The sequence below is a fragment of the Apus apus genome, chromosome Z (genome assembly GCF_020740795.1).
Source record: "Apus apus isolate bApuApu2 chromosome Z, bApuApu2.pri.cur, whole genome shotgun sequence".
Lineage (NCBI taxonomy): Eukaryota > Metazoa > Chordata > Aves > Apodiformes > Apodidae > Apus > Apus apus.
Genome location: NC_067312.1, coordinates 8844993 through 9093148, shown reverse-complemented (window position 1 = coordinate 9093148; position 248156 = coordinate 8844993). Strand labels below are relative to the sequence as shown.

At 40.2% G+C, this 248156-nt stretch overlaps 4 protein-coding genes across 12 annotated transcripts; 3 read left to right on the top strand and 1 right to left on the bottom strand.

Moving 5' to 3' along the window:
* The first annotated feature begins 11567 nt into the window (after window positions 1-11567).
* Window positions 11568-17719, top strand: LOC127395945 (phospholipase A2 inhibitor gamma subunit B-like). Its single transcript, XM_051643446.1, has 5 exons — window positions 11568-11675; window positions 12877-12993; window positions 13737-13886; window positions 14438-14578; window positions 17341-17719. The coding sequence occupies exons 1-5, from the start codon at window positions 11627-11629 to the stop codon at window positions 17559-17561; spliced, it is 678 nt and encodes a 225-aa protein (XP_051499406.1). The 5' UTR covers window positions 11568-11626; the 3' UTR covers window positions 17562-17719.
* Window positions 17720-31129: 13410 nt separating this feature from the next.
* Window positions 31130-55218, top strand: LOC127395652 (aquaporin-7-like). 5 transcript variants are annotated; one of them, XM_051642879.1, is made up of 8 exons: window positions 31130-31368; window positions 32539-32649; window positions 41366-41480; window positions 44571-44697; window positions 46068-46205; window positions 47359-47477; window positions 48805-49022; window positions 49880-50762. In XM_051642879.1, the coding sequence occupies exons 3-8, from the start codon at window positions 41391-41393 to the stop codon at window positions 50037-50039; spliced, it is 852 nt and encodes a 283-aa protein (XP_051498839.1). In that variant the 5' UTR covers window positions 31130-31368; window positions 32539-32649; window positions 41366-41390; the 3' UTR covers window positions 50040-50762. The 5 variants fall into 5 exon arrangements, with proteins under 5 accessions (XP_051498839.1, XP_051498838.1, XP_051498837.1 ...); XM_051642878.1 differs by having other exon boundaries at window positions 32386-32649; XM_051642877.1 differs by having other exon boundaries at window positions 32386-32649; window positions 41354-41480.
* On the bottom strand, window positions 51721-72458 carry TPGS2 (tubulin polyglutamylase complex subunit 2). Of its 5 annotated transcripts, XM_051642882.1 has the most exons (7): window positions 72276-72458; window positions 68468-68547; window positions 60802-60889; window positions 59065-59196; window positions 56815-56928; window positions 55216-55376; window positions 51721-53067 (listed from the first exon to the last, which is right to left on the bottom strand). In XM_051642882.1, exons 1-7 carry the CDS (start codon window positions 72346-72348, stop codon window positions 52840-52842), a joined length of 876 nt encoding a protein of 291 aa, XP_051498842.1. In that variant the 5' UTR covers window positions 72349-72458; the 3' UTR covers window positions 51721-52839. The 5 variants fall into 5 exon arrangements, with proteins under 5 accessions (XP_051498842.1, XP_051498844.1, XP_051498847.1 ...); XM_051642884.1 differs by lacking the exon at window positions 56815-56928; XM_051642887.1 differs by lacking the exons at window positions 55216-55376; window positions 56815-56928 and having other exon boundaries at window positions 52978-53067.
* Window positions 72459-72706: 248 nt separating this feature from the next.
* KIAA1328 (KIAA1328 ortholog) lies at window positions 72707-246435 on the top strand. The gene is made up of 11 exons (XM_051643195.1): window positions 72707-72758; window positions 76450-76485; window positions 78119-78258; window positions 82223-82317; window positions 90770-90885; window positions 141265-141392; window positions 187336-188024; window positions 190825-190920; window positions 209075-209259; window positions 216139-216247; window positions 242968-246435. The coding sequence occupies exons 1-11, from the start codon at window positions 72707-72709 to the stop codon at window positions 243164-243166; spliced, it is 1845 nt and encodes a 614-aa protein (XP_051499155.1). The 3' UTR covers window positions 243167-246435.
* The last annotated feature ends 1721 nt before the right edge of the window (window positions 246436-248156 follow it).

Genomic DNA, 248156 nt, shown 5'->3' with positions numbered 1-248156 from the left:
GGGAGGGGGAGTGTGGGGCAGGGGAGTTACAGTGGTGGGACAGGACCTCTTGAAATGACAGGGGTGGCCCAATGGTGGTGCAATGTATCTCTGAAATGAGGAGAGACATGTGCTTTTAGGCTGTGGAAAATATAGGGCTTTTCCAGCAGGCTGCTCTTGGCAAAGTGTGCTTTTGAGAACTGTAAATTGCCAGAGAGCACATATGACTTGTGCATGTCTTCCTTCTAGTGACATCAATGAAACAGCCATTTCTTTGGGGGCCAAAGTTGTTTTGCATCAGAAGTCACTGGCCTATTGCCCAGGATTACTGTGTGTTAATCCTGGCTTCTGTTTGATGGAGTTTTTCTTCATCGTCCCTCACAGAAACCTGTTCCTCTGTTTGCAGTCTGTAAGAGGAAGAAGCAGTTTTCTTTGGCTGTTACACTTTGGGTCCATAGTGGGGAGCAAAAGGTGAAATAGGAGCCTTTTCCTTCTTGGTGCAAATGTCAGCCCAGCAAGCACAGCTGAGGAGGGGGTTCTGTGTTATACACACATTGGGTTATCGGTGACAAGCTTAAGTATCGTGTTCTTAGCTCTGAATGTATAGAAAGCCAAACCCTACACAGTCTGGGGCAGAGGAAGGTCAAGAAAACTGAAATCACCAGTTCATTCCTGGAATGGGGATGTCGTAAGAGTCCTGTGACATATCTAAGTATTTCCAAGTATTTTCCAGGCTGAGGGACGTCAGCCTGGCCCCATGTGATGAAGAATTAACTTCTTAGATCCCCTTGCAGAAGAGCCTCTGAGTTGTTCTGTCCGTGATGGAGGTGGGCCTACATTCCAAATGATGAAACCTAGGACCCTGCAAGAGGACTCAGCAAAAAAGTCAGGGACTGCAAGAATGATGGAGATGGGGGTTGTGTTTCCGTAACCCTCACTACCAGGTCTGTATGCTGCTTGGTCGTGTCCCAGCACAAATCTGAACCAAAACAGGTTTGAGTCCTAAGTAAATTTAAATCCAATCAGCCAGGATGCACAACACAGACTTTAGGCAGCAGGTATGTTTTATGCATGCCTGACCCAGCACACACACTATGCCAAAGACAGAGTTAGTGTGTGGTTCACTGCCAATATCAGCCAAGCCAGGTGTGGGCTGCCATCACCTTGTCCTCTCTGTCCTGGCCAGCTTGGCCACATGGCCTGACCTCGTCCCTCTGTTCATTGCTAGATGAGTGTTCCTCCTTCAACTATCTTGGCAGGGAGCACAAGATCACTGGCAGAGGCACAAGGGAGAAGAAAGAGGAGGAAGGAGAAGGACACACGAAACAGACAACATCAGGCAAGGAAATTGTTTACTTGGCTTGGGTGCCATAGCATGATTCTGTACAGGCTTTGAGTCAGATGACATCTGATTTGAGCTAGAGACAGTGTACTACACACTGTACTGGGTCTGATCCAGGACAGAGCTTGCCAGATCAGAGGCAAGCTGTGGAATATATTTCTGCCATCAGTGTCAACTTATGCTGTGCCAGAGCTTTACTTCATGTAGCTACAGCTTCTTTTATTCTGCTACTAAGAGCTCCTTCAAACCCTTGGATGCAAATGGAGAGGATACTGGCTTTCTGCTTACCCAGCTCCATCCTCAAGAACAACAGAACTTTGACAGGCTGGTATGGAAGGAAATACCTGTTCCTTGGCAAAGACAGTAGGCATGTCAAAACCTGTATTTCCACAGCTATCTTCCACCTGATTCATAAACAGCAGGTCTTGATGGGTGCAAACTCATGTGAAATACAAAAGTTGTTCCCTTAGCAAGAGGTGATATCACATGAGCTGTGTTTAGGTTGGAGTAGCTGAAGCAGCTCTAGAGTGATGCCAGGTGTCTTGGCTCAGCAGTGCATTGCTTTCAGAGCAGGAGAGACTTCTTGCTGTCTCTAATCCTGCCACTTGGGGCTGTCACTGCAATGGGATTGTCCTGGAGACTGAGTGATAGAAGCACAGGCAGCAGGTGCTTTGCAGGATCACTTCTGACAGGGCTCTTATGCTGTCTGTGAGACCATGAGCAAGTGACTTAGCTCTCTGTTCAGGTGTCTTCACTAAAGTGTTTAGGACCCAACGTTGTCTCTTTTTATGCATGCATACCATGTTGGCATAACTGGATCTTGTTGCAGTTTTATTTCCCTAGGGATTGTATATGGCAAAGCACTACTAGAGCATCTTTTGAATCCATGGGTTTAATAACAGTGGATCACCTGATGTGAGGAACATTGTAGGGCCTGCAGGGATAGTGCAATCCACAGGCTCCTCAGCTGGGATTCAGCTCGCAAGCTAAGACTCATCAACCATTTAGACGCCATTTGAAGTGCCCTGCAGTGTCTGAAAAATCCTCATGTCACTGTCAAACTTGACACAGGAATTACAGCAAATCTGTAACAGCAGCTTAGCTTAGCACCTTGAAGGGAGCACATGGCAGATCTGAGCCCTGTCTCAACCACTCTGTTCAGGTTCCCATGCCACCCCTGTCATTGTGCTGCTCCACAACTGAACATTTCTCCTCAACTGCAGCCACAAAAACTGATAGGTAAGTCCAGACCCCATTGCTGGGGTGGACAGAATCTGTGCTTCATCTATTTCGCCATTCAGTCCTGGGATGTCTGACAGGAAGAACGTGTCAGTCTTCCTCAAAGTCCCAGCTTCACCTTCACTTTCATCTTTATTTGCATCCTCTTTTGCCTCCACACACGGAGCTGCATGTGTGAATTTTTCACCACTGATGCCAAATCCTTTCCTAACAATGCAACCTTATTCAGACTGCTCCTTCAAAGTGCATATGTGTCTGAAATTAACAGATCACATAGTGGTGGTGCTTCACGCCAGCATTTTCTGAGCTTTTTACCCGCTCTATTTAACTGAACTCCCATGTCTGAGTGAGGCAGGCAAGTGGGAATGAGAGAAGCAGCAATTCTCAGTATCCAGTCTAATCAAAGACAATTCCTGAAAAGCTGCTCCTTGGCCTGATGGCCTGAGCTGTCACCCACAACACAAGCTCTGCTACTGAATCTGCAGTGCTGGGCCAGTCAGTGATCTATCTTTGGTTTGCACTGATCCCATGCCTGATCTGCCTGGCAAGAGGGTCATGATTATAATTTCTAATACTCTGCCCCTGATGACAGCTCCCAAAGTACTGTCATCCCATGAGGCAGTGTGTGACTGCACTGTTGAAGCTCATGTTTTCCTCCAGTGAACATTCTCTTTTGCAAGAGAAATGGGAAAATACACCAATCCCCTTTGCCCAGCACATAATTGTCCACATCCCCAGGATGGAGACAGAAGCTGAACCCACTTCATTATATTTTTCCTCTTCTGCCTTTACACACTTTTTGGTTTTGGTTACATGTCACTAGGAAACAGACCTGGATAGGCTCTACCTTTCCACCAAGGTCACTTTGGGGGGCTTCTCCAGGAGCTACAGAAATCCTGATATATCCTGGTTTTTAGAGCACTTGCTCAGAGCTCCCTACTGTTTGCTGCAGAGTGGCAGCATGAGTTGTCATGGGTACCGGTTAGAAGTCCCAGGGGAGGAACGTGTTTTCCATCCTTGAAGAATTGTGGAGCTAGTGTAAGCTGCAGGGGCATCAGTTAGGACTGCAGGGAAATAATTGTTTTGGACACTGTTTCAAGAGATAATTGTTTTACTTCTCAATTGGTCAAAACTTAAAAATGGAGAAAGTGTTAAAACACTCCTTTGAAGTGAAACTGAATCTCTAGGTCCACAACACATTGTTTTGTATGTTCATCAGTTTGGTCAATTAAGTGAAAGACTAGAAAGAGCCGTCTTTCTACTAGTTGCATTTTTGGCTTGCTCTCATTCAGGCAAAGCCTAGGAGACACTGGATATTTGTGCATTGTGAGCAGGTCTTCCTTGGCATAGTGACTTTGAGAAGGTCCTGTCATGGAGAGGAGGAATATTTCTCCTCTAGTCTCACCGAAGTTCTTCCTGGCAGTATGTCTCTTCTTGTAGCTTCCAAATCTGCCCTAGGGCCTTTCCCAGCAGGAACCACCAGCATGCCACAGCTTTTGTTTTGTGTCACCCACCCTCACACTAAGGTTTTCCATGTATGCAGCAAATGTAATTTTTGTTTTCCTCAAACTGATATATAGATATTTTGAAGTCCTCATTAAGACAATGCAGATAACTGGATCCCAGTCATATTCCTCAATCTTTCACTCTATGTCCATGAAAAGGTTCAAATATAAAGATGGCAAAAACTTTACTGAAAAAGTTAAGTTAGGGAGGACTTTTTGCTCTGATGTGGAACTGTGCTAGTCTCTTAATAACCTTATAATTCCTACTTTACATATCTGCCTTTCTTCTTTCACATTTGTTTTTATTTTCATTCTGTACCTACCTAATTATAATCTACATACATTTCATATCACTAGCACTGGAATTTCCCATGTCTTATCTATACGGCATTATTTTTTATTTACTCATTATACTTCATGATTAAGTTGTTAAGTAAAATCCTTTTAATCTATTTCCATAAAACCTAATGTCTCTGGGGCAGGTTCATTAAAACCTTGTGGTTTCCCAGCCATTTATATCACCCCTATCAGGTATATTTATAATATCCCAGGTTTGAAGATGTGTGGCAGATAGATTAAAGACTGTATTTGGGGCATTTTTTTTTGCATCTATGACACATATATTAAGAAAATTTTCAATGGGACTTATTATTGTTATAAAACTTTATTTTCATATAAAGAGTTTGCAAAGGATCCCAAGATGTCTTGTAGCCTTAGTCGCCTGAGTTCCTGAAACCAGTGACTTTTGGTTGGTCTAGCAGATTGAGGGACTATCTGTGAAAATGAATTGATTATCATACATTTTACTGCTAGGATGATTTTTACGCCAACAACCAGGGTGCTTCTAAGGGAGTGAGAAACCCCCATTCATGTCCTCTCAGACTGAGTAGGGAGGAGCATGGCACCCATGGAACACTTTGATTGTCCCTTGCAAGGTTGCTTATGTTTTTCTTCTCATCTCCCCTACCTGGTTCTTTCCTATCTGCCTAGATGAAGACAAGCAATGTCAAACTCATTTATCTGGTTGCACACACAGCTCTGGACACTGGCCACCAGCAGCTCCCACTGGTTTCTGACCCCCAATGGTTGGTGTAACCACGTGGGAGGCTGCTGTAAGCATCTCCATGGGTGTTCCAAGGCAGACCCCTTGCTCTGGATCCTGGTGGTCAGCACTGCACTCACACACCCAATCTGAGGGGTGGTCCTTGCAGGACCTGAGTTGACATTTCCACATAGTGCTGTGACCTGAGCTGAACCAACTTGTGCTGAGCTGTCACAGGTGTCTTTGCACTGAGTGCTGTGGAGGTTTGCTTGGATCTCTCCCCTTAGCACCCACAGTTTGCTGTTTCTGGGTATTTATCTGATGTTTGCTGTAGTATTTAAACATCCTACAGTATTACAATATGTCAAATGGTTGTTTTGCCTGGGAGATCACCCTGCCTTGGGTGATGGATGTATTTCCTCATGAATGTGCAACAATAGCTTTTGGTTTCTGAAAGTGACTTTTGACTAGAAAATCTGCCCAGATCAACACAGGATTTGAGCAAATGTGCTTTTCTTTGTGCTCTGTGACAAAACCATCTGGGAACACCTTTATTTAATGATGTTTATCAAACAATTAATAATGCTGGATTGGAAAATTATGGAAGAGACAAACATAATTTGGAAAGCAGGGAGCATGTCTCTTGGTGCTGCAGGGCATGGCTTTCTGCTCTCGTCCTTATGCAATGTGTCATGCTTCACAGTAAGTGACTGGAAACAGGAGGCAGAAGCTGGCACAGAAACTGTACAACTCACCTGGCATCATTAGAAATGATGTGTGCTTCACATACAGGAAAAATACTGCAACAGAAAAGAATGGCATCAATGGAGTGAGGTCACACATTACAGAGATGGGGTGCCAAAAAAGGTAATGAGAGTTCAGTCAGTTCCAGATCACTTTGGTTGAAAAAACAGGTGGTAAATGAGGCTGTCTGGATTGTCAGACTTCAAAGACCTCTGGTATAGACAGAACCACTGCATCTGTGCATTGTTTCAAATAAATACCTGTATGCAAATACTTCCCACCCTGGGGGGTATTTCTTGTCTTGCCTTTTGCCTCGAGCCTATTGGTAACACATTTATTTTTCATTTTTATGATTTGGCTGCATCTGCCCAATTCCGGCAAAGGTCTTACTCAGCCATGACAACTACTTTTCATGATAAAATCTTGTTTCCTGCTGGTGGTACTTGATTAATAATTGACTGGATGGGAAGAGAGGGTGGGAAAGCAATAAAGTAATATTTTTAAGAATAAATGCAATCAAGGGCAAAAATTAATCTCTTTACCTATTACACATCTCCTGTTTTGAAGTATCTTACAATCTGTTTCAAAGAAGCTTCCCATTCCAGAGATGCCCAGAAGGGATGAGTGGATAGCCAGAGGGAGGCAGTGGGTGAGTAAAGGACTGAATGAATCTTTGTCCTCCAAAATTCCCCAGATCACCCTAGGTCCTGCAGTCCATGGATGCCTCATATCTCCAGGTTGCCTTTGGCTGGCTCTTTTTCCCCCCAAAAAAATAATTATTTCAAAGGATGTTTGGGAATTCCCATTATTTTCATTGCTTCCTTCACAAATGCCACTGTGATGCAAAAGGCAGCCTTGTGCTTCCCAGGCCTTTTCCACTAACCCCAACCCTCAGGTGTATGGAAGGGGAAGCTCTTTTTATAGAAAACAGCAAATATGGAAGCTATTTAGAAGAGACAGAGACTTTCAGGTATGTTATATTGAGTTGCCAAAGACTTGGGGTCAGGCCATTTTTCAAGGGTCAAGCGCAGTTACTCGAGTGCCCGCTTCCCTGAAACACTCAATTTCTCATCCATTTCAAGGTTCCTAACTACTGCCGTTAATAATAAGTAAAATGTGTGGATATTAATATAGTATTAAAAGACTTACCCTCGTCTCAGACATTTATTGTCTCCTGGCAGCAATGCAGGGCAGCATTAGCTTTATTTTAACAGACCAGTTAGAACTGGTCAATTGATGTGCCTCAGCATCCAGACTGAAAACTCTCTTAGCAAACAAACTCTACTGCTGGCAAATATTAGCTAAGTTGCATGCTGGAGCAAGTCTCTGAAGGGGAGGTTGAAATATGAATGTCTAATAAAGACTGTGAATATCTAATTGGGACTTACTATTTACTTCATCCACTAGTGGACTAGGTAGTTGCTGTTGTCTTGATTGCTTGAAGATGATATTGTTCATTGTTTGTGCCAGAACAGAAAGCACACTAATGTGCATTCAAATCTATCTTCATTCCAGGATGCCTGAAAAGCAGATGGATTCCCTGGCATTAATTTCATTTGAAAAAGTAACTACTAGCCAGACTACCAAAAAAATCATTAGCATTAATGCCATCATTGCCACAAATGGTGTACAATCAAAGGTAAACTGAAATGTCCTTTGCACCCCTTTAAATGTCTTGATCTCTTGAAAAATGAAGTTTCATGATTTGTTAATATTCAGTAATTTGATTTACTTTCACTACAGTGTTGTTGCACATGTGCTGTCAATAACATGCTCATTTTTAGAAAAAAAAAACCCCAACCCAACAAACCCAACACTTTAGCCACAAAATATAACATTTAAACAGCAGTTTTATTGTATTCATATTATTTCCAGCTTTCAGCTTCTCTTCCCTGGTTCCCATATCCTTTTGGGCAGGAGCTCTCCCCTTAAGGGACTGATCTGCCTGGAAGCTTACCCCTTAAGTGCAGGTCCAGCGTTGGCTGGGGACAGGAGGGAGCCCATGGCTGAGAATGGAAGCAAGGATAAGACTCAATGCAGGAACTGGTGGTGGCACAACTCCTGACTGAAGCACTCCAATCAAATCAGCAATAGGTGGGGAGAGACAATAAATCACCTCCCCTCTGGCCTGGGATTGGGTGGTAAAGCAGCGGTGGGAACACACCTGAAGAGAGGGAGCCTTGTGGGCTGTTGGGAAGATCCTAATCAGCAGTGGCAATAAGATTTATACTGACCTCACCTGGGTGGTTTATTTATTTGTGCAATCACTATTGAAACAAATGACTGTTATGGTTTGAAAGGGCTCAGGTTTATTTTATGCTGCCAATATGAGGACCTAAAGAGAGGGTCTTTAGAACTCTGAGGGATCTGGGGCTGAGGGTACAAAACAGAGAGAGTATTGCCTCCCATTTCCTGCCGTACCCTATGAGGTAGCAGGAGGAGCAGGTCCCCTCTCCTTCCTGCTCTTCTTCCTTGCTGCTGTTGTGCTTGGACGTCGTGGAGAGACACTCCTGCTTTGTCTTCAGCTCACCATGTGCTCTGCAGGATCTGAATCCATCAGGTGCTGGGAAGAGCTGTGAAACCCCTCTCATGTGTCTGTGTTGCAGCAAGGGACCCTGTGACAATTACATATGCCATCACTGAGATCTGGTCTTGTATATATATGTAGATACTTGTTCATTTTTCTAGTTTTAACGTCTAACATTTAAGTCTCTCTTCAGGTTTCTATCTGGTTCTTTTTTCTGTCTGCTAATACAGAAAGTGCTTTGCTGGCTTTCCAGCTGCTGAGCTGGGAGCCTTTGTCATGGTGCTGCCATCCCTTTGAGTCACAGTAACAGCGAGGGATGAGGGCTGGCAGCAGCAGTGTGCTTGTCCTGTCCCAGGGCTCTGTCAGCTTTGTCCTTGCCCTGGGTACATGCTGTCCTCTGAATCACTCTCAAGTGATTCATCACAGAAACAGGATGTTCACTGCAGCCCCAGCTGTTCTCATCATTGGAGGGTTTATGCTTAGCTCTGGTCTCACTTCTTTCATAAAGCCATCATTGCCACTCTCCCTTCAGCATCTCCTTCCATTTCAACCACAGTTGTATAAAGTTTTTCCCCAGTGTCTCATACAGAAGCTGTGCTCTCTCAGCTCTTTCTCTAGCTTCCTTTCTTGGTCACACCTTTGCAATTTTTTATTTTTGCCAGAGCTTTCTGACCTGGGTTTTTCAGCTGCAATGTAAACCTCATTCATTAGCTTTATGCTCTGGTGACATATGTTTATATTTGGGCTCTTAGAACAAGAGGAAAAGGCCTCAAGTTGTGCCAGGGGAGGTTTTTGCTTGGATATTAGGAAAAAATTATTCACTGAAAGGGCTGTCAGGCACTGGAAAAGGCTGCCCAGGGAAGTGGTGGAGTCACCATGCCTGGAGGGGTTTAAGAGATGTGTAGTTGTGGTGCTTAGGGACATAGTTTAGTGCTGGACTTGGCAGTGCTGGATTTATGGTTCAGCTTTATGATCCTAAGGTTCTTTTCCAACCTAAACAATTCTGTGAAGCCCACCAGCATTTTCTGCCACAAACTTGTATGACAAATTCACATTTGATTTTTGTCCATTCTCTAGCCTAAGTGGCCATCTTTCTTCTGCTGAACATCTTTCTTTTAAAAATATCCCCTTCTTCTCACCTTCCTGCTAGAGCTGTTTTCAGGTTTGGATTTCTAAATTTTCTCACTTCACAAATTTGTCTCATCTCCCCAACCTCTGCCTCTCTTCCCCGTAGTCTGACTATTGTGTTATCATACTCCTCTGCTTATGGAAACACAGACGTGCTACAGAGGACAGGTGCTTCATGCACACGAGGAAATTAAAGTATAGGAGCCAATTTAGAAGGGATCTACAGAGTGAGCATCTAATCCATCTCTCAGCCCTGGAGCAGAATCCTATCAAGATAAATAATTCCCTAATAAATATTTGTCTATCCTGTTTTTCCAAGCCACCCAGGATGGAGGATCCACGCCTTCCTAGGCAATCAACTTCAATATTATCACTGTTAGAAAATTCCTCCAGTGCCTAATGTAAGCCTCTTGTTACAGTTTTTCCTATCCAGCCCTTGTTTTTGCAGATATATGTGATATGACTGGGTGTCCCCATAGCACTTCTATTGTTTCCAGAGTCTTTCGTAAGTCTTATTTTCCAGGTCTCTTATTGCTTCAGATAGTGGCTCCTCCTTGCTGTGCTTGGTTTCATCTCCAAACTGCACATGAAAAGGCTACAGCTTCACACCCTCCCTCCACAAGAGGAGGGAAACAGGCAAGTTCAGTGTAATTCAGTGGGGCTAGTGCAGTCACGTGACTCAGGGAAAATCCCCCAGGCACTTCAATAATCATCTTAAATGAAAGGACATTAAATCAAAATAACTAGAGACAGCCACATCCACGCATCTCCCAGTCTGTATCTGCAGACCTGCACGCAGTTCAATGGCAGGATCACCCTGATCTGAGTACCCCAGATTGCCAGGGGACAGGCTTTTATTCATTCTGAAGTTTAAGACCAATGAGGAATGAATCTGAGTCCTGGACTGGCTGAACACTTCATTATGATGTATCTGCTGTGACATGAGACAATTTCTGAGCTGGAAAAGAAAATCAAGGTGATGATACTATACTCCTTTGTCTTCTTGTGATACCAGCTGTGTGATTGCACTGATTTCCATTCTCATAATGCTGTGGGGTTAGTTAAGAAGAGGTGCCACTGGGCTACTCAGTGTATTTGGAGAAGTCACAAGAGAACTTTTTCTCTGAAGAGCTTAGTTCCATGTGGAAAAAGCAGACAGTAAGGCAGGAAAGAGAAACAGAAAATCAAAGCAAAAGAGTGAAACATCAGCAAGATCTGTGATTTTTCTCTGTGGATTTGCAGGAAGTCTTTGGCAGAGCCAGGGACTGTGGCTTGCCATTAGCTCAGCACGGGATCTCAGGGCATGGAAAACCTACTCTAACATTACCTAAGTTGTGACCAGGCTGCCTCATAGCCACATCGATGCTTTCTCCTTGCTGGCTCATTTGATTTAAAGAGGCATAGTAGAAGGTTTTCTTAACAACTTCCAAATGTTTTCTATCAAAACCCTCACTCTGGAGGACCCGCTTTGCAGCTCTGACATATTCAACCCCAGGAATCCTTCGACTGAGCCTGCTCCAAGCTGTGCATTGGCATTCATTTTGCAAACAGAAGCTGCAGGCCAGATTGGAGAGGAAGCTCACTGCTTGGTCACTGTCTACTTTGCTGCTGTACTTGGGACATGAGAGCTCCTGGGTCTCTGATGGGAAGTAAGATGGGAAACCAGCCAGCAAAAACTCAGCCACGAGGAAAATTCCTGGCTGGCCCTTGCTACACTTTGCTTCTTTGGGCATAGTGGTGAGAGCACAACAGGGCTGTTCAAATGGTTCCTTCTCTGTCATTTGTATGTATGGCAGAGGCTGAATTTTGTTCAAATAAAGTCTGCACTGGGGACATACCATACAGACCCTAGGCAAGCCAATCTTTCCCCACAGACTGCATACTCTAGAGGGAGAAAGGTAAATAGCATTACTTTTTTGGAGGAAAAGGCAGAACTTGTGCTTCAAATGAAAAATAAACAGTAGTGCTAATGCTCTGCAGTTTCTGTATTATTCAGAGCACTTCCCCAAATGCTGTGTCTCCAAAAAGCCCTCTTTCCCCCTTGCTTTATAAAGCCCTTGTGATGCACTGTGCTGTGTTCAGCAAGACTTGGTAACTGGCTGTGTTTACATTCCAGCAGCATGAAAGTGTCCCTTGGCCTTGGCTTCTTCCTGGCTTTCCTGGATCCAGGTGAATTTTTGGCGGGGACCTGTGGGGCTGGGAGACATGGAAGTGGTCTGGAAATGGGGGCTCTGGGCATGGGTCTGTTCCTGCTGTAGGAAGCCCCTCATATGTGGGGACTGGCACTGCAGAGGGGTGACTGGTCTCAGGGGATCTTCGGTGCTAGGAGCCAGTGTGCAGGTGAAGGTGTAGGCACTGACAATGTGATCCAGCTCTCTAAGCTACTGTAGTGGTCACTGGTCATCTGTTTGGAGCAGGCACAGGAGTGATTCAGGTTACTCTGAAGCAGACAGACCTTTGGTTGGCTGAATTGATCTCTGGCCACCATTTACTGCAAATATAAGGGCTCATTTATTTTGCTCATGTGCAGTGTTGTATGACATTTTAGGCACTTTGTTATCTCAGCTGTCCTTTGACTCTGCTCCAGAAGAGCACTGGTGTCTTGAAGGTCTTGTGTCATACCTGCCACCCATGTAGGTGTTGCAGCCACTTTAAGCTGCCTTAGATGAAACCTGAGGTTAGGGAATCAACATGTGCCCTGGACCTCTTAATCTACCTGCTAGACCCTTGGATCCAGGTGAGTGTGTCAGGGAAGACATATCATTTGTCCTCTCTAAGTAAAAACCTTATTTCTTTCTAAGTGTTTCTTGCTGACTACTTGATACTCTGTTCTGCTTAAGTTATTCCCACAGGCACTTGGTAAAGTGGTTTCCTCTAATGCCTACAAAGAGATAAGCCATTCCCCAGTTTGCACATAGCACAGTCAACACCTGCTGGCAGCCCCCTTGATCCCCAGAGGTTTGGGTGCCCTGCTTGCTGCAAGGAAAGAGGTTTTGGGTCCTGGGAATCCAGGGACACCTTGAATGCCTGCCAGGACAGAGGGGTTTATGGGGTTACATTCAGTAGCATCCTCAGGGAAAACAAACAAATATAATTGTATAGAAGACAACAGAAGCTGGCTGGGTATTGGTGGTTACAATGTAAAATGATGTCCCAAAACGGCTTCCCCACTTGCCCAAATTGTAGTTCGTACTAGGATAAATAATAATAGAAATACTAAAAAACAACCCACAAATTGAGAAATGAAAGAGGAAAAATGGGGGAAGCAGAATCTGAAAAGTGCTGATTAAGTGCTGAAGTGGAACATTGGTGAAAGGGGAAGTGAGATCCCTCATGACTGCTACACAGGAATGCATCCTTCTTTCCCCAGGTACCTCCCTTCAGTGTGAAGTTTGTCATAACATAGGAAAAAGCTGCTCTGGCCCCATGAAAACCTGTAGCGGTGGTGAGGATACCTGCGGCATCATTGTACACGAGGTCTTGATGGGTAGGTGAGACATCCACTGTGGCTGTGTTCCAGGGGGCTGGGGGATGCATATCTTTGCCTACCTCTGTCACAGGCCTTATGGAGGGTCCTTGGATGAGCTGTCCATTTTCCTTTTCAGTGACAGAGCTCCCAGAGATCAGGATGGTCTGGGATGGGACAAGCTCTCTGTTCCTGTATCTTGAGCAGCTGTTTCTTACTCGCAGGGCTTAGTTCTGAATTGTGGAGGGGACGACCTAGGCAGCATACTGATAGGAGATGCTGGCTTATAATTCTGTTAAAGTAGGTAGTTGGGTTGAGAACCTGGACTGTGGTTCACGGGAAGGACCAGGCTTGCCTGTGTCAGGATGCTTGTGGCTGTAATGGGCTGTGTGCTCTGCAGACTACATGAGGAAGGGTGGGCTGTGGGTCAGAGGCACTTGGGTCACCCCATAGGCTCTGTGGCTGGGCACCTCTGCCTAAGGTGGACATTGGCAAAAAGGCCAGCTGCCTGTGAGGGGTTTGCTTTCCTCCTGTCTTTAAGCACAATGTGAAGAAGGAAGAATTCCTCTCTAGTGTCTCAGATGTGATGACACCCTTGCTTCTCTGAGGGAATCACCAGGATCACTGGTGCAGCTTTTGGTGTGGCTTCACTGTCCTGAAGCCCCAGGACAGCTGTTTAGTGGTTGCTGCCATAGGAGGTAATGGGAGGGGAAGGGAGTTACCTTGTGGTTAACCACTTGCTGTTGCCTTCCACTTCATTACAGGGGGGATAACAGTCCCTTCATCCATCAAGTCCTGCGTGCCATCAAGTGTTTGTCAGCTGGGCCCTATCACCGTGAACTATGGGAAGGTAAAAGAAAGGAGCCACATGGCTTGCTGCACTGGCGACGACTGTAGAACGATCTCTGTCTCATGTAAGCTCCCCTTTTTAAGCCCTATCCCCTCTTTGTCTGCCTGACCTGAGGTGAGGCTTTCCAGGCCTAGCTGTCACCTGGCTTAGCTGCACATCAAGTACTGTGTTCAATTCTGGGCTCCTCACTACAGGAAAGACATTGAGTTGCTGGGGAGAGTTCAGAGAAGAGCAACCAAGCTGGTGAAGGTGTTGGAGAACAGGTCCTGTGAGGAGAGGCTGAGGGAACTGGGATTGTTTAGTTTGGAGAAAAGGATGCTGAAGGGACACGTAATAGCTCTCTACAACTACCTGAAAGGAGGTTGTAGAGAGGTGGTTGTTCGCCTCTTCACTCAAGTAAATAACAGTAAGACTAGAGGAAATGGTCTGAAGTTGCACCAGAAGAGGTTTAGACTAAATATTAGGAAGAATTCTTTTACTAAAAGAGTGGTCTTGCTTTCTGGAAGGGGTGGGTGTTGGCAGTTGGACTACATGATCCTGGAAGTCTTTTCCAGAGGTAACAATTCTGTGATTCTCCTTCCCTGACTAAAGTCGATTATGGCCCATCTCTTTCAGTGCCTCCAGAGGACAACAAACCTAATGGATACCAGTGTCCTGCCTGCTACAGTATGGACTCCTTCCAGTGTGGTAAAGAAGTCGTAAACTGCACTGGCTCTGAAACCAAGTGCCTTGACCTTGCCGGCTTTATGAATTCTAGTAACTACCTTTTATTTGGGGGTTTCTCTTATCTTTTTTGTTAAATTGGGGAAACCAGTGTAAGAGAAAGCATCACAGAGAAATAAAAATGGGCAGAAGTGTGAAAGTAAAAGAGAGGAAGAGACACAAAACTGAAAGAGAATATGAACCCCCTCCCTGGGAGTGTTTAAGGCCAGGTTGGATGAGAGTTTGTGCAGCCTGTCTAGTGTGAGGTGTCCCTGCTTGTAGCAGGAAGATTAGAACCTGATGATCTTTAAGGTCCCTTTGAACCTTAACCATTCTGTGATTCTGTGATTCTATGAATTAAGCCAATAAGAGGGCAGGAGTGTTTCCCCCCACCCTCCTTCCCCATAGTTAGCTGTTTTGATTCCTCCTAGCATCATATATCCAAGGTCAAGAGCAGAACTGGAATCCTGAAGCAGTCCTGAAGGATGTAGTAGATCTGCCCAAGAACTAAACCTGCTTGCTTTAGGTAGGAGGCATGAAGATAAATCTGAATATAATCCAATTGCCTACTTAACAGAGACTCAGGTGCAACTTTTACAGAGCCATTGGCTATTTCATGAGGTGTCACTGGCCAGTGGAGACCAGTGGTGCCTTTGCTCCTAGGAAGTTAGGGACCTGTCAGTCCCCATGAAAGCTGCAGCTGAACTGTTGGAGTACCCAAAGATCTTCCCTGTGAGGGAGCTCCACCCTTTGAATAACTGGGGTCACCAACAGCATGTAACGTAGTCCTTCAGAGATGTTTTTCCCACCTCAGTAGCTGTAATTCGAGGTGAGTAGGCAGTAAGCTCCCTGGTCACTCTGCTTTCCTCCCCTCCTGCAGCTTTCATGGCAGTCCCACCCATATTCCAGAGGGCAGGAAAAATAAAGGAAAAATTCAGGACAACAGAGCCTGCTGTAGAAGCAGGTGGAAAAAAAACCGAAACTTGTGTATGGCTATGGAAGAAGTTGATAATATTGCCAGGTGATGATATGATTGCCTGAAGGTCTTTGCTACACACTTTATAGATGTATAGTTCAAACCTTGAGTTAAAGGGTGTTTCTCAGAGACAACATGAAAGAAAAAAAGCAATTTTTAGTCTCAGCTGTGGAAATAGAGTGGTGCAATTAATTCAATGTACCAATGAAATAAAAAATGATCCTAATTTGTCTTCACCTGAGTCACTGTTTGACTCAGGTCTGACAACAATGCTCTCGATCCCCACCCCCTCTCCCACCCAGGTAGGGAAGAAGAGAGAGAAAAAGAGAGAGACTTGGCTGGATTGAAAACTAAACTACACAGCTTCAATTAAACACTAATGAATGATATAAGAGAATATATATACAATTATATAGAGATATGTTCAGATATGGGCAAAAGCCTCTCACCTCCCCCCACCCCCAGCAACTCCCACAGCATCTCCTGAGCTGGAACAGTCCTGAGAAATCCCAGAGCTGCTGCTGGAGAAAGCGGAGAGTGATGAGGGTCAGGAGAGCTCGAGCATAAGGGTCGACGGTGCTGGACAGACGGAGTCCTCTCTGGACGCCAGCCATGGATGGAAGAGAAAGGAAGAAAAAGAAGGAAGGAAGTTGTCTTCTGTGATCTCTGATCTTCCTCTGAGCTTACATAGATATATGGAACGGAATATCTCTGGCCAGTTTTGCTGTCTGTCTAACTCAGCCTCCTATGGGGGGTCATAGATTTCCCTGTCGTATCTGAGCCGGCAGAGTGAAGGTGCGACCTTGAAGACCCAGCAGTTAGAGAAACATTCCTCTCTTATCAGCTTTAGTAAGAACAGAGTGTTGCTAGTTAAAATAAAGGTCACTGAAGGAAAAAAAAATCAGCAAAAGGAAAATTGGCTTAATCCTGGCTCAAACCAGGACAACCTGATTGATTTGCCATTGTAAATAGAGGAGACCTGTGTGATGTGATGAGCTGTGCAGAGGAAGCAGCAGTGTAGGGGAACAAAAGAAGGTGAGGAACTAATGAAGTGCCCTTTTATGTTATTTGTATTTGAGATAAAAATGTCCAGCAGAATATTCCAGACCTCCCTAGCCTGTGCAGCAGAGAAAAATTAGCAGAGAGAGACAAAGGAAAAAACTGGAGCAAGAATATCTGAATGGGTGGTTAGGCATCCAGCAGCTTCTCAGGTCTCTTTCTCAGATAGGTGCTCCAGTGTTGGCAACTGAAGAATTGAGGTTCCAGGCTCTCCCCAGTGGCCATGAGAGCACGGTTTCTCTGCTTTTTTGGCTAAATCCTGTAAGGCCTTAGAGAATGGACTTATGTGAATAAATTTATCAGCCTGTAATGTCTTTGAGACTTATCACACCCATGTTGATTTGGCTGAGAGAGAGTCATCCAGTGCAAATGTCATGAGAGTCAGAGAGAGGAGGAGACTGAACTCATGGCATTCTGTCACATAGCCTTGGTTTCTTCAGGAAGCTGGGTGAGATTTCAACACGAGGATCTTTACACGAGAGAAAGAAAATTATTTTAAAAGGTTTTCAATTTAAAATGTTCACATTTAAAACAAACAAACAAACAAACATTTTTCTTCAGCAGAAAGAAGGACAAACTCTAAACCAAGGTGACCTTGCTACCTGTGCAAATTTTTTCAGGAGATGGGAACAGATAGGAATGGGTTGGTGGGCTTGGAGCTGGCTGGACATAACCAACAGGCAGTTAGTAGGGTGGAAAGGGAAACATTATTGTCTGGGGAGGGAACTGCTACGGTCTCTGATTCTGCTGAAGCATGGCATTTACTACTTTTCCTTTGTAGGTGGAGTGTCTCTGAAAACCGCCATGAAGGGCTGCACCACTGTGTCTGAATGCAGTATTGTAGGAGATGGAAAAAGCAATCTGGGGATGATGGACATGAAGTTAAAGCGGTTCCAATGCACACCAGCTTCTTTGCTTAGAGTGAGTTCTGGCTTTAGCCCTCCAGATGCCTTCTTATTCCCTGTCTTGTCAGGATTCATCTTGGAGAAGGTACTTTTCTGACTCTCTCTAATACTGGCTTAAGCAAAACCCATGACAAAATGCAACAGATATTTGCACCAAATCCTGTTTGTTGTGGTTCTCCTGTTTTGTTTTGTTTTGTTTTCAGATTAGCTCTTCTTTTTTGTGATTTCAAAGAATAAAGACAGTACTTACATTTCTTTTGTTTCCTCATCAATTTAATCTGATTTAAAGCTTCATATGTTGAATTGCAGTTGCTTTTGTGTTACATTCTCTGAACGTTTTTTTCCACACTGGGACCAGTGGAGACTTGTACAAGCTGCCCATACACTGCATAAGTGACAGAAACTCTCAAGATAGCCTTAGAGTCTACATCCACCATTTCAGGATAAGTTATCAGTTTCAAAGCCACTTTTCTAGGCTCTGAAAAGGACTAGAGGTGAGATCTTGAGAGGTTCACTCCATTTGGAGAGGTGATTGGCCCCTTTTTCCTTTGTATCCTATTTGTCCATGGTAGGAGGACCTCCCTCAGCTCAGAGGGCTGCTTGTGGGCGTGGGGCAGCCCTGAAATAGTCTCCATTTCAGAGAAGAGTCAGTGACCATTTGCTACAAGCCAACTACTCTGGGCAAGAACTTTTGTCCTTGTGGTTATTCTTGCCTTACCAGACACCCTGCCATTCTGTCTGAAGTTTTGTGATAATCTGCAAAAAAAATGCTTAGCTTAGGAAGTTTTGATTTCATAACCATGCGGTTTTCTGTGGTGACAGACTTATGGGAGACCAACTAATGGAAAGCTGTAGCCCACCTTCTGCTGGTCAAACTGCACCCATAGCTTACATGCTCTTCCCTTTTCTGCAGTCATCACCACCCTGGCTGTTCTGCTCCAGCTTTGCCTGCTATAATGGGACTCCTCAGGTTGGTCTGTCACAAAAGCACTGAAGAAAACCAACACATTAGGCAGCATCATTGCACTTGGGAGGTCGTATGGACTGTGGACAAAGGGATAAAGCAACAGGAGCTCTGGGAGATGCTGGGGTGTAGAATGTAGGAGGGGTGTTAGCAAACTTCTACATTTCATTAATCATTTGTTCCCAGAGGAGTGGCCCTTTTTTGGAGCAGGCTACAGGACTGTTGAGCAAAGGGTATTGTTCTGTCTATCCTTAATAGCCCTGGCTCACAGGGCAAATGTGCAGTGTTTTGATGTGGAGTTACAGTGATCGAGCACTGCAATTTGATCTCCTAGTTCAATGCTGTGGCAGAAAGCACTACGGAAAGCCTTGGCTGTGGAAATGACTATGCCTACATGTGTATACATGAATATATATGTGATCAGTTTTTAACTTGCAACATGGGGACTGAATGTTCTTTGTAATTTCTGTCTCCTCCAGACTTTCCCTTCTTCCCAAACAGGCTGAAACTTCTTTCTTCCTAATATTTCCATCAAATTATTTGGGAGAGATTTTCACAAAATCTATTATAATAATGGGGTGGGGGCCTGAGAGTGAAAATTAATTTTTGAGGTGGGGAGTGAACTGCTAATACAGAATTAATGCAGGGAAAAGAGTCTAGTTAGGATTAGTTAAAGATTAATTATTTGCCAAAGCTGTGCAATTACAGTGTGGATGTTACAGGGGGAATACAGCTCCTGCTTCACAGTGTAACAATAGACTGATACTGCAGCGACCCACTCATTCAGCATTTTTCCAGATCTGATAAAACCCTGGAATTAAAACAATTCTCTATCTATGCAAGTACATTATCCCTGATCACATTTCCTGTACATTCATGCAGAACATTACATGTGGCACCCTCATGGCAGATCTTGATCTGCTTCGATGGCTCAATCCTTCACTTTCTGTTTGTTCCACTTTGACCTGTGATGTTATCAGGATGGAAAAGCTAAACTGGTGTGTTCAGCCTTGTCAAGACATGGGTGACACAAATCCAGAGAGCCATGGTGCTGGGGTGATGCTTAGGGGAGGACAAGGAAGAGGAAAGCAGGCTGTAAAGTTTGTGGCAAGGTTTTGTGGTGTGGAGGGAAAGAAGCAGCAGCTCAATTTTGACCTCTAACTTAACGTGGCAAAAAATCCTGTTGCAGTCTGTGGCTGTATAAATAGGGGAGTGACAGGAGGAAACAACCCTGCATCTTTATGATGACACTCTAGTGCTTGGTCCTGCTCCAGCACCAGCATTTTTGAAGACCGTTAAAAATGGAAGGTGTGAAATAAAATGCCTTATAGTTAAACTCTTCAGGAGCATAAACCTGTTATCTTACTGGAAAGAAGATGGAGATGTGACTTGTTTACAGGCTATAAACACACTGGTATGGAAACTGTAAGATGGTAAAGGGTTCTTCTAAATGTAAGAGTGCAGCAGAAACCTAACAAACCCAAAGGAGGAAAAGTCACAACATCACTGTGCATAGACTATAGTCATTAGAGCAAAAAGGTCATCAGCTCTTGCTGTCTGCAAAGCCACTATGATGGCCTTTTAGAAATGGATGTTTTAGTTGCAGAAAGGTTACAGGCAGTTCAGAAAGAGCTAGTAGAAAAGTGGTAGATTGGGGTATGAAAAAAGGTGGTGAGATGGGCCCTTCTGATCTCCAATATGGCTCCTGGGGAGGGATATGATGCTCGAGTGTGTTCATATAAAAGTAACACAAAAGATGGAAAATAGCATGTTGGCACCAATTTACAAAACTATATCAAGCAATAGGATGTCAGCATCTTGAGCAAGGAGTGATGAATGAACAACACTTGCCTCTAAATATCTGCAGGGTGTGAGCACCAGAGGAGGGGGCATCTCCAACAATTCCCTGTAAAATAGCCATCTTGGTGAACAGGGGAAGCCCACAGGGTTTAACTGAGGATATGCAGCAGGAAGCAGCCCTGAGCTTGTTGGCATGTTGGGGAGGGGTAAGGACAGATGTGGCCAAAACCCACCACAGTAAATGGAATTACTTCTGCTGAGTTTAATGGGCTTTGAACCAGACCTTTGACACCAAACTCGGTTGTTTCCATCTGCAGTTTCTCCTTGTAATGTATACAAACCCTCTCCCACACAGACGCACACATGCAGACATGTAAATACCTGATCCTCCCTTAGATCTGGCAGACACTTCAGCTACCAGGCATATGAGATACAGACACAGCCCTGGATGCTGCCTCTTTATCTGCAAAACTGACCATGTCAACAATAGCTTTGATCTCCCCCTTTGTGTAGCAATGAGGACCCAGACCATTGTCTCCTCCCCCCAGACAGTGGAAAATCTCCTGACATTCCCTCTCTCAACTCTGAAGTTTCAGTTCTTTCCCTGAATGGTGAGGCATCCAGAAAGCCTGATGGCAGCCAGAAAACCTGCCAGTGATCTGAGATAGGGAGATAGATGTGCAGGAATTAAGACCAACAGCCTGGTGATTTTGCTGGGTGAGGGAAGGTGAGGATTTGAACTGTTATTTGGTGGCCATAGCCCTGAGCTGTGGCTGTTCTGGGGAGGAGCAGGGCAGGAGAAGCTGGGGAGAATGGGCTGTGTGTCTCTGTGCAGCCACATGTCATGCCAGGCAGTTAGATACTAAAAACCCTTGACTCCTTCCCAGAATGGTTTCCTTCCACTTTCTGGAAGAATTCCTGCTCCAGCAGTTTCATGTCAGGAGCTCAGGACACTGGGACACGGTTTATCTAGCCATAGCATGACCTGAGGTTGTATTTGCAAAGGAATGTGAAGCTGTTGCTCAGTTTCTTTTGGTGACCAGGGCCTTTATAAGGAAGTTTGTCCAGCACTCAGCAACCTGGCCCAGCAGGTCCAGTAGGTATCTTGAGGATTACAATTCTTCAAAGGCAAAAAGAAGACAAACAGCCAGTGAACAAGCAATTGTCCTTGCAAACGTGAAGAACATGCGTCCAGCTGCACACCAGAGACAAAAAAAATATTCCTGCCTCTCTCAGGAAAAGCTTGTCCAGAGATCTGTCAGACAGGGAAACCAGAGCTCTCAGGGGACCAAGTGGGCTCTTAGATGAGGCCACACTGCACCCCCAGTGATGTGGCAATCTCTCAGATCCTTGTGGAGATCAGTTCCCTGTCCCAGTGCACACTGAGCTCCTCCTCAGTAAGGGGATTTCCATTTCTCTCAGCCATGTTCTTTCCTACTACATCCCTAATGGATTCCTATTACTATCTGCAGGCTATCCTGTGCTAAATGAGTGTTCAGACTCCACAACAGTGCTATTCTCCAGTGTCTTTAAGCCTAATTTTCCAGGGAATCAATTTTTTACATTTACTTTCCCCCTTTGTTTCCTCTTCTCCTACTATGCCCCCAGAAAACTTTCAAACCTGTAGTATGATTTCTGCCTTCTTTGTCATCTGGTAAAAGACCTCAAAGATTTGAACTTGCCTGCAGTTTTGTGAAAATCAGCAGCTGGACAGAGCAGCTGGACAGAGCAGAAAGATCCAAGTTACTGCTTCTTTCTGCTCCCTATCCCCCAACCAAAGGCAGGTTTCAGCACATTGTACAGTATATACCCAGCCATGCTGCTGCCAGTTGTCCAGGAGTACTTACACCTGGCTAAAGAAGCCGTGCAGGCACAGCAACAAGCCAGTGAGCCACAGAACAGGACCCAGACATCCAGCCAAACTAGCTGCAGATTCAAAGGAGCTGGGAGTATCATGGAGGAGGAGATTGGAGGGCAAATTGTAGGAAAGCATACTATTTTAATGCCATTGGTCACAGAACAACTGATTTCTAATAGTGTCTTTTCCCCACAAGGCCATGAAGAGTTTCATTTTCTTCTCCATTACCAGTCATGATTCCCATGTCTTTAGCTGTTCCATTAGCTCTGGATTCTTGGATACTGGGTTCAGTGCATGCAGCATGGTGCCAAAAGTGGTCATAGACCACAGGGGAAAACCATAAAAGTGGAGAAGCTGCTGCTTGGCGGGACCTATACTGAATTTATGGTAGGAGTGGAGGCAGGGGAGGAAGCTGGCTGCCACAGAGGTGCTGTAAATGTCCCTTCAACTACTGTAGCTAATTCCCTACCTCTCTTTGCTGCTGCCCCAGCTCCCAATCAAATAACTGCTTATCCACATACACTGCAAACTGGGGGATGGGCAGAAAACCAGAGGTTTAGCAAGAGGGGAGTGGACACATTTCAAAAGGCTAACTTTGTGACCCTTCTTGGCATCGGATGCTGAGCTACTTTGAGTGTATGACTGCTTCTTTTATGCCCAAATGGCAGTTGACTAGTTTGAGAAATCTGCTCTAGCTCTGATTACTGAGCAGCTGAGAAATTATTTTCCTTTATCTGCTTCATTTGGGTCTACCAAAAAATTTGCTGCACACCCTTGGAAGATCCCACTTATTTCCTCTTGAGGGCATGGTACAGTGTGTCAGCAGAAGGCATGCAGTTTTATTTATTCCCTGTGAATAAATGCAGGGGAGTCATGGGCAGAACATAAAGGTAAGAGGACAATACTAGGAGTTGAACTAGGAGTTTGAAGATAATACCAAGTTGGGTGGAAATATTGGTCTGTCTGAAGGTGGGAAGGCTCTGCAGGGGAACCTGGACAGGCTGGATCAATGGGCCAAGGCCAACTGTATGAGGTTCAACAAGGCCAAGTGCCGGGTCCTGCACTGGGGTCACAACCACCCCAGGCAGCACTACAGGCTTGGGGAAGAGTGGCTGGAAAGCTGCCCAGAGGAAAAGGACCTGGGGGTGCTGGTGAACAGTGGCTGAACATGAGCCAGCATGTGCCCAGATGGCCAAAAAGGCCAGCAGCATCCTGGTTTGTGTCAGGAATAGTGTGACCAGCAGGATCAGGGCAGGGATTGTCCCCCTGTGCTCAGCACTGGTGAGGCTGCACCTTGAATCCTGTGCTCAGTTTTGGGCCCCTCACTATAAGAAGGACATTGAGGGGCTGGAATGAGTCCAGAGAAGGGCGATGAAGCTGGTAAAGGGTCTGGGAAACAAACCTTATGAGAAGCATCTGAGGGAACTGGGGTTGTTTAGCCAGGAGAAAAGGAGGCTGAAAGGAGACCTCATTGCTTTGTACAACTCCCTGAAAGGAGGCTGTAGCCAGATGGGAGCTGGTCTCTTCTCCCAAGTAATATGCAACAGGACAAGAGGAAATGGCCTCAATTTGCATCAGGGAAGGTTTAGATTGGAAATTAGGATAAATTTTTTCATCTAAAGGGTTATTAAACACTGGAACAGGCTGCCTAGGGAGGCGGTTGAATCACCGTCGCTGGGGGTGTTTAAAAGCCATGTAGATGTGGTACTCAATAACTTGGTTTAAGCACTGGGCTTGATAGAGTTAGGTTAAGGAGCTGGGAGCTGGTGATATATTTGTTGAAAGTGATGCCTCGAGAAGGCCCAGGAGGAGCATCATGAATAGCTGCAGCTCCTCAGCTCTTACTACTTAGGCTATTGACTGAAATTTTGGTTCCTGATGTAAAAAAGTGTCTGGAGGCTGGTGGCTGTTGTGAGGATAATGTACTACGCATTCTCCAACAGGTAAACTGGGCAGGACAAATCTTGAAAGGAAGGGTCTGTGAAAGGTTCACTCATGTCTTTGAAGTGACTGGCTGGAGAGGCTTTCCCATCTCTGCTGCTGTCTAGCAATGAGTCTTTGGTTTATGACTTCTAATGCATTTTTATGGGCAAAGATGAAGACAGATCCAAAAGCCTAATTAAAATCTTAACCTGATCAAGACATAATAATGTTATTATTAGTCCAGTTGCAATAATACGCATAAACCATATTAATACAGAAAAAACTGCTAATAATACTTCTCTTAAAACTGTTATAAAATATAACTTATTAATAACTAATCCTCTTCTCCTATGCGATCCCTATCTTCTGATGTCCCTCTGAGTCTTGTGGTTGGTGGCATTGGCCTTCTCAAGCAGAGAGGTGATGGTCTCTCTCCGTGAGTCATCAGTGTCCTGAGTTGTTCACCAGGAGAGGCACAATGTTCGTGGTGAAGGTTCTTTCCTTCTTAGGCCTGGGGTCTGTTTGAGCCTATTTTAATATTTTTTCTCAACACACTCTTTTCTTCTTGGTAGTTTCCAAGTAAAGTTTGAAAGCTGCATGACAGCTTCCCCCAGACTCAACATAAAGGGTTACTTCTTGTCATGTGGCTGCTACCTGTGTTTGTCATTTTACAATATGGTATCACGGAGATAAAGCTTGAACAGGTTATACAGAAGTTACTTGACCAGCTAACACCAGCTTAGGTCAATATAAGCCTGGAGACATTCCGAGATGCCAAAGCCTGTTTTTTTCACTAAGAATTTCAAAAATTGTATTTACTGGACAACATCAGTACTTGGCAGATACAGACCTTCAAATATTGTTGTGTCCTGTGGCTGCAAAAGGAGGTCCCCAAGTACAATAAGCAGCCGTGTGTAGGGAACCACAGGACCCTGTTTGGTGAATTCATGGAATCCATGTTCATAAATGGTCACATTAGTGTTGCTCGTTCTCACCCATCCCTACAGTGTAATGGAGTCTTCAATAGCGTCACTCATGACTTGCACACTGTTGTTAATTTTCTCAGGTGAGATTTGCTCAGGTCTCACTACTACAGGGTTGTACTGTTTTTGTTTTGTTTTGTTTTGTTTTTGTACCAGGGTACAGGGAGCTTTTGTGTATTCCTGCTTCTCTTAAATTTTTTTCCCATCATGTTTAGTCTGTTGAGGTTGTACTTTCTTTAGGACAAAGACTATATTATTTTCTCTTTTCTTTCTTCTTTCTGTGACATACATTTGCAACTTTACCTTCAACTTTTAGTCTCAGAGATGTCTGGAGAGAATCAAAGCAGATGATATTTCTGCAGTTTGTGTTTGGTTTTTTTTTGTAGTGAGAAATGATGACGAGCTTCCCCTTGGGAATGATGAGCAGAGACTCAGAGATCTTTTCAATCCCAGAAAGAGTTTTTCCTTCTCCATTAACAAGAAAAAATATGCAAGATGCAAATACTTATATATAAACATATATTTATATATAAATATATAAATAAATTAGTAAATACATAAATACTTTATACCCATTCCCTGTGCTTGTCTACAATGCTAGTCCCACTGCAACTGGTGGTTCAGATTAGAGATGCTGAGGGTGTTTCAGTGGGTCAGATTGCACTTGCTTTCCCCAGGATTCCAGCCGTTCTGTTTCAAGGGCAGGAAAAGGATGTCAGTCTCACACGGGGGTGGTTTCCCGAAGGCGGGAGTGCTGTTGCCACCTTTTGGAGCTGGAAATAAGGGACGACCCCAGCATGGGAGGCATTGCCATGGTGCACTGGAAGAGGCCAGCATGTGGGGGAAGCACGGGATGATCACCTCTTTGTTTTGGCTCATGGCTTTCCCCTGATAAGCTGTGTTGTGGTGATGGATCAAGATCCAAAACAGGTTTGACTTACTTGGCCTCACCCAGACCCACAACCAGCACAGGATCCACACCAAAATTTGGTTTTCAAAGGCTATTTTTTCAAGTAATGTTTTAAAGGATGAATGTGATGTGTCTCTCTCCAGTTTCCAGGAGCAGCTGTACAGCACTGCAATGAATGTCACCTTCCTGAAGTTTTACTGCCTCTAAAATGCCATTAAATGCCTCACTGCTGTATGCATTACTGTAAATGCTGTGATAAATGGAGGGTTGGAAACCAGGTTGTTTTAAAGTTGCACAAAGATCTGAACTGCTCTCTGTGTAACTAACTTCATTACTTCTCATCCTCTCCTTTGCTATCTCAGTTCTTAAGTGGAGCTTATCAGTGTAAGATCTGTGTGCTATCTAGGAATGCATTAAGCAACGTTACACGTTTAATTCTCATCCTGCTCATGGTGGGGGGGGAATATGTGTAATTACATTGCCTTATTTGAAATCTTCACTGCACCATATCAGTCTTTCCCTTGGGTTTTCACAGAAATGAACATGCAGATACACAGGTAGAGCGCTCCTGTTAAGCCCATACACCAGAATGTAGAGAGGTTTATGGTGGCTTTTAGCTCTGGGGAAATTTTGATCCACAGTGTGTGTGGGGCCCCCAAAAGAGTCTTCCTCCTATACAGAAGGACAGAGTTCATTACTGCTCAAAAGAGCCAGAGGAGAGGCACTGTCAGGGGCAGCCTTGATCCTGTAGCCACAGACGTTTTTAGGCAGTTTGGGCTCCTGCTGCCAAGATCTTTAGAAACAGGGAGTGAAGCTGATTTGCTGCTCTCTGGGAATGTGGTAACCACTGATGCTGTTGCTTGTAGCAGCTCAGGATTCAGAGGGAGCCTACCATGGTCAAGCTTGTCCATGCCCATCTAAACATTGAGTTATTTTGGGAGTAACACCTCAGAGTGGGGAGAGGAAGACTCCTTCCCTTCCTAGCATATTACTTGATCCAAATAGGAGCAGCAGCAAATGTTAGTGGTAGTTTCCAAACTAGGAAGAGCAAAAGTCAGATTTGGAGGCAGTAGGCTCAGACTTGGCCAGGAGTGTAGGTGACCTTCTCGCTGCTCAAACTATTATTTGATTCTCTCGTCTGTTCAGAAACAGGAGGTTATGGTTCATTGCAAAATTTAGGAGTTGGTGATAGAGTCTGACAACACCAGGACTGACAAAACCAGCAATCCTGAAGATAGCTCAGGGGTGCACGGGAGCATGTCCAGTATGCAAGTGGAAGGCTCCAGAATTATCTGCTCTCGGGGTCGTCAGGGAGCAATGTCTGACAGACCCAGGCCAAATTCAGAACCTGAAGTCCAAACTTCTCTCCAATATCCTCTGTACTGTAGGTCTCTCCTTGGCCATCCAGAGGAGGCTGCTGATCTTTCTTGTTCAGGTCACCACCATCTGTGAAGGTCATGGAACTGTCCATGAGAATTCTAGTCCACCCTCTAATCAACTATTTCATACCATCCCAACCAGATTAATCTCATGAACTTGGAAATATGTAATGATACACAGGAATGGCCTGTAAACATGCATAGCTGTGATACTCATTTGGGGTAATAGATGGTGAATAGGGAGCAGAGGATCTGATTTCTACTGGGACTGAAGTTGGGCAACATGGGGTCTGGCTCAGTGCATGGGTCATGTCTATATGGCACTCAACTGGGCTGGACAGATAGAGAAGGTCCTGGTGCCTCTGAGTCTTTGAGTGCTCCAAGGGTTAAAGCACAGGGACTTGGCGGCAAGGTGGAGAGCTCTGCAGGACCCCATCATGGTTTGATTTCCTGGGCAATCTGACGTGGCATATTGGGTCTCTCTGTCTTCCCTAATCATAAACAGAAACTAGTGTGCAAACACAAAGCAGGGTGAGCGGCACCGCTCCCCAGCTGTTCAAGGCTTGGAGCTGGAAACGGACACAGCATGCTTGGATCCACAAGTGCCCAAAGCTAATTTGAGCTGGGCTGTGTGAGAGCTGAGCTGGCACTTGACTGGAGCCTGGAGACCACATGGTGAGCATCACCTTATGGGATCATGCAGCAGCACTTCAAAGGGACAAAGCATGCCAGTAAGGTGAGTGAGATACATGGGGGTCTTCCTCCAGCACCCAAAGCAGCAGCAGCAAAACATGTTTCCCCAGGTGTACTGTGGCTCTTCTAGTGTGCTGACAAACAGAACTCACATGGCTTTGGCTTGCCCATTTGCAAGAGCTGCAAAAATCTTCCTGGCTACAATTCATATTGGCACAAACTGTCATTACAGCAGTACCCCTAGGGTCTGCCTGGCTGTGCCAGGCATAGACAAATGTATTAGGAAAGTCAGTCCTTGTTCCGGAGAGCTTGTTACAACCAAGTTGAAAGTGATGATATGGGAGATAGAAGGCAGAGCCTCTGTCCAAATATGGAGTCTTCATCAACTGCTTTTACAGCAGTAGGGAGAACAAAAGATGTATTTATTTTTCAGGCAGGTAGAAGTATCTCAGTCATAGAGATACTAGAGACACGTAGAGTGCTTCTTCACTGCACTGTGTTTGTGTGTGTAAATACCTTCTACTTTGTGTATTTATGTATTTGTGTATTTGTGACTCAAACACAAAATGCACAGGAAATCTGTACAAACAACACCAGAGCACTTTCCAGTTAAACTTGTCTCCATGTCTTCTAGTGCTAGCAGACTGGTTCTGCCATGCAAACAGTGAGGAAGTCTTTGTAGCTGGCTTGTGCATGTGAAATCTTGTCCCTATCTTTGCCTCTGGATGTGGTCTGCTTTCCCAGTCAGTGTCAGATGCACATGATGCAGGTCCTGGGTGGAGAGGCTGCCATGACACAAGTCTAACAAGGTGTGATCTGACCTAATTAACAGTAAGGCATGGATGGCCACGGTGACTGAGTGTGTGGCTGAGTCCCCATGGCACAAGGTCCCCTACAACCTCCTCCTGGAGCAGCTGACTTGTTACGGCCTTGACAAGTGTTCTGTGCTATGGGTGGGGAACTGGCAGACAGATCACACCCAGAGGGTGACAATAAATGTTTTCTCCTCAAACTGGCAACTGGTCACAAGTAGAGCCCCCCAGGGATCGATATTGGGCCCAATGCTGTTCAACATCTTCAGAAGTGACCTGGATGTTGGGATCAAGAGCACCCCGGTGAAATTTGCTGACAGCACCAGGAAGAGTGTAGAGGTTGACACTCCAGAGGTGAGACCCGCCCTCCAGGATGACCTAGACAGGCTGGAGAAGTGGACTAGCAGGAACCTTATGAAATTCAATGGGGAGAAGTGTAAGGTCTTGCACCTGGGAACACATAACCCAGGAGTGCAGTTCATAATGGGATCCACCTGGCTGGAGAGCCGCCCTGTGGAAAGGGACCTGGGAGTCTTGGTGGACAACAGGCTTAACATGAGTGAACAGTGTCCTGCAGGGTCAAAGAAAGCCAGCAGGATGCTGGGCTGCATCAACAAGAGCATTATCATCAGAGATCAAGAAATCAGCTCTTCTTGGCACTTGTCAGACAACACCTGGAGTATTGGTCCCTGCTCTACAAAAAGGATGCAACAGGCTGGAGAAGATCCACAGGAAGGCCACAAGGATGATCAGAGGACTGGAGAATCTGCCGTATGAGGAAAGACTGAGAAAACTGGGTTTGTTCAGCCTTGAGAAAAGAAGGCTCTGGAGAGACCTCATTACCATGTTCCAGTACTTAAAGAAAGGCTACCAAGAAGATGGAGACTCCCTATTTACAAGGAGTCACATGAGAAAGACTAGGGGTCATGGGCACAAGTGAGTGTGAAGGCACAGTAATGCTGAACTATTCTCTCTGGACTCATTAAGGGGGTCTTGGAGCCAGTAGCTTGGCTGGGATCTGGCGTTCCCTGCTTCATTGGCCAGAAGACCCTGTGTGCTGATGGAGGAGTGCGTTTCCAGGTTTGTGAGACATTCCTGCAGGCAGTTTTGGAGAGCAGACCTGCCCTGCTGCCTCTCCCAGAGTGGGATGTGGGTGTGGGAAGGACTGTCTGTGTTTAACACCTGTGGGAGGGTGAGCTCTGTCCTGGGACCCCCAGTACAAGCTGTAATGGTGAAAACAGCAGCTCTGGGCTCTGAGGGGCAACACAAGAGGCATTATCTGGACTGTGCTGCCTGAAGTGCAACAGTGGTGGCAGAGTCAGACAGCACCTCTCCTTCTTGATCCTTTCTACCCACCCCTTGTGAGACCCAAAGCAGAAGCAGACTGGCATGAGTTACAGCTCCCACCACAGAGCAGAGGGTCCAGGAGCCACCATGTGTAGCCCTGTGCTTCTGTCTCCCACAGTGCTGCGGCACTCACAGTCCTGAAGTGCGTCTGGGCACAGGGGCCTCCTGCTTCCCAGCCTGCACTCAGATGGTATCCCCTATGGCTCCCCTCTTTTTGTCGCAGACAGAATTTTTTTTATTATTTTTTTATTTTTTTTTATCGCCACTGCCAGTTTGGGGTGGTTGAAATAGGAGCTGAACCAAACGCTGCCTTGCTGTGAAGGTCTTTGCCTGGTCCAGTCTGGGCAGAGCTCAGAGCAGGGACCCATCCTGCAGCAGAGAGGCAGCCAAGACCAATGTACTGAGCTGTTGCACATGCAATGGATGGTACCAATGCTCTGGAATCTCTGCAGTCTGGCTGTCAGCTTCTAACTGAGAGTGAAGGCACCATCTCTGATTTACAAGACCTCTGTCCCCCAGGACCTGTTGCTGGCAGCAGGACTGCAGTCTTGATCTACAGATCTCCAACTTTTAAATTGTAAATGCTGGTGAGCGGAGGTACTGTGTTTCAGTTCCTGGAGGAACAGGGCATATATAAACATGCTGGATTGGTCACATTTTTTGCCCCTCCTTGGGGCTGGCAGGCTGGTTGGAGAGCAGCTGTAGAAGGAATATGCAAAATATTTTTCAAAGGACCTGGCCTTAATTAGCTCTCCAAGGATGATCTGAAAAAGGTGTTTAATTAAAGTGCATTTTATTAAAGGGGAGGAGGGTGTGAGTAGGGATTAGAGTGGAACAGATAACTTAAATGCAAGAAGTGGCCCATGCCACATTTTAGTCAATCATTTATGGAAAGCATGTACTGATACTGTATGAACACCAGAGAGGGACTACAGCGGCCAATTTTGTGGCATTTTCTGTACACAGTCATTCACTGATGATCCAGTGACTGATTCATATGGCATTTTTCCAGATCTGATAATATCCTGGACTCAAACAACTCTCCTATCTATGCACATTATTTTTTTTTCTTCTGAAACATATTTCACGCACCTTTGTGCATAACATAACATTGCTGCATGTGTAACTGCCGATTCTAGATCTCTATCCGCTTTTTCTATCCTTTGCTTCTGTTTGCCTTGGCTTATGATCCTATCAGGTGCTGAAAACTAAGCAGGACTGATCCAGCAGGACAGGTCAGTGCTTGAAGGGGAAACCTCTGATTAAAGCTGAGTGCTACAGCAAGTGGTGACAGCATCTGGGGAAAGATTTGCTCCTTTCAGACAGGCAGCTGGTGGGGTGGGACATTGGGCATAGGAGCAGCATCTTTTTGTGGTCACCCAAATCAATCACCAGATGGCAATGTAGGACTCTTCTACGGGATTTACAGTTTTCTTCCAGGTTGTGGGTTGTCAGCAGGAGGGAGAAATTCATGGGCATCGCGTCTGCTTTCACCAAAGGCTTTATCTTAATTCCAAGAAACAGATGGGTATTGAGTTAGGTGATACAGACATGTAGAGAATACTGACTTTTTCTTCAGGTTACAGAGAACTCAAAGGTGATTATGATTTATTGACCTCAGTCTCTCTGTGTTGATTGATCTTCCAATCCTGTTAGCAAGTGTGAATCAACAAACGAAAATTATGAACATGGTTTTTCCTCAGTGCTGACAACCTAGAACTAAACATGTTTTTGTCATTGCTGGCTCATATCTTGCTCTGTGCTGTTGCTGATCAGGGCAGGGTGTCTTGCATCAGGCCATTGCCTATAGGTACAAGGCATCTATGGTGCCTTATTTTGGCAGTGCTTCCAGACAAGTCAGAGTCCAAAAAACATGGGGTAATTGTGCAACAAAAATAAAAACTAACCCAGCTTATCCAAAGCTCTTGAGTAAACATATGCTTTGAGAGCTCAGCTGCAGTCCAAGAAGACTGTTGTGAAGCTAGACATCTCTCTTCCCCCATACCTCTTTATGGCCACATATCACAAATATGTTGTATCCCACAAAGCTGTTGGTTGTAAGATTTCCCCTTTGCTTCTTCCTACGTAGCTGCTGGTGTGGGCTTAAAAGAGGTCTTGTAAGTTCAAATGATTTTGTTCACATCCTAAATTTCCAGGCAGCACCAGCATAAGGGAATGGGAGGTTGGGTGGGACATGGCAAACTGGCACTTGCAAGGGAGTGAGACCCTGCTCCTAAACTCCTTTTCCCCAGACCACAGCTCCCACATGGACCAGGGACCAGCCTGACCAGGAGGAAGGAAGATGCAGGCCCACACTGTGGGCACAGGGGAGGGAGCCTGGTGGGGTCCTGCAATGCCCCCATGGCTCTGGCACTGCTTTTTCTCCCCCCTGCCCCTGCTGACAGTGTTGTGAGACCACAGCGTGGCGGTGCTGCATCCGAAGCTGCCGTCTCATGGAGCTGTGCAGAAGGGAGATCACAGGAGGGTGAATGGTGCCTGCACGGGGGAGGAGACAGGTAAGCAATTAGCAGTCTCTCTGCTCTGTTAGCTTGCTTTCTTCTGTGAAGCACTGTACAAACAGCAGAGGCAATAAAATATGAGATGAACAACACAAAGTCAGTTATTTACTGCCCTAAAGCAGGGCACAATTGTTCCCCATGAACAGTTTTCAAGTGCCTTTTGCTTCTAGTCTGCTTTCGAATGATGCATACGATGTGGCTTCCATTAGCTCCTGGGGGAGGAGAAAGGAGTCTCTACCACAGTGCAATAAAGCCTCTTCTAAAGCTTTTATTGTATCTAAAATGTGGTTGAGTTCCTGCACAGCTGTATGCATTACAGTAAGAGCCCTGGTAAGCTGAGGGAGCTGTTCTGCTGGCTTGACCCTTTGTGTGTGTGAAGGTTGCTTCTACTTGCCCTTCTGACCACTGGGCTCACCAGTGAAGAGGTGGGAGCTGAGACATGTATGTCCTTGGCTGTCCTGAAAATGGGAGAGGTCACCGTCTGCATTGTACAGAGGAGGAGAGAGCAATGAGAAGGCAGATTACTTGGGATGACTTGGGAGCTGATGGCACTTCCAGCACTAAGCTGGAACAGGTTTTTAGCTAAGATCACAGAACACGCTGTGAGCAGCTGAAAATGTCTTCTGTGTCTACCCCAATCTGCTTCTGAGCGAGGTGTTATGGACACTCCCTGGAGATGAGGAATGGAGCAGGGAGGAGGAGTGAATGCTCAGGACTCTCAGTGTTGAGTAGTAGAGCCTGGAATGTATTTCAGCTGTTCTCACATCATCCCAGGACAAGTAAACAGTGCAACAACATGCTAGTAAAGGCTGCTAGTCTTCTGTTATTCTGTGATTGAAGTGGTGGACATCCTGTTCCACTGGACACCACAGTCAGAAAGGCAGTGGTCACTGGTATGAGCTGAGCCCATGGAGGAAATCCTAGGTGTGGTGGGTGAAGAGTGTGTGACCAGAAAAATACATTCCCCCAAAATTTTTCTATTATTATTCCATTATTCTATTGCAGCATTATTCTTAACAATTATTCTATTGCAGCAATTCACAGCTTATGGACCACTTGTGATAGAGAGGTGTCCATGTTTGATAGCCATTGGTGGATTTTTACCTTAATTAATTTATATAACTCTCTTTAAATCCCTATTTAACACCTGTGTCAAGGACTCGCAGAGATGCAGTACATACTTCAGTGCATGATCAGCAGTTTGAGCTCATTGTGGGGTCTAGCAGTCAAAACCACGTGAGTGAAGCGACCAGCTTCCCACTAGACTCTGTGAGTTGGACTGGCTGCTCCAGTAGGTGAGACCTCCTCTCAGGCACTTGCTGTGCTTAATGCTGTGTTTTGACACATGCATGAACACTTCAAGTGCAAAAATAGGAATCTGTAGCTTCACAGACCTGTTGTGATTTGTATTTATGTTGCTCCTGTGGCAGGGCCTGGAGGCTATGTTATGATCAGAGGCCCATCATGCCAGGTCCTGAGCAAATACACCCTGAGGTGGTCAGCTCTAGATAGTTCATGTCAGCAACGAGGGACATCCTCATGAGACTATAAATTGATATTTTGGCCCCAAGGAGGTTCCTATGAAGTCAGCACTGAGAATGGTATGCAAAAGTTACTTCTTCACTAGGAAATTGCTGATATGGATGTGTGTGCTTGTGTGTTTACGTAAAAACGAACATAGAGACAATAGAGACCAGGACAATATTTAGTATTTGCTATGTGTTAGGAACACCTGTATTGCCAGTAAGGGTTAATATGTGCTTAGAGAAACATACTGCATGTCAGTGCTCTGCTTAATATGCACCAATTTTTGAAGCTGTCACTTCTGCCATGTAGGACTTGTGCTTTTATCAAGGGGAAGTCATGTTTGACCAACCTTATTGCCTTCTATGAGGAAGTAACTAGGTGGATAGATTATAGTAGAGCAGTAGATGTGATTTATTTTTATTTCATTAAAGCATTTGACACTGTCTCCCACAGCAACCTCATAGATAAGCTAAGGAAGTGTGATCTTGATGGTCAGGTAGTGAGATGGATCATGAACTGGTTGAAAGGAAGAAGTCAGAGAGTTGTGGTCAATGGGACAAAATCTAGTTGGAGGTCTGTGACTAGTGGAGTCCCTCAGGGGTTGGTTCTGGGACTGGTACTGTTCAGTACTTTCATTAATGACCTTGATGAGGGAACAGAGTGTGCCCTCAGCAAGTTGCTGATGACACTAAACTGGGAGGAGTGGCTGACACACCAGAAGGCTGTGCTGCCATTCAGCAAGACCTGGACAGGCTGGAGAGTTGGGTGGGGAGAAACTTGATGAAATTCAACAAGGGCAAGTGTAGAGTCTTGCATGTGGGGAAGAACAACCCCATGTACCAGTACAGGTTTGGGGCTGACCAGCTGGAGAGCAGTGTAGGAGAAAGGGACCTGGGGATCCTGCTGGACAGGAGGATGACCATGAGCCAGCAATGTGCCCTTATAGCCAAGAAGGCCAACGGCATCCTGGGGTGTATCAGAAAGGGTGTAGTTAGTAGGTCAAGGGAGGTTCTTCTCCCCCTCTATTCTGCCTTTGTGAGGGCACATCTGCAATATTGTGTCTAGTTTTGGGCTCCCCAGTTCAAGAAGAACAGGGAACTGCTTGAAAGAGTCCAGCGCAGAGCCACAAAGATGATTAAGGGAGTGGAACATCTCCCTTATGAGGAAAGGCTGAGGGAGCTGGGTCTCTTTAGCTTGGAGAAGAGGAGACTGAGGGGTGACCTCATCAACGTTTACCAATATGTTAAGGGTGAGTGTCAGGAGGACAGAGCCAGGCTTTTTTCAGTGGTGTCCAGTGACAGGACAAGGGGCAGTGGTTGCAAACTGGAGCATAGGAGGTTCCATGTAAATACCAGAAAAAACTTCTTTCCTGTGAGAGTGACAGAGCACTGGGACAGGCTGCCCAGAGGTTGTGGAGTCTTCTTTGCTGGAGACATTCAAAACCCACCTTGACTTGTTCCTGTGTGACGTGCTCTAGGTGATCCTGCTCTGGCAGGGGGGTTGGACTGGATGATCTTCCAACCCCTTCCAACCCCTAACATTCTATGATTCTATGATTCTGTGATTCTGAGATTCTCTGCTAGGAAACTGAATTAGGCAAGAAAACCTGACTCTTGTTGAGGTTACAACAACAGATGGAATTTCAGCTTCTATGGGTTACTCTAGGTCAGTGGCTTTCAGAGTCACAGTATCACAGAAGGTGGGAATTGGAAGAGACCTCTGGAAATCATCTAGTCTAATCCCTCTGCTAGAGCAGGATCTCCTAGAGCTGATCACAGGAACAGGTGGGTTTTGAATGTCTGCAGTGATGGAGACTCAACAACCTCCCTGGGTAGCTTGTTCCAGTGCTCTGTTAACCTCAGAATAAAGACATATTTTCTTATATTTAGGTTAAGCTTCCTGTGTACCAGTTTGTGATCATTTCCCTTTTCCTCGAAAGAACAGACAGGATGGGAATGACTGGAAAGCCATCCAAATCAACGTCACCTGGCCTCTTTCCTGTCTCCTGAAACAGCACAAGACACTGAGGGGCTGGCAGAGGCATGAAGGTGATGGGGTCTGGCTGATGTTGGAGTAAACCTCCACCCCCATTGAAAAAGCCTGCAGGGCTCCTTGGGGCCCCAGGAGAGGCTGGGTAGCATTTTAGGGGATTTGCCTGTGTCTGCAAGGAATGTATGGCATCTCCTCCCCACCAACAGCGGGAGCTTATCAGGGGTTTCCTTCAGATGCCTTCACGTGCGCACGGACAGCAGCCCTCTGGGCTGGGGTGCCTTGGCTCTGAGAAAGCCAGCCCAGCCACCTGCATCCTGGCCTTTACTTCCCCTTTTGAGGGAGCAAGTGCAAATCCCACATGGCAGACATTGCTCACTGCCAACATGAGTCATGCCAACCATTGGATGGTCTTTGAACTCCCTGTGGCAGGTGTGAAGGTGTGATACAGGAGAACATGGTCCTGTGGCTGACAGCTGGTGTTTGGGTAGTTCACTGATTGTACATATGGACATTGATTAGTTGGTTCCTCACTCCACAAAGTGTCTGTATCACAGCTAGGAGTGAAGATGGTTTGTCTATGGCTTTAGCATCATCTCTTGAAGTATTTACAGGTGTAGCTTATGTGTGTGGCATGTAGTATGGATACGGCCCACCCTTAAATGTTTGGTGACTGTGAGGGAGGACAGTGTTGACTATGGGCTTAGTCTTGCTCCAGCAGCACAGAGGGAACAGGCATGGACGTATTCCTGTCATCAGTCTCTGCTCTTGTTTTGCTCTTTGAGACTGTTAATGTGTCTGGAGGAGGAATGAGGTAGAGAAGACAGCACAAAATGAAGTATAAGAGGTTTTGTCAGTGGCACCATTTGAGAGAGTGAACTCATTGCATCCTGAGGGGGTGACATGGTCGCACTGCGCTGTCTCTGGGATACAGTCAGAGGCAGCGAAACATCCAGGTCAACGTGCTGGCTCCACCAGGCCCTGCAACTTCAGGCCACCCAGTGCCCACACAGTGTCTCCCCCTCAGCCTGCAGCTTTTCCCCTATAATCTCTCCATTCAGACTGCACGTGTTCATACTCCTCCAGGAGAACGTCTGGCTCCTCTTATCTCCAGGGTGATGATGTCCTGTGAGCCCTGTGTTTTCCCCAGCTTTCTCCATATCTGTGGATTGAAAGCAGACCCAAGCAGGAGGCTAAAAGCTTGGTGGGAATGTTTGCACCAGCAGAGCCCTGTGCTCTCTGTTTGGGTCGGAGGGAGCCCTCGGGGCAGGCAGGGGGATGCTCCCACACATGGAGGTATGGCGGGTCCCAGGGCCTGAGCAGGTCAGGAGAAGAAGTTACTCATGGGTTGGGCACGGGGTGGGGAATGGGGGAGCAGCAGATGAGGAGCTAGCAGGACTTTGGGGGAAATCCCATAGGTACCCCAAGTCTCTTGTGAGACCTGAGGCGCTCCTGTGCCTCTGTTTCTCTCTGTTAAGTGCCCTTTATGGAGGAGACTGTCCAGGGCTTTGCTGAGAGGGAAGCTAGTGGGGTGCCTCAAAAAACACGACCCTTTTCTGCATATAAAAAAGACCCAATTAGTCTGGAAAGCCAGACGAAGAGCAGGAGGACAAGGTGGCCCGGGGTGGAGCAACCCAGGTGCTCTCTGCTCTATTGCCTAACAATGGGGCCAGCACTGCGCTAGGGAACCCCTGCTCTCAGCCCTGCTCTGCCCCCAGCAACCAGCAAGACGCACGTAGTTCTTCTGCCAACACCTCTGCCTCTAGATCTGCTCTAGCTGAGTTAGCTTTAGCAGTCTTGGGCAGGGGACACCATGTTCTCAGACAACGAAGACAAAAGCTCTGAACACGGACAGGATACCACTGGTGTGCCACAACAGCCCTCCAGCTCTTACTTGTGCCCAGAATGGTAAAAGCTGGCCTGGTTTTATTGGAAAGGAGCATGCATGGGTGATGTGCCTTTGACCAGTTTCAGGGCAAGAGGCAATGGTGTGCAGGGTGAGACAGAAGGCTGTGAAGGATGGTGTCCCAGCAATGGGGGGTTGGGTAGCAGTATGGAGAGCAAAGCTGTCTGCTGAGAGACAGATATCTGGGGTGTCTGCAACTCATGCAGTGCCTGAATGGGGGAGAGGAGGAGATAGGTGTGAGACCATAGGGTGTGGGTGCTCTAAATATGTTAAGTGTGGTCTTTCCTGGACATCTAAGGCCATGCCAGTGGAGTACTGGTCTCTCTGACGTGGTCTTGCTTCCTAAGAAGACCTGGAGATGTCTCAGTGTGTGCATTTGGCCTGATGTATTTGGCAAGCTGTCCACGGTGAGGAGCTCCTCTGCTGTGCTGTTTGCTCATGCTCCTCTCGCTCTTTGGGGAGAAGTTAATGCTTCACCAGCAGGGCTGAAGCTAATGGAGTGGTGACGTTCCAGCTGTTGATTAGTACAATTAAGAGATAAATGAGCTTCTGAGTGCAGAGGAAGCACATTCACTGTCAAAGAGTGTCAGAGAAGTTATTCCTTGCAGAAGCATAGCTGCCCTGGAGTGGTCATCCTTCCCAGGGCTGCTCTAGCAGGAGTCTGGGGCTGGGGGAGGGGGCTGTTCACCCAGCTCTTCAGTACTGTAGGTATCAACACTGGCACTATTAGCCTAGCCTTGGTTGTGCCGGGATTTTCTTCCACAAACTGAGGCTTTTATTACTAGTGTTGAAAGCACACCTGTCTTAGGGAAGAAAATGGGTTTGGTTCCACAGGTGTTTGCTTAATGTGTGATGAAAAACACAGCAAAATCATCATAGGGTCAATGTTGAGTGAAGTTTCAACATGTAAGTCAAGCTAATTGTCAGGAGGCAGTGCAGAGCCAAGTGAAAGTAACTAATGCTCTTCTAACAAACCTTACAGAAAAAGTTTATGGGATAGCATCTGTAAGAAATTAGTTAACTCATGACTGTGATGAGGTGATGCTGGCACATGAACAAATGGCTTTGAGAGTTTGGCTGGAAATTAGAATAAAGTCTCTAATCTCCAGAGCAGTAAGTTCTGGTAATAGGCTTCCAGCAGAAGCAACCAGGACAAAAAAACCACTTACCCCTAAAATGGAGATTGGCCTGGTCATGAAAGGGATGTGGTGTGGCTGCTTATGCTAGTAGGGGACACTGTTTAGTGACCCCAGAGATCCTTGAGAGCCCTGTAGTTGAGTGAAACCTTGCAAGTACAAACAGATCGCGCTGGGCAACTGGCAGCTTTTTGGGCTCCAGGCCTTATTATTAGCTCCAGTTAATTAGAAAGTGGCGTGTGACAGGTGCAGGCTCACACATTTTGGTTTTATGTGCTGCCAGAGCAGAGGTCCTCTGCCCTATAGGACTCATAGAAATGTGATTTCTATGCAGGTACACTCAATGAACATGTATATCTTTCTTGGATGTATAAAAATGTCCAGAGGAACCCTGAAACTAAGGGGTTCCCACGTTTTCAGTAGCCAACAGAGGAACTCATCTGAACAACTTTAAGGGAGAAATTAATGTTTCAGTGCCATCTTGTGGAATTACTTGCTTAAAAGGAACAAGCAGCAGCAAGAGGCACGTCTGGTGATCCATGAAGCCATCCTAGAAGCTTGCTGAAGTTCTAGGGAATTTGATGGTAATATTTGGGATTATGCTGCAAATATTAGCATCAAACCAAAGATTTCTATTGTGAACTGGGATTGCCTTTTTCCCTGGGGAGATTGCAAGTTCATGAGAGCGTGGTGCTCTCAAAAAATACCTGTCCCTTTTTCAGTCAAAATTAGAATATGGAGATGCCTATGGCTAATACTGGAATGCAAGAGACAAAGCCTTTTAGAGAAACAGCAGTTTTCCTGTTTGCTCACATGGAAGGAATCCACTTAAAAGGCTCCCTGAGAACTAGGAGTGAAAACTGAAGTTGTAGGTGCAGTTGTGAGGGACTCATTCACACCTTGTCCATCTGAGAAAGGCTGTGAGATCTCCAGCACATGCTGATGAGTGGACCTCAGCCTTACATGTCAGCTGGAAATTACCACGTGCAGAAGAAACTCTTGTCACCACCTTGCCCTGGTGCTCCAGCGCCCATTTTTGTGTGCTCCACCAACAAACATTTGAATGGCAGAGACTGAAGTGACCTGGAAAAAATCGTCAGCCACTTTTTCTGTGCCACAGCATGGCTTACAGCCTCCTAGGACAAAAAACCTTCCCACCCAGAAATATTCTGTAGGAACAGCCTTGCAAGCAATGCAATTATTTGTCAGGATGGTCCTTATATCAGAGACAGACTAGCAATTTACTGCATAATTAGTCAGGCATTCACTGAGGTCAATAGCTAATCTGTCTCTGGGGGAGGGCTTACTTCAGTCTATAAAACCCTTCCGTGGGATATAGAGTCTTGGCAATGGTCCACAGTGGAGTTGTAAGAACACATGGTGAGCAGGGAGATAAGCAGAGGTAATCAGGAGATGGAGGAGGAATCATGACAGTGAGGGCTCTGCTCTGGCAGATAGATGAGATTGAAGGTCACTGGGGACCATTGCCAAGACTGGCCTCTCCCTGCCCCCTATGAGAGACAGACCAGGTTGCTGGTGGGGAAGGTCTCCACCAGTGTGATGGGAGCTGTGGACACAGGTGTATTTAGCTAGAGCAAATGCTCCACTTGAAGCAACCCTCATGGCACTGTGCTCTTCCCAGCTGCAGGCAGGGGTGCACACTAGTTCCAGGCAGAGCACCACTGCAGGCTGGGCATCCAATTCGTCCTGCACAGTACACAGAAATTATTGAAATCCCACCTGTTAAAAAAAAAAAAAAAAAGCAAAAAAAAAGCACCAGACAATTAGCCAGCAGGGCACAATGCAGGGCACAGACAAAGCTCTTGTTCAGTGCCCATGAAAAAGGTTAGGAGGACGACAGAGGCTGTAGGAGCATACCAAAGCTATTTAGAGCTTCGCTACTCTGGAGACAGGCTGCTCCTGGGCATAGGATTTGCTATGCCCCAGCTGCAGAAATGTTGCATCTTGACCATATAGTTTCAAAAGCATAAGATGTGTGTGTGGGAAGACTTTGAAGCTGGCTGCTACTTTATTGGCTTGCTCATCTTTAACCAAAGGGATGAAGGTATCTGGGGGTGGAGGGAGGGAGCCAAGTATCAAAGGGTAACTGTGCTCAGTGCAATGAAGTGTGGTGTCACAACAGACACTCCTGCAGCTACAGGCCGGAGCCAGAGAGCAGTATGCTGGAGAAGGTTCAGAAGTCACTCACGATTCGTAACACCACCATCAGGGAGCTGCTGGCAGAAGCTCTTGGGATGTTCATCCTCATGGTAAGGAGGAGATGGGCCCAGGTGTGAGTGTCTGTGCATGTGCATGTGTGTGCAGGCTGAGTGAGAGGTATTTGTAGCAGCATTTTGTAAGGTCAGTAGCTTCCTACCACATCCTCAGGGTTGCTCAGCAGCTGGTTGCTACTACTCACCCCTCTGCTCTGGTGGGACAGCAGCTTCCCAGTAGGTAGACCATCTGTCAAACTTCTGGAGGAAAAAAGCAACGTGGAGGGTGAGAGGTGAACACTGGGTCAGGGCGAAGCAGGTGGGGATGAGCAGCTGTTTCTCTTCTAGGAGAAAAACAAAGAAGAGTCTGGGAACTAAAGAGCAGTGTCTGGTCAAAGTAATGCTTGTGCCAAAGCCCCTGAGAGATCCCATGCAGTGAATTGAGGCTTTTCTTCCTCCTGTGCCAGAGGTGATGCTGTGGATGGGGGATCCTGCACAGGTTTGGGGAGCAGACCCTGACTCCTCTACCACTAACAGCCTCTGTGAAATGTGAACATCATTGATCTTGCTCTTGGGGTTGTCAGGGTAATGAGAGCCTGTGAAACTCTCCAGAGTCACAACCTACCATTAGGAAATACGATTACTGGGTGCAAAGCATGCCAGGATTTTGCTTTTGGTTTCCCTATGCTGACAAATGAATAGTGCTTATCCAATAATACAGAATCTCCCCCCTCACATGAGGGTATTTTTTTTTCATGCAGAAAAAGTGTTTCTGAGTTCTCAGGCTGCTTTGGAGGTATTTGGGGAGAAGGTGAGGAAGGCTTCACAGTCAGAATTAATCCCTTGGTGGAGGTGAGGTGCCCACCAGGACCAGAGCCTTTGTATGTTGGACCAGCACAGCAAAATGAGATCCTTCCTCTGAAAAGGTCCATAAAGTGTCTGTGCCAGCTTCATACAACTTGGACTTAGCTTGCAGTCCCTCTGGGCTGAGAGAAATACTTTGGACTGGACAGAGGCTGGCATGGAAAGGCTGGGGATAATCCAGACAATTAATACTTGGAGATTTGCAGAGGAACTAAGAGTGGTGTAAGCGTGGGCATCTTTTGATACAAATATCTGTACAGATAAAGGTGCTTATTTTCAAGGGCACCAACTGTATGTGCAAACTATGCTTGCTTTTTTGTCACATGCTATTGCATATCCAGCTCTTTGAAGTTCACCCCTTACTACATGGGTAGTTCTGCACACATTGGATTTCAGAGTATAGCCATCTGTGACTGCTCAGCTGAAGCTGAGCAAATTCTTTGCCTTTTCCATTTCCTTTGTGTTTTGGTGGTAGAAGTTTTCAGGTGATAAGGTTCTGGGGTGTCCTGCCAGGGCTGTCTCTGGGAAGCAGCATGAGAGGAAGACTTCTCTCTGCATCTGGTAGTTCAAGGCAGATTTTGGGGCCTGCAGCTCACATTGGCTCTTCCTTCACTTATCCCTGTGAGAGAACAGAGTAGTAGGAGGGACACGGCACAGGACTCTCATCAAGGATTGGCCACAAAGAGCACCCAGCATCTGAAAGTAGCATCCAATATCCAACTATTTAGCTGAAGGCATCTCTGGGATGCCTGGATGGCTGTTGTTTGGATGATAGCACTCAGCCAGGGCTCCAGCCAGGACAGGCAATGTTCATAAAAAAGGGATCTAGGAAGGGGGATTAAACAGGACAAGGAGCAAGCAGGTAGCAGAAAACAAAAAAAAGAATGCTGTTTTTGGGGCTGTGTTTGGAAGTGTACTGAAAAACAGTTTCTCTATTCTGTCCTGTGTTTTTCTAAGGATAGTGCTGTTCACCTGCCACAGACATGTCTCCTCCATGTCTCCTGCTCTGCACCCCTCTCTCTGCACCTGCATGCTCTCCTACAAAACCTGTGCTTTATGCTTTTGGCTTCTCTTGAATGTGGCTTTGCAAAAGCTCAGAGATGAGCAGGCGAAGTTTTTATAACGGCATTGCAGATGCTAAGGGACATCCCAGACACTGCTTTTGGGGGCTTTTGTGGAGGCAGACTGAGATAAGAAGTCGCACCCTGCAGGCTGTAGCTCCGTGCAGAGCACAGACTGGGTCTGTGTATACGAGAGAGATAAGAACAGTGTCTCTGAGTAACTGGATTTTGGTGATGTCTGAATGGGAAGAGGGAGTGCAGATGCATGACACAAAATGTGGATCCAGGTAGAGCAGCCAGTAAAGATCTGAGTCAAAACAGGCCAGGCCAGAGCAGAAGTTTAGATGCTGGAGAATATACTGAATTTTTTGTCTTGGGGGGATATGTCACCCTGGATAAACATCAGTGCAGGGCAAGGAAGAGGATACAGTCTCTGAAGCTTAAGTGGTTTGAGAGGCAGAGACCTCAAAGAAGCTTTCTTCTTCTCCAGATTTCAGTGTAAGAGTTGTGCAAAGGAGTGGCTTCTTCACCCTCTGACCACACTAAAAAAGTGAAATAGAATTTATTTTCAGGCCAGAGTAATTTCTTGAATATGTTTTTTTCCTGCTTGAAATTGTTTATTTTTCTTTTTACTTCTTTTTCCCTGGCTCTCCTTTAGTCAGTAAAACTTTGGCTGTTTTCAGACTGAAAGTATATGTGTTGAAAGGATAAGTCAAACCAGAATTTCCTTCCTTGTTGTTACCAAAGTTACCAAAATTAGAGTGGAGTTTGGCAAATAGCTATGTGCTACCCAAACTACATTTTTGGTCAATATTGCACAGCAGGAAAACAAAAGCAACAAGAATTTGCCCATCCTCCTTCCATCCAGGTTGGGTACTGCCTCTGGATGTTCTGTGGTGGTGGTCCCTAGGATCATGTCCCTGGCTTCAGGCAGATGTCCTTACCATGGCTGTGTGAGTGATCCCCCATGAGCCCTGGACCTTGGTGCAGATGTCTGGGGTTTGTCTCCCTACACCCAAACAATGATTAAATTGCTTGGTTAGGTGTGATGGGCACCATTGAAGAATAATCCAGTTGTCCGTTGTCCAGTTATCATTTCATCTCCTGACTGTGAGAGACTTAGAGAAATCCCATCTTTGTGAACTAATTAATGTTGCAAGGGAGCTCAGTCCACCACAGTAATAACACTATGTTTAACATTCTTTCTTTTTCCATATACTAGGTCTTTGGCTTGTCTTCTGTGGCACAAGTGGTATTAGGAAGAGGAAAAGCTGGGGAACACATGAGCATCTGTTTCGGATTTGGCATTGGTGTTACCTTGGGCATCCATGCAGCTGGAGGAATCTCTGGTGAGTGGGACACTTGAGCATAGGACATCTCTATGCCCCATAGAGGCCATGTGGGTCAGAGGCAGCACAAGTGGGCTGTGGAGAGGCAAGGGTGGAATGGCAAGGCAGGGCAGTGCCCTCACCAGAAAAAAATGCAGCCCTAGGCTCCTCCAGCAAGAAGAGCAGGGGAGGTCTGGTGACCGTAACCAGGGTCACCCTCGTAACCCAGTGACCACAGCCACGTCTGCAGGCAGAAGGCTGGTCTGAATTCAAGCCAAGGAGTTGCGATGGCAGAGCAAGGCATACCTACAGTATGCTGACCCCAAATGCATGTCCTGAGCTGAGACAGGGGTAAGAGGAAAAGGGGGAGTCAGCCATTCCCTCCTGTTGTGGTTAGCAAAGCCAGGTTTCAGTGTTGCTCCTGCTACGTGCTTGTGATATGTGATCATGACCCAAGGAGACAAGGAGTTCTAAAAACATGTTGCCAGCCTGACACATGGGGAAGTAAATAATTTATTGCAAAGGAGAGCTTACTGCTGATGTTGCAACAAAGAATGGTATGCAAATTTCTCCTTATCATCCACACCCATGTGCACATGCCCCACATGAACTCGGGACGTGGTGTTGTGGGTTCACGGGTGGTATTTCTCACATGACAGGTCATTACCTTTACCTTGTGCAAGTTTTGCATTCATTAGCACTGAGAGAAGAGATTAAGGGCTCTAGCGTGCAGAAAATGAAAGTGTTTCCTTGCTCTTGAACTGTTGGAGCAGAAAGATGTCCAAGGTTGGGGCTGACTTGGAAAGGATTTTTTTCTCCACACAAGAGGTCAGCTCTTGGTCTCCCTATCCTTTTAGAGCTGACGAAGACATTCTGGAGAAAGTGGGATGAAGAAAGTATGTCCTTGCAGTCCCACATAACATTTGAGATGGGGCTAATCTTCTGATAGCTGTGATGTGGGAGGAAGAGTCTCAGGTCAGCCAGCAACAGGCTGGCTCTGGGGCCAGTTTAAGGGCTTCCTGGCATTGTGATTTGGCCTAATTTGTGTCACAAGATGCTTCTTGTGATCTCTGAAATGGCTGGTCATGCCTGCAAAGGATCAGAGAATCAAAGAAATAGGGGTCTGCCTCCATTTCAGTTGTGGCTGTGGGACTGTAACAGGCGGTACATGCACATTCCCTTCAGTCTGTCCTGTACTTTGATGACATATGTCTCTGTTCTTAATCATTTAGCTTCCCAAGGAAAATGGGTCAGTTCTGAGTATGTACAGGAGGGCGACCCTGCCCTGGGACAGCTTTGGTGTCCTGGAGCAAGATCTGGCAGGTTACTGTGGGGTGTGGGGCACGCTCCAAAACAACATGAGTCAAGACTACAATCTTTTGATTTTGCAGGAGCTCATCTGAATGGTGCCATCACCTTCACACACTGCATTTTAGGAAACCTGCCCTGGAGAAAGTTCCCTGCTTATCTGGCTGGCCAGTTCCTGGGCTCCTTCACGGCAGCAGCTGCTGTCTTTGCTCTCTATTACGGTATGGGTGTGTCTTTATCTCAGGGGTTGCAGTGGGCACTACTTCAGTCTTAACTCACAGTTCATTGCCTGGAGATGATAAGGCTCTAGGGATGCCTTACTGTGGCCCTTCAATACTTCAAGGGGACCTATAAGAAAGTTGGGGACAGACTTTTTAATAGGGCCTGTTGCAATAGAACATGGGGTAATGGTTTTAAACTAAAATGAGGTAGATTCAGACTAGATATAAGGAAGGAATTTTTTATTATGAGGGTGGTGAAACACTGGAACAGTGTTTCCCAGAGTGCTGGTAGAAGTCCCATCCCTGGAAACATTTGAGGTCAGGTTGGATAGGGCTCTGAGCAACCTCATCTCATTGAAGATGGTCCTGCTCATTGGTGGGGTTTGGATTAGATAACTTTTAAGGGTCCCCCCAGCCCAAACCATTCTACAGTTTGTCAGAAATATTTCCTTTTACAGTACCCAGCATGATGTGGGTATGAGGAGGGTGGGCTCCTGGCCTGTGGGACAGACCTTCATAATTCAAATCCACCACAGGCCCCAGGTATTTCTGGGAAGGATGTGCAGAATCCTGGAGAATAGAATGCACATCCTGGATGTGAAGTGTTCCTGGAGAAGACAGCTCCTTTTGCTTAGGGTATTTCCACTGCCAAACCCTGTCCTCAACTCAAGGCCAGCAGCTGCATTTTGTCAGCGTTTTGTTTCCAGGCTCTGCGAGAGCTTGAGTTATATGGACTACCATGTATTAGGTAAATCTGGAGTGCCCAGGGACTGTGCTGGTCTGTGGAAACAGGACAGCAGTGATCTGTGGTTTAGAATTTTGGGCAAAGGACACACCATTTATTGCCTCCAGTATGACTCAGTCTCCAAGAGGCAGAGGGATGGAGGCCTTCAGCACATCCAGAGCGTCCAGTGTACCCCAGGATCCTAGAGCAGGGCCAGGGAGCTAGTAGTGTAAGGGAGCAATTGCAGGCCAAAGAATTTGGGTGACAGACACTGATGAGATCATGCCCTGCAAGGGGTGTGTCACCTACATCATATATCACATTGCCTTTCTTCCCCATGGTTTCTGTGCTGGCTGCAATAGCTCAACTTTGGTAGGTGCCACGTAGGATGAACTCTGTACTAATTCCCGTATTTCCCATTTCTCCTAGATGCTCTGCATGATTACAGCAATGGGAATTTTACAGTGACAGGACCAAATGCCACGGCATCTATCTTCTCCACTTACCCTGCTCCACATGTGTCCCTTCTGGGGAGCATCTTCACAGAGGTCAGTGGAGATTGCTGTGGTGTTCTAGAAGGTGGTTGGTAGTGGGTGCTATTGCAGGTCTGCTACAGGGGACCCACATTGCTATGTCCAAGGATCCCACCGCCCTGGCAGATGCCTGTATCCAAGGCACATGCCTGGATCCAAGGCACCTTGGTGGCTGAGTAAGCCCAAAAGCTTATGCCTGCAGGCTGCTCTGCAGCTTGGTCTGAATGCCCAGCAAACATCTTCTCTGCACTAAGCCCAAGCAAAGGGAAGTGAGAAGCTGAGCTATATCAGGAACTAGCTACCTCCTTTGGGTTCTGGGCAGTTCCCTGAACTGTTCTTCAACTTTTTGAAACCTACACCCTCTCCAGGCAGCTCTGCTGGCTGCCCCTCAGTGGCACAGAGGGCCCAGAACTGTCTTCACTTGAACACAGCCTGTCTGGATTGAACCTGTGGGGTTTGAACAGTCCACTATAGACTGTGTACAGTTGATTCCTGGCATTCAACACAATGTCCAGATGCTCAGAAATTGGAAGGGGATGTCTCAGCACTGGGACACTAGAGAGGGAATATTCACTTACAATTCAGATCTGAGAAGCCTATGAGGTGATATACTATTGCCTGGGCATGATGAGGGGGACAGTGAGAGCTGGAAAGCTTATGGATGGGGACCTAATCACTCAGCCTGCTGTGGAGTTTGCAGAACCCTTGCTGCACAAGAAAACAAATTACAGAGACAGTGTGTTTGCAAGTGTTGCAGAGTTTCTGCTTTTGCTGGCATCTCTGCACACAGCCCAAGGCTCTCTGGCTGTATTTTCTGAAGCAGAAAGAGACAGGAGTCATCACCTCTATTCAAATTACAGTTCCTGACATCCTGGGCACTGTAGATCTACAAATGTCAGCTACGTACTGTCACAGAAAGGAGGTTCAGTTTCCCAGATGAGAATGTGGCATCTGCTTCTAATCCTGAAATGGCTGATTTAACAGGCTATATAAAATATTACTCCCACCAGGGAGGATCAGATTTCTCTCACTAGTGGTTTGTTATGGTTCTCCCTTTGTTAGATGAAATGGACTCAATATAACCACAGTGCTGAGAATTTTTTTATCAGTTCTAGAGCATTTCTGGTGATGAGATGGAAAAGTTTTTTCTAGGAAATGAGTCAAGACTTTTCTTCAGTCAACTTGTGAGGAAGAAATAACATTGAGGTTCTTCTTAAATTAGTCAGACCATGAACCCCACCTGCTCATCCATCCTGGAAAAGTCTCTTCCTCTCTACTAAGCAGGATCCTTCTGCCTTCCCTGTTCTCTCTTCTGACCTGTTTCCCTTCCCTGCTCCTGCAGTTTCTGGCGACTGCGATGCTGCTCCTGGGCATTCTGGTCATCCATGACGAGAAAAACAACGCAGCCCTTAAAGGCACACAGGCCCTGCTCACGGGTATACTGGTCCTGGGCATTGGCCTGGGGATGGGGATGAACACAGGCTATGCCTTAAACCCCTCTCGGGACCTGCCCCCCAGGATCTTCACAGCACTTGCTGGCTGGGGAATAGAAGTCTTCACGTGAGTGACCAGTTTTGCTTTTACACAGCTCAGCTTGCAAGGAGTAGATAAGCCCAAGATAAAATGGTCATGAAGCCTTTTTCGTTGGACCAAGTGATGGTATCGCTACAGAATATTTTCCATTCTCAAGGATCAAGGGTTGTGCATAGAGGAGCTCTGCTTATTATGTACACAAAATTTGGGGTACTCTTATTCTCCAGCATGGGATTCATCATGGGATTCATCTTGACATTCAGATACCTCAATTTGGGCACCAAACTGGCTACCTGTTAGCTGGAGGTCCAACTGATTATTGCAGTAACTGGAGAGCCAGAGTGTGATTCAGCCCATCTGAAAGTAGGTATTTACAGCTGGATTGCTGAATAGCTGAATTTAGATGTCTGAATCTGGAGATAAAATCTGTTGTTTTGCCCTACCTAGTAAGATGCTGCCATGGCTTTTACCTCGGTGAAGTCAGTAGCAGTCTCCTAACCTGGATGCTAATTTTCATTAAATTTCCAGAAAATATTTTGAGAGCTTGGTAAAGGAGATGCATATGTTACTGGAAATATGAAGAAAAAGGGTGTGTGGGTGTGTGTGTCTGTCTGGCAGTCACACACATCAGGATCACATGGGTTGTTTCTGTAGGAGAACAAGAAACCTGCAGACAATGTGAAGCCACTTTCTCAGCCCTATGGAGAAAATGAGAATTTGTTTAAGCCAGTTGTAGACCCCAGTGTGTGAAGTTGGTCTAGATGCCTCAGCTCACACAGCTCTCTCCTGCCCCAGTCGAATCAGGTCACCACACCCTGTGCCATGCAGTAGCTGGGCAATTGTTTGTCTGGCTCACCAGCTGCATTTTCTGTGTTTAATTTTAGGGCTGGAAATCATTGGTGGTGGGTCCCACTCGCAGCTCCAACACTGGGAAGTCTTGCTGGTGTTTTAGTTTACAAACTCTTAATCGATTTTCACAACCAAGCTCCGCTGGAAAGTGAGAAGGAAAAAGGACAGCTAGAGGTGGAGACCTCTAAGCTGTGATGGCCACACGCTCTGAGGAAAGAGCTTGTCAAAAAAGCCTACATGGACATATGGACTGACAGCCAAACGGTAACCAAATGGATAATGGGATGTGCAACAGTGCTGCAAGTGGATAAAAGAAGCACTAGTATTCAATAAACCTATTCTGCTTAACCAGACAAACTGGGTCTCTGAGAGACTTGGCAGACTTGGGTAGGGCTAGACCTGTGACCTGAGGAAATTATTCAATCTCTCTGTGTAAAAAAAAACAAACACCACAAAATAATAATCACATTCTGGAGAAAAACAAAGCAAAGCTGCAAGACACCCGATACCTGCGTGTTCACAGAAATTAAAATACAGGATCCAATAGTAGCAGAAACGACTTAGGAAATTTTGATTGGGAATATTCTTTGGCAAGAGGAGATGCTACACTAATGGATCAGAAGCCTAGGCTTGCTTCCGTTTGCTAACCTGCCACCCTAACAAACACCTAATTTGGCAGAGCACAAAGAAGAAAAGAGCAAGGACAATGTGAAACAGAAACCTGAACCTGTTTTGGGGTTGGCTTTTTTGTTTGTTTGTTTTTCATACTTTTTTTGTGCATGTGTGTGACTGTGTGTGTATGCTTTTTGATCTGAATGCAGATCCACTCTGAATGCACAGGGAATATGGGAGGGACTGCTGTGCTCCTGGAGGAATTCTGCAACCTTCATCTGAATAAGGATGTGGGCCTGTACCAGTCTTACAAGTTTGAGGTGTCATCAGACTATAGCAGTATCAGAAACTACCTGTTCCTGGGGGAGTGACAACAGTCTCAACTTTTCTAGAAAATTTTTATGCAAGTATGGTGTGTATGTCAAGCATGTAACTGCAGTCCCAGGGTTTGGTGCCAAGAACACTCAACATGGGAATATCTGAAGTTAGGAAGTGACAGAACATTAGTACTGTACAGAACTCCTGAAAATGCCATTCCCTGGCTTTAATGATCATTCACATCTCACTATTTAAAGGATTACTAATGTATTACTGTGGCATGGGATGGTAAATACTGACATCTCTGCTTCCTCATTAGAGCTGACCTTAGATTAGAGCAGCTACAGCTGATCTTCACCACGCACAAGACACACATCAGCTTAAGAAGGCTGAAGAGCATTAGAGGATTTTCTCTTGTTTGGGGGTGGCAGAGGGTGGCTGCCAGGCAATGCTGCAACGACCCCTGTGGGTGGGCCATGGGCAGTGCTGGAAGCCAGCACAGCACACCAGAGCTGGGGGCTGGTGGCTGCAGGGATTTTGAATGGTGAGTGCAGGACAGAACTGGAATAGCTGTCGCAAAGCTGAGCCTTTTGGTCTATGGGAACTAAACTGGGAACTTTGCAGTAGCTCAAGATAGGATTAAGTAAGACATTGTCACCCATCCTTTCTCAGTGAGAGATTGTCGACTGCATTAAAATAGCCCCCAAAATCCAGCCTGCACCCTGCTCTTACCAGATGTCCTTGTGTATGCACTCCCAATGGCATCTTCAAATACCCAATCACTCTGGAGAAAAAGACTTAAATCTTTATTAAAATACTACTATGCACTTATAGGGTGGCTTTGTCTTTCTGAAGGCCATATAAATACTTGTGAAACCCTCACAATGTCCCTGTGAGGTAGGTTTGTCTTATGTAATTATGTGACTGCTTCATAAATAAAAGATGATGCAGTTTAAATAATCAATGTTTATTTGAAGATGGTGACTTTGATGTCCCTGCTTAGGCACAAATGTGTTAGTTGCTACCATGTGTTTCCAGCACATCTAATGTGCTAAGACAGAATGGCATAGAAAAGTAATGGAAAAAATCAGATGTAACTGAAAACCAGCAGTGAATGGGTTAAAGTGCAGTTCTAACCTGAAAACTTACAGTATAGAAAACAGCATCAGGAGCTTCTAAGGCTGTAGGATCTCAGTTGCCCCTGGTCAGACCCTGCCCAATTGAAAAGTGAGGAACGCTGTTTGAATGGTCAACTTTGCAAATTACTGTGTGACAAACCAAGGGGTGCTCTTAGCTTACAGGAAACTTAACACCACTTGACCCACCCTGGCTCAGCAGTTCCCACAAGAAGAGAAAGCAGACGTAATAAGAGATCTTGCACTTTCTGGCAAACTTCAGGCATATTGGGAAGGACATCACACGGATGTCACTATTCAAAAAGATATGGCACAAAGGCCAAAAATCCATTTCGGCTGCAGAGCAAGCAGGCAGGCCAATGCAGAGACATAGAAGCTCCAGGTCCCTTTCTACCATGAATCTCACAGCAGAAGTAGGAAGGAGCACAGGAAAGTGCAGAGTTTGATTCTGTTTGAAGCAGAAGACACTTCTTTGTTTAGTGGGTTCCAGCCTGCTCCCAAAGCATGCAAGGTCAGGACAGGTTTATTTCAAAGGAGACGGCAGAAATATCTTAATACGCTGTATTTCAGTTTGGGTCTATTAAAGTAACAGGGACTTACATTTGCTTTCATTTCACTGCTGTAGCTGCACAGGAACAAAAGCTTCCTTACAGAGCAGCGACGTCAAGGGCTTCTTCATGCCCTCTGAGAAGTACATGCTGCAAGTAGCAGAAGGGAGTAAAATCAACATCCCAAGTTTTTTTATCTCAGAGTCTCCAGGAATGACATCCCTCCCATGTCAAAGCACACTGTGGCTGTATTTCATGCAAATGCTGCAACGTGTTTTCCATGGGCAACTCTATTCATGCACAAGGAACTTGGTCTGATCTGCTGCATCAGAGGACATCAAAGCTTATTGAAAATGCTGTCCAGGGTCAGATCTGGGGGTCTCACTTCCTTGAAGAATTCCCAGCTAGTGTGGATGTCTTAGAGGAAGTCATGCTTGTGTGACTCTTTTGGGAGCCTGCTGGCTGGGAGGGTGGTTTCTTTTTCATCACTGGAGTTTTGTTCTTGCTTTTAAATACCTTATTGGGGTCGAGCTTGTTCACAAAGGTATCAGCTTCTTCAGAGAGGAGAGCTGTGTTGATGGTTATGGGTTTATACATGTTAAACCATTGCTGAAAGGCAGAATGGTGGGGAAAAAAAAAAAGGTTAAAATCAAACTGCAATTAGATATTTCCACCTTGTTCACTCTCATCCCTGAGACCTGATTTTAATCATATACCATTTAGCAGTTTGCACTTTACAGGACTGCACAGAGTGCCTTGTGATAAGGTTACACAGGGCACAGCTATAGCTGCAGCCCTGAAACTGCCCCACATTCCAAGCAGGGAAGAGGAAAACCAGACACAAGCCTACATTACCTTTCTGGCAGTGTAACTCCTATTAGGAGCAACTCCTGATTAAAACCACAGGAGGAAAAGCAAAGGGAGTGGACATCTGCATTTATTCGGATTCAGAGAAGACGAAACAATTAAAAAACCTTGGAGTTTAAAACTGCTTAAAAATACGAAGAAAACTAGTTGAACTTCTAAAAATGTTGTCTCTCTCCACCTCTTCACACATACAACAGTTTTTAATTCTTTACACAAAGGATTTGTGTTTGTTTCATTTGGGCCTGATTTTACATCTAGAAGCGACCACAACAATTTTCTTTTTTGGTTTCCAGATGCCACCACAATGCTATGCTCTGTAGTTCTCATCTCTTCGTGTTTTGCCTGTTTTCCACTGATGAAATCAGGGAATAAACTGTAGGGGTTATGGTGTTACAACCCCTACTGAAACCACCAGCAAAGTTTTGAACAAGATAAACAAAAGATCAGTACCAAAATGTAGATGAATGAATCTATTAATGTACTGCTTAACAGAAAACAGCTTCAATAAACAGCTTCAAAAATTATAATGGCTAAAATACTATGAGGATTTTAACTAACAGAAGCTGCAAATGATTAAGGAATACATGAATTATTTCACTAAGGTTTGTGAATGTACTGAACATACTATAATATTCTAGCAGGAAAGTTACAGAAAGGCAGAGCACAGGCATACATTAGAGTACCATCTACACAGCCTTGAATGATAAAGTAAAGCACAGTGTAACAGGGAAGACACAAGAAATACAAAGAACCAAATTCTACAGGCATTGGTAGATGGGAAATAGGCAGTGATTTTATTAAGTAGTTCTGATGTATGCCCAGGGCTGAGGCAAACCAAGCAGTGTTGTGCTGGTAGGAGAGCTGTTATGTCTTGGTGAAGTGAAGACTCTCCCTGAGACCTGCCAGACCTTGCCAATATGCACAGACATTGAAAGGCTTATGTGCTGTGTTTGATGGTACTGTCAGATTCATTCCCCAATGTCTTACCAGGTGTAAGCATGGTTAGGGCTGAAGGCTCAGTCAAGCACTTAGAAATGGCAGAAGCCTCTAACAGCAGGGTTCTCACAGAACAGTAGTAGTAATAATAATAATAATAATAATAATAATAATAATAATAATAATAATAATAATAATAATAATAATAATAATAATAATAATAATGTGCTGACTGGTCACGAGGTGGTACTAGAAGCTCTCCTATAACTACTTCTAAGACTGTGGCATGGAAAATGCCAAATGTCCCTCTTTGGACAGAAATTTTATCAAGGTATCCCCTCATGACTGAGGACATTGCAAGGGAATTAATATTCTTGGCAAGGCTCAAGCTCACAGTCTTCCACTGGACTTCTGTCTAACGCGTACCTGGACTTTCCTCTTCATCCAGAGAGCACTAGCCTTTTGTTTGGGTCTATGCCTAGAAAACTTATCTGGACAAATCTTACCTAGCTGTGGGGATGCTTAGCTTTATATCTACTCACTTGCCAGCAGTCATGGAAGTGGAGTTTTGCTTCAGAGTCAAGCAAGCAGTGAAATAACTGAGGTTCCACCACTTGCTATCAGAGGTCAAAGGTAAAGCTCAACTCAGGTGAGAACAGCAGGGTTAAGACAAAGTTAGTGAATTCACCAATACAAATTAATGACTGTTATGCTATGGCAAAAGATTTACAGCCCCTTCCATTTCTCACTAGGCCCACCTGAACCTACAGGCTGCTTGTCAAAAGGTGAGAAGATGTTTTTCCAGACTATACTTATGCAAAAGGAGATGTCACTGCTTACTGCAGTGGAGTTGGACTAGACAGCCTCTCCAATCCAAACTATTCTATAATTCATCCAATCCCAACTACTCTATGACTCCATGAAGATACTACAAGATGGATCCTGCTGTCCTACCTTGGCCTGGGGGCTGACCCCATAGCTGGTGAAGGCGTACTGCCACTGTGGGAGACCCAGGTGGGTAATGAGCAGGCGGTAGTACGCTGTGAAGGTTTTGGTGAGGAAATGCCAATATAGAGCTCTGTCCAGGAACCATATCTCTGTGTCTGTGGAGACAACTGGAGCAAAACAAACATAAATTACACTATCGCACTGCAGTGATAAGATCAGCCCCTGGCTATGGTCCGGTGGGAGACACAACACACTTATCAGAAAAGGCTGTAGCTTCTAAAACACAGTGCCCCTGATTAACATAGATGATTATCCAGATGCAATGTGGTTTAATGGTTAGAGTATGGGACTTGAAAGGGACTTGGTTCTGCTCCAAGCCTTATAAGAATACTCATGCAATAGTAATTATATGCATTTCCTCACTGTAAAACAGATGCAGTGCTATTCCTTCCCAGCCTTGGACTGATGCACTACATAAACATGCTTGGACATCAACGATTTTGAGTTTAAGTTCAGAGTACAACTATGGTAAACATTTATCTGCCCCACAAAGTAAAAAACAACTAACTTAATCATCAGTCATCTGGATTACTGAATAGAGTGCAGAGTCTGGAAGTCATGGGAGTGTGTGCTGCCAATAAAAACACATTTTGCAAAATCTTTCCACAGTGATCAAATATTTATCTGGTGGCAACATCCTTTGAAGCATAAAAAGAAGTGGATTTACTTGGGAAAGTGAGTTGCTGAACATTTTTAATTAAACACATCGCCCCCTGTGTTGACATCTGTAACAACGATCCCTCCCCTGAAATCACTAACACTGGGGAGGCAAGAGGACAAGTAAGAAGTTTCTGCCTTGGGAGCTGTAGTCACATTCAATGAAAAAGACACAAGGTAACAACCAAAGAGTTTTCTTAAGAACAGGTATGTATCACAGTTGCACACCCTCATGCAGTGAACATAGATGCATACACATATGTGTAGTGTTCTGTGCACTGTGTCAGATGACATGTACTTGACAAGTGACTTGGGTGTTTCACTAATTCCTGACTGATAACAGTTTTCTGCGTAATTGTCAGAATAAACACCTCACCTCACATCTTTCAGTCTCCTGTTTAACTCTTCCTGCCAAATTTTGACCTAGTTAGCATCTGGAGGCTCTGCATCCATGCATGAGGTGCAAGAACCAGTCTAAGGCTGTCTCAGTCATTTAAGGACCTTTTTTATCATCTACCCTTTGCACTAATAAGAGTTGCAGAATTATTCCAAGACAAAAAAATAACCAGAGATATGTTATTGGATGAGTTCTAGCTCTCTGTATTATTTCAACATGATTGTCTGTACATCAAATGTGAATGCTTTCCTGTTTCTATGAATGTAGAACTCATGTTATAACTCAGACTCCAACATTTAAAGGAGGAAAAAACCGTTAGCTCGAGTTTGGTCTCTGTAGGGTTTAACCCCTGACTTCAGTGAAGACAGGTCATCCTAGTAAATGTTCCTCTACAAATTGCAAAGAAGATCAGAAATGTAAGATGTTTCTACACATGTGGTCTCTAGATGCAATCCACAATAAATGGTTAACTTTGCTCTTTTCTGTCCTACCTGGTTTAGCGTGCTTGTAAACCAGACAAACTTTTCCATTCCCATTGCATGGGTCTAATTCAAATATAAGACTACGAGAATCAAAGTGTGGTTTCTCTGGTTTGTCTCCATTACCTGAAAGCAGAAAAAAATCTTTGTGAAACATGTTTGGAAAACTGACCGTGACTCAGCTGCAAAGCAGCAATCTACTTGATATTAATAAATTGGCTGAGGAAGAACTAAAACACTATTATACTTACACTTCTTCAAAAGGATTAAGTTCCATGTGTTAAAACAAAACAAAAAAAAACCCATGAGAAAAATTTTAATCTCTGGTAAGAAAACAAACCTCAGAGTCAAAATCAGATAGCTGAATAAAACACATAAAGCTGCCCTCTAGTCCTTCCCTGGCATAAAGCAAGATCCGCTTTAGAGATGTCACTCCTGAGAGTTGTTAGTCTGATTTTTCTTAAAGCTCTCCAGTGTTGGAGATGCCACAATCTCCAGGCAGTCAAGCCAAATCCATCGTTAGCACTTAGAAGTTTTCCTCACGTGGATCCTTGCAGCAGCTGAAGCCCATTACTTCTGTTATAGATGGTTCTGTTCATGTGGACCTGTTGGAGTATGTCCAGAGGAGGGAAAGGAAAATGATCAGAGGGCTGGAGAACCTCTCTTATGAGGACAGGCTGAGGGAGCTGGGGCTGTTCAGGCTGAAGAGAAGACTCTGGGAGGACCTCATAGTGACCTTCCAATACCTGAACGGGGCCACTAAGATGGCTGGGGAAGACCTGTTCACTAGAGCATGTAATGATAGGATAAGGGGTAAAGGTTTCAAGCTAGAAAAGGGTAGATTTAGGCTGGACGTTAGGAAAAGGTGGGTGAGGGTGCTGGATCACTAGAAGAGGTTGCCCAGAGAGGCGGTGGAGGCCCCATCCCTGGAGACATTCAAGTTCAGGCTTGACGGGGCTCTGAGGAATCTGGTCTAGTTGGAAATGTTCCTTCTTATTGAAGGGGGGTTGGATTAGATGATGTCTACAGGTCCCTTCCAACCCAAGATATTCTATGACTCTATGATTCTATCCGCTGTCCCTTTTTTGGCCTACTTTCTTTTTTTCCAAGGAGGACAGAAAGAACAGTTTATACCTTTTCTCTTTGACAGAAAACTTTTATTGAAGTGGAGATATATCTATTTCTTCATACATTCCAGTGTGACATCAGTGTCCTCTACAGCCACATGATCTGGCTCATATTCAACTTGTAACCCCCAACCACCACAGAGCATGTCTACAGAACCATTTTGGGATCATGTAACCGCAAGTTCTTGCAGAATATTATTTTGACATCTAAAGCTGCTAGAGAAGAAGAGGGACTTAAAAGCTGTACTTTTCAGAAGAATTTTCCATGAAAGAGAGGATAAGAACACTTGCGGCGATGTAAGTTCTGCTCAGTCTACCTTGTAAGTGCATCAGTGGAGGTTTCAGTGGCTAAATAGAAGCAGAATTTGGCCCATTTCATTACAGTGGCTAGAAGATCAGGACTGCAGCCAAGTTGCAATGTGCAAAAAGAAACTTTCAGTCACATTTAGAAGCTGCAAGACCCATAGAGATTCAGAGATAAGACTGAAATCAAATAGCAATTTCTTATGGAGTCAGCATGATACCTGGCTCTGTTTTATATTTGTAATTCTTTCAGACTTGTTAAGACTGTAAAAGCTCTGAGAAAAGGAGTGGTCTTTTTTCCTTCCTTTTCTCTCCAAACTTCAGGATGCCCAGCATTTTTAGGCAGTTCAGAACACACATTTTCCACTGACACTTAGCACTTGCATGTATTTACTAGTTACTTTTCCAGTTCCAAAGAGCACCCCAGCTGTCTTTTCACTACCAAGATAAGACCTGTTACCTTTTATTCAAGCAATACCATAAGCAAAAAAAGACTTTAGAAGCTGAATCACTGGAGTAAGGCTAAGTTAAAAATTTAAATAGGAAAAAGGCAGAACAGGAGGGCTACCAGGCTGTTAAAAGAGGATGCAAATAATACTAGTTACTGGCAGCACTGGTAGTCCCCATGAGATCCACAGCATACAGATCTACCTGTCAAAGCTGTAGGGGACTAACAAGACACATAGTAGATCCAGCCCAGGAGACAAAGAAAACCCCACCTACTTGAAATGACCCTTACTGGTGCTATATCCATGTGCCACATCCTAACATTACCCTAACAGAGAAAAAGACATGAAAGAGCACATTTTCTAGCCCATTAACAGGACCTTACCTTCCTCATCTGTGTCATCTTCCAGGTCAGCAAGAGTTGGTGCATTAGGCAGAGTGTACATGGAGGAGCCCCCCAGCCGACACAGCTTTGAGATACTATTGATCACCATAGAGCCCAGGGGCATTGGGGTATCTGTAATATAACTTATCATTAATCACATCCTGTGTCAGAAAAACATGAAAGGTATCTCTTTTCTTCCATATATCAACTCAACCTCTTGTAAAAAACTGAGAGGGAGAAGAGGTGGGAATACCCAGCAGGCATGGACACTTACTCAAGTCAGGCTTCACAGGAGCAAAAATTAAGTTTTTTCAAACACAGAATCACGCTTACAGGGTATGTGGCACCATGTCAAGAGTTGTGCAGGTACAAGAACTGTGCCGCTAACTAAGCCTGTGCTGCAGCTGTTCGCCCAGTCCTGTGGAACTGGCTATTAAAACTCCTGGCTAGCTACAGCTACCTCCTCAAAACTCTTTTCCCTGCTGCTGTCCTTCCTACCAGAAACCACTTCTGCCTCATGTATCTGCTCAGGATGCATCCTCTTGCTTCAACTCCAACACAGGATTTGATCAGTGTGTCAATATGTGGGTGTTCCTGAATGAATGCTCGAGGACTTGTCTCTGCTTCTGAAGACTAGTACTGTTACCAGACACCAAGACAACAAGCACCCTGTTCAGCCTTGTGTCAGTAAAAAGGACTTCAGAAGGTATTACTGGATACTTGCTCAAACAAGACAGTTATGTGAGCTGCCTTGGTCTCTGTGCACTTGCGTGGCCTGAAAATCACAACACACTAAACCCCACTTGAAACACAACAGGACTCAGTGCAGGTGTTATGGTGGTGATACCAATTGTCATGGAAATGAAATTCCACTTCCTAGGGAAAACCTGGTATTTGACACCCATGCCCAGAAGCAAGCATTGACAACAGCCCAATCTGACAACCTGACATGAAGGCAAGACCTAGGATAACAGCTGCAGGGCTCCAGTGCAGAGTGAATGAATGCCTGATTCTTGCCAAGCAAGGTGGGACAACAAAGCTCAGTCGTGTTCTGACTTCCACCAATGACTCCAGAATTAAGTCCAGGGAGTTGAGCTGGTAGAAAGCCGAATCAGGCTCTGGCATGTGCTTATACTTTTTAATGAGAAAGAAGCATTATCAGAGAGACAGTGACCCTTCCTACCGCTTTATGATAGGATAATGTGTTAGAACTGCTTCTCTCTCCATGAACTACAGAGGGAGTCAAGGTACAAGATTTTAACTATATACCAGGCCTGAGTGTCAACAGATGGCCAGTGTATTTCAGAATAGTTTTTATGTCATGAAGGCTTGTTTGTTTTCTAGCCAGCGTTCAGTGTACACATCTCTGCCGTGGAAGTCCAGCACATGCAAGCAATATACTTTGCCCTGTTGCACCAGGAAGGTACCTCTCTTGTGCACTCATATTTTTCCTCACTAGGATGTCTCTAAAATAATTTATGAACTCATACAGAACTGCACTCATTTATTCAGAGGACAGTTTTCTCTAGTCACAAATCAAGCTGTCTAGCAGAAACACAGCACCTCATTTTTTTCCAGTTAAGGAATAGTGCTAATTTTTCATTGAAAATTTGTGCTTTTTCTCAGTCTAATGTAGGATGCTGACAGGTATGCAGTGACTATGCAGGAAATAAGTCTGAAATTAAAGAGATTCTGCAAAGGAAAAGGGTATTGGTGGAGAGGAACACATGGACTCACCATCAGTCTTCACACTCCAGGTCATCTGAAAACCATCGGTCATCAGATAGAAGTTCTTTAAATCCTCTGGCAATGTGCAGGAGTTTTTCTGCAAATCATATGACACACAAGTGTTATGAGGGAATGCAGAATATGTCTTAATTTCAAGGAGCAACTGAATATTGGTACATAAATATTTGCCAACAGATGTTTTGCTGAACTCTAAGATGACTCAAACTAGCCTATGAGAACAGGCTGAGAGAGCTGGGGTTGTTCAGCCTGGAGAAGAGAATGCTCCAGGGGGACCTCATAGTGGCCTTGCAGTATCTGAAGGGGTTACAGAAAAGCTGGGGAGGGACTTTTACAAGAGTTTGTAGTACAAGGACAAGAGGTAATGGATCAAAACTGGAAGAGGAGAGATTTAGATTAGACATTAGGAGGAAATTCTTTAGTGTTCAAGTGGTGAGACACTGGAACAAGTGGCTCAGGGAAGTTGTGGAAGCCCCATACCTGGAAGTGTTCAAGGCCAGGTTGGATGGGGCTTTGAGCAACAAGATCTAGTGGGAGGTGTCCCTACCCATGGAGATGAGTTGTAACTAGATGGTTCCTTCCAACTCAAACTATGCTATGATGCTATGATGAAATGTCTCTTCCTAAAACCATGAGAGAAAACTACTTATTTCTTGTGGTCTATGCTACTGTATTAACAAAGATGACTTGGGAAAATGTCACAATGAGCAGCCAGTTATGACAGGATTCTTCCCCAACTGAGATGATCCTGTGAACTAACAGCCACTCTAAGATCACATATATAAGAACAATCAGATTTTTTATTTATACAGCTTTCAAGAGCAGAGGTTTGCTTTGAGTGAAATCAAACTAAACCTACCTGTTCCACTAAAGCTTGTATAATATTAGCACAAGGACTCTCTTCTTCTGAGGCATTTCAGTTCCAAGTAGGTGAGACAAACATAGACTCAGCAGCTGCACATAATCAAGCAGGTTTGACTTTTCACTTAACAAACAGCATGTGTGCAAATACTTAGTCAGTCTTACCAACCAGCTGGTATGGCTTCAACCCACCAAACTTCAGTGCTTGTCTGGGGTTTCTAAGCCTGACTCCTTCTGAGCCAACAGTGAAAGAAGCACCTCCAGTGAGCTGACGAAAGTGCTTCAAAGGACCAGGACCCATCTCCTATATCTATTTTGATTGTGGAATGAGCCTTTCTTAATTTCAGCTAAGCAACAAATATGAGCAAGGAAGGATAAAGGCTTAATCCTCACAATATCCGGAAGCCTAGAGAGCTACAGGCAATTGCAGGCAGTGGTCCTGGTGACTGGACTGGCTGTAGACTAGTGACCCTCTGTACCTGATGACGTGTTAAGAACACAAAATGAAGCAGTACAGAAGCCTGTCAGTTTTAAGAAGACAAGTAATAAGCATGACTAAAGGAGTTATCTGTTGTTTTGTCTGTAATAGTTTTAGAGAAAAAAAGATAAAGCATTGTCAAACTCAAGACTCCAAATGAATCAGACACAAAAACTTAGGACAGTCTTTGATGACACAGGCTCTACAGTCTCCATGTTTACTTGTCCAAGGACCGCACCACCCTCCTTCTGAAAAATTTTTCTTAATTGTAGTTGGAGCCTTCAAGGTGCAGCTTGTAATCATTCTCCCTTTTAAGTCCCATGTGTTGTAAAATCTGCTCAGGAAAAAAAGAGAAAGAAGCCCCTTGAGGGTCAGGATTTGTCATTGGACCAGAAGGATATACAACTTATTTAAAATCTCTTTGATCTGAGACCTGTTCACAATCACAGGAATCTGGGAGCTACATTTTATGGGGAAAATGGACAAATAATGTGAGATTTACAACATAGAGTGTCTGATAATTCAAGTACTTCTGTGACAGGATATTCCTTGCCTTTCCTAGAAAAGGCATAGTTCCTTCACTCAGCCAGTTTTAAAGACATGATACTGAACACTGATGGCTCTTTGTGCAGTGAGTCTGACAGTTAATGCAAGAACAGACAGAATTACAAACTTTAAGAACATTTATAGGCCAGTAGGGCTGTCCTTCATACAGGCTTACCATGCCACAGATCAAGATGTGACTCAGATAGGTATTCCTAGCCTGGCCTCAGAGACCTCGGTGGGCTCAGAAGCAGTTACAGAATTGCTTCAGAGAAACGAGTCAGTTGTTAATAGCTTTCCAATATTGTGCCTCTGTTGGGACTACTTCTGTACAGTTACTAGAACATTCAAAGTCTCATAAAAAGAAGGGAAGAATATTCTGGTAACATGTAGCTAAGCAAAAGAAACATGCTCTTAAAGTTCATTTACTCTGCTTTACTTGGGGCATGAATTTGTAACATCTCTGGAGATGCCCATCAGGTTTTTGTCCATATCTGCAACTTGTGCATATCCAGTAATCTACTCTGATGTTGCCTTAATGCATCTATCCAGCAGGAGCTACCTGCCAGCTGTGCATCCAGCTGCACTGCTGGCCTCTAGTCATCAGTGTCTAGCACAAGCAAGGGAAGGCATTGACCTCTTCTTGTCCACATTCCCTTCCTCCCCTAGGACCAGAGTAGCCCTTCTGCCTGTTAAAGCCTTGTTCATAGTAACTTTCTGGGAGCTGTTAAGAGTCTCTGTCCCCAAACTGTGGTGCGTATGCTGTGCGGGACCCTCTAACCCACCTACACTCTCAACTTCTGCCTAATAACTTACTTTCTAAGCATATCAATTTATGGTGACAGACTGCTATCGACAAGTCCCAGATATTAATAGTTTTGCAGATTGCAAGAGGGCAGGTCACTTCACTTGTCCCGCCAGCAGCCCGGTCACTAGCACAGTGCTCTCCTAACCGAGGTAGTGAAAAACTTCAGAGGCAACAGGTATTAAAGCAGAGAATGTGATACAACAGAAATTTTGTTTTGAGAATAATTTATTGTCCCTTGATAAGAGTCTGCTGATGGCTGAGGTCCTGGTGGTAAGTTTCAGGAGATACTAAACCACAAGGACATATCTAAAGTTCTTCAAATGCCTTTAACAAACACACCTTCCTCTATGGGTTCTTCTCAGCCCTAAACATTTATAATTTCATGCTATGCTTTCACCACTTCCAATTTCCAACTGTAGCTGTAAGCACAGTGACTAGGGTTAAAACTATTAAGCAAGAAAACATGACCTGCTACAAAGCCTCAGAACAGTACAAATGTTTACACAGAACTTTCAGTCCATTTCAAATAGCTCCATTTTAACTAACATATGCCAGCAGTAAAAATACATATGCAAACAGCAGTCTGGACTTCAGTGGGTGTTCTCCTTTAAGGAAAAGAAACAGATCCATTGGGATGACAAAATCTAACATTTTAAAACTTCCACCATAGTATCCAGTTAAATACCACTACAAATCAGACACAGCCAAATTTAGTAAACATAGCTCATTAAGACAAGGAAAAGAAAAAAAAAAAAAATCACATCTGGCCTTCTGCTCTGAATCCTCCTCTCTGGATGGGAAGATTGACATGTGCCTGTTTCTCCAAGTGGCTGCCCTCCCCACTTTACTTTAGGATTCTCCTAAGAATGTCACAGAATCATAGAATCATTAGGGTTGGAAAGGACCTTAAAGATCATCAAGTTCCAACCCCCCTGCCATGAGCAGGGAACTCTACCACTATATCAGGTTGCACAAAACCTCATCCAACCTGGCCTTAAAAACCTCCAGGGATAGGACATCAACAACCTCCCTGGGCAACCCATTCCAGTTCCTCACCTCACCTTCACTTCCTAAGAGTGAAGAATTTCTTCCTAATATCTAACATAAATCTCCCCTCTCAGTTTAAAACCATTACCCCTTGTCCTATCACTATCTTCTCTAATGAAAAGCCCCTCCCCAGCTTTCCTGTAGGCCCTTTCAAGTACTGGAAGGTGCTATAAGGTCTCCCCAGAGCCTTCTCTTCTCTATGCTGAACAGCCCCAACTCTCTCAGCCTATATTCATAGCAGAGGTGCTCCAGGCCTTTGATCATCTTGGTTGTCCTTCTCTGGACCCTCTCCAACAGGTCTATATCTTTCCTGTGCTGAGGGCACCAGAACTGCACACAGCACTGCAGGTGGGGTCTCACCAGAGCAGAGTAGAGGGGCAGAATCACCTCCCTGTCCCCACTTCCCCTAATGCAGCCCAGGATGCAGTTGCTCTCTGGGCTCCAGCACACACTGGCGGCTCATGTTGAGCTTCTCATCAACTACCACCTCCAAGTCCTTCTCCTCAGGACTGCTCTCCAGCCATTCTTCCCCCAGCCTGTATTTGTGCCTGGGGTTGCACCGACCCAGGTGCAGGACCTTGCACTTGGCCTTATTGAACTTCATGAGGTTGGCACTGGCCCACCTCTCCAGCCTGTCAAGGTCCCTCTGGATGGCATCTCTTCCCTCTTGGGTGTCAACCACACCACACAGATTTGTATCATCAGCAAATTTGCTGAGGACACACTCAATCTCACTGTCCATGTCTCCAACAAAGATGTTAAACAGCACTGGTCTCAATACTGACCCCTGAGGGACACCACTCATCACCTGCCTCCATTTGGACATTGAGCCATTGACCACAACTCTCTGGGTGCAGCCATCCAGCCAATTCCTGATCCACCGAGTGGTTCATCTGTCCCTTTGTATGACTTTCCAAATCATGGTGCAAAAATGCATGAGTGGAAAATGCTGTACAAGGGCAGATCTGAAGTTTACAATAAAAGATCTCTATATAAAAAGCTTCACTACTACTCATCTCTCCCATCTGATGGGAAGGATTTATTGATCTGTCATGTGACCTTGTGCCATCAAGAAGGTGGTCTTCTGATAGCAGTCAGAGAAACAAGTCACTACTACATATTAAAAATGGCTTCTCAAGCTCTGTAGTCCTCCTGCTCAATGGGTAGTTTCTCCGATTGTGATCTCCAGCCTCTTAAAATGCAATATTCCTAATAACATGCCAGAAATGGCTTAACCACAGCTCTGGCAAGCAGCTGTTTTCCCTCTAGTCATCTGATTACACTCATCCGCTCACAAAACAAAATAGCCCAAGTGCCCAGTATGGTATGTGAGGTCTATTTCTTTTTTTTTTTTTTTGTCCATAATATCCCCAGTCTCCCAAGAAAGCACAGTCCATTGAGGATAAAGAAGATTACTAGAACCACGGCAGTTTTGCTGTCGAGACCTAATAAATGCTGGATGCAGAGTTAAAACATGGACATACAGCAAATCACTTAAAGCACTGTTGAAACAATGACTCCCAAGCAAATATCCTGAAGAAGCAGACAGCAATCAAACATATCACTCTAGAGAAACTTCTCTGAAGAACTACATGAGTTTTATCCAGGTTCTGGGGAAAGATGGAAGAGATTTATCTAACTTCTTAGTGCTTCCAAGCAGCAGACCACATCAGCAGCCACCCTTCTCTCTCCCTTATGTCATGCAGTTTCATGACTCATCTGCCATAGCTGCCAGGGAATGCAGAAGGCTTTAATGTATGTAACATGCTGAGACATTCTTGTTGCACCTTTTATAAATCTTACCTGGGGGCACTCCATCACAACAGAAGTACCTTTTATTTGCAAAACTGGGGCTGGAAAATTTGCTTCAAGGAAAAAAAAAAGGCAAAAAAAAAAAAATTAAGAATAGAGCTTTTATTTGTCTCAATGAAAAGGAGGGTTTATTTGGGGGAAAACCAGTGAAATTTTGGGAATAGCTTGATCGTTTTTCCCTAAATCACAATAAAAGCCCTGAAAATACTTTCTCAACCAAAGATGTAGAGGGGTGTTAAAAATGTGACAAGACCTCGTTAAAATCCCAACTCTGGAGAAATTATTACGCGTGTAAGTGTTGCCACCTAGTGGCTAAGAAAAAAAAAATAATCTGTTGCCACCTAGTGGATAAGAAAAAAAAATAATCTGTGAATAAAAGTGAACACTGGGTACATAAACAGCTGCAGTCAAACGCAAGCAGCATGAGCTTGAGGAAAAGTGGGGCACAAGTTCGTCCTGGAAGGGCCTCTTGAGGTGCTGAGTGCATTGCACTCAATAACCACTGCAGGGCACGCTGCAATTGCATGGACTAGGTATCAGTGTTGGTGTTAAGATATCAGACTTCATCCTAGTAGCTCAATAAAAAAGGGAGAAAAAAAAAAGACATCTTTTAATTGGAAAAGGTGGATTTCAGGTTTTGTCAATGCAACTGGAAAGAAATTGACTGTGAAATCCTTCACCATTAGTTGTCCAGCTTAACAGCATCTACTTAATTTTTACCATTTACTTCCACAGTTAACTTAGTCCAGCAGTATGGTGGGGGTAGCTGAAGGTTTTGACATCTTTTGAGCAAAGTGCTTTGGTTTACAGTGTTTCAAAGTTTCGGTTTACAAGAATAGTTCAGATTTGAAACAAACAAAATTTAGCTCAGAGGAGTAGCTGCTCCCAAAGCTGAGCTGGCTCACAGTCAGGGTGCCTCAAACTTTCCAGCACTGTTAATCTGACACCTGAACAGCAGCTACAGGAAATAAGGAATCAGTCCACACAAACTTGAAAAACCGGACACTTCTGCCTGACCATGGTTGCTGGCTACAGTACAGGTTTCAGTAAATAACACAGGTTTACATCAGATACATTCTGACCTGGATTTACAACTTTGTGATAAATACCACTAATTGGGATAGGGCGTTACCAAAACCAGTACAAGACTTCTCCTACATGACTACTGTTTATGAAAAATTGTAAAAGGCAAGATGACATACAAGGGAAAGTTATTTTATGTAGTGGTAACAAGAGCAGTCTCTGGGAATGTGTGCATTAGGGCAAGGCTAGGGTTGGAGGAGGAGGATGATTTGCTCAACACCACCCACTGCTGTGCCTCTTTCCAAAGGCCCGTGAGCTTCCACTGATCCTTCCCTACATATGAGCAACAACTAGAGAGCAGTTATTCCCATGGTCATGGGATTTTTAAACACGCATATGCAAAATGGGGACCAAAAATGGCATCTCTGCCCACTAGTCACACAGCAGTATTCAGGAGTCCTCCAGTCATGCAGTCTGATGCAGTGAGGTCAGCTAATGAGGAGTCGAGGTAGCACATGTCCTTTGTAGTCTTCTAGAACAGGCAATGGGACAAGCCTTGGCCAAGAGATTTGTTCTGTTAGCCAAGGAGGGGCTGTGAGAAATGGAATTGAATAGCTAAGACTGAAAAGAGAAATGGAGAACTGGAACAAACTGGCTGGGTCAGTGGTATTTTCCAGTTTGAGGCCTTTACCTTTAATGACCATTAATAATAAAAAAGTTAATTTTTTTTCAAAGGAAGTTGGAAAATGGTTTCAGACATGAGTCAGAACAATGTTTGATCTCCACTGAGTCAGTGCTGTTGCTGCCTACTACAGTTATGTTATTTCTTCTTAGAGTTATCATTCTGAATATACACACACTGATCAAGTTTCTCTAACAGATCGGGTACATGTGATAGTTTGAAACACAGAGTAATATCTGATTAAAAATATATATTATAAATATCTTTAGTCTCCATGGTGTATCAAAACTGGTAACAGTCTGTCTCACAAACAAACCCAAGGCAGCCATTGCTTTCGACATTCTCCATGGGCTGCTGCACATTCAGATTGACCTCACCGTAGTATTGTAAAGAAAATACTCACTTGCTCCCATGACATGATTGCATGGCGTTCAGCCGGCTCCTTTTCCACAAATGTCACCTCAGCAACTCCTGGAGAAGTCTCTAAAAGGAAAAGAGGAGCATGTTTGCAGCTGGCATGGGTGACAGCAAGAACTGTGAGCCAGACAATTTTGCAGGTTAACCTGTCTGACAGCTAGGAAAAAGACATTAATGACTACAAACATTGTGCTGGTGATTTTTTATGTGTAACTGTACCCTGCATGTCTTGGCATGAGGCTGTGTAGTGCTGCACATCATGCCATCCTTTGATGGGTTTTATAGATATACATACACACACATTTTGTAGTCAAGGTGTGATGTCTTTCAGAAGATTCATGGAAAAATCAACCATGGGTTCTTGGGCAAACTTCAAAAAAGAGACTAACCTTTCTTTGTAGGCTTGCCCTGTAGATTCAGTTGGGTAGGATATTCTCAGTTGAGACAAGATGTAGTGCAGTGTTGCTGTACATTGCTAATAACTGTAATCGACAAAGATGGGCACACTTCAGCACTGGATTCAGTGGGTGTGAACCAATGCAGAATCTGATCCTGCTAAAAGGACCTGCATGAGCAAACTCTGAAATCCCAGCTGGACACGTGCAAATTGGTATGAGCATTCAGCTCAGAATTTATAAAAATCTTCTGAGTATTTTATGGGAAAGAATGATATATAAGTGCAAGGTGCTAATGTACATGGTGCAATCCCTGCAGGTGTGTGACAGCAGAACAGTCTCCCTTGCACTTAATATTTTATAATTTTTTTACTTGACCTACAGCCAACTGAAATAGTTCCCACTTGCTTTATACACTTTGGGTCAGGTCCAGAAAGACGACTAACTTTTTGTTGTGGGAACTGCAAGCCCAGGACACAGGGCTGTGGAGTAGAAGTGACCACTATGCAGGGCTTTCAAGACTGGCTCTGCTGTGAAAGTATTGGCTCCCAAAGCAGTAATAGCTTTCTGGTAAAACATACATAGTGCACTAGACAGGAAAGGCAGGCACCAGAGAGCTTTGGTTTGTTTTTTATCTCCATCACTGGGCTTTTACTTCCAGCAATGGCATTGCTTGTGTCTGCTCTGCCTGTAGGAGAACAATACTCAGTTTCAGGAAGTCTAAACTTCACTTTAATTGGAAGTATTGATTATTACACTGTCAGATAATTTGAAAGAGCAAACAGAGCATCAGAAAACCTAACTCCAAGTTAGAGACAGAAACAAGAAAGAAAAAATAAATTATAGCAGGTGACTTAGGTAATCTTTCTGGCCAATGTGGGGCCCCAACATACAGAAAACTGAAGTTTTGCCAAGTTTCACTTCAAATAGGTGGATGCAAGGTGGAGCAATCTGTCTCTTGGTCAAGTACAAGCCATCCATATGTATTCTGCTTCTAAAGAAGCATGTGGAATCACTCATCTAACTGGTCTTTTCCATCAAGGCTATGCAAGCGTTATGACAAGTTAAGAGAGTATAATAACAAAGTAACTGTTATTTTTGTGATCAAAGAAAACAGTAGGGATGTTTAATTCATCATGAACAATGGCTCAGCTGGGATGAAGAAAGATTAAATAGTGTATCAGTCAAAAGAATGTCTAGGATCGAAAGAGCTGCAGCTTCTGAAGAGGTCTGAAACAAATATAAGATCAAAAGAAAGATAAATTCTGTCTTAAAAGTCTGAATGTTGTGTTATGCTGTGGGTAAACTGAAGACCACATTTAACAGATGTGCTTAGATATGGACTGACAGTCCTTATGGTACTGCCAATACTACATGTAACTCTCATCATCTTTTAAAAATGTCTGAATAGTTATGTTCTTATCTAATAAAGACTGTAAATAGTGAAGTATGGCCCTCCTCTGGGCAGTCTGGAACAGCCAATCCCTCCCATTCAGATTCAGTTGTGAGCAACCAACCTTCCTGCAATTTTCTATTAGTCATAGAACTTCAGCAAAATTGTCCCCCCTCAACCTCAAATACAGAATTTGCTTAAAGGAGGGTTTTTGAAATGGTGCAATGAACATTTCTTCATAAAGGTATTGGAAAACTGGGCCTCAAGCTCCCATTCAATGTAGGTGCAAAATTTTCTTGTTTAAAAGGAGTATGTTGAGGTTAATTTCTATCTCCTGAAAAAAGTTTTCACAGACTCAACAGAGTTAAAAGCCTATTGCTGCTTTCATTTTATGTCAGGCAAAAAAGTATCCACTGGCTTCACGAGACTTCTGAAAAGAAGATTTAAAATAAGATAGTTTCAAGTGCTGCAAATGACTGAGGCATCTTTCTGAATGAGATACCCTTTGTTATGTGAAAGAAACAATCACTGAAAAATGTCACACCAACTGGAGTGTTGTACAATGCAAGTCCTCCCAGACACAGACAGAAAAATAATAGAAAAACAACAAAAAACCCCTAAACACAAACCACAAAATGCATTTCAGGTGAAAGGGATGCCACAGGACTTTCAGGGCCAAACCTGCACTGCTGTGCATTGCTAGTGTAAATAACACACCTACCCAAAGCAGTTTATATGGCAACATTACTTGTGGACACAGTTAACACCATGCAGATCTCACACTGAGCCTGAGTGGTGAAGATGTGGGCAAGGCTAGTGTTTTTTTTTTCCAAAAAGCTACTTCAAAGCAGCATTTTCCATGACAGTTCATCATCAGTAGTTTCACCTTATTAATGCTCTCAAGGATGATGTTATCATGACCTCACAGCTGGAAAACAAGTAAAACAAACCCCAAGAAGTCCAGTCATAAGTTAGCAAGCAAATGGTGGACGGAGACTGAGGAGGAAATCCTGTCCTCACTGAAGCCCACAGCAAGAACTTCGCCCTGATCTTTCCATCTTGCCTGTCTGAGCAGCTACCTAAAAACATGTGCAATTTGCAATACACTTATGTTACCAGATGAAACTCACTGTCCTGAAATACAGCAACTGGGTGAGCTAGTTACAGTGGTCACTTTTGGCTTTAAAAGTCATAGGAAGAAGTTTTGGAACAGCAATTTGTAATGTTTTCTATGCAGGGTTTTGCACAAATATATTGCTTTCCAGACATACAAATATGACAGTCTGTGCCCCAAGCTGCTGACAGATGAAAGGTCTGATGCTAAAATCCTCTACACATGCAAATACTTTAATAAATTCTTGTGATTCCACTGCTATGAATGAAGTTTTGTCAGAGAAGCCTTACTTTTAGAAGTTGAATGCCATGCACTCCTGCTGAACTTCAAAGGGAACTGCAGGGATGCAAGAAAGCTCAAGATCTGAGCAAAAGACAGAGATGGCAAGCAGGGCTTGTGGAAAAAGTCCCAGTGCAGGGGAATAACTTGCAGGGTAACTATGGGGAGCTGATTCTGAGCAGATTCCCTGATGAGTCTTCAGCCAGTGCACCACATCACGCTGAACATCGGGCAGCATTTATTTATTTATTTATTTATTTATTTTTAAAACTGTGGGGCCCTCCTAAGTGGAGAGACTCAGTATTTCTGCTGCCGACTCAAGAGGCCAGGAAGAGGGCTGGCTTTTCGGGCGTGTGCCGCAGAAAGAGAGGCAGAAAGAGGCAGAGCCGTGCCAGGCCGGGTCCCGCCGCCGCTGCGGGCACCGCGGGGCAGGGGCCGGGGCCTGGCAGGGCAGGGCAGGGCAGGGCAGGGCAGCCCCGGGGCAGCCGCCCTGAGGGCGGAGGGAAGCTCCCCTTCCCGCCCCGAGTGGTTTCCATGACAACCGAGGGACCACTCCGCCCCGGTGCCTGCGGCCTACTCCAGGCCGAAGGGGCTCTCCCGCAGCGCCACTCACCCAGTATCCGTGTGACCCCCAGCGTCAGCTTGTCCAAGTAGGGCTTGATGCTGGCGGAGGGCTTCTCCTCCATCCTCTCCAGGCCCCTGCCCGGCTTCCCTCGCCGCCCACAGCCCGGCACGCAAGCGAGACCGCTGGGCGAGCGCGCTTGTATACGGAAAGGAGAGAGAACCACCCGTTTTGTCCTTCCTCCCACCCCGTAGCCGAGGCCGCGCCGCGAGGCGCCCTGGGAGCAGTAGTTCCGGAGGCGGATGCCTCGCTCAGCCTATGGCGGGCGGGCGCGGCTGGGAGCGGCCTTTCACGGGGAGGACTACAACTCCCAGCGTGCCCCTCTCCCGCGGCCGCGGGGTGGAGGGGCGGCGGGCGCCAATGGGCGAGCAGCGGCGTGGGGGGGGGGCGGGGGGCAGGCGGGGAGTGGCGGTTGTTTCAAGATGGCGGGGGTGGCGGCCGGGCCGGGCGGCGCTGTTTACTGGAGCCGGGACAGTATCCTTCCGCGGGGCGGGGGCAGCCCGGGGGGGTGCGCCGAGCAATTCCTGCCTTCCTGCCCCGGGGGGCTGCGCCGTGTCCGTGCCCGGGCCCGGGGGGAGCTGGGTGGCCGGCCGGCCCGTCGGCGGCGGGGGTCGAGGGGCGGTGTGGAGGGGGAGCGGGGCTTGAGGGGGCTGGCGAGGAGGGCTGTGAGCTGCGGGGAGGCTGAGGCGGGAGCTCGGCCCGTCAGGCCCATCTGCGCTGGGGCTTTGATGTAGAGGAGGCTGTGGGGCGGGTGGGGTGAGGTGGGGAAGTCCGGGCTGGGTGTGGGGGGAGTGGAGAGGGGCGTGGGATTTAAAACCAAAGGTGGGCTGCAAGAGGAGGGAGGGTCTGGTCTCTGCCTTCCGTGTGGCTTGGCAGAGCTCTAGGGGAGGTAAATAAGTTGGAGATGGGGGAACTGGGTTCAGCGGGTGGAAACCTGCAAAGGAATCACAGAGAGAAACTGAGGCTAGCGGTTCAGGCGGCAGGAAAACGAAAATGTTTCTTGTGACCGGTGTCTAAGCTTGACTGTGTAGCACAGGGTGAGCCTGTAGGGGTCTGGAGGGCTCTGTCTGCAAGGCACAAGTGGGGGGCTGTGGTGGCTTTGTCCATAGAAGACATGCAAGCTCCAGCTGCTGTGGGAGACTACGTGGGGCAGGACGTGTGGAGTAAAGTGGTGGTTGTGGTGTTGAGGATTCAGCTGGTGAAACCTGGTGAGAGAGATGTGCTTACATGGTTTAGAGAGCCTTGGCATTGATACTTGGGCTCATATGGCTAAGTTAGAGGCTCATCTGCTTGAAGACATTAGAGTGAAAGTGGCAGTCTGACCTGGTGGAAGTGTAGAAGCTGACCATTTAGCTATAGGTATGAGGGACTTGAGGCATCGCTGCCGCTCACACTGAGAACGGGATTTCAGCATGAGCTACAAGTGATAGAAAATAAGAGTATGTGTGTGTGCTCTTGTATTTGTGTTTGATTGCACACCCTCTCCAACACAATGCGTAAATGAAATGGGCTAACAATCCAATGGACTGTCTTGGGGTCACACTTATGATTTCCCATTTGTGTAAAAAAAAATAAAATAAAAATATAAAAAAATCACCTGCAGCTTTTTCTCTGATACGATATGAACATTGTTACTCATGTGTCAGGTTTGTTGCCACTCTGTCTCTGCTCTCTTTCTCTGTGGAAGTGTTAATGCAGTTACAATGAGAGTGTATTTTTATCAATTAGTTACTGAGTTGACAGGTTGTTTCCCATGACTAAATATGGGCCCTTAAGTCCAGCAGTGGCCTCGTGCATTGTAATATTCCAAGGAATGAGGTCTTCCTGGCAACTGTTTCCATTTTGCATGTTTGTGTGAGTAGGTGGTGTGGCCTCTGATCTTGGAAAAGTTTAAATATCCTGACATGTATGTGGCACAAGTAACAGGGGATGCTATTAAAAAATGGGGGGCTGGGACTGGGAAATTTGGGAGATTTGGTAATGATGCTTTAATGGCTTTGGAAAACTGAAGTTCCCTCTATAATTGCTGAATGGATATAAGGCAGCAAGGCAGATGCAGTGTTGCTTGCCATAAATGAGCCATGTAACATCATGAGATGATCAGTTTCTCTAGTGCCTTTGTCCTTGAATGTTAGCTGTGCTGATACAAGGTTTATAAAGTGGAGTTTATTATTGGGAATCTTGATAGGCATGTGGCAGTGGATTAATGTAAAATGGTTGATGCCGTTACTGTCCTCAGTCTTTCACTCTCAGACAGGGACATTGGACCTGTTTATGAATCAACTCCTGAGTCAATGCAATTTTCAGTCCATCCAGTTAAGATTACTTGATCTGACTGTGGTTTGTTCTAATACACCAGCCTGCAAACCTTTGTGGGAAAGAAGTCCTGGTAGCTGTGGAGACTAACAGCAACAGCTCTGACTAATTCCTTCACCCTGCTACTAAGTATCTGTCCACGACAGTTCCAATACTGGAGGCAAACTTCAAAAGGCAAATGTTGTTTGGGAAAATCAGTTTTATTTCCTACAGCCATGTACTGACACACAGATTAACCATATGCCAGTTGAGAAAGCCACTGCTTGTGCTGAAGGTTGTTGTTTCTGGTAGCAGTGTGAGTTGAAGATGCACCCCTCAGTACCCTGCAGATTGCTGCTGCAGTTGTGGTGACACAGCTGTGATCCAGACTTGGACTTTCGATGTACCTCAGTGCTTTTTGGAAAGAGGGGGCAGAGTGCTTTGTTTCCAGAATTTATTCAGCTTCCTCACCTGGCTCCTGGTGAGAACAAAAGTGCTTTCTGCCTTGGTAGAGAGAGATGGCTTTGACAAAAGTGCTGCATGAACTTATTCTCAAACTGCTGTGTGACTTAGAAGTTATTGTTTGCAAGTGATAAAGTGGATCAAGAAGATCACAAGTGAGCCCGTGATCAAGCCTTGCCGGTGTGCAAAATACCAGTTGTGTGATGGATAGTGGGTATTGATTGAATTTGATGTTGCTGTCCACAGGGGAAAGCCTCTAGGCTACTGCTCATTTTCTCTGCTGTGTGCTAATTTATTAAGTTTTTGAGATATTACTGTTTAAAACAAAGTTTTAGTTAAGGCAAAAGTTTGTATAATTTTACTGAAATATTTTCACAATTTGAATTTATTGTATGAAGACATTATATGCAAAATCTTAAATGCATTTAATTGCAGAAATTAGGTAATTTAGTTAATTGGCTGACCTTAGAAGGCTGAGAAAGAAAGGGATATAAACCAAAGACAGCAGAGCAGAATTTTGTGTCCTGTGCTTTTGTTTTTCATTTCAGTATAGCATTAGTTACTTATGGGGAAACTTTTATGTTCAGTTAAATGAAACTGTCACTTTAAGAAAGAGACTTTAGTTTACACCCTTCCCTGAATTGCATTGAGTCCTATTTTTAGTGACTTCTAGGAGGAAGAATTCAAGTTCAGTGAGTGTTAACATAGCACAAATAATATGATGCCCAGACCTTTGCAATTTGTGTTTTCTGCTGTCAAGTAATTTAATAGTTAAAGCCCTGGGTTATTTAAAAATTCTTTAAATAGGTTGGTTTTGGTTTTTTTTTTTTTTTTTTTTGAAACTACTTCAGAACAACTCTTGATATTAAGGAAAATCAGACTTTCATCTGTTACTCATCATGTGATGATCAGATGAGAATGACCAACTTCCTTTGAAACATTTTGCATTTATCCTCATTTATGTTTCTTACGATATGTTGTACAAAACATATTTCATTGCAGTGTGAGTATACACTGCTTTGCAATTTGACTTCCCTACATACCAAGAGGTTCCTTATATAATGACAACCTGCTCTTATTTAAATACATATATTTACTTAATTATCTTAGTAATTGCTCTTCCAACTGGGGCTGTTCCCTGGGATCTTTTGTGAAGGTGACCTCCAAGATAAATTTTACAGGCTGAAAGTTAGTGCACAGTGAAGGAGTAATGCTTTCTGTTATAGCAATCTGTACATTGTTCTTTCTAGTCAAGTTTTTCTTGCATTTGGTGCTCCCAAAGTGTAGCCAGTTTGTTTACTTATCAACAGTCTTTTAAATTTAAGAACCAAAATACTTCTTTGTATAGTTCGGTTTAAGGGACGAAGCTTGTCCTCTTTTTGTTTATTACCCTTAACAAAACATAAAGTTTCTGATGAAGAGCAGCCAATGGTGTCTGTCTCAGGTATGACCTTGAAATAGCTGTAAACAAAGGTATTTCCTGTGAATGCTAAACTTTGCATTGTCTTTTCAGGTACATGGTTTGTGTACTTCAGTGTGTAATGTATGGAGTAATCAAAAGATGCTATAAGATGTACAGAATTAGAGCAGAGGATTTATGCTCTGCTGCGTAGAGATTGTATGGTGTAAGATGAGCAATTCCAGGGGAGTTGTTCCTTTTGCAGGTACAGCATAGTTTTATCCAAGTTATAAAGTAAGCTGAATTTTAAATGTGGTTTCCGAACAATGTTGGAACAGTAGAGATGTTCAGGTATCTTTTTAAATTTTGAAGAGAAAAATTAAAATGATTCGTTGTGTAAAGAAAAAAAAAATTTTTTTAATTAGTTCTCCTGACCTTGATTTACTGAGTACATGCTTGTGTGGTCCCTGGGAAAAAGATGAGTGTTCTTAGTCCCTCATTAGGATTTCCTAATTGTTTTCAAACACAGCTTTTTCAGTGACACCAGGTCCTGAAAACATACCTGGAGATGATTAATTCTAGCAAAATTGTGTAGATGATTAGATTATGTCCAGCAGTTATAAATTTTGAGGTAATGCTGTTCTCTAGGTTTGGAGTAGCCTGGTTACCCTTCAGTAGTGGCCAAACAGCTCTATTGAAAAACCTCTGCATGGGGATGTTGCATCATTTTACTCTGTGCCCTGGAAAGAAAGCAGTGATCCTAAATGATGGAAATGGATTTACTCTGGGAAATATGCTTCCACTGCCACGGAAGAGAATTTCAGAAATGTTTTCCCTTATGTACAAGCATGGAGATATTAAAGCTTATAATTTAGTTCTTTCACATGAATTGCTGTCACTCTTCTGAAACTAATTACCCAAATACATGTATTTAGCTGCTAGTATAAAATAAATATTTTTAGTTTGAAACTTTTTTGCACTTCTAAACAGTCAAAACTCAAACCTTTAGGTAGCACCCAGAACCTATTGTCTTTCATCTGGCCTGGGAAGTTTTAGTGTCAGAGTTGGCACTTCATGATTAAGGAAGCACCAGGATTTTCAGTGCTTTAATGTTATTACCACTGGTAGGGGTGAACTAATTCTAGTGATGGCAGGAAGCTTTTTACTGGTGATCTGCAGAGCGTGCACTGCAGTGTTAACCTTACTCATATGCCTGGTCCTGAAGGAAACAGCTGGAGCAGTCAGTACCTTGGTTGTGTAACAAAGAAGTTGCATTTTATCATATGAGTGGTACTTTTAACAACATCACTGCTGCATGGTTCCTCATTGTCTTTGACTGTCAAGGAAGCTCAATTTTGTGCCTTTGCATCTTACACACAGGTTTTTGCATTAAGCCTCAGTCACAAGACAACATCTGCGTTTTAGCATTTACTTTGATATTTATTTGGCTGCATGCATGTGGCTGCCGTGCAGCTCTTTCTCTGCTGATATGTTCATCTTAATACATTTTTTTATGGATTGAGAGGCTGGAGGAACTGCAAACATATACCTGAAATGATAATTCTTTTCAAAAAGAGCTCCTAAGGCAAGAATGCACTCATGGAAATCTGGTAGGAGGCGAGGGAAGGGTCCCTTCTGACTTCATAATCTGTGTGTTCTCCTTGTCTTTCATCTACAGGAGTGTCTACAAAAGGAAATTTAAGAACAAGATACTTGCCAAAATATCAAAAAAGTGAAACTGAGCTAAAAGTGCCTGTATCTGCTTCTTCTGTTTCCATGGATTCTGTTAGACGGACAGGAGATCTGGCAGAGCAGCAGGTCAGTAAAGTAAATTTTTTCTTGCTCTTAAGAGTGCACATAGTAAAAAAAAGTCAGTCTTTAGATTGAAAATAATTTTAGAGTACTATTATTTTTTGCAATCTCCTTTACACTTAATTGGTGGCTTGCTGGGAAAAGTTACTTTTTTGTTGAGGTCACTTGTACACCTGAAGAGAGCAAAGGCTGAATGTGCTGATTTAATAAGTGGTATGTAACTGGGGCTATGTAGAACAGTTTATATGTATGTCTATGTGTCTATGTCTACTGACAGAGCGTAGCTTTGAGCAGCACTGAATCTATATTCTACCACCCAAACATGCAAATTGTGCTTCAGTATTCACTTTTCATTGCTCTAGTTATATAACTTAGAAACAAAACTTTACAAATTCTTTTTAGAGACCTTTTTGCTGTGGATGTTCATGTTATTAGGGTAAAATCACTTTCTGTTTTTGGTAGTAAAAATTAAAAATGTGTCGGAGTATTAGAAGTAGCTCTGTCAGTTGATGTTATCTTTGTCTCTTCTTTGAATTGTCCGGTTCACACCTGTGACAATAGGTCTTGCTTTTCCTATAGTTGGTTGCATTAGAAGTTTCAAAGCAGTGGGGTTTCCTTTGGAAGTTTATTCTGTATTCTGATAGGTATTGTTGGTATTCAGAAATCTGCTGAGATGCCATTTTTGTAACACGATTTGTATAGTACAGTGACTATATAAGTCTGTTAAGTACAGTGACTATATAAGTACTGTTAAGTCTCTTTCCTAGTAGTCATCTTGAGCAAGTCTGTAAATTACCACTGTCTGGTATCCTTCCACTTACAGGCAGGATCTAAAACTTTCAACTGCTTCTGTATGATCTTGTTCTTCTGTGTCTTCCATGTGCTGAGTAAATGATGTGTACCTGACACATACATTGAGAATTCTGATGTGTAGAGAGATCACTCAATTCTAATTGCTTTGCCAGTGTCATTGCCCTTCAAATCCTTCAGCATGACACCGTAATAATGAATATTCATTTTTAGGGCCCCTCCTGGGCTGGTCCCTTTCCTTTTGCTTATCTCTGTACTTGCTTTTAAGAAGCTGGTATGTACCTCTGCTTTCCAATTGATGCTTTTAAGTGAAATGCAGAGGAATTTCACAAATAGACCTCCTCATGCAGAATCTTTATGTAGAAGCATCTCTTAAGTATCTACAATTCCACTGCCTTACTGATGCCTTCATATGTCACATTAACATCTGTTTTGTTACATTGTGTGTTGTTTGCATTGCTCATTGTTTAGAGAATTTTTAATCCTTTTTCCCTGTGAGAGCTGCTGGGATAGAAATGTTCTTTGGTTTTTTGGTTTAATGTCCAGTATACAGAACCTTTAAGATTCAAATGTGCTTTTATAATATTGACAATAAAACGTGTTCAAAGCTTTTTCTCTTTTCTGTCTTCCCTAACCTCTGTTTTTCTCTCACCTTGCTAAATCCTCACAGACATTTTGTATTGCAGCTTTGAAGATGAGCTCAGATTACTTGAAACTAATAGAACAAATATATGTTCTTGTTAGGGAATGTTTCACAAAGTTTTTTTGTGAGGAATTTACATCACCAACACAGCTTATTTTCTTCAAGATATTGTGTGAGTATCTAGAGAGAGCTGATCACTTTAACATACTTAACACCGTTGATTTGGTAGGTAGGTTGTTATTATGATTTACCAGAGTCCTCTTTTGAAGAGAACAGATTCAGTTCAAGATTCAGTAAGAATTTTGGCAGAACTGATTTTGCCTTTTCTGCATTCAGTTAGACTTGAGCACCACCAAATAAGATGAGAATTTTGGAGAAGACTTCAAACAGGTCTTGTTAGTGCTGAAGCTTTTCTGGTACTTTAAATAAATCAGTGGTTTACTATACTGGTCTGGACTGGAATTTCCCATCTTCCTACTTCCTGTTTAACAGAAATTGTTTGCTTCTCTCATGCAGATTGTCATATTCCAGATTACATCTTGGTTTATAAACAAAGGTGTAGTTTTTAAAGTGAGAGAATCTTCAATTTAAGTTATACATTTCATCAAGAAGGTACTGAGTTATGAAACTGTTCTACCCTGAGCTGGGTAGACCGGACAGAAATCTGGAAAAAGGAGACAATCCAGGCTCGATCTCTGTTTTATTTATCATCTTGTTTTGGTGATGGAGCTTTCCTGTGTGTAATTCTGCAGCTTCGTTTTGACGTGTGTTCTTGTACAGGCCTACCTTTGAGAATTTTTTGTGAGCTGTATATCTGTACTTGTGGGTGATACAAATAAGCACAAATTAACTTCTCAGATTTTCCTCTTCATCCCACCAATGTTTTTGTGACACCATGTGCATAGGTTTGGGTAGTAGCTTGAGGTACCTTCTGTTAAAATCTTCTCCATTAATATGATCTGCCTCTTTTTTTGAGTGAAAAATGTCCTGTAGCATTTTCTTAAAGAAGTTCTATCATCTGGCTTCTAAAAAAATAATTTCTGGATGTTAATTGCATGGGAAATGGAAATCCTACAACTGTATGTGTAGTTGAAGTTAAATTAAGTTAAAGACATTCTCTCTTAATTTGTATGACTGTAAATAGTGTATGTTTGAGAAATCACATGTCCCCTTGAAAACCCCTGAAGTCTGATTTGGTTTGTGAAGCACTCTACCCCCCTCCCCCCTCACTTCCAACCTCTCCCCTTCCAAGGAAAATACATTGAAGTTAAAATGAGAGTGTCCTGAAGGGCAAGGTGGGTATAACATCAGTCTGTATAAAATCATTACCTTTTTCAAAGCTACATTGTCCTTTACTTGTTTCAAACCACTGTTTAAGAAGCAATTAGCTAAGAATAGAAGGGGACATTCCTCTTGGAGATGTGTCGATCAGTTGCCAAGTCCAGTGTTTGCTTTGAATATGCAGGGGCTGTCCTGTGCTGTATTGCCTTAACTTGTCCACTCTGCAAGGCATCGGTAGCATTCTTGTATCCTATGTTGAAGTTTGTAATATTTGTAGGTTTGTAGAAGACTAAACTCTTAAAGTTTATATATTTCCACTTAATCTCACTCACTTCAAAGTCTCGGACAGAATAGTATAGCTCTAATTGATGCTTTCATCTTGTGATTCTTATTTTGTGCTTATCACTAGCACTGGTGAACTGAGTCACTGATTCTAGAAGTTTTTGATAAATAAAAACAGTTTGGAACTTAGAACTGTATGCTGCTTGGACACGCTCAAAACAGGTAATGGCACTAACGTTCATAATGGAAGGTACTGTTGCAAACACGAACGGCAATATGCCCTCTGGTGGACAGTGAAAAGAAGTGCTTCAGTTCTCAGTGCGGTGGAGCAATGTATAGAAAGAACTGAAATACAGGAATATGTTAAAGGTTAGTTTTGAGAAGGAGTATTAAGTACGAAGGTAGGAAATAAGTGATTAAAACCAAACGATAGTGACATGTGGAAAGGGTATGTACTTTTCTGTGCCTTAAAAAAAAAATCCTTTGAGGTAAGACTTACAATCTACTAATAATACATTGTATACTTTTTTGCCGCTTTGTATGCTTTGGTCATAAATGCTAAGGCAGAATTTTTTTTTTAACTCTTTATTCTAAAATCCTAATCTGATAAAGTTTGAACATGGATTTGGATTTTGCTGCGCTATATTTCCAAGTCATGAGAACCTTCTGTCCTTTATTTACTATGAATCAATGAATACTGTATGTCTTAAAACCTTATCCAGTTTAAGCTTACAGCTTGCATGTGAATTGCAAGTCTCTTAAAATAATTCTCCATAATTTGGTAATTTGTTTCACTGAGTTGTACTTACGTTTTGAAAAATATATATTATGTTTCTGGTTGGAATTTGTCAACTTTCAACTTCTAATTATTAGCTCTTGAAATGCTTTTATACCTTATAAAATACTTTTTCTCCCATAAAGAGTACTTTCTAAAATGTTGCTTTAAATTTCCAGGTCCCTAGTGAGGGAGGAATGAAGACTGCTTCTTTAAAGGATTTGTGTCCTGAGGACAAGAGACGCATTGCAAACTTAATTAAAGAACTTGCCAGGTAAGAATAAGCATCACCTGAAAATGCATTGTTTAAGTAGTTATTCCTCTAATTAACATCAAGCAATGCAGTACTGCATTATGGCACGGACTGTTTGCATAATGTAATTTTTCTTGCAGGAAGAGGTATGAACAATGAAGCAGGCTGATCAATTTTTCCTTGCTTCCTGGGCCCAAAATCTCCTAAACCTATTGAAACCAAGAGCCAAAGTTACGTGACCTGCAGCAGTTCGTTGGTATAAATGTAGTCACAGGGTTTGTTTGCTACTTGTATCATGTTGTCTTTTGGAAATTGCAAACTTTGTTGATATGAAACCTTGTAGTCTTTATTTGTCAAAGGTAAGCTTTTATATGGAATGTTACCTTAAAGTTGGGATCTTGTGGTTGAAACATGTTAATCAGTACTCCCTCCTGTTTGGACAGGCAGAGCAATGAGGATCCATTGTAATTTTAATTTATCTACCCAAACTTTCTTTTGGTTTGATGAATTTATTCAAGTTCTTCCTATTCTTTGAAAGGAGAAACAGAAATAGTGCAAGTTTCTCAGCTTTAGCAAAAGGTGTTTTCTAAGTTTCATTCCAGTGTTCGTTGCTTTCACAAAGGTAAATTACGTGAAAAGTAGGTTGAATTTGAGTGAGGAGATTTTTCTCCTCCATTGTATCCCTAAAGCTTAAGAATCTCTGGAAATCTGCTTCTTACATAGTGGCTGTAAGTTTGAGGAGCAGAACATGGGACTCCAGCAGGGCTTTGCACAGCATCAGAGCGGACAGTGTATGAGATGATCTCACATCCTTTGGGCTAACATCAGTGTCTGTACTAAGAATTTGTAAAGGAAAAGTTTTTCTAGAACAAAATGCAAGTTCTCAGGTGTTAATGAAATGTTTTTTGCCATAGACTTTATATGTCTGTGCAATAATTGGCAAGCATTACTGTCCTTTTTCTTTCTGAACAGAGAAATTGTTACTTGCTCAAGGTCATGCAGTAAGTCTCTGGTGCAGCTAGGAATATTTTGTCTTTGATTATCCTCATCCAGTGAACCATTTTGTGTGCTAATAATTTCTACCAATATAGGATTTCTTGCTATACAGTATTTCAGTAATTTCTGAAGTTCTTCATGCTTGCAACTCTATTTTATCCTACCTTGTATTAGAGAATGTCTAGTTAAGGCTGTCATAAAGAGTAGATTTCTGGGAAGCCTGGTTACAAATTGTCAGATGTTGAAGCTATTCGGACACTGTTGCCACTGTTGATATATAGAGGTATATTCTAATATTAAAAAAAGCCTTTTATTACATTGTTCCTCATAATACACTGCTCCCTAGTGAATAGCAGTACACTAACTCATTTGAGCATGGGATTCTTCTTAAATCTCAGATGCTGTGATTTTTCCCTGAGGACAGTTTGATATTTCTGCCTGACATTTCTTTGAAGAAAAATAGAAGGTGCAGCAACATTAATTTTGAAAAGTAAAATTAGTGGAACACTATTATTTTATACTTAGTTCTCTTTTATTTTTAAACCTAATCATATTTTTATTGGATGTAATTAAAAGACCTTTGCAGAGTAATAGGGAAGCTGAACTTTAATTCCGCTCACCTCGTCACTTTTTAAAACCTTCCATAATTTTCATCCCTAGTTTTGCAATAATGGCAGATTTTTACATGCAGTAGAACATTCCTTGATATTTCAGAGAAGAAAAGAATCAGCAGAATGCCAAAAGTTTTCCAAGACAACTGTCCTGCAGTAGATCATTGAAATAATAAAGACTGCACTTGACCAGAGCTATACTTCAGCATTCTTTATTTTGCTGCTATTTATATATGAAACTGATGTTAGTTGGGACTAATTCTTGCATGCTTATTGCAGGATGGTGGACAGAATTAGATTGGTCAATAACTGTCTGCATCAAGGCAATTGTAAAGTGGTAAAATTCTGTCTGTGTGGAAACCAGTAGCAAAATATGATGAACTCCCGGTGCTTGAATTTCAACCAAGTCTTGCTTGAGCAGTGTAGGATTTTGATCTTTCCCCTGACTTTGTCACTGCTGAAGGAGAGCTAATGTACTTTTCTTTCTCTTCCTATTTTTTCTTCTCTTCCTCCAGTTCCTGTTCCCAATGCACTTTTGAACATTGGGAAGGTGTGTGCCTCTGCATTAGCTAATGTGCTGCAGTGAGACACTTTGTCTTAGTATGAGTAAATTCTAACTCTGGCTGTATTATTATCCTTTCCTTTGTCAAAAATCAGTTACATGGCTGTAATACTCTGCTGCTGGGGATTCCAGTGGCTGACATCACATTATCTGTTAGGGGCTTGATGAAATTGAATTTTGAGACAGGGTTGAAAGGAAGTACTCAGCTGTATCCTTTCTAATCCTCCTTTCTAGGCTAAATAATCTTAGTTTTTGCTCAGTGTTGCTACCTGTAAATCTAACCATTACTTTGCCTTAATTTGAACATATCCAGTCTATCTTCCCTTTTAAGGTGAAAAGAGAGAGGCACACTGAATCCAAATTTTAAATGACTTGAGTGTTGTAAATTTGAATTTTTTAATTGTGTCAACAGATTCTTTTAAAATAGTTTTTTTAGGGCAAGTTCTGAGTAGAATGAGTCCTACACACAAATGCCGAAGTGCTTTGAGTAAATGAGAAATTCTCAAATGTGATCAAGCCATTATTTTCAAAAGTAACCAGCGTGGTACCTTTGTGTTTCCAGCAAGATGCTGCTGGTGTGGTGGTGAAAGTGGCACAGGAATAGCAAATTTTAGCTCTTCCTACCACTGGAGCCCTTTTATGAGGCAAAAAAAGACTTCCGCTGAGCTTTCATTACTGCAAGCTGCTCCTGAGGCGGTCATCAGCTGATGTAATGAAGTGAGCAGTGACATGGTGAAGACACTGAAGGATTCTTACCCTCATACTCTGCACCAATGTCAGGGCACATTAGTGTCTTCCAAGAGGGAGGAGTGCAAGGTCTGGGATCCAGCCTGTTGACTGTTGAGCCTTAGGGACTTGCTGGACACCATACTGAGAATGGTTGCAAACTAGTCCGTACTAAATATTTTAATCGACAGAATGGGGAGGATCATAACTTCCTTTGCGGACACACTGAGTGTGTGCGTGCTTGCAGGCGTTCACCTTGCTCCTCACTGCTATATAGCTGTAGTACTGTGACCTTTTGGCTCCTACTGTGATATAGAAGTCATAAATACTTCTTCCTAGCCTACACAGCTCACGTACGCCTGCTCAGCTTACATATCCAATTTGCTTTTGAATGAACAGAAACATTTACTAAGTGACTAGAATGGTTCATGGAAGTTTAATTTTTGTTTTTACTGGTGACAATTGGTATCTAACTCTTTGTATTCTTTCTTTCTTCAGATAAGATTAACATGGAGAAAGCTGGCTCCCTGTTGCCTTTGCAAACAAATCTTTGAAAGCAATTTAGGCAGAAAGGTATCATAGTACCCTTACTCACCCAAGGGAGGGGCTGACTGCCCTTTTCAAATGAGATACAAGATGGTTTTTGCCATCAGATTAGTCTTCCTGGCAAAGCCCACTGTCATGGCCTTGTACCCAGCAGCTAATAAAACAGCCTTCAGACAGCCCTTTTTTTCCTTATTGCAAAAATGCTTTCTCCTTCCCAAGACCTCAGATTCCTAAACCCTTTATAGGGTGCTGGCAGTGTGGGATGCTAGTCTTTTGTGCTGGCATTGCTTTATGTGGATGTTTTATCCTCATATGAAGATGAAATTGACCAACTAAAATTGAAATTTGCCAACAAAAGGTGAAAATAGGAATCAGAAGGTTAATTTGGTTACAGAACTGGAAACCATGACAAAGGAGGACTGTAAAACTATTGTAGCGTATATCTGCTGTTTAAGTGTTTTTCTTACAGCTCTTAGGATCTTTGAAGGACAACTTCCCTGTTGGAAGCCCCTATTACAAATCTGTAGTGTTTGGCCTCTTGTGTTGCCTTCTCTCCCGGGTTGTTTAACCTACCTCGTATTTAACCAGATTGTTACCTAGCTTTAACTTCAATGTCAAGATCTTTTCTTTTTTGTGCATGCTACTTCAGGGGCAGTGTTGTGCTGCAGTTCTCTTAATTGGTCAGGCAGTGAGACTGCAAATGAGATATCCCTAAGCTTTTCAGAGAATTAGTTCTTGTTGATAGTTAAAGCGTGCCTAGGATTATTGTATCACGAATCACACTTACCTTTTGTGCTTAAAAAGTCATTTGCAGCTATAAATTCGTGCTGTGAGAACTAGTTTATATTATTTTGCAAGTGGCATATCATAAAATGTATCCATTGTGAGGCAATTTCAATTAAATTTTGGGATTGGTGTGGTTTTTTTTTTTGTTATGGGTTTTTTTTAATTTCTACAAACTACCCATGGTACTTGAGTAAAAAGTATGAGATTTGTGAACAGTGTCCTTAGACAAAAAACTGCCATTCTCTCTTCCTGCACTGCTGGTATTAAAGACACTTTGTTCTTCTGTTCTGCCAGAGGCATTTTATGATCAACTCTGACATGAAGACTTCTTGTTTCATGTTTTTGGATCACATCTTTCACTTGGAACACCCGATTTCATTCCATGATTTTTGTGTGCTGGGCTCTGCATGATGCTTTTTTCTTGGTCTTTGCTCCATTTTTCCTCCCCCTGTTGTCTTGCCTGTTCTAGAACCCATTCTTGTGGTTTTTGAGAACGGTCACAAAAATATTTTCATCTTTGCTAGCTAGTTGGAAGACTAGTGTCAGGTGAGTGTTCCCTAAAAAATTAATTCTCCCAACAAATAAAGGACTGATCAGTGAAGTTTCCAGTGTCTGTGTTTCTGCATTTTGTTTGTCTTCTGTCTTAACTAGCTCAACTAGAGTTTTTAATGCATTCAGATTTCTCTTGGCCAAAGCTCTTTTTTTTCCTAACATTTTTAAGAAATAGAAAACACTATTTTAAATTGCTTTTTCAGCTCTTCTCTGTGTCCACCCCCTTCCCCCCAACTTGGTAAAGATTTTTTTAGTCCCTTCAGTCAGGAAGAGTTATTTTGAGTTTTGTCCCTAGTGTAGTGTTGATGTATTATCATGGCATTTTCTTGTGCATGCCAGTTTTTCATTGGACAAAAAAAAGTTGATGTGTTGTGTGCTTCAAAAATTCCACCTGAAGAGTATCAGTCCTGCTTACTCAGTGCAATGAGTCAGTGTCATCAGCAAACTTGTTGATCAATTTCTTCTTCAGATCAAACAGTCAGAACTACTAGTATCAGCAGTGGACTTGGGAGAAGCTTCATAATAATTGGAAATGATGATTTAGGAATTAATTTGAACCCTAAGGTTGATGTCCTAGAAGGTTTTTTTGTCAATATATCTGCATTATTAATTTTTATTTTCCTACAGAGGCTCCTGTAAAATAAAAATTAAAACCTTTATTTAAGAGCATCTAGTATTACATAAGCTTTGAAGTGTTGAGTTTAAAACACATTTTGAGCAAAGAAGGTCCTTTGACACGAGATAGGTGAATGTAAATTGCATCCAAGAAAATGTTGCAGACACTGAGCAGCAGGAATAGTTTACTGATTTGTCACTTTCACTCTTAGCTGTCAGTTCTCTTTTTGTTCCTGAAAAGAGCAGTAACAGAAATGGACACTACCATGTTGCCCAATGGAGCAGTTGTGCCCTTTGTAGTTGCTGTGCCTTCCTTCTTTCACTGCTCTTTTCTGACCATGAGAGGGTGAAAAGTGGATGAAAATCCTTTTCAGGAGCATTATGAGCCTTGTAATATTTCTGTTTAGCATTAGTGAAGTTCTTCCTAGTTCTGCTAAAAATCATCTGTTCTTTGCTGCCAGAAGACAAGGAAATAAGTATATAAAAAATCTCACTGAGCTATAAATAGGAAGTGACATAAATCCAGCACAATCTGATGACGTTCTTGTATTCCTTTTCTCTAACTTGCTTTTGCCACCTCCTGTGAGTAACTGTATTCAGTGTCTCTCCTGCCCTTTATGGGCTGTCTCCTGCTTCCTGATACATAAACACATACTGCCACATTGCTTTTAAGATCACTTTCTATTCTCTGTCATTTACTGCATAAGATATGTGGCACAGTAAACTTATCTGCCTCTGAGTATGACAGCTTGCTGTGATCTGTGTTAAATACAAACACAACACGTGAATGTGATGCAGTATGATCCAAGCAGCAAATCACAGAATCTAGAGATGGGTAAAATTTGCCAGGTTTAGTCTAATTTCTCCAGTGCTCTGTCCTTGCTTACCTTATTTCCTTGTATCATTGTTTGATTTTAGTATTTTTGGATGCCAGCATAGCTCATTGTTTTAGTTGTCTCTAACCTTTTTCTAATGCAGCATCAATCCTGCTGGTTGTAACCGAGCTTCATGCCTTATATAGTACCCTGGAGATAATACTTGTCCTATTTCCCTTCTCATCTTACAGTTTTTCCCTATTCTTCTTTCCTTCCTGTCTTTCATCTACACAGACGTTGCTGTCTTCATTGATTTTTTCTAATTGATGGTTTTTACTCCCTGTTCTCTACTTTCTTTTTTTTATTTTATTATTTTTTTATTAACTCTTAAGAAGCTTAAAGCATTCTTGCATCTTCCACTGGTTCTGTGAAGGAAGGCTGTATATGGATTATGTGAAGGAAGGCTATATATGCTGCAGTCACTTACCTGATTGCTCTAAATTCAGAGAAAATGAACTGATTGTTGTTAGATGCAACAGTATGGGTCTGCAGCCTGTGGCATTTGGACTGCACTGGAAAGCAAGGATGTATAGCAGATAATTTACAGGAGTTTGTTGCCTTCTTACTAAGGAGAGCAGAAGTGGGTGGATCCAGAGTTAATACAGCTGGGTGCCTTTTCACTGTTTATTTCCTGATGTATGTGTATCTCTTGACAGCCTTGAGTGGAGGGAAAGAGGCCTAGGAATAAGTTGATGGATGCTGCTGGCAACAGGATTGTAACTGAGCCATGGGCATGTGAATAGTGGAATGCTTTTGTGCTAAATTCATGTCTTTTTTTGGTGTAATTTAGAAACCTTCCAATTTATAATTTGTTGGATGCTTTCAAACCAATCTAACTTACAGAATATAATGACATGCTATATGTTATTTTTCTCCCTCCAGGTTTGTATAGAAAAGGTGGGAGTGTCAGTGTTAACTTATTCCAGCTTCACGCAGTCTTCAAGAACTGTTGTGGGAAGGGCTGTGGGTTGCTCTTAAAGTTGTGGAATACTGCCTTTCTAGAGTTTACACCAGTGGGGCTACCCAGTTTTAGTGTTTATCTTTTCCAGTGGAACATCAAAACAAACCTGTGCTCTCTTAAGGGAAATGTCCTGATGTCAAATGGATGGCTTAGTCCCTGAATGGAGTTAAGAATGTCAGTGAGTCTGATGGGATGAGTGGAAGGCTTAGTCCAATGCCTATATGGTTTTTCAATATATTTTTCCCCCCTTTCCTCTTCCTATAGGAGTGTTCCACTTAGAGGAAGTTAAAACTGAAGTTTTGTGACAGTTTTACTGCTTTGGTCTCCTGTCATCTGTGTTGTGGCAGCTGTTTCATCATCATAAAAGCCTGAACTTTAAGAGCCTTCAGCAACAGAAATTGCCTAAGTGCAGAGCAATAATATTTATTAGTCTAAGCTCATTACTTAATATTTTTGTAGAGCTATTATAGAACCATAATTTCTAAGGTTTTTAGCATAGTTACAGGATCATCTGTGCATTATGGTCTTCTTGCCTACGTGATACCAGAATAAACGTTTTTACAGCTTGCTCTTGAGGTGCAGAATAAATGATCATTGTAAGCCTTTCTCACATTGCCATCTTTTAATCTTGATCCAATTATTTACACTGAGCAGCAAGATACAGGGTGCCATGGCCCAGACAGAAAGGAGAATTTACTACTATGGCTTGATATTTTAAAATCCCGAGATGAGGACAAATTGTTTTGTTTAGAGAAAACTAAGAAGAAAAATGATTCCTTTCCTGGACTTGTATTTGACCAGTAAATGTGAAAGAAGGATTAGTTCATAGATTAAGAGAAAGAGAAGTTTTTCAATTTCCTTCCTGTCTCAGCAGCTAAGCGCTCCTATTTGAGTTGTCTGTCTACATGCCCTAGGCTTGTAAGGATCCCAGTGTGTCTTCATTATGGCTGCAGGGAATCAGACTGCACAAATCTAATTGTGGGTTCAGGTCCTTACTTTGTTGTTCATTGCTACCCATAAATGTGCATAGACTCTAGTGTGACTAGTGTGTTTTAAAAATAAATACATGTATTGGATAAAGTCATATGCATCTTCCAGTGCAATATAATAAAATAAATGTTATGAGGAACTAACCTGTTTAAGGGTGTAGAGGGTCATATCCATTTACCTGGAAAGCGGAGGAGCTGGAATTCGGGCACTGTCATTATGGGCATATATTTTATTTCTCTCAAATTCTTTTCAGGGTAAGTGAAGAAAAGGAGGTGACAGAAGAACGGCTGAAAGCTGAACAGGAGTCATTTGAGAAGAAGATCAGACAGCTAGAGGAACAGAATGAACTTATCATCAAGGAAAGGGAAGATATCCTTTAAAAATATGTGCAGGGTCTTTCTGTCTGAAATGAAAAGTGAACTACAGAGAAATAATTGTTCTAATTTATGGCAGAGAATGAATCTGCATGTGCTGCCATTCAAAAGCAATCAGAGAGATGACTTGTCAGCATGTGACGCTGGTTCATTTGAGCTTAAAACTGCCATCCAGCTGTTCCTATGATGTTGTTTTGCTATAAAACAGATTTTTGTCAACTAAAAATGACAATAAGAAATTTATACATTAAAATATGGTTATAGATATACTTTTTTTTTTAAACTTAATCCTGTTTGGTTGTTGTAATTGAGGTCTAAAACTTGCATGGTGTTCCAGTGCTCTCCATGTCCAGGTAAAGACAACCTACCCTGAAGGCATTTAACCTATATGTATGTACTAGAAGGTTTATCCAGTTCAGACTTTTTTGGTGTAGCTTTTGTTTGTTGCTTTTCAAATAATGTTAGCCTCTTTTTTTTTTTTTTTTTTTTTTTCCAGGCTGTGACTTCCATTTCATTTTTGTTAAACTGCATATGCTTAGTCCTAATCAATGTTGCAGGATTTACAATTTTCCTTCAGTGTGATGTGATAGACCTGTATGAAATTACCTTGTTCATTTCTCTTCCAAACCTTTGATATTGGTGCTTTCTTGTTTAATTCTTCAGAAGGCTGATGGTTGACTACAGTGGAGACAGTGGTGCAACCACAGCAAAAACATGTGATTCATCAGGACCTATATTTCAAGTAGGGAGAATACTAAGGCTATTTTTAAAAGTGTTGTTGAAACCTAGTGCACAATACTGTTGTCAGTCCTGAGTCATTCCTTGTTCAAGTAAATGAAGTTAGTGACAAGAGTTATGGAGAAGGTCTACTTAAGATGTCTGGGGGCCTGGAGAACCTATTTTCTGAGAAGAAACAGAAGTGTGTTTGAATGCTTATGAATAGTGACTGGCCATATAAAAGTAGGTCGAGATGCTGGTAAAGTGAATAGGGGGAGAGACAATGTTGAGACAAAAAGGGTCTATTCAAGCTTTAGGCCACTGTTGGGAAAGAAATAAAGGGATAAATAGTCAACAAACTTAAACATGAAGATAGCGGAGGGTTCTTGAAAATCTGAGCAATCATATTTCTCAGTTTAGCACTGGAAGCCTCAACATGAAGAAAACCTTTTTTGATGAGGGAGCTTGGTTGGCTTGTGAAAAGAATTCAGTGGTACATGTCTGTCAGCTGGGGATTGCCCTTGATGACCCAGAAGATCTCTTGTGGCACAATGGCACCTAGAGTGATAGGAAAGAATTTAGTCTGTACTAAATAATATACACATCAACAAGCTTAGCCAAGCATGGAGCAGTTCCTGGAAAACATTAAATCTGATGTATTTAAGAGCCATTACATGTGACTACAGCTCTTACATTAATTTCACAAAAGTCAGTATTTTGTTGTATATTATGTCTGGTGTATTCAGTCAGCTCATGAATGTGCTTGGGATATAAGTTCCTGATTAATACTTTTTAACTTATGCACATAAAGCTTTCACTAATTCACCAGATGTTTTTATTTGGCTACTAAGAGGTAGGCATGCTTTTTTGTTTGTGGTCATTTTTGGTTTTCTGTAGTTTTTTTCCCTTTACTATAAATAGATTGTGCAAGCACGAATACTTTTTCAGAAGTCTGGCAGACATGATAGAAGGTTAATGCATGAAATTTTACACTTCATAAAACTCTTAAAAGCTAGAAATATAAAACAAGGTTATAATTTAAAACAATACAATTTTAACTACTGCAATACTTGCCTATCATACACAAATAATTCCAGATCCCCAGTATACCTCTGATCAGATAATCTTTTAACTTAAAGCTTATTGCAGAGACAGGAAATGGTAGAAATCACTTGCCGAAGTTGAATACAAATTCTGGCTATTTTCAAATACAGGAACTAGAAGTTCTTCAAGTTCTTTTGAAATGTACAGAGTACACTTACAAATAAGATATCAGAGATATAATACTATAAGAAAAAAACCTTCAAGTCTGGTAAAATCAATTTTACTTACCCTGGAAGTTTTGTTTTTTTTTCCCTCTTCCAAAGCTGATTTATTCTCTATAAAATTACTTTATCTAGCACACTATTTAAAATTACCCTACAACAATAGGTACTTCTGATCTAACTGCAACTATCCAATGAAGTGTAATTTCAGCTTGGTAAAGGTCTAATTTGAATAGCATGAAGAGTGTGGGGTTTTTTCAGCAATGTGTTCTATTTTTTTTTTCTTATTAAGACTCTTGCAGTAAAGATATACTTTGTGCGCTCTAAATCTCTACATTACAGGCAGGTTTTCCTCATTTTGTTGTATCTTTCCATTTTCTTATTTACTTTGACAAACTATGTGGATCTCTCCATTTGTATTAATTGCTGATGAGCTATGAAAAAAGCCCTGGGGAATGGGGATGTACGTGCTATGCAGTGATCTCACTGCAAAACTTTGGGTAACTTACCAGCATTGAAGAACATTTGTCTGAAGCCTAAGCTTACATTGCTTTGCAATTGGTCAGTGCTGTCTGGGCAGAGAACAGCAAGTAAATTTCCATGCAAATTTAAAGGTAAATTGCTTCCTTTAATTGTACTTGAAACTTTGAAATTTGAGTAATTCTTCCGAGGGCATGCAGTTAATGGAGGACAACCCTGATGAGCACGTTGTGAATCATAAATAGGCCAGCCTGTTGTCAGGGCTGCCAAAAACTTATTAGCACAGAATTAAGGAAAATTAGGGATTTCAGGTAGTTGTCTTTTCCCCAAAGCAGTATTGTTAGACTTACCATGTTAACTTAAAAATTGGTCAAAAGTAGATATTTGGCTAGTATTTCACAGGACGTTTCTGCTGGAAACTGACTTCTTTCATAATAAACTTGATCTCAAGTGTTTCAACTAGTTTAAAAAGTAAAAGAGGATCTAATCTTTGCTTTTAAAAACTCTTGTAGCCTGTTTTCTAAAACAGTTCCAGTGCTGCTGTTCTTTGGAGATGTGATGCTTAGTGTTTAGTGGCGTAAGGTACCTATGCTGTGCTGACATCTTTTGCTTTTCATAATAAAATCTGCCCAAATGGATCAAACTGGAAAATCAGTTAACAGGTGCTCCTATTCTTTTGATAACTTCCACAATGAAAGCATTTTACAGCTATGAGGATAAGAAAGTGGTGGGAAGAGATTATCATCTCTTCATCATCTCATCATCAAAGGGAAGATTAAGCAGGTGGTAGAATGGAAGACTTAATTGGAGGCCGTACTGGGGAAATGGGAACTAGAACCTGGCTGGGAGGAAAGACTTGGAAAAGAAGGCTGGGCTGTGCACGGCTGATGTGAAGAAGTAAAGCCTGTGACTGATGAGTTCTAAAGCTTTTGGGACAAGCAGTCATGGCTAGGGATGACCCAGGATGGAGGCAGGTGGCCTAGAATCAGTCAGATGATTGAGAAACAGCTGATGAAAGCAGGGATGTGTTTGTTCAGTGTATTCTGCCCTCCAAACTTTGCAGCAGAGTTTAGACTAAGCTCATGTGAGAAGGCTCTCCATGTCTAACCTACCTCCCTGTCTTTCTCAACATCTGCTCTTAGTATTTGTCTTCTGTTTGCTTCTGTATTCCCAGATTGTGATGGATACATACCGGGTGACTAAACTGCTCTTCTTGCAGAAATCTGAATTTTGGCATGGGCTTTGGAGTGTCTGATTTGCAACTTCAGTGTTTTACTTTTTTGTTGTTTTGTTTGCATTTTCAGAGTTAAGGATCAGCACACACCACATTGTGCTCTAAGGCTACTTGCACTGCCCCTTCCTCTTCTACTAGGAGCTGTTACGAGACCAGCTTCTGGGTTTCCTTTTTTTTCCTGGCATATTTTTGAGCACATATTATTAATTTAGGTCCCAAATACAATTTCATTTAAGAAACAGGAAAATATCTTCTGTAAGGTGCTCCAGTACTGTTGTGATAGATGTCTTAGAAAAAAAACATGATGATAATGAGATTATTAAGAAAAAAATATTACTGTTATTTCAAAGCCCAAAGAAATTATGTTATGGTCTTTAGTTTTTCTTGTTATAACCACTAAGGGTTTTTTTCATCTAAATTTGATTGTGTTGCATGAATTAATAAGCAAAAACAGCCTGAACCTTTCTGTGAAGATTTATTAATTGAGGGAGAGGAAGCTTCTTAAAAAAAAAAATTGCTTATTGAATTCTAAGATGTGCAGAATTTACAGTTTTGGATACAAAGAACAGGGAGGTAAAGGGAAGAAGAGATTCTTTTTATTACAGACTTTTATTTTTTCTTTTTGTAAGGTTAAACTCTTCAGCCCTACAAAACTGCTATTTTGGTTTATATTTAGAATGTACCTGGAGTACTTAAGCTTTTGTTGGACTTATATTCTGACTCAATATGATCTGTTGATTTGAAGACTTCGTCAAGTTCATACAATACATTTTATTTGGTTTACTTACTTAGTCTTAAAAATGATCACAGAATCTGTTTACATATGTCCTTAATATTGTAATGTAGGACTACTAAATTAGTTGATTTTGCATGCAGTTAACATGAATATTAATTTAACTAAAACAGCTCATTTGCTAATATTGTTAGTGAGACGTAGAATATTAATTTCCTAGAAGAATAATGGGCTTCTTGTAAGCATTATCTAGAGACTTTAATAAAACACTTTGTGTTATTAAAGTTATTTTATTACTTAGTTCATTACATTACTCTTGTGTATACTCATAAATTAGTGCTAGTTAAATATTTTCTCCTCTTTGTAACTTTCTGTATTAATGTAGTATTAGCATGATTTTTTTAGAAAAAAAATAGTTGCTGACATGCTTAATGTCAAAGAACAAAACATTAGAAAATCAGGTATCAGAGTACAGCATTTACTTATTTATTCTGTCATTTCTCTAATGTTGTATTTGATTTTCTGAAAATGGGGAAAGAAATACACACTTTGGCTAAGCTTGACTGTGATTTCTGCTTTTGTTATGGTTACTGTAGTACAGTTCCTGATAGTATGGTTTCTGACAAGTTATGAACTGAGAGAATGAAGTGACCATTTATTTTTTTTCCTTTTTTATTTCTCAACGTGGCTGCCTCAGCTTATTATTTTAAGTTTTTCCCTCCCTATTTTTCATGTGTGAATGCATATGATATATATCTTCTTGTGCATCGTAATGTCTAAAGGCATGTAAGGAGAACAAAAAATTAGTATTTTGTTCCTTTCTTGCATTTTATATAACTGCTTCGCTCTTTCAAGGTGCTTCCCTTACTGTCATTATAGGTCTCTTACTAGTTAATGTTTCTAAGCAACAATTATGGTCTGTTGAATAAAAGCTGAACTTATTAAAAAGTCTCTGAATATTTATATGCTATTCTGTAATGGCAGGATTGGCTAAATAATGTATGCATTTAAGAACTTCTTAAATGTAGAAAAAATAGTCAAAGACTATTGGGTAAATAAGATATTTTGAATTTTTCATGAACTTTTAAATAAAAACAAGGTGGTGCCTGTCGTAATGTTGAGTGTTCAAATGGATCAATGACTGGAGATTAATTTAAAGCTCTGCTTTCTATGTTTAAACCTAGCTAGGCCCTTAGAGCATAAGCTAGCCACATTGTCCATGTTATGAAATTATCCAAAATCAATAGGCAGCATCTTAAGAGTTGAACATCAGCCTCTGTAGAATGTGAGCTAGTAGGCTTTTTGCCCTAAAACTTCATGCCCTGTGGTGCAGGATTGTCTGTGAGATGACAGGCTGCCCAGAGGGGTTGCAGAGTCTCCTTCACTGGAAACATTCAAACCTGCCTGGACGTGTTCCTGTTTACCTTGCTCTAGGGGATCCTGATCTGGCAAGGGGTTTGGGCTGCATGATCTTTTGAGGTCCCTGTGTGATTCTGTGAGATGGTACTGTCAATACAGAAGTATAGCTGTGGTCTAAGAGAAGCAGAGTTTCTTGGTATTTTTTACTGTAATGGGTGGAATGATGGTGTTCTATATGTGGCTGACTGAAGAGATGACTTTCCCACTAGGCATCCCTGGCATAGAATTTTGGAGGCCCATTGAGGTGAGTGTTGAGGACTAGTAGCATTCTTGCATCCCTTCTGATTCATGGCATTTTATACTGTGGTGGTTTCTTCCTGCTACTGGAGACCTACTCCTTCTGAGCTGCAGTCTTAGTGGCTAAAAAGTAAGAGTTCTGCTCTGCCAGGTTGTTGATAGCCACTGGGATGCCATGCTTCACAGAACCCTGTCCTCTAGCTCTAAAGGATGAGTGGTATCTTAAGCACAGACATGATATTATCTGTACCACCTCTCCGGTGTGGATCTCAGAACTGGATATGATGAGCCACCCCTGTCTGAACTTAACGGGAGAGACCTGTCATTAGAAATGCATCTTCAGCCATGGCAATCTTGTATATCAACAGCAGTCACCCTAAGGAAAAAAACCTGAAGTGGGTTAGGTAAAAGGTATTTCTCTGTAGAATCCAGGCTGGTCAGAAAGGCTGTGTCTCAGGTGAAAGGCATATCTTTTTTTCAGGTGCTTTAACTGACCAGGCTACTTGCCTGACCCTTGCTTTTGTGGCTATTGCTGAGATATTTGGCATGAGAGTTTTCAAAGGGATTTTTTTTTTTTTTTAAGTTAAATTTGCCTTTATGACATTTGGCTCATTTGGAAACAAAGACTGAGATCTCTTAAAAGGAAGCACAAATGGGAAAATGAGATCATTAATTGTTGAAGCTGGTACTGTAACAAATTGACTAAAAATGTGGATTCAGAGAAATTGATGTACTTTATCCTTCCAAACTAAATGAATTCTCCATCTGCTTCAGCTTCTCAACTATAATGAGGGCGTTGGGCTGACTCTGGTATTGGTTTCTCTGTCTTCCTGAACTATTTTTGAAAGTTTAAACATTTCTTGCATGATTAAATACACTTTCAATAAATCAATCTCATAATAATTGTTGTTCAGGAGAGTTCATTATTCAGTTTAGTCTTTTAAATTACTCTTCTTCTTTAAAGGATTCTTCTGACGTAATGGCTTCTGCTAAATCCATTTGCCATGCTCTGGCTTGTAATTACTTTAGATTTGAAGAATAAAATGAATGGCTTTATTATTAATCAGTAGCAAATTTGTCTTACTGTTTTCAACCTTAGAGTGGCCTTCGCTCATGAGGTAGTTTTAATGGTCTAGATAGCAAAACACTTCATACCTCTCTTTCAACAAAGATTTAGTGAAAGCAATCAGATAGTTTTGGTTTTTTTTTCTTCCACCGCTCCCATCAGACATTTGTCACAGTGACTGCGGGTTTGCTGTTGTATGCTGTCAACTGCTGGCCCTCTGCAAGGCTAATTTTGCTACCTGCTTTTAGATTGTAAATTTTTCAGGCTGGAGTAGCTTTTATTTTTGCCTTATGCTGAAGACAGTACATAGCATTAATCTAACACTGGCTATTATAGTGGATGTTGGCCTAAATGGACTTTGTCACTGTTCATGCATGATTAAAACTTAAACCATCTCTTTTCTCTTTTCTCCTTTCCATTTTTAAGGGTTTTTTTTATTTCTTATTCATGGTGCTTTTGTAGTCAGATGAGAGGCAAGTTGGTGTGTGACTTTCAGTAGCAGAATGCCGTCTTGGACTGAAGTTTACAGCAGCTGAGACTAGTCAGATAACTGTCCTATGTGAATCTTCTCCATTTGACATCAGTTCTTTGTCTGTAGTCTCTTGTAAGGTTGTTTGAACCCATCCTTAATTTACACTGACAGTCAATGCAAACTGATATAAAAGCATTTTCAGCCTTGCTAAAGTTCTTGAGAACTAGTGGATGTTACATTAATGTCTCATTTCCAGAGACGGCTTAGAAAGTGGAAGTGAATTAGTTGTAGAGTTATAGACATTAAATAAATCTCAGCTTTTAATTTCTGTAGGGTTTCATTGCTATAACAGCGTTGTGTTGGATTTTTTTCTCTTTCCGTTGTGATGTTTAACCAGGGCTAACAATTTTTGAAGTAATGCTGAGGAATTGGAGAAGACATCCAAAAAGGAAAGAATGGTGTCCTTAAAGTCTTAATTCCATGGCTCTCTGGGAGGTTGTTAAAAGTGTGAGTGTAAAACTGGATGGAATTTATCCCTATACAAGAACTTAATAGAATACTTCCATCTGTACCTTTGATCCTTAATTCTGTTTGCATTACACCTCCTTTCTCTAGTTTCAGGAATTGTAGTTTTTCGTTTCACATCTACATTTTTCAGATCACATATTAATGTCTATATATGTTTGTTTAAATGCATTTTTAGTTGTGGAAATGGCAGTTTTTTACTGATGGCAGTATGGTCACTTGCACTGAGTGTATGTCAAGAGTTTTACATAAAGGTTTACTTCTTGGGACAAAAAACACCACAGGGTTATAACACAGGGAGTACAGTTGTAGTAATAAAGATTATGTTGCTGATAAGTTCCCCTCAAGGCCCCATGATGGTAATACCCCTATATTTTGTCTTTAAAGAAAACTGCTGAGAGGCAATAATTTTTTTTGTATGTGTCCCATTTTCATTAATGCATGGTAATTGATGGAGTTGCAGTGACTTGTAACAGTAATGAGTTCTAAACATAAGAATGCACTCCTTTCTAATAAGTGAGCACTGCTGGGGTTTAAAAGCGTACTAAATCAGTTGCTTTAGTATGAATTTATTAGTTTTTTTCAGCATTAGCTTTAATAGTAGTTATTTACATAAGCGTACATCCCATTAACCGCCATCAGGGCTGGAAAACATGCTGAACTGTTCATATTTTCATATAATTATTGAACATAATGGTTTCATTTGCATTTCTAAACAGTGATGTTTCTGTCAGGCTTGGAAATAGTGTCTTTACGCAGTCCCTATTTCACATCCACTTATTTGACATCGTTAAATTTTATGCTAATGTGCTTCCCTAGAATATCATCAGTAGGACAGATGCTTGTGCTTTAATATACAAATCAGAGATGTGTTGCCTTCCCCCCTCCCCTGAACTGCAAAAGAAATAAAAAAGCATATCTGCACTTTTTAGATATAGTTTGTTTCATTGTAAAGAATCTGTAAGAAATTAAACTTAGCTTTCACCCCTACTAGTCACTTCCAAATGTTGTAACAGATAGTTTTTTTATGAAGGGTGGGAGACTATTCTTCTTATGAGAGAGGAAGTGTCTTCTAAAATTCGAAGTAATGATGTGTTAAAATGAAGATTGTAACCTTGAGATTGCCTCACGTGTAAGGCATGGATCCCTGTGTAGCAGATGTCTATCTAGGCAGTGGTCTGTGGCCTGACTTTCCTGGCAGCAGACTGTCACCGTAGAGAAGGTTGAGGAAGGGAGAAATTTCAGCTGCTAGACTCAATGTTTGTGAGCAGAAGTGCATTTGGAATTGTGCACTGTCAGGTTATTAGTTTTCCATTTAAAGTAGATTTTTTTTAGTTTTGTTATTCTACAGGCAGTCAGAGGTCTATGAGTCCTTACTAATTAAGTGGGGATGATGATTGTTGTATGATCAGTGTTGCTTTGGTTCTTTAGATGCATGTAAGAGCTTTGATACTTGTACTGAAATGAACAGTGGAAACAGTGTCAAAAACCTGAGACAGTGCCAGAAATTGCAGTTCTGAATGTCGATATGATGGAATAAAGACAAATAAATACAATGAGCATGACCACCAAACCCACACTGCTTTTCTTTCACTTAAAAATTAAATCAATATGTTGCATCTTGTATTCTATGAACTTTATCTTAGGATGACTTCCTTACAGTTGTAAGGGGAGTGCCAGAGGTAGAGCAGATGAGTGCAACCTGCAGTATATAGTTGTGGTCACAGGAAAAAGTAAATAGCAAGATGTATGTTGTGTTGTTTGTAAGCCAGACATGACCCATGTGTATAAGCATGGCAACCCAGTGAAGCTCTAGTCAGTTCTAAGCTTTTACTGTCTTACGGTATGTGGCATTGGGTAACTCTACTGTCTTACCTCCTACTTACCTATTTAAAATTTGGGGTATTGCTTGCTGGCCTTTATGTCATGTGAAAGGTTAACTGGGCACATTGCTTATCTGTGGCATTTCACAGACACTCTCAGTCTTAAGCAATAAAACCAATGTGTACCTCTGAAAATCTTAAATAAAACAAACATTTTAGAGTCACAGACTGAGAATGTTTTACAAAGATTTGTTATTTCCATTGTGTTTTATACATAAAAATAAATGTTTAAAAAAGGCTCTCTTCTTGGGCATGTTGTTGAAAAAGATTGGAAGGAGACAGCCAAATGGAAAAGGATACTTGGACTGAAATAAAAAGGCATATGCATAAAGGGCTATGTGAGCAAAATGGTCATATATTCTGATGGGTTCTGGGCTTATGGTATCTTTAATTATAGATGATTTAACAATTTGCTAGTTGCTTTGCAGACAAGTAGAGACAAAAATCGCTGCTGGGAAATGCTTGCAGTCTAAGGCCTCATTCTGTTGGTGTGTGTATAGCTTTAAGTCATGGGTAGTAGCAATATTAAAACAACAACAAGAAATTTACTTGAGAGAATTGAGAAATTTACAGAGAGAACTGCTGGCTTTTTGAAGTATTTCTATTACACTTTGAGGTTGCAATAGTGCATGCAACAAGTTCATAGGAAACAATTTGGAGGAAGGTGCTTTTTGGTAGACTTTTTATTCAGGATTAAAACAGGGTGCACCAAAGTGGGGTAGCAGTTGGTGAGATGTGCTAATTTCATCTGTGAAGTACTAGACAATTTGAAGAGAGCACCTCTGGCGTGCAAGGGCAGTCTGTTGTACTGCACATACTCTGAGATAAACTCCTGTCAGCTTCTCATTTCAATCTTGAAAAGAACGCTTTAGGTAGTTGGCAAATATCCTTATTTCAATATGTGGCCATAAAAAGGTAAGGTATAATGATTTTTAACTTCAGAAGATTAACATTTTATCTTTAAATAAAACATGATACTGAATTAAAAGTAAAAGAACGGAAATATTCAAACTGTAACTCTTTGGTGTCAGATTATGCATTAAGTGTGACATCTTAAGTACTGAAGTGATTGAAAAATATTTCAGCCAAAGGATGTATAGCCCAACTACTGAGAATTAAATGGAATAAAACAATTGAGTCTAAACTTGCTCAAACCCTTCTGGATGAACCAGGAAATGAAGAAGTAGTATTGTTTACAGCGAATGTATCTTGCTTGGTGCCAGTGCAGATGCAGCCTGGGAGTAGTTGGCATGCTGTGACGGCATCCTAAACTGTAATTCTAAGCATGCCAAAAGATGATTTTGTTTAAATTTAATTGCCAGGCCAAGACTATTGCTTCTGCATTAATCTAACTCCAGCAAAGTTCAGATATGATAGATTTAGCAATATGTCTTTTCTTTCAGCAGTTTGCAATCAGCCAGGCTTCTTCTTATCCCTGTACAGTTTCATTTCTGGCACATGTTTTGATAAATGAAATCACATACTTAACATCTGAACTACTTAGCATTACTGTTTGGAAATCTGAAAATACCATTGTGAAGGTTTGTCATTTGACTGGTGCATGTAAATCGTTGTTAGTAAAAATGAATTTTTTCCCCACTTAGTAGTTTTGTAAACTCAGCTTGGAATTTGACAGTAAAGTGGCACCTTGCTGTCTTCAGAAGTCCTGTAAATGCAGTTTTTTTTAGTGCAGTTTGGGCATCTACTAATCCTTTTGTAGATACTGTTTTCAGCTGATTTGTGCATATTAAGCTATGACACCTTGAAATTGTTAATGAAGCATCCTCAGGAGTGGAGTAGAGCTTATGTTCCAAAATGCAAAAATAAAATAAGTGGTAAAGAAAATATGCAGTGGTCACAATAATTGGCAGGACTAATATTGTTACATGCAGGGACCAGAATACTGAAATAAGGGGATATTGCTTTCATGTAGTTTCTTCAGAGAGAAGAACTCCTGTAATTATATAAAAATGTGAACAAAGAACTCAACAGCCTTCATAGCATGTGAACTCTTCCAGTTACACTGCTCAGATGATTGTGTGGTTTTCTTCATATTTCATTATCTTCAGGGAGAATTTTTTGGTTGATATAAATATTGTTATCCACATTGATGAAAGATCCTTAGATGCTTTTACAGATGATACTCATCAGCTCTTAACAGTGCAGAACAAGACTCAAGTCAGCACAACTCTTAAAGTCCAACTGTCACTTCAGGTAACTGGACAAGTTCTGTGAGACCTTACTGCTGTATTTCAATGCTAATAGCCATATTTAACATTCCAATGCTCTTTGCTTTAACCTGCCAATAAATCTGCTAAATAAATTTGCCCTGTGATTAGAGGGAAATTAAAAATCAGAAATACATTTCTAATTATCTGCAGAGAGAAGTTATAGTATGTTATATATAAAATAGTTATATATATTTTATAGTAACATAAACTTACCTTCAGGACAGAATTTGATTGTAGACAGGATTGCGTGGTGTTATCACTGATAGTGTGAGTCTAGATTTGGTTACCCTGAAAAGCCTCTTGTTTTCCCCAGAAAGCTATCTTGGTACACTGCTTTAGGTACATCTGCTGTGGTGTCTAGGGATCTCTGCACAATCTGTGAAACCTAGTTGATTTTAATGAACTGTTTATATTGAACTTGTCTCATGTTGGCAAGATTCATGTTGTATATTACACTTTTCTTTGTGGAAACAGCCGTAGAACAGTCCAAATAATTTAACAACAATATAACTGCATTGTTCTGACCAAACAGTGGATGCATCAGAGAGTCTTCTGGCTAATCTGCAGGGAACAAATGACCATAAGGAACCTTCTCTCTCTCTTGATCAATCCTCATAACGCATTTCTATTCATATAACTGTAAATATCTGCCTTGGTTCATTTGTTTCTTCTCTCCACTGTTTCAGTTTTTGAAGGGTCTGTGTTCTGAAAGATCCTCTGATGTTTTTTCAAAACCTTTTAATTTCCAAGATAGTCACAGTCACAGCTAGCTTAAACATGCTTGTTCTTCTGCCATCATTTTGCTTAAATAGATCTTTCTTCTATATAATGTTTTACAGGGAAGGGATTAGAAATTACCTGTCTCAAAGGGAGAAGAGAGGATGAAAGGAGAGAAGTTTCTCTTTCACTTGGATGCATGAATGATGCTTGACATCTGGATTATCTAGATATCTTGGTGAAATTACACAAAGTTAGAAGAATGGTATGATTGAAAGGTCAGGGAGCTTAGCAAAGTCAGAATAACAATGTGTACTAATGGGGATTTGTTTGTTTTTCTTGCATGTGAAAGTTTTCTCAATAAAGCTCACCTTTGCAAAGCTACTTAGTGGAACTTGTGGTTAGTGTCATGGAAAGTCCTCAGAGGTCAAACTTAAACGCATGTATTTACTACTATTAAAGGTTCATGCTTTTAAGTAACTGAGAATACTCAGCTGACAAATTATGGTGTGACTTTAAGTGAGGTTTTTTTTTACCGTGGTGAAGGTATCTTGTCAATTCTTCTTGTTGGGAATCCTGTTCAGTCTTGGTTTATTATCATGCAGGGAGGATGTGTGATGTCGCTGCAGGTGTTCCTTGGTAGTTGTTCAAGGACATCAAGCTGTGGTGAATGGTTTAAATTTGGAGAGAAAATGCGTCATGTAGCTGGATCTGCATTAGCTCTGTAGCTTCTGGTGTCTTGGATCTGTTAATGCTACATCAAAGTCAAGATTTACTCTCAGCATAATGATTTTTGTTTTTAAATACCAATAATAAAGTAGTCAGAAGTTTGAGATCTTGATCTGCAACAGATTTATATTTAATGTAATGTATCTAGCAAGTCACATACTTGTTTTTCACATTGTGTTTTCTTCACTGTGCATGAAGAAATGTGGCAGAAACCATTCTGAAAAATTATTAATTTTAATACATTTAAATTGATAAATGCTGCCCTTTGGTGTTTAGCTTGGCTTACTCTGTCTACATCTATCCCTCTGGGGGGTGTTTTGCAGCCCTTTTCCATTGACACATCTGTTTATCTTTGTAGTAGCTTAGAATCCCTTTTAGCATCTGTTTCATAAAGTCCTGCAATTTGTATCTTATTGAAAGAGTCATTATTTGCTGCTGCTGCTTGAAAATAGATAAAGTATGGGTAACCCTTGCATTGCAGGAGCTTTGTTTTGTAGTTCAGTTCTGTAATAAAATTATTGTGGGCATGCTGAATCGGTGGCATTTTGAATCCAGTAAATCTTTCTGCCTCCAGAGTAACCCAAACTGTGTTTCTGAGCTGTAAAAAAAAAAAAAAAAAAAAAAAAAGAAAAGTTCATTCTCTTCTTTTTTTTACAATACTGCAGTACTTTAGGTGTTCATCTACTTTTGTTTTTTTTAATGTCAGGACTTTTATTTTAACAGGACTTGTGAAATCGGGAGGCTTGAGGAAGGTTAATAAATCTGCCTGAAAGTTAAAACACTCATGAAGTATATATGAGATTATACATAAAGTTAAACTCTTCTTCACTCTTTGGATTTGCTTGCTATATAATGTGAAGCTTCTTTCTCTAGGAAAGGAATTTGCTGCTCAGGAAGACAAAATGGTAGGCATATTCTCTGAATTTTCCTGGAAGATAACTTGTTTGGTCATCTTTGAAGTGTATTGCCTAATGTGGATCTGTATTTCAATGCTAAATCTTTGAAAGGGTTGTGTTGTGTATTTGCTATAGGTGAATTCAGTAAGGCAAATATTTGTGTGGCACTGTATTTGTGTCACTTATCTATATTTTGTATATTTTGGAATTTAACGTCTAGTTTATTACAGTTAACTGCTTGTCATTGGAGTGGTGAAGCCAGAAGTGTGGGTGTAGGAGAGGGCAGCAGGAAGTTTCAAGAGACTTGAAGCCACATAGTGGCTTCTCGTTTCACCTCTTTTAGTGAAGGTTACAGGAGGAGTTTCTGTGCATGACTTCCTGGAGATTCTTTGAGAAACTGAATGGATGAGGGTAAGCAATACTATCCCTTCTGGACTGCAGTTATACTGTTGTATGACACGAAGGGAACCTCTTAGAGGTCACCTCTCTGAAAAGGTGACCTCCTGTTCCAAACATTCTGTCAGCTTCATACCTCTGGACGTGTATCTTCCGGACTTTCTGCTATCCCTGCTAAATAATAAAGATGATCTCTTGATCACCAGCTACACCTATGATCCAGGGCTATGGGTAAGCCTACAGTCGATGTGTTCAGAGAATGCCTTTAGTGTGTGTAATATTGAGATGTCCAGAAGCAACACATTAACCAGTCACAGCACAAATCATGAGTGCAGCACGTGGAATCATTCTTCTCTACTGGGAAGACTCACCCATAAACTGATGTGAATACACACACTGTTGTTCTTTTTTTCCTGCTCACCTCTCATGATTTGTCCATCATGTAGTGTTGAGTATGCAAAGAGCTGAGAAACTATGAGCTCCTACTTGTCTGTTAGTATATATATATTTCCCCAGGAATTTGTTGAAGTTTGTTATTCCTGTTTGGGATCTTGGTTCTTGAATCTCAATTTTATCTCAGGCAATGGGGCTTCCAGTGTTTGTCTGGATTTTGATGGTCTTTTTGATCACATGATAGATGATCAGAAGGCTGGAGCACCTCTTATAAAGACAGTCCCAATCAACATGGGTTTATGAAAGGCAGGTCCTGCCTGATAAACCTGATCTCCTTCTATGACCTGATGACCCATCTGTTGGACAAGGGAAAGGCTGTGGATATTGTCTATCTGGATCTCCAAAAAGCATTTGACACTCTTCCCCATAGAACTCTCATGAAAAACCTGGCTGCTCATGGTCTGCATGAGCACACGAGCTGTTGGATCATGCAATGGCTGGACAGTTGGGCCCAAAGAGTGGTGGTCAGTGGAGTCAAATCCAGCTGGGGTCAGTCACAAGTGGTGTTCCTCAGGGCTCAGTGTTGGGACCGTTTCTGTTTAACATCTTTATTGATGATCTTGATAAGGACATAGAGTGTATCATCAGCAAGTTTGCAGATGACACCAAGCTAGGAAGGAGTGTTGATCTGCGTGAGGATAGGGAGGCTCTACAGAGAGACTTGGATAGAGTGGATCATTGTGCTCATGTTAATGGTCTGGGCTTCAACAAGGCCAAGTGCCGGGTCCTGCACTTGGGCCACAACAACCCCAGGCAAGACTCCAGGCTTGGGGAAGTGTGGCTGGAAAGTGTTGGGCAGAAAAGGACCTGGGGGTTCTAATTGACAAGTGGCTGAATATGAGCCAGCAGTGTGCCCAGGTGGCCAAGAAAGCCAATGGCATCCTGCCTGGTATTAGAAATAGTGTGACCAGCAGAAGTAGAGAGGTGATTGTCCCCCTGTACTCAGCACTGGCGAGGCCACACCTGGAGTGTTGTGTCCAGTTTTGGGCACCTCAATTCAAGAGTGATGTTGAGGTGCTGGAGGCGAGTACAGAGGAGGGCAATGAAGCTGTTGAAGGGCCTAGAGAATAAATCTTATGAAGGACCCTTGAAGGAGCTGGGAATGTTTAGTCTGAGGAAGAGGAGGTTGAGGGGAGACCTCATCAGTCTCTACAGCTACCTGAAAGGTCATTGTAGAGAGGTTGGTGCTGGTCTCTTCTCACAGGTAAATAGTGATAGAACAAGAGGGAATGGCTTCAAGCTGCAACAGGGGAGGTTTAGACTAGGCATTAGGATAATTTTTTTTCTCACAGAGAGAGTGGTTAGACACTGGAATAGGCTGCCCAGGGAGGTGGTTGAGTCACCATCCCTGGATGTGTTTAAGGGTTGTTTGGATGTGATGTTGGTGGATGTGGTTTAGGGGAGAACTTTGTGGAGTAGGGCTGGTGGTTGGACTCAGTGATCCCAAGAGTCTGTTTTCCAACCTGAATAGTTCTATGGTTCTAAGACATGCTGAGAGAGTTGAGGTTGTTCAACCTGTAGAAGAAAAGGCTCCAGGGAGAGTTTAGAGCATCCTTTCAGTACTAGAAGGGACTACAGGAAAGCTGGGGAGGGACTTCTTGCTAGGCCATGTACAAGAACCTGTAGGGTGAGGGGGGATGGTTCTAAGCTAGAAGAGGATAGATTTAGATTAGATATTAGGAGGACATTCTTCCCTGTGAGGGTGGTGAGACAGTGGCACAGGTTGCCCAGAAAAGCTGTGGGTGCCACATCCTTGGAAGTGTTCAAGACTGGATGGGGCTTTGAGTAACCTGGTCTAGTGAAAGGTGTTTCTGCCTATGCAGGGAGGTTGAAACCAGATTATATTTAAGATCCCTTCCAACCCAAACCACTCTGTGATTCTATGTTTTGTGGGTAATGGGCAGTAATTGTTCCATGGTTGCAAGCTTTCATATCAGAGCTATCATCATCAAAATATTTTATTTATTTTAAAGGGCTACGGACGTAAGATTTTCACGTTTACAAAGCCAATTCAAGATTCACTCATAATATCAAGCTTACTGCCAAGATAATTCTGTGGTAACAGGAAAATAATTCACTGACATTTCCATGGGTTGAGCTACACTGGATGCACATTAACAAAACAGATACACAGAGGGGATGGTGTCACAATGCAAGATGTTTGTGTGGTTGTTTTCGTTGGCCTGACAGAACTCCAGTACGAAAGGTATAGAGTGTGGACAGACTCTGTAATGAACTTGCATACCAAATAATCTGTCAGAACTCTGGTCAGCTGGAAAAAGACTTGCTGACAGACATGAGACTCCTACTATAACAATGTAGTGCTTTATCTTTTATTTAAAACTCGGTTTATTGTTTTGTAAGTTTAATAGAGATGTAGTCTCCATTGCCACGATGTCCATTTTGCTATGAGTTTATCATGCAGAATGTTGAATGCTGGGTACCTCATTCTGAAAAGGATGCATTAGGAGTCTTGGAAGACTCAGCTATTAAACAATTTTTTATTGAGATTCGTGTACAGAAGGAGTTTCCCACAGTTTTTATGGTCTTGAACCAACAAGTTTCACTAATACGTTGTTTTGCAGTGCTAGAAAATGGTTGTTAATGGATCTTAACAATTTATTATGATGCACCTTGAGTAGAAACAACCTCCAACTTCTAGTATCTTATAGGCTGTATTCTTTGACTTTCAGTTATTTCATTGATTGGAAATAGAAAACTGTTCTGCTGGTCTTTTTACTGACATAATATTGCTTCTTAAGCAGCCAGTGAAAATGAAATAAAGACAAGCACCTATGTTTTCCTTTAGAGCAGATCAAAATTTTAAATTTAATTTTGCAGTGATTGATAATACTTTGATAATACAATTTTGTGCTACTAAAATATATTTCAAATAAGAAGACTTTTTGTAATGCCATGTTTTGGCTTTATGTTCTTTCACAACATAGTGAGAGATGCCTGTTGTGATCCTGCTATTTTGATGATTGTGCTCTGACATAATGGAAGTGATCTATTTATTTTTAAGTGTGTCAGTCTTTCATTGCAGCATACGTAGTATGTCAATACTGAATGTCAGTCATTCTTTTGACTTTCAGCTACTGCCATATCATTATGACTTTTTTAATGAACAAAACATGATCATTTCTGTATGTGATAAAAAATCTCAGCAAGTAACTGAACACCTGATGCAAAATGAAAATACCCTCTTTGAAACAGAGAGGATTTTCTCAAGTTTCAATGGGTTGTTTTTTCTTTTTCTGGTGGTTGAGTGGTTTTGACTAAAGATTGCTGTTATGTTGGAAGCATACATTGGAAAAACAGATCTGAAAGAGATCTTTAGGTATCCTGTTCTTTCCCAACAGAGGATGGGTCACAGCCTGCCTTCCTCTCAGACTTCTTGTTTAGATTTTGATTCTAAGATTTAGATTTAATTCCAGTTTGGAGGCTTTGCCATAGCTGTATGCCTTTTTCTAGGCTAGGAATTCTGAATGTTTCTCAGTCAACAAATTAAGCTCTACAGTGTCTACCACTGGTAAGCCTTCAGCCTGTCACAGGTTATCTCTGTGTTCACTTGTGCTTTATGAAAGGCATTGCAATTTGTGTACCTGTCCCTTAGATTTCTGTCAGAAATGGTGAAGTTGTGTAGACTTCAAAGGGCCACGAGTATTTTGTGGGGAAAGTGGAGGGTAGGCTGTTTAATCAGATTGAACTACAATGTCAGTAACCCTTTAACTTAGCTGGTATTATATGCAGTCTGACTGAAATAGCATTTAGGGTTAATGAAACTAGTTTTAACAGTATCTGCAATGCTTTCTGTGTGTGAATGTGTGACATTTTACAAGTGCATTGCAAAGACTAAATTGATTCTTAGAAGAATACATTTCTCTAGTCCAGACAAGACCTAATAGATCTTTTTCTTAGATAGCAGACTTAACTTTTTCTTAATTTTCTCTCTTGATTAAGATCCTGAATGGGGTGAGGTTTCTACTAAATGTCTACTCAGAACAAGCTAAGAGAAAATGGAATGTCAGCCTTAAAAATGTCACTTTAATATGGTTTGACATGATAAGGTCTTAAAAGTCTCCTAACGATATACGTGCAAGTTCGGAGTATGTATGTGTGCTGTATTTGGAATCAGTGTGTGTATTCACAAAATACTGATGACACTTTGCTGGGGAGAGTGCTTGGAGTAAGGAGCACTGGCAAACCCAAGATACAGAGGTGGATGAAAAGCAACTGAATATTGAATACAAGTTAAAAAAAATAAATATATCAGAGTCCTGGGATGAAAAAGTATTTCCCCTATTAAAGGGGGAAAAAATTGAAATTCTCATTAACAATTTGCTTATTAATATTTATTTTTTTATAAACAAAACAGTGCTATTCTAAAATACACTTACACTTTTTGGTGTGAAATGGAAATAATTTCCTTTGTGTTTCTTTGTATGTGCACAAGCACTTTGATAATTTTAACCTTTTTTCATAGTGCTGACTATGTATTTAGAACAGAAGATATTCTAGTTTTGGTAAGTTGACTGTTGTCTAGTCATAAAATTCTGCTGACTTCTCTTTTGTCTAAATACTTAACTGGTTATTGAATTCCATGCATTTATGAGTACATTAGAAATCTTATTTAACAATTAGTGTCTGGAAAATCAAGGAAAGGCACATGTCATGCATGTGCCACATACTTAAATCACACTTTAAAAAAGCCATCTGTTCAATGTTTCATTTCTAGGGCATTCTTTATTCTACAGAGAAGTGTACCGTTCAAAGCCAACTTGTGCTCCTATTAGACATGGTATTAATTTTATTTATATATATTTATATGTGTGTGTATGCATATTTATTACCAGCTGCCTGAATTTTCAAAACACTAGCACTTTAACATCAGCTCCTGAGGTTGTCATTTTGCACCTAGTAAGCAAGCTGGAGTCTGGATAAAGACAATAGAGCTTTACACAGAATGGTGGACAGTAGCCTCTCATAAAACATAGTTTTTATTTGTGGTTGTTTTTCTGCTGCTGTATAATTTGATACTGGATAACTGTTCTTTCAAATAACCGCTTATATCTTTTAATAATACAAGATTCCGCAATATTGTCTTTTTAACCTTTTTTTTTGTTTTGTTCAGAGCAGACACATTACGGTTATATTTTGCTTATCTGAAACAGTTGTGTAAACCAAGATTATGACAGCCACTTATACTGTGTTTAATGTTGGTGGGCGAATTCCCCAGACCATCTAAGCTTGTTTAATATCCCCTTGCAGTGTTTGGACAATGGGCTGATGTTATTAGAAACTATGAATCGAAGTTAAATTGAGGATATAAATCATGTTTAAACCACAGAACAAAATCATGTTGATGTGAAAGTGCAAGTCAGTAAAGGAAACTATAGGATAAAATAATTGCAGGTTCTTGGTTAAATTGTGTGCAGACTAGTTAAATCTTTCATGATGAAAGCGAGGCTTGCACAGATGATGCCTACCATGTTTCCGCACTGTTAAAGGTACCTGGTTTAGATGTGCACTGCACTGATGTGGTGAAGCTTGGGCTTGATGACTCCCTGTTCTGAATGCATCTGCTTGGCTGCTTGGCAGTTAAGTGAACCCAACGTTTAGGGTCCTCTGCTTTTGCCTCAAACCTGAAAGAGAGGTAGAGATACTGAGAATGGTCAAAATATTTCTGCCAGAAGGTCAGCTCTCTAGATGCAGCCTAGTGGTGTGGCCACTTCTGCTAGTGTATGATCATCGCAGGTGCTTTCACTCCTAGCAAAAGACACTTGAGAGGATGGTACGGATAGATTGTAGGGGTTTTCAGGTTAGAAGAACTGAAATAATTCTTCAAGGGTTAGAAATGTCTGTGTCTTCTTTCCTTCCAAGGTAGAGCAGATGGTGTGGAAGCATTTCTGAATCAGTCCAAAGTTTGCTTTTTCTGAAACATGCTTTCTGAGTTTTCTGCAGCTGTGAAATATTTTGGTTTTCTCTTGGCTACTAATAAGTGATGTCTGAGTTCCTGCTCATACTAAATGCTGAGTCTGTATTTCCAGTGTCCAACTTTCTTGCTTGAGCCTAGCTAGACTTGTGCACATATTTGAATATGCACAGGTATGTGTTCAAACACTTAGCTACCTGTCCCAGTGCAGCCAGATATGTGTCTCTGTGCCGCCTCTTGGATATATCTATCTCTGCATCCAGTTATGGATGCCCAGATTAGATGCATGTTGGTGTAATGAGGATTTTTCTGAATAGCACAGGCCAGGTCCAGACTTTCTAATTTGTTGTATCTGACTGCCTCTAAATAGTGTGGGAAATGTTTAATGCAAAAGCATGGGAGTCTGCCTGGTAAAATATTAAATCCAAGAAGTTCAAGGAAGAGCAATGAGAAATTTAAGATAAGGATGCTAAGCGTAATTCAAAGCCACACATCTCTTAAAACAATAAAACTTGCCTCACACAATCTGTGTGTTATCGGATTTTGTGATTTCCAGTTGAACTTCTGATGCATGTGTGCTGACCTCTGTGCACAGTCTTTTCAGTAATCCATATTGTTATCACTGCGTTGATTTAAAAATCTTAACTCTCTGCATATTCTGAGCAACTGGATGGTAAACAAGCTTTGTTACTTATCTTTACCTTAGACTTTATGTGCAGACTTTAATACCTTATTCATACAAGGTCTGACCTTTTCTACAGTTGCAAACAAGACTCCAAATAAACCTTGAATTATTAAAGTACCCTTTATGTTAATGCACTGCAGTTCTCATACTATTTTATATTTCTCTAGCTTCCATCCCTGTCTTACAGGAATACATTCAAATGGCAAATCTATCCTTCACAAGCAAAGTAGCTTTTTCTTTTCCTAATTAGGCAGAAAAATCAGAATCTAAAGTTTGTGATTGAACAGAACTGAGATCCTGTGATAAACATTATGGGCACAAAAGGAACTTCCATTAACTTGTTAATAGGAAAATAAGGATCTGTTTCAAGTCATATTATAGGACTACTGTGATAATAAAAATTGGTGATTGTCTTCTAAAATAGTAACATCAATCTTGTGACAGAAGCTCATGTTGTACTAACTCTCTTGTTTCTGATTAATTGTGTGCATGTGCAAACCAAATATTGCCAGGCTGCAGTGTGTGTGCGTGTGTATTTTTATTTGCATTATATAAGGAATTCATGACAGTAAAGTGAAACCAACAGTCATGGGCTGAGGATCTGTTATGCCAAGCATAACTTTATCTTTCTTTAAAGATACCAGTTTGCTGGGCTGGTAGTCAGCCTCGTGAATTCTCAAGCTTGAATAACTAAGGATCAGAAATGGGAGTTTAGGTTTTGGAAGGGAAAGGAGAGGAACTATAAAGATCAGTGAGTGGGAGCGAGAAGTTAAGGATGGGCACACATATTTTATCTTAAAGGCTAAAGTAGCTGTAGTTTTTTCAAAACATTCTGGTTGAGGAAAAAGAAAAGCCACATTTCAACTTGCCATTTAAAGTTTGCCCTTAAATGCCATTCTGAATCATAGTTGCAACTGTTTCTGTTGAATATAGCAAAGGTTTGACTTCTATAATTTCCAATGACTTTTGAAATATCTCTGTGCTCTCTGAAAGTGTGCTGCATTCATTTATGGTGTGGCATATATATTGGAATGGAGATGACCTTGATTTATACTGCTTCACTACATGCATCTCCTTGCTTAAATCAAGATTCCTAATTTAAGAATTCAGCCAGTCTCCTGATTATAAAAGCATATATGGTGGCAGAAAAATTGTGGTTAGAATTTTCCAGGATGCCATGACTTTTTTTAGATGCCATCAGAGTTGAAATGCTCAATTCCTTTTAATAGAACATTTGAAAGTTTGGGAGAGGATACATGAAGCATGAGATGTTAACTACAACTAATGAGATTAAGCATGAATAGTTGGTTGTTTACCTTAATATGCAGTTACATGAACCAAAAATGTCCCAAATGGGGTAGGGGCTATTAGTGGAACCACTGTTGGAATTTTAGACCTGTTTACAGTGGAATTTTTTTGTCTGCAGTGTTGATACATTTATAGAATATTTATTGATGTATTTCCTTTTTCAGTTATATCTGAATTGGTTTGATTATTTTTAGTGAACTAAATGTTGTAAAACATTAAGAAAATGCAGCATGATTGAAGTAATGCTTTTACTGAAATCTAAAAGTAATGCTGTTTGTTACTTTCTTATTGTAAACTCCAGCAGTGGATAAATTTTTTTGCATTTATTTTGCCTTCAGTTTTGATATATTTTGGTGAAGCTGACAACCCTTACATTATTGCCTTAAGAGCCACAGAAGAAGTATTCAATGTCTTGAAAGAGACCACTTTAGTGCATCTCACAGAAATGCTTGAGAATATACAAGAATTTATATTCTAAAACTATAATTCTAGGCTTGTCATTATTGCTTGCCGAGGTAATAATTCTAGGCTTGTCATCATAGAAAGGCACCTTCACACATCTTTAATTTCTGTAACTAGTTTTAATAATTTCCCTGGGACCATCTTGAAAATAGACCTTTTCTCAGTTATATCCTGCTTATGCAGGTCAAATTGATTTATTTTTTGCTATCACTTTTTTTGTGATCTGGATAAGCATACATAAACATGAAATTGCGGATATTAAACTGTACCTAGCATTTTATGTTCTTTCCCATGCAACTTCTTCCTTTTTCAGAAGTGAACCATAAAAACAAAGTGATGCATGACTTTATTCTCTGGACATAGCCCTATGCAATTTAGCTTACTAGTGTAGAAACTTTGGTAATTGTTCAGGTTGTAATGATGTTGTGTAGAACTCTACATGAACTAGGAAATGGCATGTGTTGTTAAATGCAAAATTACACCTGTTTTTTGAGGAAGAGGGAGAGTGTTGTTGAGGACATGGGAAATCTCTGGGTTTGTTTTTTTATTATTTATTTTGTAGTTTGCAGTTGAATATATTATGGTTTTTCCCATCAGTGACTATAAAATTGGAATGGCAATGTGTATGTGTGTGTCTTTAGAAATGTTTCATGCTATATGAGAACATACAGGGTTACTAAACTAAAATAATGTAGTTGAAACTTCATTGAGTGGTTATCTTCTTTTGAAATATAATTAGGAGATGCAGTAACTTCTCTGTGTGTGCAAACAGAAAATGTGTGTATGGAGCCAATGCCTATGTTTCTCTGCTAAACTGTATACTGTCTTTACTCAACCTTTCAATTATATTTGAATAATTTCCTTCTAATTTCTACTTTCTTGTAACTAATTTACATAATGCTGCTGCTCACTTAAAATCAGCTCATTCTAAGGGCTGATATAATGTGTTGTGATAATCTAGGTCCTTTTGTTGAAGGAGATCCGAGTGGTTTGCAAATGCTCGTAATTCTGTCCTCATCCTGTGAGTTAAAACGTATTGTTGCCATCTCATCTTCATAAAAATGAAGTAGAAATTTAAGAATATGTTCAACATATTAAAGGAAGGTTGTAGCAGAGCTGTGTTTAAAATTTTGATGTCTTGATTCTGGCACTTGTATTTTCCTTTGTTATTTTGTGTACTCTCTGAGTTTGCACATTAAGGACTCTGGGTGATAACTGCCTTTACTGAGGGCAAAAGGGCTAGGTTTTCATTTAAAAACACAGGAAGATGAGTTTTATTGCAAATTAGGGCAACCTGCAGTACACTTTTGCTCACGTAAATAGCGAACTTCAGAACTTCCCCATTCTGTATTCCTAAGTTCTAAAGGTGCTTTTCTTGTCTTAAACCTGCCTGTGTTCTTTGCTACTTGCAAGAACACGTCTGATGATAGTTCTTGCAAGTTGCTGCTGCTTTTGCCTTCCTACATTTTCATTTCAGACTCAGCCATAATCTCCTTGTGGAACACTTAGGCATTTTCCTTTTCTCTGCACATGGACATTAATTCCTTGAACAGCTTTAGGATTTCTACAAAATCAAACAGTGAAAATTGAAGCAGTGTCTTTTGCCCTTTCTATGTTAAGTATCCATTTGGATGTGTGGATGCTGATATTTAATCTTGTTTTTTAACAACTTCATATTGAAAACTTGATGTATTATCTAGCTGAGATACAATAAGTGCAATATGGTATCTGTCACCTTTTGGCAACATGGCCTTTCTGAACAGGTATAGGCATTTACATCAATGTTGCAACTTTGCTTTCCTAGGAGGGTAGTGATTTTAAAGCACAAAGGATGTGGAGGGATTTTTTTCCTGGTTTTTACATAGTGAGCCTTAGTAACTTTCCTTAAATTAAGTTACTTCAGAGTGTCCAAGAACATGGCTGGGAGAAAGCCCTTTTTGTTTCAATAATTTAAATTTTCTTCCCATTGGTAAGAGATGTTTTTTGTTGATTGAACACAGTCTGTATTATGAAGCTGCATACAAACTATGTCCTAAGACTTTTGTGGAACAGTATAGCTGTCCTTAAAATTTTAGATAAATTAAGAAAAAAAATAGTTTTCCTTTGCTGTTTTTCTGTTGGATTTTTTTTCCCTTTTTTATTTGAAAAAGATGGTGTTCCTAACTCTGTAGAAAAATTACCTAGGTAAAGGGACTGGCTTGTTGTTAATGATTATGGCTGCTCTATTGAGTTGCTTCTCCACTGGCCAAATAGTTGGGAGTATGCTTTTATAATTTGTCTTTGTATGTACAATTTTGTATTCTTGCAATGATTAAGAAGCATTGCTTCCTTCCCTTCCAAGGGAAGGAAAGAAAAGACTTACCTGTCATCAAGGAGGGCTTTATGAACCAGCCTGCTTGGTTGGTAGGAGGTGCACAATTTTTCTGTTTGAGCTGTAAGTGTGTAGTGAGAGAATTGACAAAGTGGATAATTCTAGGGCACTTTTCCTTGCTTACTTCTCTGAGAGGAGCTACCACTGGCAGGGAGTTTTGGGTGAGATCCAGACCTAACGGAAGACCCAAACTGTAGAAATCTAATAACATTTCTAAATGCAAAAGTCCTAGTTTGGCAGATGGAGAAATGTAGTGGGTTTGGGGTATGTAGACATTGAAAGTTATGAAAATTTGAAATCTCTTTTAAAATTGGAAACACATTCTCAGTAGGGCTTCTTCACAATATCAAGAATCATTGTGTTGACCCTGCTCTTGTGTGAGCAGGGAGGTAGTTATGGATAAAAAGTGGTCTGTGGCCAGTTCTGCATCCCCCAGCAAATGAAGTCCCTCTGCTGGATGGAGTCCAGAGGAGGGCCACAGAGGTGGTCAGAGGGCTGGAGCACCTCTTCATAAAAAGACAGGCTAAGAGAATAGGGGTTGTTCAGCCTGGAGAAGAAAAGGCGCTGAGGCAATCTTACAGTGCCCTCCATTATCTGCAGGGTCTGCAGGAAAGCTGGGGAGGACTTTTTACAAGAACGTGTAGTGATAGGATGAGGGGGTATGGCTTTAAACTGGAAGAGGGTCAATTTTAGGCTAGACATTAAGAAGAAATTCTTCCCTGTGAGGGTGGTGAGACACTGGCCCAGGATGGCTGCCCCATCCCTGGAAGTGTTCAAGGTCATGTTGGATGGAGCTTGGAGCAACTTGATCTAGTGGACAGTGTCTCTGTCCAGTTGGAACCAGATGATCTTTAAGGTCCCTTCCAAACCAAACCATTCAATGATTCTGTGACTCTCTGAAAAATATTTGTCTTTCCTTGACACCTGGGAAGGGCCTACTTTTCTTCTGGTTGTTAAAGCTTGTTTGTATGGAGAATGCAAATTAATTCCATTTTGTTTTTGCTTAAGTCCACGAGAATGAAATTTATGGCACAGAATTTGAGCTTTTGTGTATGTTTTAGAGTTCAAATGAAAATATGCCTGAATTCTTTAGTTAGCAGTTCATTCTACAAATGCTAAGGACAATTACATCCAAAAAACACCTTTCAAGTAGTGGCATCCCGGAGTTTTTTAATGCCAAAGCTTTATCTAGCTGCAGAAGACTTTGGAGTTGCTGAAGTTGCAACCAGTCCTGTTTTGGAAGGGAGAGTGACAGCTGAATATTGATAGAGTGAAGAGGGTGAGGATGAAAGAGTATTCTCTGAACAGCAAGAAGTGCAGGAGAGTACAAAGGCCCTTGGCCTTTCTGTGTAGGTTGTGCTGATAGAAACCATAAAGCACTAGAACTGAAATATTACTTGGGGGGAAAAATGCTTCTGTTGCCCTAGTTAAAAGTATTGTTCTTTCCCCAAAAGTAGCATCTGCTCTGGTTGAACAAGAATGCTGTTTTTTATGCTAGAGGCAGGATCTTCTGTTCTAAGGTGAGAGTTTGTTTCATTTCTTTGGTATTTTTTTTTTTTAAAGTAGTCAATTATGCTGAAATACTAGTTTTGGATTTAATAAAGGAAGATGTAAGCTATCTTGTAGATGCTGAGAATAAACACCATCTGAGGTATCTTATCCCCCTTACTAACATTCTTTGCTTTGCAACCTTGCCTTTCTTTGCATATAGCTATTAAGAAAGTAAGTGAAGGTAGGATAGTTAATACTTGTCCTTCCTATAATTTTCAAGACAGTTCTTTACTGGAGAGTGATCTTTGTCATTCATTGTCCGATCATTAAAGATGATAGTCATAGTTCAGGACCTTCTAGGAAGCTGCAGCCCGTCGAAGTTTCACCTCCATCCATCCTCACTTTGAGCCAAATTGCAGTTATTTACTGAAGCCTAATTTCCTGTATTGTGTTTTCTGATCTCTGAATGTGGCAGATTCTTTTCCAAATGAACAGCTTAAACTGTTGCTTTGCTCAACATTGCTTTGGATGCTGATACCTTTTAGAAAAACTAAAAGAAAGCTCTACCGTTCTTCCTGCCCCAAAGTTGGGTCCCATATGTTCTTCAGTACTCTCTTCAGACAGAGTTTAGTTTAGAAAAGTGCAGTAATCCCAACAATTTTGTGTGAGTCTTTCTTTCATGGGTGTCTGGTCAGCCTAATTTAGTTAAGATTATCCATGTCTTTATATGTCAAATAATACCAACATTACCTCCATGATACCTTTATGAAACCAAGTTCCTTTTTTAAGAATCAAGAGAGTAGAAGTAGGTAATAATATGGTAGTATTACATTTGGAAAAAACAGAGACTAAGACAGTTGGGAAAAAGAATTTAAATTGTATAGTAGGTATTTATTTATGGTATCAAAACTGTTATATACTTCAGATTGGTGATAATCCTGAAGGGATTAGAATTTAAACAGATACTGGAAATGAAATTTGAGGCTGAACTGTGGCAAACTATGCCAAACTGGGCAATGATGTTTATGATAAATCTTGTTAGTTCTGAGTTTTAATGTGTACTTCTGGTGATGCTTGTTGTCCTGGCCAACTAAAATGTTGCAGGACTTTCAGGAGAAATCTGTATTTTAGGGATAACTTGAAATAGGATGACTCTGCTCTAAAAACAAAAAGGGGTATGCTTAACAGAATTCATTAAGATACTCAGCTGAAATGGAGTGCAACTTATAAAGAAGTAGTACTGGAATATGTAGGGTACACTCATGATTAATCTTGGTTATTGACTAAGCTAAGAACGTGCAATGTCTTTACGCAGGAAAGAGCGAATTTTTGTGGCATCCAAGAAACCACCCTGTTTATGGAGTGAGAAGGTGGTAATTTCTATTGCTCTGTGGCAACATCTGGAAAGGGCTTTTCATTTTTATAGCCCTAAAGTTCACACTCGTGGTGAACAGATAAACAAATAGAGGAAAAGGGTAGAGAGTAGATGGACTGACAAAAATATAGGACAAGAAGGTGTTTTTATCCTATCAGGATAGCAAATACAGCTCTATAGGCTGTTGTTCATTTGCAATTTACTGTGTGCATTGAGAGCGAAGAGAATTTCTGATATTTATATTTTAGAATCGTGATGGTGATTAGCAACAGAAGAAATCAATACATTTCATGTTCAAATTGAGTTTACCAACTTGATTATTACACCCCCTACTTGAGATTTACTTTGGAAGCCAATTGGAATGTTCTGCTAGAGCACTGCTTGCTGATTATTGTAGCAATGTGAGCTATATTGAGCATAGCACGCTGGAGATCTCCCGTCTACTGCCTTGTTTCATCTGAAATTTAATTCAAAGTACTGATGTTTTACTTCTGCAGCCTTACATTTTCTGGTTCAAATGTGACTTGTTTGGGACTGAATTTCTGCTTTTGTGTTAATCATGCATATTTACAGTGTTTTGCAAGAAAACTTGCCTTCCAAAGATCTTGCAAATCTAGATAATTAAAAATGGCAACTTTAATAGACTGTAGAGTAACCATTAATGAAGAAGGCAAGCGGATGTTAATTCCTATGCAGAATGTCTTTGAAAGCAGATATAGTTTCTCTTTGAAGTCCAAAGAGCAATGAATGTAAAGGCTAACAACAATGTGGATAGCAAGATAGAGAAGCAAAGCACTGAAGTGATAGGAAGAGGTGGAGAAGCCAAGAAGTGACAGCTGAGACAGAGACACAATCAAGACTGAGCATTAGACTGAATTAAGGCAATGAATTCCTCTAGGTGACTCAATTCAGTATAGGGTTGGGGTTGGGTTTTTCAGAGGAGATACAAATTCAGCAGTTGTCTTTATGACAATGATGAGGAGAGGAACAAGCCTTACTGCAAAGCATACTTGAGGTGTAAATTATTTGGAACAAGTACCATCTTTCCACTTCATATCTGACTTTCTGCAGCAGTAGGTACTTAGGCAGAGTGATGCAGACACTGAAAAGTGATAGAAGTTTACTCAAGTCTGACTCTCCAGTAGAAGAGATATGGGATGGTAGAAATTTGAATTTAGTGGTTGTGACAAAAAACCCCAACCAAACAGTTGCATCAAACTGGCAGACCCTATGGAATAAAACAGTCAATAACAAGACCATAGTGATACATGGTCCCCAAGAGTTACAGAAATGGGAGAACCATTGCTTGTCTTGTGGTTACAATTAAAAACTTAAAAATTTAAGAGGACATTACAGATGTAAAACAATGGAAAACACAGCAAGCTGAATGTGCTATGGAGACCTGCTGAGAAAAAAGGGATTTTGTTGTGATTATTCTCCTGACTTGTGACATTTTTGGAAACAGAGGGGTGCCAGAGTGAGGATTCAGGGACTGCATGCTGTATTGAAAAATGCAGTGAGTTCATAAGAAAAAAGTGTTCTGTTTCACTTAATGAAAGGAAGGATTTTAGAGAGCAAGGTCAGCCTATTTTTGGAGAAGTAGAAAAAGAAATAATTAAATCTGTTCAATGATACTTGCTAGTCATAAGAAACAGAAACCAGAATTAAATGGGCCTCTATTGCACCAGTATGGCCTTTCATATCTGCAGTATTTAAATTACTTAGAACAATCTGCTTGTGCTTTACCAAAGTCCTTCCATACAGCTAAAGAAATAAGCTGAGCATAAGTAATCTTATTTGTAATTTTTGAAGCTGGAACTAAATCATAGGATCTCAATTTTTAAAATATATTTTTTATTTTTTTCATTAATGTGCTTCAGGCTTGCCAGGCCCCTTCACTTAAAATTCCAGTAGAGAATACTTGAAACTTGAAAGTGATAGTTGCTTGGAGCCAAGCTTCGAAGAGGATTTTGTGGCTTCAAAGCTTTGTCATTCCTGACAATCTTTGTGGCACCACTGCTGTAAAACTGACTGCAACTGTAATTTTTAAAATTTGATACTTCAGCTATGGTATAATTCTTACTACTTTTTTCTTTTGACTTTTGTTCTAAAGTGTACTCTCTGTTGGGCAAAAGAATTTTTAAGGAACTATCTTATTATGTTGTATTTGACATGAAAAGGTACTTTGCAGAAAGTGGGGAGTTGGATCTAAGTATCATCTAGAGAATAGGCCTGGGATGCTGCTTATCTGTCTTTTATCTAAGTCCTTATTTTATATCAAGCCCTGTAGAATATTTTCTTAAAGCTTTAACTAGCTGTGGGCTTTTTAGGCTTTTGTTTCTCACTTCCATGAGCAGGAAGGTTATGGATGCTGTGAATCTTGGAGGACTGCATGCCTCAGCTGTGGAATCAAGAGAGTGCTCCAGCTTTTCAGAAACACTTCTGCATGGGGAAGGGGGTTGTACTGATGCCTGGTGAGATGTGATGAGAAGCAAGTGTGTTATTCAGGTTAGAAGCATAAGACCATGTGGTGAGAAAGAACATTGATGTGGCTAGTTGAATTCCTCTGGGAGTCTGATAAAATGTAGAATAGTTTAACAACCATTTAAATGTGATGTAGCTGGATAATACCTCTGAACCTGCCCTTAATCTAAGACTTCCAAGTGGAAGCTGGGCTATAGGGGCACTAGTACATAGGGTGGTCATGTATAACCTTTCTTATAAGTTAGCCTCCCTTCCTCCCTTCCTCCCTTCCTCCCTTCCTCCCTTCCTCCCTTCCTCCCTTCCTCCCTTCCTCCCTTCCTCCCTTCCTCCCTTCCTCCCTTCCTCCCTTCCTCCCTTCCTCCCTTCCTTCCCTCCCTCCCTTCCTTCCCTCCCTCCCTTCCTTCCCTCCCTCCCTTCCTTCCCTCCCTCCCTTTCTTCCCTCCCTCCCTCCCTCCCTTGCCCTTTCCTTCCTTCCTTCAACATGGTGATCCATGAGAGATACTAGTTGTGGAAAAGAACAGTCTGGATAATACTCCCAAAACTGTTTTTTTACACTCAGAGTTTCATTACTGTTAGATGTAGACAGCAGATGGCAGCATTAGACAAGGCATGTTTTGTCCAGGTATCCAGAAAATCAAATGGTGGCTTTTTGGGCTTCTTTTGTTCTCCCACTTCCAATTTTTTCTTTTATTTCTTCAGTATACAAAGTAACCAGGAGCTCCAAATATGAACAAGCTACAGGTTTCATCCTTCTCTTAAAAATTAATTTCTGAGAGGCTCTGTGTTTGTGCGTGGTGCACTATGCTAAGAAATTGTTCTTCGGAGTGAAAATAAAATTTCTTTGAAGGAGGGTGCAGACTGAGGGGAGAAGCTGCTATTTTTCTTGATTCAGAAGGTCTTGATTCTGTCTTACCCCAAATCACATGCCCTTCCTTTACCTACTTACAGTACAAAATGTCATCTGGAAAAAAAATAAATAAAAAAATCAGTCATAATGTAGTGGCAAAACTGTTGCCTGGAGAGTGTGCCTGCTGAGAGCCAGACGCAATTTGGAAACAGTAATAAGTTTCCCTTGATATGATTATTTTCACTCTGCTTTAAGGGGGAGAGAGGATGGAGAAGTGTTTGTTCCTAATGGGAATGCCCTTGAAAGAACAAGTAGGCGCAATCAAGGGAAAAATATACATATTGTGCAGTTAAGATTGCAGTTCTTCTACAGACTAGAACAGATTCTAGTTAAATTAGAAAAGAGGTGGATTAAGTGTCTTAACTAAGTTCAGTGCCGTAGTATTGGCCCTGCAGCAAATGTCAGCATCTCAGCTGTGATGAGTGTTTGTGACGTAAGATTATTTTAGGGTGGTTAGTTAATGTCTTCATTAATGTAGTGAGAAATGTAAGACACTTGAAGCAAATGTATGCTGTCTTTAATGCAAAGAATGCAGTAAATACCTTTTTTCAATAATGCTTTTTATGAATAAGACCCCATCATTTTTCAGGGCAGCAAAATGAAAAATGCATCTGTGTAGCATTACCTACACTGAAAGTTGTGTTTTGTTTTTGCTGTCTTTCCTGGCATCCCATCTCTCCAACCTTAAGGAAACTGAATAAAAGACTATTGTCCATTATGGCTGTCTATAAATTAAGTTGCTGCAAAGTACGAGGAAATTCTTTTGATGTCCCAAATTGTGTAGTCATATTTTTTAGGATGTAAAGGGTAGTCGGGGCAGTTCTTTTTGTACTCTGGAAGTATATCAGGACCAAAGCGATAGGCTTTGAAAATGGTTTAGAAGCTGTGAAATATCAACTTTTCCTATGCAAAAGGAAAAGGGAAAAGATTTGAAGGGGGGTAAAACTGCAGGTGTAAATGATTCTTCCCCAAGCCAGTGAAAGAAAACCAAAAAGCAGAGATGAACAAAATGATTTAAACATGTTTGTTACTGGTTCACAGTGAAAATTCCTGATGAGAGAATTCTTGCTATAAGGGCTACATATTCCAAGTTGCCTATTACATTAATGTGAATCTGATGTATTATTCAAACAAATCAGTACTAAAAAATTTAAGCCATTGTTGGTTAGATGTAATGACTTCTAGACAAATTTCTAAATGTAGTTCAGCTAATGATGTTCTAATCTATCTTGTCCCTTCCTCTAATCTATGGAAAGGTTTTCCCATGAAAAAGATAACAGGGGGAATATCTTCCTTGAGCTCTTAGGAAGGTGGTAGCTCTACAGGTGAAATCTGAGGGGAGGTTTTAGTGGTTATTACAGTACAAGAAGAACAGTAAGTTGTGGTTTTCAAGCTGATTTTAGTCTGTGGCATGAGGCACTAGGTGATCATACACAATCCATTCTAGTCTTGATTGGCTGATGTAGCTAAATGTGCTTCTGCTTTGGCTGCAGAAGAGCCAGCCTCCATAAATTTTATGTGTTATAGTGTGGTATCCCCCGAGCTTTCCTGCTAAATGCCAGACCAGGATGTACTGTAAACAGCTGATTCAGATCACGCTCTGTTTGGGACTGGGGTTCAGAAGTTTGCCCTGAGAAGCAATTATTCTGTGTCTGCAATGCATTCTTTTTTATCTATAGTTTGCTTCACTCTTTCTTGTTTAGATATGACTATTTTTATAGTTCTGTCACTGCCTGGATATGTTTCTGCAGGATTTTTATTTGTACATTAAAAACAGTGCAAGAGCGTATTATACAAAATCAATGTAAGATTGACCAAATTAGGACAGGTTACATTGTGTATTGCCTGTATAAAGTGGACTTTAGGAATATAATTTTTGTGACATTTTCATTCAAGCTACCAGAAAGAAAGAATAATTTTAAAAAACTTCTTCAACTAAGGTCAATCTTTGATCAGTCAAGATGTTCTTTTATGGGTTTTGTTATGCCTTTATGACTTTATTTTTTGTGAATCTGTTATCTTGGCTCTTACTAGGAAAGCAAAGGTTATTGCTAGTTCTGTGTTTGGGCTCAGGCACTTTCAGAAATATGATCATCTGTGTCAAGGTTGGAGGATATTTGAAGAACTGGGAGGAGACTTTTGTAGTTCTGATAGCTAAAAAAATATTTGTCATTCAGATGAGAACATATAAATCTGTTGGATTTGATTTGATGTTTTTTTTTGTTTGCATGTTACGTGAGAAAAGCTGCAAGAACTGACTTACCATTGACATCAGAAAAACTGGGAAAACTTATATAAAAAAAGCCTAAGCCTCCAAATACTCATACTTTCCCCATGCAGCAGTATACAGACTTACCAGTGTCAATGAATGCTGTTCTGCTAGTATATTTCTTATTTCATGCTTCGTTTTCTCTTCTTCCAGAGCTAGAAGTGTCATAAAATGTTTTGCATTGTAAGTACTAGGGATATTGTGTAGACAAAGTATTTGCCATGTTGTTGACTAAGTACTTTAAATACAGTGAGTTACGCTTGTGGGAGAAAAAAGCTACCTATTTTTGTTACAGGTTATATGCTTAAGGCAAATAAATAGGAACACTATTGCTGGTGCTAGATAAGTATTTTTAACTGGGCTGTTTCCTGCTTTAGTTCTTGTAACAGGAAGTAAACATCTGCATCAGAGAGGATTTGCTATTACCACTGATAATTGCAATGATTCTCTTCTATGAAAGCTACTTAACTCCAACAACGTATTTAACTACATATTTTAATGTATTTGTATGTTGTGCATACAAATAAGGTCTATTTTCAGTAGTATTCTATACCTCTCTTCTGCATTGATCAGCTGTAATACATTCTGAGTACTTCTATGTGTCATTGAAATGAATGATTTTACTGCATCTTAAGAATAAATATTTATGCTTCCAGCTTCTACATTTTTTTTCCCCAAGGTTCCTTTGATCTAGATATGGTGAGGTCAAGAACAAGCACAGACCAATAGTGTTCAAAAAACATGTCTGAAAATGTTGCCTCAGATTGGTAAGATTATTAAAACAGAACAAATGTGAACCAAAAATGCAGACTCCATCAATAAGTCTGCACTACATGTCTTACTGAAGCAGGGAACATTAATAGGTCTCCTCATGTTCCTCTGTCTGAATAGCTCTACCTGGAAAAAATGAGCCTTTCCTGCTGATGAGTTAGAGGTGTGTGCTTTAACTGTCACCAAGGAAATGTCGGGAAGTTGGGCAGTGTTTTCTAATAATTCCTATTTTATATATTCTTATTTGAGTATACTTTTAAAGGGTCATAATGTGTATTTTTGAATACCTGGTTCTAGGAGCTGGGGAATTTCTCTTCTCTCAAGGGTTTCAGAGGAGGATGTGGTAACATTTTCAATAGTGCTCAACTTGCTCTTATCCTCCAAACTGGAAAATATTTATCTCCTAGAACACCATTTAAATGTAAGGGTTGTTTTTTATACCTCCTCCATTTTATAACCTTGGAAACTCTGGCAAAATGATAGGCTCAAAACAGTCACACAAGAGTGGATCTTACTCAGTGTAGTTTAAATTGAAGCCATTCTGTTAGTGAAAATGCAAAACACAAGAAAAATCTTTATATTGGTTCCTACATAGCTGAGTCTGTAGTGAGCTTCAAAGGTCCTGCATCTGAGGAAAGTGGTAACATGAAGAAAGTATTTGGTGTGGAAGATCATATTGAGATCAAGAGAACTGGAAATGAAGTCAGCAAAGTAGTATCTCTAAGAAATCTTTGTATAAGAGAGAAAATAGAAGATATGTTGGAAACTTAAATTTTCTTTAAAACTAAAGGTTTTAGAAACAGAAGACATGAAGGTAAAAGCTCGAAGAGGAAGGGAAAGGAGCAGTTAAGACCATAAATAATGTGATGATGACTGTAGAAGGGTATGAAGTAAAAGAGAAGCTGGATCTTGTAGGACTGAGTGAGGAGTGAATCATGAACTGCATAAGGCACTGCGCAGAAAGCACTACATCACTGACAAGAGGAGGCTACATCTAGCACTTGTGAAATTGGAGGGCATGCTTTTATACTGGGGGCAGTTCAGCTGTTACATTTAACATTTCACTTGGGCATGCACAGAGTCTCTTTGATTTGGTGCTGATTCCAGTAGAGGCTGCTTTTCCAAGTGAAACTTAGCATCATCAGTCTTGCTTTAAGAACCAAGCTTAACTAAGAGATCTACTTCTAGCTCTTCTGGTTGTGAAGAAGGTGGCCCTTCCTCTCTAAATCAGTACGCTGCTGAGTTGCATGGCCTGTGGCTATGTAGACTGAAAAAATACTGAGGAAGTCTGAACTTCAGCATTCATCTTTGAGAGGTGACTAGACTTCCTTTCCTCTGTCCATCCATTCAGCACCAGAGCTTCCACTGAAAATAAAAACTTGTCTTAAACATAATTCAGAGCCTTATAACAAAACAAGTCCTGTGGTTAACCTTTAATACAATGTAACATTTAAAGAATCGTTTGCATCTTTTGCTAGTAAATTACTACATAAATATTTAGATTAGGTGCAAATAGCAATGTGGCAATGTATTTCTTTGGCATTTCAGATGCATGGCTGTTTTGCTCCTTAATAAATGCAGACATTAAAAGAACAAGCACACACAAAGTGCTAATTTTAAAGCTTTGCAGCTCAGGGGAGAAAAATCTCTACATTTTTAGAATGGCTTGTCGTCTCCTGTTGCACGATAGAGAGAAATCATTTAAAACACTTACAGTTGGATTAAGCTCCTTTATTTCTGATACTTGTCATGGAGTGACATGTCTCACCTGCTAGAGCAGATTGGTAGCAGAGCAACCTGTCAGATCTGAAGATGTTTTGGTGCTGTCTGTTCCTTCTCACTTCAGAGGCAGATGTGTTATGGTACAGTTACTGCTTTAGTTTTTGCCCCTGTCTTGCTTCAGTTCTCTCTCACCTTAATCCTTGGAAGGGGAAGGCAAGAATATATGAAATGTCTCACTGGTGAAAACTGTCATAAAAGGAGGAAAGTGCTTGTTCCTTTTTTTTTTCTGTCTTAGCTAGAGATCAGACTGTTAGGGAGACTGACCACAAAGCTACACTGCCAGTAAAGGACACAGCAGTTCAGAAAATGTCCTGAAATAGCATTGAAAACTGTTGTAGAATCACTCTGAGATCTAAGACATGAATTCTCTTACTTGTGCTGCACAGACTTCTGTGAAGTTATGTAAATCACGTACCTTCTTTGTAGCTTGTCTTCCCTTTTATGAGATGTGACCTTCCTTGTAGACTTAGCATGCAAGGATGATGAGTTAGTCTATTGATACCTGTAAGTGATTCAGATACTGCAGTGATGAAACTTCCTAGATATTAGTGCAGGAGTAAGTTTCCATTTAAGACCGAAAGGTATGGTGTTTCCTTGATACTGAGCAGCTCTGCTGCAGTTTAGGCTTATAAATTAATCCTGCACGTCAAAAGTCTATTCTTTGGGGGCTATTGCTCCTACATGGTCTCAATAATGTTAAACAATGACAACACCTCACTGGTTGTTCATCGTTTTGTGGCTTGGGCTTTGCAGAAGTATCACTTAAAACCTGCAGGATCTAGTATTCCGGTTCACTGAAATGTTCGCTAAACACTTTCCTGTCTTGTATTTTCAACTTCTGTGAGAAAAATACTACTCTAGATTTATTTATTTCTATTTATGGCCCTCTTATTGAAAACCAGTCACTTCTAGTCTAGGGCCTTTGCAAGGTGTGCACACTAATTTTCCTTTACTACTTGGTGGTAAGAAACAGATGTTCCCATATAGCTTGGCATATAGGTTACTCTGATGATCTCTTGGTCTGGAAAATGCCCCTCATTTATCTGATTTTTATATGCTCTTGTATAAAAACTTCCAATTTCCTTATAGTGTCTTTTGTCTGGTGGCTCAGAAATGTATTACAATCATGAAAATGTATTTTGCAGGAAGGCCTTTACAGCATCTGACTTGATTAAGCTTTACTAAGCATCCATGGTGAGCCCTGCATTATCTGCAGAAAGACTAGATCACAGATTTTTCTGGTTTTGTTTTTTTTTTATTGAGAGTGGCTGTATGCATGGAGGCATCTGGCTGTTATTTTACTGTACTGCAGTTAGTAAAGAATTTGCCAAAGCACTATTTGCTTAGTCAAATATTAATCCTGTGAGGTGAGGATATCTGAAAGCATAATTTTCTTGCTGCCAGTATGGAAAACTATGCAAACTCTTTTCAGCTATTTTATCATCTGATAAGCACTTCTGAGTTTAGATTTAAATATTCCTGTCTTCTGGAGTAGTGGCCCTCCAGCACTGATAATCCTTAAGCCTAACACCAGTGTTTCTCTCAGAGGAATGAAGAACTACAAAAAAGCCATATCCATACATATGGAGAAGAGGTTTTGTCTTTTCCCCACTAATATGTTACACTTACACACATCCAGGTGCATATCTTGATATGTTCGATGTAAGAAGAAAAGTTCTCCAGAATGCCAGCTATTCTTCTGTGATTATAAGTATGAGGATGTGGGGAAGAGGTGAGTATTTTTCTTGCAGGACACAGCGCTTTCAGAGCCTCATGAAGCTTGCTTTTATCTAAGGCATGTAAACTTCGAAAAAGACACAAGTAAACATCAGTTGGTCAGTGTCAGTCTGGGAACAGGCCTGTCCAGGAAAGACCCTTTCTCTAATACAAAACTGATCAGCCAGAGCAAACATCCTTATCTCAAAGAACAGAAGAAAAATCCCAGGAGCTGTAGTTTTAGGTCCTGGAAGTTAAGTCTTTGCTATCAATACTTCTCAGTAGAATTATTCCAGGTCATTCGTTTTCTCTTCTTCAATAAATATTAACCAATTGAATTGCGTAGAGTAGCTTCAGAAAGTCAAGTCTGAGGGAAAGGAAATTTTGTTAATTTTGTTAATATATTTAACCTGTTGATTGTAGTGTGATGAGAACATAAAATGTCGGTACCATGTCATATGACCAAGTTCAATATTTTAACGCTGACAGAGGCAACAAGCAATCTGGCAAAACACAGGGACAGGGTAAGCAAATGTTAATACTTGTGGGCCAAAGTCTCCCAGTGCCCAGAAACCTGCAGTCAGAATGTTTCTCTGCATTTGATAGCACTGGTCATATTTTTTTGTTGTTACTATTTGATTACCTCAGTACATATGAACTTTTAACATTCACAGCCTCCTGTAAAGAGCAGGAGGGGACCTTAGGGAAACTGTGAAAAATCTCCTCCATTTCTTTGTCTGGAACCTGGCTGTTGTGAACACCTGAATCTGTTTGATTGCTGGACAAATGCATATTCACTATCTTCACTATCCTGAAATGCTTCCAGTAGAAGTTTTCTGTCTTGATGATTCTTTATCCATTTGGCTCAAAACAATTTTTCTGTTTGTGCAAGAATAAGGTCCAACCTGATCACTTTGGTCTGCTAAGAATGTAAAAAATTTTTCTTATCCGATTCCCTTCCTTTCATATTAATATTAAGGTACATTGTTCTGGTCTGTCCTGCTATAGCTATGGACACAAGTATATGCACTTTGGGAAAGTGTTGTGCTGTTTGTACCGTACAGCTTCCTTTTAGTTTTTAATGATCCACATCTGAATAATTTTAAAATGCCTGTTAATTTGCGGACCTGTAGTTCAGTTTGCCTACTTCTAAATTTCCAACTGTCAGGAGAAAAGAATATAATTATTCATTAAGTTAGGAAGGTAGAAGTTGTGTTACAATATGTGGATATGTCACCTTTTGGTATGTTTGTGAGGGAGCTGAAGTCACAAAATGAAATCCAAAGTACTGGCAAAACAAACTGTTCTTAATTTATTTCCATTTTAAACAGCTCTGTTCAGTTATCCCAGCCATGTCTTCCATTTTGAACTGTGAGATTTATTGTAGAGTACTGTTACTGCAAAAAACCTGGAAGAGCAGCAGAATACACCTGATTTCAGGCAATACTATTTGAGACCATAGTGCTGTAAATGATGTAGAAATGTGCATGTATTAATGAGGGGTATAATAGGTTTCAGTGAAAGTGGGAGATAAGATGTGTTAATCTTGTATATTAAATTGTCCTACAACAATGAACCTTATAATGAGACTGTTATTAAATCTTTTTTCTTCACTGGCTTCAGTTCAGTGAAACCAGTGCTTTTTGGTTTGGCCTGTTTAAGGCCAGCTTTTATAATGAATGACCAACTTTCTGAGGCCTTTGGTGTAATTCTGAAATGCCTAATTAGAGGTGTGGCTAGCATGTGATGGAAAAGAAAATCTTTGGAGCACTCTGGCATGGAATACTTTCCTTTTTTGGCTTTGGGGACACCTCCTTCAAAATTGCTATTAGTGCATTTGTAGGGAGCTTGATTTGACCTGAACTGCCTTTTAGGAAAAGGAGCATTGCTTTTCTCTCATCAACAGCATGCAAACAGATTGTGTTCTAACAAGGTTAGAAAGACTGTCAAAATAGCAATAGTTTTAAATGAAAAAAAAAAATAAATCTAGAATGGTCTGTGATTTTTACATTCTGTGCTGTTCTAGCTATAACACTGAAGGCAGTTGCATAAGAAGGGCAAGATTTCTTGGCTCACTGGTATTTATTTTTTTTCTATTTTGGTCCATCAACATTTACAGAGTTTCATCTCACCACCTGCACCATTTGCAGATAGTCAGATTAAAGTCTTCGTGCTTCTGTCTGAATATGTTATAATTTAAAGGGCTGAGGAAAAAAAGAAAAAAGGTTTAAACACCCAGGGTGGATGCAGACTGATACAGAGAGGTAACCATGTGAGGAAGCAGCACACAAAAGGCTTACTAGTAGCCACCAGGTTTCCTTCTCTGTACAGACCTGAATGAGGAATCTCATTCTGAGAGTGGTGGGAGCTTGGCTGAAGAAGAGTCTGTTTTTCTCTATCAGCGTTTTACTCATTTCAGGGCTGTAAGGAAAAGGTTCAATGAGAAATATCAAGTATATAAAATGAAAAGTGATGATTGATTGGTTCCTGCAAGGAAGCAACAAGACAGACACCACTGCGTATTCTCAGGTGATCCCCATTCTGATAGTAACTGAGACCAAACCTGTTCAGCTTTGTTATGAGTTGATGTTTTGTGGTGCTACATTCTCATTCCCTGCAAAGCAGACAGCTTTTTGATTTACTATGCATGTTCCTTAATTGAGATGGAGGTGCTGTAGCTCTGCTCTCTGTAAGTTCAGGTTATACTTTGCATTTCTCTTTTGCCTCTTCATCCCCTTTCCTCCATGCATCTGACTCTGAGCTTACATTTATCCTGTTAAATAACTCCTCTCACTGTGTCTAAACATAAGAGGCTGAGCATCCTTCTCAGGTACCTCAATTCCTATATAGGCTGAAAGCACCTTATCTCTCCTCGGGCTTCTGCCAGGAGCTCTATTTTCAAATTAAAGAATATGGATGTCTTAATATCGAGTAGTACTGATATGACAAATGGCTTTGTGTAAACAGTGACGGTGGCTACTGTGAAAGATTTTTTAATTCTCACAAAGGCCTGCAACTAAAATAGCAAGTATTTCCAGTGATAGGTATGTTACGTGGAGCAGTGATTGCATGTGTGGGTGAAAGGAGGTGTAATTTGAGGAGGAACGGTAGCAGGAGGATTGCACAGCAGATTTTCGTGTTTCAAAGTGATGTGTAAGATCCCTGTCGATAACAGAATTATCCTCAAAATTTGACAAAAGCTCTGTGGAAGTTCTCTTAGGAGAGCGGTAATATCCAGAGAGGTCACTAGGTGGAGCGGCAGGTCTACGTTGCTTGTGACAAGGGCTGACCAGTGCTTCTGTCGGCTTTGCAGATGCACATATGGTAGAATATTATCATTTTATGGTTACAATTATGAGCAATTTGATAGAAAATGAAAGCTGAATTATGCAGTGTTCCTTTTATTTGTTTAATTTTGCACTCTAAATATGCAAAAGGAAAAAATAGCACTCTTTTTCTGTGGATGGTGATAGGTGCAATACCTTCTTTTGGCTTTATATTCTCACACAGCACAGGTTGAGATTATTTTCTGTCGTACATGATGAAATGTGTGGTGTTGTTCTCAGATGCTGGGACTGTTTTGCACAGAAATTGTATATCGCTGAATCTCCAGGCTCTGTTTTTCCTTAAAAAAGGATCATACGTTCACTGGCTGATAGACAAAAAAAATAAGTAACAAGTTCCTTAACAGTTTCCAGTAGAAGAGGCTGGATAGCTGTGCCACCTAAGCCAATGCCAAAGGAAATCTTTAAATTTTGAAAGTTGCTATAGATGTTGGCAGAGCTCCCTTGAAAGGAATGAGTATGTTCTGAACAAACTCTTGCCAATGAAGTAAAATATCCTACCGTCACAGTTCTTAAGTGAAAAGTAAAAAAAAATTATGTCCCATGCCAGGACTGCTAGCTTGTTATGATGATCTGTGGGACCTATATTTCATGCATGCATGTTCTTAGTTTTTCTGTCATCAAATTCCTTATGTTCATTATTATGAAAATGTATGTTTACACCAGTGTGCCAGTGTGTTAGTGGCATAACTTGCCTTTTTTGTGTTGTGTTCCTCCTTTTCACTAGAAAGTTGCTAGCACAGCCAGCCTTTAGAATAAACCTTTACTTTCTTTTTTCTTTGCTTGTAAGTATCCTTTTGTTTGTATTAATGAAGATAAGGCTGGAGGTGTTTTCTACTTGGAATGGAAAGTGCAGACTCTGAGATGGTATTTGCATTTATTGATCCAGGCACATCTGCTGGCATATGATGGCGTGTGATATTTTTGTCCTTACCCACCTTTGAACCAGAGAACATGGCAGATAAGCTGTCCAGTTTGATTGGCATATCCTGTGGAAAGGATTTTCAATACCTAGGATCAAATCCTGTACCCTAAACTGCTTTTGCATTTTGAAAGTATGATGGAGATTTCTCTGAGTTAATGTATTAGGTTGGGAATTAGTTTTAGGTTTAAATGCTTTGCTTGCTCTTGTTAAATCATACTGGCTATCTTTTTGTTCGGCCAATTTTAGATGCACTATATTTATATTGTGCATCTCAATATTTTTCAGTATGTTTAAGGCAAACTTGGGAATTTCATCATCTGGATGGAATAGAGCATCTTAGCAGATAACATAAAATGCAGTCTGTCTATAAAAGAAATTAAAAGAAAAATTACAAGTACTAGGAATAAACATGCTGGAGAATTTAGCCAGAGTAGTAAATATTGTATCTTTTATTGCTACTTTTTAGGATCAATTTTAACAGGTGCCCTACAGGTGGTATGGGTGGAGATGGAAAGATTACTTTTTAAAAATAATTCATTCAGCTGTTTAGGAAACTGTTTTTTATTTCTGTCCCACATCAGTAAGTCCAGAGACTAGATTGAATTTGATGTTTTACGTATGCTTCCTGAAGGCTCCAAAGGTCAGCCCTCGCTTTGTCCCTAACTTTGCTCTTAACTCTGTAGCTTTTCTTTAGGTAGGTAACCATAACTAATTTGTATGCACCATATGCAGTCTTGGCTCACTTCAAAGTGTAATCAAGTCATGAACTAATTACAATACCATATTCCCAAAGAATGTAAATTTAATTTCCCTTCAAACAGAATAGGAATGTATTAAGCGATTCCTTTATAAGAAAGCTGTGGCATTCAACAACATAATGCTGATTCTCCAAACAGAAGTGAAGTTCTTAACTTTTGTGGACCTTGTGACCTTTTTCCCTATGCATCCTCCCTTTTTATTCTTGCATATTTAGTTAATTTACTGACTGGATAACAACATTAAAATATTCAAGTATAAATTAAAATGTGACTGTTGGGCTTCAGATTGGAGATCACTCTATCTTATTGTATGTGACTTGCTTCTTTATAGTGTTTTCAGAAATGTGCTTCCTGAGGATTTTGGATCAGAAAGAGATAGTGTTTTAAACTGAATACTCATAAGGTTCAGACTCGCACCAGATGATTTCTTTAATACATTGAGAACTGGATGTGCAGAAAGTTCCCTACAGGTTCTTAGCCTCACTGTGCCAAGGAGTCCACATAAACTCAGTTATATAAGAATGAGAGAAGTGAAGTTGTTCATAAAACATTTTATTACCTTCAGTCTTTGCAGCATCTTCAGAGTTTAGATAATAAACCTTCATAGAAGTTACTAGTCTTTACCCTTTCACAGAACAATGATTCACATAGGTTCAAGCCACTTATTTTATTTCTCTTAATTTTAAAGGCAGAAGAAATATGCTAGGGTTGACTTTGATCTGTGTCTGGATAGTTTGATTTCTGAAATGCAGTCCTGTTGTTGCTCTTCTGAGATGAGATTATCACAGCAAAGGATTGTATGTGTCTTAAGCACAATTTGTGTTTTGAAATTAAATGTGGATTAACTTCCAGTGAAGTATGTAATTGTTTAATGCTAAAGGAAAGAGTTTAGAATATCTTAGTTTATCTTTTAAAGTGTTCCTTTTAGATGTTAATTCATTAATACCAGCAGTTTATTTTTATTCATATGATTTTTCATATGTAAGTAGTTGAAGCTGCATTATTTTAATCCTTTGGTTAAGGAAGAAGAGAGCCTGCAGGTAGAAATCAGAATGACATACATATTGCTTCTTTCCCAAAAGGCATGATATCTTTTTCCTGCTGATATGCAAAGTATTAAGAAGATAAACCTCATTGCCTCGTGTGTCAAAACACTGGAAAATACATGCTTAGGTGATGCATGGGAAAATGTGGGCCCACTTCAGATTGAGCACACTTGTAGTGTAGTTTGCCATGAGGCTGTTGTGGGCCTTTCGGGCACTGTACATTTTGTTCCTTTATATTATGGGCATTTAAATGTAGCTTGAGCCTCATTATAGTTACAGACATACTATCATTTGGAGACCCAGCTGTGTTTGGTCTTAGCTTTTATTTAAGTTTGGTGAAATTCTTTCTTACTCCTGCAGCAGCGTTCTAAGTAATTTTTAGGCTTCTGAGTAACAGTGCACTGGTATGCCATAGCAGTACAAGGTATCAAAGTTACAGATACAGAGATGTGTCAAACAGATGTGAGCTTGCTTTGACATTGTTCAAGTTGCCAGACACAGTCCAGCTGTGTTCTGGACACAGTGTAGATTTGGTGTTGCAGCCAAACTAAGTAAACCCCACAAAAAACATCAAAGCAAGGTAAATCAGATGAGGTGTGAAGTGTTTGATGCTGTAGTGTGGCTGTGCATGGCTGCTTAAAAAGATCTGGCTTCTATGCACCTAGCTGGATAGCAGGCAGATGAGCTTTGGTCTTCCTGCAACTTACCTGAATAGATTCTTGTTGGGAGACCGAACACCTCTCTTTCAGTGCCCAGCCCAGTTTCAGCAACTTGGTGTCAGTGGTACTTCCTCAGCATCTTCCTCTAGGTCTAATTTTTTCACAGCCGTTGTCTTAAGGGACTACCTGAGGCAGTGAAAAGAGTTTGGTCTTTGCTGAAACTGCTGATGATAACTAGTCAGCCTTCTAGATGAGTGTCCTCAAGCAGGGATGTAAAAAAAAATAATTAACTAATCCCTGGGTGGCTTGTTCGATGCTTGTGAACTCTCTTAGGGCTTGTCTGCATGGGTGAGTGCAGGCAAACTTGCACTCCAAGCTAATGAGGTGCAAGATGAAGCTGTGCCTGAGCTGTGTTAATTTACTCTACAGCTACAAGACTCATGTCCTGGTGCAGGCTTGTGGAGTGTGGGACTGCTGGATTGCAGACATACTGGGAGACTCCCTGTATCACAGTTTTTTTTTCATGTGTGAAAAGGGAACACTAGAGTTTATTCCTGTCTCAAAAATGCTTGTGACAAGCTATTGAGGAGGGACTCATTAGATAAGGAGTTCTCACAACTACCCTGAAAATACAAGGCTTTAGTTGTTAGATTGCAAAAAAACCTCAGTTTTGTTCTTCTCCCTTGATAAGAGTTTCTACAAAACTTTTTCCAGCCTCAAATTTCTGTGATTGAAGGCTGCTTTAATTTTTTTTATTTCTTTAAAATAAAAAGAAGCAAAACCAAACAATTGTCTTTGCATGATACAGGCTGAAAAAGCCTCTTTAGAGCTCAAAAGTTTTTGAGGAAATTGGTGGATATTCTAAAGCAAGACCCTTGATGGTTTAAGGTGGGCTTCACTTATAGTCAAAGAGACAGTGATTGTACTGCAAAGCGTATGGGAGGTCAGTGGGTATGTTAGAGAGAGACTGGCACTTCTTCACCCACCTTTTTTTTTCCCTCCAGGTTCTGGGGAAGCAAAGAACTGTAGCTGTCTGCCCTACTTCAGCTTGAGAGGGCTAAAAATATTTCAGCAATGAGTAAGCTGGGAGTAATCGGTGTAGTCATAGAGCAGACTTAAAATCCTGATGCATAACACTGGAGCTGGAGAGAAAGTAGTAGGGTTGAGACTTTGTTAGGTGGATGGACCTTACTAGACAAGTCTCTGCTGCTTGAAGATGCCCCCTCTCCCAGCGGCCTATTCCTTCTCCTTGCTTCCTGATAGTGCTTGCACTTAACTGACCATTTGCATTGCTTTTTAAGTTTGCTGGACCCTTGGAGTGAGAGAGAGGTTTCGGAGAGCTGCAGAGCTGGTGCAGATGGAGGGAGTGAGACTCCATGGGGCGAGTGGGAGTGTGTCTTTGGCAGCAGTTGAGCATTATATTGGCGGTGCCTTCTCATGAAATCTAACCCTTAAGAAAAAGCTCTTTGTTCCCTGCCTAATGTGTCTCTCCCTGGAAATCTGTTCCTGGCCTCTGTAAGTGTGACACTGCTGCATGTTAGCAGTCCCCCTTTCTCAAAGCCAACTCTGTCTCCACTGAGGTTATTATCTCTTAAGAGCCATAAATGAACTCTTAATTCTGCGACTTACATTCAGTGATGAAATTGGCTAATTTATTCTATAAAGTATATAGTACTTGCAGTATGACATGCAAATGTGGCTGTTGAAATTATTATTATTTTTTTTGTCCCCCTCCATGTACAACCTTAATACTTTGCTAACAAACTGCATAAAATGTAAGACTCGGATATATTCAGATGCCTATTTCTTGGACATAAAACTACTGTTCAGTGAAATGCTAAGTATCAGTTCTCTCACGTAACAAACCTCCTGTAAATCCAGTATTTGTGCTCCTGAACACATGAAAAAATACCTGATGTGAGCATTCAGGCCCATTATTTTTTCTGTGGAATGCTCACCTGTGGGACTTGTTATCCTATAGGGTTTTTTCGATCTTATAACATTCTCTTTTAAAATCAGATTATAAAAATACTTACCATTATCTCTGTATTTGTCTAGAAACTGTATTGCCATAGTACATGTGTGCCCTTGTTATTACTGAATCACTTTGATATTTTTGTGGCAATGTTGTATATTGCCTGGCAAAGTTGTAGCGAGGAAAAAAGAGATCATCTTGCTGCTTTTAGCAAAAATTCAATAGAATGGAAGAGTAAGATCTAATATTAAAGCTTTTTTCCATGGGAACATATTATGCAGTAAATGTACCAGCACATTATGGAGAATTATTGTACTTAGAGCTATTTGGCATATGTCTTAAAAAAAATGAACTTTCCTCCCCTTCCCCCTCTCCCCCCCATTTGAAGCTTGAAGCTTCATGTTTACTTACCAAGCAAACCAGGACTTTGGACTCTTAGACCATGGTGGCTGTAACAATACTTTACTTACTGTAGAGTGGCTGTGTGAATGAACAAGGTTTTAATCTTCCAACACTGGAGGATTTAACAGATACAGTGTGGATCAAATCTTAGAAGAATTTCAGGGATATGTTGGCTGCTGTTCAAGCTCATGTTAACTATTGCCCTTCCCACTCATGATCACATAACTGACCCTTGGACAATCAAGGATTTATCTGCACACTTTCCTAATGTTAACTTCACATGTCATGTTTTAAGCTGTATTTTAAATAAATTCAGCAGCTGCAAGTAAGAGGTGGTGGCATCGTGCACAGCAAGGGCTCTGCAGTCTATAAAACACAATTTGGGCATCTCTGTTATGGTATAGTCACACCATGTATGTGCTAAGCTTGGGAGTGAGGGCAATCTTGCCTAGCTTTCCAGCAGGAGTGATATTAACACTGTAGTGTAGAGTGAGGGTGGGTGCATGGCCATCAGCCGTGTGCTGCAGGGCCATTTAGGGCACACGTTCCTTGTGCCAGCTGTGTGCTAGCTGGAGGGAGAAGAGGGTAAAAGTCTGTTTTGTGGGGAGGGGGTTGCTGGAAGCCAAGTGAATTAAGAGGGCTGTAAAAAATTGATAAAGATAGAACTGTCTGTTTTTATATTCTGCCACATAACATGGGTTTAAATGAATTTCCCTATAATTTGTCTTCAAATACTGACATTTAACTCTTAGGCTGTATAAATGAACGGGCTTTTTCTGGAGTAAAATTCATGCCCTGCGTCCAGACTAATATGTTCACCTACTATAAACATTACTGCCTATGGTTACAACCAGAATAAAAATTTCCTTTTATATACATCATAGCTGGCAGAGACTCCTGAGACCACCACAAATCATTTCAGCCTTTTGGTACTCTCTGACAAAATGAACCGAAATGTAAAACAGCTCAGGCTTCAGGCAGGCTGGCTCTGGAAGGCAATTAGCTTGTTTAGACCATTGTTAGTACCCTCCTGTATTTCCAGGTGCTGAGTAAAGATGTTCTAGGAGCTCTCCTTATTGATTTAAACATTGGGGTTTAATAACCTCCCATTCCTTCCTGAAATGTTTTGTATATTCTCTATGTAGTCTTTTATTTAAAGGAAAGAAAAAACAAATGAACAAAACCCTGGCAAAGCCCCTGCAGCCCCCCGCTGTCCCCCGCTTCCCCCCGCTTCTCCCTGCTTCCCCCCTGCCAAAGAACAAGAAGAAGGGAAAAAAAAACAACCACAAACCTCAGGGTCATAACAGGGAATAACAAAGCAGTGAGTTATTTATGCAGCCATGATTGGCAAAAATGATTGCAACATGAATTTGCCCAGAAGCAATGATTAGATCATAAAAATGTTAAGGAAATCTGTAACTCAACACCATTTTATAGATTGAAGAAGTTTTTGTTCCCTACCTTAATTGCTGTGACTTGTTATTAAAGTATTTATTCTGAGTAATCTCTTTGGACAGCGAGCCCTTATCCCATCTGCATGCATAATTAAAAGTGAGGGGGGAGGAAGGGGAGCAGAAATGGTTTACCATGCTACATGAGCAAGGGAGGGAATTACACAATGACAGGTGAAGAGCAGATTTATCTCCTGTTGGAATTTCAATGCTGCAAGCAAGACAGGACACTGTTGCTTGCTAATATCCTTGCAAACACCACAGTTGCTGCTTCTTGAGATTACTGTCCAAAAATCATTGCTGGTCTCTGAAAGGCCTGTAGCGCTGCATCTGTGGCTGTGCGTTTTGGAGCCATTGGTGCTCAAGCAAAGAGATTGGATTTGGATATGGGGGCTTGTGAATCCATGTCTGTGCTTAAAAATGGACTATTTACTTACTTGGCTGGCTATTTATTTATTTATAAATAAACATTGCTTGTGTCTGGCTTTGCTGAATACAAATCAGAAGGTTGTAATTGTTCCAGCTGAAACAATGTCATCACCTGCCTCCTGCTGCTATCCCTTTTCCAATGATAAAAGAATTTGGTGCAATTCTTCTTTTTCCACTCTCAAATAGAAAGAAGGTTGTACTTGAATGTTCATCTCTAGGCAGATTTATCATCATTAGGCAGCACTCAAACACACAGTATCTGTTTTTAAATTGAACTGTTATGGATCTAAATCAGATTTACACAGAGCAAGTTGGTATATATTTGACTCTAACTATTCACTAAATAATATTTTTGCCTTAACTTCTGATGTCTTACCTCTGCAGCACCAGTACAGAGAATGCCAGGAACTTCTGAGCCTTTATCAGAAGTACCTAGCTGAGCAGCAGGAAAAACTTTCACTCTCCCTTTCTGAACTCAGTGCTGCCAAGGAAAAGGAGCAGAAGGTAAGCTCTTTTCTCCCATCTCCCTTTTTAATGATGTCTTGGAAACATCTTTTCTCTTATACTGGAAAAGCAACTTTAAGAGTGTTGTCTTGCTTTATACGGTGTTTAATACTGTTTTTTAGATTGGCTTCCCATGATTGCTTCCCTTAATACACAGATTGCAGGAAAACAAATAAAAACCCCAACAAGTCAATCAAATGCGTGAAGTTAATTCACCGTATTGTAATGGAGTAGGAGTCATAGGCACCCATGCATCCTCTAGGGAAAAGGTTCAGATGCTTTTCTGTTTTTTGTCCTGTTTCTCAACAGTAAAATAGTTGCAGTCACTATAGATACAGCCTTTCAGATTTTCACTGTGGCTTTTTTGGATTGAAAAGGACATTACAGATGATGTATTTGGTCAATAAGTGCTTTCTCAAGTCTGTAAGGCAGCCCATCTGATTTGAGCTGTTTATAGAAGCCCTATAATTATAGATGCATTTTAAAAAGAGAAAATGTTGACAAGAGATGCAACATATTAAGTGGTAAAATATTTCTCAGATGCATGCACCTCAAGACTTGAAAACATGGCAGCTTGATGCTTTTGTGCGTTTTTTTCCTGATAGCTAGGTACTTGATAGGCATCCCTGCTGATGGCAGGTTATACCCTGGAAATGAAGACTAGTTATGCAGGTGCTCTACCTAATGTTCTTACCTGCTATTCTCTTTCAGTAGCTTTTGTCTGCAGATCTCCAGAGTCTATTCTACCTAAGACAATGCTTTTTTAATAGGTTGGGCCCATGGTACTTTCTTTTGCTGGAAGAGTCTTAAAAGCTTACAATAGGGCCAGAAGTACAGTCAGAATTAGAGAGTGTCCAGAAGGTGGTCTGATTCTGGCCTCTCAGTGGTTCTCTACTAACAAAATTGCACAGACAGATCCAGAATCTCAGAAGCCTGTGAAGGAAGGGGTGCATTTTTAATTCTGTTCAGGAAGGAGGTAGCAATAGTACTCTGGCTTCACTGCCATCAGGAATTAGTTTGTTGGGTTTTTTTAATCGTGCTGTTGGGTTGTTGTTTTGTTTCTTTTTTTGTAAAATGTGTTGTTGGACATTGAGTTGTTTGTCAGGCTTTTAGCCTTTATAAACATTTCCTTTTTGTTCTTTTGTATTTTTATCTGCCATCCGTTCTGTGATGGTGTTGAACTCAAAATAAACCTTTTTCTCTGAGGATGGATTATGCCTATGTTCTTGTTTGTGATAGGCAACTTGCTGGGGATCTCTGTGGAAAAGTCCAGAGGTTCCCATGTAGCCCAACAGCACTGAGGTAGCTTTGTTTGGGATGATGCCACTACTTCTGTCAGGTTTTGCCATCCATAGCCTTTCACTTTAGCCTTTCAACGTTGATCACACATGTCTTATAGAATCATAGAATGTCAGGTTGGAAGGGACCTCAAGGAACATCTGGTCCAACCTTTCTAGGTACTACTATAGTTTATATGAGATGGCTCAGCCCCCTGTCAAGCTGAGACTTAAAACTGTCCAACGTAGGAGAATCTGCCACTTCCCATGGGAGACAATTCCGATGTTTCAGTGTCCTCATGGTGAAAAATTTACCTCTTGTATCCAACCAGAATCTCCCCAGGAGCAACTTGTGCCCATTACCCCTTGTCTTTTCCATGTGATTCCTTGTAAATAGGGAGCCTCCATCTTCTTGGTAGCCATTCTTTAAGTACTGGAACATGGTAATAAGGTCTCCCCAAAGCCTTCTTTTCTCAAGGCTGAACCAACCTAGTTTTCTTAGCCTCTCATATGGCAGGTCCTCCAATCCTCTGATGTCCAGTGTAATTGTATCTACAGTGCTAAAGTAGAGAAGCAGAAAGTAGGAAACCTTCAGCCCAGCAATTGTCAAATCAGCATCTGATGGTACAGCAATCCACGTTCAACTCCCCTCGTTCTTCTGTCTTCCTAATCATTCTACCAATGTACACTCAGACTTCTCTGAACGTGTTTTCCAATTTCATCTGCAAAGTTCTATGAAGCTTATATTTGATTCCATTACTTATTTTCTCTATACTTACAGATACTTTAGTCCAGAAATGCAAATTCAGATATTATATTGAGGTTTCCCTTGACACTTCATTTATGGTTATCAAGTCTACAGCTCCAGCCTAGCAGGTCTGAAATGACCTGCTTGTGCAAAGCTTTGTAGGCATAGGAAAAGACCTGTAAGAGCACGTATCAACTGTATTTTCTTGCAGCTTGCAAAATATTTCTAATGTTTTTTGCCTACCTCTTCAATTTTCTCTTTCTATGGAGTCATGGTAGGCATAGAGCTGTTTATATCTTGAATGCGTTTCACTTTATAAATCATTCCCTCTTTTCCAAACAAGCTCTTCATGCTATGTTTCTCCTCACAGCTCAGAAACTGTAGAGAGATTTGCAGGACTGCCTCATTGCATTGGTTTTTTTCCTAACACACTCCTCCATGTGATTGCTACCAAAACCCAAAAAAGTCACTGTGCTGCTTCTTGTTAGGCTTTTGTGTTGCTTTCACACACCTTCTTTGTTGTTGTCTTTTTGTGTCTTGTTTTAATACCTGAATTGAAAGCTCTTAGTATTTTCGTTTGTTTACATTTGTTTGAGTGTCATCTTAACATAGTAATTCAGGCAGGCATAGGGCTTGCATTTTGGAGTCTGACTCAATGGGGAATGCAGCAGGGAAGGATTTTCAGGTGGTAAGAATTGTGAGGGGGTCAGACCCAGAAAACTTGCCTTCTGCTCTGAGTGCCAGCTCCCTTGTCTTCCTGAAGCTCTTATGCTCTTCCTCTTTTTGTTTTAAGCTAAACTTTGAAAAAAGACACTTTGTTCAACTATTAGGCTAAAGGATGTCTTCTTGAATTCTGTTTGAATCCTGATCCATTGGGAATCTTTTCCCTGTTGCTTGTTATTGGCTGGGCTAAGGAAATTCTGGATATGTCTGGCTTTAAATCAATGGGTACTAGCTTGCTACCTAGTTTTCACTTATTTGGACTATCTAGGTAAAGAGGATTTCCTACATCAGTTGACTGCTGATGTTACCAGGGCATCTGTGCTTCAATGTAAGGTGCCATTCTGATTTTCCTGTGTCTTCCAGAAACATGGGACTGCACAGTTATACTCTGTACTGAAGCCATTCTTTGTTCTCTGTGTTACAAGCCATTCTTTTTTGTTTCTGTTAATTTTCCCTTCTTTTTCCTACATGTTTGTTTTGTTTAATTTCTAATGCTACACCTGTATCTTAACATCACGTGCTTTTTGTCAGTCTGGCTCCTTTATTCTTACAGCACAATAATGCGGAGCATGAACTGTCACTTTCCTCTAGGCTTAGACAGGAATTTGAAAACGTCTTCTGTCAGTGTTTAAATGCTGGACTTCCAGTTAGAATGAGACATTTAACAGGTCAAGATAACTGCAGGGGTACCAAACACCTATGGCATTGCTGCTAAAAGAGGTGGAGTTGTATGGGAGACAAACAACTGCAGCACCTGTGTCATTTTGGCTGAAAAGCAGCCCTGGTTTGTAGCTATATTGAACTGATGCAGCTACATCGGTTTATACTTTTATTTTTGTCTGTTTTAGCATCACCTAACAGTAGCAATAATTCTGAAATCACGTTTTCCTCTTACCTAACATTGCTTCCTTATAACTAAAGTCAGTCTTCAAAATTTAAAGAAGCATTCTTGTAGCACTGAAATAAAATTGCTGGGAAGATGGTGGTGAGATGATTTAAGACAGAACTTTCATGGAGTCAATAATCAGTAACTGGAACATGGAGCTTCCTTTTTTTTGTGAGATAAAGTTAATTCCATTTGAAAAGATACTTAAGGTGACATGAATTGAATTATTCAAACTGGCCTTCTCAGCATTAACTCTAGGTTAATATCTCATGATGCCTCTGGTTTCATTATAGGAGTTATAAGTACATAACTTTTTATAATAAATTCAATACCTAGAAGCCGAACTGAAATTGGTTTACCTTCTACCAACCCATAAAAAGAAGCATTAATTGTAGAGTGAATATTAAAGTGGTCACTAAAGTTGACTCAGGCAGATTCAAAGAGATAGCTCTTATGTGAAGGAAGTGAAGAGCTCTACTGAACAATAGGCTTCTGCTCTGGCGTTAATAGAAAATACTATCCATATTAAAATGTAGTTAAACTTCTATAAAAAATGATTTTTGCATGTTCTTTCTATAGCTTCCAGATGTTCAGTCTTTGCCATTTTAAGAAGCTTTACATAGAGATGTAAAGAAAATTGCCCTTGTTCTAGGTAATCAGGTCTGACCTAGTTGTGTTGCTGCTTCACTGCCATCTCAAACAGTGGCAAGAATCCAGTTTACTTTGACAAGTCTCTGGCTGTTGAATTTGTAAATGTTCTGCAGTGTAGGGTAGGACTTAAGTCACAGAAGTTGGACAGGAGGCTGGTTTTCTGCAGGACTTGGATTCTTGAACTACTTTACCTAAAAGAAAGATAACACCTGTAGTCTCAGCATTGCCTATTAATGTTAATCTTTGAATTTACAAGTACAGCTGGCAGCTTTTGTTTCTTATTTGTGGAAGATTACCAACACATCTGCTAATTCCTTTGATTTACATAGATTTTTGTCGTGTGTGTGTTTTAAGCTTCAGTTCTTCCCCCTGTGTAGAAATGGCACAGATATGGAATGGGATTGTAGACAGAAAGGAATATGAAGAATTTATTTTCAGTGGGATATCTGCTCTTCTCCTTTCTTGTGTATTATGTCATCTTCATCTTTTTTGGTGTCTGTGTTTCAGTAATGCCAGAGGGCCTCATCAGGAATGAGGTACTGTTGTATACTAAGCACTGTGCAAGCATACTGAAAGGCATAGTCTGCTTTGGGAAGATTGTAAAATCTTAAGAAGATTAACTTTTGTGGCTATGGTATTTTCTTTTTTTTAAATGTTACTATTTCTCTTGAATCACTTGCTCATCTTAAAAATTATTGACACTGTTGTGCTATTTCAAAGTATAGTCTGAAGGAAGCCTTTTTCTTGTAAGGACTAGGAAATCTTGTTTTCTTTTCATGTCAGTGACTAAAATTCCTGTCCATATCATTGTCATTTTTTGCCTTAATAAGTGTGATTACATACTAAAGCTTCAAACACTGGTTACTTGATTTTTTTATTACTTTTCCTTTGAAAAGGATATTGAAACAAGCCAATCTTCAGAAACTCTTTGTTTCTGATTGTCCCCAAACTTTCTCATTCTTCTTTTTTTCAACACAGGTCACCTTTAAACACATTCTTAACTTGCTTAAAGAAAAAAAAATTACGTAATACAAAGGGTTTTGAATGCTATAAGATAAACCTGCATGCTAGAATTGACTTTGTCTGTTTACCCAGCTGTAGAGGAACAATGGATGAGCCCATCTGAAAGATACTTGAGAACTGCGATAATAAATAAAGAACTAATTTCACTGTAGACCCAAGGGTATTGGAGTAATTTTACAAGGCCAGACAGACACAGAGTTTTAGCATGAATAAATAGTGGTAATAGCTTCACCTTACCTGTGTTACTTTTGGCAAATCCTCTGATCTTTCTATGTGCCTCTTTTATCTGTAAAAGGAAGAGAACGTTTTTGTCCTCATTCTTCCTGTTTTCTACTGAGAATGTCAGGTTTTGGGTGCTGCTTCATGGTCTTCAAAGTGACTAGTGATGATATTTCAAACTTAGGGTGGTTTGGAGTAGACTACCTTCTAATGGGATGAAGAAAAACCATGTTTTTTCCTTTCACCTCTGGGTTACTAAGTCACAGTCAATTTACCTGTCTTTTCTAAAAAACGCTAACACCAAAAAGCAATGCAGATGGACAGAAATATTTAAATGAAAAGGAAACATCAGTATTGAAATATCTGCATATTGCTAACATTCACAATAGAACTCCACCTGCATTCACTCCCCTGGAAATGTGTGGCATAGTAGAGCCATTTGGCTCGCATAAAAGCCGTCTCTCCTTGCATGCTGTGAATGATGCTGTATTTATGATGCTAAGCTCTCAGCTCACTGCTTAAGAGAGGTCTGAGCAGTTCACTGTTTAACTGAGAGCTATGCCAGTTCACAGTCTCTTTGTTCTATTGTCTTTAATCAGCCTTATCTCTATTCTCTTTAGTGTCTTTTGATTTACTTTTTCTTTACTTTGAAGATGCCTCTTTCGTTTTCATCCACGTGTTTTTAAGAACTGTCCCTCCTGGGGAAACCTTCTCCTTAAGTGGACACTCATCTCTGGTGTGTATTTTTCTGATGGGTAATAAATCTGGAAAAAAGACAGTGGCTTCATTTCCAGTGAAATATTGTCTTGGCCTTGTAGACTTCTGAAGATATTGTCACTCTTGTGAAAAGACTTCTCTGGGTATTTATGAGCATTTAAGAAATTTGTAGCAAGAAATTTACCTGTCCTGGAGAAGCACTTTACGGACTCTTAGATCGGATAATGCAATTTCTTTAGTAGAGCTATCATAGTGACTCTTGGGAGAGACCACTGTGACAGTACTCACCAGCATTCTCTCATTCTCCCTCTGAAGTTGAGAATAAGACTTTTTTCAGTGAATGCAAGGCTTCATAAGGCTGCACTTGCAGTCAAAGATTTTTGAATTGTGCTACATGCCTTGAGGAGGAAAACCTCTGTTCTGCCCTTCACTTTGTGGAGTTACTTGTTTACCATTGGCTTGGGAGCCATTAGGAGTGCAAACATCCCACCTACCTTCCCAAAGGCTGGCATTTTTGATTATATAGTCCATGCATTTGACATTTATATACATTTGACCTCTGCATATGTCCTTTGGTTCTGCTCTTTGCTCTTTTTCAAAGGTAAGACTACTGAAAATCAGTTTCTCATGTATTTCCAGCCTCCTTGATTCACCAGCTCCTGGTAACAGAGTTCTCAGATTCCTCTAAGTGTGACAGGTCCTGTATGTTGTGATCAAGATGACATTCCTCAGTTTCCTGACTTGTGGAAAACTGGTGCTGAAAACTTTCAAAGTCTCACTGAAAAAGCAGCCTAATGTAACTTTGAAAGTGGCCTTGTTTTGGTGAGGTTTGGACCAGATAAGTAGCAGATCTCCCTTCCTACCTGAATTTTTCCATGGCTTTATTCTGTATTCTTTCTTCATTAACCCTACTGAAGAGGGATCACCCTGTGAGAACCTGTTTTGGTGAAAAGTGAGGATGCTTCTGGGCCAGTAGCAATAGTTCAGCAGCTGGTCCCATATTTCTTCAAGTGGTAATTATTAGAGTTGCTATTTGTTGCTATTGAAACAAATAGAAGCTACAGACTAATCTAGTACTTCATAACCTAAATACCTTTATTCATCAGTTTAAATTACAGATAGTGTGATATTAATGGTTGTTATATTGAAAGATAGATGCTTAGCATCTCTTGCCTGCAAAGCACACATTTTAGTGTGATAATCAGGTTGCTTAATTAGAAGTGTCTTCATTTAATGAAAGCCAGGTGATTATCAGTTCAGGACACTATAGTTGGGTCTTTGTATGGCAGAAAGATTTTTCATGAGAGCCAGGGCTGTAATTTTCTTTCTGCTAAGAAAGTGGGAATTTGTTATCTGTCTGTACCAGGATGATTGCCTGCAGAAATATCTCTTTGAGTTAGTCCTGAATACCCTAAGATTTAACTTGAGTTTTTCATTTTGAACTGTGAAAAGTTCAAACTTAAAGTTTTTCTGAGACACAGTTTGCCATTTGAAGTTTATAAGGACTGTCCTCCTGGGATTTTATCCACCACAGGACACATTCACAAAGCTCTTGAGACAGCTGGACTCACTTCCCTGCATAAGCAGAATATATCTGATGAGGTGGCATCAGCACAGACTGAGCACCTACGGCATTTATTGTAAGACTGCATACACATTGCATGTGTATCACATTGCATGTGATTATGGTTTAGAACAACCTGGTTACCTGCCTCTGATCCAGTACCATTGCATAACAATTTTAGGTTGCCATCTACTCATGACAGATGCCCAAAAATGTCTCAAATTTTCCACTTTCACGTGTCAAGTTATACACATTTCATTTTGGACTTTTAAGATTTCACAGCTTGGGATGTGGGTAGAAACAGACCATGCAGACATTCAGGACCATCACATGCTGATGATGGTTCATAGTGCCATCAACACAAATAGGGATACATGAGTTTCTCCTGTCTATGTAAGAAAACTGACAATCTCAAGCCCAAGCTAACAGTTTTTGATGCTGGCTGAGTTTATTCCTAAGATTAGGGAATTCCCTGAGAGTAGGGAATAGCAAATTATCTGACTTGTCTTGGAAGTCTGGGTTAGCTTGAGGTTAGTCTTTGTGTTTAAATAAAGTAATTTCTAGTCAATCTGTAGTAGATGCATTTCATTTCATGTTACATCTTACACCATTTGTTCTCTCCACAAGCAGCAACAATCCTGTTGGCTGGAACAGGCCAAACAAATTTTTAGGATGTCTTCTGTTTTCTGGTGTGTTACTTAAAAAGCTCCTCTTGCTCACTGTAGCTGGGTCATGAACGTCACAGTGCCTTAGTTGAAAACTGTCAGTTTACAGTGCTCTGATTAATGTCTCTGCTCTAAAACTTCAAACAGAGGACTTCTTAGAAAGAAGACATTGTTGCATTCTATGGCTAGGTCAAGTTCCCACTCTTGCACAGGTTAATGTAACTTCCAAGCCTCAGCAGAAAAGCTTTCAGTCACAGTCATATCAAGAACATAATTTGAGTCAAGAACCTTTTATGTACATGGTTACAGAAAATGAGAACTAAAATTTTAATAGAGACCTTGTCTCTTTAAATGAGCTTGTGAGGCTGCAAGGATAGAGCAAACAGCCTGTGACCAACTTAGGTCACTCTTCTGGATTTCAAGTGACAACTGTGCACTTCTTTTCCTGAAATGCATACATTCATCATATAAAGCAGAACACTCTGCTGTTAATACAGCTTATTGATACAGCTTTTCCTTTTAGATAATTATTCTTCAGTGCTCATCCAGTTATGTGCTCTGGGACTCCTGGTGAATTGTGGTTTTGGAGTATTTGATAGTGTCCCTTGTAACGAGTTTGTCATCAGTATGAAGGAAACACAGGCTGAGAGAGTTGGGGCTATTCAGCCTGGATAAAAGAAGGCTCCAGGGATACCTCATAGTGGCCTTCTAGTACCTGAACGGGCTACAAGAAAGCTGAAGAAGGACTTCTTACTAGGCCGTGTAGTAAGAGGAGAAAGGGTAATGGTTTAAAACTGGAAGAGGGGAGATTTAGCTTAGACATTAGGAGGAAATTCTTCACTATGAGGGTGGTAGACACTGGAACAGGTTGCCCAGGGAAGTTGTGGAAGCTCTATCCCTGGAAGAATTCAAGGGCAGGTTGGATGGCGCTTGGAGCAACCTGATCTAGTGTAAGCTGTCCCTGCCACTGCAGGGAGGTTGGAACTAGATAATCTTTACGATCCTTTCCAGCCCAAACCATTCTATGATTCTATGATGTTGATCTGTAACCTTTGCATTATGTGTGGGTAAACCATGTTGGAATCTCCAGAGATTTTGAGGTTGAGAGGAACAGCGGACTTGGGATGCACAGTATTATTCAGGTCGCGGCATGCACATTCACATGTATGGGAGGGACTTGATTCTGACCAGCACTACTGATGCAAAATCCTTGACTTGTAAGTAACCTCTTGTTTTTCAAACCAGTATAAAGCGCCTGGTGAAGACACAAACCTATTGCTGAAACATCAGTGGACATTCAATATTCACACTTGAACTGATGAACACGTAAGCAAACATTGAATGCAACACTGCCTCTGGGTGTGAAACAGTAGTATTTTTTACTTTTTCTAAATCTTAAATCAGAAAGAAGTGCCAGTTTGATTTTTAAAACATGTATTTCATTTTAGTTTCTACATTCTAGTTAATCAGCAGATGTCAGCCTTTGGAAATGTTATCTTAGGTCCTTTGTGTAGATTCTGAAGCTTCAGGTAAAATGGTGGTATGTCTGGAGGCAGTTCTTTTTACTTGAGGAAATGACAATTCAGACACATGTGCAGAAAGGTCTTTAAATATTTAGGCCTTTGTTTTTCATTTTATCCATGGCAATGTCATGGACATTGACAGGAGAAGTTTTGATTTTCCATTACTTGTGCTGACCATGAGAATTGTGCATACTGTGATGTTACTAGAATTGCTGCTGCGGTCTACCAGGTAGTGAGGGCTGGCAAGCAGATGAATTTGGATCAGATTCCATTCTGGTTCTGTCTTGCCATCTAGTTATTTAATTACTTTCTGGCTTAGTTTCTTGCTCTTTAAATAGAAAATTATGCCCATTATTTGTTACAGCATGTAAGCTCAGTGAATTTGACATGCTGTGTAAATGCAAAGGTGAATTGTGGGTCTAGATGTGAGTTTGAGATACTGTAAGGAGAACTCAGTTCTCCTTAACAACATAAGTTAATTCTTGTAGAAAGGTAGTCTTTATGCCTGTGCTGGGTTAAAAGGAAAAAATACTCAGCATAGGGAAAACCCTTCAATGCTCTTTCACACTAGGCAGATACATATTACATGGTTGAATTCAAGGGTGTTTTTATTAATCAGAGGTAAAAAAGATCACACCATCTGAAATGAAGAGTCTGCACTTCTGTAAGTATTAGAAGAAAACTTTGGAGTCCTGTATTAGCTAAACACACACCTGTGCATTCTTATCTGTTTCTTTAGGCATTAATTCTGTTATAACAGTTTATCCAATGTACTGCTATTATGAAAACAAGCTTATTTGTAGCTATAGAAGTAAATGTAGAGGATAACATTTTCTTCTAAATAATTTATTTCAAAATATGTAGGTTTTTTTTTTTTTCTCTTTAGCTTATCCGTCAGGCTAGGTAACTCAGTGAACACTATCATATTAGGAAATTACTCCCTAATTCCTTCTTCTTAATGATGTGTATGATGGGAGTACTGTTGGGTCCTTTTTGTGGAAAGCACAAGTGAAAGTGAGAGCCATCTCCAGAAGGTGACTCAAATCCAGCTGATGATTCAATTTAGAAGAACATGGGAACCTTTTTTTTTTAAAAAATATTAAAAAAATCCTTATTATATTTTCAAATATCCAGATACTCTTTCTACCTTTTCATGAATGATTAGATGGCATCATCACCAAGATGATCCTCTCTGAAACAAAGTGCACCAATCCCAAGTAATAAGTAAGGCTGTGTTTTTTCTTGGTGTGGCTTGTTGATTTTTGTACATATAATTAAAGCTGTTTACATGTTGAACTAATCCCCTGTGTTAAAATTAGTAAGTATTCTAAGTATTCCTTTTAATTTGCCTTCAGCCTTTTTGACCCATGAGTCTTTAACTTCTGTTTGCAAGCATATTCCAGAGGGAAGGCTGCCAAACAGACCTAGCAAAACCACGGATGTTCATGATGCCTTTTTAAACATTTTTTTTCCTAATAGGAGCAAGTTAATAGATTGAAATGACACAAATACTTCTGTTATAATAAACTAATAAGAGTTAAAGGATATTATGGAGATGTTTTGAAATGTCACACACAGTAAAATGGGGAGCTGGTATTTTTTAAAACAAACCAAAGCCCAGGAAGTATCTCTTCTTATGCAGTGAAGGTGCTGGTGAAATAATCAATTTATTTCCTTTGTGTTGGTGAAAGAATCTTTATCATGGTTTGACAGATAGGATGACTTGAGACACTTGAGTGAGAGCCAAAATGGGAATTTCCAGTCTTCATGTTAGATGTGCCTTTGCTGTGCCATGCCACAGTGGCAGGAGGAGAAAAAAAGTGCATCCTACTGTCTTCTAGGAGCAAATGAAGTTCTGTTATTTGGGTGGCAGATGCTGCCTGATGTAAGAAACATCTTTCTATCTATGCTAGCAAGGGTGGGCCAGTCAAAGGCCAGGAAGTAGCTAGTAAATATGACAATCCCTCTGGTCCCAGATGCCACTGTCATCTTGGTGCCTGGCACAGAGCTGGGAGGTCCTTGCACAAAGACAGCCATCATTGTTGTGCAACAAGAAATTTAGTTTCTGTGATGTTAATTTTAAAATAACGAAGATTGAGACACCCCTAACAGAAAACTGTTCCTCCCTGAAACTGGTCCTCAAAGTTATGGTTTTTACATGTATTTATCTCTTTTCACTAAGGGGCAATTAAACTCCCATAAGTCGGCCGAGTTTATTACATTCTGTCTACCTAAATATTTCTTGTCATTTTAGTTGAATGTGGCATTTTCCGGTTCTTTTTATCTTGCAACTGCTTAGCTGTCACACGTTCTCTCTGAGCTGGCTAAATGTCAAGGGTGGAATAATTTATTACTCACACACTGTTATTTGTACAACTGTAGTATTTGGGTTGGTGACCAATATCCTCTTGTACTAGGGCAGACATCTGAATCTGAATGATGGTCACTGTTCCAAAGTAGTCACAGTGCCGATGTGTTGAAGCATTTTTTTTAAAGTCACTTAGAGATGAAACCTGCTTTAAAGATAAATATAGGATGATTACATTGAGTATTACTTACTGATATATATTTCTTGCATAAATTTGATTTTCTATTTACATTTGTTCCTGAAAATGCCATTGTTAATAGAGTTCTGACATCTTATTTCCCTTATTTCTGTCTCAGTAGCATTTTATTTCTGATGCTTTAATAACTCAGTGTAGGCTTGAAAGGATAAAACTGAGGGAATTGACTGAACTAATTAGACCCTGATTTGTCTGGCTGTCCAGCACCTGACAAACATGTCTTTGACATAAACAGAATAAAACATTTTTGCCATTAGACACTTACAAATAGCTATTTTGGCAGAGCTTTGAAACTATTGAATTCTCAGGGCATATTGTGCTGGGCGAGGCACCAATTCAGGATTTTTCTTCTGCCATTGTGACTCCTTCCTGTCTGTGTTGAAGTAGAGTCATATTTAGTAGCTTCACAAATACTCAAAAACAGTTAGTGCAGTTATCACCTTAACAAACTGAGTATTTCTGAGAAACTGGAAATGTTCCCATTTCAATTTCTGGTTAATGACACACTTGAGTATGGGATCTGAAATGTCAGTCTTTGTATTTTCAAACCTGTAGAAACTTGTATAAAGCTTATATATAAGAGCAATCAACTCTGATAGCAGTAGGCTAAATATCCGTTTCTGAAAATAAATTTTATATGAATCTATTCTCCAGACAATTTGACTTTTAAATGTTTAAAAATGTGACATCTTTATATAAGTGAATATAGATTGAGGCAGGAGCTATAAAAACTTGAAGTTTCCATGCATCACCTGCTTTTCACTATCACCTGTTAAACAGCACAACTAGATACAATGCAGGCTTTACTACTTTCCATTGCAATAATTTACTGCCCTCCTGACCTATAAACAGATAACCGTTAGCATGAGTTGATACTGTTAGATGTTTGGATACATTCTCTGAAGTAATTCATGGTTTTAAATATTGTATGTGTGAAAGGTTTTATAACCCAGCATTTGGAAAACGGCAGCATTACATTTCCTTGAGCAGTGTTCTGGGAGTAATGATTTGTCACTGCAGCCCAGTTACAGGGCTTCCTGAGCAAGCGTCCTCTCCTCTCACCTCCTCCTGGAATGCTGTATCCTTACATAAGGAAAAATTCATTCAACACCTTCCTTTCCTAGAGGGTGATTTCACTATAGTCTGTATGCAGAAAGTTTTCAGTGACCTCAGTTATTGATTTACACTTAAAACTTCACTGCATTAAGAAAGGGATGCTCCATTAGAGAATTTGGGATTGAATATAAGTGGTTTCTTGTCTCACATCTACTACTGACTCACTCTGTGACATTTGGAGAATTACTTCAGCTTTCTGTGTCTAAGTTCGCTATTTGTACAGTAAGGTTAACAGAGCTTCCCACCAATGGTTGTAAAGCTTTTCAAATTTGTGCATGAAAAATACAAGTACAAAGCATTGTCATAATTCATAATGTCATTACTCCTTTGCATCAAAGCCCCTTCTTGAAGTAAGCACAGTTGTACTGGTGTAAGAGTGGTGAATCAAGTATGTTAATTTTTTTTCTACTTATGAAATGTAGAATAGCCATAAAAGCACTCATGCAAAATAGCAAAGCATTTAAATGCCAGCAACATTGTTAGTCTCCTCAGATTTCAGCTTTTGAATGCTGCTTTTCCTTTTGGTCAGAAGCAAGCCCGAGAACCTCAGGTGAGAACCTGAGTTTTTGCATCTCAGCAAACTGGTTTTGCAGTAAGGTGCCTAAATTGTGCTTGCTCATGGGAATGAAAGTTATTAGCAGCAGATAGCAGTGCTGGCTAGGTAGTGAGCTAAGGACAAATGAGTATTTGGTCAGGTCCACTCCATCATATGTTCACAGAGCATAGGAGCAGGGGAACTGAACTAATCCTGAAGCTTGCTAGCTGAGATGGGTGTCCCCCGTAAAGAGGAGTGCATAGAATAATGTTGAGTCACTTGCTGAAGACTCAGTATGTTAGTAAGAATTGATTTGCTTAATCCTCATTTATTTTATTATCTTAATTTTTAAAGCTTGTTTTAGGATGTAAGTGAGAAGAAGGCTAATAGTAGTCTCCAGATAATTTACTTGATAAGCCAGTATAGATAGAGAGTGATTGAAGATAAGCACAGGACCTCTGATGTTTACATAATGTTTACCTAGAGCTCTCATTGTAACTTGTTTGTTACAGAAGTCATTATCTGGAAATTAACAGTAAACGGGGGAAACGGGGATATAAGACTAGAATGAGAAAAAGAGTAGAAACAGGGAGATGTGTTCAAGCAGAGGAAAGGGGAGACGACAGAGCCATGGTCTGTTGATGACATTTATGGACTGTGATAATGCTATCTAAGTAAAAACTCCTAAGAGAACATGAATTCATCTAGGTTATTGTTTCTTGAGAGGGTAATCTTCTTTGATAAGCATTGTGAAGATTAGCTATAAGTACACATCATGTTAGTAAGAGGGCTATGTGGAGGTCCAGAATTGATAATTCTCTTAAACCTGGAACAACCTCTGACATTTACTTTGTGAGTAAGGGCGAGTATATGTCTTTCCTATACAGTGGGTGTCATAACTTTGCCAAGTTCAAGCTGCCCAATGAAGATGAGAACATTTCATTTAAAAAAAAGCACCTTTTATGCTTTTGTGGTAGGCTGTAGAAAGGATGTGGGTAGAGAGTAAAATCATTGGAAAAACAGTAGAGAGGTTGTAGCACAAGTCAATGAGAGGTCCTCCCTAATAACAATGATTGTTAGGAACATTGTAAAATACACTTAATCAGTACTGGGATTATAATGATGTAATATCCAACAGGCAGAGTTTTCCACATAGCTGTAATTAGAGAGCTTGCGTAGGCAGTGGAAGATCTCTGCTGAAGTACTGAAATTGGGTTAGAGTTTGACCATGGCCTTATTTTGTATCTTTAAGGTTTTGCAGGCATGGCAGGATTTTACAGTGTATCCATGCTGGATTACTGCATTGAAATTAGCTTTTTGTACATCAGAAGCACCAGTACTACATATTCGTAGCTTTACTGAAATATTAATAAATAGACGTCCTTTAATTCCTCAAACGCTTAAAATGTTTTTTTTTTTTTTTTCTAGCAAGATAATGACTGTAACCTAACAATTTTATATGCATAACCTTTTGTAGGCCATACAGCATGTGCAAGATGAAATGGCAGGTTGTAAAAAATTATTGTAGTTGTTTGTATTGTGATAGTGCTTAGAAGCTGAAGCTCCATACTTTCATGTATAGCATGAATATTAAAGGAAGCTAGAGACTTTTGGCCCATGCTGTGATTTTGCAGAAGCACAGCTTGATGCTTGCACCAGCTTGTAGGCTCTGTATTAGGCAGTCAGGCAGTGACATCTAACACTTTGGCAAAGGAGCCAGTGGTGGTGTTCTGTTGCTAAGCATGGTGCCATTCTGGGTGACAGAGTCCTGAGCCTGGAAGTACGTACAAACCACCAAGACAACTGCCAGGGTTTGTAAACTGCTGTAATAAACTTAAAAAAAATAATAAAAGAAACCTGATTTTTTTATAGTTTATTTGTGTCACTGCTGAGATTCTGGGAAGTGGAGGGACCGTTACCGTCAACCTTGGAGTCCTTTATTCAGAAGCTGCACATGTAAATAAAACACAGTTCCTCTCCTTTAAGGCTTATAGTTTGGGGTACAGGCAACAGAGAAACGAAAGAAAATGTGTAGTGATGATAGCAGAGATGGAAAGACAGTGACCAGAGACTCATATTGACATATGTCCTTGCTGAGTGCACAGCAAGTGCTCTGTGCCTCCCTTGCTGTTACCTTCTAGCAGTAGTAACCAGCAGTTGTTAGCCATAGCAGGGCTTGCTATTCTGATTACAATCTTGCTTTTTTTCTCTCAGCTTAGATTCCCATGTAATTTTAGCAGTATTCATATGGAGAACTGCTAGAGCAAGATAGAAAGCAAATGTTTTATGGCAGCTGAAATCCATGCTAGAAAAGGGCTTAAAGCATTCTCTTTTAACCTGAGCATTTAGTACAATATTTGTGGCAATCAAAAATGGAAGAAATCAGGATGCTTTGTTGCAGAGTTAATGAAGAAGAATTCAGTGTGTGCAAACCGTTGGTCGCAGTTACTGCTTGCGATCTGAAGGTGCTTGTTTTCCTGTCTTTCAGTAAGTCCTCTGCTCAGGCACTCTTGCGAGAGTTTTCAGTATCTGGCAGATGAGGTATGGAGGAGGGGGCCTGTGCGAGATCACATGCTGGGTCACTGCTGAAGAAACAGAATCTTTATTTGTTGTTTAATTTCAGAAATGAATTACTTAAGGGCATGCTTGTGCCCTGCTTTGGTCAGGTACCTGAGCCTGCTCCAAATGGGTTGATATGTTGTACTGCCTAGTGGTATTAGCTCGGCTCCCAGAAGCAGTAGAGCTGCATCAGTAATTAGTTCTTCTTAGGAAGCTTAACTAGTAGGCTCAAGCAGATACTGCACTGACATGGATACTTAGGTCCTGGTTCCTGAGCCAGCTTAAGTATGCATACAAGAGCCAAGTGCTATGCAGTGTGGACTTAAAAGTTTTGCCATCTCTGCTTTACTCCATTTACAAAACAAAACTTGGATCTCTTTTTAATTTTTTTCTTCAAACTGTTGCTACAGCTGGTGATTTGAGATGTCCTTTTTAACTGTGGTAATAAGTACTCCTTTAAACAAGCCCCAAACATGTCCAATTAGGAAATAGTCTTTTTGATTAAAATCCATGGGTTAATTTTTCAAATGAGTTTCCATTATTTTTATTACTTTTTAAAAAAATCAAATCCCATTTCAGTAATCTTTTTAGGCAGGAGATGATTTATAGAAAATGATCTTAGTGTTTATTTGAACATCCTAATGCAATAAACCTGCTCAGTATTTCAATAGCATACTTATTAATAGAACACATTATTCTGTTCAATATTGCATTGTCTTTAAAATTTAGCAGAGCATTAGTAGTAATGAAACTAGTTTAAATCAATATATCCCTGTTATGAAACCATCTATGTGAGGAAGAAAATTCAAAAATTTTGCCTGTAGCACAATAGCTGAATGACAATTGCATAAAAAGATGTAAAAGGAAGACTTTCAGGGAAGTTTAAGTTTCTAATTTAGGATGTGTGCAGATCACAATGTATTAACATAAATTTTAATAGAAATATTTCCAGGACCAAAAAAAAAAAAAAAAATTACCAGAAAGTACTTTGATTGCAGAGAATGAAATTTTGGTTTCACTAGGAATAATGAAATGCTCATTGGAGGAGGCTTTTTAACTACTGAAAATGAAATGAGTAAAATTACTATTGTGAATATGGTCCAGAAGATATCACAGATATTTGTCTATTTGGTTGCAGAAATTGTGTGAAAAAACAAGTATGCAAAGAAAAACTAAAATTAGATTTAACATTCGCAGCTTGGCAGTCAGTGGTATGCTTCCATTAAATGTATGGGCCAGAGTTTTTATACTTACTTGTCTAAAATTAGACCACTGAATAAAAGACCTGATTGTAGAAAGTGCTTAAGCACAATGTTTGTAGAGAGATGCATGTCCTAGTTCTGATAGTTTAATTTTAGTTTTCTTGGCAGGTTACTGTCAGTTTGTTTAAATCAGTATTGCCATGAAACAAGTAATTCTCTTGACTTAGGTGTGCTGAGCACTACTGAAGTGCGTGCAGGAATGTGCCCTGTGCAATGTGCCCTTCCAGCAAAAGCAGTGGGGTAGGTGGGACTCCATGCCATGGTACATGTGTGGACCTGTGTCTCACCACTGAGTATTTGAGACACAGCAAACCGTTTAAAGTTAGACCACTAGTACTGACTAAAAAGCTCTTAAAATGTGAAATAACCTGGTGTTGCCATTAAAGGTTGTGGGGAGACCTGCCTGTTTTCTGCTTTTGAGAACTAGGTTATGCTTCTACACAACTTGCCTCTGCGATTTTGAAAAAGCAGTTCAGGTTTGTATCTCAGTAAAGTGGTTGCTAAGAATGCTCTCATAGAGAAGATTCTGGCTTTTTAATATGTTTTCTTTTTTTAAGGTGTATTGGCCACAGTTTTCTGCATTGATTTCAGCTTGCTTAAACTCTGCAAAAATACCCACTGCCGTCCCCAAACCAAATCAGAACAAAAAATCCTATACCAAAAACCGTAACTCCAGACAAAACCTCCAAAACCCCTCTCCCCAGAGATTCTGTCACATAGAAGTAGTAATTTGGTCCTCTGTTTTCTCTCATTCTACACCCATGAAGCTGAAGGTCTTAGGAAAACATTGTCTCACAGCCCTTTCGTGAGATGGGTAAGTAGTAAACTGTTGCAAATGGGTATCTTGATAGGTTGAGTGATTTACTGTTGAGATATCAGTGGAAGAGACAGATGAGTGACAGCATTCCTGCTCATGAACTCGCTAGCTCTTTCCCCTTCTTAAGATGTTGAAATGTAATGAAACTTAAACGTTTTTAAACAACTTCCAGATTAAATTTTAATAGGAATGAAAAATGAACAATATTCTTACAAGTAAGGAATGGTGTTCATTATTTTTTAAAGTCCGTATCATAAGGAACAGCACCATTAATAAGAGCCCTGAGTTTTTTTATATTATGTACACTGTTAGATAGAAATTTAACAGGGAATTTTAATGAAATGATGGCAGGAATCACATTTTTATTACATCCCTTTGCAGAATATTTCCTGTGAGACCAAGATAGAGTGAGGCCAAAATTAATGGCTTTTCATAGGAACTGAGTGATAAGTTATGGAAAGCTTATAGAGATAATAATTATAGGCTGCTGTTTGGATAGCTAAACAGCCTTATGGAGAATTGCGGCTTAATAGACATATCATGGGAATTAAAGACATTTGGATGTTAATTTGTATACATATTTTTGGTATAGGACCATAAAGAGAAATTAATTTTACAGATACTTTGTTTGCTGCTCTTTAGAGAGAGGGAAGGAATACACTTGCTGGATAGTTCCTGTCATTCGACCACTTAAGAGAACTTGGAGAATTGTCAGGGGGCTGCCTGTCTTTTCCTTTTTCTCCTTTCTTGTGGTTTTTAATCTGCATGTAAGAGAGCATGATAAGCTCTTACCATGGTTTTGTTCTCATTAAAAATTAAAGAAATTGTTATTTTGGGAAATGAGAGTTATGTTTAGGGAAAATAAGCACCAAAAATATTTATGAAAATCTAAGCAATCTAGCATATTATATTGACTTAGAGTCAACCTTGTATTGCCCACTTGGCAAATATATTTTACCATGTTGCCATACAACTGTAATAATAAATGAACATATACTAAAGCCCCCTATCTACTATGGCAACTGGCGTTTTAAAAGCACTTCACGTGCTCGGTTTCCTGTATTTTAAATGCAGATGTTCATCCAACTTTTAATACCAATGGGAGGCCCTGTTCAAAACCTGCATTAGAGTGAAGCACAAGGTGGCAATAAACTTAATTCGGGCTTTTATCTTTCTTGGTTCCACCTCAAAGCTTTTAAATATTGCAGTTCTGAAGTGTGAATTTCTTTTGTGTTAGTCATTTCTGCGAACACCTGTGAGCGGCTGGGTTTAATTGGCTTACAGCTGGCACTGATTGTGTGTGCAGGGGCTGGGGGAGGCACTGCCTGATCGGCTGCCTTCACGGCAGGCATCATTATCTCCTCTCCTTCCTTTTCAGCTCCTTTTCTTTTTTCTTCTTTCTTTCTTTCTTTTTTTTTTTTTTCTTTTTTCTTTTTTTTTTCCCTTCTGTTATATGCAGGTTAGAAAAGTTTAGAGATTAGGGACTGAAAATGGAAGGGGCTCCAGTGAGGTTTGATGCCTCTTGGATGAAGTCTTTTCGGCAAATATATCTGCATGCATCAACACCTTATTGAACAAGTAAAGCGCAGATTTGCTAATCTTGTTAGTCAATTTGCAATACTTCTGTAGCTTTCATGTAGGTGAGTGTGCCAAGTGCCAGGGAGGTTGAAGTGCACAGCAGTGCAGAAGAAGGGAGTAAAGATTTTGAAAGTCTCTTCTTTGTGTTGGCTGTTAGCAGTTTAATGGAAGGTGTCACCCTATGTATGGTCGAAATGTGTGGAGTCGAAACTAGTGGAGGCTTGTGTATAGACATTTTTGGTGCGATGACTGCTTTAGTCATTGATGGTCTCATTTGTGTCCAGACTTGTAATAATTCAGTTTAAACTGGCAGTCTTCTTGTTTCCTTGAGTGTCTTGTTCACATCCTTCTGCTGTGGAAGAGCTGTTGCTTTGATTTTCATTTTTTTAAAAAAGTTGATTTCAGAATAAGGTAGTGGCATTACCAACCCTCTTATTTCCTGCAAGATAATCTGGCATACCGCTTGTTTAGAAAGTACGTATATAAGAGGAAATAAATAGTTCTTTACCCGTTGTTGCATTGTAACAGATGAGTATGCTGATTTCTACTTGTAGGCTTTGCTAGGCTTTGCAGATGAAGATGAGTATTATAACCTTCAGTTGAGAAAGAAGAAGGGGAAAAATGCAGCCAAATCACTCAAACTAAGCCAGAATGTCCTAAAGGTCATACTTCACAGTGGTAAGGAGAAGAAAATAGTCTCAAGATGGAATATTTTATTCACAACAGGAGCAAAACTGAGGCTTCCTAAATCTAAATTGAAAGCTGTGAACAGCCACAAGCCTATAAGTGTGAGTTTTGGATTATAATAGGCCTTGTAGTCTTTGTGTGTCCATTGTAGATGGATTGTAATTCAGAGAATGTGTAATTTGTGAATCTAGTGAGTTTGCTGTGTCCTCAGTTGTCAGGTATATTTCCATTAGGCATTCATTGTACATGGTCTGTAGGGGCCCTTCATGTCACTGCATCGAGAATCCTCTGTGCTTTGGGGCTTAAATGTTTCTGCTGGGTGAGACTTACTCTAAAACAAAGAGACCACATAAGAGAACATGAAAAGTAAGGAAATGCTTTTTCATTTTAATATCAAAGCATCACAGGTCTGACTCTAGCTAAATGTCTTCTTTTGCATGAGCCACAATCTTGTTTATGATTGACTTTGTTTCAGCAAGAAACATGCAAGTCTATTTTAGAACAAGTGGAGTGTCAAAAAATAAATGTACACTGGGTACAAAGTGAATATTGGAGGTAAGGTAATTTAATAACCTGTTCCAAAGTTAATAGTTTTTTGTTTTGCTTGCTGCTGTTTTTCTGGGATCTCACTTTTACTGTTTACGTAGAGCTTGTTGCTTCCTCTTAAAATGCATTTCTGTGCAGCTTTAGTAAAGTGTCTTGCCACAAAAAGCAGCATTACTAAACAGAAAAATTACATACACTGGAAAAAAATGGCAACTGATTTGGGACTGAGTCTGTACCAGGTACCCTGTTCAAATACGTGGACAATATTAGTGAGATAACGTAGACTGGGCAGAGCTTAAAACAGGAATTTTTTTCAGTTTGACCTCTCTATAATGTATTCCATCCTTCAACTTTTCTGTTAAATACAATATGACTGACTGCATGCCCAAGAAAACATCACAGCAGACCCCTAAGTTCAGTGGAACTTTTTCAAGTTTCCTACTTGTTTTACCCTATGTAGTTTAATTGGAAAACATTAATATAGCAGACACCTTGCCTTCCTCTAACCAGACTTAGGGCTGAAAATGACTGGAAAGGTCTTATCTTAATGAAAATGAATTTTCTTCTGTCTGAACAATAATGCAATAAAATGATCAACCTTTTTTTTTCGACTGTTAATTGTCTGCACGTGTAATGCTACCTAGCAACATTTCTAGTGGTGCTGTGTGAGGGCCCTGCTGTTGGTCAGAGATTTTTGGAGACTGTAGAAAGATAACATTATAAGTAACAATTAAGACAAATGTTTCCTTTGTGACTTGAAGAAGGATCATTTAGCAAAATCTCTCAAACACAAGGCACTGAACATTTGTATTGCTTTATTTATTTGTAGGAAAAGAAATTGTTTGAGGGAGAGAGCGAAACTGGGGTGTGCACGAGACCCTGCATAGCAGCAGTCAAAAGCATTCCAGTAATGGAAACAGTGCAGGCTTGAGTGTGGAGTTGTGGGATGTGCATTACATATACTGTAAGGGTGAGAAGCAGCTACCTCAAATATTCCTCTTACAGTAACTGAAAGCTTTAGTTCCTGAATTAATTAATCAAAGGCCCTAGACTGCAATGTCATTATGAATAGTCAGAACATTTTCAGCTTGGTGCTTGACTCATCAGTCTGGCAGGCACTGAACTCTGTCAATCCCTATTGAAGTTGTGCCAATCTTCTTAGATGAAGCTGATTGATGTGAGCCCTTTCCTCACCATTCATTTGGACAGCCAGACTGTGTGTGACTAAATTTTTGGCCATCACAGGCATTCAGATGAATTCATTTTGATTAGTTCTAGTTGAGACTTTGGAGAAACATGAAAACTGAATTGCCGTTCTTTTCCTCCCTTTCCCCTTATCTTTCTCAAGCTCTTTCCATGTCCATCCACAATTTCTGTGCTCATGACTGTGTGCATGTGAATACACATGCAGACTTTTCTGTTGTTAGGCATTAATCCACGGGTCCAGGCAGGGTTCAAGATCTTTTTTTGTACTAATTGTCTTTTACCAGACTATTTTCTCTATATAACAGAATATTGGAAATGGTGCTGCTTTCTCATTTTCAGCATTTTAATTCTTTCTCTGTCTTCAGTGAGTTGCTTTGCTTTTTTCTGCTATCTGGTACAAATTTAGTGTAAATTAAATGACCGGTTCATTTTTTGCGCTCCATAGGCTGCAGCAAGTAATAAACAGCTTATGTAATCTTCTAATCATGAACTCAGCCAAAAAATGTCATAAAACTCTGCAGTATACAGCACCTCGCAATGATTTTTGTAGCCTGCAGAAACCATATATTATGAATATTGTTTGTGATTTTTTTTTTTTTCATTTGAATTGTCATCATCTTCCATTTGCAGGACAGAAGATTCTCGTTTTCTTATTAGATGTTCCACTTTGAATCCATATTTATTGCTTCTGTGTGTGGTTGTTAATTCTACTTGGAGATTGTTGCTTTCTTTCATCGAATTGGAGAAATTATATAAAAATAAAAAATGTTAGAGACAAAGGACTAATCTACCTTTTTGCTATTCTGCCTCCTGTCCTAATTTTCTGGGCTTCTCCCAGATTTACCATTTTACTTTTGGTAATTCTCAATCTGTGCACTTTCAATTTATGTGTGTGACTAAACTTTTCATCTTTCCATCCCTACCCCCTCTGCAGGATTTTTTCTCATTCCAGATCTTTTCTACAGCATTTTGGTCTGGCCTAAATAGCATGAAAGTTGGCTTCCACCGCTTCCCATGGAAGACTTCTTTTGTGTTTTGCTATCAGAAAGCATTTTTAGAGGCCTTATTTCTTGTTTCATCGTATTACACCCATTTTTAGTATCCTGTATAATGATTGCATGTTATTTGGTGGTGTTAATGCATATCATGATGTTTTGTTTATTAAGTGTTTGTCTCTTAACTTGTTCACTGGTGTTGCTAACTACTGTCTATCATTAATACAACTTCATTTTTTTTTAAATGGTAATACTTCGAAAGAGCATTACAGAACAGCACGCTCTGTTTCAGGCTCAGTGACATGAAATACAGTGTAGAGCATTTTCTTCTCAAACCCCTTTAGAGGTAATTTTTCAGTTTTCATGGTGCTGTCATTGATGCCAGCCGTATCTCAGCCAGTCTTCCTTAGTGCAATGCATTGAAGAGAATTGATTTGAACAGAATGATAGATGTAGTCTGAAAGTTACTTTCGAGAAACTTCTTAGGATGTTCCTTCAGAATCAGAAGAGTTAGAGACAGGTTTGTTTGCCTTCGTGTGTAGGGGAAGAGTGGCCTGGGATTCTTCTGGAGGACTTACTGGTTGGCCTTTGGAAAGGTGATTTGCTACTCCCTTGGAGGTGATCCTGTGCCTTGGGAAACTGTCCTCCTTAACTTTTATATGCATGTTGCTATTCTCAGTTGTATTTGTAACTTACTTTACATGTTTAAATATATATTCAGATAAAGTGATTTGACATGGGCTTTAACTAATACTGCTGATGCTGAGTGTTCTTGAGTCCTTGAAAATGGTGATAGCAGAGAGCACTCAGCACCTTTGAAAAGTACTAAGGTGCTTTAATGTCAAATATGTATTTCATGTGGCTAGCAGAAACTCTCTTGATGAGCCGTCATCTTTCTTTTTCTTTTAAGTAGCAACTGTATTTTCAGGCACCACCATTTCATGAAGGGAAACAAACTTTTAAAATGAGCTGACAGGAGTCCAAGATGCAGTACAACACAGCTGAGATTCATCTGAGAGAAGTAGTGCAACATGCATTGAGGAGGAATTCTAATGGGAATAGTTTCTGAAAAGGAATTGCAAATTCCTGCCTAATGAAAGTAAGGAGGAGAGAATCCTGGGCTCTCTACTTGTGATGCTGTAGACACTAGCAGAGTAATTCACATACCAATTTCTGGGTCATCATTTCCTATGGTGATCTTGCTAAGTACCTTAATAGAACAGTGTTTATAAAAGGATACAATTTTAAATGCTTTAGTAATCTAGAGAGAAAGACTGAAAAGGGGGAAAATGTGGGTGTTCTAACTACCTACAGTTTTGGCACCCTGTCTGCTTGTGTAATTACTGCAACACATTTGACACAGTTGAAAACTTTTGAGTTAAAATCTTTGTGTCTGTTTTATGTGGGATGATATCTTTTATATTTTCTCCTCTGAATTGATCAGTCATTTTTACTTAGGCTTGGTTGCTTTAATCCAGCTGTTTATTTTATTTTTTTTTCATGCTGGGCCCTTTAAGAGGTGGAGGAAGAGATAAAAGTAGTAATTTTTCTTCTCCAAACATTAAGATATGAGTTTTTAAATGACTTATGCCAATTTTTTGCAGGGTACATTAATTGTGGATACACTCAAAATCTATCAAATTGATTGACGATTCTGTTCTATTGATATGTCTGTTCCAAAAGAGAATGTGGGATAATAGGCTGAAGATTTGATTAATACCATTGTATTTAGAGAAAATGATATTTAGTATATTTGTAATACAGGAAAGACTTTGAAAGTTACCTTCAAAAAAGGTGACAGTAGAAAGACTTCCATCTTGAGATCAAGCCTTTTGGGAGTGGAGGGTTTTGGCACACCTTCAGTTCCATTGCTGGAAAAACAAGCAAAATTCATCCCTACAGATTTTGTAGTCTGAAGGTTTTAAAAAATCTCAATAAACCCAATCCCCAAACTTTAATTTCATCTTGGCTTATATAGAAGTTACGTGTTCCTTTCAACCATTAGTGGATTCAAGTTTTCTTTCTAAAAGTGTTTATAAATTTTTTGGTCTTTCTTTTATAAGCCACCAGCCTGGCTCACTCATTGACCTATGAAGTGCAGGGTGGTACTAATTTTCAAATTCTTCCAATTTATATAATTAATTTTGTAGTTTTTATGAGCTAAGACATTTTAAAACAGTGGAATTCCCTGAAATCACATGGTAGAATTCCCAATAATGCATGCAAACACCTAAAATTCACAGGCAAATAAGCTAATAGATTCCATTCACCGCTGGCTTATTGAATCCCTTCTCACTCTACTTGGGAGGCAAAAATGTATTAGATAGCCCGCTGAAGGTTCTTTTTGATGTTTTCCACATTAGTTTGGCTTTCTGAAGCATAACGTGCCAATGTTTAAGTCAGAATTTGAAGCAGAGGCATATTCTGAGTGCAGCAAGTAAGATAAAAAGAAAAGCTTAATTTCCAATTCTATCTCCTTTATGATTAATGCATGGCAAAAATTAAAGGCATGTACCAAATAAGGTCTGGTTTAGATATTTTTGTTTCAGATGTTTTTTTGAGACACCTCGCTGATTCTCAGCCTTTCTGTCTGAGTCTTCTGTGGCATGGTCTGGCATCCCACCTAGGTTAAATTTGCTCTAATCTCTTAATTCTGTGTTGTGGTGGACTGTAGTGGTCACATCTAAGGAGACAGCAGAGGAGTAGGAACTGTTGTTTTAAAGCTCTTTCCTTGGTCATCTGTTGCACCACTTTCACTGTAGCCTGAATTTTAGAGTCCCTAAGCTATGGCTTTTTGAGGCATTCAGACCTTGGTAACTGATCTGCCTGGGGTGGGAAAGAGAAAACTACAGAAGCTGTGAGGTTCTATTGGCAAATCAGGAAGCAAAAACTCTTGCTCTATTCCTTCTGCACCTTCAATTGGCATTCAGTAATACCCATAGTTTTGTCTAAAAAATATCTCAGACGAGATTAAATGACTTGCAGAAGATCACTTGTGTGTTTGTCATCTGGGCATGAAATGTAGCTAGTTCTCAAATCCCTAGCCCCACTAAGTTTGGGGTTCTACATTCTTGTTTCTCTTCAGTTATATATTACAAGTTATATGATTCTTCCCAGCAGCACCATTCTAGGGCGGCAGGCAGGCCATGTAGCAACTGCAGGCAATCCCCTGCTTGGATGGTGGTACCTCTACACCAAGAGGAGTTTCTCCTTGTAATCAGGTCACAAACAGCTATGGATCTGCATCTGTTCTGAAGGGATTGGTGGTAGGTGTAGACCTAAGTGATGTTAGATGTAGCAAGTGCAGAGAAACCAATATAGTTCAGAGGCTTTTAAACAGGAAGAATAAAGTTGAGTAATACTGAGTAATGCTAAAAGACTAATGAAAAAAATACTTCCGCTCAGTGAAGTCAGGCAGGATTAATTGTGAAATATAAACCAAATGCTTAGAATAAATGTCACTTGAGAGATGGAATAGCTCCAGACAACGTCAGGAGCTCATGTGTGCAGATTAGGAAATCGATAGATGTGCATGTGCATCACTGTAGGTAGCCAGATAGTAAATACATAGCACAGTCTATTAGAACATACACTCGATAAAAGCCAAGGCAAGTAAATGCTAAAATCTAGTTGCTAAGAAGGCCCTGTGGTTGAAGCTTTGACAGAACTTGCCCATTTTCTGCTATTTTGCTGATTAGCGCAAATGGGGTAAAAGTAACCAGAGGGATTATTCTAGTAGCAAGCTGAGGTAAGACAAGTGCAGTCAGGGGGCCTGACAGGTAAACTTTGAAGAAAAATCTCAGTGCCAGTTATATTACAAGTTCCCTCTTCATGTGGCCTAAGAAAATCCTACATACCTTCTTGGTCACCTGCGCCTTGAGCAGGCAGCCAGAAGTCTTTCCATTCCGTGTACATGAGAGAATCGAGATTTCAGAATGGAACAGAGCTCTTCAAGACAGAACAGCTTCAAAGCGTTATTTAATCCTTGTGCCCCTCTTCCAGCAATTATCATAACCTCATTTATTTTTCACCCAGCTTTGATACAGGGACTATAGTTTTCTATGCTACAACAAATTATGACTATTACTTTGATTATTCTACATGGGTACTGCCATGAGTACAGTACATGCAGGTGCCAATTTTTTTCCATCAGAGAATTGAATTCAGAGTTTGCTATTGATGCAATTGAACACATACAAATTTCAGTACAAAATACAAGACTCCTGGAGTTCTAGTTAGTTGCTTTTGATGAATTGAAATAAATTCATATTCTCTTATTAAAAGCCCAGAGAAGAAGCTGAAATGCAACTCTGTATGCATGATTCTTTTTTAAAATGAAGGCTAAGAAAATCCCAATTGATACATGTAAGACATAGCTTTTTAATTTATTGCTCAAGCATATGCAAAAAAGGCATTAATTTTCAGTAATATAAAATTCTTGATACACAGTGCCTGGAGCTATGGTTTTGAACCTAAATTGCCTGTATTTACTAAGCCATACAGCTCTGCAACATGGTAAATGGAAGTGCATTTCAAATGTGTGCAGGGACTGCTATTACTAAAACCAGTGGTAATTTGTAAGTGAGGAAAGTAAAGCTTTGGATGGCAGGAGACACCTTTATTGACTGACTGCATGAGGTGCGTTCCTGAAAATGGGAAGCAAGTGCCATATTTTAAGGAATTTCAGAAGTCAAGCATCAAGGGGTAATAGAGTTGACCTCTAATTTCAGAAATCACATGCTAACATTTTAAAGCATTTAACTTCCAAACTTTATTTAAAGCTCTGCTTAGCAATCAGTTTTATAACAGTAAGGATTTTTGGCTCTCAGGCACATCCCTTATACTATCACCTTGGAGGCTTTTTCCCTATAACAGCACACCAATGGCCTCTAGAAGTGAAGTGCTGCTACTTCAGACCATGTAGAGGTCTGGTTGGACTGCCCTTCTGTCCTTGGTTTTACAAGTATGGTTTTGCATCCTTTGTTCTCTTTACCTTGAGCAAAGTGCAATGTAGTTGGTCGCTTATGTTTGTAACAGATTTTTTCATTGTCTCCTTGGTGTTGAAATATTTTAACTGGCATTTTTCTATTAGTCTCTTCCTAGAGTATCCAGTGGAAGTTTTAAGTAGCACTGCTTTTCCAAAGAGTAACTTCAGCACTTCAGATGAAACTATGACTTCCACACTGCTTACTGGCTGTTCTTAACTTGGCTGTGTTCTTGTTGCTTTTAGTATGAACAGAAGAAGTTTTTAGAGTGCGGTAACTGCCACCAGTAAGACAGATGAACACAGTTAAACATCCCTTTGTGCATTCAGAGTGGTTACTAGTGTAACAAACTGCCTTTCCTTCTTTACAAAAAAATGGAGGGAGAAATTTAAATGTATTTTCTGTAAAGCAGTTTTCTTTAGGTTATTCATAAATATCTGTACCTGCTTTCTGAATATAGAATTTCATCCTTATTAATACATAATACATGAATTTGTACAAGAGCAAAACATTCTTTTACAAGGTGGACTCTGAAAGCGATAGGTTTAAAGAAGATGCTCATGTGTGCATCGTGGATGAGCAAGGCTTCCATTTCAAAAAATACAGAATAGGTATGAAGTCAAATGCTGGACAAGAGTATTGGGTACTCATAATATCTTTTATTAAATGAACTGGTGAGCCTAGGAAAATTAATAAGGTTCTGAGGAGCCAAACCTTTTTTAAGGTTTTTAAATGGAAAGAGCAGATTTCCAAGCTAAATGCAACCAATTACAGTTTGGTTAATATCTAGTTAGGATATTTAGGTGTTTGTCCATCACAGTATAAAATCCTAGGTTAGCCTTGAGTTATTCAGCAGCTCATTTACTTGAAGTCATGAATAAATGTCATACATAGTACTTAGGTTTTTTTCAAGTGTAATTGTGTTGTACAAATATCCAGACTATTATGTGGTGTTAGCAGTCAGCTTTCGTGCCTGTTAATGCTTAAAAGCTAGAATGCTGTTTATAATCTGTTTTTATTTCTTTCAGATTTGAAGGAAAAGGGGGTTTGCTTTCACAGTGCAAGGTGATTATTGGCAAAGCCAAGAAGTTTTTTTTCTACTGAATTAACTCCTTTGTCAAATGGCATGTTTAGTTATAGGGAGGCTATTTGGGCAATTTAAATTAACTTGAAATGGTCCTGATAATTCAGCCCTGTAAAATGGAGAAAGCAAAATAAGAGGACAGAAGGCACAATTTTCATACTAAAGTTCCTCCTCCACTTTACTGCTGAGGAAATGAGCTGCCACATCTGCTGTGCTGTGACATCTGGACAGGATATGTCCAGAAGACTGTATGGGAACTAGAATACAGGCAGATGATGGAATTATTTGAGCTGTAGGCTATCTATGCTGTCACATTTAATGGCATATGTTCAGCATCATCACATGCAATACAGAGGCAGAAGACAAGTATGTGAAGCAGCATGGTTTTTTATTCTTTAAAAAAGTGAATTTCTTATATTTATTAATTAGATTGGTGGAGAAACACCAATTTTGCTGATATGAGTAAGGCAGTATTGCCAAGAACACAGCAATTTAACCAATTTACAGTTTAGCACTGCTTACTAAAAGCTGGTTGAAAAAGATACTAGAAATGGAATCAGAAGAATTTCTTGTAGATATATTTTTTGCAGCAGCATTATAGTGTGAGCAATATCAGTGTAGCTGATTGAATTTCTCTTCACATATAAAGATTCTGTTGTTTTGGATCTGTATTGTACTGTTGTTGGGTTTTTTTTCAATTTATTTTTTTCAGTGACTGCATAATGACATTGGGCTTGACAGCTAGAATCAATTTCAAACAGATTAACTTATGAATGATTTTTTTAAATATAAAAATTGGTAATAATTATCTTAACTCTTTGAAACTGCTAACCCAGAGCAGCCCTTCTGTAACAGCCTCCTGTAGGACTGTAACTGAAGCTGCAGATTTTCTGTTCCTCAGGAATTTGGGCCACTTCGGCTGTGAATTTTTTAATATCTATGTCTTGAGCAATCTGATGTCAGTCCCTAATATTCAGGGAGGTCCCGTGTATTCCTTGACCTCAGTGTCTTTGTTCATAGGACAAGGGTAATAGTGCTTAGTTACTGCCAGGAATATTCAGACAGAATGTATATAAATACCTCTAAAGGTTACAAGTTCTCTCAATGTACTTCATATTCCTGCCGATATCATGTTAAGTAGAAAACTGTGTGTATGTGTGGTCAAGTTTTGTTTTATTTTTGTAATAATTTATGGAGTTGTTAATCAGCAGCTTACTCCTCAGAGGAAACTTCAGGGAGATCACATATTTAGAAACAATGCAGCTTCTAGTATTTTCTCTCAGTTGTATTTTCCTTCTGTTGTTCTTTTTTTCTCTATTATGAAGGACATTTGCATGAAAACAAGATTTTTGTTTCTTAAGAGTTCATCTGCTCCTGCTGCTTATTCCCCACCTGGCCATAATCTCCTGTTTGTGACATCTCAATTGATGGCTGTGCAAATGATTATGATGTCAAAGACAGGATTATGACTTCAGGTGAGAAAGAAACAGCAGGAACTAGTGAACTCAGGAGAAATACACATCTAGATTTTTCTCTAATGATTTTTATGCTAGAAACGCAAGAGAAATGCAGACAATAGATTGTATGCATATATAAAATAACTGATGTATAAGCAAATTGTACTGTACTGATGACTAACATGACAAATCTGTTATTTAAACCGTCTTCAACTGGTCTTAATCTCCAGTTTTAGCTACAGAAAATTAGACTAGTAGGATAATATCCAATGACAGTGTGATTAGGATGTAGTTACTTGGTTTTTACCATGTTACAAGTCTTGTAAGAGACTTGTTCTATATCTCTCTGTTGTAAAATTATGTCCTTAGCTTGATTATAACAACGTGTGATGAAAAACAGTCTGACAAAAACGGTGGACTGTCAGTGAGTTAACTGGGGTCCCTGGTGAGAGTATGTTTTTGGACCAGATTAAACTGCTTTGTGATGCAATGGGAGGTTCTTGACATTGCCTGAGTTCTCTTTCTAGGTTTTTTTTTTTTTTTTTTCTCCTGTTTAATACTGCACTTCCTTTTTATTCCTGAGGAACCCCACTGCTCATTGCACCTGAAAACTGAAACTGTATCCCTAAAGGGTTTTTGCACAATATCTCCTTCTGATTTTTTTTTTTTTTTTCCCTGCGGTTGGAGTCCTATGACAATAAGTATCTTACATGGCTTTGCAGCCATTTGCTACTGTGCATTGAAGAGTGAGAGAAAGCTATTTACTAAAAAAGCTTTATGGGTATGAGATTTATAATGCAAGGAGATTGTGTGTGTTATAACACTAGCTGATGCAACCAACAGTAGAGATTGTCACTCTGGTGAGTTAGTGGTGGGTTCTGAAGAGGTTTCTCAACAGAAATCTAATTGAGAGAATCACCTTGTAGGCTTCCGCTCTTGAAATTGTTACTGTGGTGATTGCCACTTCTGACAGCCAATCCTAAAATCATTATGTTGACAATTTTGGATTAGGAAGTAATTTTATTTCAAGAATTCCTACTTACAGATGCATTATGGATTTCTTTTGAGATACTAGGCATCTTTTTTTGTGTAGTTTTTGAAATGAAATGGAGAATATTTATTATCCTGTATGCATATAATACTGTCTTGTGTAGGGATGACTAGGTGAAAATGTGAGGGAAGGGAGGAGTTAATAATTACAGAATTAAAGACATTGAAACTAATCTAATCCTCAAGTTTGATATTTGAAGTACTCCCAGCTTCAGAGTAACCATAGGGAGTTTTTTTTAAACAGAATTGAAGTAGTTATCTTCAGGAGCCCAGTAATTAAAATTAAAAACTTGGTAACATTTTTATTTCAGGCAATTCTAATGGTGAGATTAACATTAGATAATCATATCATAAAATAACCAGGCACCCTATGATGATCTGACACATGAGAGGCTGCACAGAGCTTCTGGTCCCCCAAGGGCTGTGATTGTTTTATGGTTTTATCTTATGATTACTGCACTTTGGTTTTTCCCTTTTCTAAGAATTTCAAATGGTACACATTCCCCACCACCCCCTCATAAACTTGTAATTTAACACTACTCTAGGAAATGGCAAATCAGCATGAAACTATTAATCTTATCTCGTATCATGAAACAGACACTGATCCAAGAGATCTGATTACTTTGCTTCTGGTCATTATCCTGACTGAAAGCTGGGCTTGGGTATTTGTATCATCAACAGTTCTATCATCAGAAAGCAATAGATTTCAAAAACAAAGTGAAATTCTGCAACAAATCCTGTTTAACATTTCATGCCAAAAATACCGTGTGGCACCAAACTAATTTTACTGGCCACTTTGCGATCACCTGCAGTATTAAAGCCCTCTTTTCTGCCCTGTGTCCATGGCTTCTTTTCCTAGGCATTTAAAGCATAATAAAGACCTGAATATCAGGCATGAAGGCTTTAAATAATCTGTAGTGATTTTAATGAGTTCAGTCACAATTACCACAGGTTTGTCTTGCTTTGTAAGTATTTCTGAGATGGAACTTGAAGTCAGACTCTGCTGCCAAGTTGCTTTTCGGTCTTTTGAGAAGGATGGAAACTGGTGCCTATTCAATCCTGCAGAACTGAGTCTGTTTTAGCTTGAGCTGCTCTGGAAAAAAAAACAGCTGCATCCCCTCCCCTCCAATGAATATATTGTGAACAAGAAATTCAATTCTAATTTGTATTACAGTTCAGCTAATTAAAGAAAACCCATTCTAAATACCTGATGGAACCAATATGATTTGGCTTTCTTCTTTTCTTTATTCTTGGCCCTTCTTCCTTTTTTTTATTCCACTCAGTTTTAAATATTTGCAACTTCATACCTTCTGTCCCATCAAGTTTGTAGCACTTGAAAAGATACACTCATTTAAATGTGTAACTGTCAGGGAGGCTCAAGCTCTTTTTGGGTTCTCCAGTAGAACAGAGCCTTCTGCTCTACAACAATATTTGGAAATAATAATAATTATTTTTTTTTCTTTTTAATTTACTATTTGAAAATCCTAAGGGGCTTTACAGATATGGAAAAACATGGTAAGAATTTCTTCTGTGCTCAAATGGATGATTTAACTCTGTTTCTGAAGGGGAGCGAATTTTACTGTTGACCTAATTCTGCTCCCATTAAAGTTGTCACTGAGTGATTTTTAGAGATTTTTCAGCCTCAGAGCATTACTATTCCTCGTTGAATCCAGAATTTAAGAAGGAGAGCTGAAGTGCAGTTCTTTCAGATGGAATAAGCAAGTCTTAAGCCTACTACTCAGAATACATTTATTTACTAACTCTATCAAAAAGTGGACTGGGAACTCAGATAGAGGAGCCTTCTACTCTACATCAGAATTTTGTCAAAGCTTCCAAAATTCGTAGCTTTGGGCATCATGTGCAGCTTCTTCTTTCCACATTTGTGCAGATGTATCGTACAGATTGAGTTCACAAATGGGGGAAGGATAAACTGGAGCAAAGGTCACATACAAAAAATGGAACTTCTACAGGTTTTCCTGGGGAAAAATCCCAAAACTTCCCTTTAAAAATGGGTTGTAATTAATGTAAAGGTTTGATATTGCGTATCTACTGTGTTAGTTGTTATCAGATGGGGGGCAGATTTTTTGAAAACAGACATCTGTTAGGTGACTGGTTAGAAAGAGAGCAAAAGAGGTAGATAAAGTTTGCTCATGGCTGTATAGCCACTGCTCTTGGATTGGCACAGCACAATAAAATGATAGTGTATATTTAAAGGGAGGTCTACAACTCCATTCTAATTTGGAGAGATGGTACTGTCGGAATTCATTGGTCGAAACTGTCCCTCTCTGGCCTCTGTCCTTCAGCTTGTAAGCAGGACAAAGTGTTCTCTAACTATGAATATAAGACACTAAACACATTTGATTTTTTCCTGCTTTTGTGTGCTTATGACAAAGGCCCAGCTTGGTCCAAGGATTTCATTTCAGGCTATTGCAAATGCTGACACTTGTGAGCTTTCCTAAGCTAAACTCACTTTAATAAACCTGTAGGTGGGTTTTACATGGTCTGTCTGTCCAGACTGCAGTGGCTAAGAGTGAAGGCGATTGCCTCACAAGGTCACTGCTGCCCTGCTGTAGCAGAGGGCTTTTCAATTTATGCTTGGTCATGCCCTTTTAACTTAATGTTCTCCTTCACACAAGCTGGTAGTGATGGATGTCCATTCAGACAACCTAATGGCCTATGGTAACTATAGAAGATCCTTCACATCAATATTCTGCAGCTGAGACCCATCAGGATGGACTGTCAAACTGCTCTACACCACATCTAGGACCATTTTATGCAAATAATAGCAGTGATACCATTACTATACTTCATGGTGTCAAGCAGGATTATAAAAGACCGTTTCCATGGGTCAAGAGTAAGTTGATCTTTGTAGCTTGATATATCAGAGGTCATTTCCCTCTGTTAGCTGTTACTGCCTTCAACAGTTCTAAACCCACTGCAGAATGACCTCAGCTTTAAAGAAATCTCAGCCACAGATGAAAGGTATGCTGAGACGTTCTCAGCGGCCTTTCAAGTGTGGCTAGAGAATTCTCAAGTTAGCATCTTGATAGTGAGCTTCCAAAGGAAAAAGCTGGCTTACCCCTGGGGAATGAGAGATTGCTGTTTGCTCCATGCTTGCTCCTGTTTCAAGAATTCCTTGATTTGTTTTTTTCTGCAACCTTTTGTTAGTTAATTTATGTACCTGTTTGAGATACTGCAGGTCTGCCAAACAGAAGACATTTCATTTTTCACTGAAATCACAGCCTGTATGCCAAGAGGACCTTGAATTTTTATGTTGAGTGAACCTGTCCTTCTAGACACAAGTGAAATAGTTTGCCTCTCTACATTTCAGAGGACACCTGTGCAATGAAGAGACAGGTGTAGGTAATCTATAGGTAACAGATTATGAGATATCACACTGTACATCTGCTTAGGTGGAACTTTTCCAGGTGTTGTACTTTGCACAAAACTTCCAGCTGCATGTGTTCTTCGTAAAAAATGTTCAGGTCCTTTCCATTTGAGGAATGCCATTTGCACTTTCATGGACTTCCTATGTCACTGTAAATGAAGATGTTGACTTCTGATAAGAAATAGAGTTCTTGCTAATGCAAGAGAATCTGATGAAAGTCTCATTAAACAGGTATATGAACTAACTGTGGAAAGACTGAAGCATGTACTTGAAGCACGATGTATGTGTAATATCTGCCCATGATGGAGTTCTGCCACCATTCAGAGAAGACCTGGCTATTTACCTGCCTTGGTAGCAATGGAATGGCTACCTATCTAACCTAGTTCATCCATTCATATGTTGCATTGTATTGCTTCAGTGCCTTGGGAGAATACATATTTTTTTTTTTTCAGTGTTACTGTAAAATATAAATAGTCTGTGCTCCCATTTATGTGTCTTCTAGCAGGTTATTTTGTAGTTTCCTCACTCCCATATTTAAAGAAGTTGTTCCTGGTAATTTAGTCACCTTAGCATGACAGCAAGTTTCCACGTGTCAACTGCTCCAGACTGGCCATTTTAACTCAGCTTCATTCCTAGTGACAGAGACATAATCTAGCACATACATGCTGTCTTGTGGTTACTGCAGTCTGTGTTGGGTGAAAGCATGCAAACTGTAAGCTCGAAGCTGATGAGACTGTAAGCAGTCAGTGCCTAAGCTTTTAGACAACTGCTTTCTATTAAAGGGCATATATGCATTTTTAAAACATGGGGAGGTCAAGTATCATGGTTCTGACTTGCCCCTTCTTAAGTATCTTCTTAATCTTCTCCTATCAAGACTATTTAACTCGTAATCATCAGGCTGCCTGTTGTTCTGTCTTGCACTAGTATTTGGCCAATTTATGTGAAGCTGTGTACCAGTCAGATGCTGGTGCATTAGCCTTGTTCCAGTCTTTGTTCTGAAGAATAGCATCACTACAAAATAAAAGAGTCTTTCTAAACAGCTTTTATTTCTTCTTATGTGAAACTGCTTCTTTGACAAGATGAAGTGCGGCAGTCTGTCTTTAATGGAATTGCATTGAAATGTCTGTTTACATGCAACTGTTTTTGTGATTCTTTGGCAGGATTTTTATTGCTGGGCAGATTAGAGGTCAATCAGCCAGAGCCATGGGGGGTGCCCACAGCTAGCCTCAGGATACTCCCTACAAATGTAAGATCAAAAGGGCAGGCATATGAAAATTACTGTTTACTTTTTATGAATTATTTCCCAGAGATGGGATCATTAGCAGAATCTAAATGCTGGCTGGCTCTTAGTGCAAGGACACTTCCGACCAAGTACACTCACTTGGGTGCACCTTTCCACTCATTTAAAGTCAAAAGATACTCAGTTTCTGCTTTTGTGGCATTTCTGTATTATTTAAATAACTTTCTGGTTGTTTTTCACAAAAAACACTGTCCCTACTTTCCCCTCTTTTTTTTTTTTTATTTTTTTTTTCTTTCCTTTATACAACAAAAGTATTTCAAAGTCTTTGTCCAAAACCCTGGGACTCTGCAGGAGATCCTTACCTTCTAAAGGCAGTAAAACTTTCTGGTAATTTTCTTGAGTAAGCAGTGGCTGTTACTTAAAATTCGTAACTAGCCAATGGGTACCACAGCTGTCCCTACTGTAAATACAGGGGAAAGGTGATACTGGCTGTCATGGTGAGGTACATGTTGGCAAATGCTAATTCAATGTCTGCACCTGTGGTGATCTCCACATGTCAAACTCCTATCCCCATCTTCACATTCTTATCCACATAAGTATCTGGCTTCTGTTTGATCACAGTAATCAGGGCTATTAAGAAGGGTCACAGTATATTTGCACTTTTGTCTTGTGTCTGAAGCTATGAAAGCATGACTTTGGAGCAAATGTTGATTGAATTCTAAAGAGAATGGCAGTAGCTGGGGACACGTGTAGGAAACTGTTTGCTTTTTAAAATAACTTTGAAAAAGTTACCTTGAAAGACCAAATAGATGGTGGGTGTTACTCTTTAAGAAAACCAATATGAACTTCCCTCTTATCATCCAACATGTTACTACCCTTAATGTGAAATAATCAAATGCTGCCCAGCATAGGAATGAAACTAAATCTGGCTAGTAATCAAAATAAAATCCCTTGCAGCTATTTTTTATGTCCTTAAAATGTGTGCTGTGAGATTAGACAGTTGTCTCCCCCCCATCCCCACCCCTCCCCCCGCTATTTTTCTTAAAGCTTTAAAAAAAAAAACACACCCCAAAATGCTCTCTTGCAGCCTTCTTCTATGGTAAGATTGAGGGGTAGAAAATCCAATGTAAGTTTCTTTTATCTAGATCCTTATTTTTCCAAATGTTTGGATACATTTTGAATAGGTGTGTTTTTACTTATTTGGCATGATATTTTTTCATCATAATTGCCTTTTGGTATTCATCTTGACAGCAGTAGATAAAGAACTTCTTGCTAGTGTTTAGAAGGTAAACTGAACCCTTCCCTTTCCATCTTTTCCTCTTGCTGTTGGATAGAGCTCAGGAATTTTTTTCAATCCTTGCAAAGTAGTGAGAGTTCAAAGAAAATGTGTGCATGGATGAGTGAGGTTGCTGGGTCCTTGAAGACAGGACCGTCTGGAGTTTGTTAGAGCAGCATTCAGAAAGTTGAGGTACCGATACCGTAAAAATAAGTCAGTTGGTGCTAGGCCCATTTAAAGTTTGTACTGAGCTGCACTCCAACTCAAAAGTTTTCTGCCATATGTCTTAGACTTCTTATGCAAGATTAGCAGTAGATAAAGGGTCTGTATGTCTCCTTTCAGTTGTGAAGCCATGCTCATGGGTTCATGAGATGTCAGAGGGCAACTGATTCAGAGCCACAATGTAGCGTACTTGCTGTGTGTTTCTTGCTGACTTTACACTGAAGCAGAATCATATACTTCATTGTGCTGTTCATCCCATGTACCTTTGCTGTTGATACCTTCTTGTTCTAGTATTCATCATGGAAAGCAATGTTTTTATGATGTCTTTTATTGCATATGTGCTTCAGAGGCTGTTTTATCCCCTCTCTTTTTTTATAATGTGCTGCAAAGGTCTGTAAACCTTTCCTCTGAACTGGTGCATCTTGAAGCCGGTATCCAAATCTGAATGGGTTCCTAGAGCACTAGTCTCTTCTCCGCCCAGTTGCTAAGGAGTGTGAGATATACCTGTCAACTGATAGCTATTAAATTAACATTTCCATTTCCCTGTGTGTAGCCTTATCTTTACAGACAGGTATATATGTATTTGGAGAGGGGCTATTTTTGGCTATACTGCAGGAGAGCCTGAAGGTAATGAGTTGTGCTTAGTAAATCTTGCTTACTCCATAATTTCCACTACATTTCAAATTAAGGGCCTAAATTAGGGTTAGTGTCAGACTTGCTCTTTTGCTATGTCCTAATTTTGTTTTAAAAGCACATAGCTAAGGACTTTAATGTGTTTTACATTCAGTGCTTGTAAGTTATACTAAAATCCCTAAGGGAACCAAAATAACTTATTAAAACCTTGCAAATGTTTTTGACTGCTGCATTCTATTATTTTCTGTTCCAGTGGTAGCATACAGCCTCTTCTGCTGATGGGCGGAGGAACGCAAACCTCCAGGGCCCATTAGACTTAACTTGTTTACTGCATTGATATCTATATGTTAAATGACAAGAGAGTTCAGGTTATTGAATAATTTAAAATTCAGCTCTAATTGGTGTCATATGACCTGGAAAAGGCCATGGATGACGCCAGGAGCATGCTGTGAAATTCTTATAAATAATTCATAAATTAGATCATTCATTTGCCTGGATGTCTTGTTAAATGCAGAAGTTTGTAAGTAATAACTGATGATATAACACCTGTAAGTATTTAGTTCATATGCTGGAAGGTAATCTACCTTGATGATCTTCTAGCAAAACCTGCCAGAGTATGAGAGTTAATTGCACTAGGGAGAATGCACTACATTTATTTGGGATGGGCTTTGGCAAGGTGTACCGTGCAGATGTTGCATTACGCATTCTCGATCAGCTAGACAACTATTCTGTGTATGCCCATGTTAAAAATGCAGCTCATCACTCTTCTGCCCTTATTTCACATGAACTCCAAATGCACTGGGAAATGGTAGTGACCTGCTCTGCTCACAAATAGTATAGTTTCTGAAATATTTATCTAGGTCCTGAACTACTGATTCTTCAGTAAAATAAAGGGCAGAAGTAAAAAATTGAAGTCAGAAGATTGTAATTTTTCATTTTTATAATGTTGGCAGCACATTGAATGTTAATAGTTAGACCTGGTGCTGTCAAGATTTGTATAGTGGCATTTCTGTACTGCAAACAGGTCCAAAATAGTTTTGTTTCAGAAAGCAAACATATTTACTTAATTTTAGTGGTCAGGTATTGCATTGCTGAATGTAGGTACTCTTTGGAATTAATGGGCGTTCAGCTCACAGTGACTTCCAAGACTCAACATACAGGAACCTCAGTTAAGTTTTCTTGGAGCACTCTATTATTAATGACTGCCTTATCAGCCAATGTAAAACCAGTTTGCTGATCTGAAATGGAAGCATTTGTTAGAGATTATCTACGGTATTTATGTAGCTGGGGAAGAAGGCTGGCATGTTTATGAATGCAAAATATACACTTAAAGCTGAGTGCCAGCAAATGTTCACATGCCACTTTGAATGCAGGTTTTTTTGTGCACCTGGCATCTGAGCTCAAACCCTCTTAACAAAGAGGAAGAAAAAAATGGAAGGCAACACAAACATAGGAGGTGTTCCTCTGCTGTCAGCTTGAAGCTATAGATTCAGCTTTTTGTGAATTGCTCCTATTTTATTTTTTACATTTTTTTTACCACACCTGCTCAGTACATTGAGTTCAGTAGATTTTTACAGGAAAAAGACAGGGTTGTGACTGTCATTCACATAGTTTCTTTGATTTTAGATCTTTTTTTTTTTCTTTTTTTTTTATTCAGCAGAATATGGCAATCATAGCTATACATAATTACTACAGAAAATGGTGCTTTATTTCTTCCTTGAAAAATGGTCAGCTTACCTTCTGAGTTACCTACTGTATTTGTCTTAGCTACTGATAGAAACAGTTGCTGAACTATTATTTGGGCACTTTGTAATAACTGAATAGGTTACTTGTGGTAGAGACTTCAATAAAGGATTATATGATTTAAAGAAAAAATCATAGACTACAGTACATCCTACTAATTTATTTTAAAATCTTTACCTTTTTACATTCTCCTTAATAAATTCTTACAGACTCTTGGGAAGAATAGCTCCTTAATCACTGGTAATGCTCTTCAAATAGTCCTATAATTTGAAATAATTGTTCTTAAAATGGCATTTGTGTTGCCCTAATATCCTACCTGAGCTTATTTAGAATACATTCTCATTCTAGTGACAAGAGCAAGTGCTTATACTCTCAAAAGACCTACCAGCCCAAATCCAGGTTTTATTCAGATGAGACCCTTACAACAACGCCTAGTGGAGATGGAGTTCTGGGTTTAGGATGTATACCTTAGTGAGTGCATCAGCCAGGTCACTAATATGTGCCCTTGATGGTCTTTTAAGGTGTTCCCGTGTATGGCACCCTCATTTGTCCATTTAGAAATTTTTGCTTCATCTTTAAATACCTTTAAATCTCTTTCTCCTCTGGTTGCTGCTGGTGTTAATTCTTCTTGGCTTCCTCCGGGGACTATGCTCAGAACACCTCAATGGACTAGTTTTGGACCTGCATGTTCCCCCCTCTATTTCTATCCCACCAAAATAAACCCCTGAGATGAAAATCCAGGCTAGATAGATGTTCTCAAGAAATAATTGGTAGCAGTTTTAGTTCATTGTCTCCTTTTCTGTGTTCAAATATTTTTCAGCTACAGACTTAGCACCCAGGTGGTATTGGGTTAAATTCTGATGCTATTAACATCTACAGGAATTTTGTGGTTCACTGTAACAGCACTGTGTTTTGCTAGGACCCTAGATTTTGTCTTCAAGTTGCAAGACTTTCAAAGGTAATCATTTTGGGCTAAGAGAGCTACCAGTTAAATATACCAGCACCTTGCCTGTGCTGAAGTTGTAATAATATATGATCAGTTACTAGTTCATCCCTTGCAGGATAAAGCCCTGCATTCTGGAGTCAGTCTGTAAATGTGTCTCCTCTGCCAGTGCTGTGAATTAACACTGCAGAGCACACAAGTTGCATTTAAGAAGAAATTGCAGAGATCATAATGCTGCATGAATAAAACTGGTGTGCTCTTTGTTTGTAGGAAGGTTTAAGGAATGGATGTTTGTTTAAGCTCTGCTCTGAATCCCTGAACAAAAATTACTGGGATTGCAGTAAAGATTTTGTAGAGCTCCCCACATGTCTTGCCTCTTTAAACCCTTCTAAAGATTATTTGAACTATTTTTTTAATATCTCCTTGTTTCCATGCAAGAGTTTCACATCTAATCAAGTCTTATAAACTCCGTATGTTGCAAAAAGCAGTCTGAGTTTGTTTGTTTGTTTAAGCCTCAGTTAAAGGAAGTTGTGTCTTTAAATACCTTAAAGCAAGACTGGAAGAGCTCCACAGAGGGGAAAGCACAGCTGTTCCATCATGGTCCGTCATGGTTTCCATGTGTCCCGTAGGCAATATCTTTCTTAAACTCATCTTGTAAAATTACCCAATTCCTTATGCTTGTGAGTCTTACAGCACTAGGTGGATCTTTGAATTTATTTTTATTTTTATTTTTTCCTTCTTTTTCCCTTCACCTGGCCTGCATCTTACAGATCTGTCATGGCATGCTGTGGTCTCTTCTGAGCCCTCGTAAGTGTAAATGTCAGTACATTTTGCCTGCAGTCTCTACCATTCAGCTGTAGTTTTCACAGAATCACAGAATGTTAGGGGCTGGAAGGGACCTCAAAAGATCACCTAGTCCAACCCCTCTGGCAGAGCAGTAGCCCCTAGAGTAGGCCACACAGGAATGTGTCCAGGTGGGTCCTGAATGTCTTTGGAGAAGTGAACTCCACAACCTCTCTGGGCAGCCTGTCCCAGTGCTCTGTCACTCTCACTGTGAAAAAGGTTTTCCTCATATTTATGTGGAAGACCTATGCTCCAGCTAGCACCCATTGCCCTTTCTCCTGTCACTGGACATCACTGAGAAGAGCCTGGGTCTGTCCTCCTGACACACGCCCTTAACATATTTGTAAACATTAATGAGGTTTGCCCCTCAGTCTCCTCTTCTCCAAGCTAAAGAGACAGCTCCCTCAGCCTTTCCTCATCAGGGAGATGTTCCACTCCTTTAATCATCTTTGTGGCTCTGCACTGGACTCTTTCAAGCAGTTGTTTGTCCTTTTTGAACTGAGGGGCCCAGAACTGGACACAATATTCCAGATGTGGCCTCACTAGGGCAGAATAGAGAGGGAGGAGAACCTCCCTTGACCTACTAACCACACGCCTTCTAATACACCCCAGGATGCCATTTGCCTTCTTGGCCACAAGGGCATGCTTCTGACTCTTGGTTATCCTTCTACCAGGACCCCCAGGTCCCTTTCTCCTACACTGCTCTCCAACAGGTCATTCCCTAGCTTCTGACTTGGAATAGTTAATTTTTCTTTGGGGTTAGACCCTGCAAAGTACTGAGTAGCCATCAAAGACATGTTGGAACTCAGTCTTCTGCCTAACATGACCTCCTTATTCTAAAGGATTAAAAAAACGCAAAAAACCCCACTTGCTTTCAATGACATTAATGAGAATTCACCCCCCCTGCAACATATTGTAAGTGTGAAATAACATTAAAGTTTCTCTGCCTTGTTATGAAGTCTTTAAATGTCAATGCCATTTCTGAGACCATCAGGGCAGATTTAATGGCGGCCAAGGTCAACAAATGCTAACTGGTACCTCTGTTTTAGGGCCTTAAGGGACTCTTAATAGAGTCTCAGCCATGAAGTTAATTTGCGATGTGGGCCTTTATTCTTAAATCTGCTCCTGATGATTATTTTGTACCATCTTCACTCGTGTGCTTAGATTTCTTAATATTCTCTTGTCTCTTCAGTCAATAAAACAATTGGCTAAAATAAAGAAGTTGCCACTTATTTTGTCCTTTGACTTTTTTGTTGTTGTTGTTGTTGTTCTTGTTTTCTGCTCTTTGTATGCTGCAGAAGAGTAGGTGTATGTTTTCCTAACTTGCCAGCTGTGACAGGATCTTCTATGAATGCCTTCAGGTCTGCCACATTCTGCTGCCCCAGGGGCTGGGAATCTAGCCACCGTAAAAGCTTATTTCTGTTGGTGCTTTAAATGCTGTGCTAGCAGAAGCAGATGAGGTGGGAAACGAGGCAGCATGTAACCACAGGATTCTCTTACTTTGCCTTTTCTGTAATATTTTTCTCTATTGCTGGTCATCCCTTTAAATACTGTCTAATTTAGATTTAAAAGGCTTTGTGTCCCTTATTCGTCTAGAAAATATCACAGAAAAGGATGGCACTACAAATAATAAATAACAAAACTCTATCTTTTTGGCAGCATGTTAAATTTCTGCTCAGTTGCCCTGCCAGCCCCTGAGACTTTAAAATATTTTAGTGTCCTGAACTTTTCACCCAATCCAAGCACCAGAGTTTCCTCAGACATTTAGCACTGACACTAATGCAAATGCCTCCAACTCACTGGGCTTTTTGGGGCAAAACATGACATCCTTACTTTCTGTCAAATGCTGGAGAGGGTATATTTGTATCCACAAAACTGGAAATAGGGAAATATCAGTATTCAGGTGCTAATCCACATCAATTTATATTCTGTGAAGTCTACAAGAAACTTGTAACTGGTTGTCTTGAAGGGCAGCAGAGTTTATTTGGTATTTGTTTATTTAAAAAGAATTTAAATTATACATACAGACACTACATAGATCTGGTTTATATCTTTCTTTTAATCATTGCTGGACATTGTATTGCATTGCTTGTATTCCTAAGTGCTAGTGTTTTGGGGCTTGCCAACTGTCTTCCACTCTGTATGGATAATACAGATCTATTGTAAGCAGTGCCAGAGTGCAAATAGTAACTTTCTTTTCATCACTGGGTACCAGATCTCTCTGTTAAACCACTTTGACTGCTGTGGTTTTGTTTTCTTTAAGAAACCGAACTCTGTAATTAAAAAAATTAGAACTTTGTGAAAGGTGCCAAAGGCTGGATGTGTTTAAATGCAGTATGTTACTGAAATTAATGCACAGGTCTATCAAATGAAATGAGAGTGCCTGATTCATTGCTGTTCTGATGTGCATAAAATCTCAAATGCTTAACTGCCTAGATGAGCCACAGTGCAAAGATACTGCAGGATGTAAGTAGGATTTTGATGGCTGTTACGTAATATCCACAAGTATAACAAAACCACTAGAATTTGCTTACACTGGGTTGACAAATGTGAATTATGGTTGCTTTCTTTCTTCTATCAGAGTATAATCAGTTGCCCAGCTTAATTGAAAAATCACTTACGTTTATAGCTGATTTTAAGCATGTTTTGTATTTAAATGACAGCTTTTGATGTACAACCATTTTTTACAGAAAGTAGTTGGTTTTTATCTGTGTTTCTGTAAAGATATTTCAGAAACTCATCAAATTTCCAGTGGTAAGTAATATCCCATTCAGTGCAAGGTGAAATGTTTTACATCAAATCTCCTGCTGTGTAATGGCCAATCAAAGAGTATTTATAGTGGCTGAATGGATTTTTTGGCTTGGTATTCAAAATTAAACATTTTCAAACATTAACATTTAATGTTTTTTGCCACTCTTCAAGTTGATTTTATGTAACCCTAGATGCTCACAACTACTTGATACTCTGAAGTGACTCATTTTATGCTGAGGATCCTGCAGGCAGTAGTTTTACATTTATTATACTTGTGTAGATGGAATGAAATGTAGATTTGATAGCAGATTTGTGTCTGTCTTCTGATAAACATTTTCTTGGGTTTGGCACTATGTACATCACCATGATGCAGCAAGTCTATTTCTGAGAGAAGACATTTACCAAGTGAAATTAATGATCAAACATAAATTTTGGTAATTCACTGGAAATTCTTTCTTTTATTGCAGGTTTGCAGTAAGAAGAGCTTATGCCAACAACTGTCTTTGGAGCTAGATGGTTCCTGCTTGGGTACTGGGGGACCTCAAACTTTTTATAAGAACAGTAGAGCATCAAAGGCTGGAAGCCCAGCCCGTGTTGCATTGTCTCAGCCTTGCAGGAATAATCATCACCATTATGAGGCTGAAATCCGTTACAATCATCAGGAGGGTCTGAAGGAGTATGCAGTAGAAAATTGCTTGCACAGAAAGCGTAACAATGTGATTTCCCCAGCCAAACTGAAGAGCCCTCACCATGTAGAACTGGCTCAGGAGATGGACCAGAAAGCAAATGAATTTCAGAGCACATGGCCTCAGCAAGTGAGTCACGAATGTGCCTGCAGGCATGTAGGGAGTTCAGGGAGTGTGCAAGAGAGCCACCATGTCAACCAGGTACTTAAAAGACACTCCGGGCCAGCGGACAAAACCTGTGATTATTCCAGGTGCTCTCAAATTTCTGGGCTGAATGACAGTGTGGACTCAAGGTCTAAAGAAACAGAGCAGGCTAAAAGGTTGTATGAAGAAAGAAGGCAGAAGCTACTTCTGCAGAAAATGGAGCTGGAAATTGAAAAGGAACGACTCCAACATTTGTTGGCTAAGCAAGAAGCAAAACTGCTCCTAAAACAACAGCAAATACACCAATCCCGTATGGATTATAACAGGTGATTTTGAGATTTATCGTTTTAAAAAAATTTCTAAAATTTCTAATGAACATATGGGCAGTAGTTAATTAAAGTGGGAGAATGGAACTGATAAAATAAGATAGCCAAGACCTGTGGCACACCTTCTAACAGTGATTTAGAGGAGAGGAGACTTTTTAGTATATTAGCATATACTGTTGGGAAAAGGTATGACAGCTGTGGAAAGCAGCAGAGTAAAACAGTATGTTGTAGAAAGAAATGCACAAGAGAAGCAGTGCTAAAAGACTAGGTAGGAAAAAAGGAGAAGTAGAAGAAAATGAGAGGTTGATTTTAGTGCATGCACTTGAAGGAATACAGACATTTGGCAAGAGAGCAGTATGAGTGTGGATGTCATAGGTGAGGCATGCTGCCTTCTTTTCTTCCTTTAAGAGGTCTGTTTTGAAGTATTACATCTTCCTAGGTAGGGAGTTAGAGAAGTATGTTTTACGGAAGTGCTGGAGATAATATTTTATTAATATATGGAATACTTCCCCCCCCCTGTATATATACACATATATCTATATAGATATATAAAGAGATATATATATCTACGGAAAAGAAAAGGAGCTCTGTGTAGCAAGGACATTTGCTTTCCTGTGGTGTACGTGGAAGGAAGAATGCCAAGACTGAGTCACAATATGTGCTTAAGACTAGAAGAAGGGAAAGGCAATAACCATAGAAATATGGGATGTGGCTTGTTTCAGAAGGTTAGGTAGCACCTTGCTGACAATGTGAATGGGGATTCTGGGAAAGCCAGAGTTACAGTGGAGAGAAACAGTGAAAGGGAGCAGGTTATGGCAGTTTGAACTAGCCAGTCTAACTCAGTTGAGTAGTAGCATTTCAGCATTAGGAAGGGAAAGTAATGGGGAAAAATCTTGGCACTCTTTTAGAAAAAGCAATAGGAGGGTTTCGCAAGGATACTTATTTTGATACTGTTTTTGTATGGCAACTGCTGACAGCATCCCATGAGAGTCTGCATACATGACCCACTTCCTGCTTTCATATATTGTAACCACCCTAAAGGAATATATCAATTTATTTTGTTAATCCGAGCCCCCTAGTTACTTTTCAAACTCTAAAAGAAAATACTGTTATTTAGGTTATCTTTTGTTTGTTGTCTTGGTTTGTGGCTTACCTTGAAAAGAATGTGTTTATATGGTGTCTAAAATGCCTGTCTTAAAGGCAATAGCAATTGTGTGAGTTGAAAATGACTGAGGTTACAAACAAAGGATTATGACTTCAGGTGAGAATTAAGTAGGAACAGATGGATTCTTAATCATCAAATACCTTAATTCTATGCATGCATCCCTCTAATGAAAAGCAAGTAGAATATGAAGGACATAGAGACTGAGTTTTTTTGGTATTTTTCTTCCTAATGGGTATTTTTCAGTATTTGAGGTACCATAAGCCCAGAAAATAAAGGACCTTAAATATATCTGTAATTATGTGCTTGTTAAAAGCTTCATGGTTTAAAGAGCTCTAGTTGCATGAAATAATTTTATGAAAGAAAAACATGAATCTGACGACTCAGTATTTGTCATCTCTTTTCAGAGGTGCAGGTAAAAGCACTTTTGCCATATTCTTTCTAAGAAAAGCAACTAGAATAAAGCATGCTTGCTGTTAAAAAATATTCAGTCTCCTTAGAATTAAGTGTTTTATATTAATGGGTAAATCTCTTAACCATCACAGTTCTGTTTCAGTTATAGGTATGTAATTCACTTTTGCACCTGAAAACAGAATAATTTGATATGCTACAAACAACAAAAAATTGTTAGCTAAGCTCAGATACCCTTTGCTTCATTGTCAGGAGGCTCTAACCTAGTTTATCCCTTAACATCATGACAGTTTAAAAAAACCCAAAACCAACAGAAATCCATTTCCAGTTATTGTTTATTTTGTCTGTCCTTTCTTCTGGGTGGAGTGCTGGCTAAGGTCCATTCTGAGCTGCTGAAAGTATTGTCATTGAATGACAAGGAAAAGGTCTGACCATTTGTAATTGCTGGCTATTAACTCTTATGCTCTTATAGCCAAAGTATGAATTGCTCCTTTTTTTTGGCCACACTGCATCTTAACTGCATTTTGTTTTCCCACATTTCCCTATTTAGCCTCCAGTGAGTACAGTGCTTTCAGTCTGCAGCTTCTCTCTATGTGAAATGGTTGCTCGGCTGTCAAAAATGGTGTGTGTGCATGGCAGGACAGAGTTCAGTCACTCCTCCTGGTGCCAACCACACCACAGAAGACAAATAAAATAAATGGATAAATTCTAGAAATAGGAGTTTTATGAAAATGAAAGGGGAGAAGTACCTCTATTGTTGACTTTTCTGTCTTCATTGGAGAGAAAGAAAAAGATGGTATAATGTGTTAAAAATAAAGCATTATCTGTGGGCCCATATTTTCACGAGATCTAACCATCTCAAATGAATTCTACATTTAGTGCAGTTTACCCAGGATGCCTTTTAGCTCTGATGCTGCTGGAGCTGTAATCTGAGGTGTTTGTTATAGGATATTGTGACCATTTTCTTAAGGGAGCTGGTCCTTGGAAATCATTAAATGTAATTTCTCTAATCTTGTTCCTGATGGAAACCCTTAGAAGAAAAGGCACTGGACATAAGTCAGCCTTCCAATATAAAAGGGTATTTGTAAGTGTGGAAACAGTCATAGAAGCTTCTGCATTTAATATTACTAAGTGCCCTGTTTGTAGACACACAACTCGCCTTTTTGTGGCAAATTCCTGGTGTGATAATTTGACGAGGTGCAAAACCATCTCACTCTGCATTTTCAGATTTAGAGGCCACGTACCTGGTTCAGAGTGTGTGCCCACTGATGAAGCACCTGGAGAGCTTGCTCTGATGATGAACAGCAGCAGCATGGGACTAAGGTAATTTCTCTCCACTTCTAAGTACTTCACAGTGTTGGTATATCTTCTTGGCAGTGTGCTGTTGCCTATCAAGTGTATTTGTTCATGTGTTTGTTTCAGATTAAGAGCTTTTTTTTCTGCAGGAAAGGTAAAATTCATTGGCTGTTGCATTTTATGAGTCAACTCAATAGTTGTGTTGACCTCTTACTACTCCAGGATTAGGGGCTGACTTTCTGTAACAGTCTTAGGTTTTGTCTGTCATCTGTTTAAGGACACTAACCTCTAATCTAGCCCAGTGCAAAATGGAGTTTTCAGAAAATCCTAGCTTTTGTTCTAGATACTGCTTGTTATTTTTTTCAATTAAGGTCAGAACATCTCTTTAGTCTCGATTTGGACCTGATGGAAAAATAAGCTATGCTTTAAGTCCCAGATAGCAATGATCTTTCACCATTGGTGACAGTTACTTGTTTTTTAAATAATGCTGTGTTGCACCTCTGTGGTTAGAGCAAACTACCACTGAAATAACTGGAAGTAGAGTGAAGCCAGTTTTGCCTCTTTATCTCAATTTTCTGTGCTATTTAAAACTTTAATCACTATATTATTTTGTTTTCTATTTGTCCCACCCTGTCACAGTTCCTGTTGCCACTGAAAGAAGATTCAGGCTTACTAGAAAAGCAACAAATAAAAATTGTGGCTTTTCTCCCTTTTTCAAGAAGTAACAGCATCTTGTTCTGTGCTTTAACTACAGATGTTCTTTTGACCAAAGTGTCCTCTGTTTGGTGAAGAAGATCAGCTGTCCTTTAAATGGCCCCTTTGTTAGTGACAAGAGAAGACTTTAAAATAATAAGCTTTTCTCTCCACTGTGATAATACTGGAAGAACTGTTAATTCATTTCTAAATAATAGTCCACTACTTTATTTTTTCTTTTTTTTTCCTAACACCAAGTGTTACTGATTTTACATTCTATTTTTGAGATCCCACTTCACTGAGAAGGGATAAGACCTTTTTTCTCCAGAATAGCAGGTGTTGTAGTTTCTTTGGAATACTCTGCTGCTTAACCATGTGTTTTACTGCTGTGCGTTACTGGCATATCCTCATTGTATTTTGATGCTTTTTTGTTTCATTTTCACACAAACTGAAGTGATCAAAGTGTGATCACTGTAACAATAAAGATAGTCATGATATGTTTAAGATGCAGTAGCATTTAGCTACTGCAAAAATGTAGCTACTAGGAGAAATATAACTTAGAACATCTGTAAGGCTTCTTGGCAACATATTACTAAACCCTGACAAAATCTACATAGCCTAGCAGGGAAAATGATGAAAACCTGTGCTGTTAACAAAATGAGGGTGCCAGATTTCAAAAGGTTCCCCACCCTCTCTTCTTTCCCCTGGTTTAATTTACTGTAATTTTTCAAAGTTACTATGTGTTCGTGCAGTCTCAAGTTGCCATGCCAGCTGGTTCCCAAGTTTGGCAGCAAAAAACTTGGAATTTTTTCTTCATTTATGTCATCTTCAGTTTTGCAAAGGTTACCAGATGAATGCTCCCTAAATAATTTACTCTAATGTAAGGCTGAAAGAGGCTATGGAAGACAAGTCCATTTATCTCTTTTATGCGTTTGAATATGCAAGTGATGTTTTCTTCAGTATCGAGAGAGAGTGTTGCAAATGTGTGGCTAAAGCTTAGAAAGGAGGAAGAGCTGGTAGGAATACATCCTTTTATCTAACGGTCTTTTTTGCATGTGTGTCTTTTTATTATTGTTGTTATTTGTTTTTTAATTGATCTTTCAAATGGTTCTTGTTACAGCAAATGCTATCAAAACTGTAATGGAAAACCAGCCCCCTCTGACTCCCAGTTCATAAATGAGAACTCCTCTAGAAAACCTCACAGCATGAAACTTGATTTCAATCTTCAAATAAGCAAAACTTAGCTTTAAAATATCCTCGTATTTTAAAGGAAATGTTGAAAGTTCTTTAAAATACTAAACTTGCTAAAGTGAGGTATTGGAGTTTAGAAGTAAAATAAATAATATAATCAAGAACTGAAAAACATAGTTTTTTTGATAATTAACAGCTCATTTTGAGTTAATTATCTACAATTAGAAAATCTAATTGCAATTTATTCTGTACTATCTGTGGGAAGAATCATAGGCAAGGGAATGTGTATCACTGCCAGGCATAAATGCTATGGGATGGGTACAAATAATAGAGGAGCCCTTAATGAAAAACAAAAAGCAAACAGGAGTGTGCAGCTGTGCCAGGCTATTGAAAGGTAATTGTAGTCAGAAATGAGATATGTACTTTAAAAGGCATCTTGTCATCTCCTGTAGGGATTTATTTTTTTCCTCCTTGAAACAGGAAAAAAAGATTCCGTGAGTAAATACAGTACACAGTTTGATTTCTGATAAAAGATTTTAGTCACAGACTCGCTGGTTGTGAAAAGGAAAACTTTTACCTTGAGGACTATTGCAAAATATAGTCAGTTTTTCTAAAGGAAACCTGTTTAATTTGCTCTCCTAAATGTGCCATTATGGTTTTTCATTATCAAAGTTGGCAATTGTTGTCCATTGTGGCCTCTTGGGATACTCTCAGTATGAGTTTGCAGTGTTGAATTTGTCACTTTCGTGCTGGGCATGTTGAGGAGCAGTCAGGAAGAGATGTGTCAGTCCCTTTGCCTGCTTTCAGTTGGGCCACTGCATAAGACCCAAAGAGTTTTCAGATGCAAGATCTCCAGTTCTCTAAGGTGCAGCAGTCAGATTGGGTTCTATTGAGGGTGGTTTTTAGTAGCTTGAAGTGCTCCTGAGTGAGCCCACAGCCAATTTTCAGCTATGGAGATAGTAACTTAGTAACTTGTGCAATTAATGGCAAGTTGTCTGGTTGTATAATTTCTTTTCAAGTCTGCCCCAGTGTGCAGGATGCTTTAAAATATTCAAAATAAAAACATAACCTGATGCATTTATTTAGCATAAAACAGCCTTTAACAAAGCACTTTCCATCTCCCAGACACAGATGCTTGGTACATGCTCAAGTACCCACTCCATGTGTATTCAACAGGATCAATACACCTGGCACCTACTTATGTGTGTTCTCCTGATATCTGCATCTGGGAGAGGAATTTTAAAACAATTCACTCTTCTCCCCTTTCTTTAATCTTAACTTTACACCTGAATGTCATGGAAACAAGACCTATTTAATAGCATTGACTTGAGAAGATGGGGTTTGCTACTTTGCAAGCACCCCTCCCCAGAGCTATACTCTATGCCTAAATCTTAACACAAGGTTCAGTGCCTTTCTGAGTCTTAGGTTTTCCTACACAGCTCTGCCAGCACAGCTTTCTACTGCCTGCTCTCTAATGGGCATCTTTTCCTCAGATTTCACACAATGCTGCCACTGCACCGCTGCACCAACCTGTGCAAAACGTTATAAATAACTGCTGTATCCAACAATTCCTATCGGTTGGGCTTACAGTTGTCGGCAGGCATGCTTTCAATGTATGCTGCCTGGTTAAAGGATTTATTTCCTAGAGTATTAAAGATTTGTGGGTGGAATTTGCTGCCTTTAGTTTTGATGAAGGCTTTTTATGTTTGTGTGCTTCATTCTGTATCACCCATGTGTTTTTTTTCCAGTTTGTATTTTTAGTTAGTTGAAAATATCAAACATAGAATTCAGCAGTACTTTCCCCCGATTTGAATGCTCATTGCTATGGTGATAGTTCCAGGAAGGAAAGCTGAGCTGCCAGGGGTCTTTTAAAAGATTTTTATGTTTATGGTGTAACTATTTTTATTATCTTGTGAGAGAAGGTGACAATTATCTCATGCTCCTTGTTTAATGCTTTGTTATGAACTCGATTTTTTGGGGGGCTTGTTAGACGTGCAGGCATCTTTATCTAGTGATGTGCATGCATACTTCTCTGTTTTTGTCCAAATATTCAAGGCGATTAAATAGACATGCAGGGGAACACAGACTTGCAGCTCCCCCTGCTGTCCCAGGCACATCCAGTTTTGTTCACACTATCTCCCCTCTAACAAATTGAAAAATAAAATTAAAATAGTATGCAGTCACATGGCTCTGCCACCTCTGAACCTGACTTGTGCAGGCCCCATTACTTGTTACATTTGTTTCCTATTTGGAGTTTTCTTGTCAGTTGTTCATACTGGCATGCATCACCTCCTGTTACCCTAGTCCTGAGCTTCTCAAGGAGAAACCATCACTGGTGCCTCAATGTGCTCCTTGTCAAAGACCTCCCAGGCTTTAGCTCATCTATGAGTTGTCCCCGGTCTCTTGAGATGTGTCTATATAGTACTTGGCCAGCTTCTAGGAATGCATTGAATACAGTTTCTTGGGATTTTCTTCAGCTGTGTGCTGTTTTGTCAGACTAGCACATTAAGTGGAGATGAGCTCAACTGTGCTTGCAGATGGCCCATAAAATCAGTGTATCTAGAAGCTGCTTACCCACTTGTTGGTTCTCCTTTTAACACCCAAGTTACTTTTGTGTTCCAGATAACTTTTGTATCATTTTTAGGTGGGATATTTGTGGAGTGAGCACTTTTAAGATCGTTAAAAAAATTGCTTGCAGATCTGCCAATGGTGCAGATGCTGAATTAGGTGTTGGTATGAGTTTGTCTTTCTTTCACAGTGTTGTCTGGCTAAATGCAGGCACACCATCCCTTCAACAGATGGCTACCAGAATCTGTTACGATGTAATGGGAGAATATAGTTGCTGTTAGATACACGTTTTTGCCTCGTTAGAGCCACATGCAGACTCAGAAGGTAATATGTTTTCTTGTGCAAGGTGAAGGATTGTGTTCTGGTATGGTTACTAAAAGCTTAATGCTGAATGTGAGAGTGTGGCATTTTTTTACCTGTATCTGTGCATGCATATTTATATATATATACATATATATATATATATTTTTTATGTTAGGCAGTGGTCTCTATTGGATTGGGAAGTGAGGAGTTCATTTCTGCTGACCTGCTTGCTTCACTAATCTCATTTTCAGGGTTATTTCCAACTGCAACAGAGTTTTGAAGCTGCTTGTCTTACATTTACCTGAATTATGCTGATTCTGTTCTCACGATCACGTATGCTGCACACAGCAGTATTACATCATTTCCATTACAGTGCAAAGTAACCCTGAGCAGGAAGTCTACTGATAGACTTGAGGTATAAGGTGTAAGCAGGAGATACTAGAAGTAGTTTCTGTAGGCAGATGGAGCTAATCTATGTGTGAGGTCTTCAAAAAGGAGAGAAGCTCTGGTGTTAGCATGGAACGGCAATCAGTGAAGACTAAACTCAAGTGCTTTGCTGTTTTCACAGAACTTGCATTTCCTGCCAGTCTTCTGCATGGGTCTAGTTCTGTAATATCACATTAGAACTTAAAATGCTCAGAGACTTTTTTTTTTTGGGTTGAAATATTTAAAATTCATGCATCTCCTGAAGGAGTTTGTTCCTTGCCAACACTTGCAGACAGTGACAGACATTTTTGCAAGTCGTTTGCAGATGCCCCCCTTACAGGAAAATGTAGACACTGTTAGTTTATTGCCTGAATTGAATTCTGAAAACCTGAATTCTATTTTTATAAATTGGAGTAGATTACTTTTTCAGACATATCATTTTGTTACTTTTTATTCTGATATGTAATCTTGGATGAAGAGAAAATTATGTTTGATCTAGATATTCATATGTTCCAGAAATTTGTGAGTTGGAAAAGTTAAGAAAAATCTTATAAAACAAAATGTTCTGGAAGGTAGTTTTAAATTATGAGATTTTAAACCCACCCGCACAACTTTCACACCATTTAAAAGCTTATATCAGAACTGGTAGGGCAGGACTAAGAACAAAAGCTATTGGTATTACTAAGTTAAGCAAGAAATCTTGGGTACCCTGCTGTTCTGGCTGTGATTACAGCTGCACTAAGCTAAAATCCACTCCTCCCACCCATCTTGTGACCTTGGCTGCACTTCAGCACACAGAATTGAAGCAAAAGGCAAACGCTGGTGAATATTAGGTTCTGCCATTTGCAGATATACAGACTACACATAAAGATAACAGCACTTGTGCTCTTGCTTGCTCTCCAGCCCTCCAGTCTAGAAGTGGACTTTGTGTATTTACCACTGAGTTATTCTGACACAAAATTTTCCAGACCATACTGGTGTGTTGAGCTGAACTCTGGCTTTGCCTGGGTGCTGAAGCTTTGCAGAACTACCCATTACGCTTATAACAGTGCTAATTTTTGAGAGCCATGCAGAGAAAATTTTTGATTCAGCCTAGCTGATTTGTTCTTCACACTGCTCCTGTGGTGAAGGGGATTGATTTTTGTGTTTCTTTTGATATTTGGCTTCCTTTCCTCTGGTACTCAATGCTTCAGGCCTTAATCCTTTAACCTTGAATCTGAGCATCAAAACTTCAGGAGGGATCAGGCCTTTTGATGGAGAGAGAACATCTTTTGTTGTACCAAATGGTTTAGGGTTGTATAAGGCAAGACAGCTCTCCAGACAGTATATATTTCTCTGTTGTGTTAAAAGACTATAAACAGAGAGTGGGTTTAGAGGGGATTAAAAAAAATCTAGAGGAAGGTGGGGTATTAGAAGCAATGGAATAGAGTTAATTACTTTAACATTTCACCAATAACCAGTCTATCATGACAGATGTGTACTGGGTTGCCAAATGCTATACTCTGATTTGGGTAATGGTTCAAAGCTCGGCATGTCATGGAAATGGCACTGTGGTCCCTGATGGAGCAGGGGAAAAAAAGCTTTTTAGCTTCTCAAAGGGCAGTATTTGTGGAAGCAGATGCTTGCTTGCCCTACCCAGCATAAAGAACAGTTCTGCGGGCAGCCAGGAGAGTTCGTACTGCTGGATTTTTATAGGATCATTAATTATATGTTATAAGGCAGCTAAGCATGGCATTCCTAACTCGATGAATTCCATTATGAATGGCCTTTTCATATTCTTCATCTCATTATATTAAATGCATGTGACCTGAAGTTTAGCTAAAGTTATTGTTCAGGTTAACTTTCATTTAGTGGTTGCCCTAATTTTAGAAACAGCATGATCTTTAGATTTTATGGAGAGACAGGGTTTTTTATGCATGTTTTTGCAGCACTATTTTAGATAATTTCTTTTGAAACTAGGTAGGAACCTCTGTGATGTGGCAGGGAGGGGATTTAGTCACTCCTTTATTTGCTTGGAGATTTCTGTACCTGTGTCCCTGGATGACAACATCCAGCTACATGGATTTGACTATCATCTCTCTGCCAATAATTCTTAAACCCTCTGCTCCGTTCCATCTAGACGTGCATATCTGACTGCTTCCCTGACACGTACTCCTGGTTGTTTTCCCTTCAGATCATTCCTAATCTGGCCAAAACAGAACTCCTCACTTTTTCTTCTAAATCTCTCTTCACTTCCGATTTTGATAACACTACATCCTCTCTGTCACTCAGGCTTGTAACCTTGGGGTCATTCTCCTTCTCCATACGCATCTGGGCTGCTGACAGCTATTGCAACTTCTTTCTCCATAGCAGCAAAAACATGCCTTCAGTATGTCGACACTTAAAACAGCACCCTTTGCTCTAGTCCTTCTTTTTGCACCTTGACTACTGTAGTGTCATCTTTGACTGCTCAGTATTCATTCCCCTCACTCAAAATAAGTTTTTCAAATGGGTATCTTGGCTGTTTATTCAGATATTGTCATGTCACTTGCTTCTCTGAAACCCTCCTTTGAAGGCCAGTTATCTACTGTATCAGTCTGCAGGGCTCTGCAGAAAGTCATAAAGATGCTTCCTTTTTATTTTATCTGCCACCTTCTCTTGTTTAATCATTCAGTTATGTGAGACTTCACGTTGTTTTGGGTGTTATATGAACTTCTGGCCATGTCCTCCTACCAGATTGCTTAACTCTTTCTGACTTTGGAACCACTGAGTCATGTCATAGTGACTGTCTGTTCTGACTACATCTTTCCTGTATCATATCTTATATCTGTAAGACCTTTTTTTTTAGAATTCAGAGTTTTTTCAGAGGGTTGTTATTGTTTGTTTTGTTGGGGTTTTTTTCAGATTTTCAGAGTACTTTTTTTCCTTCCTACCCCCAGTCCTAATCTGATGAGTTTCAAACTAATCTATCTGTTTCCACTGACCACAAGGATGGTTTCTGCCCAGTAAATTCACTTAAATTCTAAATCATACTCTAAAGATGACGTGAGTGACCTAGAAAGAGAAGTATTGTAATTCACCTGCAGTGACAAATCATCAGCTCTTCTGTGTAGAAAAGTTTATATATGGCTTCTAGCACACAAAAGAGTTTGAAACAAAACAACATGCAAGTGTCTTTAGTCTTCTGTCAATCTTACCAGGCTTCACCTCTTTGTGTGTTACATGTCCTTCTGTTTGATCAATGAATAGTTAATCCTTTTTTTTCTTTTAAACTTTTTGCTCCTTTAATCTCCATCTACATCTTGCACCCTTTTTGACAAAGCCATGTCTCTGAAAGATGGGCTAAATTTACATACTGGCTGTAAACTCAGTAGGGCTGAGATGACTTGGCAACACAAAAAAGGCAAACCTCTAAACCGACATCACAGTGTCAGAGTGTGACTGGTGGCAGTAGCTCTGGGTGGACATTTCCAAACAGGTTATACAAACTTTTGCAAAGTTAAGCTTCCAAGACCTAAGATCAATAGCAGTAACTGTAAAATGGCAAGAGCTGCTTGAATCTAGGCTAACAAAAGTACACAGGTTTACTTGTCATTTTCAGTTTTTATGGGCAGGGAACCAGCAGCCCAGAGCTTAGGCAGAGCCTACAGCTTCACTGTACACATTCTTAGAATCATAGAATCCTCAAATGGTTTGGATTAGAAGGGACCTTAAAGATCATCCAGATCCAAGACCCTTGCATCAAGATCTCTTCCCTCTGTGCCTTCCCTTGACACTGGACATCAGAGCATGCCAGCATATATCTCACTTATATATGCCTCTTAGCAAGGCAATGGTTTCTGTCTGGTTTCAATTCTATTATGTCTCTTTATTGCCTGAACATAAGAGTACAAAAAAGTTTTAAATCTGTTCTGTAAACATCCTGGTTAAGTGAATATTTAGTGGTGCTGTCACATTCATATAAAATCTGTTCACTGAAAAGAAGGCTTTAGTGTGTTGGTTTTTGTGAGGCCCAGGCAATGGTTTTTAGGGTTGTATGTCACCATTTAGGCATGTAAGTCTGTATTGTCACTGCAATATATACCTGATTTTTCAGTCAGTAGGCATCAAACATACTCAATGAAGAACTTCAGTAGATTAAAGGCAAATGAAGTGGCCAGAGGTGGTATTTTAAACCTTTACCAAGAGGTACCTTGTCAAATCTACATTTGCTGAGGATAGTAATCCACTAATCTGAGTGAAGTCCAAAGTCTGACTTCTCTATTTACTTCTTTTTGGGCTGCAAGATTTTTTTTTTTAAAGCAGATCAATAGACAATCTCAGTGTTTTCATTTTAGTAAGCAATATAATATAGATGAGTAGTATTGTAGTAGTCAATCATTAATATACTCCTTAATCATAGAGTGACCATGTCCCACAAACCTGATTTAATCATGGAAAAAAGGCCAATGAAGTGCCAGGATGCATCAGGAGAGGTGTTTCTAGCAGAAGTTGGAGAGTATATAACACCATTTTAAAAGATCTAGTATGAGAGCATTTGAGATGCCATGTGTATTTATAGTTGCAGACCTAGCTGTATTCCAGTAAGTCATTGTTTTTGATCACTCTACAAACTAAGCAATCACGTTTGTATTTCGAGCTGGGAAACCAGCTTGTTGTGGGAAGACACGTTGGGATCGTGTTAGAGCTTAGTTGTCCCCGGACAGAGTCTGCACCAACATTCTTAGCCTCTAATGGCTTTTGGAATCAGAAAAGCATTGCAGTCTCTGGATTAATTGATCTTAAGATTTGTAAGATTTCAGCGCTAGCAGACTTATATAACCCTAAAACCCAATAGTAATCTGTGCTTAAAATGCTTGATTCAATCATCATGTGATACAGATAAAGATAATTAGAATAAGAGGACAGAATTTTCATGGAGAAATGTGTTCTGATGTTGGTTTCAGTGTAATTATTCCTAATCATTAGAGAAATCAGATTCAAGGACAGGAGCCTCAGAAGAACAGGAAAAGTAAAACCTCTAATGGTGTTTATTATGGAGCTTGACGTGTTTCTGAAAACTTTCCTGGCAACATATTCCCTGATACCAGGGGAGCTGTCGGTGATCTGGAAGGTCAGCTCAGGATTTTTAGAAGTATGTGTATTTTCCCCAGTTTAGTGGTTGTTAATTTTCATTGCTATCAGTGTGAGAACTTTGTAACTTTTATGTTCTTTCATTTCCTCACTTTGCAACCAGGGTTGATGATTCATCATGTTGGTATCCTGAGTATTGAAAGTTATCATCTATTAAGTCCAACTTTTTAAATTAACATAAGCAGATGTAGATGTTTTATGTTTTACAATTCTTCTGTCTGCACAGAATCACCACAAGATCCTCCAAAACTTGTTATTTTCTGTGCATATATAACTCTTCATAATACCTGCACACGAGTGCAATCTTAAATATCTGATGCTGTAATTAGGCATCTCTTAAAAATGTCTTGTTAGTATGGCACAATGTAAACCTGTTGAGTACCTACTTTGTGTACTTCCTCTGCAATATTGTCCCTTATCCTGTGCAAGTGATTGCTCCATGATGTGATCCACGATCAGGAAAAGGACTTGTGCAATTGCTGCTCATTTACTGAAAGCTCCTGTTATGAACACCTATCAGCCTGTCTGGAAACTCCTATGGAGGAGAGAGTGCTTAAGTACTGATAGGAAAACATAAGGACTCTCACACCAAGCAGGTGGTTACCTGCATACTCAGACCGATCTCTGCAGCAAATGCTCAGCAACAGCCTGTTTTGCAGTGCAGCCCAACCACTATAAACTCCTTTGTTCTGGGATGATGCATTGTTCTTCTATGCCTTTATCACAACCAAATTGCAATCTGGTTTGGGGGATGTTTGTTTAGGAGACAGCTTGCATATGGCATTTCGATGCGTACCTTGAGAATGGGGCTGGCTCTCAGCCGAGCAATAGTGATGCTGGATAAGGCACCAAGACACAAATTCTGTTTGCTGAAAAGCATGTGATTCTCCTTCTGAAGGAGAGAGTGAGGAGGCTTGATCTAGCAAAGAAGTTTGGATTTAGTTAAAAAACTTTGTGCTAAAGAGGCTCTTGCATCATTCCTTACTTTCACTGGTGGCAGCTAGGCAGGCTTTTCAGATATACAGACGCTGTTTTGAAGGATTGTTTTTATACCTGTGACTTGACATTTACATGACTTTTTTTTGTGAACGCTGACAGCACTGCTTTCTGGAACGACAGCTGCTCTGCTCTGCTCTGTAAGAAAGGCCAAACACACAATCACAACATTTTGTCCTGCTAAAGCTTTGCCAGTGTGTTTCCTGTGGCCATTTCTTTATGACTGTCTGAAAACCTTTATGCTGGAATTTTCTTTGGATTTAGAAGAAAAGCAAGTAACCAAAGCTCATTTTGCAGTTTATTAGGAAAACTAAATGTAGGAAAGGTGCTGGTAGGGAGCTGAAATATAGCCAAATTAAAGCTGGATGAGGACAAGGCTTCAAAGGGAAGGCATAAGTATTATTTTAGGTGAAATTTAGGTTAGTACTTGCTACAAATGGACCTCTAACTGTGTATATTAAGTGAAGTCCTGGCTTCATTGAAGATAAATGCAGTATTCTGATTGATTCAGTGAGGCCAGAGTTTCACCTATTACTGGTATGATCTAATAGGTCATTGCTAATTAAGAGCATATGTGGCCTCATTTTTTGCTGGTGGAATTGAGTATCTGAGCACCAGTCACTGAGGGAATGGGGAAGGAACTGGTCTCTGAAAGAGTGGTCTGGAGAAGCCATGCTATAGCTTCTGCGCCCTGGTACAGTTTCATGTATAGAAAAGTTTCAAGCATAGTTGCCAGTATAATACCTCCAAAGTTAAAGAAAAAGAAACCAAATGCAGTATATCCAAGAGAGACAGTTCAGCAGAAGGAAAACAGCAACAGAGAAACCTGTTACAGCCACAGGCATGACTGCATTCATGGGTGCTGAGCCTGAAGACTGCAAGAAATGAAAGCTCTGCATCACTCCTGAGCAATATAGTGTGTGCAAAATAACATGTAGATTGTAGGCAATCACTGTCTATTTTCTGTAATGAAAAATCCTTTCATTACAAGCAGATTTGATAATATTTGTATTTCACTTCCAGAACTGCTGCTGGCTGCTGAAGTCTTCCCCTTCCTATCCCTGTCCTCCTTCATTTTACCTAGAAGAATATGTGATGAAGAAGATGGACTTGGTCCCAAAGATCATGGATCTCTTGGAGTAGGCCCAGAGGAGGGGCACAGATAGGATCAGGGGCCTGGAACACTTCTCCTCTAAAGAAAGGCTGAGAGAATTGGGGTTTTTCAGCCTGGAGAGGAGAAGGCTCTGGGGAGACCTTATGGTGGCCTTTCAATACTTCAAGGGGGTTGACAAGAAAGTTGTTGACAAATTGTTAATAGGGGCAGTAACAATAGGAGAAGGGGTAATGGTTTCCAACTACAAGAGGGCAGATTCAGACTAGGTATAAGGAATAATATTTTTTTACTGTTGAGGGTAGTGAAAGACTGGAACAGGTTGAACAGAGAGGTATTAGAAGCCCCATCCCTGGAAACTTTCCAAGTGAGGTTGAATGGGGCTCTGAGCAACCGGATCTGGTTGAAGATATCCCTGCTCACTGCAGGGAGGTTGGACTAGATGACCTTTAAAGGTTTCTCCCAACCCTTTCTATGATTCTGTTATCTCAAAACTAGAAATGACTGTGCTCTCTAGAAAGAAAAACAGCTATTTCTTATTAACATGCACTGGATCCCAGCAGTGTCATTAACATGTTGATGCGTCTAACGTAAGCCTCGAAATGCCAAATTTCATAATTGGGTCACAAAATCTCACTCTATGCTTGAATATGGCCTTCAAGGTCTGTATTAGAATAGGATGTTTTTTCCTGCTTTTTAAAGAAGGAGAAAATGTTAACCTTTTTTTTTTTTTTTTTTTTTTTTTTTGTGTGTGTGTGTGTGCACTCTGTTTCAATATGATAGACTTTAGATTTTTAACATTGTGTTTTTAAGGTGGTTGATTAGCTAACATGGGCTGATTGGTTTTGTGATGAGAACAGAAGGGTGATGGCATTCAGGGATGAGAGATTGCCCTGGACTTCACACTGTGATTCTCCTCCTTGCCTGTAATACTCTTACTTTCCTTCCATCTCTACTCAGCCATCCTGTAGATTTGTACACCTTACACAAAGCAGGACTGGGCTGACTCACCTTTCACATGTGCTGCTCTGCTGTTCAGTTCTTTTCTGCCTCCTCTGAACTGCCCAGCTTCTTTACTGCATCCGTTTCTTACCTTCTTTGCCTTATGGATTAGAGTAATCACACTGCCTGATCTGACGCAGTGTTGGAAGAAAACACTTGAGAAATCTGAGGCACTTGGTAGTTCTGGAAGTAGAAGCTTACAAGGAGCAACACACTACACTTGAGAGGACTGGAAAAAGTTGTGATTGTTCAAGGAAACCACTGTTGTTGCTTCTTAGATCCCCTTTGAAATCTACAGTCCTTTTCTCCCCATATTTTTTAATTTGCCACACAGACAACAAACTTCCCCAACAGCCCTGCTTTGGGCTTTCAAAAGTGTGATTTGATAAGTTGATTTAGGCCCTGCTGGAAAGAAGATCCTGTGATATATTGATACCTTCTTTGTCCTTGCACTTGTGATACTTCTTTGTACAAAGCTGGCTTTGAAAGCTGATCTGGTTGTGAACTCTCCCAACCAAAGTCTGGTTTGGGAAGAAATTTTCAGCCTGTTTGTCAAAATGCATCTGAAATGGCAATACAGGTTCCAACTACAAAAACATATTGCTTGGGTTGTCCACTTATCACCAGTTTTGCATCATTAAGTGTTATGCATTCTTGGTCTGATATAATTGCAGCAGATTGCACACATGAACTCTTAATTATTTTATTTTTAAAACAGAAATTGTGGAACAGGAAGAAAACATTCCAACATGTTTGCTTTTGGAGCTAACCTAGCATGTCAATCTGTTAAACTCTCAAACCCTTGCCTCAGCAGGGTGCCATTGGGTACCATTAAGGCAGCCATGTGCATGAATTGTCTCACATTTTGGGTTTCTGACTGGTTATAATGTAGTCATGTTCTCTGAATGCCACTGATCTGCACTGAAAATGCAAGGAACAATTAGATTTAAGTGAAAGGTGAGCATCCAAATGTGGGATTGATGATTGAGAGCTCATCAGCTGAGTCCTAGGTTGAGAACAGGGAATAGGTGAAACCTGGTGGATGCACACATGGTGATACTAAATACAACTCTGTGGCAAGCGTCTAAGCTGCTTAAGTTGCTTAGTGACTGAATAGATCTGTAAAACTCCATTTGCAGACCAAGGCTACCATTATGTTGGATTGATTCATCAGGATGAGCAGCTGAAACAAGTTAAATTCTATCAGAGTTATCCTGCATTCATTTAAAAATGAATTTAGTTGTTTCTAAGTGGACATTTGTTTTAGTATCTTGAAGAACTGACTTTCCTCTATTAAAGCAGAATAACGTATCTATATGGTGCCCTTACTTGAACAGTACATAAAGATTAGTAAATAAGACCCCATTAAAAATACTTATAATGTAAGTAACATGGGTCCCAATAGTCTTTCTAATGTCCATTAATGCTTATTCTGAGGATCAGAGCTCATTTTACTGAGCCATTTAGTCAAACCGTGTGATTATTTAGAAAGTTAATTCATGCATACTAAAATCTAGCTTAAGTAATGCAGAGGGTAGGAGGTAAAACTCTATGGAGACGATAGTCCTTTTTGTTATTTAATGATCAGCCATAATTAACTTGCAAATTTGAAATAATTAGAACAAATTAAAGGTATTTAACTTTGCCTCCCTAAAGAAAAATTCAAATTGCACCAAATGCAGCTTTAAATTATTCAAGTCTCAGAGGTCTGTGCTGGGTTTTTTTACAATGCCTTTTCTATGATGAGAATACCAATCTGCTTTTTGTCAGAAAGCATCCTATCAAGTAATTGTTCTTTGTGTCTAATAAATGACAGCTATTCTTCTTTGTAAAAGTATTTCAGTCTCTAAAGACTACATCAGCATTTCCATGGCATTTTAATTCAATAAAACAAAAGGTTAATGTTTTTCTACTTTTTAAGGAATGCAAATACTAGCAGTATTCAGTGGGTCCTGAATGACATTAAAAATTTGCCATTCACACTCAGCAGGGATATCGCGATATGAGGCTCAGACAAAAAGGAAAAAAAAATCAAGGTGTGTTTTCCTTTTTTGTTGATGTACTTCAATATTCATAAGGAGGCAGGAGTGCTGAGACGCCCTTCTGGTGATGCTTCTTTGCAGTTCCTGCCTTAGTATGAAACTTAGGTAGGTTGGTATGGACTTTATTTAAACAGTCTTTTCTGTTGTGTAGTTTCACAGAATAGTATGAAAGTTCATTGAGTATCATGGTTACCCGCAGGAAGTGATACAATGAGTGATGCAATTGATTGCTGGGTTTGAAAATACAGAAGGACCTGTTTCATCATTTAATCTCGCTTGCCGTATGTAACTGATCCCTTGGGCTGTATGTTAATTTTACATTTTCCAGGTTGCAATAGTGACATCATTCATTTTACTAATTATTCCGCAAGTGAATGAGTAAATAAGTTCTGAAATAGAGTCACACACACACCCCCACACACTCTCACACCTACCCATTCTATGTTTCCTTTGATTTATTTTGGTACATTGTTACTTATTGAATTTTGCTATCTCTCTGTATTATACCTTTTCCTCTTTGGTCTTCACATCTCTCAGGTTGAATGTTTGTTATTTTAAGTTTGGACTCTATGCTTACTTGAGCAAAACTTTAGCATGAGCTTTTTCATATTAAATACTAAAAAAAACAGGCTCTAAATAATTGTTTAGTGAGCTATAGTTGCAAATTTTCTTTTTTTTTTTTTTTAATTTCCTTATAAATTAGGTTCTGTAACTTCTGCTTGTCTGTTTCTGTGTGAATTGCTTCTGCTGTACCATTATTTAAACCAGAACTTGTTATTCTAGATGTAACCACATGATGTAAAAGGTATTGCAGTGAAAAAGCTGAGTAACCATCTTCTCATCTACAAGCCAAGGGTCACGGTCTTTACAGGAGATCCAAAGGTTGTAATTAAACGTACTTCAAAAACTTAGAAAGCATTCAAATAATGAAAATCTCGGGTTTTTAAATGCTACTAATCATTCAAGTACAGGCAAATGGAATATCAAATCTTGTGTTATCAGAGAAATCTGGTCAAGTATTACACTTTTAAGCCACTTTAAATAGTTATAGTCCAAACCCACCACTTCCTGTACTCTGGGTTGCAGGAATTTGTAGGTTAATAATTTCATACAAGTCAATAAGATACTAATTTAGTCCACCTTAAATTTGAATAACACATTGCAATATTATTAGTAGCCACACAGTTTGAAACCCTAAAGTAAACGGAGGTTATTCAGAGAAGTTTTATCCAACACTTCAGCCAATTATTACAGGTCATAAGCCATTATATAATGTTCTGCATTAATAATACAGGAGTAATACTAATTGCCCAACAGGCGCAGTGGGCCCTATTAAACAATAGCTTATACAGCAAATTGATATGAAACTTTTAATTTAGCTATCATTTTCTGATGGGAACATCAGATATCTCCTTATTCCTCAGACATACAGTAAATTTAGCAGTATAAACTTTCAGGTAAAGATTCTTGTGAATCAGCCTCTACAAAGCTGCATCCCAAATAATACCAGCTCAGTGGCAGTCTTTGGTTTGCCCATGTAAAATTGGTGCTTAAACAGGAAAAGATTTGTTTAATCTTCTGTTAATTTAGGAAAGCTGTATGTCATTCCCATGATTGCAAGTTGAGCAGTGTGATCCTGGAATTGTGTTCCTTCATGTGCATAATCCAAAAATTTTTTTATGGTTTTAGGTGATTTTTATAATGGTGATGGGGTAATAACATGTGCATGTGGGTAATCCTCATTTAAAGCAATAGTTGTTTCCCAGAAAGCAGAATTTGAAAGCAGTAGGTTCTCCTTCCTGAGAGAAAGATGTGTCTCCATAGCCTCCTGTCTTCCCAAAATGTTTTGTGATTGCTTGAGTCTGCAGAGACTGAAGTCATGCTTGCTCCACATCACCAAATTTTCTTCCTGGCTCCATCTGTCCAGTGTTTACAATCTTGTGTTGAAGTTAATCTTTAACCACAGTGGTTCTCCTTAGCTTTCTCTTTTCTTACTCTATTCAAACTGCTGCACCCCAGAGACTCCCACCAGTTTGCACATCTCCTGCTTAAAAGTACTTCTGATCTTTTATCTCACTTCATTTCGTCTCATCTCTTCTCAACCCTTTTCTTCTTGAAGCAATTTATGCATCCACTTCCCTTTTGCAAACCACTACTCCAGTTTTCACATAATATCAGTTTCCTCTTCATCATAGAAAACTTAAAATCATTTTGTTTGGAAAAGACCTTTAAAATCATAGTCCAACTATTAACCCCACATAGCCAAGTCCACCACTAAACCATGTCCTTAAGCACCAGATCTGCACATCTTTTAAATCCCTCCAGGAATGGTGACTCCATCACTTTCCTGGGCAGCCTGTTGCAGTGCCTGACAACCCTTTCCTAAAAAAACCCTTACTTTCCCAACATCCAATCTAAATCTTCCCTGGCACAATGTTGAGACCATTTCCTCTTGTTTTCTTGCTTGTTGCTTTGGAGAAGAGATGAACACCCACCTCACTACAACCTTGTTTCAGGGGGTTGCAGAGGGTGATAAGGTCTCCCTTCAGCCTCCTTATCTCCAGACTAAGCAACCCCATTCCCTCAGCCACTCCTCACCTTATGCTTCTGACCCTTCACCAGCTTCATTGTCCTTATTTTGTTACACTTTTTGACAGTGAAAGTGGCTAACAGGGCTTGGTGCAGTGTAAAAAGGGTTGAATGCATCATGTAATGTGTGATCTTTCTTTCCTCCCAGTGTACCAGTGTTGAAAAGTGAAGACTATTTTCTGAGGACACTTCCAGTGAGCAAAACCTCCAGAGCACCAGGGAGCAGTGGTGGGAGCAGTTCAGGGAAGAAAATGGTTGGGTTTGGTGCAAACGTGGAAGATGGACAAAGACTTCTGATGCAAACCAAGAGGGAAGGCACAAAGTCAAGGAAAGGTAAAGGGAAGCATAAGTTATTGAAGGGCTATGAGTGTGCTGATGGCATTTAGAAATGGTATGTATGTATTCAAGAGATTATCAGTAAACTAGACAGTTAGAGGGGAGAGGATTGCAAGTTGCTTAAAACAACCCAAGAGAAAGCAGTTATGTTTAAAGTAATAAAAAGCATAAAGCCTTACAAATTATCTTTGTGACTGGTCTTCTGGATGAAATGGAAAAAATAGCCCTTTAATCTCAAAAACTACTTCAACAATTCTTTTTCCTTTCCCAGCAAGCAGAGAATAAGTGCAGTGGGGCTTGCTCTTGTAATATAATCCTCTTAATATTCTTTTCCTTCTCAAGTAATGGCTCCACCATCACAAGTTGATATTTCTGCACACAGAGATGTCCGTATGGCTAGAATCTATCCTGCTCTTAGCTTTGTATCTCCACTTAAGGAGGAGAGAAGCAGTCTTTCATAAGAAGAGAAAGGGTTGGGAGCAAAAGCAGCTTGGATGTTTCACTGCCAAGCCTTGACATAATCTTTGGTTCAATTATGAGCTAGCTTTTTTTATTATTATTTTTTTATTTTAACTTGTCAGCCAGTTTGCTGTATATGTCAGCATAAAAATAAAGAAAATGGCAAAATGAGAAGAAATGTGGTGCAGTTCTCAAAGGAACAAATAACTGTGTTATTGGTTAAGACCGTACCAACATTAAAAAGCAGTCCCTGTGAAGAAACTTTCAAAAGGGTATCATCAGCCTGGACCCAAACAGTGGCTGAGGTTAATCTCTTCCAAGGCACAGCTACAAAAGTTGGAAGCCTGTAAAGGGCTTGTGTCCAAAAAAATCAATTTCTAATTTGAAACAAAATCATTTTTGACTAACAGGGGTTCAGGACCCATTACTTTTGCTGTATAGTCTGCTGACATTTCACACTTTCTGTTGTGCACAATGAATCCTAATAGTCATTTTATAACATTGCTACACCAATCAATTTAAGCAAGAGAAAGCCGTTACAATTCTGCAAAGTTTCAGGGGCAATTTTCACTGATGGTTTTCTTTTATGTTTTTTTTCAGCTATCATTTTTTTCTTCTCTTTTCCTCTTCCTTCTCCCTCCTCCTTCTCAATACTGTAGTGATGAAATTGAGATTTTTCACAGTTGGATGATGGGCTTTGTTCCTTAGATAGGGATAGTCCCCAAAAAGTAATTTATTTTCCATAGATCTGGGGAAAAAAATCCTACTTGGCCTTGCCTTCATTCATTCATTTAATTTTGTAGTACTTAGGAGGAGTTACAAGCTGCACCTGCCTGACTATTCTACATAGCAACTGAGTTGTGCCTATGCTGATTCAATCATTGTAGTGGTCAGCATAATGTCTACAGGTGGTGGGTGTCTTTCACAAACACTGGGACTGCTAACTTTGAAGATGTAGAACTGCGTGGCAAAATCTAAATTGGAAACATTGGCACTCACTGTGGTACCAGATAAAGTGCAAATAAATGCTTTCAAGCTGTGGAACAACCTCAGGTCTATTACTGATTTGAATGGCTTGTTTATCACAAGGCAAATTACCTAGCACTAATCACTAAAGTTGAAGTCTTCTGTATTTAGTACTTTTCAAATTGGCTTCTCTGTTACATATTTGGACTCCTTTAACATGCCTCAACACATACTTATGAAGTGTTTTTTTTCCATCCTTGTGGATCATCGGAGCACAATGTGAAGTTTCTTAATTCTAGCAAGCATGGGACTTAGCTGTCTATTTCCTTCCTTCTTCTGGATCTTCCCATCTGTTGCTGGCCTGAGATTCCTGCTTTTTTTAATATATATTTTTTTAATTAGAAAGCAACTGTGTAGCATCTCACAAAAATAAAACTTTTTTTTTCCTGTGATGAAATTTATAAAAATATGGTAAGCAAACCTGAGAGTCTGTCTCGGGCAGTGTTCAGTAGCTGTTTTGTCAATATGAAGTGATCCCTCTATTTGCCTGACCTCTAGCCAAGCCCTACAGTATGGGAAAGGGAAATGAAGTCAACAAGCTGACATCTTGTGGTGTGAAGCTTGATGTTAATTAGCCACCTACCTTAAGGTGGCCCTTTGGTCAGAAAGCAGCAATGCTGGGTTCTGTATATAGAAGCATGTCTACTGAAAACGTCTTGAGTGTCAGATGTTAACCTATTACGACAGAGGTTTATTTTTCTCATGCCTTGATCTGTCTTGTCTATTTAAATTGTATATTCTTCAGGATGGGGACTCAATCCTAGCTTAGTGAGGTGCCAGTACTGACGTAGGCCTTTGGGCCCACCATATAATGTCCCTGATGTATCTGGGCGATGGTGCAATGCAGGGTAGTGACCCTTCACAGCAACGTAGGCAGTTGTACCAGATTAAAATACATTTGTTTTTGTAGCTTTTTTGTTGTTGTTGTTGTTGGTTGGTTGGTTAATTTTTTTTTTGTTTTCATTGTTGTTTTTTTTTGAGAGAAGACAAAATTATTAATCAGAAAACCATGCCTATGCTGGAATGGTGGAAGCCTTTACTGCCCAAGAGACTGCTCACTTACTCTCAGTGCAGTGAGCTGGGAAAGCGTGATTCCTAAAAAACCCACTTGTTCTTTTTCACTGCAGGTGTTTAGTAATGGGGAGAAGAGCATTGTTAACCTAGTCCCATCACCTTGTGGAGTGAAAGAGGAACTTCTGCTTTCAGAGTAGAAGCTTACTGGATCCACTAAGACAATCAGCTTTTATTCTCTTACTGCTTTTTATCTCCTGTTTCTGTTTGCTCATTTGCTCGTTTGTGTTAGCAGGTGTTTGTTTCTTGTAGCCAAACTTTCTCAATTTTACCAGAAAAACTTTAAGCAGACAAAGCAATCCTCAAATCTTAGATCATTCCAGCAGTAAATTGTGTTTATTGGTGTCACCAGCAGCTATGTCAATTTGTACTAAATCTTAACAACTTGTCTAGTTAAAAAGCACTGGAGTTACAGAAATGTGTGATTCTATTCCTTTCAGCCCTGGAAAAATTTGCTTTTGGGCTGGGAAACTAAACAAAATTCCGTCCATTGCATTCTGCACTTCTCTACCTTTCTGTTTAAAGTCTTCCTTTTCACAGCCTTCCTGAAATACCTCTGCTTTGAAATGAAGAATGAGCTCTTTTTCCCTTTGGTATCTTTTTGGGTGACATAGCATCTGCACAGTATTATATATCATACATAGTTTTCCTTTCCATTGTTAAGAGAAAAAGCCAGAGAAGGAAAATTATTTTAGCACGTAGAATCTGTACTTTTCCAGGGGATGAATTTTCTTTGTAGTATTTGTTTTTCAGTAGGTTTTCTAATGTAGCTTCTAAGGGATTCAGGATCTGCAACATCTTCCCTTGAGGGAAGACTCTTCCCTATAATCGAATAGAGCAATTAGTTAATATTAGTGAAGCTCTTTGAAGATGTGAAGTACTATATAAATGTTAAGTGTTATGAATATTAGTATTATTCAATTCATAAAGATTTTTTTCATTATTATTAGCCTAGATTTCCCTTTGCTTACTTTAATCCCATTACTGCTTGAACCAGCCTTAACTGTACTTCTTCACTGTTAGTGTTTACACTTTCAAAATTTAGACTGCTGTATTTCCCCACTTTGTTTTATTTGTCTGTTTCTCAAGCAGAAATATACAGCTACTTGAATTTTCTCAAATGAGTCTTTAATCTACTTTAAATCATTCTTATACCAAGTTAACCAAATTGAAAATTGTATTCTTAACGTTACCATTTAGAAGACATTTATAATTGCTGTGGGGGTATCTTGCCTTTAAAGCTTACATCTAGTTTGTTTTTTGCTGTTCTTTGCTACTCCAAGTTCTGTCCATTGGTGTCAGGATTTAGATTAACACACCATATATGAGTTGTAGGGTTTTTTTCAAGGGTGAATATGTCTATTCTTTTTCCGTGTTTCTCGCTTCTCTAGATCATCTGCAAGGTCTCCAGTCACATACTGTCTTCCAACACCTGCAAATCTAATTAATTTGCTGTCATTTGTATCACCCCAGTTCTCTATGACTTTTCATAAATAATTACCAGTCACTTTATAAATTCATTAACTAATTCCCTTTAGCCCTGAAATGTATATCCTTCAGACTAAAGAATTTGTATCTCCTTTTCCCCCCTGATAATTTCTTTTCATCAGCTTTATGTAGGCAGGTATTATACATCAACATGTTCTTCATTATCTCCTACTTGCCAATATGCCTTTATTTTTTTCCCATAGTATATTTTAAAATTATTAGTAGCTTGGCCATTTTAGAATCATTATTGATTTAATGTTCTTCATATATTCATAGACCTGCTTGCTCCTTGGTGTTTCTTTTCCCTCAATCAACTTGCATACCTTTTTCAAGCTGTATTTTTAAACATTTTTTTTGTCTATATATGCACTTATTCAGGATTACTTGCTACCCCTGTTCTATATCTGTGCAGCTGCACAGCCTCCGTATATTCCTGCTTAGCTCCTTTTCGTGTTTTCCATTACTAGTCCTGGTAATATTTTCAAACTTGGGTCTTTGAACAGTTCCCTTGAGGCTGTATTGGCCTCTTCTGAGTCCATATATTTTATTTTTTAGAGAAATACATCTACTTTGCTATGAATGTAGTATGTGGACGGTGTGCCAGCATTTCTTGTATTAGGAATAGAATATATCCTCCCATGCTTACCAGGTTTTTATTACTTCAGTGTTATTTTCTTAAAATCCATCTGCTTCATTCCAGTGTCAAGTGAGCTGATTTCTAAATGTCTCTTATTTGATCATGAAGCCAAAAGTCTAAGCTTACCCACTCTTCTCATCATGGATTGGCACACTATCAAGTTACCAGTGACACACACTCAACATATATCCCCATGCTATTTGTAAAAATTCCTTCATGGATAATTAAGTCTTTGTTAGGCAAATTTTTTTCATGGCATGGTGAAGCACAATGCATTGTAGCAGGGCAATAAGAACCCTTTTTTTTTTGTTACTCTCTCTAGAATATACCTTAAATTATGTGTTTTTTTCCTATATTGTATGCATATGTATGCATCTTAAATCAATGCAGTATTTTACATAATCGTAATCCCTTGGACATCTGTAAATTTTGTGCTGAAGCTGGAATTACAACCTTGTTGTATTACTTGATGTTTCAGCATGGGTGGTAGATAATGTTGCTGTTCGCAGAGCTGAGAAATATTTAGGCATGACAGAATTGCTTAAAGAGCAAAACACTGCTTTGACTTTAATTTTTGCTGAGACTTGTAGTTTTCTCTATACTTGCTGTATCATTAAGTGATGTTGATTGGACAGCACTAATTAGGCAAGATTGAAAAAGCCCAAATGGACAGGCTTTTGTGTAAGAGATCAGATTATTCCTAATTTGCCTGTTCCACTTATCTCAAACTACCTGTATGCAAGTTGTCTAACTCTTATCTATAAAACCCAGTTCTCAGGTGGATGCGTGAAAGGTGGAAGATGGGTATAAAATTGGCTGGATCACCAGCCTCAAAGAATGGTCATTGGTTGGGCTGACTGTCAGTTCCTAGTGGGTAACAGCTTAACATTAGAAACCTGGGCAGTGGGACAGGATGCACCTTCAGCAAGTTTGCAGGCAAGTGGGGAAGTGGTCAATATGCTGGAGAGCAGGGGTCAGTATTCATGGGATCTTAACAGGGTGGGAAAATGGTTTGATAGAAACCTGTTTAGGTTTGGCAAAGTGAAGTGCCCGTTCCTTCAACTAGGTTGGACTGATCTCATATAACAGGATCAAGTGAGTGCTAACAACCTAGGAAGCAGTTTTGCCAGAAAATAACTAGGAGTCCTGCTGAAGAGTGGGTTGAACACAAATCAGCAGCATGCCTATGATGGAGTTAACCAAACAGCATACTAGTCCATAATAGCAAATTTGTGGTCGTGAGGTTGATGGATCAACTCTGGTGGGACTCTTATTTGTAGAGTGCTATGTCCAGTTTGGGCCTCTACATTTCAAGGATAACAAACAGTAGGAAGTCTAGCAGAGACAACTAAGACAGTCAGGAGGCTGGAGCATCTTCACCAGCTGGGAAAGTCTGAGAGAGCTGGGTGTGTTTAGCCTTAGGAAGAGATGATTCAGCACAGATCTTCCTGCTTTCTTCAACTGCCTAAGGAGACAGTGTAGAGAAGATGGAATGTTACCGTTCTTGGAAGTCGTCAAGAACAGAGCAAGAGTCAATGGGAAAATGTTGCAACTTAGGAAATTCTGATTAGCTATACATCCCTCACTGTGAAGGCAGGCAAACATTGGAATCAGAGGAGTTTCCCAGAAAGGCTGGTTCACTCTCAGTGGAGACATTCAAAACCTAACTGGATCTTGTTGGCCCTGCTTTGAATGGAGGCTTGGACTACGCGGCCTCCGGACTTCAACTTTCAACCTTGTTTTGTAGCTCAAGAGTTTTTGAGAGGGGAGGAGAAGGAATGTTCTAGCAGTTCTGTTTTACTGAAAGAATACTGCTATAGCGATACTACACTTGGGAAACTAGCATCTTGTAGAATGTCATGAGAACTGTATCTGTGAAAAAAGCTGAATATTGTGGATCACTACAAGAAATTATAACGGTGCAAGTCTGTAAAACTTTGGGCAGTAAGATGGAAGCTGTAGAGTGTGACTTATTCTACAGATGTGATTCTACGTGATCCAGAAGTGCATGGTATGCACAGCACTGTTAAGGGATGAATTCTTTGATTGTCTTTTCACTGTATATAGGGGACTCCAAAAACATTTCAAAAAATGTTGACTTTTAGTCCCAGTGTTCTGTAATAATGCAGAATCATAAAACATCTCCCAAACTTACTAGCCTCTGATGTCTGGCTTGTCTTCGCTTCATTTCACAGGGACAAGTTCAGGACCTAGTAAGGATGCAGCCACTTCTCCTGTGCTGATAGGCAGCAGCAAAAAGCTTGCAACCGCAGCCCCATCACCAGTCCAGCCTGACACTTCACGGTAAGCTGCTAGTTAATCTCTGGTTTAAGATTCTGCAAACACAAGCACAAAATTCTCCCAGATGCAGGGAAGTGGCTGAATTTCTATGATATTTCATGTTAGCATGAGCTGGATAATATAAACAAAAAAGTGCCATATCCTTTTGACATTTATAGTAAGTCTTAAATTGCTTGTTAGAATAAGAAAAGCAGGAATATGCCAAGTTCTAACATTTTAATTTTACTTAGATTTTGAACAGGAAGTATTTTATGTTCCAAGTCCTGACGCGTTAAATACGTTTGTAAATAATTTGAATGGATGATGTTAACCCCTGTTAGGTCTTAAATTCACTTGAAGATTTTAATCCCTCTGTACTTGCCCCCCCACCCCCTCTATCCTACGTGTTTTATCAAATGGCATGCCTTTTAAAATGTTTTGTACCAGAGTTATTTTATGTTTAATGACAAGCAACAAAATCACATTAAGTCAGCAATTCCTGATTATACTATATATCTGCACTAAATGCGCTGGAAAAGCAGCATTATCACTTCTGCTCCAGTGAAGAAACAGAAAATAGCATTGTTGTTAGACTTACAACTCTAAAGACAACTTGCCTTCTTTAGACAGGATTACAATTCTAGCAGTAAGTGCCTAGAAAAACAGCATAAAATCCTTGCTTTTCTTTATCATATCCCACATGTTCTCATAATAAATTCTTCAGTTAAGCAACAAAGTAAATGCAGATTAAAGTATGAATTTTCTGTATTTTACACTACTAGTTTGATGACTTTGTGTAGTGGGATAACAAGAATGTGCAATCGTTCATAAGAAGAGTTAAATTTTTTTTGGAGAATGAGAGGGCTTGAGTCAGATTTAATCTTCTCTTGGCCCAGTGGACTAGGAAAATGTATGCTTGATATCATCCCTGTATTCTTGGCAGCAGCTGGCAGTTTATTTCTATCTTCTGAGAGAATTTGCAATATATAATAGGTGAAAAACCACTATCAATATTGACAAATTTGTACTTACTTGCTGTGGAAACACTTTTTTTTTTTTTTTTCCCTCTGAAGGAAGGGATGAAAATTCTGTGAGGATTTGAGAACTGAGATAGATTGGACTTTGTTTCCCAGAAGTAACTGTATTTTTAAACAAACAGAAACCACAAGATTGCCTAAGCATTTCTCTTAGAAGCATGGGTTATCTTTGCAAAGCAGTAATATCAGATAAAGAGTGTGTAAAGATGCTGCTTGGTACTGTCTAATAGTGATAACTTGACATTCCATTCAAGCACTGAGGAGTAGATATAATTACTCTCATCATACAACAACTGCTCAGAATTTTATTCAAGAGGATTGATGGTCCATTCTTTTCCACAGAGGGCAGTAAAATAATTGTTGAAATGTGCTGCTAGAAATAAAATAAAATAAAGTGATCAGTAAAAGCAGTCTGATTAGCTGTCATCCTTAAAGATTCATTTTACCAGTTGATGACAAATTTTGAAAAATCCTGTTTTTCTGGAGTGCTCTCTCCCATACTTCCTCACTTTGTTTCTCTCTGGTGGTGCTGTAAGTATAATTGACCAGTTTAAACAGCCATGTTGTGCTTTCCCTTACTCATGGCCTTCTCTAATTGAAAATGGTAAATGGACAAGTATTTCTGTGGAGACCTAAAGCTGATCCTATCCTTCATCAAAAAACCTGCTTGGGTAGCAGGTCAGTCTCAATTTATCACTGAATGGTTATAAGCTTAGACTGCAGGTTTAACTAACTAAATTAATCAATATGGAGAATTATTGCTGCTTTTGTGCCACTAAAGTTAGGGTTTGTCAGCATGTTCATTATAATCTGTGATTTGGAGGGGGTTAACAGCTTAACCACAACAGCTGGCATGAGCCTGAAACTTGTAGCACAAAGCCCTAGCCTAAGAGCAAATTTATTTATTCGGCAGTATGCGTAAACCTAATTACTTTTGACTATTTAAATTTATAGGACTAGATTCCATTCATGTTTGTGCCAGCTTTAACTAGCACAAACCCTGGCACCCAGCATTAGCAGCAGTGGAAAGCCTGCCAGGGAGAAGGTGTTGGAAAGCGACAGAAGCTCCTTGCCAGCACAAGGCATCAGGGTGCTAGCACAGCTTCTGGGGAGGGCTGGTTGGATAAGCAGGCATGGCAGGTAGAAGATGGCTTGGCTTGATAGCCTATCTTGGCAGGGCTCAAGCAGAGGCTTCAATAAATTACAGTTTCCTACTGCCTGAGGAAGAATCACTACAGTCCTACATTCTTCTCTCTCTTGAAATGAATTATGTCTGGGACAAGAATTAAATGGCCTTAGAAGTAAAGGTGTGTGCTTTGAGAGCCTTAGGGCTAGACCTGTAGAAGGACCAGACTTGCAGAATGAGTGTGCATGAGGTGCTTTCAGTGATATCTTAGAAAGAAAATTAGCATTTCTTTATCTGGCCTCCTGAGTTGGGCTAATAGTGGATTTGTTTGTCCATCATGCTTCTGTGCATGCCTGTCGCTGCTTTTCAGAGTACAGCCAAGCATTGCATGTTTGGTTATCCAGTGTTCTTAAGCCAAGTGTCTACACCTGCATGAGCCCCTTGAAATTTCGTTCACAGCAGGTCTGGAAAGCTTTTCTACTCTGTGTTATATTTACCTAGACCAAAACTGATACATCTGAAAAAAACCAGCACAACACCTCACAGGAAAAGCTGGGGCTGGGAAAACTTGGAAGATTAAGTTTGTTTCTTACCCTAAAGTATAGTTCCTCTGACTATCTTAAACATTAACTTTTAGGTGACTAAAGATATCTTTTTTGTAACTGGTGTTTGCCTAGAAGAAAGGTTGGGGTTTGGCTATGAGCTGGAGGGGAGCCGGAAAGGGGAGGTAGTGGCATTCTTATGCTTTCATTTAGGAAAGAAGTAGTTTTTACATAAACTACATCTTTAGGTATAATCAAGTATGGATTTAAGCAGAACAAATGTTGTGATACAAAAAAGAAAGGAAACTGCTTTAAATAGAAGTATTCAGCTATTCTTTTTTTAAACAAAAGTGTTGTAAATTGTGCCTTGTGAAAGACCGTTTAATTTGATCATGGTCCTGGTGCAGTTGTCAGGCTCTCCCCACGCAGAAACAGTTGTAGTGTTGAGTTTGGTACAGTAAGTCCTATAGCACTGCAGATAATCAAGCACTTAAAAAGACACAGGCAAAGTTTGTTCTGCTCACCATGGAAACAGGTAAGTCTCCTGTAACATTTTTTACGTTTGGCATCTAAGAAGTGAATTTAAGAACAGTTAGGTAAATTAAAAGATTTAGCGATAGCCTGAGATTTCATCATTAAACTCATGTTTTCTTGTTGCAATTTTAAATCAGAGCTTTAATGCTAGCCAAATGCATTGTCTTGGAGTGAAGTTTGTGTAGCCATTAAAGTAAGTGATTTAGAAGTTCCTGCAATATGAGTACTATATTCTAGCTCTATTATTATCTGTTAGACTACAGTGGCCTGTTGGAGTTTTTATAAACAGATTGTATTGTGTAAATTTGTGTTTAGGGACATATTAAAACCAAAACTATTTACCCAATTGCCCAGCACATCTCAGGTGAATGTGTATTCAGGGACTTTTAAGCAAATTAATATCTGATGTAAAATATAATGTGCCGAGTTGTATAGTTAATAATGCACACTGGAATAGTCTACCGTAGATCTGTTATGCTGAGTGTTGGGAAATACGACAGTGATGAGATCTAAGCTTTTGCCTTACTTATTCAGTAGTTGCCTTTCAGATCTGTGCATGTTGGATGCTTACTTACCTGCTCTTGAGGTGATACTATGAAGTTCCTTCTACTGTAAAATGTAAGCAAGCAACACCCAGGAAATAGATTTTTTTTGTTTGTTTTCCCTTTAGAATCAGATACCATTCAAGATTCAAAAGGAGGGCAAGGAGGAAAAAGCTTTCATTCCAAATCTAACTTATCAACATTTAAAGGGATTAAAAATGTATTTGGAGAGGAGTGGTGAGTTAGGTGTTGAACATGGTATTCGATGCAAGTTTTGCCTACTCCCTGAGAAAGCTAGCAGCACAAAAAGTCCAATGTAGTTCCATATGCAAGTGATAAAACCAGACGTTGGCAAATTAATCTCTCTTATTCACAGTGTAGGTTGTTAATTGTTCTCTCTGCTGGCTGTCGATATAATGTGAAATTTTCATTCCCCATTCAAGATGGAAAAAGTTGTGGCTGAAAATGTTAACATTTGCATTTTTATTTGTTGATTTATTTAAAGGACAGCCTCTCTTACAGCAATCCATCACTCAGTGACACCCCAAATATGAATAATGTATTGTAGACTTGCGGTTACAATGTGTAATAAGTGCCAGAGACAGTAGAAGAATGTTAACTATGTTGCAAATGTAATATTTATCGACTCATAGTTTATTGCTTTCGAGGTTCAATAATACTGACCATAGAACATTAATATCACTTATCTTGATTTTAGTTGGGCACCTCTGTGTGTAGAAATAACCCATCTATCTCATACTTACAAAATAAATGCGAATTTTACAGCGCTTTGTAAGAAGTGCATTATAGGTTTCTTTGCATAGTGCTCAGAATTCTCCTTTTCTACCTTCTCATTTACTTGTATCTGACATTGATCCCACTCCAATTGCCTGATCCAGATGGTGCGCACCTCAGCGCTCTCCTAGAGGCTTTATTTACTGGCTGCATTATGATCTTGTGCCTCTGATGGTGTTTGGACCAGGTTTTTCTCTTCCTGTTAAAAACAGTACTAAAAGAGACATAGTTTTCTAGTGCTTTTGTCTGCAAAGATAATGTCTGAGAGGCTAAAACAGAGATAACTTCTCTTCTGGAAAGGCATGTGTAGCAAATCTAAATCATCTGTCTTTGAGAGGATTGTGGCTATCAGAAATGGAAGTGTTTAGTTATGACATTTATTTTGCAGAGACATTTTAAATCAATTAATAGAAACACATTAGAGCAGTTTTGGAAGATTAGATTAGTTTAAAATTCAGCGGGTTTGAGAACCAAAATTTTCTTGATAGTCTATGCAAGAAAGAAATTAATAAGTCTGTGAGACATTAGGGAATCAATCAGTAGTAATCATTCCTATCTTCAGTACTCGAACCAGAGTTTTGTTTCAGAAACTGATACAGACTGGACAAACACTACTCCTTATCTATGCTGTTTGGTTACAACCACTAAAAAGCTTTGAAGTCTCAGGGGTGAAATGCAGATGTGAACCCAGGACTGGGATCAAAATGAAATTTAACGGTAGGAGATTTCAAGCTTGTGTTGAAATCAGATTTCACCTGTGAAGCCTAGCTCTTGGGAAACTTGGAATTGGGTTCAGCCATGAAAATTATAAGCCTTGATTATATTTTGTGTTGTAGACATCAAGTAAATTTTGAAATGACATTCTGTATTTACATTGGAGGTTATCAAATTGAACACATCATCAGCTTCCTTTACTGTGTGTAACAGGAACACCTATTTGTGTCAGAGCAAGCAATCTAATAGCTGCTTTGCAGTAACAGGTTTGGTGTGTCCGTTGCTGACAATGAAAATCATATTGGGAAATTCTGACTTGCAGTTGCAAAAGGATTAATGTTAATTAGCAACTGTTGGCTGTAATTGTCACCCTCATTAAAATGCGGAATTATGTATTTCTTAGTTATAAATAACCTTTCTAATTGTACTTGATGTATGCCAGTTTAATCAAAAAGTACACTTGCAAACATGCAGATATTTGCATTAATCTAGCACGGATCTTTGAGTCTTTTTTGATCGTCTTTTATTCAAAGTTGACTAGTTGGGGGAGGTCTATTGCAGCTACGTATCCTTTACATGTCTTTTTTATTTAGCTCTGTTGATCTGACAGGATTTTGTATTAAAATGAGGGGAAATATCTTCTGGGAATGTTTGATGCAACAGAAAATGTGTCAGTTTTGAAGTTTTTGGCAAGGTTTCCATCATTCAGTGGTATGATAATAGCTTTATTGTAATTTGAAAGTAATAATAAGCAAAGGAAAACAGTACAAATCACGTTAGGATGCTGCCTTAACTCTTTAAATCTGCTTCTTACCATAATTTTCAATGTTATATTAATGACTTTTTTTTTTTTTTCTCGTGTGATTTTGCAGGTTCTTAAATACCAGTAATATTAAGTAAAAATTGGTTCATGGGATGTGATTCCTGTTTCCACTTGTCGTCACAGCAATGAAAGCTTAGTCTCAAATTTTAAAATAATGTTTTCAGGTTCCTTTTCTGTTGTGCTTAGTCCCTATGTCAAAAAAGCTGATGTGACTATCTTTTCTTCCTCCATTGGTACTCTTAATGTGCTGCATTGTAGCTTTTTAGCATTTTATTGGAATTACTGTGATGACAATTTCTACAGAGCATCGTTATTACATGGACCAATCAAGCAAGGAGCTGCACTGCACCAGGATACTGACCTCAGGAGTTTGCACCCTGAAAAGTCCAGGCAGCTGAAGGAGGGAGGAACTGGGTAAAAGTATATACAGAATAATTGGTTCTTAGTTTAAGAAACCACTCTTCCAAAAGATGGCTCTGTCATATTTCTACCACAATACTTATGTGTTAATGTATTCCCCTTTTTCTCCCTCCTTCACCTGCCTGGACTTTTCAGGGTGTAAACTCTTGAGGTCAGTATCCTGGTGCAGTGCAGCTCCTTGCTTGATTGGTCCATGTAATAACGATGATTAACTGTCATGCTCATATAGTTAGGGTGGAATTCATCTTGCTTATCTTGAGACAACTGAGCTAGTTACTCTCAGCTCCTTTTATGGTTGATGACTTATATTAGGATCAGCTAAATCACCTTTTGGTAATACCTGTCTTCCTGTGAACTGTAAAATAAGCCCAGAGTAACATGCACAGACACCTTATTCCTCTTGTAGCTGAATATGTGGAACTAAAAATAAGTTGTTTGTCATTCATATTTTGATTATGGATTGGAGGCAAATGCAGGGTTAACCGATGTGCTGCATCATCAGTACCTGGATATTTAGCACAGTTTTAATGTATTATAAATCAAAGGGCTTAGGTACTGAATGTTCTAGGAGAGAAAATGGTTATGCATGATTGTGAACATGCAGCTTGGAATAGTGGAACTTAAGCTTGTGGCATGGCAACATGTTTAATGAAAACTGTGGTGATGGAAAGCTGGAAAGAATCCTTTTTAAAAGTGACATAAAGGGAGGGACACTGCAACTCAAACATAGGTGACTGGGGTACTGCAGTCTGAGCAGGGCCTTGCACCAGTCATTTCCCACCTGTTAGTCAGACAGTGTATATCAGGAGATGGTCATAGCAGACAGACATAGCTCTGTCTTCTCAATTATTTCCAGCTGATGAATTGCCTACTTACAAAAGAAATTCTTGCCTCTTTGTTACTTAAGGACATTAACCAGCACTTTATACTATTTGATTTGCCCCATTTGCAGTTTTTAATGTACAATTTTTTCCCCTTCATGATAATCTAATTCTCTGCCTCAATGAAGACCTCTAGATTTTGTTTTTACTACCATGAATAGTAGAGTATCAGCAGCGAGTGTTGTCTCATTATTTGTCCTTTCTCTCTGCCACTTACAAATGCATTAAATAGTTCAGGCCCTAACAAATTTCTGTGTGGCTCCACCAATGACCTCCTTGTTCACTTTATAGCAGAACAATTTTAATGTTTTCTTTTTATTTCCTGCCTTTTAACTGGTTATCTGTCCATTAATGAATTTTCCTTTTACTTTTTGGCAACTTTTAAGTCTTTGGTGATAAATTTGATGGAAAGCTTTTGGAACTCTGGATAGACCATATAAACTGTACTTCCCTTTTTCAAGTGCCTAATAATTCTACAGTTCTAGTAGAGGCCCTCAGTGAATTGAAACTTAATATAGATATTCTGCCAATATGTGAGGTTTATTGATTCTTTATTATAATTTCTATCAGTCCACTTGTTCTAAACATAATTTCATTTGTAGATTTATGCGTCATTCCAGATCACTTTACAAAACCCCTTCGTTTGCCTCAGACCTGAGGCAGTTCTAGGTAATTAGTTGCACGTTGCAGTTAATAGTTCAGCTGCTTCATACCTAAGCTCCTTCAGAAGTTCGAGTGAGTACCAGGTGATCCCAGCAATTTGTTATTGTTCATTCATATTGATTTCTTCTGTAGCATTTCAACTTGAGTCAGGTTTTCCACCATGTCCTCTGTGGCTTGAGAAACTTCCTAAGCTTCTGCATATGTCATTGAGCCTTTCTTATCATCCTTAAATCCTTATGTGTTCCTTTATAAATTTATCTACTCTTTACTTTAACAGATACTTACACTTCCTATTTTTTATGTATTTAAGGTGGGGTTTGTTATTAGACCTTATACCTTTAGCAGAGTAATCCTTTATCTTTGGCTGGGATTTATAATGGGTTTTAGTCTTGTCAGTTGTTTTTTTTTTTGGTTGTGGGTGATTTGTTGTTTTGTTGTTTGGTTTGTTGTTGTTTTTTTTTTCTTTCTTTCTTGACCTATCAGTTTGTTCTTTGCTATTTTCTTTATTTGAACCTAGCTGGACATGACTGTCTCCTTTACCATTCCACTTAACTGATATGTGTCCTTTTCATCCTTCTGCAGTTTTTCACCATAGATTGTGTGTCCGTTTCTGGAGCCCTAGACTGATTATTAGACAAATGTCTGTCATTTGCAAATGTAATTTCTTTTTAACACGCTATCTTCTTATTCTTTTTTTTAATTGTTTCCATTTCTGAAGTTAAAGACTGCTATAGGAATTTTTTTTTCCATGGAAAAGTTGAATCTTACATAATGTTTGTTTTCACTCTTTAGTTGTCACACCTGAACAGTCCATTGCACTGCTCAGGTGTGGTGGAGATTTTGTGGAACAATGGACCCAACAGACTAGGACCATTCAGATTGGAAAAGAAATAGCTAAGTTTAGAATACCTTAAAATTTCATCAAATCAGAAGTGATGCAGAAAATGAATAGGGATCAATTCTTTATTGTCTAGTCTACTGGAGAAACTGGTGGTCATCAGACATAACTGCAAAAAGGGAAGTTCAGACTGTGCAACAATTAGTCAGAGACCAGAGGTCCAATTAGTCTGTGTACTTGCTTCTTGTTGCTATTTGTGTTTTTAACTGCATAAATGGTAAGACTGTGATTGTGGTTTTCTCTAACTTATACAGCTTTTTAGCTGAAGTCATCCATAATTTATGGATTATAATAATGATTTTAAAATACCTAAACGCTTATCTCTTAACATGTTTGTTAATACATTTCTGATGGGGGAAAAAAAAACCCAGTATCTGGGCTTAAGTCTCGATCTCATAGTGTTATATATATGAAATTTGATCACTGACACAAGTTGAATTACAGTAACACATGATAACAGACAGCTCCGGCTCTGATTTTTCCTGGGCAGGGTAATGAAATAAACAAGGTATCCTTCACATTTGAGTAAGGAAAGTCACGACAGTGTTTCAGTATAAAGACTATTGAACTGTTTGATACATTTTTGTTTTGTAGGCTTTCCAACATTACTTTTGGGAACCCTGAATCATGTAACTTAGATTCTAGTTTTCTCATAGCGATTTGAAGGGAAAAAAATTGTTGATGGGGTAGTCCCTGGTTACAGATTTTTTTTCAAGCTCAGTGCACCAAGTTTTACTGTAGGTGTGACTCTTTTTCTCTTCCTAAGCCACAATTCCTTTTCAAAAATGCATGGTATTGAATATTGTGAAGTTTGGCTTTGTGATGGGTTGTGACTAGACTGTTAAAGTTATCTCCAGCATTTAGATAAATTTACAGGAGAACAGTATCCTGGTGTTTTGTTTCTTTTTTTCACCATTTATTTCATTATAAGTATTGATTATATTTAGCATTTAAATTTCTCACTACAACTTACTTCTAGCTCCTAAGTAATTTGGGGTCTTGTATGATAATTTGATCCTTTTTGTGTTGTTTATGAGGTCATACTTCATTTATAGCCCTTAGGGAGGAGTGAGGCAGGGGGAAGTTATTTCCTTTAGCCTGAGTGTGTTTGGAAGGAAATAATTCAAAAACATAATGGAAAATTAGGCCTTTCACTGAAAATAATATTGCATCTCTTTTTTCTGCCCTGTAGAGAGTTAGCTCTGTCTATTTTAAGAGTGGTGCTCTAAGTGTTGTATTTTTCCTTTGTGTGCCCACCCATAAGTTTTAAAGGATTTTGTTTTGATACATACAGCTGGAGAACATAGTCAAAAAATGGCTTTCAAGGTCCTTTTTTTCTGTAAAAAAACAAAGACATTCCAGAGTACTAAGATATAATTTAAGTATTTAAAATCTTTTAAAATAGATTTTCAAAGCCTCTAATACCATTGTACTTTTAACTTTCATTTTTGCTTCATATGCACTGAATCATCTTTTACTGCTTAAAACAGAAATTGGGTTTATTGAAACATTTCAGTTCTGATTATTTTTTAATAAAGATGAAGAAGTCTAACCTAATGAAATCACTGGGATGAAGTGAGAAGAATTAAAAAAAATAATAAGCTGAACACTTGAAGATTTTATTAAGTCACATTTGGCAGTATGTTTCTATGTGTGTACCATCTTGGATCAGCAGGGTGAGAAACATGCCTTGTAAGGAACAACCTTTGCAATTTTAGACTGACTTTTTCTGTTACAGTTCTTGAAGGGTTTCTGGAAACACATTACCAGTAGTTCTTGTGTGCATAACTTCTGTGCCAGTGATCATGAAACTATGGTTTGAGATGAGCAGTAGCAGTGAATTGAGATTCAGGAGTACTGAATTCCCTCTCCCCCCTATAGTTCAGACCTACACATGTATTTTGTAGAATGTGTGCTTGTCTGTCAGTCTGTGGGGTATCTGTGAAGCATCATAATGTACAAGCAGCTTTATGATTTATGAGTTTGCAGGATTCTTCATACTCTTGGAAATAAAATGCTTCTTGCTCCATGCAGATTATCTGATAATTCAGTGTTGCACTGTGTGGGTGTATTGTTAGTACAAAGGGTGCAGTTTGTAACTTGCTTTGCAAGTCTTAAGTCTGACCTGGCAGATTCTTGTAATTGTGTCTGTGTCCCTCTGTGTGGATCTGCTGGGAATTTTTCAAGCTCCACTTTTATCCCAATGACCTTGTCCTTGCTGAGGAGCCTATGTTGTTCCAGCGCTGCCTTCCCTTTTTACTTTAACAGGTGAAGCAATTCCTAGAAGGACTTTAACCGTGCTCCAGCTGCTGCTCATCCCAGCTTCTGCTTGACTCTTTTAATTGCTCTGTGCATCCCTGTTCTTATCCATATGCTTGGAATTTGGAACCTGCATATCCACCTCATTCATAGGCAACAAACTGACCTAATAAGAGAGATGCCTTCTCCCTCCCCCTTCCTCACCAAGTTCAAATCTCTTTCAATCTTCTTTTTCCTATCTCCTACTGTAATCTCAGCTCCTAGATTTCTAGGCATGAAAGAAAAGTGTGCTTTCTTAACTCAGCTTGCAGTGACAGCTAGATACTACTGTGTTGAGCATCTTAAGGAATGTGCAGATCACTAGGATGTATAGGTCTATTGTGATTATCTGTACAATTTTCTTGCTTTCATTCCTCCTCGTTTGGTCTGAACTTTTTAGCAGCAGACCATTTCTACCAGTGCACAAACCGTAACATCACATGACATTGACTTTACGCAAACCAGAAGATTTTTGTGCCAAGGTTGTAACATTGTATCATTACTTCATTGTATCTGTGTGAAAATTTTAATTTCACGCCCTGCGGACTTCACTGTCTCTGTGCACTCTGCTCGTGTTGTTGCATAGAAGGGTAAGTCCCTGGGTCACATTCATTTTTGTAATGTGTGGTGTTCTTTTTAAGTCAGTTCTGTTTCTTTTGAGAGGTCTTGCTGTAAAGCTAGCTGGGGATTTCTGCCAGAAAAATATCTGCAAGCTTAAAGTGAAGATACTAAAAATATTTTTACAAATTTTATTATGGTTTGGATATGACAATCTCATTGAAAAAGAAAAAATGTATATGGGATTGGATTCTACGCTATGATGTGTTTGTACATTAATAGGTTTGGCAAGTGATTTGGTAAAATATGTGGGGAGGGAAGAAAAACCCTTGTTTAAATATGCTGTTAGGTTTCCGTACACCTGATCTGGTTTTAGTAAGTTCCAGACGTTTTGGGGCAGAAGACCTTGGTTCATGTTTGCAGACATTGGCATTTTCAGCTTCCCTAGTTGCACTATGCCTGTGCTGTATGGGTAAGTCAGAGTCTGGTCCTTGCCCCCAGGTGTTGGGGGCTCCAGAGCTGGATGCAGTACTCCAGGTGAGGTCTCACCAGGACATATCCCCAAGGATGGAGACTCCACAACCTCTCTGGGCAAGCTGTGGCAGTATTCAACCACCTACATAGTACTAAAACCTTTTTTCTTTCATTTGAATGGATTTCCTTGCATTTCATTTTGTGCTCATTACCCCTTTCCTTTCAATGGGCACCACCAAGAAGATCCTGACTCCATTTCTTTCCTCCCCTAATCAAGTATTTATCAACATTGGTAAGATCATCCTGAGCCTCCTTTACTTCAGGCTTTGCTCCAGCTCTGTCAGATGTTCCTTTCATGTCAGGTACTTGAGTTCCTTAATCATCTTTGCTGTCCTTCGCAGGACTTGCTTGAGTGTGTCCATGTCTCTCTTTTACTGGAGAGTTCAGCAGTGGACACTGCACTCCCAGGGCTGAATTGAGAGGAAGGTTCACCTCCTTGACCTGTTGGCATCACTGACCTTTGCTGGTTTATGTCCAGTTTTTTGTCCGCCAGTACAGCAAGTGTCCAGGTCTTTCTCTGCAAAGCTGCTTTCCAGCCAGTCAACCATGGCATGTACTGGTGCCTGGGGTTATTTCTCCCCAGGTGCATTTCTTGCTGTTCCATGTTGTGATATTCTTGTGGGTCCATTTCTCCCACCTGTTGAGGTCCCTCTTTGTACAATTTCTGGCCCCTCTCAGCATAGAATATATTCAGAGGAATACGCGAGTGAAAGACAGTATCAGTCCTTTGAGCCCTGAAGTGCCCTGCCTTATTTTGTAATGTATTGATGACCTTATATAGTTTCTAACAGAAATGTGGACTGTCCGCAGGTGTATGGTTATCAAAAGTGATCCTGCAGAGCCTGAGATCATCTTTGCTAGTTACTGCTGGGCATGAACAAACTAAAATTTCACTTCCCTGCCCATCTGTTCACAACCGAGAGTGGGTAATTTATCTCAGTGGGGCACCTGCCACCTGTGTAAAGTTTTTGAAAGAGCTTGTTAGCATGTGATGGCTGCAGCCAAGGGACAACAGGCCTGAGCGCCTTGTACTCTGTGCTTTACTGCTGGCTTTTTCTGTAGGATGCCTTCTTACTTGGTACTTGCACAGTGTCAAGCCTATTCAGTACCTGTGTCCCTATGAAGCTTACAACATCTTGTTTGCCATACGACAGGTTCTTGTGCCGACTGTGTGCAGCTCCTCACCAGCAGTTGCCCCTCTTTGACATGCTGAACCAGGCACTACCAACACGCTGTATTTTTTACAGCTACTGTTTTATCTCAGTGACTTCTCTTGAATTATGTATCCTCATCTTTGATGTATGAAATCTCAGCTGATTTAAAGATTACCCCAGAGAGTTCAGCACACCTGGAAATGAATGAGGTGACAGATAGTCCCAACCCTTCCAAACCGAGTGTGGAGTAGGAAGTTTTACAGCAATTGAGTAGTGGAATATAACTTTTATGGTAGCATTGTTTCTTCTCATAGATCTGCACCCAAGCAATCAATACATTGGGACGCCAAGTGTTCAAGCTCAGTTGCAACATTTATTCTGAGGCAAATTGGAGTTAATGAGTTCAGATAAAGAGCTGGTAAATAGGGAGACCGTGGGCTGTTCTGTTAAGGATAGGCACCAAGGGTGTCACTGGATAGTGTACCCCAGATTGTGTGTGCCTCTCACTGAGAGGTCAGTAGAGCAAAGCAAGTTAATGCAAGTGTGGCTGAAAAGCAGTTACTATCTTATGTATGTTGTGAAGGAAGAAAAGGAAACTGAACAGAAACTGTCTGTATAATATCAGGAAGATACAGAATGACAAGGCATATAAAACTGAAGTGCTTTAGCCTGTGAAGCATACTTCAGTTTCTTCCATGGGTGTTGTGGTCACTCTGCTCCCTGCAGAAATTAGGCTGCAAGATCCTATTCACCTCTCTTAGGTGAATAGGATAGCTGGCATAGAAGATTGTGCCAGCTACTAAGCCGTTAGCATTAATGAAGTGATACCAATTAAAAGCTGAGAGCAGCAAGCAGAGCTCATGTTTGTGCTGCAGTCTGGGCTTTTTGCAAGGCAAAGGAGGTCCGTTCTTTGTATTTTATCTATTAATATACTTTGAATTTAGATTTCTCTGGTCTTCTAGGGTTTGAACCCTGATAGCTCTCCACTACACCATCTTATCTCTTTTCTCTCCTTTCCTCTCCTAACTGTTCTAATATGCACCCAGCTCATGAACTGAGAACAGCAAGGCATTTTTTTTTTCTTTTTCTAATAGATATTCTTTTAAAAATCAAGCCTCTGACTGAACACTTTTACTCTCACTTCTTGGTTATTTCTGCCCTTTCTCTTTTTCTCCCTGTTTTGTACCAAGGGACTGCTAGCAGAAGCGCAAGGGCTATCGTCATGCCCTTGCTGTTCCAGGGATCAGGAGCTGGGAGGTGTTTGCATTTACCTCTGGAGTGTAATTCTGACTGATGGGTTCTTACCAGTTTGCCAAGTCCATCCATCCAATTGTCTACTTCTGTTTTGAAGACCAAGCAACCATAAAGTTGAAAACCATGTTGTATTTTTGGAATCTGAAATTTCAGACAATGGATTTATGAATTATTTATGGGGAATGTGTTTTCAGTAATGTGTAGCATAAAATGGAATGAATGCGTATCCATACTTGCCCTGAACTCTCCAAAGTGCATGCTAATAAACAGAATGATAACCTACCATCACTTTCGCCCTGTAAGATTTACAGTGCAAGCACTTTTTGATGTGGTTTAATTCAAGTCAGTTTGTCAACTTAAAGCTCTAGTGTTTCGTTTTAAAGTACAACTTGGTGAGTGATTTTCTATTACTTAAAGAAATCTAACTGCATTTCCCCCCCTATTTCAAGCAGTGTTAGTGTCTGTACATTTTCTAGTCATGCTGGCATAGAGCCACACTAAATTATGCTTTAATTCACAATTAGAAGAAAGTGGCAACTGTGCAGAGCAGCAAACCTTTCATTTAAAATGGCCATTATACAAGATCGTGATTCTACAGAATGATTAAGATATTGAAGAATAATTAGGATATCTTTAGGGGTTTGGTCATTTAGGAGTGCTGGGCTTATTTGATTTTTTTAAAAAACATCCCTGAAACAGCTTTTTCTGTAATGACAAACTCAGGACACTGTATTATCACAACTTGGTGTTTACTGGTATCTCAGTTGTCTAATGGTAACTTGTTTTCACTGATAAAACTGACAGGGCTGAAATAATTAAGAAACAAGAGAATCCAAGTGCTGGATTTTGCTATTAAACACTCCATGCCACAGCAGAAAAAAATAAGCTTACAAGCAGTAAAGGAAGGATTGTACAGATCCACTGAAAGAGTTGTTCTTTAGATACTGCAATTGACTGCATGTAAGTTATTTCACCAGGACAGAAAAAAAAGAAAATAAACAGGTAAAATAGCTAATTTTCAAGCACTCACAGAGGCATCTTATTTCCAGGGTATAATATAGAGAGTTTGCAATACCTGTTCACCCCAACATAAGAAATGGCAGCAGGAAGGGAAGAAACCCAGCCCCAATGAGCCTGTGGCAGAACTTCCACTGGCTTCCATAGGGTCATGATTCCACCCCAATATGTACTTAAAACTACTGCCACCCGATTTTGCTCCTCTGCTCAATGAGGTTTTAAATCTTGCACAGCTAGTAGCAGTTCTTGCCACAATGGTTAGAAAGTCAATGAAAGCTCACAGTTCAGTAACTAAATGACAAGATAAGAAACTTTGGAATCATAAAATGATTATAAGTGCTTGACCTAAAACTATGTGGATCTCCCAGTGACTGTGTAATTGAAGCAAAAAGTTGATTTATTATTGGGCAGGCTGGGAATTTGGACTGAGCTTGTGAAAAAAGAAAGATTGTTAATCCTTATAAATGGTGATGGACTTTGCAAGCTGGATGTCATGGGGGATTTTTCCCCTAAGTCAGGCCACTTAAAATTCTTTTGTACTTACTGGGTACCCACAAAATTCCCAACAGTGCACAGGGTGTAAGGTAGTTTCAACTTTTCCAAAAGCACATTAGGAAAAATAGATGAAACATGGAAAATAAATTAAAAGTAATATAGTAAATTAAATAGTAATATAGGGCAATACTGAGACTGGCAGGTAGGAGATGCAGAATTTTACTGTGACTTACATATGTGACCCTTTCTCAGAGACACTAGTACATTATAAAAGAAAAAACACAGTTTTAAAGATAATTCATTGAATTAAAGTTTTCTTTCAGGGAAAGATGCTTGAGGACAAACTTGCAAAAGAGAAAATCTGAGAAGAAAGGCAGTTAAGGCAGGAGAAGTAGGAGAACGAGGCATGGCAAAAAAGATGATGACAGCTTAGTTTTGGCCCAGAACAATAAAGGGTGAAGATCTTGCTGAAGATGTGCTGTGATGACAGAGTGCTTAAAGGGAATAAAAGCTAAGCATACTCTGAAGTGCAAAGTTATTATGTAATATCACAGCAGAATCAGGGCCCCAGGTGCTGCACATACACTGAGGTTCATTTTCTGATCTGAAGAGCTATCAGACTTGATGAGACAGAAAGGGGTGTGTGGGAGGGGAGGGAAGGACAATACAAACAGAGTGATTACAGAGGTGGTTGTTAAACTCCATGGTAGTTCCATGGTTCTGTAGTTTCTTTCTTTTATACCAAAACTTCATTCTAAATTATTCTTCTGTTACTGGGAGATGTGATTTAAAAGGTTTCTTTACTTTCTTGCACTCATCTCTTTGTTCACCTTCCCTCTTTCAGAATTGTTACAACCTCAGTTATGCCAATTCAGCTGTCTGCAGCCATACCTTAAAAGAAATTATCTGGATTTTTTTTTTTGTTGTGTTGTCTTTTAGCTACTAAAAGCACACAGACAGAAACTATGAGAAGCCCTTACAGTTGTATTTAACAGGTTGGTAACGTGGCAGGAGGGTCTGAGCAAAAGTCCAATGAGGAAATAATAGAAAAGGCTGAGTTACCAGAAGCAAGGAGGTAGGATAACTGAGGATGGGAGCATTGAGGCAGGAGCATGGAAAGATGAGGAAAGCAGGTGTTGGTCTTTGACTACCTGGTGAGAGAAAATAGCCTGTTTGTGTAGCAAGGATGAATGAAAGCAGCAGTAACTCTTATTTCAGTAATGACAACCACTTGGATGCTATCATAGGTGAAGCCAGGGTGAAAAATGAGGAAGAAAATTCTCTTACCAGCCCTGCCTTAGGGCATAATTTTTTTGAGATGCTGTTGCTGGATCCAGTGTCCTTTACTGCACTGGCTCTGCTTGGTATGCAAAAGCCAGGGGCAAAGCAGCAGTGCTTGGTCCCTTTCAAAATCAGGTTCTCTTTAGCTCTTTACTACTGTTTCTCACACTGAGGAAAGAGGGTTGTCCCAAAACACTGACAAGCACAGCTCATTTGGGTTAACAAAGCTGTAGCATTGTTACACATCTCTGTGGTTTCTCTCCAAATTCTCCTGTAATCTCCGATTCCATTTTCAACAAGATTCAGTGATAGTTGTTAGTAACTCTACAAAATGAGGCATTAAGTTCAAAGGTGTTGTGTGTCTTTCAGCATACAGGGATGTGTTGCAGCGTGGTGTATCAATACACACACATGAGAAAGGGACATGAGGGGCAACAAACCAGCAGCAAAAAGGCTGGTTCCACACAGACAAGCATCGCGTGAGTGCTGGAAGGAGCTGATTTCCCTGCTTCTGTGTAACCCTGCCAGGGGAATGTGGTGCTGATTTCTGGGGGATTGCTTACTGGAAAGATATTGTGAAAGATAGGAGGAGAGTGGCAAAATCTGTTGCTATGCTAGAGGTATTGATTTATGAGAGAAGATTAAAATACATGTGGTGCAAATAAATGTTGACTGAGACTGGAGCAGAAGGGAGGAATGTAATATTGTTCAAATATGTACGGAGTATTTGCACCAAAAATGAGACAGATTTCTGAGTACTGTGGTAGATCTTTAGCTATAACTCATACTATGAAGCTGAGAGGAAGAAAATCCTCCTTGTTCATCTCTAGCTGACTATCAGAAACATGTTATTTTTTGTGATGTGTACCTTTTCCTCCTACCAAACTCTGAAACAAAAATTCATGCAACATTTGCAGCACTTCCCATGCTATTCTGTTCTTAAGTGTGTGTTGTATCTTTCCCACTGGACTTTGACTTACTTATTTAGACTATGTGCTCTTTTGGAGAGACGATTACTCTTACAAGTGGTTGTAGAGTTGGTCTCCCTGATCCTGATCAAAGACTTTTAAGTTGTACTGTAGCCTGTAAATAAATAATAATGGTAATGATACTGTGAGATATATTTGGCTGTGGAATGGCTTTCCAAGGAGAATAGTGAGAGGCTGATAGTTAGCAACAAATATGAGGAAGCACACTGTGGGGAATGGTTCTCCATCAGCAGGGAGATGGTTGGATGATCTAATAAGTCTTATCCTTCTCTAGGTTATGATTCTGTGAATACCAGCTTGGAGAGTTGTCTAAAAGTCTCTGATACTGCAAACTCTATTATGTGGGTGTGGGTTTTCCAGCACTCCGGGATGCTCTTGCTGAGGACACTGAGTAAATATATTCTGTTTTACATTGTGTAATGTATTTTAAATAGAAGACTCAGATCTTTTTTTAATTGCTTTGAAATATCGTGCAGTCTTATCTATTTCTTTAAAAATTAAGAAACTTTGAGATGTCTTTGGAAAATACAGACCCATTACAGACAAGAAGTATGTCCCAACCTGGAGCTGGTTTAAATATCTGCATAGCACTGCTGAATTTGCTACCTCCTCCTCTCTTACAATCAGGTGTCTGCTCAGAGTCCCAACCTGCATGACAGTAAAGTAGGCATCTCAGGCTAATTGGCACAATCCCTTTGTCCCCAATTCTTGATTTAGTCTTGTTCATTCTCTTGATGTTTCAGTCTCAAGAGTTGCACTTTTCTGTGTTTTTTATATGGTTTTGACATCTTCATGGTCAGTGCATGGGAATATCCCCCAAGGGTGTGTTAAAACCTGGCTTGTACTTGTAGAGAATATATTTACAGAGAATCTGAGACAGTTCAGACCTATAGAACCCAACAGTCTGGTGACACAAAAGGATACAGTGAATATAATGGATTTGGATTTTCAAAGGTGGCCTTGCGAAGAGTCCACACCAAAGTTTTTTAAATAAATCAAGTTCCTGCAGAATTGAAGGAAAAGTCCTTCTATGGATGGCATCCTGGGGTGTATTAGAAAGGGTGTGGTTAGTAGGTCAAGAGAGGTTCTCCTCCCCCTCTATTCTGCATTGGTGAGGCCGCATCTGGAGTATTGTGTCCACTTCTGGGCCCCTCAGTTCAAGAAGGACAGGGAAGTGCTTGAAAGAGTCCAGCGCAGAGCCACAAAGATGATTAAAAAGATGAGTGGAACATCTCCCTTATGAGGAAAGGCTGAGGGAGCTGGGTCTCATTAGTTTGGAGAAAAGGAGAATGAGGGGTGACCTCATCAATGTTTACAAATACATAAAGGGTGAGTGTCAAGAAGATGGAGTTAAGCTTTTTTCAGTGATGACCAGTGATAGGACAAGGAGTAATGGATACAAATTGGAGCATAGGAGGTTTAAGGTGAATATCAGAAAAATTTTTTTTTACTGTGAGAGTGACAGAGCACTGGAACAGGCTGCCCAGAGAGGTTGTGGAGTCTCCTTCTCTGGAGACATTCAAAACCTGCCTGGACGCCTTCCTGTGTGATGTACTCTAGGTGACTCTGCTCTGGCAGGGGGGTTGGACTAGATGATCTTTCGAGGTCCCTTCCAACCCCTATGATTCTATGATTCTATGATTTACTGCTGATTAAATGACAACAGTCAAAAGGTATTAGGTTCATTTTTCATGATGAAGATGAATCAGCATTGAGGTCCCTCAGAAACCCACTGGCCTGGTTCTTCATCAGTGACCTGCAGCAAAAAAAGTGAACAGTAAAATCTCCTGGGTGACGTAGTAAGTTTGTGGATGATAGTAAGATCTTTCAGATAGTGAAATGCCAAGTCCTTAGCAAGAAACTCCAAAAAGGCATGAAAAGTGAGTGGAGAAAAAGGTAATTTGCCTAGGGAAGAATCATCAACGTGATGCCTACGTGATACTGAACTTGGAGCTTGTGGTGATGATTTGTGAAGTCAAAAGCTTCCCAGAGCTTCACAAAAGCATGTGCATACACAGGCCTTGGTGTTACCCACATTTGATTCCTGTGTACTTTTGGTCTCTCGAGAGAGTCATAGTGGAAACTAGAAAAAGTACACAGGACAATTAAAATGATCAAAGGAATGAAGCAGCTGCCATACAAGAAAAAAACAGAAAGCTGTAACTTTGGGTAGGAAAAGACTGAATGAGAAAATGATCAGGGTTTGCAAAGTTGAGAAGGTGGTGGGTAAGCTGGGAGTGCAGCTGTTGTTCATCAGATCCCACCATGTGAGGGAGACTAGCTGCAGTCAGCCCTTAAAAAGCACTTGTTGACATTAGCAAGATATCAGATTAAAACAATGAAAAAAAAAATGCCTTCTGATCATAATTAATTTCCTGAGCTTCCTGTCACAGGACATTGTGGAAGCAGCAGGTTGAAAAAGAAAATTAGGTAGATTTGTGGACAACAGATTGGTACATGGATGTTGAAAGGATAAGCCAGGGACATACTTCCAGCATCCCTAATGCAACCATTGTGGATACAGAAATAAGTGTGGAAAATAGCTGGGACTCTTTAATTTGGGTGGAGCTCTGCCCTTCACCCACAGAGCCTGGTTTAGCTTGGGTGATCAGTCAGCACAGACAGTTTTTCCAGATAACCTTAGGTTGTGTCACTAGCGTGATGTTTTCAGGCTTGGGGTAAGTAGTTCAACTGCTAAGGCCACTTCTTACCTGCATCTGTGTTTTCTCTGCTTTGGTTTGCCCCGCTTGTTCCAGTCAAATACAGATTTGATACTTGCTTTATGATAACAATGGTCTCAGTTTCCTTTTCTGTAAAATGGGTCTGTTCCCTAGGCCTTGAATGTGTTTTTAGCTGTATTTAAGATTTGTAAAATGCTTGGAGGCAGGTGGTGTTTATGAATACAAAACAGTGTTAGGCTTTGTACTTAGGCACAATACTGTACTGTAATTCAAAGAAAATTCATGTAACATTAGTAAATAATTTTGAACTTTATGTTGAAAATATAAGTAGTAGAATAAAAAACTTTTTATTTCTTCTAGTATATACAGTTGAGTAAAGTAAGCCTATGTAGCTACTAATCTCCAAATCCGTATTGCCCGTGTGCTTTATTGAAATGCCATCACCTTGTGGAAGAGACATTCTGTGTGTCTTGTACAAACTTACAGCTCAAGAATAAATTTTCAGAGACTGTAAAGGAAAAGATACCTCTGAACATAGTGATCAAATAGTATCTGTCACTGCTTGTTTAAAGAAATATAGATATATCTCACTGCCAGAGTATTTATGACTCTAATAAGTTTAGATATTTTTCCTCATGGGGAAATTCCAGCTCCTCCAAATATCCAAGTTGTTTGGGGTTGTGCTGTTTTGTTTTGTTTTGTTTTGTTTTTTTTCCAGGAAGGAACAAATGGTGTTATTCATTGAATGGGATTGTGCAATGTGAAAATACAATAGTGCAATTTGAAAATTGGACAACGTGTAAGAAATATATTTTACCAACAATGGGAAGTAGACAAACATGAAAATTCAATTATATATCCCAAATGTCTAAAAAAAATAACTGAACAAACATCACTTTCAGCCAATTGATGTGAGGATGTTCTGTGCTTACCTTCAAGAGCACCATTTTCTCTAATATCCTGCACAGTAATGAGTTGTGTGCCTCACTTTTACATAATCTGACCATTTTTTAGGTGCTGTACATTGTGGGACTGTCTGAGCCCTGATGGCCCAGCAGGTCTTATTAGACAGAATGCCAAGTGGTTTCAGGTGATTTCTCAGAAACCATCCTGGGAATAAGTGGTTTTACAGTTCCCAGAGTAGCAGCCAGATTTGTGTGTTTGTCATTAAAATGCAAGAGCCTTCCTTTCCAGTCCATTCGGAAACACAGTGCAAAGTAAGATGTACCTGTAGATGTTCAGAGAGTTGTATTCCTGCTGCACAGACAGTGACTCAGAAATACTGTGGAAGGAAGCAACCTGTGTTTATTTTTCGTGCTGTTTTCCTCTTTAAAAAGTGAACATGTAATGAGCTGTTCTGAACCCTAATGCTTTCTGATGTTTCCTGTTACCTTAATGATGGACTACAAAACTCATTTACATGAAGAGTTTAGAAACGCTACTAGATATTTAATTAGGACCCAATGCTGGAAGTTTGTAATAAAATTTCCAAAAGTGCTTTAGTGGCTGAGAAGCCAAATCTCCAGCAATATGTGTTCAGTGTACAGAGGAGAGTAAGGGAATACTGTCACAGCACTGTGCAATGACTTGACCAGGATAAATATAGCCACCCAGGTCACAGGTCTGCACCTGCCTCGATACTGGCTTGATCCTGTTGGTACCTATCTCTCAGATAGTTTGGCATGTCTATGCTTCTCTCTGAGCCATATTTGTAGTTTTACTTCCTACATTAAGTACAGGTGTCAAATTTCTTCCTTGAGGAAAGAGCCTCAAAGCTTTCTTTGTTCTGTTTTCTCTACTCCTATCTCAGTCCTCTTGCTTGTGGCCCTGCTTCCTCATGCTTTGTACACTAATTCTTTGTATTTCCTCTCCCAATGGAATTTTTTGAGACTTCATGCTAAAAATTACTTTCACCAAACTTCACCTGTCTAAATAGTTGGACTTCTAATCCAAATTAGTAGAGTAGACTTTACAAATGTTCTTGTCCCATGATGAAACTTGCAGACTTTCAAGCTCATGAAAGTTCGTTGAAAAAACATACATTGAGGAACTGTCAAAACCAGGCTTAGAAAAGTGATTGTTTTCCAGTCCGTTCTGGAGGTTCTCATTGACGTTCCAACACAGTGGCAAATGTACTAAAAAGGTGAAGGCAGACTGAATTATCATCATCCTTAAAGGGACAGTTTCCTCACCTCGTTTTCCTTCAATTGAGAGGGCAAAACCCATCAAAGAAAATGTGTGTAAGCATCTAGCACTGATGGGACATATGGTTCCTTGGTTGAACATCTAGACATGAAGCATTTCTGTATGTGGCTTAATGTACAGTGCTGGTACTTCTACAGAACATTTGGGAATTTTTTTCTCTTTGGGAAGCATGAACGATACAAGGGTATTCTCCACTGTTAATTTGCATTAAAAGAGCAGTCAGTATTCACAAGCCAAGTTTTCCTGATCAGTTTTCCTGGTTGAAATGCTCTTACTCTTGAATGCCTAATCCTGCAGCTTTTGCTTTACTGAAGCCATTAAGTGTTGTAACAATAACAATAGTAATACTACTACTACTATACAACTACTACTACTACTAATATCATTATTATTATGCCTGGTTTTACTTGCACATTTTTTCAGATTGTGCAAGGAATACATATCCTGGTTTTAGAGAAAGTTGCATTTCAGGATTTGAGTATTCTGACTGTGTCTCTTTAAATATTTGGATACAAATAAACGGTGAGAAAAGTGTCTGTGAGCTTCAAACCATTGTAGCCTCCAGCCAGATGCTGTCTGATGTTGCCTAGACAAACCGGGGCAAACCATTATCATGGGATTAAACACCAAATACCTGCAAGGAGCATTCTCTTTATCAGATAGTGCTCTGTTAGCAGAGTTCATTCACTTTATTGCATATATAACTGTGGTTTCAAATAGGCTGATTTACAACACCTGGTCTTTTACATAATCTTCGCTATTTGCTGTGCTTGTAATCTGCCAAATCATTTAGCCTTCCTGATAGCAGAAATGCTGTAAAACTTAGATAAACTTGCAGAAGAAATGAACTCGAAGGTACTGCTGAAATCTAGGGCCTGCACGTTTGCTATAAATGCACTGGCTGGTTTGGTTTCCCCATACCTAATCTGTGATTGAATGTGGCTGCTGAAGAAATTGAAATTTTATGATAGCACTACAGTCAAGGGAGATAAGCATTTGTATGCTAGACTAGATTAATCTAAAAAGAAGTTTTAGGTGTGGCTAATGAAACCAGTGTATACGTTAACTGGGTTTCTTTGGGGTTCAAAGCATCTGTGTATATCTATATGGAGTCTTGTCCAAAAACTTTCTCTACAGGAAAAGTCTGATATAGCTATGTGCTATTTCTCGCTATTACTGCAGCATATTCCATCTTGTGTTGAGCTATCTTTAAGGAGCCTTGGTTTTTAGAGGCTAGTTTCTGAATGCTAATAAAAACAACAAACCCCTCTAAAATGGTCTTGCTTGGCTGCCCTGAACTCCCGTGTCCTTCTGAAATTTTTTGTTAGGGTAACTGTAAGGCATTACATTTGAGTAGGGCTAGCCATTTAGACAGTCCAACTGAAAGAGAACTAAAACTGGTTTTTTGTTGTTGTTAGGGAACTTTGTTTGTGTTGGATTTTTTTTTTTATTTGGTTTGGTTTTTTTGAGTAATTAATTTTGGCTACTAGATATGATTTAAACAGATAATAGAAAGAGACATAGACAACCTTAAAATGTGAAAAAAGAAATTTGCAAAATGGGGCTGAGATGGAGTGGAATGCAAACTAGGACATCCAAAGGACAATGGAAGCAACCTATAGGTAGTCAAATAGAGGAGAGAGCTCCTGAGGCAGTAACTGTGTTAGAAACAATAGCGACCATCAGATCGGAGGAAACAATGAAAATTGAAGGAAATAAAAGGGATTACTTTTCCAAGCAATCATAATGTAACTCCAGTGGTTGCCAATGGCATCAGTATTAATCCATCAGTACTATAGTTATCTCCTTTTTTCTGAGGAAGCATTTCTGTGTCTCAGACAGAACTATGAGTTACCTGGTCATAAGTAGGAGTTAACTCATCATCGTCAGTTTCCTGATGATGGGTGGGACATTACACTCACCCCTGGAGTTAATGAAGGATATATTGCATGTCATTGCTAGTTTAGGGGAAGGAAGTCCTTTAACCTACTGCTGCTGCTGCTGCGTGATGCTATTGCACAGTACAAGTGCTATGCTGCCTCTGGGAAATATATTGGCCGTTGCTAATCTCAGATCAACAAACTGCTGTGATTATTTCAGTTTAACAGTTTTTCAACGTCTCTGAGTTGAGGAACCTACCTCAGCTGTTTGACTTAGTTGCTTAGTCTTCCTAGGCTCCCACTGTTCTGAAAGGAAAAAAAGAGATTTTTCCACCAGGACTCAAAGCGGGAAACAGCTTGAGATGTTTCCTCACACTATGGATGAACTTCTGCTTACAAGAGAAGGATCCTATGCAAACCAACCAGGTACCTTGATGCCTTAGGTTGGATGCTGGAAGTAATGTTCTGTGCATATAAGTAATTGAATGTGTGAATTATTTCAGTGTTGGGAACCTGAGACAGATTGGTGCTAAAACCAGCATGGAACAAAGAGGACTTTGGGATAAAACTCCTGAGTGATATCTCTTAGACTGGAGAACAGCCTCCTCGGGGAAGCAGGGGAAATGGTATTGTTTAAGACATTTAAAATTGGACAGGATAAAATATATTGTAATGATCAATCCTGTGCTGGTATTTAGATCAGGTCTTGTCTCATGTGAATATTAATAGGCAGCCTCTTTCTGAAGTAACTGCCATTATTCAGTGTGTGTTACCAGCTAACATTGTCATTCCAACCTTCCCCCCCATCTGTACTCACACTTAAAGGACAGCCTGAGTAATGCTGAGCACCTTTGCCTTCTGTCTTGGTGCCTGAAGTGTTGATTTCATATTGCCTTGCTTAGATTGTATTATATTCCTTCAGTGCTTCCACCAGACAGACTTACAGGAAGCACGTGTAGATTGTGGAAATAATAATAAAGTCACCTGCTATTTTCAAATCCCTGGAAAACTAAATCAAGTGTAGAGGTCTATTCAAAAAAGTGCAGCATGTGTATAAGTCACTTTACCATTACCAGTGTAGGTCTGTCTGCCTTGTACCTGCTGGGTGTATTTGACTGTCATATCTCTGAGGTCTGCCATCAGTCTCTGGAGTGTGACCAAGACATTACACACCTCAAATAGGAAAAGCTGATGGAAATGCTTAAAATAACCTGAGCACCCATGCTTTGCTCACCTCTTTTTCACTGCCTCAGTGTTGGTATTCTTCATAGGAACCTATACAGTAAATTTTTTTCTGTGCTGCTGGCCACCATCAGGCAAATCTAGGTCTAGTCTGAATTATGAAGGCAGGAGGAATGGACTAAATTCTTGTGTGATGCTGTCATGCTTAATGGAACTCTCTTTTCTTGGTGTGTTTCTGTAGGTATCATGCCTGTCTTCTTGATCTGGTTGAAGGTATGAGTCTGATATCTGCCCCAGGATCTTACGACAAGAACAACATGCACTTGCCTCATCGTGTAAGCCACAAGCCTTCATCTTGGAACCAGACCCCTCGCAGCTCCAGAGACAGAGCAGATGAACTAGAGGAGAGCCAGCTCCTTGAGGAGATTTTCTTCATTTAACGTGCCTCATTGCTCTACAGCCCTTCTGTAGCATTTTTAGGACCTTTTATTGCTGAGTTGTGCCATTTTTAAATTATTTGACTGACAACTGCTTGTCTTTCCTCTTCTAAAACAAAGCTAATTAGCATCCAGTTTCATTTTGGGTTCAGTAATCATGGTGCAGGAACATTGTTGGGGTATACCAATCAGAAAGCATTAACGTTTTTTTCTAAAGCTTTCATGTGCCAAGTAATCATTCCAAAATAGAATTTTTTTTAATCTACAACATTTTCTAATAGATTGAAGCCACAGTTTTGCCAGCCTCATAACGGAAGTATATTTCATTATCGATTTCTAGCTCTAAAGCAGTTTGCAAGAACTGCCTAACACTCAAGAACCAGCACGTTCAAATTAGATTACTTTCTAATTAAACAAGTCTGTTTTAAAACCTGGCATATTATAAAGGTACAAGCACTTTAGTACTTTTTTTCAGTGATTTTATTATCTACTTTTTCCTTCAGCATTCTGATCTTTAACACACTGAGTTTTTAGGGGATATTTTAGGGGATAAGCTCAACTATCCAGTGTCTAATAACATTAACAGATGATGTTGCAGGTTTATGTACTACGCATCCGTTTGAAACACATTCCTCTTTACGTGCTGGGTAACCTAATCCTGAAATACCAGAACGCAGTCTGACATTGTAGTGTTCCAAAACCTATTTGATGTACTTTTCAAGATGAAATATATAGTAGTGGTAGTATGAGAACATTCTTAAGACATTTTCACTAACTTGCACTATTTTTGATCCTGTATCCAGGCTCCATTGTAAATAAGACAAATCAGTAATTATTTCCACTAGCGGCTCGCAATGCACATTTCCCTGCCGGCTTTAATTATTCATGCTGTATCTATTTCAGTTTATTTAAATGCATTTCCATCTACTGCATGTACTTGGTTATTTAAAGAAAAGTGCCGAATTGGTAAAAATGACTGCAGATTACAGGATTAATGGTCATTTTCTCCACAATGCGGTGTTCATATTTTATTGTAGCAGTAGCCACCGGCATGTGTTCCTAAAAATATGAGGCAAAACCACTCATTTTGCACAGTAAAATTGCAGCGAGGGTAAGGTAGAATTGAGCCAGTCCGGGCAAGTTCTAAGCCATTTGCTCCAAAACACCACTTCGTGGGCCAGTTCAGCTTTTCTGACAAGTCTCTTTAGGCAACCCTGCTTATCTTAGTGGCAGTGAGTTGCTGTACTGATCCTTGAGGTATCACTGCTACTTGCTGCCCTCGTGCTGGCTCCTGTGCAACATTTTGGTACTCTGCAAGGAGCTCACATGAGCCAGCGGTGAGGCCCATGGTGCATCTCTGATGAGAGAATCAGTGCAGGCTGTCTAGCACACGGCACTGGCAGTGCTGTCCTCTTACAGCAATGAAATACAAGGAGAGTGAATGGGAAGATAAGCCTCCAGTTACTCTGAGCTGTTTCATGAAGGCCCAGTCTTAATCACAGATTAGATAATAGCCTTTTCTTGCATCCCAGCTGGATTTTAAAAGCTGCTTGAGGGAGTTTAAAAGAGGGCAGCAGCATTACTGTACCAGAAAATGACTACTGTGGAAAGGCCCTTCATGGTCTATCCTGCTGTCAGTGGAACATTATAGTTCCTTCCAGTATGTCCATCTGCTGTTCAATGTCCCTCTTTTTCTAGTCCCTGAGCCTCCTAAGGCATAGGTTTCTGGTTAAAGTCCCAAGGATGTAGTTGGTGCCCTGACCCAAGTATAGTAGGTGGAGAATACGTTTTCTTGTTCTGCTGGCTGAGTAGTCTGCTTTGTTAAGAGGGCAAGAAAAGGGAGGAGAAGCAAGAGAAAAATGTACAAGGAGCAGCAGGAAAACTGTGGAAATCAGTGAGGAAATTACTTCCACAGAGATCTTAGGGGTTTTGCATTAGTTTTTGGTGTTTTTTAGTTTTGTTGGTTGTTAGGTTTTTGTTGTTGTTTTTGTTCTAGTTTTGTTTGTTTGCTTGTTTTTTGTGGGCTTTCTTTTGTAGTTTTGGTTTTGTTTGTTTGTTCTTGTGTTTGGGTTTTTTTTGTGTTAAGATTTGGCATTTCTAAACAAACAGTTCTCTGATTTCAGTCCAGTTGCTTCTCTTTTCCAGTTTGACTGAAACTTTAGTTGCCTTTTCTAATAAGTGCTAACTGACCTTTTGCAGCAGCAAAATATACATGTATAACTCTTGAAAGGTGCCTTTGTGTACCCAGTTGAGAACAGTGCATGGGAGCATTCTGTTCTTTGGTTCTTTGTGCGTGCCAATATTTAACTGCTTTAGGATTCCTTATGATCCTTTTTAGTTCATTAACAATTCTATTTTACAGTGACTTTTTACTTGAATCCACATTTTGTTTGTAGCTGTTTTTAAAAGGGCATTGTCAGGGTTGTGGGCTCTATGCTCATGGTGCTGTCCATCAGCCAGAGCTAGATGGGAGGCATTCCTTTATGAAACCAAGAATTCTAGAATTAAGGTGATGAAAATATTTGATGGGTGAAGACCTGCCTATTTTAACTATCTGTGAGATGTGGGCAAAGAAACAGGAGCTATTAATTTGCTAGGCCCAGTGAAAAATAGTATTTTGTAATACTGGCTCTTGCTGTAGTTACCAGCAGTGTATTAGGAACAGTGTTTAGCAGTCAGTGCAAGCAAAGATATTTTGCCATGAGGCACTACAACGCTGAAGTTATTAAAACATTTATAGCCTTAGAAAAAAAATCAATGATTGTCAGATAGGAAAGGACAAAATCAGTAGCTGGTACTGGGAGGGGAATTGTTTTCCATCTGCTAAAACAGTAAAGGAAATGCAAAAATTAAACTAGCAAAAGCAATCACTTGACAGTGTCCTTTTAAGTTTAAGCTCCTGTAGTAGGAAGCTGCCACTGGGGAGTTATTCCAGCCACAGATTGTTTGTCCAGAGTGTTCCCAGTTAATATGCTTCATCTACACATCAGACTGTGTTTTACATGAGGCTTTGTGAGCTACACAACTTCTGCTAAGACTCCTTCCTATTCATGCCTTCGTTTTGTGTTCTTCCTGAGTGGCTTGTGCACACACACGCGCCAAGTTTTTGTTTAGTCATTGCTTTTGTGCACCTTGCATGCTGTGGACCTGTAGCCATCACACCCTTTCCAGTTCTAGCCTCTCCAGTCTCCCTGTGGAATCCCATCTTGAGCATATATTTATATATGTATGTGAAATCTTAATCTAATAAATCATCTGGGGGTTTCCTTTAATCTTCCAGATTTTTGTTTATTTTGCTTATCTCCTAGTTTCTTTTGTGCAGCTCAGATATCAATTCTGCCATTGACACCATGTTCCAATTTCCACATCATCATGTCATATATAATCTCCAGTTCTGTAAGATAGATGAGGAACTCATTCCTCTCCCAGACCTGGGTCTTTCTTTGAGAAGGAGCAAGACCACTTTTGGAACATGAAGCTGGGGAGACATCTCAGAATGAAAAAAAGAACAAGAGGGAAACCCAGCACATTGTTTTGGGACAAAAAGGTGGAATTAAAAAGTAAAGAAGAAAGGATGGAGGTAAAGGCAAAAAAGGACAAGGGTGCAAAGCAGAGATCTGTACCAAAGAAGGACAGAAGGTATAGGTTGAGTGAAGCTGAGCCAGAAGGTAGAGAGGAGTTGTTAAAATGCAGTAAGTTGATGAAGGCAAATTTTATCCTTATATGCTGGAGTGAGAAATGTCTTCAAGCTCTGGTTCCTAGATTAAGTTTATGACTCCCCACTCCTTTTCCAAGTCATGTTCCTGCATTTGGGGAGCTACTGTCCTAAGGGAAACCTAGTTAATCAGGGAAAGAAGGAAGTGGCCTAACTTTAGCTGGTCTGCTTTACAGTAACTAGACAGGGAGGCCAGAGCACAGGGAGGATAATAGGGTAGGACTCAAGTATAACTAAGACTTGGACTGAATTTAATTGCTAGCAAGGGATGGTGCTGTGGATTTAGATGACAGAAGAATGTGAGACTGGATATAGCAAGAATGTGAAGAAACACGCAAAACAAAATTTGCAGTGATCCAATGAGCTGTAGAGGTTTGATGTTAAGGAAGGAGAGGAGAAGGCTTAGCTATGCTAGAGAAAGAATGAGCCTGAGATATCTGAAAGATATCCCTTGAAAGCACACATGAGCCTGGGGTTAAACTCCAAAAGTTGCAGCAGAGATTTTCTGAAATGTGATCTCCAAGCAGTGTTTGAATTTGTACCAGCTGAGGGGAAGAGAGCACAGCCTAGTTAGTTAGAAACCTTCATTTTAACAGTTACTAAATTTATGAAATTGTGTGCTAATTAGTGTATGATTTAGAAATTTGCATAACTGCACGCTACATGAGACAACACAGAACATTGAATGAGGTGATTTAAACCAGCAGAAGCAGAGAAGTCTGCTCTGACTGGGTGGCTCTCACAATCCATAGCTGCTCCCTGCATCTCTAGTAGTCTTATCTGCTCACAATGGCAAAACATGTTTCACAATACTCTTGCTCCATGTACCTGTGAGAGAACAAGCTACACTGAGTATCTTGGGCACTGAGTATGGTTGTGCAGCAAAGATTTCACTGCCATCCTTGGGGAAGATGCTTAGGAGCAGAACTCATCTAAAAAATAGCAAGAAACCCAAGCTGGTGTGGTCAGTGTTGGTGCTTGATGACTCCCACAGTTGTTATTAGGGGATGCTACTGCATCCCAAGTGCAGAAGGAGGATGGGGACAAGAGGGAACTGGATTTGATTCCCAGCTCGGGGGATGGCATCCCTCTGTAGCATGCTTTGGGTTCTGGTAGTGAATTGTGTTTGCTACCACATCTTGGAGGGGCTGTGACTTATATTGATGCCTGCAGCAGAAGGTGCTGGACATTTCTATCAACAATTTGTCTCTGAACTGTAAGCTGTTCAAGAATCATAGAGTCACAGAATCATTACTGTTGGAAGGGACCTTAAAGATC

What these genes read in the sequence shown, in the direction of transcription:
- LOC127395945 (XM_051643446.1), top strand. Translation starts at nt 11,627, where the DNA reads ATGAAAGTGTCCCTTGGCCTTGGCTTCTTCCTGGCTTTCCTGGATCCA. An exon ending in CCTGGCTTTCCTGGATCCAG is followed by an intron (nt 11,676 to 12,876) that starts GTGAATTTTTGG and finishes TTCTTTCCCCAG; the next exon opens with GTACCTCCCTTCAGTGTGAA. An exon ending in TGCCGGCTTTATGAATTCTA is followed by an intron (nt 14,579 to 17,340) that starts GTAACTACCTTT and finishes TTTCCTTTGTAG; the next exon opens with GTGGAGTGTCTCTGAAAACC.
- LOC127395652 (XM_051642877.1), top strand. Translation starts at nt 32,495, where the DNA reads ATGGCTCTGGCACTGCTTTTTCTCCCCCCTGCCCCTGCTGACAGTGTT. An exon ending in TTGGGATGTTCATCCTCATG is followed by an intron (nt 41,481 to 44,570) that starts GTAAGGAGGAGA and finishes TCCATATACTAG; the next exon opens with GTCTTTGGCTTGTCTTCTGT. An exon ending in TGGGGAGCATCTTCACAGAG is followed by an intron (nt 47,478 to 48,804) that starts GTCAGTGGAGAT and finishes CTGCTCCTGCAG; the next exon opens with TTTCTGGCGACTGCGATGCT.
- TPGS2 (XM_051642882.1), bottom strand. Translation starts at nt 72,348, where the DNA reads ATGGAGGAGAAGCCCTCCGCCAGCATCAAGCCCTACTTGGACAAGCTG. An exon ending in CTGGAGTGTGAAGACTGATG is followed by an intron (nt 59,197 to 60,801) that starts GTGAGTCCATGT and finishes GTTATATTACAG; the next exon opens with ATACCCCAATGCCCCTGGGC. An exon ending in GGGTCAGCCCCCAGGCCAAG is followed by an intron (nt 53,068 to 55,215) that starts GTAGGACAGCAG and finishes TCTGCCTTTCAG; the next exon opens with CAATGGTTTAACATGTATAA.
- KIAA1328 (XM_051643195.1), top strand. Translation starts at nt 72,707, where the DNA reads ATGGCGGGGGTGGCGGCCGGGCCGGGCGGCGCTGTTTACTGGAGCCGG. An exon ending in AGGCACAAAGTCAAGGAAAG is followed by an intron (nt 209,260 to 216,138) that starts GTAAAGGGAAGC and finishes TTCATTTCACAG; the next exon opens with GGACAAGTTCAGGACCTAGT. An exon ending in GTCCAGCCTGACACTTCACG is followed by an intron (nt 216,248 to 242,967) that starts GTAAGCTGCTAG and finishes GTGTTTCTGTAG; the next exon opens with GTATCATGCCTGTCTTCTTG.